Source organism: Cetorhinus maximus, chromosome 6 (genome assembly GCF_964194155.1).
Source record: "Cetorhinus maximus chromosome 6, sCetMax3.hap1.1, whole genome shotgun sequence".
Taxonomy (NCBI): Eukaryota; Metazoa; Chordata; class Chondrichthyes; order Lamniformes; family Cetorhinidae; genus Cetorhinus; species Cetorhinus maximus.
Genome location: NC_135884.1, coordinates 141,573,090 through 141,837,446, shown reverse-complemented (window position 1 = coordinate 141,837,446; position 264,357 = coordinate 141,573,090). Strand labels below are relative to the sequence as shown.

General features: G+C 43.9%; 3 protein-coding genes, 1 long non-coding RNA gene and 1 pseudogene across 4 annotated transcripts; 4 read left to right on the top strand and 1 right to left on the bottom strand.

Moving 5' to 3' along the window:
- Positions 1–22,197: 22,197 nt before the first annotated feature.
- emc8 (ER membrane protein complex subunit 8) lies at positions 22,198–38,013 on the bottom strand. The gene is made up of 5 exons (XM_078544601.1): positions 37,683–38,013; positions 32,929–33,005; positions 30,770–30,839; positions 30,279–30,373; positions 22,198–23,622 (listed from the first exon to the last, which is right to left on the bottom strand). The coding sequence occupies exons 1-5, from the start codon at positions 37,884–37,886 to the stop codon at positions 23,463–23,465; spliced, it is 606 nt and encodes a 201-aa protein (XP_078400727.1). The 5' UTR covers positions 37,887–38,013; the 3' UTR covers positions 22,198–23,462.
- Positions 38,014–55,497: 17,484 nt separating this feature from the next.
- cox4i1 (cytochrome c oxidase subunit 4I1) lies at positions 55,498–65,620 on the top strand. The gene is made up of 5 exons (XM_078544600.1): positions 55,498–55,605; positions 58,357–58,436; positions 60,822–60,986; positions 64,308–64,439; positions 65,363–65,620. The coding sequence occupies exons 2-5, from the start codon at positions 58,358–58,360 to the stop codon at positions 65,497–65,499; spliced, it is 513 nt and encodes a 170-aa protein (XP_078400726.1). The 5' UTR covers positions 55,498–55,605; position 58,357; the 3' UTR covers positions 65,500–65,620.
- An 884-nt stretch (positions 65,621–66,504) lies between these two features.
- On the top strand, positions 66,505–70,653 carry LOC144682202 (uncharacterized). The gene is made up of 2 exons (XR_013576965.1): positions 66,505–66,662; positions 69,731–70,653. It is a non-coding gene; the product is annotated as an uncharacterized LOC144682202 (long non-coding RNA).
- Positions 70,654–79,551: 8,898 nt separating this feature from the next.
- Positions 79,552–211,130, top strand: dusp22a (dual specificity phosphatase 22a). Its single transcript, XM_078544615.1, has 7 exons — positions 79,552–79,925; positions 101,741–101,774; positions 105,701–105,783; positions 126,547–126,596; positions 173,145–173,219; positions 173,351–173,522; positions 210,391–211,130. Exons 1-7 carry the CDS (start codon positions 79,905–79,907, stop codon positions 210,613–210,615), a joined length of 660 nt encoding a protein of 219 aa, XP_078400741.1. The 5' UTR covers positions 79,552–79,904; the 3' UTR covers positions 210,616–211,130.
- A 52,659-nt stretch (positions 211,131–263,789) lies between these two features.
- Positions 263,790–263,936, top strand: LOC144682371 (U11 spliceosomal RNA; annotated as a pseudogene).
- The last annotated feature ends 421 nt before the right edge of the window (positions 263,937–264,357 follow it).

Below are 264,357 nucleotides of genomic sequence, written 5' to 3'. Positions count from 1 at the left end.
AACGGGGCTGTCAAACAAACTCTTTCTAGGGGGAGCAGTGGGGCTAATTGTTTTTCCAGGCTTCAATGCAGCGACTGACAATGGGATAAGACACTGGCGAAGATGTTATTTGGTATTTAAAAGTTAAGGGCATGATCGCTTCTCCTGTTTGCACTTAAGTAAGACAAACAGAAGAAGTCCACGTTTAGAAGATGAGTGGCGGACACAGATGGAGGGAGAGAGACTTGCCCTTCACACCCTGATGTGGCTGACACTCTGGGCGCTTGCAGTTCCGACTCAGCTTTTAAGTTTAGTGGGGAGGGTGCTGAAGGAGAAGTTACCAGTATCCAGTATACTTTACCGTGTTATCAGCCGTACCCTCCACACGCTCTCACACCGTTTTCTCCCCCCACTTCTTCCTGGAAGCCAAATCTTCAAAGAAACATTTCTATCTTCTTTTTATAATTCGCCAAAGTTGCCTCCCCTCGAACCACATTCTTCTAGACAAGTCACCCCCCCCCCCCTAAAAAAAAGATAGTCGCTGTTCGGTCAAACACACACAAAAAAAATTGGAGGTCACAAGATCCTCCCCTGCATGTAAAGTGATGGCGAGCGGTAAATGATTTGCTGAGTATTACTATGCAGCTCCAGGTAATGTTTACCCGGCTTGGAAGGAAGGAGTATCAATTCACATTGGCAAAAGAAAAGTTTGTCCGGGGTGGGGGTGGGGGTTGAAATTAACTTGGATTTCCGCCCACCTGGAATCAGGTGAATTTCCGCAGGTCGGGCTCACGAGAAGTGGTTACACTGACAGTGTCTGGATAAATAATTTACTTACACAAAAGGGCATTTTTCTTTTATTTTAAAGAAAGAGCTATTGGAAGTTAAAATAGATTGCAATCTGGGGTTTTATTAGGTAAGATCTGTGCGGCACTTATAGCTCTTCACCTCTTGAAGGCAATGTAAAATTGTGTAATGGTCATTGTGAACCTATTACGGGAGACATCTCCATGGAGAAAAATTATTTGTATTTATACAGCAAGTTCACGGCTCAATAAAGTCCTTTGCCCTATAAAATGGGGAAAGGCGGCAGCTAATTGGAGCACAGCAAGATCCACACATAACTGACATAAAGGCGGTTTATAGGATATATCCCTATCTTGTTACTGGGTCTGTTGTAGACTAATTGTTCGAGATTGATTGCTATGATTAATCAATCCATGTGAGGGCCTTGTCTGCCCCCAGGTGGGCATACAGGATCCCATGGGACTACATCAAAAAAGATCAGGGAACTTCTCCCCAGCTTCCTGACCAACAGTTATCTCTCAATCAACATCATAAAAACAGACTATCAAGTCATTATCACTTAGCCATTTGTGGGAGTTGGCTGTGTGCAAATTGGCTGCTGCATTTCCTGCATTACAATAGTGACAGCAATTCAAAAGCACTTTGGCTATAGAATGCTTTGAGATTTTTTAAAAAAAACTTGCATTTATATAGGGCTTTTCACAATCAGTTGGTAACACACTCACCTGAGTCACAAGGTTATTTTCAATGGTGGTATGGAATAAAACAAAATTGGAAAATGATTGACAATTTCACTCCGCTGGCGTAGGGAATTGAAGGCACACTAGGGTTCAGGAGGGAGTGTCCTTCTGTGCTGGGGCAGGTTAAAGGGATCTCTGGTGTTTGGTTAGGACTGCTTGATTAGGTCACTGAGATGCTCCTATTTTGCATACAGACAACATCTGCCAACTTGAGTTGAGCAGCGCACAAACATAAACTTTTCATGGAACCATAAGGGCTACATTACATAACTTGAAGACACATCTGGATAGGCAACTGTTTGATTGCAACTCATAGGGGTTGATGAGACCTCGGAATTACTTACCTTTACCTTTCTAATATAAATATCCTTCAAGTATCAAGAGCAAATTCAATCTGGCAAATCAGGTCAAATTCCCCCTTTAATCTATTTCTATGTTGAAATTCTAAACTGGTATGTTATAATTTCATAGGAAAGGCTAAATGCATTAACTGTAATGCAAAATATACTGTTACAACCATAAATGGTACCTATAAAATAGAACTAAAACATGATGAATGTTCCTTTTATGTTGCATTCACTTCAAAGCTGTATTTATGGGTTTTAATTTGTTTTTCTATTAGTTTTCTCACTGATATCCTCCAGGTCACCACTCAGGGTGAGCGTTAGTTCTAATCGATGCTTTTCACGATAGGAACATAGTCTTTTTTTCATCTAGTAATTCCTATCTTGTTCACCTTCTACCATCCTAATAATCAGATGGTAGAAAAACAAAAAAAAAACATTTACATTTATATAGTTCTTTTTATGATCACTGGTTATCTCTGAGCACAGTACAACAACAAAATACTTTTGAAGTGTTGTAATGCGGGGAACGCTGGCAGCCAATTTACACACAGCAAGTTCCTACAAACCGTGAGATAATGATCGGATAATCTGTTTTTGTGAAACAAAAACAGAAACAGAAATACCTGGAAAAACTCAGCAGGTCTGGCAGCATCGGCGGAGAAGAGCACAGTTGACGTTTCGAGTCCTCACGACCCTTCAACAGAACTAAGTAAAATTAGGAAAGAGGTGAAATATAAGCTGGTTTAAGGGGAAGGGTGGGGTGTGGGGGGGGTTGTTGGGACAAGCAGCCAGTGATAGGTGGAGATAACCAAAAGCTGTCACAGACATAAGAACAAAGTGGTGTTGAAGGCGGTGATATTATCTAAAGGAATGTGCTAAATAAGAGTAGCAGGACAGGACAGATAAAGTACAGAGAGCTCTAGTGGGGGTGGGGGAATACTAAAAGGTAGAAATAAACAATGGTGGAAATACATTTAAAAAGAATGGAAATAGGTAGGAAAAGAAAAAATCTATATAAATTATTGGAAATAACAAAAGGGAGGGGGAAGAAACTGGAAGGGGGTGGGGATGGAGGAGAGAGTTCAAGATCTAAAATTGTTGATCTCAATATTCAGTCCGGAAGGCTGTAAAGTGCCTAGTCAGAAGATGAGGTGCTGTTCCTCCAGTTTGCGTTGAGCTTCACTGGAACAATGCAGCAAGCCAAGGACAGACATGTGGGCAAGAGAGCAGGGTGGAGTGTTAAAATGGCAAGCGACAGGGAGGTCTGGGTCATGCTTGCGGACAGACCGAAGGTGTTCCACAAAGCGGTCACCCAGTCTGCGTTTGGTCTCTCCAATGTAGAGGAAACCGCATTGGGAGCAACGAATGCAGTAGACTAAGTTGAGGGAAGTGCAAGTGAAATGCTGCTTCACTTGAAAGGAGTGTTTGGGCCCTTGGACGGTGAGGAGAGAGGAAGTGAAGGGGCAGGTGTTACATCTTCTGCGTTTGCATGGGGAGGTGCCGTGGGAGGGGGTTGAGGAGTAGGAGGTTTTGGAGAGGAGTGGACCAGGGTGTCACGGAGGGAACGATCCCTACGGAATGCTGCCAGGGTGGGTGAAGGGAAGATGTGTTTGGTGGTGGCATCATGCTGAAATTGGCGGAGGATGATCCTTTGAATGTGGAGGCTGGTGGGGTGATAAGTGAGGACAAGGGGGACTATCATGTTTCTGGGAGGGAGGAGAAGGCGTGAGGGCGGATGGGCGGGAGATGGGCCGGACACGGTTGAGGGCCCTGTCAACTACCGTGGGTGGAAAACCTTGGTTAAGGAAGAAGGAGGATATGTCAGAGGAACTGTTTTTGAAAGTAGCATCATCAGAACAGATGCGACGGAGGCGAAGGAACTGAGAGAATGGGATGGAGTCCTTACAGGAAGCGGGGTGTGAGGAGCTGTAGTCAAGGTAGCTGTGGGAGTCGGTAGGCTTGTAATGGATATTGGTGGACAGTCTATCACCAGAAATTGAGACAGAGAGGTCAAGGAAGGGAAGGGAAGTGTCAGAGATGGACCATGTGAAAATGATGGAGGGGTGGAGATTGGAAGCAAAATTAATAAATTTTTCCAGGTCCCGACAAGAGCATGAAGCAGCACCGAAGTAATCATCGATGTATCGGAGAAAGAGTTGTGGGAGGAGGCCGGAGTAGGACTGGAACAAGGAATGTTCCACATACCCCATAAAGAGACAGGCATAGCTGGGGCCCATGTGGGTACCCATAGCCACACTTTTTATTTGGAGGAAGTGAGAGGAGTTAAAGGAGAAATTGTTCAGTGTGAGAACAAGTTCAGCCAGACGGAGGAGAGTAGTGGTGGATGGGGATTGTTCGGGCCTCTATTCGAGGAAGAAGCAGAGAGCCCTCAGACCATCCTGGTGGGGGATGGAGGTGTAGAGGGATTGGATGTCTATGGTGAAGAGGAGGCGGTTGGGGCCAGGGAACTGGAAATTGTTGATGTGACGTAAGGTGTCAGAGGAATCACGGATGTAGGTGGGAAGGGACTGGACAAGGGGAGAGAGAAGAGAGTCAAGATAGCGAGAAATAAGTTCCATGGGGCAGGAACAGGCTGACACGATCGGTCTGCCGGGACAGTCCTATTTGTGGATTTTGGGTAGGAGGTAGAAGCGGGCCGTCTGAGGTTGGGAGACTATCAGGTTGGAAGCTGTGGAAGGAAGATCTCCAGAGGAGATGAGGTCAGTGACAGTGCTGGAAACAATGGCTTGATGTTCAGTGGTGGGGTCATGGTCCAGGGAGAGGTAGGAGGAAGTGTCTGCGAGTTGACGCTCAGCCTCTGCGAGGTAGAGGTCAGTGCGCCAGACAACAACAGCACCACCCTTGTCAGTGGGTTTGATGACAATGTTAGAGTTGGACCTGAGAGAACGGAGTGCAGTAAGTTCAGAGAGAGACAGGTTAGAATGGGTGAGAGGAGCAGAGAAATTGAGACGACTAATGTCACGCCAACAGTTCTCAATGAAAAGATCAAGAGAATGTAAGAATCCAGAGGGAGGGGTCCAGGTGGAGGGAAAATATTGGAGGTGGGTAAAAGGATCCGTTGAATGGGGAGAGGACTCATGCCCAAAGAAGTGAGCATGGAGATGAAGGTGGTGGAAGAAGAGTTCAGCATCGTGCCGATCCCGAAATTCATTGAGATGAGGGTGTAAGGGTATGAAACTAAGTCCTTTGCTGAGCACTGAACGTTCAGCGTCGGAGAGGGGAAGGTCAGGGGGTATAGTGAATATACAGTTGGGGCTGGGATTGGCAGACGGGGTGGGGACGGAGGGACAAGCAGGGGTGGAGGGTCCTGGATGGGTGTTGGTGTCGATGAGTTGTTGGAGCTTGCGTTCCTTAGCACTTGAGAGAAAGAGAAAAAGGTTCTTGTTGAGGCGTCGGATGAGACGAAGAATAAAATGAAACTGGGGGCACGCGCAGCTTTGAAAAAGGGTGCGGCGGTGCTGCTGGAGGGAGAGGTCGAGTGTGTTCATATGGCTGCGCATGGCACTGAGTGTGGATCTCAGAATGCGACGGAAACAGCAATCCGAGGAACGTTGTATGTCCCGGAGATACCTGTAATCCTGGGTGGGTTCGAAACATGAGGGATGGAATTTCAGTTGAAATCCACGTGGGGTAAGTCAGAGACGGAGACAGTCACTGAGAAAGGAAATATGGCTGTGAAAGCGGGTTTTAGTAACCACCTTGTCAAACACCAGGAGAGAAATGGAAAGCAATGAAGGTGAACAAGGCAAAAGAGAGATTCGAAAATCCTGTCGGAGAGTAGCACAAAACTTCTTCAAGGTAGGCATTTCTTGAAGAAGTGGCAGTCAATTAAACACAGAGATAAAAACAAAAAACTGCAGATGCTGGAAATCCAAAACAAAAACAGAAACAGAAATACCTGGAAAAACTCAGCAGGTCTAAGCACCTCCCCATGCAAACGCAGAAGATGTAACACCTGCCCCTTCACTTCCTCTCTCCTCACCGTCCAAGGGCCCAAACACTCCTTTCAAGTGAAGCAGCATTTCACTTGCACTTCCCTCAACTTAGTCTACTGCATTCGTTGCTCCCAGTGCGGTTTCCTCTACATTGGAGAGACCAAACGCAGACTGGGTGACCGCTTTGCAGAACACCTTCGGTCTGTCTGCAAGCATGACCCAGGCCTCCCTGTCGCTTGCCATTTCAACACTTCACCCTGCTCTCTTGCCCACATGTCTGTCCTTGGCTTGCTGCATTGTTCCAGTGAAGCTCAACGCAAACTGGAGGAACAGCACCTCATCTTCTGACTAGGCACTTTACAGCCTTCCGGACTGAATATTGAGATCAACAATTTTAGATCTTGAACTCTCTCCTCCATCCCCACCCCCTTCCAGTTTCTTCCCCCTCCTTTTTGTTTTTTCCAATAATTTATATAGATTTTTTTCCCCACCTATTTCCATTCTTTTTAAATGTATTTCCACCATTGTTTATTTCTACCTTTTAGTATTCCCCCACCCCCACTAGAGCTATCTGTACCTTATCTGTCCTGTCTGCTACTCTTAATTAGCACATTCCTTTAGATAATATCACCGCCTTCAACACCACTTTGTTCTTTTGTCTGTGGCAGCTTTTGGTTATCTCCACCTATCACTGGCTGCTTGTCCCAACAAACCCACCCTCCCCCCACCCACTAAACCAGCTTATATTTCACCTCTTTCCTAATTTTACTTAGTTCTGTTGAAGGGTCATGAGGACTCGAAACGTCAACTATGCTCTTCTCCGCCGATGCTGCCAGACCTGCTGAGTTTTTCCAGGTATTTCTGTTTCTGTTTTTGTTTTGGATTTCCAGCATCTGCAGTTTTTTGTTTTTATATCTGTTTTTGTGATGTTGATTGAGGGATAAGTATTGACCAGAACACAGGCTAACTCCGCTGCTATTCTTTAAAATAGTGTCATTGGATCTTAGCAGGCAGATGGGACCTCGGTTTAACATCTCATCCAAAGAAAGCACCTCTGACAGTGCAGCACTCCCTCAGTACCGCACTGGAGTGTCAGCCTTGATTTTTGTGCTCAAGTCCTGGAGTGGGACTTGAACTTGGAACCTCGTTACTCAGGTGAGTGTGTTACCAACCGATTATGAAAAGCACTATATAAATGCAAGTTTTTTTTTTATATCTCAAAACACTCTATATCCAAAGTGCTTTTGAATTGCTGTCGCTGTTGTAATGCAGGAAATGCAGCAGCCACTTTGCACACAGCAAACCCCCACAAATGGCTAAGTGATAATGACTTGATAATCAAAATCATAAAAACAGAGAGAGATAACTGTTGGTCAGGAAGCTGGGGAGAAGTTCCCTGATCTTTTTTCATGTAGTCCCATGGGATCTTGTATGCCTACCTGGGGGCAGACAAGGCCCTCATATGGATTGATTAATCATAGCAATCAATCAATCTCGAACAATTTGTTTACAACAGACCCAGACACGGAGTTCCCAAAACTCTCTACCACTGCCAGTCAGAAAGATAGACTTACTATTGTTGTGGGGTGTTGGCTACATCTCGGTAGGTTTTAATGACATCTTTGTAGTCTATAGTAGGTTAACTGTAAGTCTTTAACTCCTAGAACTATTTACAAATATACAGTAAAGAGTACAAGGTAGGAGCTGTCTCTATGTTTAGGTCTGCAAGTGGCACTGTCCAACATCACACTGACACCTAGATGTGGGTCATGTGTTCTCTTACATCACTCTGTGGTCGGTACTATACTCAGCTCCACATTACCCCTATATGTGCCAGGCCCTTATACTACATCTCCTCCAAGTCTTTATCCAAAGTGTTTAGTTTATACTAGTTTACTTTATCAGTAAGACATGAAGTAATACATTGTAAACACTACATTATCAGTAGTACTACATTATCACTAGACCATCTCTCTGCCACCCCACCCCCTCCCCTTCAAGTCCTTGAATTCAAAGGTTCAGGCAGTCTGGAGGCTTTATAACCTTTCCATACCTCATTCGGGCCACAATTTGAACAGTGGTAGGCTCTGTCGCTACTGGTTCTTCCTGTAGGTTTGGCGGTTGCTCTGGCATCTGGGTATGTTCCTCGATATCTCTCCATTGCACAGCAGGACAGGTGGTCTAGGGATGGGGAGGAGACTTGCCCTGTTTCTCCTGACTGTGTCCTCTATAGTGCCAACCAGGTAGGAACGAGGTTAGTCCTTGTTCTTTTCAATGACGGTACCTGCTCTTGAGGTCTTTAATCCAGACGTTGTTACATTTCTGTAATTATGGCAAGTGTCTGATGCAGTACTTTCTGTTGTAGGTGGAAGCTTACTTCTGCCTGTAAGACTGCTCTCTTCCTTGGATCCGGGTAATCCTTGGTTACCAACCCCGGTGAGAGTTTTTTTTTGGAAGGATTGGAAGTTGCGTGTGGATTTTGATCCATGTTCAAAATTCTAAAAGTGTAGGTTGCACTTTAAGAGTTTTCTGAATTTCAAGATGGTGTTACCATCCTCTTGGAGACAGAGGGATTTCCCGCGCTTGCTGGTTTTGGCAGGCTTCGCTACAATGGTGTTCGTGCTCAGCTTTTTAAAAAAAGTTTTTAAACAATGACTGCCTGCAGACTTGTCTTGCTCAGTGTTTTACTTTAAAGTTACAAATTTGTCGAATCCTGTCTGTTGCTTTCTCTGAACTGAGTTTAGAAGTCACGATTCTCCTGGATTATTTATTGAATTATTTTTTTTTCAGTTTCAGAGCCAGCAGATGCCACGCTGATTCCGGGATCAATTTTTAGTGACAGGTTTTTTTAAACTGCACTTCTGACTCTGAATTATTTAAAGATCTCTCAGGACTTGCTATTTTAAAAGATTTAGCTTACCCTGCTGATTCTGTACTCTGGGATTTGAAGCTGAACTTCCAATGGCGCTGCAGGGGAGCCTTCTGCTGCAGTAAGAAATTCTAAATTTCTGCCTTAAGCTTCCAGGCCTTTTTGTGGAGCTTTTTCTTGGTTATTTTTCCTCTGTGCCTCTGTTTCTGGAGCTTGTTTTCAGGTCAGGATGCTTTGTTGAATTTTATCTCAGCCTTCCAGCATATTAGCTTTTTTTCTGTATTTTCTGCAAGGTCTTGGGTTTTTCCACAAGCTGCTACCATGTTGTGGGGTGCTGGTTACATCTCAGTAGGTTTCTAATGACATCTTCGTGGTCTGAAGTAGGAAAACTGTTAGCTCTAGTAGTTAATAAATATACAGTAAAGGATGCAAGCTAGAAACTTTCTCCACGCTTTGCTTTGTTGAACACCACATTGACCCTGGTTGCAGGTTTATGTATTCTCTTACATCACTGTGTGGGTGGTATTATACTCAGTTGCACATTAACCCTATATGTGCCAAATCCTTATACTACAACCTATATTTTCTTTCTAAATTTAGTCATGTATAAAATGGTGCAAAATGGAGAATACCTGCTAGTAATTTTGCCTTGTCCCTGTGGAGCATACTTACCTGTTCTCACAAGTGACTGAATCCAGGTTATGGTCTTGGGCAGAAATTTGATTAACATGCGTCGCAAGGCAAACAGAAAATACAGTTCACAACAGAGTCTGTGAAGTTTTACACATTTCAGCCAAGATTCATTCCTAGAGGAGCTGGATCATGCATATGGTTACCAGGACCTGGTGCCACGAGACTTCATGGGGTCTGTCTTTGGTGAAGATGCAGATCTGGATCGTGGAATTTTTCTTTTTTTTAAAAAAAGGTTCCATCTGTTAACATTGGGAGATAGGGCAAATTGACTTTTTTCTTTGGAACGTTGTGGGTTGGTTTTATTTCGAAAGTTGTTGATTGTTTTAAAATATTGTGGATTGTCTCAGTGGCTGTGGTGCAAATTTACCTGCTTCACTTGTGGCCAGGATTTTTAGGACAGCAGGGTTTCCATTCCTGCCATCGGAGACATCAGCAGAGAATCCAACAAGAGCTAATTGGCAGGCGGCAGGAATTCCACCTTAGAGAACTACCGGACCACCTGATTGGCCAGCAGTTCTCTAGTCCCTACAGTGCCAGAAGCTGCAATGGACAGGACTGGGACTGCAAGCAGTCCCCACAGCCTCAGTCCCAGGATTCCAGGACCAGGTAAGTTTTGGGGGTCTCAGGGTGGGGAAGGGAGGCCCAGGGGAGTTGGCAGAGTGGGGTTATCGATGTTGGAGGAGTGGCCTGGCAATGGGTTGGGGGTGGTTGGAGAGAGAAAGAGAAACTGCAGGGGCTGGACCTTATGGCAGTTGGGGGGTGGGGGTCACCTGATGTTAAAAAGAGGCTACTTATGGAATAATGGAGGTGCCCCCCCCCCACCCACCCACCCACCCACCCACCCAAGGCCTGAACTTTAGGGGCTTCCCCACTGCCCCTGAACTCCTCCCGCCAGTCTGAAAATTGAGGCTGAGTGGGAAACAGCTCTTAAGTGGTCAATAATTGGCCTCTAAAGGGCCTTGGGGCAAGGGTGGGTGAGGTGGGCCGGCCTAAGTCTCAACCATCTTGGCATAACATTTCAGCGAGGTCTGGGTGGGCAGGACCCCAGTGGGAAGGCCATCCGAGAAATTTTATGGTCACACCACCCCCGCCCGCAAACCCACCGGCAGGGGAATGTAAAATTCTGCCCAATATATTTAAAGGGCCTCAGAAGGAATCTCAAAATGAATATTGATAAAACCTTATTCAACACTTCTTCAAACTTCTTGTGGCTGCAGACCAGATAACCTGTTTTCTTGGGAGTGAAATTTGTTCTGTTGCACCACCTCAGTTAATCACGAGGTTCTGCTTCATGCTCATAGATTGTCAAGTAGACCACAAGACATAGGAGCAGAAATTAGGCCATTCGGCCCATTGAGTCTGCTCTGCCATTCAATCATGGCTGATAAGTTTCTCAACCCCATTCTCCTGCCTTCTCCCCGTAACCTTTGATCCCCTTACCAATCAAGAACCTATCTATCTCGGTCTTAAATACACTCAATGACCTGGCCTCCACAGCTTTCTGTGGCAATGAATTCCAGATTCACCACTCTCTGGCTAAAGAGGTTTCTCCTCATCTCTGTTCTAAAAGGTCCTCCCTTTACTCTGAGGCTGTGCCCTCAGGTCCTAGTCTCTCGTACTAATGGAAACATCTTCCCGACGTCCACTCTATCCAGGCCTTTCAGTATTCTGTAAGTTTCAATCAGAACCCCCCTCATCCTTCTAATCTCCATCGAGTGTAGACCCAGAGTCCTCAAACGTGCCTTCTATGTTAAGCCTTTCATTCCTGGGATTGTTCTCGTGAACCTCCTCTGGACCCTCTCCAGGGCCAGAACATCCCTTTACTCTGAGGCTGTGCCCTCAGGTCCTAGTCTCTCGTACTAATGGAAACATCTTCCCGACGTCCACTCTATCCAGGCCTTTAAGTATTCTGTAAGTTTCAATCAGAACCCCCCTCATCCTTCTAATCTCCATCGAGTGTAGACCCAGAGTCCTCAAACGTGCCTTCTACGTTAAGCCTTTCATTCCTGGGATTGTTCTCGTGAACCTCCTCTGGACCCTCTCCAGGGCCAGAACATCCTTCCTGAGATACGGGGCCCAAAATTGCTCACAATATTGTAAATGTGGTCTGACCAGAGCCTTATAAAGCCTCAGCAGCACATCCTTGCTTTTATAATTCTCGTCCTCTCGAAATAAATGCCAACATTGCATTTGCCTTCCTAACTACCAACTCAACCTGCAAGTTAACCTTAAGAGAATCCTGGACTAGGACTCCCAAGTCCCTATGCACTCCAGATTTCTGAATTCTCTCCCCATTTAGAAAATAGTCTATGCCTCTATTCTTCCTACCAAAGTGCATGACCTCACACTTCCCCACGTTGTATTCCATCTGCCACTTCTTTGCCCATTCTCCTAATCTGTCCAAATCCTTCTGCAGCCTCCCCGCCTCCTCAATACTACCTATCCCTCCACCTATCTTTGTATCATCTGCAAACTTAGCCAGGATGCCCTCAGTTCCTTCATCTAGATCATTAATGTATAAAGTGAAAAGTTGTGGTTCCAACACCGACCCCTGCGGAACTGCACTAGTCACCGGCCGCCATCCTGAGAAGGACCCCCTTATCCCCACTCTCTGCCTCCTGCCAGACAGCCAATTTTCTATCCATGCTAGTACCTTGCCTCTAACACCATGGGCTCTGATCTTACTGAGCAGCTTCCTGTGCGGCACCTTGTCAAAGGCCTTCTGGAAGTCCAAGTAGATAACATCCATTGGCTAGTACCGAAGCACTGCAATTTCAAATCAAGGTGCAATCACCCCAGCACATTTCTGAAACATATATGTAAAGCTGATGGGCGTTGCTTACGCTGATGGCAGCTGCCCAGGATGTAGAAAGAAATGGAGGACATTACCAAGCAAGGCCAATTCAATATACATTCAAAATAACTGATAGCCCTGGAAATACTCAGAAAGGTCCAGTAGCAACTGTGGAGGGAGAAAGTGCAGGTCTGTAAAACTGGGCACGTTAGAAATGGAGTAGGTTTTAAGCAGGTGAAATGGGGAGGGTGGGTAAAAGGGCAAAAAAGGGAAAGTCTGCGATCGATTGGAAGATTGAACGACAAAGGAGAGTGTTGTGCAGAGCCAAAGGGAGTGGTCTCAGGGGAAGAAAACAGAAGGTATGCCTAGAACAGATACAAATAGCAAAATGATGAACAGCTGCTGTTCAAAAGCAAAAAAGAAAGAAAAACTAAGGGTACAAAACTGCAACCTGCAAGGAAAAGGAAACAATGGAAGCAGCAACGATGGTCTGAAATTGTTAAAATCAGCGCTGAGACCGGATTGCGTTTAACAATTGCAGGCCGTAACCTCCGCCCCCGGTTTGTTTTCTTTACTTTGCAGGTTTCAGTTTTAAACCCTCATTTTTCTCTTTGTTTTTGCTTTTGGATGCCAGCTGTTCATCATTCTGCCATTCGCATCTGCCCTAGGCACATCTTTTGGTTTCTTTTCTTGACCCATCACCACTCCCTTTGGCCCTGCATGACTTTTACTGTTGTCATTTAATCTCTGCTGTCTTCCACCCTATCACAGACCTTCCCTTTTGTTCTCTTTCCCATCCATCTCCCCATTTTTCACCTGCTTAAAACCTATTACATCTCTAACTTTTCCCAGTTCTGATGAAAGGTGACAGACACGAAATATTAACTGTTTCTTTCTCTACAGACACTGTCAGACTTGCCGTGTATTTCTAGAATTTTCTGTCCTTCAGATTTCCAGTATCTGCAGTATTTTGCTCTTGTATGATGCCCTTCTACGAGATCCTGGTTAGGTGTCATCTTGAGTATTGTGTCCGGTTCTGGCTCCTTCACACGGCAGGTGATATAGACCCCCCCTGGAGAAGTTTCATAGGAGGGCTACTAGAATGATCCATAGCCAGTAAGTTCAGTTGCCATCATAACCTGAAAGAACTGGGACTTTTTGTTCCAGAAAAGCATGGAGTCAGGGGGGTAAAGAGATTTTGAGGCTGTGGAATTTACTTCACGTTCAGTGGTTGAGGCAATTTAATCAAGAGAAACTCTTTCGAGTACAATCACAGTTCTTGGTTTTCCGGGAGTGGGACATGAACCCACAACCTTCTGATTCAAAGGCGAGGGTGCTATGAACTGAGCCACAGCTGACACCTCTTTAATCAAGAGTAACTGGATCTAATCAAGGGATCTGGGAACAGGGCAGGTACATGTGATTAGGCTGATTTGCTCACAAGAATAAACACCAACATGGGCTGTTTGGGCCAAGTGGTCTTCCATGTATTTTCTTGGTTAGAAGGGTGTGTCTCACTTACCATTTCACTCTTCATTTTCTGGCCTTGTTTGCTCTCCCACTGTCCTCTTCTGCTTGTACATTGATGATCATTTCGCTGCTTCTATCTGCTGCTGCCACCAGTGCAGAATGAAGTTTACAAACTTGGAACCTTCAGCCCTAACTCTTTAATAAACCTCCGGGCCATTAAGAACTGGTAAAAGCTGCTCTTCGATCGGTCAAAATCTACTACTCAAGGAGCAGACGTAGCTAATCCTCCATGCCCAGAAGCTTAGCCTGAAAGTCAGTGATGTCTTGAGGATCAACTGGATAAATGGCTGTGAAATCCACCAAACCTCCAGGACTAAATAATACCCTTTTCAGCTATTCCTAAACGTAACAAGCTCCAAGCCATTCTTATCAGGGGTCCAGTGTTAACTCAGCGTTGCACAGTCAAGGAGGGAACCAATGGTCAGGTAAAGGAGCTAGTGGGGCAGATTCAGTCTGTATGTTGGAAACCCCAGCATTAAAAAGGAGCTGATGGGAGTTTGGGGGTGAACGAATGATTCATCAGGTACTGGAGAGGTTCCACATGATTAGGAATTGGCAAAAACAGAGCCCATGCTTTTTGTTAAAAAAGGCAATAAATTCAATAACCTTAAAATGTAAATATACTCTGGTGTAGTTTGGAGAAGTAACTGTCATGAAATAGCTTAAGTAACAGTTAATTGTCAGCAAGTTGGGGGCAGGGAAACAGGACCACCTTGACTGCTTTTGAATACATCGTTATTGGATAGTGAATGTCCTTACACTTTAGCTTATTTAAACTAAGGGTCTTTTGGCATAATTCCATTGGAAGGTTAACAAAATCAATGGGAACACTGGAGTAAAATATATATGAGGTTGGATTAGAAATTGGACTAAAAATAGGAAACAGGACTCAGGTGTAAAGTCAGTCGGGTGAAGGGGCTTGCTGAGCAAAGTATCTCAGAGGCAAATACTTGGATCCTCATTAATCTCACTAAGATAAATAATTAAGTCATACAAGAGAGCAAATCTACAATATTACTTTCCAAGCAAATAGAAGAGGACAAATTTAAATGAGTGAAAAGCAAATAAATGTTCACCGATTTACTAGGTAACAAGATTAAGGACGCAGCTGGGTGCCAGATTTGAGTTCAAATACAACCGGGATCAACTTATTGGGCTGAACAACCTTGTCTCATCCTTGACTTTTTCTTACATTCTTAATTATACTAGCATGTCTCATCATGCAAATCTATCACACACTACTATTGAGAAATATGCCTACCTTGAATATAAAGCTTCCCATTGTTAAGGTTATATTATACCATGATGTTTTGTCTGTTGCAGCATATTTACTGAGACATGGCTTTCCTGACAAAATACTTGGTGCTCAAGTGCCAACTAATAATTCCAGGGAGGTCAACTACTTTTCCCCTCCCCATAATCTTCTGACATTCTCTCTTCAGAAAGCAATGATTCATGCTGGGTGATGGCTGTGCTCCACCTAAGCAATGTTCTTCATGTGCAGGCCCAGACAAGGGGTGTAAAATGCACAGATGAAACATCATAGTTGATCTCCCATCTTTTTCTCACCTGACCTCAGCGTACACATTTAACAGCAGTGTCCATCAGGTAACAATTAGGTGTAGAAACATTGACCAATTTGTTTTCCCCTTCCTAACCGGTTACTACTCAGCTCAAATGTAGCATCCTATCATAATGAAACCAGCTAAAAGCACAGACAGGCTACTGAATCTGAGACCTGCTCGATTTACAAAGTTTACCATTGCACCGAGAAGTGATGTTTACAAGAAAGCACTAGCCCACATCTACTGTTCCTGTACTCCTAGCGAGAATCACATACAATTTCAAATACTTACTATTCAAAGGATTGCCAGGATCAACGGTATATAGATAAGCATGCAAGAGGCTTGTATTTATAAAAATACCTTTCACTTCAAGCTCATCCCAAATTGAGCAATGAACTTCTTTTGAATTGTTGTAATGTAGGAAATGTGTCAGCCAAATTGCACACAGCAAGGTCCCACAACCACCAATGATTTAAGTGACCAGATTTTTTAAAAAAATGTTGGCTGAAGGGTAATTATTGGCCAGAACAGTGGGAAGAACTCTTCTGCCCTTTTTCAAAGTAGGTGAATTAAAAAAAAAATCATTTATAGGATGTGGGCATCGCTGGCTAGGCCAGCATTTATTACACATCCCTAATTGCCCTTGTGGTGGTGGTGAGCTGCCTTCTTGAACTGCTGCAGTCCATGTGGTGTAGGTGCACCCACAGTGCTGTTAGGGAGGAAGTTCCAGGACTTTGACCCAGCGACAGTGAAGGAACATCGATATATTTCCAAGTCAGGATGGTGATGGGGGGGCGGGGGGGTGGAAACATCAATATATTTCCAAGTCAGGATGGTGATTGGAGGTGGGGGAGGGGGAAAAAGGAGAACTTGCAGGTGATGGTGTTCCCACCTATCTGTTGCCCTTGTCCTTTTCAATGGCGGTGATTGTGGCTACTGGGAGCAGACAGTTTAATGTCTCATCTTCTCATCTGAAAGACGGCACTTCCAACAGTGTAGTCCTCCCTCATTGTCACTGGAATGTCAGCTTAGAGTCTGTGCAAAGGTCTCTGAAGTGGGACTTGAACCCCTGAATCAGAGGCAGAACTGCTACCCACTGAGCCATAGTTGACATGTAAACCCTAGTTCTCATGAATCAGGGCTGTCTACACAAGGTATCCAGGAAAAAGGAAAATCCTCTTACCTTTCCTGATGCAGACAGCTATTATGTTAGGTTAACAGCTAAACCTCAAATTCCTACTTTGAATCCCTATGTTGTGTCAACCGTGACTCAGTTAGTAGCACTTCTGCTGAGGCAGAAGGTAGCGAACTCAATCCCAATTTGGAGACTTATGCACAAAATGACACTTCAGTGGAGCATGAGGGGGTGCTGCATTGTCAGAACAGCTGTATTTTGGGCAAGATGTTAAATGGAGGCGATGTGACTGAGGTGGATTGAAAAATCCCATGGCATGATTTTGAAGAGAGCAGGGAAGTTACCCCCAGGGGTCTTGCCTGGTGAATATTTATCCATCGATCAACATCAGTAACAAACAGATTATCTAGTCATCATCACATTGCTATTTGAGACACTTTGTTGTGTGCAAATTGGCTGTTGTGTTTCTTGGCATTGCAAATGATCACACTTCAAATGAATAAAAATTAATCGGCTGTAAAAGTGCTTGGAGATGTTGAGGCTGTGAAAGGCACTATATAAATGCAAGTCTTTCTTACTTTCTACACAGTATAAATAGATAGATATCAATGAAAGACTGAACCAGTGAAAGTTAAAACAAAGAAACCAACAACAACCATCATTTATGAATGAGCATCCAATTGCATCTACTCCCCTAGTAAGGATGTACGTGTGGATTGTTTTACCTTGTCACCCAAATACAAACAATATCGCATTTCCTCACCCAAAGATAGCTGGAGTACACACTTCCACAAATACCATCTCTCTCTTAGGCAGAGTGGGGATTCTTTACCAGAAGCCTAAATTACATTGAAATATTTAGTAGAAACAGGCCATTCAGCCCTTCTAGTCTATGCTCCACTCAAGCCTCCTTCCATCCTCCATCTACTATCAGAATGATCCTCTCTATTCACTTTGTCCTCATATGCTTATTCAGCTTCTCCTTAAAACACAACTATACTGTTCCCCTCAACTATGCCCTGTGACAAGTTCCACAATCTCACCACTCTCTGGGTAAAAAGATGTTGCTTTTGGATTTCCTACAATTTCTTAGTGACCATCTTATAGTGATGACCTCTAATTTTGACCTTCCTCACAAGTGGAAACACAATCAAAACCTTCTGTAATTTTTAAGACCTCCGTGAGGTCACTCCTCATCCTTCCAGAGACCCAAGCCTGTTCATTCTTTCCCAATAGGTACAGCTCGGATGCTGTATCATCGTTGCAAATGGTTTTTCCACCCTTTTCAGTACCTCCACGTTCTTTACACAGTACTCCAAAGATACTGATAAGTCACTCTAGGCAGAATCACAGCAGAGATCACTGCACTGGGAACTGAAGTGGGAATTCTGTCCCTTGTTCCCCACCCGCCTCTGCTCACAGTGCCCCCGACCTCGAAAGGTCAATTGTTGCATTCCAAATACAGTTCCACCTAACTCAGGAGCACCACCCAGGAAATCAACCGTAGGGCATTCAACACTGTCATTATCCAGAGGCTATCGGGAGTTTAAAAAATGTACTATTAGAAACAAGTTTCCATCATTTGTAAAAAAAAAACAGAAAACGGTGGAAATACTCAGGCAGCATCCATAGAGGGGAAAAAATATAACATATGTTGAAAAGTCAATCTTAAGCAAGTACAGAGGCAGCACAGGGGAAAGAAAAACAGTAGTACTTGCTTAAAACCTATTATCTCTAACTTTTTCCAATTCTGACAAAAGATGATAGAGCTGGAACGTTAACTCTGTTGCTCCCTCCATACCCTGATGTGAATATCTTCTAGCCTTTTGTTTTCAATGCAGATGTCCAGTTCCGCAGTATTTTACTTCTGTCTTATTACTTTAACAGTTATTCTATTTGATTTAACTCCTGAACTTTGACAATGCAGTTTTGGCTCGATATTCAGTCTAGGCTCAAGTTTACAAAAAGCTAGAACTTCAACTTATTTCAATGCTGAATTATCCAAGTTTTCAAAACTTTGTAGCACATTTAGTAAATAATGTCAAATTTCCATTTCAATTATTTATTGAGGTTTTATCACAATAGTCTTCAAAGTGACAGCATTGGTATTAGTGTATTACAAATATGTCTATACAACTTCAATATAATCTTGAGCGATGCATATTAAAACACCCTCAAATTGTCACATTAGAAGTTCAGTCATTTGAAAAGATGCACGTTAAAATGGTGGTTGGTACCTGGAGCTTTAGGAAAAAAAAAACATTAGTTACAAGTTAGGCAGCAAAATGCTAGTCCAGCCACAGAAAATCAACACATGGAGATATTGCAGCTCCTTAGGCCAATTGAGCAGGAGTTCAATTTCAAGTACAAATGCAAGAGAAAGGATCCATCCCTTGCTGGGTACACAAATGCAAATGGCAGCCAAGACATAGGTTCAAATTCAGACTCCCTAGGTGAAACTGAAGTGATTGTTATGGTCATCATTTCTCACCAGATTTGAACTAAGGGGGTGGGGTATAGAAACATGGGCACTTGCCACATAGAAGCACAGGTGACCCATTCTGTTTGAGCAATGCTACAGCAGCTGGAAAATATTCACTGTCCTGTGCCTTCCTTTGTTTCAAATACTTACCCAACACAATTTTCCTTTAAGGGTACAACTATGCCCTGTGGCAACGTTTCAACTGTGTATGAAAAATATTAACAAAATTTGAAGGAACAATATGACAAGATATATGCGGAATTTAGTTCTGGTGACAGGGGTTCCCCCACTATCCCAACCTGCTGGAGAGCTGATGGGAGCTCTATCATTTATGTCCAGGAGGCCCAATGCTACTCAAGTACAATCAGACACTTAACTGGTCACTGTCAGGCCTCCCATGCGACCAGCATCCCAGAAGGGCAAAAATCCTGCTCCTGAGTGTTGCTGGCCAGAGGCCAGCAGCTCTCTATTGGTGGCAGTACCACCAGGAGCAGTAGCTGCTGCTGGTTATGCTCCAAACCCTTCACCAGTGATCACTGGATCCCTGGAGGCAGATAAGTGGGGTGGGATGGGGGTGGCCAGCAAGGGGGTCGGATGCAAGGACAGAGGAGTGACTTTCAGCATTCCTCACATCCACTGTCCTGGGAGGGGTTGACAGAGCAGAGCCAGATATTCTCATAGGCAAGTAGGATTAAACTTGGTGGTTCCTGTAGAGAAAAACACCAGCACAAACTTGATCGGATGAATGGCTTGTTTGTGCAGCCAATTGGCTGACTTTTTTAAAATAGGGCACTTCTTTGGAAAGATAGCTCTTACTGATTTTTCTTTTAGATAAGAAAAACTGAACAACTGCTGAAAATGTGAAATAAAACAATACCAGAAACATCGGTCAGTCAACATCTAATTAAGGAAAAAGGTAAGTTAGCCACAGTACAAAGTCAAAACATTGATTCCACTGACTTTTCTTTTGTGTCCAACTTGAATATGTATTCTATTGTATTGCCATCCTTGTATTCTAAGGCAGGTATTCTCAAAATCTGGGTTGCAACCACCAGTGAAGTCATGGGACGAGCAACAGGGGTCATGAGCTCCAGGACAGAAGTGGCAGTTGTGGAGTGGAGGCTCCAATTTGACAGTCCTGGCACGGCTAAATGTGGATGATTTTATTTGATTGTGGGCTTGGCCTAATCCCGAGCCCTGATTGCTGACACCAATAGAGCCTGCAAAGTGCTGGCATTCTTAGCTGTTTTATTTTTGTGCCTGTATCTCTGCCGTTTGAACCTCCAGCCCTCTCAATAACTCTTCCCTATCTCTGCAATTTGTACTCTGGGGTTGCACCAAGTGCAAAGCCTTAAAAATGGGGTCAAAGCAGAAAAACGTTTGGGAAGCACTGCTCTAGGGCCACTTTAACCATTTTCTCTGTGATCCACTTTACTGTCCCCGGACTGTTGGTCATTACAAAACTGAAAGTTGGAACTGTCGGTAGAAGGTCTCAAAACTTTCAAAAGTCAGTTCGTTGCTGTGTGCGCGTGCGGGGAGAGGGGGCGTGAAAGAAGAGAAATGGGAGATAAGTTTTAAGTTCATTTTTAGGAAAAAAAGGATGTGAAATTATTCCTTTAAGTTTTTGAAAATGGAATACTTACTTTTTAAAAATATACATTTATAAACAGATTTTCAAATAGTTTGTTAGAATAAAGCCCAAAGCAGTAAAAGCCATCAACATCAGAACTGAATTAGACCGTGTAACCACCACCTTTCTCTTGCCCTCCACCCCCACACAGTTTTGCCGATCATTTAATGAGATCATAGCTGAGCCGTGACCCAAGTTCAAAAATAAAATCCAATGACTGATGGGTGGTGGTGGGGGGGGGGGGGGGTGGAGGAGATATATAATTGCCTTTTCTTCAGCAGAAGCGGTGACCAGTATACCTAGGTCATGCTCTGTAAACATACGCTATATATATATATATATATATATATATATATATATATATAAAAAAAACTTACCACTATGTGAAGACCTAATTCAGCAGAAAGTGACAAAATGGTTGTAGAGCAAATGCAGACCAGTTCTAACCTGAACACATTTCAACAAAGTGCATGACGAGAGGGTGCAATGTGATGATCCAAATTTTTCCACAACACCAAAAAGCAAATTTGACTTCCCAGCAACTTGCCATGATCGACCATTTTCTGAAATGAGTCACTTCATCCTCTGAGGATATCACAAAATCTCCAACTCATTGCTCCCAGGCAGGCTCTGAATTCCAAGGTAGTAACTGTTTCACATATACTCATGAAGAATTTGAAAAGTATTTTTTCCAAATACCACAGAAACAGCAATATTTAAGTTCAGTTTACAAATGCACAATGGAGAGTTATATAATGCCTAGCTTATAGGCAGCAGGCAGACAGCATGCCAGTGCTTGAACGTGCTGCAATGTGATAATTTCACTTAGTATTCTCCATACAGGGTGGGGAAAATGCTGGGTTATCCTTGCACTCTTACAAATTAGTGCTGGAAAATAGTTGGCCACAACGTTAAAGGCAGCTCAACTGTTGGCAGGTTTGCTTAAGGAGAAGCATCGCCAAGGTTGGGAGGCAGTTGTCTCAAAAATTCAAAATGCTAAATTAACATGAAAATTCTTTGCTATTCATTTATGATGACTTAAAACTAGAGTTGAGCCTGCCTTCATTGTATATTTCCTAAGCTGCCGCAAAAAGCAAAAACTTGGTTTCAAGTCTGTAGACACAGAACATTGCAGCACATTTAATTAAAACATCTGCAGATGCAGAGCAGAAAGCTGGAAAAGATAAAAGACATTGGCTTAGTTGTGAAATAAATATATTTGATACAATGCAGTGGTTTGGATTTCGTGCTTTTTGTACTGGACTACAATCTGTGAATGCAGAATATGGAATCAGATACAATCCAGGGTTATAAAAACTCTGGAGTGATCTCCAAAACTAATGGAGCAGTTATAAACAAAACCATTCTTTAGGTTTAAACAATGGGTTATGTGAGGGAGTTAACTTAAGAACAGCAGTGGTATCAGCAAAATTATTTTTTTCTTCCAAAATAATAATTTGCTGTACTGTTTTGCATCTTGCTTGGTATAATATTAATCATTGGAGATGGCAAGTAAAAAGGAATATTTCGAAAGCTGCTCAAGTACTCAAAACGGCCAGAACAAATTCAAGTTACCAAAAATACATTGCCAAATTATTTACATACTAAAACCAGCCATATCCTGAATAAACTCTTGAAACAGAATGTTAAATCAATCTTGCAACATGGGATTCGTTTAACATAAATTTATGAACAAGTCAGCTGCTCATCACACAAGTTACATACAGGTACTGCAATCTTCAGCAGGCTGGTTAGGTAAATACAAAATTCAGATGGTACAACATGAAAGTAATTGCTCATATCGGATGGAACTTCTTACAGCATTTAATTTTGAAACTAAAAGCTTGTATGAATATTTCATTGTGACTGGTTTCACTCATGGAGCTTTAAATGCAAGTCAACATTTTTAAATTTATGGATTACAAGGATGTAAGGATTATTCAGTTATTCAGAGAAGCTCATGGTTATTATGCCAGGGATTTAAAATGTTTTGAATTCCATTTCAAACTTGAATGCTGTTACACCTAGGACATCGATTTCAAATTAAAAAGATGTAACTACTAAATATTTTGTGGATATGAAAGATTTAAGACATGGATTTATATAGTGCCTTTCATAATTTCAGGACTTCCCAAAGTGCTTTACACCCAGTGAAAGAGTTTTGAAGTATAGTTACTGTTGCAATGTAATTTGTACAAACTCCCAATCCCAACATCAATTTTCAGTTAATTTTCTTGCAACACACCATTGTACCTCTGTATAAAATGCCACTAGTATCCACTGGTGTTATTCAATTTTGGAAGGTCTTTGTTTAGGAAGGACCGTTTACATTTCACGCAGACTTGAACTACATGGCCGAAAAAATTATTCCGTTAACTCAGAAAAATAAATCTTCCCCCACATCCCCTCCATTTATTTGTAATTTAGCCCAAGTTTAATCTTCCATAAATTGGAGTTGAATCACATTAGCAACTGGAGTAATAAAATTAACCAAACACGTGCTATAGAATATTCAGCCAAGAGATGCTTAAAGTCTCATTTTATCAAATATTCTAATAGTATTTCATTTAAAACATAACAGACAGGAGTTATTTGAGGGTGCAAATATTTAAAATCACACATAATTCACTTGTCTCCTTTTGAAATACCCAAAGTTTGATTTATGACAAACTATTTAACTAAAAAATGATGTGCGATTTGATCACAAACCTACTGTCCAGTTGTAGAAACCAAGAGACCCACGGCTCAATTATCAGAAGGCTGAAAACATTTCACTTATCTCTTAGCACAGTAAGCTGGTGTGCTTATGTTTCCATTCTTTCATTTTACCACTTATCAGGTTTCACATTCATTAAGGGTTGCTCATTGCAGCCAAAGGAGGTTGCAGGTCCCCGTCTACCAGAGAATGCCCCTAGAACATTCATAGGAAGCTGTCTCAGCAGAAGTGAAGAACAGCTTTGTTGATCTCTGGGTTTGTCCAGTCATTCCTGAGATCATCCATGTGGTTATCAAAATCCACTAAGGAGTCGTACGATTTACTGTCCAGGAGACAGGTTGTAATTCGCTGCACCTCTGACCAGTCTTCACAGAAATCACTGCAAAAGGAAACCACTTATCAAATACATACAGATATGACAAGCTGGGTGTCAAGGGCTCATTCCAAGAGAAATCAACTCTGGGTGCAGGGAAATATCTTATGTATAATCCTCTCATCCCCAAAAGGTGCTCGTCATCCCTATTTCTCATTCAGGTTCTTACAGAAAGTCAGGATTCAGACCAAATGTGCAAGGACTAGCACATGATTTTTTTTTTCTTCATGTATGGAAGTACAAAAATTGAAGGAAAGAAATGTCCCCAAAATAATGAATTTAAACCCCAATTTAAAAATTGCTGGAGTTTTTAACTAAATGTTGGAAATAGAGTTTTCAACATCGGAAAGAGATAGGATTCAGGGCCAACCTGTTGCCAGTTCTGAAGAAGGATCTACAACAAAACGTTACCTTATTCTTTGAGATGTTGACAAATATTTTCAGCATTTTCCATGGGGAAAAAAATCATCTCTCACTTTACCCTCAATATTACATTTAAAGAAATAAATGCCAAACATAAATTATCCTCCCATTCTCTGCCCTAGAAGTTCTTTATTCCAAGTTAGAAACAGCCACTACACAAGAGCGCACAGTGCTGAACAGAGCTTTTTACTTCAAACATTACATCCAATTTACTTAAAATTTAAATCACTGCTGAAGCCATACCCTGGATGCATTTCTGCAAAAGATTTTTGAGTTGAAGAAAAAAGGTTTCCTCACCTGCTTTGCAGTTGCTTTTATCCAACAATTATATATGAAAAACGTTATTTGGTACGTGGCAAATTAAGATGAGGACTTGGCTAGAAGCTTAAACAAAATTATGCTCCACAAAATGCACCCGTCATTGTTACATAGAGACAGTGAGTTAAAATTTAAAATAGCTTCCACAAAAATGAAGAGTAAATTCAGAGAGGCTCAAGATAATACACTAACCTCTCCAGTCCAAAAACCTATTGTTCAGAAACACCAGTTGTCTGGAACTGTTTTGAGTATACTCAAGCAATTCACGGCATCATTTTAACACAGAGTATTGCGAGAGGAAACATGGAAGATACAGTGTTTGGGTAAGTCAAACCATTTTGATTTATCATAAGACGGAATACTGTGGACGCTGAAAACCTGAAATAAAATGCTGGAAATACTCTGCAGTTAGGCAGCCTGCATGGAGAAAGAAACAGAGTTAACATTTCAAGAGGATGATCTTTCATCAGAACTGGGAAGAGTAAGAAACGTACTAGCTTTTAAGTGAGGGGTAGGCGGGACAAGGGCAAAAGGAAGGTCTGTGATCGGGTGAAAGTCAGGAGATATTGAATGACAGATGGAGTTAGTCTTCCAGGGTCAAAAGGAATGGTGATGGGGCAAGAAACAAAAAGATGTGCCAAGAGCAGCTTTGTTGCTGACTGAAAGCATTTTCCAGCATTTTGTTGGTTTTATTTTAAAACAATTTTTAATCACTGTTTTAAGCTTTAGGTAAATATTTATATTTATGGGATTTTCCAGTTCATGTACTTATGATTAGGCATTTGAATGTAATTCTAAAACCCAGAAAACTCCAAAAATCCAGAAATTCCCCCGAGCATCCCGGACTGGAGAGGTTAGTGTACGTGATCAGGTCAGTTCCTGCATCTAGTAATATGTTAAAAGAAAAGCAAAACTTCTTGTTAGTGAAACCAGGTCATAATTTTATACATTAGAAATTGATAAGCAAATCATTGTGTGGCTTTAAGACAGACCATTTCCCTCATCTCTAGAGGAGCCCCTTTTGTAAAGTGCATAACATACTATATTTTAAATGTCCCCATTCTCACAACTGCTGAGAACGTGCTGTTAACTATTCACATATCTACTAGAATTAAACCATCATCTCTCACTCCTAAGGGGTGCAAAGAAAGAGAGCTAGCATTTATACAAGCTCCTTACACAACCTCAGGACATCTCAAAGCATTTCGCAGCCGTGAAGTACACTTTGAACGTTCAGTGGCTGCTGTAATGTAGGAAAATATAAGAATGTGTGTCAGCCAGTTCACACAGCAAGGTCCCACAAACAGCAATGGGATAAATGACCAACTGAACTGTTTTTAGACCATAAATCATATGAGCAGAAATTAGGCCATTCGGCCCATCGAGTCTGCTCCACCATTCAATCATGGCTGATAAGTTTCTCAACCCCATTCTCCCGCCTTCTCCCCGTAACCTTTGATCCCCTTACCAATCAAGAATCTATCTATCTATCTCGGTCTTAAATACACTCAATGACCTGGCCTCCACAGCCTTCTGTGGCAATGAATTCCATAGATTCACCACTCTCTGGCTAAAGAAGTTTCTCCTCATCTCTGTCCTAAAAGGTCTTCCCTTTACTGAGGCTGTGCCCTCGGGTCCTAGTCTCTCCCACTAATGGAAACATCTTCCCCACATTCACGCTATCCAGGCCTTTCAGTATTCTGTAAGTTTCAATCAGATCCCCCCCCTCATCCTTCTAAACTCCATCGAGTATAGACTCAGGGTCCTCAAACGTTCCTCATATGTTAAGCCTTTCATTCCTGGGATCGTTCTCATGAACCTCCTCTGGACCCTCTCCAGGACCAGAACATCCTTCCTGAGATACGGGGCCCAAAATTGCTCACAATATTCTAAATGTGGTCTGACCAGAGCCTTATAAAGCCTCAGCAGCACATCCCTGCTTTTATATTCTCGTCCTCTTGAAATAAATGCCAACATTGCATTTGCCTGCCTAACTACCGACTCAACCTGCAAGTTAACCTTAGGAGAATCCTGGACTAGGACTCCCAAGTCCCTTTGCATTTCAGATTTCTGATTTTTCCCCCCATTTAGAAAATAGTTTATGCCTCTATTCTTCCTACCAAAGTGCATGACCTCACACTTCCTCATGTTGTATTCCATCTGCCACTTCTTTTCCCATTCTCCTAACCTGTCCAAATCCTTCTGCAGCCTCCCCGCCTCCTCAATACTACCTGTCCCTCCACCTATCTTTGTATCATCTGCAAACTTAGCAAGGATGCCCTAAGTTCCTTCATCTAGATCATTAATGTATAAAGTGAAAAGTTGTGGTCCCAACACTGACCCCTGCGGAACTCCACTAGTCACCGGCCGCCATCCTGAGAAGGACCCCCTTATCCCCACTCTCTGCCTCCTGCCAGACAGCCAATCTTCTTATCCATGCTAGTATCTTTCCTTTAACACCATGGGCTCTTATCTTACTGAGCAGCCTCCTGTGCAGCACCTTGTCAAAGGCCTTCTGGAAGTCCAAGTAGATAACATCCATTGGCTCTCCTTTGTCTAACCTACTCGTTACCTCCTCAAAGAATTCTAACAGGTTTGTCAGGCATGACCTCCCCTTGATGAAACCATGCTGACTTTGCCCTGTTTTACCATGCACTTCCAAGTATTTTGAAATCTCATCCTTAATAATGAACTCAAATCTTACCAACGACCGAGGTCAGGCTAATCGGCCTGTAATTTCCCGTCTTTTGCCTCACTCCCTTCTTAAACAGGGGGGTTACATTAGCGATTTTCCAGTACTCTGGAACCCTCCCTGACTCTAGTGATTCCTGAAAGCTCACCACTAACACCTCCACTATCTCTTCAGCTATCTCCTTCAGAACTCTGGGGTGTAATCCATCTGGTCCAGGCAATTTATCCACCTTCAGACCTTTCAGTTTTCCTAGCACCGTCTCCTTGGTAATGGCCACAATACTCACCTCTGCCCCTGACTCTCTTGAACTTTGGGGATGTTACTCGTGTCTTCCACCGTGAAGACTGACGCAAAGTACCTATTCAGTTCTTTCTCCATTTCTTTATTCCCCACTACTACTTCTCCAGTGTCATTTTCCAGCAGCCCAATGTCCACTTTTGCCTCTCTGTTACCCTTTATATATCTAAAAAAACTCTTGCAATCTTCTTTTATATTACGGGCTAGTTTACCTTCATATTTAATCTTCTCCCTCCTTATTTCTTTTTTAGTTGTCCTCTGTGGTCTTTGTAGGCTTCCCAATCCCCTGGTTTCCCACTGCTCTTCGCCGCATTGTATGCTTTCTCTTTAGCTTTTATGCTGTCCCTGACTTCCCTTGTCAGCCATGGTTGCCTCGTCCTCACTTTTGTATGCTTCTTCTTCCTAGGGATGAATTTTTGCTGTCTCTCCCAAATTACTCCCAGAAACTCCAGCCATTGCTGTTCCACTGTCTTTCCTGCTTGGCTCATCTCCCAGTCAATTCTGGCCAGGTCCTCCCTCATGCCTCTGTAGTTGCCTTTATTCAACTGTAATACCGTTACATCTGATTCCAGCTTTTTCCCCTCAAATTGCAGGGTAAATTCTATCATATATTGGTCACTTCCTCCTAAGGGTTCCTTCACCTTAAGCTCCCTTATCAAATCTGCCTCATTACACATCACTAAATCTAGAATTGCCTGTTCCCTAGTGGGCTCCATCACAAGCTGCTCCAAAAAGCCATCTCGTAGACATTCCACAAATTCCTTTTCTTGGGATCCATTACCAACCTGATTTTCCCAGTCTACCTGCATATTGAAATCCCCCATGATCACTGTAACCTTGCCTTTCTTACACGCCTTTTCTATCTCCTGGTGTACCTTGTGCCCCACATCCTGACGACTGTTCGGAGGCCTGTACATAACTCCCATTTTAGTTTTTTTACCTTTGTGGTTCCTCAACTCTACCCACACAGATTCTACATCATCTGACCCTACATAATTTCTTGCCAATGATCTAATTTCATTTCTTACTAACAAAGCAACCCCACCCCCTCTGCCAACCTGCCTATCTTTTCGATAGGACGTATATCCTTGGATATTTAGCTCTCAGTCCTGATCCCCTTGCAGCCATGTCTCCATGATGCCCACCTCATCATACCTGCCAATTTCAATCTGCGCCACAAGCTCATTTACCTTATTTCGTATACCGTGTGCATTCAGATACAACACCTTCAGTCCTGTATTTCCCGTCCTCTTTCTCATTGTCGTCCCTTTATCTGATGTGCTTGAAGTTAGATTCCTAGCCCTTTCCAAATACACTGTCCTATTTTGTGTTCTGGAGACTTTAATAGCCTCTCCTGGGCTCTCCTTTCTTTTCAGTTTTTTCATAATTTTCCATGAAGTTGAATCCACCCCCCCACACACTAACCTGCTGCTTTGTTTCCCATTAGTCTTAGTTCTTGGAGTTTTACCCTTCCCTTCCCCCCCACTTTCTAGTTTAAAGTCCTGTTGACCACTCTATTTACCCCTTTCGCTAGAACATTGGTCCCAGATCGGTTCAGGTGGAGACCGTCCCAATGGTACAGATCCCTCCTGTTCCAATACTGATGCAAGTGCCCCATGAAATGGAACCCCTCTTTCCTACACCACTCCTTTAGCCACGTGTTTAATTCCCTTATTCTCGCGTCTCCATGCCAATTTTCATGTGGCTCGGGTAGTAATCCGGAGATTATAACCCTTGAGGACCTGTTCTTTAATTTAGTTCCTAGTTCTTGATAATCCCCAAACAGGTCCTCTTTCCTAGTCTTACCTATGTTATTTGTCCCGACGTGGACCACAACAACTGGATCCTCCCCCTCCCTCTCCAATATCCTTTCAAGCCGGTCAGAGATGTCCCTCACCCTGGCACCGGGCAGGCAACATACCATGCAGGACTCTCGATCCTGCTTACAAAGGATGCTATCAATTCCCCTAATTATAGACTCCCCTACAACTACCACTTGTCTTTTTGCTCCCCCCTCTTGAATGGCCTCCTGTGCCACGGTGCCGTGGTCAGCTGGCTCATCCTCCCTACAGCCCTGTTCCTCATCCACACAGGGAGCAAGTAACTCGTACCTGTTGGACAAGGTCAAGAGCTGAGGCTCCTCAGTTCCTGAACACAGGATCCCTCTACCTGCCTCACTTGCAGTCACACCCTGCCGACCCTGACCACTGACTGAACTTGAGGTACTTAATCGAACAGGTCTGACCGCCTCCTGAAACAAAGCATCCAGGTAACTCTCCCCCTCCCGGATGTTCCGCAGCGTCTGGAGCTTGGACTCCAGCTCATCAATTCTGAGCTGGAGTTCCTTAAGCTATTAAAGCAAAATATTGTTTTTAATTCAGATCTCCAGCATTTGTAAATGCTGTAAAAATTCAGCAGGTCTGGCAGCATCTGTGGAGAGAAAGAGTTAATGTTAAGTCCAGTACAACTCTTCATCAGAACTGTTCTGAAGGGGAGTCATAGTGGGCTCAGAACGTTAACTGTTTCTCTCTCCATAGGTGCTGCTAGATCTGCCGAGTTTTTCCAACATTTGCTGTTTTTAAGTCATGTTAGTTAATGGCTAAATGCTGGTCAGGACACTGGATAAACTCTCTTCCTTCACCCCCTCCCCCATCCTCCAGAGAACACCTGGGGATCTTACACATCCACTTAAGGGGGCTGTATACCCCTCAGTATAACGTGCTATCCGGTAGTGCAGCGCTCCCTTATTTTGTGTTCAAGTCTCTGGAGTGGGCCCTGAACCCACAACCTTCTGATTCAGAGATGAGTGCTACTACTGAGCCATCGCTGATACCAAACTAAATACATAGAACCTGTTGTGTTACAATGAATTGTGGAAAATAAATTTAAACACTCTAGACTTCTGTTTCACTGGGAAAACATCTGTACTCACGTATTTGGGTCTTTGCATCGCCATTTATTTTCATGGTGTTCATATACTACAATCGATTGCTCTTCACACTCCATAGTAAATTTGTGATTGTCCACCTAAAAAAGGACAAGAAATAGAACTAGAGGCAAAGTATCACAAACAGCACAGCATAATCACATTCGATAAATGGATGCAGCCTCGATTCTCCCTCCTCTAATACCAGCTTTCTTTCTCTCTCCTGAAGGTGCTCAGACTTGCTAAGCTAATCTCAGGTGTCAGCAGCCATCCAATACCCTGGCCCAGTGGCCATTCCTAATCTGACCCATGGAGATCTGCTAGAATGGAAATGAAATAAGTTTAAAAGTGGAATTTCAATCCAAATTTGAGAATTTTCTAATGGACGAGCCTCCCATGGCCAACATGTCAATGGTCCTGAAGTTCAACACACTAAACTACCTTTTCTTCCTCTGCAACTTATGCTTTGAGACACACTAATTTGCACAATACCATACCATGATTAGGGCAGCATCACTGAAGTTTTCTGCAATCCGAGACGCAACCTTTTCAGCAACCTGGTTTGGGCTGTAAAAGGAAAAAAAGAGAAAAACAAACTCAAAACTGGCAATTATTCAAAACTTCTTCAATGTAAATATTGCCAGCAAGGCGTGAGGCATCAATGCCAGGGAAAGAAACAGTGGTCATTCATTGACATCTTGGAGTATTCAAGCCAAATTATTCCAAAATACAGTCACACTGAATTTTGTTTTACACATTGATTTAAAATTGCCAAAGTTGTAGTCATGTCTGTACCTATTAGGAACTCATTTCACCATTAGGACCCCAGAGCAGTCAATCGTTCTGAGCAGAGTCCCTAAGGAGAGAGGATATACAAACTAGGCCACTGTGACACTGACCATCTCTGCACATTGATGCAAACACTTAACTAAAAATCTTCACTAAGTTAGGGATTCAAACCCTTTGCAACCTTTTCCTCAGTTATTTTACTATTTTTTCCTCCCCCTCCCCCCACATTAGAGATTTACTACTGATATCCTCTGTGCAGACAGCCCAAAAACATGAGGGATAGGTATACAAGTCAAATCTATACAGAAATAGATGTAACACTGAACCTTATAACTGAGGACAGGTGAAAGATTCAAATACTTAGTGAATAATGAAGTCATAAAAGAGCACTTGGACTATTGCTGTCAAGTACAGATGGCACAGAGATTGTGATATAATACCAAAGGCATGATTCCACAATCAAAACATCCGGTACAAGCTGCAGCGTGAGGTGGGCGAGAGGGCTGGGGTCTGTTTAAGTATTTCTTGCTTCCTATCAAGGCTCATCTCAGGCACCAGTAATTATTCCATTTTCTTAATGTCTGACATGCAATGATAATCTTGAGTCCTGGGAGATCCAGAGTTCCAGGTGAAAAATAATCCCTAAATAATTCCTGTGCTAAATCAGCAATACATGATGGAAAATAACTTTGAAAGCAGTTTGTTGCAGGATACCTAAAAATTGTGAAAAGAGGGAAAGAGAGATTAAGACAACTGGATGTGCTTATCAGAGCTTCAGAATTAGATTGTTTTTGCATTTACTCCATTTCTTTGCCAGTAAAAAGGTTCATAACACAAAGATAGGTAAGCATATCAGCAGGTCTCAAGCCTTTTGACACCACCACTCAGAAAACCATTGACGGTCAATTTAGTGCTTGTTAAACAATAGTCACAGGAGCCCGCTCCAGCACATGTCCTGGTCCTGCCCCACATCTTTAGGACACAAACAATAAACAGCATAACCTTCCTCTGGACTCAGTTTACCAACACAAGGAACTCCTACCAGTCCGATCTCTCAGTAAGATGATGTAGTCCTCCGGTTTGGCATAGTCACAACATTCCCGACAACAAATATGTGGTGTAAATTAATGCTGGGCATCTGCCAGTCAGAGCATGGAACAAAGACTGTACTTGGAACAGCAGAAACGTCAACAAATCTGGGACAATCTCCCACCCACCTCAAATCCCTACTGTCTTGAGGGCTGCTTGTTAACACATTGCCAACAGGTCCTGGTTACTGTTGCATCCTCTCCATTTCACCTCTTCTTGCAAGACACTAGCACTCTGACCAGGAGTGACTCTAGTTTTATCACTCACCCTAATGTATAGAACCATATAACTACGCAAGATCCTCACTGCAACTACAAGTATTGTAAAAAATGTGTACTGTTGTGCACAGTTATATAGCCCTTTCTCAAGTATGTGACTCAGTTTAAAAAGTGGTTCTATGCAATTTGCAAAACAATAGATGGCAAAGCAACAAACAGTGACTTTAGTAGTGCATTCATGGACCTTTGGGTGCTGAGCCCATGGGAAACAGTTTTTCTAAAAAAAATGGAGCTCATGATTCATCTCTCCCCTCAGGAGTACATAATCCAGGAATAAACAGGAAGCCAAGTCTGTTGTTTTTGTACAACTCATATGTATTAATTGAAGAACCTCACTCACTGGAACTGATTTGCCATCTTCCTTAATTAAGGGAGAAGGTCGGGTGCGGGGAAATTCGGGGAACTCAGGACACGATGTAAAATTCAAGCTTAAAATTGAGATTTTGCAAGTTTTTTAGTATAGCATTGCCCACCCTACAACCATCAAAACATTTACACACCTGGTGTCCTTCATACGCTCGTTTGCCTGGTAGTATCCTGCTATGATGTAGTTATTTTCTTTGCACCAAGAGTCAACCTGAGAGAAAAAAGTGAATAAAAAGACATTTAGAAAACAGCTGGCTGTACAGCACCACCTGCTGCACAGATGTTTACAGCACAGAAGGAGGTCATTCCACCCATCGTGTCCACACCAGTCAAAGATCTGACTACACAAATCCCATTTTCCAGTGCTTGGCCCATAGCCCTGGAGGCTATGGCAATGCAAGTGAATATCTAAACACTTCTTAAATGTTATGAGTTTCTGACTTAACCACCCTTTCCGGCAGTGAGTTCCAGACTCCCATCATCCTCTGGGTGAAAATATATCTCCCCAAATCCCCTCTTAACTTAAATCTACGCCCCCTGGTTATTGACCCCTCTACTAATGGGAAAAGTGCCTTCCTATCCACCCTATCTACGCCAAGGAGAAAGAGAAAACGTAGTTCCTTATTTGGCCCTTTACACTGGCTATATCTTTGAATTTTCCATTTACCAGAGAAAACTATGAAACCTAGAGATTTTTTTGGGAAAAAAAGAGGGAATGAGCTGGTGAGGAAAATTATACATTTGACAACCATACAAGCTGGGAAGCATTGCCTTTTTGCAACAGTTGTGAGTAAAGCCAGGCAAGAGTGGTGCAATGGAGGCAGGCTACAGAGGAAGGATGTAGAAAGAAGATAGGATGATCAACAATATCAGGAAACACAATCAGGATAGCTGAGAAGAGAGATAGAAAGGCAGTGACAGCTGCACAGGATAGTGTTTATTACTTTGATTGTTGCTATAAACAGGGCAGAAACCAGATGGGAGGACACTGAATCTGAAACAGGAGGAGAGGTAGCAGTGCAGTTCAGACAATGATGAATGCATGCTTGGATTTTGGGGAAAAAAAATCAAGGTTGGACAAGGAAATTAAGGATTAAGATATAGATTAGCTGTGATCTAACAAAGAACAGGATCAAGGGGGTGAATGGCCTCTTCCTGCTCCCATGTTCGTACAGGCAGCAGGCTAGAGGATTGGGGTTGAGGGAGGTCAGAAGTATGCAGGCAGTTGAGACAGTGCTGGGGGAGTGTGTAGTTACCTCCCGAAGCAGAGATTTGCAGGAGAACGGAGGCAAGCAAGTAATCAGAGTCTACTCAATAACAGAAACGTTGGCGGTCTCAAGACAATTTGTATAGTAAGATCAAGAAGGCAACCATGCATGCAGGTGCAGGAGTTGAGCACAAAGGTGTTTAAAGGAACCGGAGCAGGAAACCATCAGTGGTGGCACACTGAGGTGGGAGAAAGAGGGAATGGGTGAAGACAGACTGATTTCTAGCAAGAATTAAAATGATTGAGCACAAGCTATTTATTGCACAGGCTGAGAATAGACAGAGAGACGATTCAGATGAATTCAGGTACCCGAGGGTGCAATAGTTGGGGTGATATATTTGAACACGAATGAGCTGAAGTAGCAGGAAAATGTTTACACGTCAATGAGTTTCAACAGGATTTTCAAACATCATAGCTTAGGTATGATCCTGTTCTCACCAGGGTTCAAGAAAAACTAATTTTGAACGTATAGGGGATATATAATCTAGTACGTTTGGAGAGACCACACTTGCAGGGCTGTTTGAACAGCTGCTTTTATCAAATGGGAGGTTGTACAGCTGTAACAAAAACATGTTATTGCCATCAATGTTTGTGAGGGAATGGCATCTTTTTAGGAATAGGACTCAGCCATTCAGTCCATTTTGTCAGCATGGCATCCCTCTCTCCATCAGCCTGCCTCCAGGACAATTAATAGAAAAAAACCTCAAAGGACCTTCTGGGGTCCCAGCAGTTGTATCTGATGGTGTTCCTCATACAAAGAAACTTACTTAACTTTATCTTACAAAGAATTTATATTTCTCCCAACCTTCCTTGGCAAGGTATTCAAAACCCTCAGTAAAGTTTCCTTACAGCTACCCGAATAAAGCTTAGATTCTTCTATAGCTGGTTCAAAGTCCACCCGTTTTAATGTTATCCGCAATCTTCAAGGTGAAGTTACTGGTACCCTCTTCAATATTTTTACAAATTATCTGGAAGAGTGCTGGTCTCAGAGTTGTATTGTACTTAACCTAACACCCTTCCATCCAGAATAATTCCCAGTTCCACTGACCTAAGAGAGGTCTTGTAGTGCACTGGGTAGCATCCCTACCTCTGAGTCAGAAGCTTCAGGTTTGACAGGCACCCCAAGTCTTGATGGTAAAAGGAAGGTGGCTCCATAACGCAGCCAAACTGGTTGATTAACAACCTGCACTGAGGGCAGGTGATAACAGCAGGAGAGATTCCTGGGCAGCCATATGGCAGAAAGTCAGAGCACCTACCATTGCTATTTGTGGCTCCACCCTACAACATGCATGTAAAGTGCAGCTGCCACATCAACTGTCTCCGTGTGAACTGCAACACACTACCACCACACACACTGCCTCCCATCATCCAGCTGATTGAGTGTGTGGCTGTCAATAGCACTTCCATTAATTTTCTGAACTAGATTTCCCATAAAGGTACCTTTTTTGGTGGTCCGATGGGGGCGAAGACAAGACTGGAGACAGACAACATAAAATACGTGGAAGTGAATTTGGTGATGGAGATGACACAGAATCCAAAAATCAGCTCTGAACAAAGCATGACAGTTTATGTATGATAGGCACCAAAATGAAAACTGGATTTTATAGTCAGCGAAAAATGAACAGCACTTGTTCATTCCACCCACCCTCTGACTATGTGGGCTTCTGCACTTCAACTTGCAGGAATTAGAAATTCAAAACAGCACATTGCCCTCTACAGGTCAAGTAATCATGTCTCCTCAACCAAATCAGACTGAAAAAAACCTTGCTGAGACATGCAAAATCTGAACCAGTGAGTTAGAATATTCAATCAATATCAAATCATTGAGAAGAAAAAGCAAGAGGGGAAGAAAGATGGGATTGAGGGATAAATATTAAAACTTAAATATCTTCAATAACTGAAATCTGAAGGAGTGAGACTCCACACTTTCAGTGTCAGAGAGGTTGCTCGTTGGTAACTGAGATATATCATGCTGTTAAAAAAAAATTCACTTATTCCTTCAAAGGACAAATCTTAATTTTCCCCAGCATTTAGTTGGGTACACACTTCAACTTCACATAACTCAATGGTGAAGTACTGGTGCAAAGATTGTGGAGCAGCACAACTCAGGCAACCACCTCTAGATTTTAGCATTTAACTGTGAACGTCAAAGTGTTGTCCAGTTTACTCGTTAAACACTGAGCCTTGAAGGCCACAGCTTTATTCTTAAAAAAAATCTGAGCCAATGGCTTTGATCATCCAGATGTTCATCTGAAGGAAGTTGTGACTCATCTGAGACTTAATGGTTAAAAACTGTTTGCAAGTGCTCATGAAGTCAAGGAGAGATTAGAACTGGGTGTCATCAACAAATTGAAGCAAATGCCATGTCTGCAGGTGATATTACCAAGAGGCAACATGTAAATAAGGAACAGAAAAGTTCAAGGACAAAAGAAGAGCCATTGCTGAAGAAAGAAATGAACCACACAAAAGCAGTTCCAAAAAGCTAGGCAAAGAACCAGTGAAGAGGGTGCTTTGCATAGTTTAACTATTATCCAGAAAGGATAACACACACACATCACCATAGTGCGTGAGAGAGTGACAGATCACTTGGAGTGAGTTGTGGGGCAACTTGCATTTTCACATGAATGTTGCCATGAGTAGTGATGGTAGAGGCTCCAATGTTCTTGCCATCACATGGCTGACCAGGAATCTCTCCCACTCTTGTCACCTGCCATTGTGTTGGAAGGAATTGCAGGTTAACTATCAACCTGTCTGGCCACATTAAGAACAGAGCTAAAAGCAAAATACTGCGGATGCTGGAAATCTGAAACAAAAGCAAAAATAGCTGGAAAAACTCAGCAGGTCTGACAGCATCTGCGGAGAGGAACACAGTTAACGTTTCGAGTCGGGATGACTCGATGTTCTGATGAAGAGTCATCCGGACTCGAAATGTTAACTGCGCTCCTCTCCGCAGATGCTGTCAGACCTGCTGAGTTTTTCCAGGTATTTTTGTTTTTGTTTAAAAAAAGAGCTTCCTTGGCCAAGTCTGGGGTGGGATGGGACTCAAGACCCAGAACTTCTGGCTCAGAGGCTATATTGTATCACTGTGCCACAATATTTCTGATTACTGCTGCAGAGGATGTTAAAGAACTCAAAACACTCACTAAGCAAAAATTTAGAACCAGAACATACAATTATAAAGACCTGCATTTATATAGTGGCAAGATTACATCCTATCATCACATACAACAAATTACTTTGAGAGTTCATCAATAGACAAATTGGAAAGTTTCGCACGCACTCGATTGAAATTCTAGTGGCGACATTGGCATATAGAAGATTTCAGATTGGTTGCAGCTTTATGAAAAATGTGGAAACCCAAAGCATGTCAAAGATGGGTTACCATTTTGCAGGGGGTCCTCTGGTTTACCTACAAAAGGTTCACCTTGCACTTGCCCCATCAAAACTTCTAGGGTTCCCAGATCTCTAGATTCAGATGGCAAACTTTCTTGGTACAAGGGTAAAAAGTTCATCGGTCTGAAACGTTCACTGGGGTTGCTCTCCTCACAGGATGTTACCAGACCTGCTTGGGGGGGGGACTTCCAGCATTTGCTGCTTTAATTTGGTTTCCCTCTGACTTACCAGCGTCAAGGCCACTTCCAGCATAGGTGCGAGAGCCAAGGTGCCGTGGAAGAGGGGGACGCAGTCCACGAAGAGGACCGGCTGGCCGTCCTTCCTCTTGTGTTTCTCTGCCACCAGGATACCATTGACGGCGCAGTGCGGGTACTTGGCGGCGTGGAGCAGCATCTTGCAGTACGCCTGGGTGGTCAGTCTGAACACAGTCATGGCCGCCGCGGCTGGGGGGGGGTCGGGGAGGAAGCCCAAAGGCGGCCGACACGGGATTAGAACAATCCCACAATGTCTTCCCCCCTCCTCCTCCTCCTCACTCCTTCCTTCAGGCCTCGAGAGGCTGCTCCTCCTCAGGGAGCTGAGCCGAGCGGCCCTCCCGCGCTCTCCCTCTTTCCCCCCACCCGCAGTTAGCGCTCACTCATTCCCCGCTCTCCTCCCGGCCCGGTCTCACATTCCGCCCCCCCCTACTCCGACACCGAGATCCTGGCCGTTAATCGAAGCCCCAGAGCCGCCTCAGCCTCTTCCTCAGGCCCATTCACCGGCACCGCCGCAAACTGAAACACGGTCGCAAACTGCCGCAAAGTGAAATTCGACCTAACTCCGGTTCACATTTGTGGGGCGGGCCTAGTGTGATGGACCAATTAGATTAAAGGGTTTATTTTGACGGGCCAATAGGAGTGAAGGGCATGCTTTGATGGACCAATAAGATTGAAAGGCCCGTTTTGATGGACCAATAAGATTGAAGGGCCCCTTTTGATGGACCAATAGGATTAAAGGGTTGATTTTGATGGGCCACTAGGATTGAGGGGCCTGATTTGATAAACCAATAGGATTAGCGGGCCAATTTTGCTGGTCCATTAAGATCGAAGGTTCTATTTGGATAAACCAATAGGATTAGGGGCCTATTTTGTTGGACCAATGAGATTGAAGGGTCTGTTTAGAACATAGGAACATAAGAACTAGGAGCAGCAGTAGGCAATTCAGCCCCTCGAGCCTGCCCTACTATTCAATATGATCATTGCTGATCTCATTTTGACCTCCACTCCAATTTCCCACCCTCTCCCCATAACCTTTCAACCCGTTACTAATTAAAAATCTGTCTATCTCCTCAAATTTATTCAGTATCCTGACATCCAATACACTCTGAGGTAGTGAATTCCACAGATTCACAACCCTTTGAGAAAAGTAATCCCTCCCCATCTGATTTAAATCTACCACCCCTTAGCCTAAAACTATGGCTCTTGTTCTAGAATTCCCCACAAGGGGAAACGTCCGCTCCACGTCTACTTTGTCTATCCCCTTTAGCACCTTATATACCTCAATTAGATCTCCTCTCGTCCTTCTAAGCTCTAGCGAGTATAGGCCTAAACTTCAACAGAAGGTCATTCGGACTCAAAACATTAACTGTGCTCCTCTCCGCGGATGCTGCCAGATATGCTGAGTTTTTCCAGGTATTTTTGTTTTTGTTTTGGATTTCCAGCATCAGCAGTTTTTTGCTTTTATCTTAATGCCAAAATTCCATTTGCCTTCCTTATTACCTGCTGTACCTGCGTACTAACTTTTAGCAATTCATGCACGAGGACACCCAGATCCCTCTGCACTGAAGCATTCTGAAGTTTCTCTCTATTTAAAAAAGTCGCCTTTTTATTCTTCCGACCAAACTGGATAACCTCACACTTATCCACGTTAAACTCCATCTGCCAAATTGTGGCCTATTCACCTAATCTGTCCATATCCATTTGGATATTTCTTCATTGCAACTTACTTTCCCACCTATTTTGGTGTCATCTGAAAATTTAGCTATATTTTGATAAACTGATAAGATTAGAGGGTCTATTTTAATGGACCAATAAGATTGAACGGCCTAATTTGATAATCAATAGGACTAGAGGATCTATTTCGATGGACTAATAAGATTGAAGGACCTATTTTGATAGACCAATAGGATCGACGGTTTTTTTTTGATAAACCAATAGAATTGGAGTGCCCATTCTGATGGATCATAAGATTGAAGGGCCTGCCTTGGTAAACCAGTAGGATTGGAGGGCCTATTTTGATTAGCACCCACTCCCAATAAAATTGAAGGGCCTATTTTGATAAAACAATAGGATTGGAGAGCCTATTTTGATGGGCCAATGAGTTTGAATGCCCTATTTTGATGGCCCAATAATGTTGAATGGCCATTTTGATGAACCAATAGGGTTGGAGAGCCTATTTTGATGGACCAATACGATTGCAGGGCCTAATTTGATGGACCAATAAGATCGAAAGGCCAATTTTGGTGGACCAATAAAGTTGAAGGCTCAATTTTAATGAACTAATAATATTGGCAGGTCTCTTTTGATGAACCAGTAGGATTTGACGGTATAATTTAATGGCCCAATAGGTCTGGTAGGCCTATTTTTTGATGATCAGTAAGAGAAGAGTAAACATTTAAATGGACCAATAAGCGGAGAAGGACTATTTTGATGGACCGAAACACTTGGAAGGTCGATTCTGGTGGACTAATAAGGCGGCAAATACTATTTTGATGGGTGAATATGAGGGGAGGGCCTATTTTGACAGAACAATAAGAGGGAAGGGTCTATTTTAATAAACCACGGAATGACTTAATTTGTATTTTCTCTTTTGTTTAGGAAGGAACAAGAGAAGGAACGTTAATCTCTTTTAGCCACTTGGTGGTACAGAACTTGAGTTTTGCTGAAAAAAGAGACATGCTGTCAAAACCTTTTGTCTGACACTCATCAAGACTGATACAAGAATGTCAAATTTCAAATTTTTTGGTTTATTTAAATAGGCCCATCAATCTTATTGCTTGGCAAGTGAAAAGCATGGTTCAGTCTCCATGGCAATGACTCGACCATTCAGAGTCAGTTAACTTGTTGATCATCATCCACCATGCAGAGCTCATGCTGGCACTGGCTCTGTCACATGTTGTCACTCCCCCTTGGTCAATGCTGGCATTTCCCTTCTTGTCCCACCGCAACCTTTCTTCTCCCCCCTGCTCCCATCAAAAAATGCTGTTCCCTTTTACTTCTAAATATCACTCCCATCTTTGCCTTAGTCTCATCTATTCATTCCTAGCCACTCCCATTGCATTCCATTGTGTCTCTTTTCCCTGCCATATGTTTACCCCCACCTTTCCAACTCAAACCTGAAAACAAATGCATTAGAACAGGACACTGTCTTCTCCCTATGCTGCTCCCAGCCCTAATGGCAAACATTGCAGCTCATACATATTGTTGGTGAGGGATTCCTGTTCTCACAATATTGTTCTCGCCATGACCCATCTGCTCATCAAATGTTCTGCTGCCCATACCCTAATCTGTACTATTTTCTACTCACCGATCATCCCTTACTAATGCTTACTAATGTACAACAACAACTTATATTAATGTCACACCTTTAACATAATAAAAGGTTCCAAGGTGCTTCACAGGAGCATTATAAAGTATGACACCGAACTACATAAAGAGATATTGAGTTGGATGATTAAATGCTTGGTCAAGGAGATAGGTTTTGAGGAATGTCTTAAAGGGGGAAAGTGAGGCAGAGAGCTCAATGGAGGGAATTCCAGAGCTTAGGACCTAGGCAACTAAAGGCACAACCGCTAGTGATTAAAAATTGGGGCCCAAATTAGATGAGTCTAGACATCTCGGAGCGTTGTGGAACTGTTGGAAATTACTGAGAAAGGGAGGGGCAAGGCAATGGATGGATTTGTAAACAAGGATGAAAATGTTAAAATCAAGAGGTTGCTTGACCTACATTGGCTTCACAGTCCCTCAACACCACCAATTTAAAATTGTCATCTTTGTGCTTAACTTCCTTGGTGCCCCTCCCAATCTCTGTAACATTCTCCAGCATTACAACTCCCCCCTCACCACTATGATCTGTTGTGCATTGCTGCCTTCCTTCGTTCCACCATTGGCAATTGTGCCTTCAGCGATCTAGGAATGACATTCCGGAATTCCCTGTGCCTTTCCACTTTCATCTTTTTTAAGACATTTGTTAAAACCCAATCTTTGATCAGATCTTCTGTACATTTTGAGCATTGATTTCTAATTGAGAATCTGCATCTTTTAGAATTATGTCAAGGTGGTGTCCTGACTGTGAAGCAAACCCCACTAATAATAAGTAATTACTGTAAAATAAATCCAGGCGTGGGAACCAATTGATTTAATACTAATCCCATTTAAATGGCTTCAATGTGAAGGCTAACTTTCAGTTTAGCTGATAAACTGTGAAATTGACGCAGTTCCCTGGGACAACATCTGCTTTTTATCACTGCCTAATTACAGACTCATTCTAGCCAGGTTCTCTTTAAGTTTCTGCCAAGGATTTTCTGAAATGTAGCAAACAATCTTTGGAAACTAAATAAAGGATTCCAGTTTCCAGAACTGATGTCCCTCACAAAAACAGATGCTCTGGTGAACTCAGCCAGTTAGTGTAACCCAGAGACATCCTACAGAAGTTTTAGTAATTGGCTTGCTCTCACTAACTTCGGCACGTAGTAAACCACAAATATCCCATCTAAGCCAGCCCAATTAATGCAGTGATATTTACAATATGGCTCTTCTTCACATGTTTGCTGTGGCCGAGTCCCTGCTTCACATTTATTATACAACTTATTTCAATGCTTGACATCTCTGGATATAGAATACCTACTCAGACAAGCTTCAGTGAGGCATCGAAATGCCTTGACTTCAAGGCAACATTTGGCCGAGTGTTGCATCAAGGGACCCTGGCAAAATTGAAGTCATTGGAAATCTGGGGAAATTTCTCCACTGGATGGGTGGTATATGGCACAAAAGAAGATGGTTGTGATTTTTTGGAGGGCATTCATCTCAGCTACAGGACATGTCTGCAGGAGTTCCTCATGAACCCAACCATCTTCAGTTGCTTCATTAATGACCTTCCCTCCAAAATAAGGTCAAAAATAGGGATGTTCTCTGATGATTGCACAGTGTTCAGACCACTCGCAACTCCTCAGATGCTGAAGCAGTCCGTGTCCATATGCAGCAAAATGTGGACACCATTCAGTCCTGGGCTGATAAGTGGTAAATAACATTTGCACCACACAAGTGCCAGATAATGACCATTCCCCAAAGGAGAATTTAACTATCTCCCATTGACATTCATTGCCACTACCATCCCTGAAACCCTCACCATCAGCATCCTGGAGGGTTACCATTGACCAGGAACTGAACTGGACCAGCCATATAAATATGCTGGCTCCAACTGGGAATTCTGCAGCGATTAGCTAGATGAGTGCAGCTCCAACACCAAGAAGCTAGACACCATCCAGGACAAAGCAGCCCACTTCATCAGCAGTCTACTTCATTGGCACCCCATCTGCTATCTTAAACATTCACTCTCTCCACCGCTGATGCAGAGTGGCAGTTGAATTTGTCCTGCTTATTGTGGGCAGGGCATACCTGGCCAATATTCCACATTGTTGGTAGATGCCAGGGTTGTACTTTGGAACCACTTGGTTGGGGCGCAGCTAGTTCGGGAGCACAAGTCTTCAATACTACAGTTGTCAGGACCTGAGCGTTTGCAGTAACCAGTTCCTTCAGGCATTCCTAATAATTAGATGAAGACTGGCATCTGTAATACTGGGCCCTGAGGAGGAGGCCAAGATGGATCATCCACTCAGCACTTCTGGCTGAAGATGGTTGTAAATGCCTTTTCGACAGACTTGCTGGGCTCTCCCAACATTGAGGATGGCGATATTTGTGGAGTCTCCTCCTCCAGTTAGTTGTTTAAGTGTCGATCACCATTCATGACTGGGTATGACAGGGCTACAGTGCTTTGACCTGATCCATTGGCTGTGGGATCACTTAGCTCAGCCTAATGTATGCTGCTTCTGCTGTCTTGCGTGCCAAGATTCCTGTGTTATAGCTTCAGCAGTTTGGCACCTAATTTTTAGATATGCCTGGTGCTGCTCCTGGCATGCTCTCCTGCACTCCTCATTGAAGTGGGATTGATCCACTGGCTTGATGATAATGGTGGAGTGGGGGACATGCCAGGCCATGAAGTTACAGATTGTGGTCGAGTACAATTCTTCTGCTGCTGATGGCCCACAGCGCATCATAGATACCCAATTTCACAACATCAACTGCATTGCCCTCATCCACCCTTTCTGTTACCTTAGAAAATAACTCAGTCAGGTTATTCAAACACAATTTGCCATGAACAAATCAATGCTTGTTCATCTTTATTAATCCATGCTTGTCCAATGGCTGTGGATTTTCTCCTGGACTATTGTTTCAAAAATCTTCTCCACAGCCATCATTTAACAGATGAGCCTGTAATTGTCAGGTTTTGCCTTTTTGAGTAACATTTTCGATCATCCTCTCACACCACCAAGAGGATTGAAAGATTGTGACCAATATCTGTGTAATACTTCCCTCAACATACTAGAATGCATCCCGTCTGACTGACATATCCACTTTAAGCACTGCCAGCATTATGTACTCATAATGGCTGTATATGGGATTGAATATAGAATATGCGCTGATACAGAATACAATTCAGCATGAGCTGCACAATATGTGACCATATTAGTTGTACATTGGATTGAATCCACACACAGCCTCCTTGCAGCACTAAGTCACAGAATGAATGAACTAAGTTAAGTTTCATCAGGGAAAGTTTAACTAACTCATTGCCCATTCTCCCTGTGCGAGAGCAGATGAAGAACACTATCTAAAGGCTGGACTCAGAGATCGGGGAACCCCTGCCAAATCCGACCCTGACGCTAGCTGGTGCTCCAGTCTCTGTCTCAATACAACATAAATTTCCTTGCACCAGAGATGTGCGGAAATTGCAATTTGTGACCACAATAGAGCATTGCAGGAGCTTGAGAGGGGTTTGGCGAAAACCCGTTGTCAGATTGTTCATCACACTGTTCTGTTATAAATGACCTAAAAAAGCTATGTTCACAACACTGTGGGTGGTGGAGTTATGGCATATTTTGTAAGTTTAGAAAACATGTAAGTGAGATGGCGAGATGGAAATCAGAGATAAATGAAAAATCTGTGAGAGTTGGTAGCTCTGGTCCAGTATGCGGAAATATTCCATTGAACTCTCATCACACGGGTAGACATTTTATATTCAGTCCCAAATACAGACTGTGTGGATGTGCTACACAAAGTCCATTACGCTTTATGAGGATATTGCACATTCAGTCCATATACACTGTGTATGGGGATATTTCACACTCAGTCCATACAAACTGTATATGGGATATTTCACACTCAGTCTATATACGTCATGTGATAGTTCACACTCAGTACATGTACGCTGTGTGTGAGGATATTTCATATATTGTATGAGGATATTTCACATTCAGTACATATACACTGTGATATTTCATACACAGTCCATATACACTGTGATATTTCATACACAGTCCATATACACTGTGATATTTTGCACTCAGTCCATATACACTGTGTGATATTTCACACTCAGTCCATATACACTTTGTGATATTTCGCACTCAGTCCATATACGCTGTGTGATATTTAACACGCACTCCATATACATGGTTTGATATTTCACACTCAGTCCATTTACACTATGTGCTATTTCACACTCAGTCTAACTAAACTGTATGATATTTCACACTCAGTCCATATACACTGTGTGATATTTTGCACTCAGTCCATATACACTGTGTGATATTTAACTGGCACTCCATATACATAGTTTGATATTTCACATTCAGTCCATTTACACTATGTGATATTTCGCACTCAGTCCATATACACTGTGATATTTCACACGCAGTCCACATACACTGTGTGATAATTCACACTCAGTCCATATACACTGTGTATGAGGATGGTTGACAGTCAATCCATATACGCTTGTATAAGGATATTTCACTCTCAGTCCATATATCCTGTGTGATATTTCACACTCAGTCCATATACACTGTGATATTTCACATTCAGTCCATATACACTGTGTGATATTTCAGACTCTGTCCATTTCATAAGACCATAAGACCATAAGACATAGGAGCAGAAATTAGGCCATTCGGCCCATCGAGTCTGCTCCGCCATTCAATCATGGCTGATAAGTTTCTCAACCCCATTCTCCCGCCTTCTCACCGTAATCTTTGATCCCCTTACCAATCAAGAACCTATCTATCTCGGTCTTAAATACACTCAATGACCTGGCCTCCACAGCCTTCTGTGGCAATGAATTCCATAGATTCACCACTCTCTGGCTAAAGCTTCTCCTCATCTCTGTTCTAAAAGGTCTTCCCTTTACTCTGAGGCTGTGCCCTCGGGTCCTAGTCTCTCCCACTAATGGAAACATCTTCCCCATGTCCACTCTATCCAGGCCTTTCAGTATTCTGTAAGTTTCAATCAGATCCCCCCTCAGCCTTCTAAACTCCATTGAGCATAGACATAGAGTCCTCAAACGTTCCTCATAAGTTAAGCCTTTCATTCCTGGGATCGTTCTCGTGAACCTCCTCTGGACCCTCTCCAGGGCCAGAACATCCTTCCTAAGATACGGGGCCCAAAATTGCTCATAATATTCTAAATGTGGTCTGACCAGAGCCTTATAAAGCCTCAGCAGCACATCCCTGCATTTATATTCTCGTCCTCTTGAAATAAATGCCAACATTGCATTTGCCTTCCTAACTACCGCGTCAACCTGCAAGTTAACCTTAAGAGAATCCTGGACTAGGACTCCCAAGTCCCTTTGCACTCCAGATTTCTGAATTCTCTCTCCATTTAGAAAATAGTCCATGCCTCTATTCTTCCTACCCAAGTGCATGACCTCACACTTCCCCACGTTGTATTCCATCTGCCACTTCTTTGCCTATTCTCCTAACCTGTCCAAATCCTTCTGTAGCCTCCCTGTCTCCTCAATATTACCTGTCCCTCCACCTATCTTTGTATCATCTGCAAACATAGCCAAAATGCCCTCAGTTCCTTCATCTAGATCATTAATGTATAAAGTGAAAAGTTGTGGTCCCAACGCTGACCCCTGCGGAACTCCACTAGTCACCGGCCGCCATCCTGAGAAGGAGACCTTTATGCCCACTCTGCCTCCTGCCAGACAGCCAATCTTCTATCCATGCTAGTACCCTGCCTCTAACACCATGGGCTCTTATCTTACTGAGCAGCCTCCTGTGCGGCACCTTGTCAAAGGCCTTCTGGAAGTCCAAGTAGATAACATCCATTGGCTCTCCTTTGTCTAACCTACTCGTTACCTCCTCAAAGAATTCTAACAGATTTGTCAGGCATGACCTCCCCTTGATGAAACCATGCTGACTTTGCCCTATTTTACCATGCACTTCCAAGTATTCTGAAATCTTATCCTTAATAATGGACTCTAAAATCTTACCAACGACCGAGGTCAGGCTAATCGGCCTGTAATTTCCCGTCTTTTGCCTCACTCCCTTCTTAAACGGGGGGGTTACATTAGCGATTTTCCAGTACTCTGGGACCCTCCCTGACTCTAGTGATTCCTGAAAGATCACCACTATTGCCTCCACTATCTCTTCAGCCACCTCCTTCAGAACTCTGGGGATTAATCCATCTGGTTCAGGTGATTTATCCATCTTCAGACCTTTCAGTTTTCCTAGCACCTTCTGCTTGGTAATGGCCACCATACTCACCTCTGCCCCCCGACTCTCTTGAACTTTGGGGATGTTACTCGTGTCTTCCACTGTGAAGACTGACGCAGAGTACCTATTCAGTTCCTCCGCCATTTCTTAGTTCCCCACTATTACTTCTCCAGCGTCATTTTCCAGCGGCCCAATGTCCACTTTTGCCTCTCACTTACCCTTTATATATCTAAAAAAAACTCTTGCAATCTTCTTTTATATTACTGGCTAGTTTACCCTCATATTTAATCTTCTCCCTCCTTATTTCTTTTTTAGTTGTCCTCTGTTGGTCTTTGTAGGCTTCCCAATCCCCTGGTTTCCCACTGCTCTTCGCCGCATTGTATGCTTTCTCTTTAGCTTTTATGCTGTCCCTGACTTCTCTCATCAGCCATGGTTGCCTCGTCCTCGTTTAGTATGCTTCTTCTTCCTAGGGATGAATTTTTGCTGCGTCTCCCAAATTACTCCCAGAAACTCCTACCATCGCTGTTCCACTGTCTTTCCTGCTAGGCTCATCTCCCAGTCAATTCTGGCCAGGTCCTCCCTCATGCCTCTGTAGTTGCCTTTATTCAACTGTAATACCGTTACATCTGATTCCAGCTTTATCCTCTCAAATTGCAGGGTAAATTCTATCATATTATGGTCACTTCCTCCTAAGGACTCCTTCACCTTAAGCTCCCTTATCAAATCTGCCTCATTACACATCACTAAATCTAAAACTGCCTGTTACCTAGTGGGCTCCACCACAAGCTGCTCCAAAAAGCCATCTTGTAGACATTCCACAAATTCCTTTTCTTGGGATCCACTACCAACCTGATTTTCCCAGTCTACCTGCATATTGAAATCCCCCATGATCACTGTAACCTTGCCTTTCTTACATGCCTTTTCTATCTCCTGGTGTATCTTGTGCCCCACATCCTGACTACTGTTCTGAGGCCTGTGCATAACTCCCATTTTGGTTTTTTTACCTTTGCGATTCCTCAACTCTACCCACACAGATTCTACATCATTTCTTGCTATCGATTTAATTTCATTTCTTACTAACAAAGCAACCCCAACCCCTCTGCCAACCTGCCTATCTTTTCAATAGGATGTATATCCATGGATATTTAGCTCCCAGCCCTGATCTCCCTGCAGCCATGTCTCCGTGATGCCCACCACATCATACCTGCCAATTTCAATCTGCGCCACAAGCTCATTTACCTTATTTCGTATACTGCGTGCATTCAGATACAACACCTTCAGTCCTGTATTTCCTGTCCCCTTTCTCATTGTCATCCCTTTATCTGATGTGCTTGAAGTTAGATTCCTAGCTCTTTCCAAACACTCTGTCCTATTTTGTGTTCTGGAGAATTTAATAGCCTCTCCTGGGCTCTCCTTTCTTTTCAGTTTTTTCATAATTTTCCATGAAGTTGAATCCACCCCCCCACGCGCTAACCTGCTGCTTTGCTTCCCATTAGTTATACTTCTTGGAGTTTTACCCTTCCCTTCCCCCCAGCTTTCTAGTTTAAAGTCCTGTTGACCACCCTATTTACCCTTTTCGCTAGAACATTGGTCCCAGATCGGTTCAGGTGGAGACTGTCCCAACGGTACAGATCCCTCCTGTTCCAATACTGATGTAAGTGCCCCACGAAATGGAACCCCTCTTTCCCGCACCACTGCTTTAGCCACATGTTTACTTCCCTTATTCTCACATCCCTATGCCAATTTGCACGTAGCTCGGGTAGTAATCCGGAGATTATAACACTTGAGGACCTGTTCTTTAATTTAGTTCCTAGTTCCTGATAATCCCCAAACAGGTCCTCTTTCCTAGTCTTACCTATGTTATTTGTCCCGACGTGGACCACAACAACTGGATCCTCCCCCTCCCTCTCCAATATCCTTTCAAGCTGGTCAGAGATGTCCCTCACCCTGGCACCGGGCAGGCAACATACCATGCGGGACTCTCGATCCTGCTTACAAAGGATGCTATCAATTCCCTAAATTATAGAATCCCCTACAACTACCACTTGTCTTTTTGCTCCCCCCTCTTGAATGGCCTCCTGTGCCAGGGTGCCGTGGTCAGCTGGCTCATCCTCCCTACAGCCCCGTTCCTCATCCACACAGGGAGCAAGTACCTCGTACCTGTTGGACAAGGTCAAGAGCTGAGGCTCCTCTGTTCCTGAACACAGGATCCCTCTATCTGCCTCACTTGCAGTCACAACCTGCTGACCCTGACCACTGACCGAATTTGAGGTACTTTACCTACTGGGTGTGACCGCCTCCTGAAACAAAGCATCCAGGTAACTCTCCCCCTCCTGGATGTGCTGCAGCGTAAGGAGCTCGGACTCCAGCTCATCAATTCTGAGCCAGAGTCCCTCCAGCAACCAATACTTGCTGCAGATGTGGTCACTGCAGCTCGCAATGGGATCTGCCAGCTTCTACATCATACAGCTACAGCACATCACCTGCCCAGCCATCGCGACTTAATTAATTAATTAATTAACTTTGCAGTGTTTTTTTTCAAATTTGATGCAGATTTCCTACCAACCAATCAAGTCACAGCCTTCCTGTGATGTCACTTTTTCAGTTTTGGCTTCAGTTACTCTGTGCCCCGAGGTCACTGCTCTGGTGCTCCTCCCTCCGAGTCTGCTCCCTGGAGACAAGGCCGCGAATCCCCAAGGTAAGCTAGATTTATACTCACCGCTCCGGTGCTCCTCCCTCCGAGTCTGCTCCCAGGATTTACTCACCAATCAGCTGCTTTTTCTTTAAAATCCACTTTCAGAAGAGTGTCCCTCGCAGGTCTGGTGCACTCCTGAAGGCACTGCCTCTCCCTCTCTCTCTCATTTTTTTAAGTTTGAGGAGGAGGATACACTACAGCAATGTAATGTTTGGGGCTATTCCGTTGTTTGACAGTGGGTCCACCTCGATTCCCTCCTGAGTCGCAGTGTCTTGGGCGACTTCTCCCAGAATGTTTCAGTCACTTCTCACCAGCGCCATCTGTTGGATGCTCATCCTCCTGTTGAGTGCAAGAGTCCCTCTCTTCGATTCCCTCTTGAGTCGCGGTGTCTGCGGCGACTTATCCCAGAAGACTTCAGTCACTTCTCACCAGCGCCCTCTGTTAGATCAAGAGATTTGTCAGAAGTGGGATATTTCACATTCAGTCCATATACACTGTGATAGTTCACACTCAGTCCATATACATTGTGATATTTCACACTCAGCTCATATACACTGTGACATTTCACAATTAGTCCATACACACTGTGATATTTCATGCTAAGTCCACATACAATGTGCGGTAATTCACACTCAGTCCATATACACTGTGTATGAGGATGGTTGACACTCAATCCATATACGCTTGGGTAAGGATGTTTTACACTCAGTCCATGTATCCTGTGTGATATTTCACACTCAGTCCATATACACGGTGTGATATTTCACACTCAGTCCGTATACACTGTGATATTTCACACTCAGCCCATATACACTGTGCAATATTTCACTCAGTCCATATACACTGTGCGATATTTCACACTCAGTCCATATACACTGTGTGATATTTCACATTCATTCCAAATACATTGTGTGATATTTCACACTCAGCACATACATATTGTGTATGAGGGTATTTCACACTCAGTCCATATTCACTGCGTGGTATTTCACATGCACTCCATATCCATACTTTGAAATTTCAAACTCAGTCCATATACACTGTGTGTTTTCACATTAAATTGTGTAAATTGTGCTATTTCACACTAAGTCCATATACACTGTGTGATTTTTCACACTCAGTCCATATATGCTGTGTGATATTTCACACTCAGTCCATATATGCTGTGTGATATTTCACACTCAGTCCATGTACACTGTAATATTTCACACTCAGTCCATAAACACTGTGTGATATATCACATTCAGTCCATATACACTGTGTGATATTTCACCCTAAGTCCATGTACACTGTGATATTTCACACTCAGTTCGTATACACTGTGTGATATTTCACATTCAGTCCATAAACACTGTGTGATATTTCACACTCAGCCCATATACACTGTGATATTTCAAACTCAGTCCATATACACTGTGATATTTCACACTCAGTCCATATGCACTGTTTGATATTTCACTCAGTCCATATACACTGTGTGATATATCACATTCAGTCCATATACACTGTGTGATATTTCACCCTAAGTCCATGTACACTGTGATATTTCACACTCAGTCCATATACACTGTGATATTTCACACTAAGCCCATATACACTGTGTGATATTTCACAGTAAGCCCATATACACTGTGTGATATTTCACACTAAGCCCATATACACTGTGTGATATTAAACAATCAGTCCATATACACTGTGATATATCACACTCAGTCCACATACATTGTGATATTTCACAGTCAGTTCATATGCACTGTAATATTTCACATTTAGTCCATATACACTGTGACATTTCACACTTAGTCCATGTACACTGTGTGATATTTCACAGTCTGTTCATGTACACTGTGATATTTCACATGCAGTCCATATACACTGTGTGATATTTCACACTCAGTCCATATACACTGTGTGATATTTCACATTCATTCCAAATACATTGTGTGATATTTCACACTAGGCACATACATACTGTGTATGAGGGTATTTCACACTCAGTCCATATTCACTGCGTGGTATTTCACATGCACTCCATATCCATACTTTGATACTTCAAACTCAGTCCATATACACTGTGTGATTTCACATTAAATTGTGTAAATTGTGCTATTTCACACTAAGTCCATATACACTGTGTGATTTTTCACACTCAGTCCATATATGCTGTGTGACATTTCACACTCAATCCATGTGCACTGTGTGATATTTCACACAGTCCATATACACTGTGTGATATTTCACCCTCAGTCCATGTACACTGTGATATTTCACACTCAGTCCAATATACATTGTGATATTTCACACTTAGTCCATATACACTGTGATATTTCACACTAAGTCCATGTACACTGTGTGATATTTCACATTCAGTAAATATACAGTGTCTGATATTTCACCCTCATTTCATATAAATTGCGATATTTCACATTCAGTCCATATACACTGTGATATTTTACATTCATTCCATATACACTGTGTGATATTTCACTCAGTCCATAAACACTGTGATATTTCACACTCAGTCCAAAAACATTGTGATATTTCACACTCAGCCCATATACACTGTGATATTTCACACTTAGTCCATAACATTGTGATATTTCACATTAAGTCCCAGTACACTGTGTGATATTTCACATTCAGTCCATAAACACTGTGTGATATTTCATCCTCGGTCCATATAAATTGTGATATTTCACATTCAGTCCATACACACTGTGTGATATTTCACAGTCAGTCCATGTACACTGTGATATTTCACACCCAGTCCATATACAATGTGTGATATTTCACTCAGTCCATATACACCGTGTGATATCTCACACTACGTCCATGTACACTGTGTGATATTTCATCCTCAGTCCATACACATTGTGATATTTCACACTCAGTCCAAGTACACTGTGTGATATTTCACACTCAGTCCATGTACACTGTGATATTTCACACTCAGTACATCTACATTGTGGTATTTCACACTCAGTCCATATACACTGTGATATTTCACACTCAGTCCACATACTCTGTGTGATATTTCGCACTCAGTCCATATGCACGTTGTGATATTTCATACTCAGACCATGTACAATGTGATATTACTCAGTCAGTGCATATACCCTGTCATATTTCACTCTCCGTCCATATAAACTGTGTGATATTTCACATTCAGCCCATATATATAATGTGTGATATTTCACACTCAGTCCATGTAGACGGTGTATGAGGACGTTTGACACTCAATCCATATACGCTTGTGTAAGTATGTTTCACACTCAGTCCATATATCCTGTGTGATATTTCACACTCAGTTTGTATACACTGTGATATTTCACACAGTTCATATACACTGTGTGATATTTCACTCAGTCCATATACACTGTGATATTTCACCCTAAGTCCATGTACACTGTGTGATATTTCGCACTCAGTCCATATACACTGTGGGATATTTCACTCAGTTCATATGCACTGTGATATTTTACCCTAAGTCTGTGTACACTGTGTGATATTTCACACTCAGTCCATATACACTGTGGGATATTTCACCATCAGTCCATGTACACTGTGACATTTCACACTCAGTCCATAAACATTGTCTGATATTTCACACTCAGTCCATATGCACGTTGTGATATTTCATACTCAGACCATGTACAATGTGATATTACCCAGTCAGTGCATATACCCTGTCATATTTCACACTCAGTCCATATACACTGTGATATTTCACACTCAGTCCATATACATTGTGATATTTCACACTCAGTTCATATACACTGTGATATTTCACATTTAGTCCATATACACTGTGACATTTCACACTTAGTCCATAAACACTGTGATATTTCACACTAAGTCCATATACACTGTGTGATATTTCACACTCTGTCCATGTATACTGTAATATTATACATTCAGTCCAAGTACATTGTGTGATATTTCACATTCTGTCCATGTACACTGTGTGATATTGCACAATCAGTCTAAATACACTGTGATATTTCACACTGAGTCCATATACACCATGTGGTATTTCGCACTCAGTCCATATACTGTGTGATATTTCACACTCAGTCCATATACCCTGTGATGTTTCACACTCAGCCCATACAAAATGTGTATGAGGGTATTTCACATTCAGTCCATATACACGCCATGATATTTCACAAAAACTCCATATACATAGTTTGATATTTTACACTAATTCCATATACACTGTGTGACACTTCACACTCAGTACATATACACAGCGTGATAATTCACACGCAGTCCATATACAATGTGTTTGAGGATGGTTGACACTCAATCCATATATGCTTGTAGAAGGATGCTTCATACTCAGTCCATATACGCTTTGTGATATTTCACACTCAGTCCTTATACGCTGCGATATTTCCCATTCAGTCCATATGCACTGTGTTTCACTTCGCTCAGCCCATATACACTGTGTGATATTTCCGACTCAGTCCATTTAAACTGTGTTTTATTTCACATTCAGTCCATATACACTGTGTGATATTTCACATTCAGCTCATATACACTGTGTGACATTTCACGCTCAGTCCATATACATTGCGATATTTCACACTCAGTCCATATACACTCTGATATTTCACACTCAGTCCACATACACTGTGATATTTCACACTCAGTCCATGTACACTGTGATATTTCACATTAAGGCCATGCACAATGTGTGATATTTCACACTCAGCCCATGTACACTGTGATATTTCACACTCAGTCCATATACACTGTGATATTTCACACTCAGTCCATATTAATTGTGATATTTCACATTCTGTCCATGTACACTGTGATATTTCACACCCTGTCCCTATACACTGTGTGATATTTCACACTCAGTCCATATACACTGTCTGATATTTCACACTCACTCCATATACACTGTGATATTTCACCCTCTGTCCATATACACTGTGATATTTCACCCTCTGTCCATATACAGTGATATTTCACCCTCTGTCCATATACACTGTGATATTTCACCCTCTGTCCATATACAGTGATATTTCACCCTCTGTCCATATACACTGTGATATTTCACCCTCTGTCCATATACAGTGATATTTCACCCTCTGTCCATATACAGTGATATTTCACCCTCTGTCCATATACACTGTGATATTTCACCCTCTGTCCATATACACTGTGTGATATTTCACACTCAGTCCATATGTGCTGTGTCATATTTCACACTCAGTCCATATATGCTGTGTGATATTTCACACTCAGTAAATGTACACTGTGATATTTCACACTCAGTTCATATACACTGTGTGATATTTCAGACTTAATCCATATACACTGTGATATTTTACACTAAGGCCATGCACAATGTGTGATATTTCACACTCAGCCCATATACACTGTGATATTTCACACTCAGTCCATATACACTGTGATATTTCACATTCAGCCCATATACACTGTGTGATATTTCACACTCAGCCCATATACACTCTGTATATCAATGGGCTGGATTTGCTCCCTCTACTGCTCGAGGCTGGGTAGTATGTCCCGGCTGGCTTTGCGCTGCAGGGTGGATGTGACGCTACTTCCGGTAACACTGCCTCAGTTCCGCTTTCTCTGCCCGCTGTCTGAGCTCCATTTGGCGTCTTCAGCGAGTGAGTCTCTGTCCTTGGCCCGAGGTGGGGGAGGGGGTTGGGTGGAGCCGCTGGGCCGGGCCGGTCCGGGTGGGTGGGTTGGTTGCTGTCGTGTCCCCCGGTGCTGGTCCGTCCTTCGCCAGGCGGCTGTCCCCTCTCCGGGCAGCTGGAGCCGGCCCTGAGCGGGGCCCGGCGGCTTGTCCTGACCTTGGCGAGGTGTCTGCGGCCTAGCCGGGGCCGGGGAGCCCGGGAAGCTTGGAGGGTGTGGAGGGTGGACGGGTCCCCCGTCTGCCAGGCCTCCCTCCCCCCCTCCTCCCCCAGCGAGCGAGACAAGGCTCGGGGACCTGCCCCATTTTCACAAGGCCTGTCAAACCCGGAAATAACATTGCAGCTTTAGAAATGTGGAGCTAATTGACCTACAAAGGACATCCTTAACCGCCCTGTGATAAGATTTCCATGCAGAAACACCTCCCCACAGAGAGAGAGAGAGAGAGAGACCAGCTGCCTTAACCCTTGGGGACCATTCTTCAATGGTAGCCTTGGCCTCCGTTGTTTTTAATGCATTGCATTTTATGTGCAAAGCAGGAGTAAGTGATGGGATTCTCTACCATCAACTGCCTGTCACTGATGTGTAACCCTAACGTTGCATTATTAAAGGTTGAACTTGATGTCAACCAGATGAAGATATCAGGTCCCCTTGTTGGCAGCTGAACTGTGAAAAATATGAATTCGCAGAATTCTCAAGTGCTAAGCCATCTTAGCTGTTGTTGGTTGGTCAGTCAGATGATTAGATTTGGGTGAAATGGCGGAGAGCTTAAAAAACTTGTTTTCAAATTGGTGCAGCGGGCAGTCTTTAAACGGAAGTGTGCCTGCACACTGGGGTTGTTGCCTGGAGTCCAACTGCCTGCAATGCAATGATGTGTGATTGTCATTCGATCGTCTGTCTTTTCCTCAAGCTTTTAAATGGTTGAATCAGGGTGACTGATTCAAGCTAGTTCGTTTGAAAGAAGAGAATGAGCCAAGTTCCTATTCCTGTCTCTAACTTGGGTTTTTATGACGAGATGGGTTACAAGTTCCTATGCTTAATTTTCTGAAGCACTGCCCATCTGAAATTATTTACGCTGCACATTAATGTATGCCTTATTTAAAAAGAAACGGTTGTTCCTTAGTAACCCGAGGTGAATCTGATGTCGGCAGCATTTCCATAAGGAGAATATTTGAAAGTGATAATATTTGGAAGCTATTTTTTGCTTACCTAGTTTGACTTTTTAGGATGACTATAGGCTAAGGAATAAGTTGGAGTTTCGCAGGGCAATAACTTGGTGTTCTGATATCAAGGTTTGAAGAATTTATGAAGGTATTTGAATCTTAAGGTATATTCCAGCAGTACGTGATTAGTATTCATGACATTTTTACTTTTTTTCATCTTTTGATGGTGTATCATGGAAGTTAAACCAGTGATAACCAGTTCCATTTTACTTTAATAGTTGGGAGTATCCATTGTATTCAGTCTGAATTTCCCCATGGATTCTGGTGACTTGAGCTGTGATACTATCTATACCAGTCCTTAGTAAGGGTCATAGAGACAGCAGTGGGCCATTCAACCACTTGGACAAATGAAGTCTGGTTCCAGCCAGGCAGTACTGTCTGATTGGATCCTTACTGCAGCCATTGGCAATTATGAGGATTATAAATTTAAATATTAAACTCAACCCCAAATACTTCCTCTTCCCTGTTGTGCAAATGTTGCATAACTGTTGTTGGAGTGCATTCTGCAACTAAATTTTGCATAGTTGCCTTACACCGCAATAGAATATTCTTTCTACAGGATTATTTATCATGGGTTCTGTTAGTTTATAGGTGATAAATTGTGGTCTAGCCAACGTGTGAACCTCCAAGTGTCAATTTGAATTAGTTACATATAAATCAGGGAAGTTGAAACCACAGGATGGAATCTTTGTGCTAGTTTATTACAGTGGATCTTTTGAGGAAATAGTCATTCTGGGTGTGAACACTTAACTGGATTGAGTAGGAATGCCACAAGATAATTTCAATTCCCCCTGTTCATGTCTTTCTAAAATTATCATGCAAGGTCATACTGGGTATTGTTCAGTCAGCTTTACACCAAAAGTGTGTCCCATCAAAGATACCTTGCAAGAATTGTGTTTGATAATCTGAATACTTATGCAGGTTATATTTTTGTGTATTTGCACACACCTTTACTTTTCTGTGTGACTAGGATTAATAGTCTGCAGTAGTGCCATTGGGGGCCCTCTCACTGAACTAAGGAAGGAAGGACAGTCAAGGAAATGTTTGTTCTGTCGTCAGGCCATGAGAGGTGCCACTGCCTATTTTACTTCCAACACTCTTAATAATGCTTTAGCTCAGTTTGCAAATGACCAATACATATTAACCATGAACTTCGAGCCCTCTGCCATACAACTCTTCCTATAAGGAAAATTAAGATGTTAAATTGGGCCTGTATTTTTTGATTGAAACAGCTTATATTTCCAAAGGTGACTGGATTCATCTGATCAATCCACCTTTGGTTTTACTAATGGCTGTTCATTTCTGAAGGTTGCTCTTTCACATTTTGAAGGTGATTGGGTTAGAACTTTGGCCTTGCTCATGAATCATCAAAGCTTTGATATTTGTAACCCCTACTACCTGCTGTGCTGGATACTTACAGACTTTTACTTTATAAATACTTTCTAGCCATGCTACTGACAGTAGAGAATGCCCTGACAAATGTGCTTTGTAAAACCTTTACAGGATGTTGGCCTCAAGGGCTCTGAGCCTCATCACCAAGCGTGCACTTTCTACTTCTGTTTGCATGCGAGTCCATGGACAAGGTGAGTTGCAAAATAAGTATCTGTGGTCAGAGGTTCTAAATTCTAGTGCTAAGTTAGAATGCTGATCTAATATTTACTGATTGCATGTTCTGAATGATATTTGCATTGCTGGTTCTTTGTCTTACTTCACGACTAATGCAGTATTAGATGTTTGTGATAACTCAGTTTCCGATGCTTATTTGGTTTTACCAATGATCATGGTGTAAGCACCTTACAATGGATGACATTCAGGGGTGATGCTAGTTTTTGTAATTTTTTCATTGGAAATCTGTGAAAATTTAAATTAAAAAACTATTCAGGATGTATTGTCATATCTCCTCTTTCACTGATGGAGCAGTGCCAGAAGTTTTGCATCAAAATCAGTCTAGATATTTCAATGCCAAGCCTTTTTTTAGGCTGATGTCTAAATTAAAACAATAGCTTTTTGTTCATGGTTCAGTGATAAATATGCTTACCTAATTTTATTCAGTCAAAACTTGTGTACTGTATATTAGTGCTCTGCTAGTGAATGATTGCTGTGCTGAAAGATGGGAATAAACTAAAGTTTGAAGTGTGGTTTGATTTGAAAAAGCTAACATCAACATTCCTAATCCGTATAGCAGCAGCACTGATTGGAGCCACTTTACCCTCTAATTGTTTTGAAGTGGGTGGGTGATTTATTTAAATGTGTAGCTCCTTTAAATTTTTTGTACAACTTAAAGGGATCAACATATAAGATCCTGAGGGGTCTTGACAAGGTGAATGTGGAGAGGATGTTTCCTCTTGTGGGAGAATTTAGAACTAGGGGTTACCCATATAAAACAAAGATGAGGTGAAATTTTTTCTTAGGGTCTTTGGAACTCTCTTCCTGAAAAGGTGGTGGAACCAGAGTCTTTGAATTTTTTAAAGCAGAGGTGGATAGATTCTTGGTAAGCAAGGGGGTGATAAGCTACCGGGGGTGGGTGGAATGCAGATTTCAGGTTACTATCAGATCAGCCATGAACTTATTAAATGGCAGAGCAGGCTCGAGGGACTGAAAGGCCTACACCTCCTTGTTTGTAACTTGTGCACAGCCTGTGTGGGGACTTTGGGTTACTATGCAGGCATGCAACTTGGAGCTGATACTGAGAATATAACCTACAGTAGTGTTAACATTTCTCAACTCTACTACACGCACAGGTCGCATCCTGATCCTAAATGTATGTAATGAGTGTCTCATGTGAATCACTCTGTGGTACTTTTGTCTAAAAGAGGTTGTTCCACAAACAATGTAAAATAATGCTAAGTACATAAGTCAAGGGCAAGAAAGGCTGTTGAGCTCAGCCCTCTAGCGCTGTTACTCTCTGCAATTGTAGTTCCGTTTGCATTTAACATTTTGCATCTAATAATTTTGCCTCTGCTACTACACTGGCCAAATATTCAAAGCTGACTTTCCAAGTACCAATTTAAAATGTGTTTTTCACAAATTTAATTTGGCATCAAATTTGACTTGACTGACTCAATTTGAGGTAATGTTCTAGGTTTCTTGTTTGCAGCATTTAATCTTTCACACTACTTCTTGAGGTCCACCTTTCATTTCAGACAGTAGTCCTTGAGTATCTCTAATCATTAAACCTTGTTAATTGTGACCAGTTTTGTTCTGTTATGGACCTTTTGCAGTGCCTGTATGCAACAGTGCTTTTGTTGGTGAAATGCACAGAATTGAATCAGTTGTCAGTATCACCTCAAGACTTGTACTCTACTGTTCTGTCAATATGCTCCAGCACTTCATTTCAATTGTTCTTCCAGCCTGTGCAGACACAAAGTGATTGGTCTCCCATATTTAAGTCTCCTCTTAAGTCTGCCTGCCAATTTAGCCCCATTCATTGTAATATTATGTACATTGGAATGTGGAAAGCGTAAGATTTTATATTTGAATAAATTTAAATTTAATTTGCCATAGATGACTAAATACTTCTGGAAATTGTATCCTCTGTCCTATTTTTAGCGTCTTGAGGAAACTCAAGCTTACATTAGAGATCAATATCTGGATCATAAATGTAGACCAGAAGCTCTGGGATTTATGATCTTGTCAAAAATACTGATAGCAGGAAAATAGCTAAGATCATTAACTCTTGGAGTGTGTTCTATGTAGAGAACAGTAAGGCCCAAGCTACACTAACCACATTATATATTAGTTTAACACGTAGCCATGTAGCATTTGCTTATCATTTGTTACTTGTAGTATGAATACTGAACTGTATGATCAGTAACTGGTTTCAGCATACTTTAACCAAGACTGGGAGATTAATCCAAACATTAAGAGGAGGGAAACCACAAGATGATCCAAAATATGTTGAATGCTGCATTTCCTTTGTAGGTATGCTTGTGTTTAATCTTGTATACTGATGACTCTTGGCTCTGCAGGTGTTGCAAAGGTTGACGATTTTTCACTTTCCGCTTACTACGATCGCAAAGATGAGCCGCTTACAGCCCTTGACTTTGTGGATCAACTGTCTGGCGAGCAGAAGTCCCTGAAGGAGAAGGAGAAAAGTTCTTGGGTTTCTCTATCCAGCGATGAGAAGCTACAGTGTAAGTAACTGAAGTGATGTTGTGCAAACTGCATGCTGACATTGGAGCTGTCTCATTTGGTGGTTGGTTGGAGGGGAGGGGGTCGGGGTGCAATGCTGAGGGTTTGAGGCTAGTTTACCTCCATTCAACTACAGTTTGACTGCATGAATCACCAGGTACTTTCAATAAGTACACTACATTATTATACTAAAGGAAGAGATCTATTTACCCAAGTTGTTCATGATGTCTGTAAATAAGAGGTGTGAAAATTCAGGTTGGCACATCTTAGGATTCGGTCATTAGGTAACTTCAAAAGCATTTGAGTTTGCCAGTGTTTTCACTGTGCCTGAAACTCTTTCGAGTTATCAACAGTCACAGATTGCAACTCTTTCGAGTACAATCACAGTTCTTGGTTTCCGGGAGTGGGACATGAACCCACGACCTTCTGATTCAAAGGCAAGGGTGCTATGAACTGAGCCACAGCTGACACCTCCTTCACTGTGCCTGAAGGTGCTGAGAAACAGACATGGGTGTAAACCATTCCCTGGTGTTAAACTCCTGACAGCCAGTTGTTGAAGTAGGAGACAAATTCAATCTCAGTTTGTGAATAAATTTAAAATTGAAATAAGACATTACAAATGCCTAACTCGACCACACCAATGTCAATAAGTGTCTCTTTGATTACATGTAATCACCTAATGCCTATCACCTGTATATACTTAACCTTAATTTGTACAATTAGCACTTGGTACCTCAACTAAGTGGCCTTTTGTGTGAGCATAGATGATTGGCGGTTAAATTGACAGTGGAAGCTGTTGCAACTGAGTTCATTCTGTCAGCGCCTGGCGTCATTGCATAATTTTTGGGTAGATTCATTGGGTAATTAACCAAGAATTCTCGTCAAATAAAATCAGAATCTTAGAGTTTAGGAGGCCAATCAGCCCGCTGTTGCTGCGCTAGCTGTTTTCAAGAGCCATAAGCATTCCCTTTAAAGTGTTTCCTTTTCTGATGATATAGGTTTTACCCAGCCTCCTACTGCCCGACTGAAATCTGCTTGTGTCAGTGCAGGCTGGGAATTAACTTGGTGGCCGTCTGATCTGTGTACCTTAAAATTGTACAAGGTTAATTCCTTTACAGGCTAGGTTATTGGGTTATGTATCTTATATCTGGATAACTACAGTTATACAGATGGTTTTCGTTATTGAGCGGAGAAGATTAGAATTATGTGCATTTAAATTTATATCTCGCTAAAGAATTTCTGATAAGCTGGTCAATGTTTTGCAGTTGATCCTCCTCTCCTTTCGTTCCCTGAAAGATAATCAGATGAGATCCACTTCATTCAAATTTGCAGTTTTTAACTGTCCATCGAAATGTGCAGCATGAATGTATCCTATGGGGTTAAAAGCACATCTCCAAATCAATGTAACATACTCACCAGCCCATTTTGGAACATGCAGGCTTGAGAATAATTATGTAAGAAATAGGAGTTTGCATAGACCACCAAGCCCGACGAGCTTGCTCAACTAGCCAGTAAGATTGTGGCTGATCTATGTCAACTGCACCTTGCCGCACAATTACCCCTATTTCTTTCTTCCCTCAGTTTTCAAACATCTGTAGATCTCAGTCGTTGAATATACTGAACAACTGACCGTCCACAGCTCTCTGGGGTAGAAATTTCCAAAAATTCAAACCCTTTGAAGGAATTTCTCTTCGCCTCAGTCTAAAGTGGCTGACCCTCTTATTCTGAGACTGTTCTGGGCTCCCAACCAGGGTAATAATCAACTATAAAGCCTCTTAAAAATTTGGTTTCAGAGATCACCTCTCATTCTTGTTGATATCTTGATAAGTATCCTGAGCTTTGCGTGATGCTTCCTTCTGTTCTAAACCCCCCCCCACCCCCCCAACCGCCTCCTCTCCCACCGGCCCGCCCCTCCCCCGCCTCCTCTCCCACCGGCCCGCGCCTCCTCCGCCTCCTCTCCCACCGCCCCACCCAGCCTCCTCTCCCACCGGCCCGTGCCCCCCTCTCCCACCTCCTCTCCCACCGCCCCCTCTCTCACCGGCCCACCGCCCCACCCCGCCTCCTCTCCCACCGGCCCACCTGCCCCCCCCCCCCCGCCTCCTCTCCCACCACGAAGTGTTTAAACCTAATTTGCTATTTAATTTTTCTGGAGTCTTAATTTTTTAATTTCATATTCTGGTTATTGAAAATTACTTGGGTTACATTCTATCCTTTTACTAAAACAACTGTGTGGCAGCTGGTATCCTTAAAATCCACTGCAATTATTTTTTTGCCTCTCTCTCAGGTTCGTTCTCTCTTTTGGTTCTAAGAATTCTTTTATTGGGAGATGGTTGTGGATTTCTCCACGTGCCTGTGATGATACCTATTGATTTCAGAAAATGAAGAGCATTTGCTGTGAGACAAAGTGCAGTTCTTTCCCCGTCTTACCCCGAAAGTGCAGCACCTTGCTATTGCATGCCATTTTTTTTCTCTAGTAGCCTGGCAAACAAACCGAATAACTCCTAACAGGCACGTCAGTATGAATGAAATGCAGCCTTCGGGACATGCTGATTGTGTAGCAAGCAAGTAACTGCACTTTGCTTTTTGGTTCTAAACCTAGCTTTAATCAGAGAATGATACCACGTAAAAGGAGGCCATTTGACCCGCTGTGCCTGCTGGCTCTCTGATTCGTCCTATTTCCCTGCCCTTTCTCCATAGCCATGCGAACTTTTCTCCCTCGCACACTTATCCCATTCTTTTTTGAAAGTTATTAAGGGTGATGGTGTAGTGATACTGCCGTTGAGCTAGTAACCCAGGGTAATGCTCTGGGGACCCAGGTTCGAATCCCGCCATGGCAGATGGTGGAATTAAAAGTCTAATGATGATATGAAACCGTTGTTGATTGTTGTAAAAACCCATCTGGTTCACTAATGCCCTTTAGGGAAGGAAATCTGCCGTTCTTACCTGGTCTGGTCTACATATGACTCCCGCCTCTTAAATGCCCTCTGAACTAGGGCAGCTAGGTAATAAATGCTGGCCTGGCCAGCGACGCCCATATCCCATGAATGGAAAATAAATATGCTTCCACCTCCAATCAGGCAGTGCCTTCCAGGTCATAACTCACATTAAAAAAAACCCACCCTTTTCACTCCTCTTTCTTTGGCCAATTACTGTGTCCTCTTGTCTGAACCTTCTGTCATTGGACTGAATGTTATCAAACTTTTCCTGATTTGGGCACCTCTATTAAATCTCCCTAACGACTCCTGTTTTGAAGTTAGTTTTTTTTTTGAGTAGGTATGCTAAAAAAAAAATCTTATTCAGATGGTTTTCATTCATTTCCTCAGTGTATCGCATTCGCTTTAACCAAAGTTTTGCAGAGATGAACAAGTCATCAAATGAATGGAAAACGGTTATTGGTGGAGTCCTTTTCATGTTGGGTTTTACTGGACTGATTGTCTTCTGGCAGAGGGTATTTGGTAAGTGGAAGGAGGTTGGTTGTACCAGAAAAGAGCAGTTATATAAATCTTGGGTTGGGTCACATTGCACGTATCATTTATGCAGCAAAACCTCTTGTACTGTCTGTGCTTGAACTGGATGAGTACCCGGTATTGGGGGAACAGTCTCTTCTGGCAGAGGATGTTAAGTAGAGCAAAGTTGGCTGTACAAGATAAAAGCAGCTATGTAAATTTTGATGACTAAAATGTTGGGTCAAATTGCACATATATATATGCAGCATGACCACCTCCTCTATTATCTGTGCTTGAACTGAATGTGTACCCAGGTTTGGGGAAGAGTAGCTTAAGAATGTATGTAGTTTTTATTTCATGTACTAATTAAATATTCAGGAATATTTTCAAGTTACAGCTCATAATTAAGGGGAATCGTATCAGGCAACAGGGAATAGAGGGTTATGCTGATAGTTAGATGAGGCCTAAGTGGAGCATAAATATTGGCATGGACTGATGGGGCTGAATGGTCTATTTGTGCTGTGTATTCTATGTAATTCTGCATCATTTTAATGACAAAGACTTCCTTTTATTTCCAAATATATTAACTTGAGTAAATGTCATTAAGTTCAGAATCTGGAAATAACTTGACAAAATTTTCTGTATAAAACTCTATAGTCCTTTCCAGCAATGTAGCAAGACACATAGCTTTTATGAAGTAAACGTTCCTATAATAAAAAAATTAAGATGCTGCCATCAAAAAAAGGTCAAAGCACTAGATTAAGCTGACAAGAATTCTAAGCAGAGGAAATATGCATTTATATGTTGAATAATTTTCTCAATTATACTCCTATTACTTCTCATTAAAAGGGTGAAAAGCTTGTTCAAGAATTAGATTCCAGCTGGAGAAATTAATTGTTGTAGGTGATCTGATATGTGTTTCTTACCCATAGTATATGGTGATGTTCCTCACACTTTCTCTGATGAATGGAAGGCAAAGCAGATCAAGAGAATGTTGGACATGCAGATGAACCCAGTTGAAGGCATTGCTTCAAAGTGGGATTATGAAAATAACAAGTGGAAGAAATGAATATACACTGGAATCCTTAACAGTTACTCAATTAACATTTCAAATATGAGCCCATGTGTGTTCAGGAGATTAACCTAACCAAGAGTTAATCTGTAAATTTGATAATAAACTTGACTCGTTTACGTGAGATTGTCTGCTGGTTGTATTTTTTTTAAAAAGCAGCAAATTTTAACTTGAGATGGGGAGGATACAAACAATACCCTAGTACTTTATTACATTAGAAAGTCTAGTTCAACTTTTGGACTGAGTGGTTGAAATGTTTTGACCTATTTTTCTACTTGGCTTTTCTCTGCCATTTAAGGCTCTCTTTCCTGAACTGACCACTGATGTATATCCTATAATTTTCTACTTACACTACATATTGGTGGAGAGGGAATTCCTTTCAGAAAGCATGAGAAATTGGCCTGGGTCAGTTCAGCCACTTATAGTACCTGCACATATATAAATAGTTAGTGTACTAGATGTACTTGTGACTTGTAGAATTTTTATTTCTCACCAATCTTCTACCCTCAAGACATTGAGACCTTGCATGGTACAGATCCATCAGTGTTGGCAGGCTATTCACAGCTGAGCCAAATATCCAGTTGCATGCTCTGAATTGCCCACTAAAGCTGTACCAAGGTGGCCCACCACTACCGCCTTCTCAAGATCATTTGGGGGTGGGAAGTAAATGCCAATGACAACCACATCCCAATAATGAATTTAAAACAATATTTAAAAATCAAGTTGATCTAAGGTTTAATCTGTTTACTGTCACCTAAACAGCATTATAAAAGTCAAATTACCCCACGTCCAAATGAGAGAGTCTTAAGCAACTTACTGTAATCCCATTAATACAATGAGTTTCTGCACATGAAAGTCTTGTGTTCAATGCTGAATGTATTTTATCCATTTAGTGTCATGATCCCAGTTGGATTACCCCTGGACAAGTCTGATCCCAGAGTGGAACCCAGCTTGATAGATCCTAACTTTTATTTGTTTGTTTAGATACGTGGAGAGTAACTACTGAACAAAGTCACAAGAGTCAGCTAATGAACTTTTAACAAAAGAATAAAACATTTGTTCAACAAGAAAAGATGAACTATATCTCAAAACTCCTTCACCCACACAGATTTAGAAGGATGACACAATTACAAATGCTATCTTATACTTTAATGTTCACAGTAAATACACAGGCCATGTACCAATAGGTGCCCTGTGGTCAGACACACCACACTCTGAAATCAAGTGACAGATGCCATAGACCTCTCCTCAAATTACCCCCTTCAGACGCTTATCACACCATGAGCCAACCGGTCTCACTGAACTCAGTCTTTCACATAAGGTTTCCAACCTCCACTCTCCAAGACCTCGCCTTGGAGTCTTCACCCAAACCAACGCTTTCTCACAGACACCTTCCATAAGGGTTCACCTCCAGGGTTTTGAACTCTCCTTCTGATGTTCCTCTTTCCTGGGTCACCATGTGCATTCAAGCTGTCTTCCACAAACTCTATCTCACCGACTCAGTCGTCAACAGTACCGCTGCTTCGCTTGCCCATAGCAAAGAGTTACAGGCCTTCAGTTGTCTCTTTCGACCTTCTTGCCTCTTGCAAGCTATCCTCTCTTTAAATCTGCTTTCTGCAGCTTTTGTGTCTCTCAATCTGAAACTTGGAGCCTTTCTCTCTGCCCCTCACTTCACTTAACAGGACCTTTTCCAGGTTCCTGTCTGTCCTTTGATGATAAGGTCTTGGGACTTTCTGCTGTTCCACTTCCCTGGATTCTGGGATCTTTAGCTTGGAACTGGCTACCTGCTCCTTCTAGGTGGCTTCTGTTTGGCAGCTGTCTTCCAAACCAGCTGAACTCCCAACAGCTTCCAAATTAAACTACTGTTTCTTGCTTTTGAGTTTGTGTGTGGTAGAGACCTGTTTCTCTGGACCATTGTAGCTAGGCAACAGCCCAATTCTTCCACCCTTGTTTGTTTACCTTCTCTTTAGAAGTCGTAAAACTAGCTAGAAATGCAGGCACCTTTTTAAGTGAAACTGAAACTCAATTTGATCTTTCCCTAAAACACAGGTACAGAAATACAAATCAAACTTAAACTTTAAAGTTAAAACTCAACACCTAAAAATACTAATATAACAAACTATGTCTATTTCCTAATATTAGTCCCTTTTATATTGCACTTCACTCTAATATAGTTCTTATTTTTGTGAAAATAAGGAATTCTTCAGGGTAGTGTCCTAGGCCCAACCATCTTCAGCTGCTTCATTGATGACCTTCCTTCATCATAAGGTCAGAAGTGAGCACTATTTGCGATGACTCAGATACTGAAGTAGTCCATGTCCAAATGCAGCAAGACCTGGACAATACCCAGGCTTGGGCTGACAAGTGGCAAATAACATTCGTGCCACACAAGTGCTAGGCAATGGCCATCTCCAACAAGAGAGAATCTAGCCGTCACCCTTTGACATTCAATGGCATTACTGAATCCCCCATTATCAACATCCTGGGGGTTACCATCGACCAGAAACTGACTGATCTAGCCATATAAATACTGTGGCTACAAGAGCAGGTCAGAGACTAGGAATCTTGCAATGAGTAACTCACCTGTCTCCCCAAAGCCTGTCCACCATCTACAAGGTACAAGTCAGGAGTGTGATGGAATACACACTTGCTTGGATGAGTGCAGCTCCCACAACACTCAAGAAGCTTGACACTGTCCAGGGCAAAGCAGCCTGCTTGATTGGCACCACATCCACAAACATTCACTCCTTCCACCACCGACGCACAGTAGCAACAGTGTGTACCATCTGCAAGATGCACTGCAGGAACTCACCAAGGCTTCTTCGAAGCACCTTCCAAACCCATGACCACTACCATCTAGAAGGACAACACCGACACCTGGAAGATCCCCTCCAAGTCACTCACCACCCTGACTTGGAAATATATCGCCGTTCCTTCACTGTTGCTGGGTCAAAATCCTGGGGCTCCCTTCCTAACTGCAGTGTGGGTGTACCTACACCACATGGACTGCAGTTCACCACCACTTTCTCAAGGGCAATTGGGGATGGGCAATAAATGCTGGCTCAGCCAGCGAAACCCACATCCCGTGAATGAATTTAAAAAAAAAATAACATTGTTGCTTCCAAAAGCTGATGGAAACATCTCAAGCATTTTTGACTGGAAGAAAAGGATATCTGATGCTGGGACCAAATTAACAGGAGCATAACTACAGAGACTTCAGAAAATTGCAACAGTGTAAATTTAATAAGGTTCCACATTAGGAAATGATGGGCTGAACTTTAGCCAGTTAACTTTTTAAATTTCTCAGCATCTACTGAACCTTAATTACGGCTGCTTACAGTGGTTTGTGGTTTCCAAAGGTTTAACGTGTTAAGTAGGATGTTAGCCTTACTGAGAGTATGCACTCAGCTGCAAATTGTCTTGTAACAGTACTGTTGTTAATTTTTAGCTAATCTGCTTATTGATCCTGAATGGACAGTATTGTTTCTCAGCCTTTCTTCTGTCCTGCATGCCCCATCCTTGAACCCTTGAACAAACCCCATCTCTTATGAGGGGTATTGGAAATGTTAGGGCTGTTCTCCTCGGAGTAGAGAAAGTTAGGAGGTGATCTGATGGAGGTTTTTAAGATGATAGGAGGTTTTGGTAGAGTAAATAGAGGAAAGGATATTCCCTCTGGGGATTGTGTCAATAAGTAGAAATGATCTATTCAAAACCATTGGGAAAGGATCCAGAGAAGAGATGAGGTTTCTTTCATTGAGTTGTTGATATCTGAAACATTGGCCGGAATCTTCCAGCTCTCCTGCAACAGGGCCGGTGAGCCATTGAAATCCCCGTTCACATCTGCGGGACTGGAAGATCCTCCCGGCACGAGGGGCTGAAAAATTCTGGCCATTGTACTTGAAAAGGTGCTGGAAGCTGATTCCATAAACAATTTTAAAAGGGAGTTGGACAAGTACTTGAGGATGAGATTTACAAAGTAATGAACAAAAAGTGAGGATGTGGGATTAAGCATAACTGCCCATTCAAATAGTGTGCACATGCATGATGGGCTGAATGGCCACTACCTGCACTGTAAGGTTCTATGATACTTCAATCCCTCTATTGCTGAAACCCTTACTCGTGGCCTAGTTCCAGCCTCAATTATTTCAGTGTACTTCTTGCTGACTTTTAGCTGTACAAAATATAGTTGCTGCATTTAATCTCACCCTTACTTCACGCCGTATTGCAGAACAAGTTCAAGGGGCTGATTGACCGCCTGTTCCTATGTTTTCACTGAAATGCACTAGCTTCCTGTTTGGCAACACTGACGTACAGTGGCAGCAGTGTGTACCGTCAACGAGACGCACTGCAGGAGTTCCCCAAGGCTCCTTAGACAGCACCTTCCAAACCCACGATCGCCAACATCTCGAAGGACAAGGGCATGCAGACACATGGGAACACCACCACCTGGAAGTTCACCTCCAAGCCACTTGACACCCTGACTTGGAACTATATTGCCGTTCCCTCACTGTTGCTGGGTCAAAACCCTGGAACTCTCTCCCTAACAGCACTGTGGGTCAACCTACACCATATGGGCTCCAGCGGTTCAAGAAGGCAGCTCACCACCACCTTCTCCAGGGAAATTAGGGATGGGCAATAAATGCTGGCCTAGCTAGCGATGCCCATGTCCCATGAATGAATAAAAAAGACACAAACAACTTAAAATCCTTGTCTTTGGCATTTTGATAACGTATTGGAATTTGACAAAGTAATAACAATACTGCCCATTGTCATAAACTCCTCCAGCTTTATCTTCCCCTTTTGGTCTTCTGTGGTTCCCCCTCCCCTTTTACTCTGGAACCTTAAATTACCTCATTGCTATTCTGGAATTCTCTCCCCAAATGGTTGTGTCTTGCTGCTTTTGTTAAAAACATTCTCAAGACATCTTTTTGACGTAACCTCTTCCTGGCTCAGCATAGTTCCTCTATTTCACCAACAGAGTACATTGGACATTGAAAGTGCTATATAAATTTTAAGTTGTTACTTTTCAACACAAGTGTACAAATCAGGAGAGAAAAATGCAGTATGTGTATTTACTATTTGTGATGCAATTAAAATCTTTTGGCACTGTAAAGCTCCTTAATTACTAATAAAATACACTTCATATTCCAACTATTGCTCTAATTTAGTTGTTTTGGTAAATTCAATTACTGGCAATGACATTTTAAAACAGTAATGATAATACACTTGTAAACATTCCTACCAATGAGCCTTTTTTATATACCTCAGCAGGGCATGACAGCTGAATATTACACCAAAGGTGATTCATTTGTGTGTCAACATGAGGTATTGATTAACACTTGCAATTTTTCTCACATCGGCATTGAGGGCTTCACTCGTGGATCTTGAAGAAAAATCATACTGAGCTATTTCTGCAGGGCTATGGGCTAAGAACAGGAGAGTGCGATTAATTGGATAGCTAATTTAAAGAGTTGGCAGAGGCATTTCATAGCATTGCATAGAAGTATTTACGGAATAGAAACAAGCTATTCAGCTTAATGCCAACATTTAAGTTCCACACAAACCTCCCCAAGCCCTCCTTTCTGATGCCATCAATGTATCCTTTTCTCCTACTTGTCATAGCAAGTTCCACTCTTTAAACATTTGCCTGAATTTCTAATTGGATTTATTAGTGATTATCTTAAAAATTAGGGGCTGTAAATTATGTTTCCCTTTTAAATGGAAGCATTTGTTCCATGTCTAGCCTTTCAAAACCTTACAGACCTCTCTCTGTTTTCTTTGTTTTCTAGCAAAAAGAGCCCCAGCCTGTTCAGTGTTTCTTAATAGATGTGACCCCCTCAGCTCTGGTTTCATCCCGCTAAATCTTTGATGCATCTTCTCTAGTGCCTCTATATCTATTTTGTAAAGTGGAGACTAGAATTGTTCATAGTACCCCAACCTTAATCTACCAAGTTTCTATGCAAGTTTAACTAAAGCTCTCTGTGTTTTGTTTCTATCCCTCCAAAATATGAGCCACCATGCTGTGTTTCCTTTTTTAATGGCCTTTTAAATGCCATTGTTACCTGTACTGGTTTGTGTATCTGTACCCCCAGATCCCTCTGCTTCTCTATGCCATTGAGACACCTATTTTCCGAGGCATTTGTGGCCTTGTTAATCTTATCAAAATGTACCACCTCACACTTGTCTATACTGAAGTTTATTTGCTAATTGCACACTCATCCTGCATGTATATTAATGTCTTCCTGTAATTTGTTACTGTCCTCTTGTATTATCTATACCCCCAATTTGGTATCATTCACAAATTTTGAAATTGCACTTCCAACTCCTGAGCCCAAATCATTCATGTAAATAGTGAACAGCACTGAGCCTTGTGGAATGCCACTTCCCAACTTGTGCTAGTCTGAGCAACTGCCTTTAACCCCCACCCTGTTTTTCATCTTGTAGTCAGTTTGTTAAACATCCTGCTACTCATCCAATGACTCTATGTTTGGACCTAAGTCATGAGTCTACTCTGTGGTACTTTATTGAAAGTCTTTTGAAAATCTAAATTTATTACGTCTGCTGCATTACTCCTCTCTATTCTGTGACTTAAAATAATTCAATAAGGTCGGTCAAGCATGACTTCTTTTGAAATCTGTGCTTATTATTATATCCTCAGCTTCTTGATGGTTTTCTATGATATGTTTGAGTAAAGACTCAATTATCTCTTTTACCACTGATGTTAAGCTAATTGATCTATAATTTACTGGACTTGTTCCACCAATCCTCAGGCACTATTCCTTTTTCTAATGAGTTTATATATATTTTTTAATAGTGCCTGTTCAATCTCTGCTCAATTTTAATGTATGTGGATGCAATTCATTCAGATCAGGAGTTCTGTCCTCTCTAAGTTTAATTAGTTTATCAATTATCTAGCTCCTTTCTATCTTAAGTGCCTTTCTATCCTTTTTGATCTCTTCTTCTAAAGTTATGACCATCATGTTATTTTTTCTGGTAAATATCAATGCAAAGTAATTAATATTTCTGCCATTTCACTATCATTAGTCTATTGTTGTGTATCCATTAGTGGCATTTTGCCTATCCTAATTTTCTTTGTTGTATGTGCGTCTTTACAATGTTTTATTATTTATTTTTGTATTCCTTGATAATTTTATGCTGTAATTTCTTTGCCTCCCTAATCTTTTTTCTTCTTTCCCAACCTCTTTGTGTTCTCTTTTGTTGTTCTCCCTCTTTGTTACTTATGCGCTTAGTGTATGCCTTTTTCTTTAATTTCAATTTTGCCCTTATATCTTTATGCATTCATGGTATGTCATCACTGGCAAGTTTGTACTTGCTTTTTAGTGGGATATGTTTCTCATGGACTTTATTGATCATCATTTTAAATGTTTCTTACTGCTGGTTTGTTTCTTTGTTGTTAATATTTTCCATTTTATTTTCCATGGTTCCATCCTCATCCCTGAGAATCATTTTCCCCCCAACTTATTACTTTGGTCTTTGTCTTACTTATGTTCTTCTTAATGTTTTAAACCTTAATCTGTTGTGATCACTATTGCCCGGACATTCCCCTATGCATCTTATATGGTCTGGTTCATTTCCTTTTCCTAGACCCAGCAGTGGTCCCTCTCTTGTCGAGCTTTTTACATACTGGGTAAGAAAGGAGCCCTGCATACATTGTAAAACTTTTATTCCCTGTACCCTTTTTGCCAACTGTTGTCAGTTTATTTTAGCTAATTAAAATGGGCCAAATCGCCACCTTTTATGCTCTATGGCTCCAGGCAGATCCTATAGTTGATAATTGTTGGCAGATAGCTTTCAGTCCTCTCAGGAAACAGTGCACAATATATAGACTAATAAAATATTACACAAAATCTTCTTTCATGCCTAAAAGGGTCTTTGAACCATGTGACCCTTTCTCAGCTCTGGATCCTCCACATGTTCGTGTGGGTAGGGAATGGGAATGTAATGTGATTAGTATGATATGCTTCTCTTCCAGTAATTCTTATCCTGTGGGTATGTCAGAAAAAGGCTCTAACTCTGAGATGTTAGCTGGAGATTGGTAAGTGCAGCTGGAGAGGTACCAGTTTTAATGTCTGGCTATGAGTTGCAGTCTACTATTCAGGAGACAGCTTTACATTTTTAATGCAATACATTTTTGATGCATTCTCAAAACATCAAAAATGGCTTGAGTAAATTAATAAAGGTCCAATGGATCCCTGAAGACTTTTTAAACCGAACTTGATACCAGATTGTATATGTATATGACAGTATGAGGCATCCTTCCCAAGGGATTCCCAGAGAAAAATTGGGAACTGATTCTACATTTCCCTTCATCTTTATATGCATCTGAAAATCCTCTATATTGATGCAAAAAGGCAGTATAACTGTACCCTTACATCATGTATTAATGTCCAATAAAAAGAACATTTTAAATGCTCACACATATTCTTTATTCTTTTACATCCACATGAACCAACTTTATGCCCTTACACATTATGTTGTAAAACAGCAAAGACATAAAGATAAAAGCAAAATACTGTGGATGCTGGGAATCTGAAATAAAAACAGAAAATGCTGGAAAAATTCAACAGGTCTGACAGCCTTTGTGGAGAGAGAAACAGAGTTAATGTTTTGAGTCCGTATGACCCTTCTTCAAATAAATAAAGGTCTTGGACATTCCTGACTATCTTACTGATGGAAATGGCTGAAATAATGCTCCAAGTATCTGGTTGATATATATATTCACCACATATCATATGAGGGAGTGTCCTGCAGTAGTAGATCATGGAGAGAATGAAACCACAGTAGGCTGTTTTTCCTCATAACTTGTGGATAAATTTAACTTCATAATTATAACATCCTGTATATATATAATGAGTCATGTGTTGAGTTCATAAACCACCCTCAGGATTTGTGATGTAATTTGAACCCATGTGGTATCAAACAACTGAATGTAAGCCTCAGCTGTAAATGACTTTCTAACATATTCTCTCCTCTGGTTAGTACATTCAAAAAGTTACAGTTTGATCATTCACAGTGTTGCACACAAAGACAAAATATATTCTTCAAGTCAAGTGTGGTTAGGAGTTAGAAGATAATTGGAACAAGGCATACAGTCATAAAGTTTTGAAAGATATTTATATAACATTTACACAGTCCTCATTTTAACATCATTTACTTTGCTTTTTTTACATTATAATTTATTTTTATGCTACTAGTTGACCTCCTGTGACATTGCATATAGGAATGGAGAAGTGTAGTCTTCAGGTAAAATGGGATGAGAGAGCATGGGGTAATTGGACTAAGGCATACAGATGTGTCATGACTGCGTGAAGGGCCTCAAAGTGGTCCATGAACTAAGAGCTTGTGTGTGCATGTGTCCTCCTTTTTATTTGTAAGTGGTTCAATTTAAAAAGTAACCCAACAGTCAAGCTTTATTCTTGAACAAGATAAAGGTTAGTTTATTATAAAACTACTGCTGCAAGTTACTAAAGTAAAAGTGAAAAAGTTATTTACTAAAATACAGATACAAAGATTAAAAGCAGATAAAGAAAAAAGAATACTTATAAAGATTAAATTCAGTTCAGTCCTTTCAGATATTGTTGCAGGCTCATAGCATAGGAACATAGGAGCAGGATTAGGCCATTTAGCCCCTCGAGCCTGCTTTGCCACTTAACTAGTCGCTGATCTTCTACCTCAATGCCATCTTCATGCACTATCCCCATATCCTTTGGTATCATTGTCATCTAGAAATCTACTGATCTCTACTTTGAACATACTCAATGACTGAGCCTCCACAGACCTCTGGGGTAAAGAATTCCAAAGAATCACCACCCTCTGACTGAAGAAATTCCTTCTCATCTCTGACCTACCTCTTACTCTGAGACTGTGTCCCCTGGCCTAGACCCACCCAACCTGCATCAACCCTGTCGAGCCATGTAAGAATTTTGTACACTTCAGTGAGATCATCTCTCTTTCTTCTAGACCATAGAGAATACAGGCCTAGTCTCCCCAATCTTTTCTCATAGGACAATCCCGCCATCCAAGGGATTAGTCAGGTGACCCTTTGTTACACTCCCTCTAAGGCCTGTATATCCTTCCTTGGGAAGGAGACCAAAGCTGCACACAGTACTCCAGGCGTGGTTTCACCAAGACTCTATACAACTGCAGCAAGACTTCCTTACTCCTATACTCAAATCCCCTTGCAATAAAGGCTAACATACCACTTGCCTTCCTAATTGCTTGTTGCACCTGCATGTTAGCTTTCAGTGATTTATGAACAAGAACACCCGAGTCCCTTTGGACATCAATGCTTCCCAATCTCTCCCCATTTAAGAAACACTCGACATTTTTGTTTTTCCTACCAAAGTGGATAACTCCACATGTTTCCACATTATATTCCATCTGCCATATTCTTGCCCAGTCACTTAGCCTCTCTAAATCCTGTTGAAGCCTTTTTGCATCCACCTCATAACGCACATTCCCACCAAGTTTTCTATCATCAGAAAACTTGGAAATATTACATTTGGTCCCCACATCCAAATAATTGATATAGATTGTGAACAGCTGGGGCCCAAGCACTGATCATTGGGTACCCCACCAGTCACACCTGCCAACCTGAGGATGACTTGTTTATTCTTACTCCCTGTTTTCTGTCTGTTAACCAGTCTTCAATCTATGCCAGTGTATTACCCCCAATCCCATGTGCTGTAATTTTGCTTACTATCCTCTTGTGTAGGAACTTATCGAAAGCCTTCTGAAAATCCAAATACACCACATCCACTGGTTCTCTCTTATCTATCCTGCTATCATCACAGAATCACACAGTGCAGAAGAGGCCCTTCGGCCTATTGAGTCTGCACCGACATGTGAAAAACACCTGACCTACCTACCTAATCCCATTTACCAGCACTTGGCCCATAGCCTTGAATGTGATGACGTGCCAAGTGCTCATCCAGGTACTTTTTAAAGGGTATGAGGCAACCCGCCTCCTCAGAAAACTCCAACAGCTTTGTCAAACATGATTTCTCTTTCATAAATTCATGTTGTCTGTGCCCAATCCTGCCATTATTTCCTAAGTGCCCAGTTTTCACGTCCTTTATAATAGATTCTAGCATTTTCCCCACTACTGATGTAAGGCTAATGGGTCTGTAGTTCCTGTTTTCTCTCTCCCTCCTTTCTTAAACAGTGGGGTTACATTTGCCATCTTCCAATCCGCAGGCACCATTCCAGAATCTGTAGAATTTTGAAAGATGATCACCAGTGCATTTACTATCTCTACAGCCACCTCTTTCAACAATCTGTGATGTAGATCATCAGGTCCAGGGGATTTATTAACTTTCAGTCCCATTAATTTCTCCAATTTTAATCAATTTCTTGGCTCCCCTTTGTTGAATTTTAAAATGCTCATGATCCCCAGGTTTTCTACTTTTTTGGCAGCTTTATAAGCCTCTTCTTTTGATCTAATATAATCTTTATCTTCTCTTGTTAGCCATGGTTGGTTCACTTTTTCTGATGGCTCTTTGTGCCTTAAAGGAATGTAAATTTATGCAAACCATGTATTAATCCTTTAAATGTTTTGGATTGAACTACATCACTTTCAAACTTCATGTAAAATTCTAATATATTATGGTCACTCTTCCCTAAAGGCTCAGGACAAGATTATTAATTGGCTTTTTCTCATTGCACAATACTAGACCTAAAATAACCCATTCTCTATGTGGTTCCTCAACACACTGTTCTAGAAATCCATCGCATAAACATTCCAGGAATTCGTCCTCTTCAGCATTAGTGCTAATTAGGTTTACCTACTCTATATGTAAATTGAAGTCCCCCATGTTTACTGCATTACCCTTGTTACATGCACCTTTAATGCCCTACATTACCACCACTATTTGGTGGCCTATAAACAACTCCTACCAAAGTTTGCTGCCGCTTGCTGTTTCTTAGCTCCACCCAAACTGATTGTACGCCTTGATCTTCTCATCTAAGATGCCTTCTCACTAATGCGTTGATCCTATGATTTCTGTAATGGCAATTAAGTCATATCCGTTTATTTCCATTTGTGCCGTCAATTCACCTACCTTGTTGTGAATGTTGCGCGCATTCAGGTAGAGTGCCTTTAATTCTGTCATATTATTTTCGCAATCTCTAGCCTTAACTGCTAGTGCACTCTTATGTTTGTATGCTTTGTCCCTTCCTGACACATTTTGATAACCATTTTCCTTATTGCTATCCTGCTCTCTTACCGTCTCCTCTCTCTTTAGTTTATCATATCTTCCCTCACCTCCACTATTTAGTTTAAAGCACTCTCTACTGCCCTAGTTACATGACCCACCAGAACACTGGTCCCAGCATGGTTGAGGTGAAGACCATCACCACAGTATAGCTTCCACTTTCCCCAATACCGATGCCAGGGTCCCGGGAGTTGAAACCCATTTCTCCCACACCAATCCTTGTGCCACATATTCATCTCTCTAGTCTTATTTACCCTATGCCAATTTGCATCCAGAGATTTTTACCTTTGAGGTTCTGCTTTTTAATTTAGTGCCTGGCTCCTTGTACTCTCTATGCAGAACCTCTTTCCTAGTCCTACCTATGTCATTGGTACCTATGTGGACCATGACCACTGCATCCTCCCCCTCCCACTGCAAGACCCTCTCCAGCCCAGAGCAAATGTCCCAAACTCTGCAACCAGGCAGGCAACACAGCCTTCTGGACTCTCGCTCTTGGCTTCAGAGAACTGTGTCTAGCCCCCTCATTATGCTGACCTCTAGTACCGCAACATTCTTGTTAGCTCAACCCACTTGAATGGCTTCCTGAATCATGATGTCATGGTCAGTTTTCTCATCCACCTTGCTGCCCCCACTCTCATCCATACAGGTCTCAAGCACCTCAAACCTGTTGGACAATTCTAAAGGCTGAGGTTCCTCCACTTCTATCTTCTTGATCCCCTTACCTGCCTCACTTGCATTCACACCCTCTTGACCCTGACCACTGACCAAAACAGAAGACCCTATCCCAAGGGGTGTGACCGCCTCTGGAACAAATGTCCAGGTAACATTCCCCTCCCTGATGTGTCACGCTGTCTGCAGTTCAGCCTCTAGCTCAATGGCTCAGAGTCAAAGCTCCTCAAGCTGCAGACACTTACTGCAGATGTGTTTGCCCTCGATCACACTGGCATCCAGGAATTCCCACATCCTTCAGCTGCAGTACATCAGGGAGTGGGATTAGATAGAATACTCTTTCAGCAAGTCAGTGCAGACTCGATGGGCCGAATGGCCTCCTTCTGCACTGTAAAGATTGTGAAGGTGCTATATAAGCAGACTCAAAAACGGCACAGAAGGGGACCATTTGGCCCATCAAGTCCATGCCAGCTCTCTGTAGAGCAATCCAGTCAATCCCTTTCCCCCACTCTATCCCCCTAGCCCTGTAAATTTGTTTGCCTCAAGTGTCCATCTAATTTCCTGCTGAAATCATTGATCCTCTCCACATCCACCACCCTCGTAGGCAGCGAGTTCCAGGTGGTTAACACTCTCTGCATTAAAAAAAAAGCTCCTCATATCTCCCCAACACCCCCAAAGTTAACCTACCACCCCAGAATCTGTGGCAAACAGATACGGGATGTGGGTGTCGCCGGCTAGGCCAGCATTTATTGCCCATTCCTAACTGCCCTTGAGCATGTGTGACAAGGATCAGGAATTGTATTCATCACAACCACACCACCAATCAGGTTGCGCCTGTCAAGTGTTTGCAAACCACGTGGACACAGTTTGCCAAACACATTTCCCACCAGCCAAAGCAAAATGCTGCAGTTGCTGGAAATCGGAAATTAATATAAAAAAAAAGGAGAAAATGCTGGAAATACTCGGCAAGTCAGGCAGCATCTCTGGAGAGAGAGAACTCAAAAGTTTTAGGGCGATGACCTTTCGCCAGAACTAGCAAAAGTTGGAGATGTAACAGATTTTAACAAGGCACAGAGGCAGGGGAAGGGGGTGGCAAAAAGAGAAAGGGAGGGGGGAAGGGAAGAGCTAGGAAGGGGGAGGGTGGTGGGATGAAAAGCAGGAGTGATTGAATGGCACGAAGGGGTGTGAAGAACATGTCCCTTTAATTAAAGTTGGAGACACCTAGTGGTGATGTCACTGGGGTTTAATGTGTTTTCCAGGGAGTGCGGAAGCGAGACAGGATTTCATGTGCAGCTAGAAGCGGGGTGACATTGCACGTTGCAAAACGAGTTTCCCCTGGGCTCTGGCCGCCAGCGCCTTTTAGGAACGAAAACAGTTTCTCCCACTCTCGCGGACCCAGGCTCCCGGATTCCTCTGCCTCTAAATCGGTGGGACAAGTCGTTGCCCTTAATCTTCTTTCCCTCTGACAGGTCGTCTGCGATCTGACCCTGCCTGACAGCCATGGGCACTGGTATGAGTAAGGTATGTGGGTTCAAGCCTGTGTTGACAGAGGGAGCTCTCTGCGGATTGCTGCGTTGGGGTTGGGGTGGAAGGGAGGGAAGTTTAATCGATTGGCGAACCCTTGGCGAAATTGCAGCGTTGGCTTTTGCATGGCGGCAGCGAGTGGCACTTGCCAGCAATGCAACGATAGCAGAGCTGACACTCTGAAACAGCAGGGCATTTGGTCCGAAAGGAACCGGCTGTCTCGTTACGTGCCTCTGGTGTCATCCCCCGCCCCCCCCAGGCAACAAGACGCTGAAGGGAGCCCTCGCAAGAGTTCAGCAGAACCCTCAAAGCTGTGTTTGACAGCAGTTTCTGATCACCAGCCTCTCGGCTCCCATCTGCGTTTTGTTTTTGGTGGGGGAGGGAGGGGGTTAGATAGACGGTGCTGCAAACTTACCTTTAAACTCAGGAGTTTTTGTTTACCTTTGAAATCGAGACCCTCTCCCCCCCCACCCCCCCCACCCCCATCCCCACCAAGATGTCCCAGCAGTCGAAAAGGAAAGTAAGAGATGTTGTCAAACTGAGATTTGCTCTGTCTGCAATGGGTTGTTGTGTCAACCACCAAAAACAAAACGCTATACGTCCGAGAGCATTGATTTATTTAGGAGACGCACGTTAAGGTCCAGTGCTGGACGGACTGACAAGCCCAGACTTTGGCTGAACTCTTTATATCGATTTTGTGCATGAGTTTAAACTGCATCTTTCGTCAGCGCCAACCAAGGTCGTCACTTAAAACATGAGCCCTCCTTTTCCACAACAGGGACATTCAGACAGTTAGCAATCAGTTAGTAGCCTGGTTTTGCTCTACAGCACGCATTCTCTGGGTTTAAATCCCACCCACCCCCCAGCCCTTTTATTTACCCCTTTACAGATTTCTGCTGCACCTTTCTGACATCTTTTGCCTTAAAAATGATCCTAAAAATATGCAGGGCTGCCAGTCTTAAAAGGGGCAGCCACTTCATCAGATTTGTTAATGAGTTGCCCGTAAATGTTTTACGTGGTTGATGCTTAAAGCCTCTCAGGCGAAGTATGATCGCAGCGTGGAATGGTGGGGTCATGCAGGTTAGGTTAATCTGACGAAGCTGCGCTGAAGTGATTTGGGACAAAGAGTTTGTTTCTGGGCGGAATGGCCTCTTAATCAAAGGATTGTTCCCCTTGGAACAGAGCGGACTGAGGGGAGATTTGATGGAGATGGACAAAATTGTGAGGTGCCTGGATAGAGGGGATAGGAAGAGCCTATTTACTTCAGCAGAGAGGTCAGTGACTAGGCAGCATAGTTTAAAGTGAGTGGTCCAGAGACTTGGGGGGGGGGGAAGATGAGGAAAAAAAAAATTCACCCAGAGGGTTGTGGGGGTCTGAAACTCGCTGCCTGAAGCGGTAGGAGGGGCAGAAACCCTCAACTCATTCAAAAGGTGTCTGGATAGGCACCTTTCAGGGCTGCGGACCAAATGCTGGTAAGTGGGATTAAGCTGGGTTTTTCAGACAGGATGGGCCAATTGGCCTCTTTCTGTGCCATAAACTTTCTTTGATTCTAATCATGTACAAACAATGTGAACACCAATGTAGTTATATTGTTGTTCAAGTGTGCTGCTAAAATTTCTTTTGTAAATATATTTGAAAGTTAATGCACCAACACTGCAATGTGGTCATCAATAGGCAGCTTGGCAGTTGTTCAGTAGTGTTCAGGACAGGCTATTCTGGGAGCTGGGTCTGTTTAAAGATGTTTCCATGCGCCCGGGCAATAAGATACTTTAAGTGAATGCAATAATAGCACCCTTTGCTTTTGAAAGACTTGAACAGGCCGTCATTATAATATCAAATGTTACTACACAAAATAAAAGCTCATGGTGTTTGGGGGGTGGGGTGGGGGGGGCGGGGGTAACATATTAGAATGGATAGAGAGTTGGTTAGCTAACAGGAAATAAATGGGTCATTTTCAGGTTGGCAAAATATGACAAGTGGTATGCCACAGGGATCAGTGCTGGGGACTCAGCTATTTACAATTTATATCAATGACTTTAATGAAGGGACTGAATGTATGGTTGTGGTGAAAGGAGATGGTGGGTCAATGGTAATGTCACTGGACTAGTAAGTCTGGATGCCCAGGCTAATACTCACCATGGCAGTTGTTGGAATTTCAATTAATTAAATTGATATTAATTTCAATTCAATTAATAAAATTTGCAATTGAAAGCTAGTCTCAGTAATTGTCACCATGAAGTTATCATTGATTTTTGTAAAAGCTCATCTGGTTCATTAATGCCCATTAGAGAAGGAAATATGCAATGCTTTACCCAACCCGACTGCATGTGATTCCAAATTCACAGGAATGTGGTTAACTCTTAACTGCCCTCTGAAGTGGCCTAGCAAGTTACTGAGTTCGAGAGCATTTAGGAATGGGCAACAAATGTTGGCCTTGCCAGTGATGCCCACATCCCGTGAAAATTAAAAAAAAAAATGCAGATGACACAAAGGCAGGTAGGAAAGTAAGTTATGAGGAGGATGTAAGTAATCTGCAAAGGGATGTGGATAAGTTAGGTGACTAGGCAAAAAATTGGCAGGCGGAGTATAGTGTGGGAAAATGTGTACTTCCCCACTTTGGCAGGAAGGATAGAAAAGTAGCAAATTATTTAAATGGAGAGAGATTGCGGAACTCTGAGATACAGAGGGATCTGGGTGTCCTGGTACAGGAATCGCAAAAAGTTGATATGCAGGCACAGCAAGTCATTAGGAAGGCAAATAGGATGTTGTCATTTATTGCAAGAGGGATGGAATATAAAAGCAGAGATGTTTTGCTCCAGTTGCACAGGGCATTGGTGAGACCACATCTGGAGTACTGTGTACAGATTTGGTCTCATTATTTAGGAAAGGATATAAATGTGTTGATAGCAGTTCAGAGAAGGTTCATTCAACTGATTCCTGAGATGGTGGTGGTGGGGGCGGATATCTTATGAGGAAAGGTTGGACAAGCTGGGCCTGTATTCCTTGGAGTTTAGAAGAATAAGAGGTGATCTTATTGAAACATATAAGATCCTCAGGGGACTTGACAGGGTGGATGCTGAAAGGATGTTTCCCCTTGTGGGAGAGACAAGAACTAAGGGACACAGTTTAAAAATAGGGGGTTTTCCATTTAAGACAGAGATGAGAAGAAATTTCCCCTCAGAGGGTTGTGAGCCTGGGGAACTCTCCTCCCCAGAGAGCTGAAGAGACAGGATCATTGAATATTTTTAAGGCAGAGGTAGATAGATTCTTGACTAAAAAGGGAGTCAAAGGTTATTGGGAGTAGGCATGAACGTGGAGCTAAGGCCACAATCAGGTCAGCGGAGCAGGCATGGGGCTGATTGACCTACTGCTGCTCCTAATTTGTATGTTTGCATGTTCTTCCAAAACCCTTTCCATCATCTACAAGTCACAAATCAGGAGTGTGAAGAAATACTTTCCACTTGCTTGGATGAACGAGGCTCCAATAACACTCAAGATGTTCAACACCATCAAAGACAAAGTAGCCTGCTTGATTGGCATTAAACATTTTGTTCTCTTCACCACCGGCAGTAGAGTATTCCATCTACAAGATACACTGAGTCAAGGCTTCCTTGACAGCACCTCCTAAATTTGTGCCCTTTAATATCTAGATGGACAAGGGCAGCAGGAGTATATGAACACCATCATCTGCAAGCTTCCCTCTAAGTCACACACCATTCTGATTTGGAAATATATCATTATTCTTTCACTGTTGCTGGGTCAAAATGCAGTGATTTCCCTACCTAACAGCACCTTGGGAGTACCTTCGCCACACTAACTGCAGCAATTCAAGCAAGTAGCTCACCATCATTTTCTTAAGGAAATTAGAAATGGGCAATAAATGCTGGCATTGCCAGCTTTGCCAATGTTCCATAAATGAATAAAAAAATCATTTAACTTTCATTATTTCTGAATAAAGAATGGATTGGGTGGGGGTTGAGGGGATGGGGGGTAACTTTGCAAACCCATGCTGTCAGAAGGGGTCCTCACCTGTTAGTAGTCCAAATTGAGAAATTGGACCAAGGTTTCCTGACCATTTGGAGATATTGTGGATAGTGTGTCCCAGCTTTTGTGATGGCCAGCCTACAAGACTTCCTGGCTCATGGATATGGCAAAAGTTACCCTTGCTGTTCAGTCAGTGTGCTGCAGCAATATTTTCGCATGAAAAGGATTGTGAGTCCTATACCTGATTCCAAAAACAGCAGTAACCTCACCCTTCAATTATGAGACTGTGTCAAGAAAATTCTGATTGCCTGAGAACCCCATTGTATAATAATTCAATATGAGGATTATGACATACTTCAGGATGATGGGCAGAAAAGGGGCAGATACAGTTCAATGCAGAAAATGTGAAGTAATACATTTTGGAAGTAAAAATAAGCAGAAGAAATAAAGCTAATGGTAAAAGCTTAAGTGGAATAGAGGAGCAGAATGTGCAGATTCATATACCATTAAAATTGGCAAGGCAATTGGACAACATTGTAGAAAGACAAATAAAATCCTTGATTTTGTGCCTAGACTAGTAGCACAAAGGCAGTGATGTTATGTTGAATTTGTACAAGTCCATAATAAGATTGCAGTTGAAGAACTCTGCAGTTTTGGCCGCTCTCCACTGTAAGGATATAAAGCCAATTAAAAATGTACTTCACTTAGGGGTTACTGGGGAGTACTGACAAGACATCGGTTTAATGTCTCATATGAAAGCTGCCACTTCTGATAGCACAGTGCTCCCTCAGTACTAAACTGGAGTGTTGGTCTAGATTATGCACTCAAGTCTCTGGCGTGGACTTGCACTCAATTTCTAAGTTGAGGCAAAAGTTCCATGTTACAACAGTGACTACATTTCAAAAGCACTTCTTTTGCTGTAAAGCACTTTGGGACAGTCTGAGGTTGCGAAAGGTGCTTTCTAAACACAACTTCTTTCTTGCCTTACCAGCTGAGCCAAGGCAGATATAGATCTTGTCATTTGTAGCAGGGACCAGACAATCCTTGTTTAACAGGCCAAACCAACACGCAGCAAGTAAGAAACTTTTGTTAACTTGTAAACTGGGTAGGCAGCTCACTTTTCAAATCAGTTCCATTAAAATAGAGACCTGGTACCCTAGTTTAAACCTTGTAGGTTTCACCTGATACTAACTATGCTACTTGCTCTCAGTGTGGTTGGTTGCACTCCTTGCACATAGGAATATGCAACAATGGAATAAAACTCAGAGGATTTATAATGATCAAAATCCATCAGGGTTTTTTTTATAATGTTGCTATGAATAAAAACTAATTGCAAACAGATTCTCCTTTCTTGGCAACTGCTTGCCTGAGATAGTTTGGCAAGCTTAATGCATTTCTTTTAAAAGGTCAATTTGTGTCCAGACTGCCATGCATGTTCTAGAAGGTGCATATCTGGCTCCTGCAGAGCAGAAGTGATACTTTTCCCCTCGATGCCTCAAAGGTGCACTGCTCACTGGAATGCATTGCTGTTGGTAGCAGCATCTCTGTGGTACTTCGCAGGCATGACCATTCATCATGCATTAACCTAAACCACAGGTGCTTTTAGACTCTGCTCAGGGACACAGCTGTGTGCAATTCCATCACCAGTTGGCACCACAGAGTCACTTAGTAACATGGACTGCTGTAGGGCAATCAGGATTGGCAACCCTACAGCTCGTGCCCCTGACCAGGAGAGCAGAGACTAATTGTAGTTACTGCTCCGACTGCGATCAGCAAACTCAGCAAAAAATGGTATTAACACCAGCTTGCATTTATATAGCGCCTTTAACCTAGTAAAATGTTCCCAAGTACTTCACAGGAGCGTAATCAGACGGAATTTGACAACACATAAAGAGACATTACGTCAGATGACCAAGAGCTTGATCAAAGAGGTCAAGGGTTAAGGTGTGACTTAATATAGGAGAGAGAGAGCTAGAGGGGTAGAGAGGTTTAGGGTGGGAATTTCAGAGTTGGCGGTCTAGACGACTGAAGGCACAGCCATCAGTGCAATTAAAATTGGGGATGCCCAAGAGGCCAGAGTTAGAAAAGCGCAGAGAGGGTTAGAGGAGGTTACAAAGATGGTGGGGGAGGGGCTGTTGATGAGGTTATGGAGGGATTTGAAAGCAGGGATGAGAGTTTTAAAATCAAGGCATTACTGGAACAAGATTCACAAGGATGATGGGTGAACAGGACTTGGTATGAATTAGGGTACAGGCAGCAAAGATTTGGATCAGCTCAAGTTTATGGAGGGTGGTAGTTGGGAGAATGACCAGGAGAGTATTGGGATAGGCTGATATTTGATATTCTTGTGCAGTGTTGGAAAATATGGATTGCATTCAGCATCATTACAAACCTCTCCCAGTCTGTGCTTAAGCTATCATGCTGGGAGCTAATGATGTATTGCAAGTTGCTGCAGAATATAGCATGCTGTGTGAGTAAATATATGGTCTAAATTCAGCTCAAGCTGCTGATTTCCTGAAGGAGTGGTAGTTTGACATCTGCTAGGTTGTTGGCATGGGCCTGTGATGTGGAACATGACGTGTTGTGCACCTTATTGATTATGAAGCTGTCAGGTCGGGGCCACAGATGTTATAGAGTACAACAACAATGTGCATTTATATAGCATTTTTAACATAGTTAAACATCCCATGTTTCAAAGAGTTATTAAACAACATTGGATACTGAGCAATAAAAGGAGATATTAGAACAGATGACCAAAAGCTTGGGAAGTAGAGTTTGGAGAGTGGAAGGTGGTGTGGACAGTTAGACCATCCCTCCCTCATTTCCACTCTGTGGGCGGTTGTCTCATTTTTAAATTCCTTTGTTATTCAGTTCCAGTCATAAAATTAGAGGGTCATACCTGAAGTTTACAAAACTACCCCATGTAATACCTGTGGACTTAAATAAAAGTCCTGAGTCCAGAAATCCAAGGGCTGTGTCCTTCTGTGCTAGATACAAGACTTCTACCTTCTGTACCATGGCATTGTAGTTGCAGCTTATAAAAGTGCACAGTGAGCTACACCTTGTAGTCTTCAGATGAAGCAAGGTTAGAAGGCAAGGGGATAAGTGGACTAGGTTGTGCACATGGAATTTAATCCCTATTTAAAGCCCTTATTTTGAAACAATATTTTGGTTTTATATTATCATTTATGGTTAAGTAGGAAAACTTGTGACAGTTTGGGATGCAGAGAAGGGGTATTTAGAACACACGGGTTGGCGGACACAAACTAAGGTGCTACAGTGCTACCACTGTAATTACAGTAATGGCAGTTACAGTTTTCGTTATAAATGTGGACATGGGAGAGAGTTGACATAAAAGGGAGGGAAAACATTGCAACAGAGTGATAAAGTCATTATGGCACAGAAGGAGGCTGTTTGGCCCATCGAGTCCACGCTAGCCTTGCAACAGGATGTAAGGATTTGTAAAAGGAAGTGGGTGCAGATGTAAGATGTTTAATATATTATAGGTGGTAGCAATGTAAGTGTGGAAATAAAGCAGGGAAATTTGACATTTAGTAAGAAACTATTTACTTCACATTTAGAATTGGCATGGATTGGAGTCAGTCTTTAATGAAATGGTCTGAAAATCTCCTTTACTATTAAGCTGGCGGAGTGAGAATGATTAAGCACCAATGCACTCATATAATGAGCTACCAGTCCTCATCTTTCATCTAGGGATGCTCGTTCACTATTTGACACATATGCATGCTCACTACTCACTCTTTGACACACTCAGTTGCATACTCACTGTCATGCACGCACACATACACGCGAATGCTCACTTACTGTTTCACCTTAGAACTGCATTTCCTGATTGACTTGAGCCGGCAGATTCAGTCACACCCTTATCCATTGTCTTGCCTAGACCAAAAGAACATTCTTTTCAGATTTCAAGGCTCTATTCATAGCTCCTCCTCAGAGCTAATACTCCATGGGGATTGACGAGAAGCCCTAATGTCAGCCTAGGATTAGGCTGTAAACATCAACTCCAGTTTTCAATATAAACACATTGGGCTATGTTACTCTACTCCAGGATGGGCAAATTAGCTGAATGCAGGTCTTGCCAGACAATCCTATAGAAGAGGAGATTTTTGAGACCTAAAATAAAGCCAGGATTACTGTTATGAGTGAATATTTAACACTGATAGTGTTCACTCATAGGGCTGAATTTAATGATGACTCCGGGAATGGGAAATGTGGCAGGCGGGGTGAGTTAATTATGTGGGGGCTGGAATCTTGAATATAAGATAAGCCCTTCATCCCAGAAATGAGTCAAGTGAACCTCCTTTGAATGGCTTCTAATGCAATTGTAACTTTTTTCAAATAAGGAGACTGAAACTGTACACTGTATTCCAGATGTGGTCCCACCAAGGTCCTGTACAGTTGTAGTAAAACTTCACTACTTTTATATTCCATTCTCCTTACAATAAATGCCAACGTTCCATTTACCTTCCTAATCACTTGCTGCGCCTGCATTCTAACATTTTGTGATTCATGTACCAGGACACCCTGATCCCTCTGTACCACTGAGTTCTGCAATTTCCCTCCATTTAAATACTATACTGCTTTCCTAATCTTCTTGCCAAAGTCGACAAGTTCACATTTTCCCACATTGTACTCCATCTGCCAAATTTTTGCCAACTCACTTAACCTGTCTATATCCCTTTGTAGACTCTCTACCTTCTCTTGACAACCTACTTTCCTACTTACCTTGCTGTCATCGGCAAATTTAGCTATCATACATTTGGTTGCGTCATCCAAATCATTGATGTATATTGTAAATAGTTGAGGCTCCAGCACTGATCCCTGTGGCACTCCATTAGTAATAGCAAGACCATGGAAGGATTTGAAGACAAGAATGGGAATTTCAAGATTGAGGTGTTGCTTAACCAGGAGCCAATGTAGGTCAGTGAGCACAAAGGTAACAGGGGAATGGTGCAAGCAAGATCACAGGCAGCAGAGTTTAAGGTGAGTAGCATTTAGGAGGCCAGCAAGGAGTGCATTAAAATAGCCAATTCTAGAGGTAACAGAGGTATGGATGAGGGTTTCAGAAGGTAAGGCAGATTAGAGTCGAGCATTATTACAAAGCTGGAAATAGGCAGTGTTAGTGATAGCATTGTTATGTCATCCGTAGCTCATTTCAGGGTCAAATATGACACCAAGGTTATGAATAGTCTGGTTCAGCCTCAGACATTTGCTAGGGAGATAGATGGAATCGGTAACCAGGGAACAGAGTTGTATCAAAACACTGCTGCAAAAATCTACAAGATCTAATAGCAATGTGGGAGTACAATGATATGTTTTGTTTTGGGTTTTGCAAGCGTGGGCTGGTTGAGTGCGGTCTGTACTCTGCCTATTATGAACAACCAAAGGAACATGCTGTTTGATTCGATCAGCCAATTGCTGGGATATATGGCCTACATACCTGAAATCACACCAGCATTGAAATTCACACATGGCATTTACTATTAGATGTTATTCCATGATTGGCCGGCACTTGCTGAACAATCCTGAGTGTACTAATAGCTCCTCTAACAACCAATTTAAGATAATGAGGCGAGTTCATAATGTAGCTCATTTAAGCTTGCTAGAAGTGACATACATTCATACGCAGGAATCCATTCTCTACAAATAGAAGGAATATGTTCAAGCCTTGCACCTTTTTTGCACTGCCTGGGAGCTTGGTGAGCCTATAGTTCCCTGCTGCTTTCTCCATGGCCAATCAGAGTCGACTTCCCAATCAATCAGCACCCTTTTCTCCTTGGTATGATTGTTATGATTGAATGAAGTTTGGCATTCTTGCATTTGTCTTGATGAGTGCAAGACAAAAAGTTTAAACAACATGTCTCTGTTTTCATGTTCTGCACTACCAATGGACTGATCATTAATTAATTTTAAAATTGCACCAAATTTCCCACAACTCATTTTGACCAACATAAATATAATAGAAATATCAAATTTTAATAGCTTTATTCAGATAATATAGCTTGTTAAGGACTCATTTATTGTACCATACATTTTATAATTTCAGCTGTTGTGACCACAGCCGATGTTAATTGCTGCGCAAACCAAATCCCAGAGGGAAACTTGGCTTACAGGCCATAACCATTTCTTTTGTATTCTGCAAACGAGAAGAAGATGTACCGATCTCGGTCGTAAGAGGTCCAGTAACACTTTTGGAATTTTAAAAATTAAAAGTACAAGTTTTATTAACAAAAATCAAAGAAAACCTAAGCACACAAGATTAAAGTTACACAATTAAAGTTAGTCTTACAAAACATTCCCCCCAAAACTCTCTACTTAGTCAAACCCACAAGTAAACACCTTCCAGGCAACACTACCTCATGTCTACTATGAAATCCAGTAAGATTATGCAAGGCAAACTGCTGTAGTTTCAACAAAGGTGCGCCACATGACCTTTATCCTCTTCCACTATGGAACTCCTGCAAGATGCAAACATGTTTCTTATTACCTCTGACTCCCCTTTGATATTCAAACAAACTCTCAACTTATCTCAAAATGCAAATGTTAGATCTAACCTATATACTTTTACCTCAAGCTTAACACATCTATCCCTTTTCATGTTACAAATCCCCCAGACAACCTGACTCCTACCAATCTCTTGCCCAGCTTAATTTAATCTCTCACTCTCTCACACACACATAGACACCCAGCCTTCTTTACTGAATAACACAATATTCCCCAAAATATTTTTAAAAACCCATCCGTTCTCACATGTGATAGTAAATTTTTGTGTAAAGGGACATACTTGGCGGGAATGGAAATTCCTGCTGAAAATCAATGGACGTTTTGCTGGGTCATCAAATTTTCTGTGCCACCTGCGGCGGTTCCTGCCATGAGCAAGACTGGAAAATCTTAGCCAAAGTCATTACTCCTTCCTGCACATACCCTGAAACAGCAGGTTTGAAAACCACTGAGTGAACTGAGCTCATACCTGGGAGTTTGGTGAGTGAGGGAGTTCAGTGAGGAGAGGAAGGAGGTGTTCCTTTCCTTTTGCTTTTTCTAACTTCTTCACCCTGTAGGAATTGGGTCTTACTCGGCTGCAGGGAAAGGAGCTAGCTGTTTGTTGGGTATATGGTTAAGTGGTGAAGGTACAATCCAGTCCTAAGGTTTAAAATAGTATACGAACTGATGATAAGGTTAATAATATATATAAAAAAGGGAAAATACATAATTAAATAATATAATTAAGCAATTAGTTAAAAAACATTAAGGATGGCAGGACAGGTGATCTGTCAAGGCTGCAGTATGTGGGGGCTCCACTGTGATCCAGGGCAATTACGTCTGCAGGAAGTGCTTTTGGCTCGAGGAGCTTTGGGTCCGAGTCATTGAGCTGGAAGCTTGACACTGAGAAACATAAGGGAGGGGGAAAGTTACCTGGATTAGGGAGGCGATGGCACAGTGGTATTGTCGCTGGACTAGTAATCCAGAGACCCAGGGACTGAGTCTGCTTCGGGGGCCCGGGTTTGAATTCCGCCGTGGCAGATGGTGGAATTTGAATTCAATAAAAACCTGGAATTAAAAGCCTGATGATGACCATGAAACCATTGTCAATTGTTGTAAAACCCATCTGGTTCACTAATACCCCTTAGGGAAGGAAACCTGTCGTCCTTACCTGGTCTGGCCCACAGCAATGTGGTTGACTCTTAAATGCCCTCTGAAATGGCCTAGCAAGCCACTCAGTTGTAACAATTGCTACAAAGTCACAAAAAGGAATGGAACCGGACGGACCACCTGGCATCAACCTAGGCACCGGAAACGACAACAGCAATTGCAGCTCTGCAAAGTCCTCCTTACTAACATCTGGGGGCTAGTGCCAAAATTGGGAGAGGTGTCTCACAGACTAGTCAAACAACAGCCTGACATAGTCATCCTCACGGAATCACACCTTACAGATAATATCCCAGACTCCAGCATCACCAACTCCGGGTATGTCCTGTCCCACTGGCACAGTGTTATAGAGTTGGGAGGGAGTTGCCCTCGGAGTCCTCAACATCGACTCTGGACCCCGTGAAGTCTCATGGCATCAGGTTAAACGTGGGCAAGGAAACCTCCTGCTGATTACCATGTACCGTCCTCCATGTTGAACATTACTTGGGAGGAAGCGTTGAGGGTGGAAAGGGTGTACTCTGGGTGAGGGGCTTTAATGTCTATCACCAAGAGTAGCTCGGTAGCACCACTACTGACCGAGCTGGCCGAATCCTAAATGACATAGCTGTTAGACTGGGTCTGCGGCAGGTGGGTGAGGGAACCAATAAGAGGGAAAAACATACTTGACCTCACCCTCACCAATCTGCCTGCCACAGATGCATCTGTCCATGACAGCATTGGTAGGAGTGACCACCGCACAGTCATTGTGGAGACTTAGTCTTGCCTTCGCATTGAGGATACTCTCCATCATGTTGTGTGGCACTACCACCGTGCTAAATGGGATAGATTTCAAACAGATCTAGCAGCTCAGGACTGGGCATCCACTGTGGGCCATCAGCAGCAGCAGAACTGTATTCAACCACAATCTGTAACCTCATGGCCCAGCATATTATGGCCCCGCACTCTACTATTACCATAAAGCTAGGGGATCAACTCTGGTTCAATGAGGAGTGCAGAAGGGCATGCCAAGAGCAGCACCAGGCATACCTAAAAATGAAGTGTCAACCTGGTGAAGGCATAACACAGGACTACTTGCGTGCCAAACAGCATAAGCAGCAAGTGATAGACAGAGGTAAGCGATCCCACAACCAATGGATCAGATCTAAGCTCTGCAGTCCTGCCACATCCAATTGTGAAACAACTCACTGGAGGAGGACATTCCACAAATATCCCCATCCTCAATGATGGAGGAGCCCAACACATCAGTGCCAAAGATAAGCCTGAAGCATTTGAAACAATCTTCAGCCAGAAGTGCCGAGTGGATGATCCATCTCGGCCTCCTCCGGGGGTCCCCTGCATCACAGATGCCGGTCTTCAGCCAATTCAATTCATTCCACATGATATCAAGAAATGGCTGAAGGCACTGGATACTGCAAAGGTTTTGGGCCCTGACAATATTCTGACAATAGTACTGAAGACCTGTGCTCCAGAAATTGCCGCGCCCCTAGCCAAGCTGTTCCGGTACAGCGACAACACTGGCATCTACCCGGCTATGTAGAAAATTGCCCAGGTACGTCCTGTACACAAAAAGCAGGACAAATCCAACCCGGCCAATTCCCACCCCATCAGCCTACTCTCCATCATCAGTAAAGTAATGGAAGGGTCATCAACAGTGTTATAAAGCGGCACTTGCTTAGCAATAACCTGCTCACTGATGCCCAGTTTGGGTTCCGCCAGGGCCACTCAGCTCCTAACCTCATTACAGCCTTGGTCAAGCATGGATGAAAGAGCTGAACTCCCGAGGTGAGGTGAGAGTGACTGCCTTTGACATCAAGGCAGCATTTGTCCGAGTGTGGCATCAAGGAGTCCTAGCAAAACTGGAGTCAGTATGAATCAGGGGAAAATTCTCCACTGGTTGGAGTCATAGAACCATAGAAAGGTTACAGCACAGAAGGAGGCCATTCGGCCCATCTTGTCCATGCCAGCCCGAGGACACCCAGGTGCCCTTTCTAATCCCACCTTCTTACACCCAGCCCATAGCCCTGCAGCTTACAGCACTTAAGGTGCAGATCCAGGTACTTTTTAAAAGAGTTTAGAGTTTCTGCCTCTACCACCAACTTGGGCAGCGAATTCCAGACACCCACTACCCTCTGCGTAAAAAAGTTCTTCCTCATGTCCCCCCTACACATTCTGCCACTTATCTTGAATCTATGTCCCCTGGTTCTAGAATTCTCCACCAAAGGAAACAATTTTATCCTGTCCACTCTATCTATTCCCCTCATAATTTTGTACACCTCAATCAAGTGACCTCTCAGCCTTCTTTGTTTTGAGGAAAATAACCCCAACCTATCCAATCTCCCCTCGTAGCTACACTTTTCTAACCCTGGCAACATTCTTGTAAACCTCCTCTGCACTCTCTCCATTGCTACTACGTCCTTCCTGTAATGTGGTGACCAGAACTGCACACAACACTCCAGTTGTGGCCTCACCAGTGTTTTATACAATTCCTACATTATCCTTACTTTTATATTCTATACCTCTACTAATGAAGGAGAGCATTCCATATGCCTTCTTTACAACCTTATCTACTTGAACTGCTGCCTTCAGGGACCTGTGTACTTGTACGCCAAGATCTCTCACTTCATCTACACCTCTTAGTATATTCCCATTTATTGTGTAATTCCTGTAACTGTTTGACCTCCCTAAATGTATGAGCTCACACTTCTCTATGTTAAAATCCATCTGCCACTTTACCGCCCACTCCACCAACCCATCTGTATTGTTTTGGAGATTATGGCTATCCTCTACACTATCCACTACTCGGCCAATCTTTATGTCATCTGCAAATTTCCCAATCGTGCCCCCCACGTTCACGTCCAAATCATTAATATATAACACAAACAGCAAGTGTCATACCTAACATAAAGGAAGATTGTTGTGGTTGTTGGAGGTCAGTCATCTCAGCTCCAAGACATCACTGCAGGAGTTCCTCAGGATAGTGTCCTCGGCCCAACCATCTTCAGCTGCTTCATCAATGACCTTCCTTCCATCATAAGGTCAGAAGTGAGGATTTTTACTGATGATCGTACAATGTCCAGCACTATTTGCGACTCCTCAGATACTGAAGCAGTCCATGTCCAAATGCAGCAAGACCTGGACAATATCCTGGCTTGGGCTGACAAGTGGCAAGTAACATTTACGCTACACAAGCGTCAGGCAATGACCATCTCCAACAAGAGAGAATTCAACCATCTCCCCTTGACGTTCAGTGGCATTACCATCACTGAATCCCCCACTATCAACATCCTGGGGGTTACCATTGACCAGAAACTGAACTGGACCAGGCATATAAATACTATGGCTACAAGAGCAGGTCAGAGGCTAGGAATCGTGCGATGAGTAACTCACCTCCTGACTCCCCAAAGCCTGTCCACCATCTACAAGGCACAAGTCAGGCGTGTGATGGAATACTCCCCACTTGCCTGGATGAGTGCAGCTCCCACAACACTGAAGAAGCTGGACATCATCCAGGACAAAACAGTCCGCTTGATTGGCACCACATCCACAAACAAATTAGGATATGTTCTTCTGATTTAGTCAGTGGTCAGGGACAGGAGGGTGTGACTGCAAGTGAGCCAGATAAGGGGGCCCAAAGGGCAGGTGTGCAGGTCCACCAGCCTTTGCAATAGTTCAATAGGTTTGATGTTCTCTCAGTTTGTTTGGCTGAGAGTGGGGGCTGCAGGCTGGATGAGCAAACTGACCATGTCATAGGAAGACATTCAAGTGAGGGGAGCAGAAAGGAATGTGCTGGTAGTAGGGGACAGCACTGTGATGGGGATTGACACTGTCCTCTGTAGCAAAGGACGAGAGTCCAGGCAGCTGTGTTGTCTGCCCACTGCCAGGGTTCGGGACCTCTGCTCAGGGCTGGAGAGGAACTTGCAGTGGAAAGGGGAGGATCCAGTTGTTGTTCTCCACGTAGGTACCAACTACATCGGTAGAACTAGGAAAGAGGTTCTGCATAGAGAGTGTGAGAAGCTAGGGTGTAAATTACAAAGCAGAACCTCAAAAGTAATAATCTCTGATTTATTACCTACGCCACATGCAAATTGGCACAGGGTACATAAAATTAGAGAGATGAATGTGTGACTCAAAGACTGGTGTGGGAGAAGTGGGGAACAAGCACAAGTACTGAGGAAAGTGAGGGCTGTGCTGTTGGGACAACCTACATCTGAACTGTGCTGGTGCTGGTGTTCTAGTGAGCTGCATAACTAGGGAAACAGAGAGGGTTTTAAACTAAATAGTGGGGGCAAGGGATTAAATTTGGGAAGATGTGGTAAATCAAAGGGTAGAGATAAGGCAAAAGAGAAAGGTATTAATGTGGGAATTGATAAACAGACAGTGATAGGAAAGGGCAAAGAGTACAGGAATACAAATCTAAGAGTAAATCAGCAGAATAAAGTTAGAGGTTACAAAAATAATAAAAGGATGAAACAAAAGGCTCTGTACCTGAATGCACGTAGCATTTAAGTCAAAACAGATGAACTGATAATGCAAAAAGAAATAAATAAGTACAATCTGATAGCCATTACAGAGACATGGCTGCAGGATGATATGGATTGGGATCTGAGAATTGAAGGGTGGATGACATTTAGGAAGGACAGGAAGCTAGGAAAAGGTGGAAGGATGGCTCTGTTAATTAATGATGGCATTTTCGTAGTAGAGAGGGATGACCTAAGTTCAGGAAACCAAGATGGAGAAGCGGTTCGGGTAGAGATGAGAAATAATAAATGCAAGAAGTCATTTGTGGTGTACAGGCCCCCTAACAGTAACCATATGGTAGTACGAGGTATAAAGAAAGAAATAATGGGAGCTTGTCAGAATGGTATGGTGATAATCATGGGGTATTTTAATTTACATATAGACCGGAAAATTCAGATGGGCAAAAGTAGCCCAGATGAGGAATTTATAGAATGTTTTCAGGATAGTTTCTTAGATCAGTATGTTTTGGCGCCAACCAAAGAGCAGGCTACAGTAGACCTTATATTGTGCAACAAAATAGAATTAATTAATGACCTCATAGTGAAGGTGCCCCTAGGTAGCATCGATCATACTATGATTGAATTTTTCACTCAGTTTGAGGGAGAGAAGAGTGGGTCCAAGACTAGTATGTTAAACTTAAATAAGGGCAATTATGAGGGCACAAAAGCAGAGCTGGCTAAAGTGAACTGGCAAATTATGTTAAGGGATAGGTCAATAGAGATGCAGTGGCAGACATTTAACCGGATATTGCAGAATACACAGAATAGATACATTCCATCGAGAAAGAAAAATTCCAAGGGGAGGACTCACCATCCGTGGTTACCTATAAAAGTTAAAAGATAGTGTCAAACTTAAAGAAAAAGCACCTAATTGTGCAAAGATGGGTGGCAGGTCAGATGATGTGATAGGTGATGTAGGCGGGTTGCAAATTTGAGGTTACTATCAGATTAGCCATGATCTTAATACATGGCTGAGCAGGCTGAATGGCCTAATCCTGCTCCTTGTTCTTATGTCCATATGTTCGTATGTTGTAAGATTGGGCAGAACATAAAAAACGCCAAAGAATGACCAAAAGATTGATAAGGAAGGAAACATTAAAGTACGAGAGAAAGCTAGCTAGAAATATAAAGACAGAGTAAGGATTTCTATAGATATTTAACAAAGAAGAGGGTTTCTATAGATATTTAAAAAAGAAAAGAGTTAACAAAGTGAGCTATAATGGAAAATAAGGGGATGGCAGATGAATTGAACAGATATTTTGCATCAGTCTTCATTAAAGAGGATACAAATAATATCTCAGAAATAGCTGTGAATCAGGAAATGGAAGGGAGGGAGGAGCTCAGAAAAATTACAATCATCAGGGAAGTGGCATTGAGAAAATTGTTGGAGCTGTGGGCTGACAAACCCCCTGATCTTGATGGACTTCATCCTATGGTCGTAGAAGAAATAGCTAATGAGATAGTTGATGCGTTGGTTTTAATTTTCCAAAATTCCCTAGATTCGGGGAAGGTTCTGTTATAATGGAAACTAGCAAATGCAACTCCCTTATTCAAAAGGACAGGGAGACAGAAAGCAGGAAACTACAAGCCAGTTAGCTTAACATCTGTCATAGGGAAAATGTTAGAAGCTATTATTACAGATGTTAAAGCAGGGCACTTGGAAAAATTCAGGTTAATCAGGCAGAGTCAACATGGTTTTGTGAAAGGGAAATCATGTTTAACTAATTTGTCGGAGTTCTTTGAAGAAGTAACATATGCTGTGGATAAAGGGGAACCAGTGGATGTACTATACTTAGATTTCCAGAAAGCATTTGATAAGGTGCCACATCAAAGCTTATCATGAAAAATAAAAGCTGATGGTGTAGGGGGTAAGATATCGGCATGGCTAGAAGATTGGCTAGCTAACAGGAAACAGAAGGCAGGCATAAATGGGTCTTTCTTTGGTTGGCAAGATGGAATGAGTGGTGTGCCACAGGGATCAGTGCTGGGGCCACAACTTTAAAAAAAATTATATAAATGATTTGAATGAAGGGACGGACAGAAGGTATGGATGCTAAATTTGCTGATGACATAAAGATGGGAAGCATAATAAGCTGTAAAGAGGACACAAGGAGGCTGCAAAGGGATACACTTAGGTTTAGTGAGTGGTCAAATACCTGGCAAATGGAATATAATGTGGGAAAAAGATTGTCCATTTTGGCAGGAAAAATAAGAAGCATATTATCTAAATGGTGAGAGATTGAGAGCTCTGAGCCGCAGAGGGATCTAGGTGTCCTAGTGTATGAATCACAAAAGGCTCAAGTAATTAGGAAAGCTAATAGAATGTTATCACTTATTGCGAGGGGAATTGAATACAAAAGTAGGGAGATTTTAGGTTTCAGTTTTACAGGGTATTGGTGAGACCACATCTGGAGTACTTGTGTGCAGTATTGGTCTCCTTATTTAAGGAAGGATGTAAATATGTTGGAAGAAGTTCAGAGAAGGTTTACTAAACTAATACCTGGAATGGGTGGGTTCTCTTATGAGGAAAAGTTGAATAAGCTAGGCTTGTATCTACTGGAGTTTAGAAGAGTAAGAGGCAACTTGATTGAAACATATAAAATCCTGAGGGGCCTTGACAGGGTCGATGTGGAGGGGATGTTTCCTTTTGTGAGAGAATCTAGTACTAGAGCCCATTGTTTAAAAATAAGGGGTCACCCATTTAGGACAGAGATGAAGAGAAATTTTTTCTCTGAGAGGGTCATGAGTCTTTGGAACTCTTTTCCTCAAAAGGCAGTGGAAGCAGAGTCTTTGAATATTTTTGAGGCAGAGCTAGATAGATTCTTGATAAGCAAGGAGGTGAAAGGTTATTGAGGGTGGACAGGAATGTGGAGTTGTGGTTGAAATTAGATCAGTCATGATCTTATTGAATGGTGGAGCAGGCTTGAAGGGCCGAATGGCCTACCCCTGATCCTAATTCACATGTTTGTATGTTTGTAAATGATAAAGAAGGGGCAGGTTGTAAAATAATATGGGTCACAATGTATTTTAATATAATTGAAAGCTATAAACCCCTGTGCTAATGTGGGTAGATGTGCTCCAGGGGGTCCTTTGTCTGTAGAGCACTTCCTTGTGCAAGTTCAGTTTTCAAATAAATGGATCCTGGGGCTGGATTTTCAAACGCCTGTTGGGAGAGGTCAGATGCAGGCGTACTTTGAAAATAGCGCGCTGTGATGCTGCTCTCCTGCATGCTCCAATCTGCAAGGCAATGACAAGCCCAGTAATGGCTGCTGTCTGCCTTTCAGCATTGCAGCCCAGGGTCAGCTCTCCCCTCCAGGCCCAATCAGGGGTGTTGTATATTCGCAGACATGGTGTGGAAATGATCCAGGTATCAGGTTCCCAACATCGGATTGAAAACCCATGTCCTCGATCGTCTCCTATGAGGAAAGATTGAGGAGACAGGGCCTGTATTCTCTAGAGTAATGAGTGGAGATCTCATTGAAGCAAACAAAACTCTTACAGAGCTCGACAGGGTAGATGCAGGAAGCATGTTTCCCCCGGGCTGGGGCTCTAGAACACAGTCTTAGAATAAGGTGTAGGCTATTTAGGGCTGAGATGATAAGGAACTTCTTCGCTCAGGGTGTTAAATCTTTGGAATTCTGTACCTCTGAAGGTTGTGGAGGCATTGAGTATGCTCAAGACAGAGATCAATAGGTTTCTAGATATTAAGGACATTAAAGGATATTGGCTTAGTGTGGGAAAATGCGTTGATGTAGAAGATCAAGCATGATCTAGTTAAAATGGTGCAGCAAGCCTGAGGGGCTGAATGGCCCACCATTGCTCCTATTTCCTATGTTCCTATGCTGGAGTCCTTCAGAAGGGGATATTCTGAGACTTGCTTTCATACGACACCTACAGGAGTCAGTACTTTACACATAAGCACAGATGCCAGGACCAACCCTCCTTCCCTTCCCCTATTTACGCTCTAGCAGTGTGCAATTACCTTATACACGCTATCTGAGAGAACTGGAGATTCTGTCCTGAAAGGTGCAAAAGGCATTTAATGCTGAAAGGGTTAGTTTAGCCAACTGTGCCTGGTTCTTGTACATGTCAAGCTATTCACAAAACACCTTACTTCTGTGAAATTTTACAAATGACACAAACACAGTAACTATTGAGTAAAGATCTGAGGTATGTGGGCTGCATGTGAAAAATCTTAAAATCCAGATGTAGGGTCAGTGCTGAGAGCTCCCGTGGCTGTGAGTTTTCAGCGACGTGCAGCCATTGGTCAGGACATCGCAGGGCAAGGCCTTAAGCAAACCAACTGGGAATCAATACTTTAAAAGTTTGTTTCTAAGGGTTGTATCCTCCCAAGTTGCCTCCTCCTAATATCTCCACTGTTTTAATGTCAAGACTCATTTGATCACCTGTGTGAAACACCTTAGCCCCCTCTTTGTTGTGGTACATCTTTCAGAGGTGTGGTTATGTTTCTAATGCACAGCAGTGTAAGGGATGTGTTGTAACATGCCATGTGACTTCTGCACGTTAGCAGTCTGAAGAAGGTACCTGTACAGTGAAGACCTGTGTGTGCATGCAGAACCACCCTTGAATAAAGAATTCACATTACAGGGTTACTGACCCCATCTTGAGTAGTCAATGCCTTGTGCATGGTAGTAGCTATCACCGAGGTTAAGAGAACACAACACTCTTCCTTGTCAACACCTCCTCCTGTAAGTACTAGGTTTTTAAATTTAATTTTGATGTCCTAACCTTACCCTAACCTTTTGCTTTTCTCACCTACACTTTGACAATATTTGTTGGTTATGTCTTGCATTACAGGCCTTGACCATTCGATCTTAAAAGAAATGTAAATGATGAATTGAGTAAGGTTGTCAGAGTCTTTTCACTTGCCTGGATGGGTGCAACACCAACAAAACTCCAGGGGTTCAGTGTTGTCCAGGTTAAAGCAGCCCGCCTGATCGACAGTCCATCCACCTCATTAAAAACCCACTACTCCACCATCGGTGCACTGTGGCTGCGGAGCGTCCTATCCACAGGATGCACTACAACAGCTTGCCAGGGCTGTTCTAATGGCACCTTCCAAACCTGTGACCACCACTGCCCAGGAGGGCAAGGGCAACAGGTAAATGGGAACAACACCATCACCAAGTTCCCCTCTCAGACACACGCCATCAGCCCTACAGCTGTCAGCAGCCCTCTGGTCCCTTAAATAAGTGATCAGCCTTTGCGTGTGAGCCCAGGTGGTGAGTGTTGTCAGTCTGCTCGTCCGCGGAGGAAATTGCTGCTCAATTGCTGGTCCTGTCTTCATCTGATGCCCGTGTAAGTGCTCCTTTCATAGGAGCCACTGGCTGGCAAAAGGGCACAGATATCTTTTACCTAGGAGCACTGTCTCATTTGAGATTCACTAACAAAGTGCAGACTGGAAATCAAAGCTAGTCACACGTTCTGATGAGTAAGGCTGAGTGGCACACGTATAGTACATCAAACTTATTGTTCATAGACTCGCACTTGCTGTACGTGCAGAAGACGAGCTTGCTGATAAATTCATTTTCAGGTGTCATTGAGCCCACAGTTAGTTGTGGGTTGAGGATTTAGAAAATGTATTCTTGATTTAATAAAGAAATCCTTTTCTCTTCCTAGGTTTTAGATGGCCTCTATCTTGGAAATATTAGAGGTGAGTGTATAAGCCTGTTATCAAGATTGCTATGGATTGAAATTGCATTAATGTCTCGTGACATTCTTCTGCCCACCATTTGAACAAAGCCATCACCTGCTTTAAAATACAATAGCCGGTGCCTATATTAGTAGACAGTGGAATTTCATGTCATAGAACTGTAGATGCTTACAGCACAGAGTGAGGCCATTCAGCCCATCATGCCTGAGCCTGCTGAAAACTAATCCAAAACTAATAGCTCTCTTCCAATAGCCTTGTATCTTCCTCTGCTTTGAGTAGTTGCCCATTCTTTCCTTAAATGATGCAATAGTCTCTGTGGCAAAGCATCACATTTTGCATCAGCCTGCTGTGTAAAGACTTTTCTTTCAACCGCTTCCCTAACTCTCGGTGACAGTGCTAGACTGATAACTCCCCCTTCACCTGTCACTTACTCATCAACCAGGAGAAATAAGAACAAGCTGGTTATTAATGCCAGTTTCAACCTCCAAAGTTTAATTCCCATTCATAATTAGTATCGAGTATTGGAGGGGATGCTTGCTAAATTTGTTGGTGTGAGTACAAACAGCGCCAGCTGGAAATGTTACTGCTTGAATAAAATTATCACTATTAAATCCCATAAAGGATTAAGGAGAAATTTCTTTACTGAGAGACTGGTTGAGATTGTGGAACTTTCCACTGAATGGAGTAGATCAGGTGACTAGACTAGGATCATTTAAAGGGAAGCTAGGTAAGTACATGAGGGAGAAAGCAATAGAAGGATATGCTGATAGAATGAGATGAAGTAGGGCTGGAGAAGGCTCTGGTGGGCATGACATGAGAAAGAAATATAATGTAATGCATTTCATAGCAGAAAGATGTCATTGTGGCTACCTTACACGAAGTGGAGTATCTGTGACAATATTGTCAATTAACATTGAATCCTGCAATTCCTGTCAGTTCTCTTTGAGTGGAGCCTTGAGTTGAACCATAAAGATGGAACTGACTGTGATGGACCAAAGGCAATTTTGTTTATAATGATAAGCTTTGAAATGCTGCATATTTTAGCTGCCGCCATAGTCAGGTATGATGCACAGACTGACAGACGTGCTAAGGTACGAGGCTGCTGGGCTCTGTAGGATTTAGAGTGAGTCGCACACCTCACATGGTAGAATAATGGGTGAACTGGTAAAGGGGAACCTCAAAGAAAAGTCAATGGTTCAAAAAATAGAGGTGACGTGAAGACATTTTTTTTTAAGCAGCAAGTTCTTATTATCTGGAATGCACTACCTGAAAGGATGGTGAAATCAGATTCAGTGATAACTTTCAAAAGGCAATTGGATAAACACTTAAAGGGGAAAGTTTTGCAGGACTACGAGGATGGAATGGGGAATGAGGCTGATGGGATAGCTCTTACAAAGAGCTGGTGCAGGCACAATGGACTGAATGGCCTCTCTCGGTGCTGCCTCTTTTCTACGATTCATAAAAGAATGTATTAAAATAGTGGGAAGGAAAACCTTCAGAAAGCAAGATCTTCTCTTCTGTCCCTTAAAGCAGGGTGTCTGGTAGAACATTCTGCTCTAGCTCCATATGACAGATGGCCATCAGTATTCATTAATTTATTCATCCATGGGATATGTGCAAGACTAGCATTTATGGCCCATCACTATTTCCATTGAAGGGTTTGCTGTGCCATGTCACAGGGCAGTTAAGGGTCAACCACATTGCTGTGGGTCTGGAGTCACATGTAGGCCAGACCGGGTAAGGACAGCAGATTTCCTTCCCTAAAGGACATCAGTGAACCAAAAAGGCTTTCACAACAATCTGGTAGCTCATGGTCGCCATTATTGATACTAGTTTTTTAATTTTCATTCATTCATTCATGTATGCTCTGCCTGAAGGAAGCTCCTTGGTTCATTGCTTGCTGATGCTTCAGTTTTTAATTTAAGATTTGTTTGATTAATTAACTGAATTTAATTCCCCAGCTGCCATGGTGGGATTTGAACTCTTGTCTCCAAGATCATTAGTCCAGGAACATAATCACTAGGCTACTGTACCCCAAATTAACCTGGCACTCGGGCTCACTGCAAACAATTTTATATTTGGTGGCCACATCCAGTTCTGAATCAACCCTTGTCACCTCCCACATTTCATTGATGTGTAATGGTTACTGGATTTATTTCCTCCCGTGGGAGATCTCAGAAAAAATTCCAAATACAAATAGTAATTGTTTTGAGGAGAAAACTCAGCGTATGCAGATGGCAGAGGCACCATCCTTAGCTATATTTCACTTTGAAAGTTCACCACTTGCTCTGTGAAGTTTTCAGTACTTCCTGTGTGTATATTTAGTGTTATTGTGTAACTGTCAGCATTAAACAACAGGATGTTAATCAGAGCTCGACCCTTTTCACTTGTTCCTGACCTTTCTTTGCTGCTTTTCTGTTTGCTGTCCCTCCGTTAAGTGCGTTCATAGGAACAGGAGTAGGCCATTCAGCCCCTCAAGCCTGCGCTGTCATTCAGTTAGGTCGTGGCTAATTTTGACCTCAGTTCCATTTACCTGCTTTGGTTCCAAATCCCTTAAAACCCTGACCTAACAAAAATCTATCAAACTCAGTTTTGAAATTTCCAATTGACCCTCAGCTTTCACGGCTTTTGGAGGAGAGAGTTCCAGATTTCCATTACCTCTTATGTCAAGAAGTGCTTCCAGACATCACCCCTTAATGGCCTAACTCTGATTTTAACATTACACCCAATTTTCCTGCACTCCTCCACCATAGGAAATAGTTTATGTGTGTGTGTGTCTCTCTCTCTTTCTCTCTCTATCCTGTTAAATCCTTTAATCGTTTTAACTATTTCTATTAGATCATCTTCTAATCGTCTACACTCAAGGGAATAGGTTTGGGGATATTTTTTTCTTTTCAATGTTCTGAATGAAGAAAAAGTTATCAAAGTTGCTTGGGTTTTGCCACTGGCCTCAGAACCTCCAGGCCAGACAAGGTGAGAAAAATAAGAACAGCCAGGGTTCCTGCTCCTGATTGCTATCTGACAGCAGTTGAAAAGCGCACGCCCGTGGATTGTCAGGTGAGGAAAGAGTGGGCTCTGGCGAGATGGCTCCCATGGTTAAATAGGTCCATCATTAAATATTGGGCACCTGGGAGAGGGTGGTTGATGCCCATAGAACTGAACCCCAGTCAGTAGCTTCAGGAGAGGAGTGAGGAGAAATGGAGGAAAAGGAAATCACTCCTTTTACATCTGCTATGAAAGAGGCAGAAGCAGAGAATTGAAGATGAAGTGCGCAGAGGTTGAAGTTCAGGGTCACTGTGTGGATAAATGCGAGCACTGTTCTCCTGGGCTCTGGGAATTTCTTGCTGTTTCCATTGTGAAATGGAGCTCTGTAATCAGTTAGCTCAAGAACAAGCAATGCTATTGGCCTTCTGTGTAAACGCTCAAGAGAATGGGAATTCCTCCTTGCTGTGATTTATTTTTGGAATATTTTGCTAATATCCAAAGAGTAACAGGAAGTCTTGTCTGCGGCCCCATTGTCCTCTGACACCGATTAGGTGGGACACTTCATCAGAATCATTCTGACAAAGGGTCCCACCCACATCTTATATCTTTGTTTTGAAGGTCATCAGTCCACTGTGTATTTCCAGCACTTTCTGTTCTATTTTTGAGATTTCCAATGTTTGTGTTCCTTTTTTGTTATTTGATCTTATCTTGCCTCATTACCTTCACTGTGAACTGTGAACTGAGTCAACACTTAACATTATTGATGTGGCCATGTGGTCTATTGTGAAATAACCCAGAAATGTTCACTAATTGTGATGCCACCCACATCCCACAGTTATAGAGAATTAGAATTGCGTGATTGTAATTCAGCCTTATCCTTTGTGTTTATTTGGGTGTTTAGCCACTATGAATATGGTTTTTGTATTTACTCTCCTCTGCAGACTCCCAGGACAAAGACAACCTGGCAAAGAATGGCATCTCCCATGTGTTGTCCATTTGCCACAATGCCAAGCCTGTGCTTGAGGTAAGTGTCACAACTCAGCCCAGCAAGAGCTGCAACAGTTATATTTGTCTAATGGTATTTCCTGCCATTAATGGGAAGGTGTTACCATTAGTTGGAGCTTGGACCATCTGGTTTGTGGTCACGTGTCAGCTGAGGCTCAGTACATTCTCACTTCAGGACAGGTTCAAGCCCCACTTGAGCACAAAGGTCCACTCCACTCCTCTCCTGAAGCTACTGACTGGGGTTCAGTTCTAAGGGCATCAGCCACCCTCTGAATGTTGAAAGCGCTGTCTTATTGGATGAGATATTGGGCAGATTTTTCTTTTATTCATTGAATATGGGCATCACTGGCTAGGCCAGCATTTATTGCCCTTGCTCAGAGGGCATTTACATTGCTGTGGGTCTGGAGTCATATGTAGGCCAGGTGAGGATGTCAGATTTCCTTCCCTAAAAGGAGCATTAGTGAACCAGATGGGTTTTTACAACAATTGGTCATCATTAGACTTTTAATTCCATATTTTTTTTTCATTGAATTCAAATTTCACTATCTGCCATGATGGGATTTGAACCTGGGCCCCCAGAGCATCATCCTGGATCTCTGGAATATGAGTCCAGTGACATTCCCACGACACCACTGCTTTCCCGAATGGGATGCAAAAGATCCCAAGGCACTATTTTGAAGAAGAGCGTGGGAGTTATTCTTGGTGTCCTGGCCAATATTTATCTCTTAATTAATATTACTAAAAGCATTATCTGGTTATTATCTCGTCGCTGTTTGTGGGTGCTTGCCACAAACTTGCTGCTGTGCTTCCTACTTTTTAGCATTTCAAAAGCACTTAATTGGCTTCAAGGTGCCTTGGAACATCATGAAGTTGTGAAAGGCTCTATATAAATGCAACTTCTTTCTTTTGAATAGCTTCCACCCTGCCTCAAATCTCAGCTTAACATTATGTTGGCCACTACGCCAAGGGCTGAGTTATACGCTGTGCCATGGTCCCCCTCCCCCTGCCCCCACTAAAAATTCGAGGGGGAAAACCCACTGCCTGGCCATTAGTAGGCTGGAGATGCGATTTCCACCCCTCAGGGACAAGAAGTAGTGCTGCCTCCAGCGGGAAAGATGGCCACTGCTGGCACTCCACCCGGGTGCTGAGGAGGCGAGCTGCGATGGATCGGAAATTTGCAAGCGGGTGTCAGGGAGCCTGGTCATGAGGGGCATTGGGGCCAGAGCTTGAGAGGCCATGGGAGGGAAGGGAACCTGGTGAGGGGTTACACCTTGTGGTGGGGGGACCCTCCAATGAGCCAGGGGGTCAGTTAAGGAAGGTGCCCCCTGCCTATCACCAGCCAAGCAGGGAAACCTGCTGCGGTGGCTGCTTGGCATGGGTCTCTCTCGCCAGCAGAAATTCCCAGTAGCGGCATTAATTGCCCACTTAGGGGCCTGAAATGGGCCATGTGTGGGTGATCCGCCTGATGCCTCCCATGCTGCTTGTAAAACCGCAGTGGGGGCGGGGGCCACTGGATGGGTAGCGGGCATGCCGATGGCACGATGTCCTGATATGCAGGTCCATTGGCCTCCTTTCCTGCCCACGGGCGGCCGATATAACTCAGCCCCAAGTTGCTATTGCGCCAGGTATCCTCATTTACTTTGTGCTGGCATTCACTTCTGTGGGCACTGGCAGCCTTGCCACTTACACATCCTTCGTATGTGAACCTAATCCAATTCAGTGCCCCAGTAGCAATTTGCTAATTCATCCCACATGAATTCATCACACAGCTAATTCATCTCAGCCGAGCCTCTATGTCTGCCGCATTCACCGGACAAACTCACAGAGCCACTAGGCAATTATGAAGTGTTAGCTGACAGGTTTGAAAAGGAGGCGCTCAGTGAGGGTAGATGAGCAATATGTTTGGGGCGGGGCGGGGACAGGGTGAGGAAGGAAGTAAGATCGAGTGAACGTCAGAGCTCAGATCAGCAGCCAGTGAGAATATAAAGAGCTTGCAGGGTATGGTGGCTGTTGCCAAGAATCAATGACTCTTCCTAACTCTTAAAAAAGATGTAGACCAACTCTTGACGTGAAACTTTCCAGAAACTGATGGCAATATTTTACAAAATACAACCTGAATTAAGATTTGTAAACGAATGTCTCTTTTTATTAGCAAACTATTTTCTTCTTTTGTGCTTCTTTGGAGTAAAATCTCACCATAACACATCGCCCTTTCCAGTTGAGTTGTGCCAGCCCCGCGCTAATTGCTGCCACTGGGAGGCATGTGGGTATCTGAGACCAGTTCCTGGTTACTCGCCATGCTGTTGTTTCCTTCTTCCCTCTTCATAGTGAGGGAATGCTCTCTCCTTTGTGTCTTCCCAAGTTGGCAAGACTAACGTTGGGGGAAAGTTGCTGTGCAATAGAAGCAGCCAAAAATCCATAGCCATTCACTCAGGGCACTCCTGAGAAATGTTTCTTTTAATGCATCTGCCATATTAGTCAGAATGTCTATTATTGCCCGCACTGTAAGGGGGCACCTCAAAAACTTTATGGAATCATGGTATGACCCAGCACAGAAGGAGACCATTTGGCCCATTGTACCTGTGCTGGCCCTTTGAAAGAGCTATCCAGTTTGTCCCACTCCCCCGTTCTTTCCCCAGAACCCTTCCATTTTTTAATTTCCTAGCTGACAAAGATATGCGTTAAGGTATTTAGCTGGGCTGCTGATTTGGCCCTGGGGTTCCAAATTACTGAAGGAAGCTGAACCCCATACGACTGACATTTCTTTACAGTATATGACTCAAGCCGCTTTGTAAGCACAGCGTCCCATCCTGGCACAAAATGGCGTGTGATGTATAGCACGTTGAGTGAAGACCCCATGGGTTTTAGGTTTTTAAAGCCCTGTCCATGGTTTTCCAACGTGCAGCTGTTTTGAATCAAGTGGACAATACAAAGGATGCAAATTAATTTTGCGGTGATGTTTGATTGGAGCAAAGCCTCTCACTTCCTGATACTGGTCAAAAAACGAACCCAGAAGCAAATTGGTTTGAATCAAGCTGGTGTAAACAGCTCAATTAGGAGCCCGTCTACACAATTTTCCCATCCTGTCTTGACATACCAGAGGGCACATCAGCTGGGTGGTCTGACAGTTTCCAGTGAACCCACATCATGCTTCAGTGCAGATGCTAGGGCGACTAAATTGAGCTTAGATTAATAGATTTGGATTGGATTAGATTGTGCAATGTAACAGATAAGAAAGAAGTAATAGGTTTCTTTGGAGGTAAGCAGGCACAGGCTGTCATAAACAAAGTTTGGCCTTGGTACTTTTGAAGTGATTTATGAAATGATAGTGTTTCTCTCTTGCTCTCTTTCTCTCTCTCTTGCTCTGTCTCTTGATCCACTGCTTCTCTCCTTCCTCTCTCCCCCCCCCCTTTATTCTCTCCTGAGTTCTTGTTCTTGCTCCCTTGTCGCTCTCTCTCCCCACTCTCTCTGTTCCATCTCTCACTCCCTCTTTCCTTCTGGCTCCCCTGCCTCTTTCCCCTACCTCTCTCTCTCTCCAGCACTCTCTTTCTCTTCGTTTTTCTCTCGCTGACCTGCCTCTTTCCCCTCCCCCCCACCTCTCTCTCCACTTCTCTCCTATTCTGTTTCTTCCTCTCCGTCCCCCTCCTCCTCTTCTTAGCCTTTTTAAGCACCCTTCTTAATTTCACACCCAAATTGCCAGGCAATGGTATGGTATTGTGTACCTAGAAAAAAATAGTTAGGAGGGAAGGGGAAATCACCATTGGTACCGGTTTGGTAAAAAAAAGGGTATATGTGTGTTTTGAATCTGCCACATGTTAAAGTGTCAAAATTATAAAGATTGACAAGCAGCCATTTTACATTGGAGATGAAAATTTGTAAGCGCCTGGTTTTGAGAGGATACCAAGCTCAGTGACGCTCAGAAGCGGTTTTCACAATGACTAACGATTGAATCGGACAGTGCAAAGCACCTGGGTTAATGAGCAGTGACAGTTGTTAGACTTGGACCTCTGCCATTCCAAATGTACAAATTAATACAGCTCCCTTGTATTCAATAACTTCTCAAAGAAGTTATTGTAAAAGCAACAAAGTCAATCAATTTCTTGCAATGGCTAATTTTTAAAAATTTGTGAGTATTGGCAAATCTCACTTTTTATAATTGAAACAGGTCCTTTAAAGTAAACGGTTATGAATGGAAAGCGGGTTTGATTTTTTTTAATAAGCAATGGAAAGTTTGCGATACCTCAAGAAACTAAAATAAAGGCACATGTGTGAATGCAAAATAAAAAGAGATTGATTCTATATGTGCTGTAAAGCAGGTGATTTATGCTTTAGACCCAGAGTCGGTAATGGTGAGGCGCTAGGGTAGTATGTGTGTCTATTCATAAAAGTAATTGGATTTAAGTTGCCACGTAGATGTTCTTAAAAATGGCTAGATAAGCTTTGAGTCTTAGGTTCAGGCCTTGTGCAGTCTGCTCTAGTTCTATAATGTTCACTGAGAGTTAAATGGGCTCCATTTATAACACAACATTGGGAAAATCCCGTTGACCATACCGCCAGCATTGGCTGAGGGTTTTGTATGTGACGTAACATTGATAGCTAGCATGAAACAGGTTTCGCTAACTTATCACACCCCAATGAAGGGGCGATGGTGGTGTCGTGGTAGTGTCACTAGACCAGTAATCTAGTAGGCCCAGGCTAATGCTCTGGGGACATGGCTTCAAATCCCACCATGGCAGCTGGTGCAATTTTAAAAATCGGGGCCATAAATCTAGTCTCAGTAATAGTGGCCCTGAAACTATCATTGATTGTCATAAAAACCCATCTGGCTCACTTTTGGGAAAGAAATCTGCCATCCTTACCTGGTCTGGCCGACATGTGACTCCAGACCCACAGCAGAAATGGCTGAGCAAACCGCTCAGTTCCAGGGCAATTAGGGGTGGGCAACAAATGCTGGCCTTTCCAGCAACACTCACATCCCATGGAAAAATAAAGGGAAAATAAAGTTCCTAGACTAGAATTTCAATGTATTTTTAGTGCATAATCGGAGCAAGCAACTTTCCTTCTGCTCGCAAAATTGGGGGGCAAGAGGAAGACGTTTTCTGCCCCAGGTTTGATTCCCTTCCGTCAATCCATCTCATCCCTACCTCTTTACTTCTGTCATGCTGTTTTGGCCCTTTTCAGTGAACTGCCCAGCGAGTGCCTGGTTACTCCAACAGTATAGATTATAATGAAAGCAATGACACTGCGGCTCTGACTTTCCTGCTTTTACCCCTCTGTGTAAGTTGGACGGAGAATCACAAAGGGGAAACTCTGATCAGGATCAGCTGGGACAGGAGGAGTTTCTGAGCCTGAAGAGTGTGGTGGGTTCCAGCGGCCGTGTCTGGAGCAGGGCGTTAATTTACGCGGTGATTTTTTTTTTTCTCTCTACTACCGATTTTAATTTTTTGCGATGCAGACCTGCACTTGCCTCTCACTTTTTGAAAGCTGCAGAGCTCAGAACTTGCCTGAAAAGACGGATGTCGTAACAACAGAAAGGAACACTTGCGTTTATTTTGCGCCTTTCACAATCCGAGGATGTCCCAAAGTGCTTTGCAGCCAAAGAAGGACTTTTGAAATGGAGTCACTGTTGTAATGCAGCCAATTTGCGCACAGCAAGATCCCACAAACAGCAATGAGATAATGACTAGATGATAAGAACATAGGAACAGGGGTAGGCCATTCGGCCCGTCAAGCTTGCTCCACCATTCAGTTAGATTGTGGCTGATCACCTGCTTCAATGCCACTTTCTCGCACCATCTCCATATCCCTTGATGTCATCAGTCTCCAGAAATCTATCTATCTATGATGCTCTTTTTTAATTGATGTTGGTTTTCTGAACTTGGCTGGTGATTCTTTGTTTGAGGAGTGACTCCAGATATTGCACCAAAGGGTCACTCTTGTGATTTGGGGAGGACAAGCAGTCTGCTCCTAACCTGGGTGTCAGAGCCGCTATGTTGGCTGCCTGGGAAGGCTTGTGTTGCAAAAGCTCCAGCGTGTACTGTGGTCGGTCAGTTGTGATCTTATTTTCGCCTTGAATCGGCATTCATCCATCTGAATTAATGGATTTCAATAGTTTTCCTAAAGATACAATTGTTGAGGCAGTTGGGACATTCCTGATTATAAATTGGGTACAGCGACCTCCAAACCATTTTGCCAGATGGTACCCCTTGGAGTGAGCTTCATGCTGTGTCATCAATCTGGTTGAATTCAGGTAGAATGTCCACAAATGCTAGTGGACCCCATGGAGTGTTGAAAATCCTAGTGGACCCTCTATGCTCAGAGTGAGTCTCAGGCTGCTCAGTTTATATCGGGAGCATTATAACATGTACCAAATGATGTCCTCTGCTGCTGAGGTGTGACTGTGCGTGCAAGCGATGTCTGCTGCTAAATCCAGAAGGCCTAATTGCCGTGTCTGCCTGGTTATCAGTTGGAAGTTAATTCCTCTCAGCTGGATTCTGAGGTCAGTGACAGCCTGTGCTCTGCTTGCGCAGGCAAACTGCCCTTTGGCGGGACAAGGAGCAGCGCAGTGGCCGAGGGATGCACCACTGCAGGCGGCATCATGGATGTTAACACTGCGCTTCAGCAAATGCTCAAACTGCCGACATCCGCCGTGGCCTCCGGGTGCTGGACAAACAGCATTCTCGCCTGTGTGTCCTGGCAGGCAATTGCGACGAGGCACAGTGTGTTAACTTGGTCGAGGCATTCTGTGCTGAGCATCAGATCAACCTGATTAAGGTTGACGACATCAAGGAACTTGGCGAATGGTGCAAAATAGACCGAGAAGGGAAATGTCGCAAGGTTGTGGGCTGCAGTTGTGTTGTTTTCAAGGGTTCTGGCAAGGGATGTCATTGACAACTATTTAAGAGGAAACTGATATGTTTCATAAATAAAAACCCAATCTAAAAAGCAAAAATAAATAATAATGGCCAGGAGCCTACTTTCACCTTGTTACCATTCATGACCTGAATGAAGGGGTGTAGCAACTATTGCTGTACCCACTGGTGTAGGATCTGGCTGACCTTAAATAAACAAAGTGAGACAGGAAGTTGCACATTTCGATGTTTTTCCTGTTTTTCTCCCCTTATCTTTCTCGATGTACATGCCCTTGACAGAGTTGGGCAGACCAGTCAGGGAGAGAAAGGTTTTAATTTATATAATGCCTTTCATAACCTGGGCATAACCGTTCCAAAGCGCTGCAAAGATGAAAGAGGACTTTTGAAGCATGGTCACTGCTGTAACGAAAAGACAGCAGCCAATTTGTGCACAACGCGATCCCACAAATAGTCATGAAGTAAATGCACTGTGCCATGGGGGTATCAGAAGTCATTTGTGCCAAGCTGGCATCTGAACACAGGTCCCAGCATGGCCCCATATTCAGGGGCTGGACCTTACGGGTCATTGGCAAGTAGGAAAGCAGGCAGGCGTGCCCGTAAATTTGGGTGCTGTGCCATTGGCCTGCCACTGGCATGTATGCACCTGTCCCCAACGCGATGTTATGAATAGCAGGGGAGGTATCAGATGGATCATCCGATTCTGAGCCAACTGAGGCCCGTTAGTGGGTGATTAAGGGACTTGTCCCACCAGCGCCCCGATATAATGGGTGGCGGGAGAGGCCTGCACCCAACGTGCAGCCCGGAAGGTTTAACCACGCAGGTTGCTGTGGCCAGTTAAAGGGGGGGGTGGTAGGAGTGCCTCTTGCCAGACACCCGCTGCCAATCGGAGACCCCTCGCCATGTCCACCATCCCCCTCTGCCGCCCACACCTCCTCACTGGGGCCTGTCAGCCTAGCCCCAGGGGAGATCATGGACTTAGCTGAATGTCTGGGTTCATCAATGAATGCCACCTCCTTGGCCTACCTGCAGTACTGGCAGTGGCCACGGCTCCTGCTGGCGCTGCCAGTGTGCAGAGCTGCCAGCCTCCGATTGGCTAGCAGCTCAAGAGGCACTGTGATGTCTTCCTGGAGATGGACACAAATCCAACATCATACTAATTAAAGGGCCATTGCCCAAAAAATTAAAGTAGGGCGAGCTGGTGAAGCAGATGTGGCTTACCCCAGACATTTATGCTGGGGTGTGCGGAGCCTGCCTACAGCATATATAACCATTATGTCACAGTATACCACTGTGCCATGGTGGTACATGAATACACTGTGCCATGGTGGTACATGAATACACTGTGTCATGGTGGTACATGAATACACTGTGTCATGGTGGTACATGAATACACTGTGCCATGGTGGTACATGAATACATTTAGCCATGGTGGTACATGAACACACTGTGTCATGGTGGTACATGAAGACACTGTGTCATGGTGGTACATGAATACACTGTGTCATGGTGGTACATGAATACACAGTGTCATGGTGGTACATGAACACACTGTGTCATGGTGGTACATGAATACACAGTGTCATGGTGGTACATGAATACATTTAGCCATGGTGGTACATGAATACATTTAGCCATGGTGGTACATGAATACACCGTGCCCTTGTGGTACATGAGCACACGGTTTCATGGTGGTACATGAATACACAGTATCATGGTGGTACATGAATACACTGTGCCCTTGTGGTACATGAATACACTGTGTCATGGTGGTACATGAATACACTGTGTCATGGCGGTACATGAACACGCTGTGCCATGGTGGTGCATGAACACACTGTGCCATGGTGGTACATGAATACACTGTGCCATGGTGGTACATGAACACACTGCATCATGGTGGTATATGAATACACAGTGTCATCGTGGAACATGAATACACTGTGCCATGGCGGCACATGAACACACTGTGCCATGGTGGTACATGAATACACTGTGTCATGGTGGTACTTGAACGCCCTGTGTCATGGTGGTACATGAATACACTGTGTCATGGTGGTACATGAATACACAATGTCATTGTCGTAAATGTATACACTGTGCCAAGGTGGTAAATGAATACCCAGTGTCATGGTGGTACATGAATACACTGTGCCAAGGTGGTAAATGAATACCCAGTGTCATGGTGGTACATGAATACACTGTGCCATGGTGCTACCTGAATACCCAGTGTCATGGTGGTACATGAATACACTGTGCCATGGTGCTACCTGAATACCCAGTGTCATGGTGGTACATGAATACACAATGTCATGCTGGTACATTAATACACTGTGCCCTTGTGGTACTTGAACACTCTGTGCCATGGTGGTACATGAGTACACAGTGTCATGGTGGTACATGAATACACAGCGTCACGGTGGTACATGAATACACAGTGTCACGGTGGTACATGAATACACTGTGCCATGATGGTACCTGTATACACTGTGCCATGGTGGTACATGAATATACTGTGCCATGGTGGTACCTGAATACACTGTGTTATGGTGGTACATTAATCTGTAGTCTTGCAAATAAACCTGGATTAAGGAAAAGACTGGCTCCAGATTAATCCTTTCCTCAATGTATGAACAGTGAATTTAATATTTGAGAGTTGTGTAAAAAGTACCTGGTGGGGGAGACATTTTTCGGCCGTCCAGACACAGTGTCCAGTCCATTGGAGTTGATTTTGCGGGAGTTTTGCCTGAATGCTTGTGGAGTTGGCTTCAACAACACACTAGCATTTGTTTGACAGTTGTTCCATTGAATCCAGAGATGTAATGGAGACATTGCTGATGGAATTTCCCTAGCATTCTTATGTGTCGCTGATACATAGTCTCGGTCTCAATGCAGTACAGGAGTGATGACAACAACTGCTCTATTCTCCAGGGCTTTTGTTGACTTGAGGGGTGTGGCTGCCAGGGTATAATGAACATTTTCATAATGAGTCCATCTGGCAACTATCAGCAGAAGCAGGTTGAGCAGACGGCTAGACATCTGTTTTTACAGATCGTGTCCATATGAATGCTTGGCTGCGCTCAAAGAATAACGAACGGATCCAGCCTATAGTGGTCTATTTACTCAATTGCAAAGGGGAGTGCTAGCTTTGTTTGATTGACGTCTTTATTAACTTTGTAATAGCCTGAATACAGTGTGCCACGGTGGTACATGAACACACTGTGCCATAGTGGCATATGAACACACTGTACCATGGCGGTACATGAACACACTGTGCCAAGGTGGTACATGAATACACTGTGCAATGGTGGTACATGAATACACTGTGCCACGGTGGTACATGAACACAGTGTGCCATGGTGGTACATGAATACACTGTGCCATAGTGGCATATGAACACACTGTACCATGGCGGTACATGAACACACTGTGCCAAGGTGGTACATGAATACACTGTGCAATGGTGGTACATGAATACACTGTGCCATAGTGGCATATGAACACACTGTACCATGGCAGTACATGAACACGCTGTGCCATGGTGGTACATGAAGACACTGTGCCATGGTGGTACATGAACACACTGTGCCATAGTGGTACATGAACACTCTGTGCCATGGTGGTACATGAACACACTGTGTCATGGTGGTACATGAATACACTGTGCCATGATGGTATATGAATACACTGTGCCATGGTGGTCCATGAACACTCTGTGTCATGGTGGTACATGAATACACTGTGCCATGATGGTATATGAATACACTGTGCCATGATGGTATATGAATACACTGTGCCATGATGGTACATGAACACACTGTGCCATGATGGTATATGAATACACTGTGCCATGGTGGTCCATGAACACTCTGTGTCATGGTGGTACATGAATACACTGTGCCATGATGGTATATGAATACACAGTGCCATGGTGGTCCATGAACACTCTGTGTCATGGTGGTACATGAATACACTGTGCCATGATGGTATATGAATACACTGTGCCATGATGGTACATGAACACACTGTGCCATGGTGGTATATGAACACACTGTGCCATGGTGGTATATGAGTACTCTGTGCCATAGTGGTACATGAACACTCTGTGCCATGGTGGTATATGAACACACTGTGCCATGGTAGTACATGGACATGCTTTACTCTGGTGGTATATGAACTCAATGATCCATGACACCAGTGGCTTCTATAGCATCTTTCACCAAGGTTTCTCCGTGATGTTTTAGATAAACAGTAAAGCACTGTACAGTTTTCAACTTTTCACTTCAAGAATACCGGGGTGCAAGGAAATATTCTTCTGGCTATGAATGAAATGATCATTTGATAAAAACTTTTCCTAAGGAAGGAATCTTACGTTGCTTCCAGGAAACAAAACCAGGTTTAATGTGAGCACTGCCAATATATTACAGCAGGAATCCACCAGGGGGCAGTAGTACAAAGCTTATGCATCACTCAGCAGAGTTCGAGTCAGTCAGCATTTGGCAAATCTACCTTCCCCACTTCAGATGCATCCTGCACAGTGACAGTCCCCTCCCCGAGCACATGCCACCCCTCAGCCGATTAAGGCTGTGTATGATTCAGAAGAGTGATGTTCCTTCGGTGAACTCCAACATTTTTTAACTGTGTAATATTGTTTCGTTTGGAGTATCGCTTCACAATTTAGCAAATTAAAAGGGCAAATGTTTTCATTATGTAGCACTGAAACCCTGAGCAACAGATTGGAGAGGAAAAGCTGGGTGGCTGGTTTAAGCGTCAGTGGGTATTGAGCAGTGCTAGTCAGCAGTGCGGGACACATTGAGGATCACAAAATCAGTAGCACACATCAGGGACTGCAGTCTTCCGATACATTGATCTGCCAGCTGTAGTGACCATTTGGGTTACCGGTCAAAGGGATCTCTGTAATACTGCTCCTCTGAAGCACCTTTCTATGTCAACGGTGCTATGTAAACTGTGAAAGTTGCTGTTGTAACAGGCCTCCGCTGCATCAGCTTGCAAAGCAGCACCTCAGTTAAATATGTTGCAAAGTTACAAGGCACTTACAGCACATTAAGAGGCCATTCAGCCCAAAAGGTCCATGCTGGTGTTTATGCTCCACCTTAACCTTTTCCCACCCTTCTTCATCTAACCCCACAACCCATCAATAAATAAAATGATATGCGTTGGATTTTGTTTTTGACAACAGGAAGGAAATGTTTAAAGTAATTTTAATTCCGGGTTTAAACTCACTCTAATGTCTCACTCCAGTTGATTCCAGTTCTCCAATCTTGGGATTTACAGATCCTACGGTAACTATTGTTAAATTCATAAATTTGAGAGGAAATTTTTTTACTTGCTTTCCAGCAATTGCTTGACAGAAATCTTGGTTAATATCATCCCAAATACACTTTGGACAGAGCTAGATGATATGATGAAGGTGGAGGGAGGGGGAGCAGAGAAAAGATAGGTTTCGATTCATGCATGAACTAGATGGGCCAAATCGCAGCTCTACTTATACTTGTCTCTGTTGGGCCATAACTTGCTGTCAAAACGAACGGCAAGATTAATGGTGCTCAAATATCCAAAAGTTTGTGTCTGAGTTTTTGCTCCACCATTAGCTTTGCAAATACAACATCTCACGGTCTGCCTGATCATTGAAATACACTAAACTGCGTGACATTGCTATATTTGCACTGTAGATAAAAACTAAACTCATTACAGGAAGTCAAGCCTTGTCCATTTCAGTTTATGTATCCTTTTAACACTGTGATCTGTGTCAATTACTGCCAAGCAACCTCCCTGATTCTGAAAATGAACTAGTACGAGTGTGGAGTCTTACTCCTTAAGATATTAACTGCAGTTGCAAATTTTAAGAATGTAAAATATGATTTTTTTAATTTTCCGTTTCTTTTCTCGATCTCTCTCAACCCATTCTTTTTTTTCACTCTCTACTTTTCTTTCCTCAGTCCTTGTAACGTTAATTTCACAATCCTTCATTCTGAGCACAGATGCTAGCTGTGTTCACTCAGATTCCAGATGTACTCTTTCCCTCACTGTGGTGTCATCAGCTCACACTATCAGCAACATGCCCTACAAAACGTCTTAGATGCCCTGCCACAACAAAATGTGGCCTAATCTGATTATCATTGCAGCGTAATAATAAGCTGTAGTACTACCTCTGTCACTGTGGTATCATGTTACATATGTTAAGTCATCTTCACTTTGCAGTCGCTTTTGCTCAGGTTTTGCAGAGAAGATATAGACCTCTGAAAGCTGAAACTGTAATTTAATTTGTTACAGCTTCTGATATCTAGGTTAATATGAGGTTAAGGCAGTTAAGAGTGCAGACAGCAATTGCTTACCCGAAAGCCTTTCAGTTATTGTTATAAAGGTTCGGTAAAGGATAATTGCAGGGAGGGAAAACTGAAAGGGAATTTACTCCTGTGGCTCCTCTTCCTATCCCGTACACAGTTCCCTGATGATAAACCAAACAGGAAGAGTTGTGCGGTAGGATTGTTCGAGTTGGTACAGAGTGAGGGAGGGTAGAATAAGCAGGTGATCACTAACCAGTGACTTGCGGCTAGAAGTGGGCACATTTGGAAGTTGGGAAACCTGCTGGCGTTCCCTGTCCAGCCTGGCACATAAATAATTGGTATTTGGATGAGGGCACCCAATGGGTAAAGCAACAACAACAACTTGCCTTTAAGGTAGAAGAGGGACAACAACAGCTTACATTTATATAGCACCTTTTAACATAGTAAAACGTACCAAGGCACTTCAAAGTAGCATTCTCAGACTAAGTTTAGCGCTGAACCACATAAAGAGATATTAGAACCAAAAGTTTGGTCAAAGAGTCAGGCCTGAAGGAGCATTCTTAAATGTGAAGAGAGAGGTAGAGAGGTGAAGGGGCTTTAGGGAGGGAATTCAAGAACTTAGGGCCCAGGTAGCTGGAGTCTTGATCATCAGCGGTTAAACAATGAAAATTAGGGATGCACAAGAGGCCAGGGTTGGAGGAGCACAGTAGAGACCTTGCAGGGTTGTAGGGCTAAGGAGCCAATGTAGGTCAGCAAGCACAAGGTGAGGTTGAACAGGACACGGTGTGAGTCCGGATACAGGCAGCAGAGTTTAGAACAGTTTGAGTTCAAAAACAGACCGAGTACTTCATGGAAATGTGATCAGACCAAGGTGGATAGCGAGCCAAAGAGAGAGATTTTCTGAAGGTGGTGACTAAAATCTCAGTCAAAGAGGTGGGTTTTGATGAGGGTCTTAAAGGAGGAGAACAGATGAAAGGAGGAGCAGTAAAAACAAAAGAAAGAAGTTGCATTTATATAGTGCCTTTCATGACCTCAGGAGGCCCAAAAGCACCTTTCAGCCAATACGCTTTTGAAGTGTAGTCACTGTTGTAAAGTAGGGGCAGCTGTCGTTCCCTTGTGCTGATGAAGTCACATGCAGGATAAAGGGAAATTCATGATCATGACTGCAGCTGACAAGTGACAATGATACTAAATGAAATGGAACATAAGGTGAGATAAGGTAAGATGGGAGGAGGCTGTTGTGAAGCGCAAACATGTAAAAAATGTATTGGACCAAATGGCCTGTTTCTGTGCTGTAAAATTGTATGTAATCCCTGTCTTTGTATCTTCCAATTTCGTGCCACATGGTAGGAGATCCACTCTTAAAAGCTATTTAATTGCCTTTGGTGCTGATATAATTGATGCGATGTGATAATTTCACTTCCTTGCACAGTTCATCTACAAAACTATTTCAGCTAAGGTGACAGAATGGCATTCTTCCTGCCACATACTAAGTTGTTTAGTAGTACTGCCATGCGAGGTGTTGCCATAGCAACTGCTAAGCAAAGTTTGTTGAGTGATTTAGATGAACATCCTGTTCTTCATGCTGAGCACGTCACCAAAAATGACCTCCAACATGCCTCCTGGGTGACAGAAGATCCGTTGTTCCAGGAACCCCAAGCAATTGGAACTGTAACAATAAGATATATGAGTATCAAAGTCTCTTAACCTATTAGGAATCTAATAAAAGTATTAAATAACGACATGAAATAATAACATTGATATTTCCTAGATATAACTACCGTTAAAGCAGTGGCGGGCTATATTACTTACAAGAGAGTGGAGAGTTAGTTAAAAGCAAAAAAAACTGCGGATGCTGGAAATCCAAAACAAAAACAAAAATACCTGGAAAAACTCAGCAGGTCTGGCAGCATCTGCGGAGGGGAGCACAGTTAACGTTTCGAGTCCGAATGACCCTTCAACAGAACTAAGTAAAAATAGAAGAGAGGTGAAATATAAGCTGGTTTAAGGGTGGGGTGGGACAAGTAGAGCTGGATAGAGGGCCAGTGATAGGTGGAGATGACCAAAAGATGTCACAGACAAAAGGACAAAGAGGTGTTGAAGATATTATCTAAGGAATGTGCTAATTAAGGGTAGAAAGCAGGACAGGCAAGGTACAGATAGCCCTAGTGGGGGTGGGGTGGGGTGAAGGAATCAAAAAAGGCTAAAAGGTAGAGATAAAATAATGGATGGAAATACATTTAAAAATAATGGAAGTAGGTGGGAAAAGAAAAATCTATATAAATTATTGGAAAAAAAGGGGGGGAATCGGAAAGGGGGTGGAGGAGAGAGTTCATGATCATGTTCTCTCCTCCATCCCCACCCCCACCTACTTCCATTATTTTAAAATGTATTTCGTCCATTGTTTTATCTCTACCTTTTAGCCTTTTTTGATTCCTTCACCCCACCCCACCAGAACCAGGGCTATCTGTACCTTGCTTGTCCTGTTTTCTACCCTTAATTAGCACATTCCTTAGATAATATCACCACCTTCAACACCTCTTTGTCCTTTTGTCTATGACATCTTTTGGTTATCTCCACCTATCACTGGCCCTCTATCCAGCTCTACTTGTCCCACCCCCCTCCCCCCCCTTAAACCAGCTTATATTTCATCTCTCTTCTATTTTTACTTAGTTCTGTTGAAGGGTCATTCGGACTCGAAACGTTAACTGTGCTCCTCTCCGCAGTGGAGAGTTCGTGCTCTGGTATAAGGCAGTAACACACTTGATGTCAATTACTTTGAGATTGAAGGTCAAGCATCATCATTACTACAACATGGGAGGTGTCTCCGCCTTGTCCAGTCCAGTGAATTTACTGTAATATATAATGTACTGATTGCCTAATGCACTATATTCACTATAATGGCTGAAATATTGTGGGAATGGGCCATCTTGCGGTATGTACCATTGGTTAGACATTCCTCCTCAACCTTCATCCGGAAGATCTTTCACCCAGTAAGTCGCTGTCAGCGTGAGCTGATAGAATGTGAGTGTGGTGAGGGCAGGGATGCATCTGTGACCTCAGCGGACGCCAAGACCAACAGCCTAACTCCTTAACCAAAAAGGATTTACAGATTGAGAAAGAAGCAGAAGGAGGAAGTAGGGTGAATTATTGTCAAATCAGATAAAGAAAGAGAGATAAAGAGAGGAAAGGAAAGACAAAATACTGCTTACGCTGGGAATCTGAAATATAAAGGTAAAATGCTGGAAATGCTCAGCGGGACGGATTACTATTATATTTATTATGTTCCAGCACAGCTGGAACAGGACAGAGGAAAAATAAGCAGAAAGGAAAAGTAAGAAAAATACATTTATTTTAAAAATCTCTTAGAAGAATTTAGTAAATGCAGGAATGTTTAATTTGAGTTTAATGTGCCAATCCAGCCAGTTCTTAAAATTCAGGGGGAGGATGAGGGTGAGCTGCTGGGTGCACAAAATAAATGGGAGAGTGGTGTAAATTGGCCAGCGCATTATGCTGATTTAGTTTCAGTGTACCACACACTAAGGCCTGAATCTTGCGCTCGTCGGGTGCGTGTGATTGGCAGGCCCATGAGTGGACGGGAAAAGGTCCCCCAACCGTGATCAGCCCCCGACTGCAATTTCACGCTAGCTGATCAATTGCCGGCCAGGCAGTGTGAAATGCACCCTGAGAAAGGCCCAGCACTGCCGTTGGGGATGGGAAGAGGGCGGGTGCCGACGTCACCGCCGGTACTGGTGAGCGCTCCCACTGAGCTCCCACTGAAGACAGACAGATGCCCCAGGGAGCTGCAGACCTCCAAATAATAAACAAAAGCACAAAAAAGCTGCAAAAAACATCCATGCAGCACAACCGAGCGCCTGAAAGCATACCCCCTAAAAATTCTGTCCCCAGATATTTATATCCTGACGGAGATTTCATCCCGCCTTTGGATGAGGTTTCATCAAAAATGTGAAGGCCGCCTGGCCGATTTGCCCCTCCGCCAACCGTGAGGTTGAACGGGCCACGAAAAATCACTCACAATCGGGCCGTTAATGAGCTTAATTGCCCGCTTAATTGTTGGCGGGCGCTCTTCCGACTGCCGCACGTGCCCGCTGAGTGAAATATCGCACGAGTGTCGGGACACTCGCCCGACGTCATCTCGCGCAATTTTATGCCCGTTCGGGTGGGGCGCGCGCCCATCCGCGGGACATAAAATCCTGGCCTTAGATTCCACATTGAGAATTTAATGTTTAAGTATAGCACAGTCTGAGGTCCCGCACTGAGGGCAAAACTGCACAAAGATTCTGCTTTCAACTTGCTGAGAAATTACACTCTGAATTATCTATGCTGGGAGATACAGCACGGCAAAATTATATGCTGAGTTATACTGCATTGAGAAAGTACACGCTGAATTATATGGCACTGAGAAATTACACACTAAGAGACACCTCACTGAGAAATTGCATAATGAGCTATACCGTACTGAGAACTTAAATACTGAGTGATACTGTGCTGGCTATTAAAACACCTATTAAGAGAAAGGGGTAGTAAAGGGAAATGTTGACCCATTAAGATGGATTTAGCCAAGACTGTAATGGACAAGAAGTGAATTCACTTCTCTCTCATGCAGTATAAGTTTTTCTTCCCTTTAGAATTGGTATTCTTGTGAATCTGTCCTGATGAGTCTAAGATGAAAAGTTTTGACAGCATGTCTCTTTTACCAGCAATACTCCAAAAGTGAATTGCAGACTTGTTAAGTGAGCACTTCGTATCCACTTTCACAGTGGAGGAAGGGACAAAATAGTAGCAGTGCAAGGGGACTAACTTAGTGAAGTTTAAAAAATGGAGAAAATAATGGGATGTGATGGCTTTCATATTCAAAGATATTGGTGAAGAAATCGCAGATCATATTTCGCAATTATAGACAAGATTTTCCAAAGCTCTCCTGGTGCAAGGATTTTGCCTTTGGGTTGGAACATTTCAAATGTCACCTCATTATTTAAGAAGGGAGGGAGACAGCAGGAAGGTAACAGAGACCTTAATTGCGGGGAAGCTACTGCAAGTATTTATCAGCAGCAGGGTGACTGATGGACTTGGACAAGTATTGATCAAAGGGAGACAGCATGGATTTGTGAAGGGGAAGTCATGACTGAGTTAACTACTAATTTTTTTTTAAAGTCAGTAGTACGGTCAATGAGGAAGTGACTATGCATGTTGTCTATATGGACTTTCAGATAGCCCATTATAAGATGTTATTTGCAAAAGTGAGAATCTATGGAGTTGGAGGTAACTTTATCATATGTGTCAATAACTGGTTTGAGGTAGGAGACAGAGAGGAGGGATAAAGTCCTGGATTTTCTTGCCTCCGTCCATGTCGGAACAGGTGGAAGGACTTGAAAAACAGTGGATGAGACCCAATTCTGGGATTCCCATCCACATTCCCATCATCGGCAATCTTGGGATAAAGGAATAGAGAGTTGTATATCTCTATTACTGTATGGCACTAAGGGGCCGTGGAAAGTTGGAGGATGGAACATAGACTAAGCGAATGGGCAAAACTAATGCAGATGGAACTCAATGTGAGGACGTTTGAAATCCTCACTTTGGATTTGGAAAAGGCAAATTGGGATTTTTCCTTAATTGTTCAAAGACTTGGAGCTGTGGAGGAGAAAAGGGATTTAGGTGTCCCTGTACACAAATCCATAAAAGCTAGTGTACAGATGCAAAATGCAATCAAAAAAGGCAAATGGAATATTGGCCTTTATGTGAAATGGATTGAAAGTCAAAGGTGAGAACGCAATACTTCAGTTGTATAGATGGTTGGTCAGATGCCATCTGGAGCACTGTGCTCAGTTGTGGGCGCTACAATTCTGGCCTTTTATGTAACTCAAATACACACCACCATAGCTGGCTATACCTTCAGCTGCCTTGGCCCAAAGTTCTGGAATTTGCTCCCTAAATCTTTCTGCCTCTTTCCCCCCTTTTCCTCTTTTGAGACTCACTTTAAAACCCATCTCTTTGACAAAACGCTTGTTATATTGTCCTCATTATGTGGCTTTTTTGAAATCAAACTTTGTTTGATAATGCTTCTGTGAAGTACGTTGGTATGTTTTACAAAGTTACTGTATAAATACAAGTTCCTGTTGTAATATCCGCCCCTGTGTAAAGGGTTTTGGAGTCTGAAATATTTTTAAAAATGCTGGAAGATCGGGAAGAATCTGTGGAGAGAGGAACAGAGGGCAGGATTTTTCAGTCGGCCTGCGGGGGGGGTGGGGGGGGTGGGGTGGCGGGTGGGCTCAATACATCGACGTATAAAATGATGCGCGATGACGTCGGGCATGCGTCCTGACATCATTGCGCTGTCTCGCGATGTTTCATTCGGCGGGCACGCGCCGGGGTCGGGCACGCGCCGGGGTCGGCCGCGCGCCCACCGATATGTAAACGGCCTATTAAGGCCATTAAGGAATTGATTAAGGTGCTCATTAACGTTGCCCGTCAGGTTGGCGGGCAGGCAAAAAGGCCAAGCGGCCTTTGGGCTTTTTAGGAAACCTCATCCGCGAGGTTTCCTAAAGCTTTTATTAATTATATTAAATAAGTTTCATAAATCTAAAAACATGTCCCATCTCATGTGACACAGTCACATCAGGGGACATATTTAAATAAATTTTTAAACCTTTTATTCATTATTTACAATAGTGATTCAATCTCCCTGAGGCAGCTCTGTGCCTCAGGGAGACTGAAGCGCTCTTTTGCACGCATGCACGTATGGCTCTTCTTCAGAGCTAGAGATAAGTAGAAATATGAAGGATTATATACTGTATAAGAAGGGGTGGAGCAGGTGGAGCAAGATAGAAGTTCAGGGATAGATGGGAGCTAAGGAGACATTGACAAATCTTGTGTCCGTGACATCTTATCTCCCACCTATGTCATACAGATCTTACATAATAATAAGCAGTGATGACAAGCTGGTAAAGAATGAGGTATTTAATAAAAGGGAGCTACTGGACACAGATTTAAAATTCAACACTCCAGAGAGAGACTTAGGCACGGAAACCCAGGCTGATCCTCCAGTGCGGGAGTGAGGGAGGGCAGCATTGTCAGTGGTGCCAATCTTTCAGGTGAGAACTTAAACTGAGGCCCCCTCTGCTCCCTCAGGTAGGCATAATTGAACCCCTGGCACTATTTTTGAAGAAAAGCAGGGGAGTTTGCTGCACTGTCCTGGCCGGTGTTTATCCCACAGTCAATGTCACCGATAAAAGGCAGTTGATCTGGTCATCAACGCGTTGTTGTTTGTGGGAGCTTGCTGTGCGTAACTTGATTGATATATTCCTTACGTGGCTGCACTTCAAAGGTTTAACCCAACCTGCCCATCGCAAAAATCAGGGGTTCAGATGCAAAGCTGATTTTAAACACCTCCTGTCCTCACTATTGAAATCATTGGAGAGTAATATAAGACAGGACATAAAACCCACCACCATTCAACCTCGTCTGGGTTTCCTCTTCCCACTGGCAGGTTAGGATAAAATTACACTGCCCCACACCATGTATGAAAAGCGCAGGAGGCAGAGAAGTTACCTTGCTGACACTATGCTTTTTTTCCCTTGGCAGGACATGACATACCTTTGTATCGCTGCAGCTGATTCTTCAAGCCAGAATCTGTAAGTATTGATCACCACAAATTCTTAAAGCTGGACTGAAAGCAAACCTTCGAGAGGGATTTACTGAGGAACACTTTTCATTCTTTTTTCTGAGAAAGCACTGGCACAATTGTATATCTTGCTGTGCTTTTTGTTCCTCTCCTCCGGCAGCTTTAGTTTCTGGTTTCACACACTGGAGAGGAGGAATCTGAATTTGGTTTTAAGAGGCCAATAATTGTGGCATTAAATGCTGCAAGGATAAATCGCATTTCTGCAGTGCATGGCTGCACCAAGGTTTCATATAATTTAGAAACCTACCTGGTATTCAGCACCTTTTGATTCTTTTAAAAAAATTATTGGGGAGAAAAGTATTAAGACGAGGCCTGCGTTGCAGGGTGCAGACAAGTTCGCAAAGAGTCACAGAGAAGATGAGGTAAATCAAGGGATAATGGCGAAGAGAAGCCAGAAATCAGTTTCTAAAGCCTGTTGGTGGTAGGAAGAAGGGAAAACTAAGGGAGCTAAGGAGTTCTACATTTTGACATAATGGCACAGAATGAGTTTGAGTAGGGCACAGTTCAGCAAGTCTTGATTTAGACCATAAGACATAGGAGCAGAAATTAGGCCAATCGGCCCATTGAGTTTGCTCCGCCATTCAATCATGGCTGATAAGTTTCTCCCATTCTCCCGCTTTCTCCCTGTAACCTTTGATCCCCTTACCAATCAAGAACCTCAAGATTTCAACATTGAGGATACAGGAAGAAGAAAGGGTGTGTATGATGCTGTATTTGGAACTTTTGAGGAACAAGGGAGAGAAAAAGGTCCATAAAAATAACCAGAAAGCAATAAGAGGGAGACAAGGACCTGATAGAGGGAGTTGGACAGAGGCTAGAGGTGATCAGATGATAACTCTTTATGACCAGAAGCCTGTCCAAAACTTTAAATTTGAGTATGATGGCTTCAAACACCTCTCACCTTTCTGGGAAGAAGCCAAGAACAGCTTGTCTTGATCAATGGTTAAGAAAAAGCAGGAATATGAAATACGGCAGAAAATAAATGGAGCAATCTGATTTTAGATCTTAAGCCTGTATACATAGGGTTCTTACCATTTGCTAAGTTCAAAATTGATTAAGCAGCAAAGTTTGGAATTTACGAAATTTCTAGACACACCAGCAATCAGACTGCCCAACCCAGAACCAGAGAGTGAAACTCTGTTTTACTCCTAGTGCTAACTGTGTCTGAGATCCAGGGAAGGTGCACCCATCTCTAATTTCTTCAGTTCCGATGATTTTAATAAGAAGGTATTCACTTCCTGAAAATGGTTGTTCATCCCAGGGCCAGTCTTCATATTTTGCCAAGATAGAAAAATATTGTCCGGTCAATAAAGAGCAAAATGGTAGTGGAACAACCTCTGCCCGGTTAGTCGATCACTTCCAGTGTTCACAGGAGAGAGGGTGTTATGTTTGAATGCCAGCATTTGAATACCAGGGAAAATTTGAATACTTGCTTGACATAATGAAAGTCCTGTGTAGTCAAAACTGCTGTTGGTCTGACCTGGTCTGATGGAGGCAACCAGCATGGTGGCTGCATCCTCATTGTGATATGTCTGCGTTTCCTTTCTTCCGCTCAGTGGAAACTATGAAGCAATCCCTTCGATGAAGAGAAGTAGTTCAGATTGAAAATACTTCCCCTTCATCACACCTCCACCATCGAGAGTGTTCAGACTCTATCAAAAAATGCATTATGATGTCCCTGTTTATTGGCCATGTGTGCTTTGATGTTTATAACAGTAAGATGGTTAAGATTTAACTGTGCTTAATATAGCTTTCCAACGGTCATTTCACTATAGTACAAGTTAAAGGCAGAAACCCGATTCTGGCTGTTACTGAAGTAATGAATGCTGGGCTACACTGCTTTGAATTGAGGTCAGGCTAGTTAATATTCAGTCTTGTCCTCATTTAGCTTGTACCAGCATTTCCTTGGCCTATTCTTACTGTCAGAGGTGCTGTCTTTCAGATGAGATATTCAACTCAGGCCCCATAAAAGATCCCAAGGCACTATTTCAATGAGGAGTTCTCCCCAGTGTCCTGACCGATGTTTACCCCTCATTCAACATCTGGCCATTATGACATTGCTGCTTTTGGGACCTTATTGTGAATTGGCTCCCTCGTTTCTTACAACAATGACTACCCTTCAAAAGCGCTTCATGTGAAGTGCCTTGGAACATCCTGAGGCTGTCAACGTCTATATGAGTGCAAGATCTTTTCTTAATTCAGTCACAGTTTCTGCTCTTTTGGAGTTTTAGATTTTTTCTGATCCTTTGCTACCTTTTAAGCAATGCTTTGTCTCAGATACTGTGCGCCAGTTTACTTGTGAGCAGTCAGCATTTTCTGGGGTTGGGTGGGTGGCCCAGGGGTTGTCCACTATTCACACTCAATTTTAAACTGTAACTGAGTCTCCAGTGTCTGAAACTCTATGTAATCAGGAATTTGTGCTCGCAATTAATGCTTTTTGTACTTTGTTTAACTGTAATAATAACGATTGCTGCCCCAGAGAGACTTCTCTACTGGTGAGAGCGATTGAGTGACACCCTGTTATGTGTAAGGAAATCTTCTCTGGGGATGTTATGCTGAGTCTGTTTTAACTCTCTGCAAGCTAGTTTTACTGCAAACCTACTAGAAGAACAGGTTTTCAAACATCCCTGTTGAACATCAGTCATAAAAAAACAAAGTGAGTGTTGGCTCTGCCTCTCGAATTGGATTATAGAGAACTAGTGTCTCTGTTTACAAGAAATGGTTTTCTGGTCAATGCACCACTTTATTCCTTTTTGCAATCAGAATGCATCCAGGAGAAATACCACAGGAAGGAAGGCACAAGGTCTCTTTTTTACAGAAGTGACTCTTCTGCAGCCGTGTGCGCTTTTTAAATTTTGATTTCACAATTGCCGTAAGCGTGAAAATCCGTCTGGGATCGAGCAGGCACCGAGAACATTTCAAACAGGGTGACTGTGAGCTTTGTGATCCTGCTTCCAGAGCACAACAGTAAAACCCGACCGTTTTGCATGTCAAAAACTGTGCGCGCGCTTCTTTTTAGCACAGCTAGATTTCCGCTGGCAGAGCAAGGAGCTTGGTTTGGCTAAAAGACACGTTGCAAAATGGTGATAGCTGATAGCATTGGTGCGGATGTCTCCGTCCACGTTTTCGGCTTCTGCTAATGTTCCTGAACTGCTGACACTGCAGCTGCGAGATCTTTGAAAGAAGAGTAAGCAAGCAGCTATGCTGATTGAGACAGTGGCCGATTTCATGCTAAAAGGATGGCGATCTGTCAACGGGTGCGCTGGTTGCCATTGTGGAGATGTCAGAGGTCACGAAAACAGGCAGCATGGATAAATTCTAAAAAGAAAGACCTGTCTTTGTATTACAGCAACACCGTACATTATATAGTGTCTTTAACATATTAAAACGTGCCAAAGCACTCCACAAGAGTATTATTGGACAATTGAACACTGAGCCACATAAGGACAAAAATCTTGGCCAAACAGCCAGATTTTAAGGAGCGTCTTGATTGGGGGGGGGGGGGACAGAAATAGAGAGGCAGGGAGGTTTGCGAGGGAATTTCAGAGCTTCGGGCCCAACTGAAAATGCAGTCACCAATGGTGGAACGCAGGGATGCGCAAGAGGTAGAATTGGAGGAGCGTAGTAATTTCGGAGGGTGGTAGGGCTGGAAGAGGTTACGTAGATAGGATGGGAGGGGCCAGTGAGGGATTTGAAAGCAAGAGTGAGAATTTTAAAATTCAGCTGTTGCTGGACGGAACCAATGTTGGTCAATGAGCACAAGGGTGATGATGAGCAGGATTGCCATGAATTAGGGTTAAGATGGAAGTTGAGAGGCCAGGCAGGAGAGCACTGGAATAGTGGTATGTAGAGGTAGTAAAGGCATGGATGAGTGCTTCAGCAGCAGGTGAGCTGAGACAGGGTCGGAGATGGGTGATATTATGGAGGTGGAAGTAAACTGAATTTTGCGAAAGGCCGTGACGCTAAAAGGGGATTCCAAGTGTAATATACGTTTATGGGTAAAAAGTCCACGGCCATCTAGTAGGTACTGCTAGTGTGCAAGGCACAGTGTGGAACTTCACTACATAGGACAAACAGTCACTTGGTAGTGCAGAACTGGGATATTGCTGAAATGAGAGACATGTTGCTGAAGCTTTTCATCTTGCACTCATCAGGACAAATGCAAGAATGCCAGATTTCAAACGATCACAACAATTTTTACTACAGGAGAAAAGGGTGCTGATTGGTTGACGAGTTGACTCTGATTGACTGAGGCATTGCCATGGAGAAAGCAACAGGGAACTGTAGGCTCCCCAAACTCCCGGGTAATTCAAAAACGGTGCAATTCTTGAACATATTCCTTTTGTTTGCAGAGAACAGGTCCCTGCATTGCATCGGACAAATTTCTCAAAGTACTACACATACAATACATTAATTGTAACTAGTAGTGTTAACCCCCAGTGTAACTAGTAAGCCTGGTGAGCTGGAGGCACTAATTGCAACATGTTTACATTAACAGTGATATGGTGCAAAAATAGCCGGGAAAGGATTCTTAATTTTTTTAATTCACCCATGAGATGTGGGTGTCACTGGCTAGGCCAACATTTATTGCCCTTAAGAAGGGTTGCCTTCCTGGTTACTGTTGTGGGGTGCTGGATACTGTTTGGTAGGTCTTAATGAAGTCCTCATAGTCTTAAGTAGGTCAGCTGTATATATTCACTAACTACAACAATGTATATGTATACAGTAAAGTGTTCAAGCTAGGAGCCATCTCCATGCTTGCTTGTGCACATGGCTCTGTCCAACACTAGGCAGACTTCTAGGGTCACGTGTTCTGTTACATCACTGTATGGGCGATACTGTGCTCATCCCACATTAACCCTATGTCCAGGATTTTCCATTCGTCAGGCAGGCTCAGCGGGAGCAGGTGGGGGTGGTCGGGAATCCAGCCGCCGCCTGCCATCGGTTCCGCGCTGCCTTTTACGCGGGCAGGCCAATTAAGGCCCGCCTAGCGTCATACACACGCGGCAGCTCTGATCGCTACCTTTGCGGTCAGGGAGAAGAGGGAGAGTCGGGTCCAGCGTTCTTTCGCGTGGAAGCGCTTTTTAAAAAAATGAATAAAAACAATAAAAATTTAATGAAATATGTCCCCTCATGTGACTGTCACATGAGATGGGACGTTGTTATTTTTCAGAAAAAGTTTTCATATAATCATTATTAGCTTTAGGAAACCTCACCCCGCTCGTGGATGAGGTTTCCTAAAAAAACGTAAAGGCGGCTTAGCCTTTTCGCCTGCCCGCCAACCATGAAGTTGGATGGGCAGTGTAAAATTCATGTTAAATTACCTCTTTAATGGCCTTAATAGGTCTATCAATTATTGGCGGGCGCGCAGCCGACTCTGGCGCGTGCCCATCCACCGAAGTATCGCGGGACAGTGCGATGATGTCGGGACGTCGTCATCGCGCGTCATTTTATATTCCGGCATGTCGGGCCTGCCCCCGCACGCCGAATGAAAATTCTGCCCTATATGTGCCAGGCCCTTATGCTGCACCTCCCCCCAAGTCTTTATCCAATGTATTTCAAGTTATCCTAGTTTACCCCATGTACTTACATTATTATTACAACCCCACCTCCCCCTTTTAAGTCTTTGAGTTTATAGGTTCAGGCAGCCTGGAGGCCTTATAATCATTCCATTCGCATTACTGTCAGAGGTGTGGTACGCTCTGTCGTTGCAGGTGAACTCTGTTGACTTGGAGGTTGTTTTGCCCATCTAAGTATCTTCTTATCCTCTGTTCCCATCCCTTAGTATAGAACCGCTCTTTGTCGATTCGGCAGTTGTGGTGATAGGTAGTTATTGATTGATCCTGCTTTTTCTGGGACGGGCGAATGCTGTTCTTGTCCCCATAGCGCTTTTCCTCACCTTTCATCACGCTGCTCACTGCGACATTTATGGAAGTTCACATTTCAACAATGAAACCTTCATTCCCAATTGTTTCGCAACTTTAGCCAAATTTTTGAATACTTCCTTTTCCAGTTGCTTTTTGAGCTTATGAAGCTTTTCATCCAGCTCAGCAACAACTCTGGCAAGTTGAGCTGTTTATATTTCAGAGTTATCTGCGGAACTCTTGTGTAAGTTTAACAACTTTGCCTGGGCATTCAGTTCTTTTTGGAATCTTTCTTCCATGGTCACTGACTGCCCCTTAGATTCTTCCAATTCATTTGTTTGATCTCCAATCTGTTCTGTAGAATTCAACTTTTCTGCTTTTTATTTTTATTCATTCATGGGATGTGGGCTTCGCTGGCTGGACCAGCATTTATTGCCTGTCCCTCACTGCCCTTGAGAAGATGGTGGTGAGTTGCCTCCTTGAACACACCCACAGTGCTGTTAGGTAGAGAATTCCAGGATTTTGACCCAGCGACAGTGAAGGAACGGTGATATATGTCTAAGTCAGGATGGTCAGTGTCTTGGAGGGGAACTTCCAAGTGGTGGTGTTCCCATCTATCTGTTACCCTTGTTCTTCTAGGTGGTAGTGGTCGTGGGTTTGGAAGGTGCTGTCGAAGGAGCCTTGGTGAATTCCTGAAATGCATCTTGGAGATGGTACACACTGCTGCGTTGGTGGTGGAGGGAGAGAATGTTTATGGATGTGGTGCCAATTGAGCGGGCTGCTTTGTCCTGGACAGTGTCAAGCTTCTTGATTGTTGTGGGAGCTGCGCTCATCCAGGCAAGTGGGGAGTATTCCATCACACTCCTGACTTGTGTCTTGTAGATGGTGGACAGGCTTTGGGGAGTCAGGAGGTGAGTTACTCGTCGCACAATTCCTAGCCTCTGACCTGCTCTTTTAGCCACAGTATTTATATGGCTAGTCCAGTTCAGTTTCTGGTCAGTGGTAAGCCCCCAGGATGTTGATAATGGGGAATTCAGTGATGGTAATGCCATTGAAAGTCAAGGGGCGATGGTTGGATTCTCTCTTGTTGGAGATGGTCATTGTCTGACACTTGTGTGGCACGCATGTTACTTGCCACTTGTCAGCCCAAGCCTGGATGTTGTCCAGGTCTTGCTGCATTTGGACATGGGCTGCTTTAGTATTTGAGGAGTTGCGAATGGTGCTGAACATTGTGAAATCATCAGTGAACATCCCCACTTCTGACCTTATGATGGAAGGAAGGTCATTAATAAAGCATCTGAAGATGGTTGGGCTGAGGACATTACCCTGAGGAACTCCGGCTGTGATGTCCTGGAGCTGAGATGACTGACCTCCACAACAATCTTCCTTTGTGCTAGGTGTGACTCTGACCCAGAGAAGAGTTTTCCTCCTGATTCCCATTGACTCCAGTTTTGCTAGGGCTCCTTGAAGCCACACTCGGTCAAATGCTGCCTTGATGTCAAGGGCAGTCACTCTCACCTCACCTTGGGAGTTCAGGTCTTTTGTTCCTGTTTGAACCAAGATTGTAATGAGGTCAGGAGCTGAATGGTCCTGACGGAACCCAAAATGTGCGTCAGTGAGCAGATTATTGTTAAGCAAGTGCCACTTGATAGCACTGTTGATGACCCCTTGCATTGCTTTACTGATGATCGAGAGTAGACTGATTGGCTGGGTTGGATTTGTCCTGCTTTTTGTGTGCAGGGCATACCTGTGCAATTTTCCACATTGCCGAATAGATGCCAGTGTTGTAGCTGTACTGGAACAGCTTGGCTAGGGGTGTGGCAAGTTCTGGAGCACAAGTCTTCAGTACTGGATTGTTCTTCCATACTGCACATTCCATCCTTCATGTTGTTCAGATTGGACTGACGTTCAAGAATTTCATTAGTTTTGGTTGTTCGTTCTGCTTTCAAGCAACTGTTCTGATTCATCAGCAATTCTTTTTCCTGTTCCTGACATTTTGCATGACGCTTACTAGAGACTTCTAATGCTTGAAGTTCATTAAGTTTTAACTGAATATCAATTTTTGTTGAACTTGTTTCTACAAGTTTATCATTCAAGTGTTTCAAGTTCTTTTTCAAGTGTTCTGCTTCATGTGAGCGATATTCTAGTGTTCTTATTAGTTCTTGTTTTTCCTTATCAAATGCACCTTTTGAACATGAAAGTTGATTCTCTACACTGATCAGTTTTTCCTTGGCAGAGTATAATTCCTCTGTGCCATCGTTCAAGCTCAGATTCTGTAATTATGCTTCTGCTAATTGTTTTTGAGACTCCTCATGCTCTTCTGTGAGAACTTCTACTTTATCTTGTCATTCTAGGTTCTTGATTTTTACCTCTTGATATATCTCCTTGGAAATGTAATGTTTTTCCAAGTTTTCTATCAAATGTCCAACCATTTTCTTCAGCTCTGTAGCCTCTTTCTTGTACCTCTTGTGACACCTCAAAATTTTGTTTGTTCAGATCTTGAACAGTTTGGTTCATTAACAGCTTTAGTGTCACATATATTTTCAAGGGTATATACTCAGCTTGAATCTTGAGTTTCAAATCTTTCAATTCATTCATTCAATTCATTTCCAACATTTTCCAAGCTTATTTCATTTTTCTTTTGAAGTGTTTGTTTATTTTGGGTTTCATCAGATAGTTTTCCTTCATTCGCAGCCAGCTGTTCACTCTGCACTGTCACCTGCTGTTGTAGTTCAGGTAATGTATCGGGATTGCTGAAAAGATATCTTCTTGAGACTTATGGTTCTCTGATGCCTTTGTGTGTTTTACTCGAGTATTGTCGTTTTCTCTTTCAGTGCTTCACTGGGGACTTTCTGTGCCTCTTTTTAAGCTTCACAACTTGAAGATTAAAATATTCACCAAAGGCTTTTAATATTTCATCAAAGCTGGTTGAGGATTCATCAATGCACTGTATCATGATTACTTCATCAGCAAGCGCACTAAACCAATATAAAAAGGTATTAATCTGGACTTTTTCTGACTTCCTACTTAGACCTGATGTACTCTGGTAGTTTAAAAATTCTCATAGGCAGGATGCCCAATTTTCCATTAGGTATGGCCCTTGATGAGTCCAAACTGATCTGGTAAATTGGATTTTTGATCCATGGTTAAAATATTTTAAAGTTTAGGTTCAGCTTTAAGAAATTGCTGAAATCCAAGATGGCTCCGCCATTCGTTTGAAGACAAAGGGTTTACTCGCGTTTGCCAGTTTTGATGGGCTCCTATTGCAATGTCAATCGCGCTTAGCATTGAAACAATTTTAAACACTGTCTGCTTGACTGGCTGCAGACTTCTCTGTTTCAGCACCATGCTTTAGGGTCACGATAGCGTCGAAACCTGCCCTTTAAATCTGATTCTTTAGTTGCCATTCTTCTGAACTAATTCCTTTTTTTGTTTTCGAAGTGAGCTCGGATGCCTCGTGTTCAGGCGCCAATTCTGGAACCTGGTTTTTCCAACAGAGTTTTTAAGTGGCAATTTATGACCATAACTATTTCAATGTTTCTCAGGGCTTTCTGCACCCTGGAATTTAAAAGCTTCAGCTCACCCCTGCTAGATCTACTGACCCTGCATTCTGGGAATTGAAGCTGGACTCCCAAGAGGTCCTATGGAGTTTTCTGCTGCAGTGAGGAATGATAACTTTCTGTCTTTAGCTCCCAACCCCTTCGTTAGAGCTTTTCCCTGGAGATTTTCCTCTGCACGTCTGCTTCTCGAGCTTTTCTTCAGGTTTTTCGAATTCTTCTTTAGTCTTGCAGGGTTTTAGTTTTTCTCTGCATTTTTGGGAGGTTTTGGGTTTTTCCATTCATTGCCACCCTGTTGTAGAGTGTTGGATACTGTTCGGTAGGTCTTAATGAATTCTTCGTAGTCTTAAGTAGGTTAACTGTATGTATTAATTAACTACAAGAATGAGGTACATATATATATAGAGTAAAGGGTTCAAGCTAGGATTTGTTTCCATGCTGGTTTGTGCACATGGCTCTGTCCAACACTAAACACTAAACTGACTCCCTAGGTGCGGGTCATGTGCTGTCTTACATCACTGTGTGGGCGGTACAGTACTCAGCCTCACATTAACCTTAAATGTGCCAGACCCTTATATTACAATTACCAAAGATTCAAGAATGAGAAAGCAGGAAAGAGAGGAGGTGTTGACATTATTGATTAAGGATGATGCTACAGTTCTAAATAGAAAGCATGGTTATTGATGGTTCTAGGACTGAAATGATTTGAGTTAAGGAATGGGATGGAGCTGTTATATCGTTTGGAGTCTTTTTATGAAGCTCCGAACACTGAGAAAGTGATTGTTGGCAAATTTTAAAAAAGTGTAACAAAGATAGAGTATTAGGAAACTTTGGGTCGAAACTTCCGAGGAGTGTCAGTCACCGTCGGGCTGCCACTCCGCCCCTATTTTTAAACCTTGCACCAGAGCTCCGCATTTTTGGTCTGGACTTCCAAACCATGCCTCTTAAGAAGTGCGGAGTATACCTGTTCTGGGAGCCCTCCTTCGGAGGCAGGATCACTGGGGAAGCCAAGCCACACCCCCTTTTTACAGCACGAGCTGCCATTTTCTAGTAATTCTTCATTCGCCAACACGGTGAAAGGCTGTGGGGCATTTAAGTAGCTTTTCACTGTGTAGTGAATGAGTGTGAGCGAAGTAAGTGGGAGGGGTGGGTAGGGGGCCTACTGCAGGGGTGGGTGGCAGGGTGAGTAGGCTGGCAGGGTGTGTAGGGTGGGCCAGGTGCTAGCTGGATAGGGTGGCAGGTGATAGGGTTGTAGGTGACAGGGTGGTGGTAGGGTAGTTAGTGGATAGGGTGGCAGAATGGCATTGTGGGTAGGGTGGTGAGGTCGGGTCAGGCCAGGTCAGGTCAGGGGGTGTTGGAGTGTTGTGGATGCGGGGGAGTGGGTGGGACAGGCAGAGGGTCAGGAGTGGAGAGGGTTTAGAGGTCTGGGGGTGAATTGGAGGATTGGGGAGTAGTTGGAGGGTCGAGGGAGAATTGGAGGAGGGTCGGGGGCAGGTGGAGGGTCTGGGAGTCAGAGGTCCAGGGGAGAGTTGGGGATAGGGATGGGGTCAGAAGGTCCGGGGTGATTTAGGGGAGTCTGGGGCGTAGCCGGCGCGTTGGTTGGTGGCGGGGGGTGGGGAGTGGCAGATGGTCAGGGCGTGTCTGGGGGTTGGGGGTTGATCAGGTCGTGTTGGGGGGTGTTCAGCTGGTCAGGGAATGTTAGGGGTTCGGTGGGTAGTCAGGCCGGGTCAGGGGGTGTTGCGTGGTTGGGGGTTAGTTGGGGATGTGGAGTTTGGAGGGTCGGGGGTGGGATGGTCCGGATGGGCGAGGGGATTTGGGGGTTTAATGTGAGTGATTATGTGTAGTTTTTCCTGTCTTACATTTCTTGGTTAACTATCCAGATAAGTAAATCAGAGCCCTCTGAAGTCTCTGACTCTAACTCAAAGTTGGAGGCTTTTATGGAGGCTTCCAGACACAGGGGCATTGCCCATCATAGGTCCAAACTTCCCAGGCAATTCCTGAGTAGTCAGTGTGTCGGGACTTGCGAGGTGTCCCGTACAGCATCTTGGGGTGTACGTCCGGTTAGGACCATCTGGATATCGGAAGTTCTGGGACAACATTAATTATCGTAATGCAGACTGGGGAAAACACAGTGCCATGGGTAGAGAAGGAGAAGAATTCATGGCATGGGTACAGGGGAACTTTCTCCGTCAAATATCTCCAGCCCAACAAGGAAGGAAGCAGTGTTGGATCTGGTTCTGGGAAATGAAGTGTGTCAAATGGAATGTGTTACGGTATGAGATCATGTAGCTAACAGTGATGACAACATATTTTGGTTTAAAGGAATTATGGAAAGAGACCAGAAACTATCAAAGCTAAAAATGCTTAATTTCAGTACAGGTAGATTAGAAAAGGTGTTTCCAGGGTAATGGACCAATGAAGGGCATTTAAAGAAGAGGTAGTTCAGGTACAATCCAAGCATATTCCTTTGAAGGAAATAGTAGACCATCCAAAGCTAATGTGCCCGGGGTGACAAAAGGATGTGATGAGGGTTTTTGTTGAGGGTAAACTGTCAGTGTTCACCGTCATTTCATCTCTGAAGCCGACCACAATTTCAGGATTTAGCGCATGGACAGACTTACACCAAAAATCCTGAAGCAGCGGCTTGTCCCTCACTACTTAGCCATCGCTGCACCCCACCCCCACCACCAGCCATGGCTTGAGGCAGCAATCATTTAAATCAGTTGATGTGGCGAGAACTTCCCCATTTCCACTCTCACATCACTGTTAGGAAAGCCTGACAAAGTTAGGTCTTGTTTAATCAGGTGTAACCTGGTTTTCAATGGTGATCTGCGTAATAACTATTGTCGGTGTTTCAGCTTGACTTTAGTATTCTTCATTTCCCGGTTGGCTGTCTATGAGAATTCTTTGATATGAGTGTCCATTTGGACAGTGACATCACCGTAGCTGCACACTGGGAATCCCCATTAAACAATACCCCAACTAATTGAACATTGATAGAGTTAAAGTGATCATCACAAAGATTGCTAGATTTCTGAGTGAGGCTTTCTTTGCAACTGACCGCAAAATCCGAGCCATTGAATGTAAGCGGTTTGCTAGGGAAAAGAATGGGACTGTTAAGGATGCAAAGGAAAATCTTCATGCAGAGACAGAGGACATGGCAAAAGTAATAAATAAGTACTTTGCATCTGTCTTCACAAAGGATGTAGATGATGTAAGGTCACACTGAAAGAAGAGAGGGAAATTACGGACAGGACATTACTAGATAGAGAATATGTAATAAAAAGATCATCATTACTGAAAGTGGGTAAGCCAGCTGGCCCAGATAGAATGCATCCTGGGTTGTGAAAGAAGCAGAGGTAGAAATAGCAGAGGCATTGGTCACAATCTTTCGACCCTCATTGGATACAGAAACAGTGTTGGAGGATTGGAAGGTGAGCTAATGTAATTCAACAAAGGGGAGAGGGATAAACGAGGAGACTACAGACGGTCAGTGGTAGGGAAGCTGTTGGACACTATTATCAGGGACAAAAGAAACTTTCATTTGGAAAGACATGGGGCCGGATTTTACAGCCCTCCATCAGTGTATTAAAGCTGGGGGGAGGGAGTACTCATAAAAGAAAGTGGGTGGCTTGCCCACCTCCCTCCTGCACACCCTCGACCAGTCGTCCATATTTCGGTGGGTGGGGAAGGTGCCTGGCAGCCCGTCCACACTTAGGCCTATTGAGGCCCTTAAGTAGCCAATTAATGGCCACGTAAAGATCCTCATTCTGCCTCCGCTGCTATTTTACATGTGGCAGTGGAAGGCGGAGGTAAGGTGGATAGCCTGGCATCTTTCACTGTGCGGGGCTGCAGTTGGGCAAGGTGCGGGGATACCTCCTTTAGGAGGCCCCCTTTGCCCATCGGAGGCACCCCGCCAAGGTCACACCCCTCTTTCAGACCTTCCCCCGGCATCTCAAACCTGACCCCCCTCTCACTGGGGTCTGCCATCCAGGTCCATCCAAAATCCCAGATTTACCTTTAAGTCCAGGCTCCATCACTTCTTCGTCTCGGAGACTGCCTGTAGTACCAGCAGTGGCCACTGCCCGATCCTGGCGCTGCTGGGACCACAGAGCTGCCAGCCGATCTGATTGGCCGGCAGCTCTCTGGGAAAGGGCTTCCTCCCTGATAGGGCCGGAATTCCAACTCTGCAACAACTAAGGCTGCTCCCAGTGTAATATTGCTGCGAGGCCGCCGGATGTCGGGTGGGTGGGCTGCCTACTGACTTTCTAGTTGGAGGGGCGGGGAATATAGTGCCCCTTAAAATCAGCCCATTGATTAATCAAGGAGAGCCAGGCAAATTGCCTTTGACTAACCTGAATGAATACTTTGGTGAGGTAATAGGAAAGGTTGATTATGGTAGTTTTTTAAAATTCATTCACGGGATATGGGTGTTGCTGGCTAGGCCAGCATTTATTGCCCATGCCTAATTGCCCTTGAGAAGGTGGTGGTGAGCTGCCATCTGGAACTGCTGCAGTCCATGTGGTGTAGATACACCCACCAAGCTGTTAGGGTGGGAGTTCCAGGATTTTGACCCAGCGACAGGAAAGGAATGGTGTGTGGAGGGGAACTTCCAGGTGTTGATATTCCCATGTGCCTGCTGCCCTTGTCTTTTTAGATGGTAGTGGTCATGCATTTGGAAGGTGCTGTCTAAGGAGGTTTGGTGAGTTCCTCAGTCCATCTTGTAGATGGTACACACTGCTGCCACTGTTTGTCGGTGACGGAGGGAGTGAATGTTTGTTGATGGGGTGTCAATCAAGCAAAGTGCTTTGTCCTGGATAGTGTCAAGCTTCTTGAGTGTTGTTAGAGCTGCACTCATCCAGGCAAGTGGGGCATATTCCATCACACTCCTGACTTATGCCTTGTAGATGATGGACAGGCTTTGGGGAATCTGTAGTGTGGTAGATGTTGTTTATGTGGCCTTTTGTAAGGTATTCGACAAAGTGCCACATAGGAGACTTATTAAGAATATGAAAGCCCATGGGGCTATGAGGAAACTGGAAGCGTGGATACAAAAGTGAGCAAATGCTGGTGGGGATGGACGGGTGTTTTTCAGACTAGGGGTGGTTTTCAGTGGTGTTCCTAATTTTTATAAACAACCTTCACTTGGCTGCAGGAAGCACCATTGTAAAGACCCCAGATGGTATGAAAATTGGCAAAGCTGTAGATAGTGATAAGAATTGTTATAGGTTTCAGGACGATAGGCAGAATGGTGAAATGGGCTGAAGGATGGCAAATGGAGTTCAATGCAGAAAGGTGTGAAATGACAACATATATGGCACTCTTTTGAAATGTATCAATGAGCAGAGAGACCTTGGTGGCCCTACACACAGCTCCTTAAATGTTGACAGGGCAAATTGATAAATAAGGTAAATAGGTTACTGGATCTGTAAGTCTTGGAATAGAAAAAAAGTAAAGAATGCATGCCAGAAATGTAAAGATCATTGGTTAGACCATAGCTAGAGTATTGTGGACAATTCTGGACCTCACATTTCAGGAAAGAATGAAAGGCATTAGGAAGGGTACAGAGAAGGTTTCCCAGGATGTCACCAGGAATGAGGACTTAGTGGTTGGGAAAGTTAGGACTGTGCTCTTTCGAACAGAAAAGATAAAGAGGTGTCCTTATAGAGGTTTTCAAGATGATGAGAACCTTTGATAAATTGGGAAAAAATATTTCCTCTGGTGAGTGGGTCAATAACTAGAGGTCATAGATTTAAAACCATTTGAAAAAGATCTAGCAGGGAGATGAGAAGTATTTATTATACTCATAGAGTTGTCGAGATTTGGAATGCTCTGCCCGAGAAGGTGATGGCAGCTAATTCTATGAATAATTCTGAAAAGGCGTTGGGCAGGCACACGATGATGAACTTACAGGGTTGTGGACTGCTCACTCAAAGAGCCAGCTCAGGCACAATGGACCGAGTGGCCTCCTTCAATGCTGCATGTTACTGTGATTCTATAATTAGAAGGGCAGTTCCTGTTCTTGTCCAGCGAAATAAGGCAGCCATTTCATCCAGGGTTAATCTGTTCATGACAAGCAAGAAATGCTGGTCAGGGAACTGTTAGATACTCCCAGCTCGCTTTCCAAACAGTGCCTTAGGATCTTTAACATCCACCGGCACAAGCAGGTGGCTCTAAGTCTCATGCATTACCCAGAGAATGAATAAGTACCGCAATGGAGAGTTTGTCTGATTCCTGCACGTATGCGGCTTGAAGCCAAGTCTGAGTCAGAAGCCAGTGTAGTGGTAACTGAGTCAAGATGAAATTACGAACTTGCATCAAATGTGATTGAGCTATACACGAATGGTTTCCTGGGAGGTAAAGTGAGGTGAAGAGCTGTCTTTTCCACTCTTGTACCCCGGATTTATCCCCAACTAATTAGGTGGAAGCGACCTGTTCCTGTGCCGGCTCTGTAGGTCCTTATACAGGTTTTGGGGCAGTTTCAATCCGTATTCCCAGGATCACTGAGCAAACTACTTGTGGTTTGGGACAAACTGCAGTCTTGTTCCGAGATGCTGCCATGGTGCAGGAGATGGAATTGGGAATGCCACGCTGTCACAGAAGCAGTGGAGCACTACATAGCCCAGAGGCCTCATGCTTTAAGCTCCCAGGGCAGGAGGCAACACAAATTGAGGAAACTGAACGATACAAATCTATAATTTTAGAACAAGAGCAAAATATTGTGAACGCTGGAAATGTGAAATCTGAACAGGATTTATTTGGAATATTCAGCATATCAGACAACCTCTGTGGAGAGGGAAACAGTGTTAATTGGGGGGGATTTTCTGTCCCCGCCAGCAGGAAAGTCAACTGACTTTTGGCCGCTATCCAAATCTTTCAGTCCCCTCTGCAATGATGCCCACCGCTGGCAGGATCGGAAAATCCCGGCCAATGCCTCAGATCAAAATGACCTTTCATCAAACTGGAAGGAGTCAGAGAGTGCTAACATCACTAATCTCTTAACACCTTTCAGTTCTGATGAGGAACCATTGCCCTGAAATGCCAAACTCGTGTTTCTATCTCAAACGATGCTGCCTCACCTGCTGAGCGTTTCCAGCATTTTCCCTTTTTATCGACAATGTTATAAACTTATTAAATAACAAAAATGCGCTTTATGAAACCACGGGCAGGATTTTGAGCTCAGTGTGCAGGCGCGTGCTCGACATGCATGAGCATGAAATAGCGCGCAATGATGTCGGGCGAGCGTCCCGATGTCATCGCGCACTCGCGTGATAATTTGGTCTGCAGGCACGCGTGAGAGTTGGCAGCGTGTCCACTGACATTTAAGAGGGCTATTAAGCCCATTCGTCAATTAATTAAATTGAATTTTTCGCTGCCTGTCCAACCTTATGGCTGGTGGGTGGGCGAATAGGCCAGGCGGCCTTTACATTTTTTTGCGAAAACTCATCCACGGGCGGGATGAGGTTTCCGTCAGCCACTAATAAAACAATAAAAAAAATTTAAAACTCATTTTTCCACACGTTCCTGTTCATGTGACAGAGTCACATGTGGGGACGTGTTTTCCTTATTTTTCAAATCTTTATTTTTCATGTTAAAAATCCTCAGCTCCCTGAGGCAGCTCTGTGCCTTTAGGGAGCTTTCACTGTGCGCACCCCTGCACATGCGCACACTTCAGTGCTCGTGCTCCTCCCGCCCCCCACCCCAGCAGCGCTGAGGTTATCAGCGCATGTTTCACGCTGGCTGGCCATTGACTGGCCAGCCAGTGTGAAATCGCACTAGTGGTCCAATCGCGGGCAGTGGACAGTTTTGAGGCCACTCCTGGGCCTGCCCACCTTGTCTGCCTGACGAGGGGAAAATCCTGCTCCATGTTATAAATGCGAATAAAATCAAGAGAGTTGACTTTTCCAAATCTGAGAGTGCTGGGTTGGGCAGTTGGGGGAGTGGGGGTGGGGGTGGGTGGGGTTGGGGGGGGAGGTTGATGGGGGATCGGAGGGTAAAGGAATGTTTTTGGGGGAGTCTGGCGGGACCTGTACTTGGTCTGTGACCGTACTGATACCTGACCTGGGAATGCTTGGTTAGCCAAAGTGAAAAGGTATTCCCTACGCAAAATAGGCTCAGTTTCCTCAATTAGTTCAAAGGTTCACCAAAATCTTTCAAAAAGAAATATGTAGTGGAACAGAATTTACTGTGAACAAACAGTACATGGTGTTCATTAGACTTGTCCTTGGTTGTTGAAGTTCCATGAGACTCTGTATTGGAAGTTGTTGTAAGTGGGAAATGGAAACAAAACATCTGGGACCTGTGTGAACAGGGCAAGCAACTGAGTGTCTCCTCAACCAATCAAATTGAAGGATTGTGAAATGAACGGTGCAGATTTTGAACCAGGAAGTGCCAGTAAGAATAGTGAATTCAATGTCAAACTAGGTAAAGGAAGCAAAATAAAGTGAGGGAACAAAAGGTAGAATTAAGAGAGAGAAAATAATTGACAGAAATGGAAACAAAAAAAACACAAAATTTAATTTACAGTTTAAAAAAAAAATCTCCAACAATAATTAAAAGCTGAAGGAATGAGACACCTCACTTGTAATAGTTAACTTATACTGCCAGAAAGATTGTTTGGCAGCAATTGGAAATTAGCACACCGTTAAAAAGGATATTTAGACTGAAATGGACAAGCCCTAAATTTCTGTGGTGAGTATAATTCCTAATTGCTACAAAAGTACAGGAACTTTATCTTCAATACGCTTGAAAGAGGAGCCAGATTTCCAGTAACAATGGAGCAGTGTATCTTGTTCAGAAACTGCTGGATTTTCGCTTTTCTCTTAACTGCATATCTGTTCTTGCCTGAAGTTGCCTTTGTGATTTGCACATAAATGATACTGAACACCGTTTGCCTCACAGTTATTTTGACAGGAAGTTCTGGCCCATCAGTTTCACAACTTGCCTGGTGTAAGTTGTTTTGTGTCTATTTTTGCTGAGGCACAGTCAGCCATGACCTAATTGAATGGGAAAGCAGGACCAAGGGGCTGAATAGCCTACTCTTGCTCGTATGATATGTTCCTGTTTCAGTTGTGTCTTTCAGTTGTTTCAGTTATTCAAAAGCCTTTAATTTTAATCCCTATGTGCATTTAATTTTATTTCTGATATATAAAAATAGTTAACCTTATTGCACAATACAGTTAATTGTAACTATATATATATGACTCAGGAGAAAACTACAAGGTGATTAAGGTCAGTCACTCCTTTTCAATGGTTCACTACAATCGTTATTTTTAAAATGTGTTACATATTCATAGCTTCTGGAACAGAATAGTTTCCAATTCATTCTTGTGGCATTGAGATTGATCGAGTGAAGAGAGAGGAGGGTATGAATGAAGGAGATGGGAGATACTGGGTGCAAGTTTGTAGCTGGAGAGTGGGGAGCAGGTTTACTGACTTAAATAACACATTGGATGAGACTGCACCTGCACAGAAAATACTTCACAACAATTGACAGGGCACATTGTACAACAGATTTTTGATCGACAAGGGAGCTAAGGGTTATTGGGGTTTAGGCAGAAAAGTGGGGCTAAGGCCACAATCAGATCAGCCATCATCTTATTGAATGGCGAAGAGGCTCTATGGCTTGAATGGCCTAATCCTGCTCCTATTTTTTATGAGCTTATGTATGGCAGAAAATAGCCTTGCATGTTGACTGAGGGTTAAATGTTGACCAGGACTTTGGGGACAATTCCCCTGCTCTTTTCCAAATACCATCATGGGATCTTGCAACCCACTTGAGAAGGTAGATATGGGGCCACAGCTTAATGTCCTACTCATAAGAATGCACCTCTGACCGTGTAGCAATCCCTCAATACTTCACTGGAGCATCAGCCTAGATTTTATGGCCAAGTCTCTGGTGTGGGACTTTTAGACTCAGAGATGAGAGTGCTACCAACTGAGCCACAACAACACACAGTGGTTAATGGGATAGAGGAAGTAAACCTGAAGCAATACTTCCATATGCACCATTCCCATCAGGGCAAGTATGCCCAAAGCCAGGCTTGTAAAGCACAAATTTAGGACTGATGTCAAAAATGTTTTTTTAACTTTGTAATACAACAAGTGACCAGGTTGAATCAAGGACAGCAAATTGAGGGAACAGCTTTGATGGGAGACAACAGAGTTAATATTCTCGAAGGATGAGATCAAATGAGCAAAACAACTTTATCCATTCAGATCCATCTTGTGAACTATTTAATGGGGCTGATTCTGCAAGAGCAGCCAAACTAGGGTCATGGAACAGGCCTGCCTGAGCTGGCAGCAGTATGGAATAACCTAGCAGAATTTTGTATGGAAAATATATGCAGAGTGGTTGATGCTATTCATGTAATTCTAGTTACAATGAAGAGTGCAGGAGAGCATCCCAGGGGCAGTAGCAGGCATACCCTAAAAATGAGGTGTCAACCTGGTGAAGCTTGCAAGCTTGCCACTTGCGTGCCAAACAGTGGATGCAGCACACAAAAGGCAGAGCTAAGCGATCCCACAGCCAACGGATCAGGTCAAAGCTCTGCAGCCCCGCCACATCCAGTCGTGAATGGTGGTGCACAATTAAACAACTAATTGAAGGAGGGTGCTCCACAAATATCCCCAACGTCAATGCCAGGGGAGCTTAGCACATCAGTGCAAAAGACAAAGCTGAAGCATTTGCATCCATCTTCAGCTGGAAGTTCCGAGTGGATGATCCACCTTAGCCTCCTCTTGAGGTCCCCACCACCACAGCCAATTCAATTCACTCTACTTGATATCAAGAAACGGTTGAAAGCACTGGATAGATAAAAGATTATCAGCCCTGACAATATGCTGAGAATAGTACTGTAGAATGTGATCCAAAACCAGCCACGCCTTTTGGCAAGTTGTTCCAGTACAGATGCAATACTGGCATCTACCCAGCAATGCGGAAAATTGCCCAGGTATGTCTTGTCCACAAAAAGCAGGACAAATCCAACTTGGCCAATTACCGCCCCATCAGTCTACTCTCGATGATTGGTAAAGTGATAAAAGGTGTCTTTGACAGTGTTATCCAGTGGCATTTAATCAGCAATAAGTTGCTCAGTTTGGGTTCCGCCAGGGCAACTCAGCTCCTGACCTCATTACAGCCTTGGTCCAAACATGGGGCAAAAGATCTGAATGCATAGGTGAGGTGAGAGTAACTGCCCTTGACATTAAGGCAGCATTTGACCGAGTGTGGCATCAAGGAGTCCTAGCAAAACTGGGGTCAATGGGAATCGGGGGAAAACTCTCCACTGGTCGGATTCATACCTAGCACAAAGGAAGATGATTGTGGTTGTTGGAGGTCAATCATCTCAGCAGGAGTTCCTTAAGGTAGCGCCCTCGGCCCAATCACCTTCAGCTGCTTCATCAATGATCTTCCTTCCATCATAAGGTCAGAAGTGGGGATGTTTGCTGATGATTGCATAATTTTCAGCACCATTTGCGACTCCTCAGATACTGAAGCAGCCCATGTCCATATGCAGCAAGACCTAGACAACATTTGGGCTTGGGCTGATAAGTGTCAAGTAACATTCGTGCCACACAAGTGCCAGGCAATGACCATTTTCAACAAGAGAGAACCCAACTATCACCCATTGACATTCAATGGCATTACCATTGCTGACTTCCCCACTATCAACATCCTAGGGTTCACCATTGACCAGAAACTGAACTTGATCAGCCATACAAATAATGTAGTGACAAGAGAAAGTCAGAGGTTGGGAATTCTGCTGAGAATGACTCACCTCCTGACTCCCCAAAGCCTGTCCGTCATTTACAAGGCACAAGTCAGGAGTGTGATGGAATGCTCTTCACTTGCCTGGGTGAGTGCAGCTCCAACAACAACTCAAAAAGCTCAACATCATCCAGGACAAAACAGTGGCTCCCCATCCACCACCTTAAACGTTCACTGCCTCCACCACCAATACACAGTGGCAGCAGTGTGTATGATGATCTCACCAAGCTGCCTTCGCCAGCGCCTTTCAAATCCATGACCTCTAGATGGACAAGGGCAGTAGATGCACGGAAACACCACCACCTAAAAGTTCCATTCCAAGTCACACACCTACCTGACTTGGAACTATATTGCCGGTCCTTCACTGTCACTGGATCAAAATCCTGGAACTCTCTCCCTAACAGCACTGTGGGTGGACTTATACCTCATGGACTGCAGTGGTTCAAGAAGGCAGCTCGCCACCACCTTCTCAAGGGCAATTAGGGACGAGCAACAAACGCTGGCCTAGCCAGTAATGCCTACACCCTGTGAAAGAATACAGGTGAAACAACAGCTTTTAAAGGGCTGCAGCTTGCCATTGAAGGGGAGCAGAATGGTTGAAGAAGATGGAATGAGTTAGTAAGTGTTTGTGGCAAGGTTTGGTGTTTTTGGAGGATTCATTGGGGATTCTGCTGCAAGAAGAGGGTCAAAGATGAATGGATCTCCATTGGTGTAGAAGCTCCCTCCCTGCTCCCTTTGTTATTGTATGGTAGAGTATGACCACAGATAGCATAATGAGTTCATGCTGTATCCCAGGAAATTCAGCATTACCAAGAAAAGCACCAAGACAAGGCATGTAAATCTCAGGTTTGGCAGCATCGTAGTTATGCTCCTAGACTAGTAATCCAGAGGCCTGGATGAATAATTGGCAGATATGAGTTCAGGTATGACCATGATGGTTTGGAAATCTAAATGCAATTAATTAAATTAATTTGGAAGAAATTAATGGTGGCCATAAATCTACCAGATTGTCATAAACCCCATCTGCTTCACTAATGTCCTTTAGGGAAGGAAATCTGTCCTTACACTGTCTAGAATATTGGTGACTCCAGACCTACAGCAATGTGGCTGATTCATCACCCTGTGAAATGGCTGAGCAAGACACTCAGTTGTCAAGCACCACCACCACCACCTTTGCAAGGGCAATTAGGATGGGCAATGTTGGGAAGATATAATAATTTCCATAATGTTATTGGAATTTATTGTAAAATAGAGTAATAGTGGGATGTATCTATGTGTATGTGTGTGTGTTTGTGAGATTTAATTGATTTAGAGGCAGCTAGTCTGAGTGCTTTGATGTAAGAAGAGAAGTTAAGTTTGAAATGTTATTTAGATAAACATGGGAATGTTTTAGAATGTGAAGTATAAAGGGAATATTTGCATTTTTAAACAAACTAAAGTGGCTTGAATTCAAAGGAGCAGGTGTAATGGATACCTAGCCAGCAGAAGTAGTAAGAAATAGATTGTTTATTTAATTTTCCTAAAGATTATTGGTGGGATTGGTACTATGATAGATTTTCTATTAGTAAAGAGGTAAAGTTCAAAAGACATAGTGAAACAATGGGAATTTGCATTCAAAGAGGAAAATATGTATAAAAGAGAGAAGGCTGTGTGTAAGGAGGAAGTTTAAGATCCAACAAGTGTGAAAAGCCTACAGCCTGTGTACCAAATTGCTGCCTACAGGGACTGAACTTAAGAGAACTCACTTTGAATCCGACTGTTCAGGGTATTGCTTACTTTGCCTGGGTCTTTTAAAATCTATGTGTCTGAGTGTTGCCTTAACGAAAGTGTAACTGGGAGTTAAATTAATTAGGGGATTTAGAGGTTATTATAGTAGCAATTTGTAGACATACATATGTGCTTACAATCTTTTCTTTTATTAATAAATGTTTAATTTAGTTTTATAGAAACTTCTTAAGACGCGGTGGTCTTATTATTGATATTCAAAGCCCGCATCTCGAAACATACAAATTGAAAATTAGTTGTGACAGCTGTTTCAAGTTCTCCTCTGGGATTTGAACAGCTCAGCATTTACCATCTGCTGTGTCATAACAGTCAATAACTGCCCCCGCATCGGTGACACCCACAGACTATGAGTAAATAGGAAAAACACATGCATAATCAACTTTGTCTACATTATTACTAATGGGCCATATAACGCTTTGCAAAAATGTAACTGTTAAGCCATTGTTTATTGTTGTAGAACAATAACATATTCCATACCATCTCCAGTTTTTACAAGTGTTACTTCTGGTTAGCACGTTGTCAAAACCCAGCAATAATCTCATTATTCTGTATGAGATCTTGCTGTGAACAAAATGACTCTGAGTTTGGCTAAAACACTACAGCAGTCCATTGGATGTGAAGGGTTCTGAGGCACTTTGGGATCTGGCAAGTCATTGTGTGAAATGCAAGTCTGCCGGGAGGAATCAATTCATGTCTGTCTTGATTGAGGTTTTCTCTTGGGTTCCCATAAGGCTGTGGTTACAGACAAACGGCCTAATTGAAGAATGGCAGTGGAACACAGGAATAGCAGTGGACCATTGGGCCCCTCATTCCTGTTGAGCCATTCAACGAGATCATTGCTGATATGTATTCTAACTCCATCCACCTACCTTGGCTCCATGCATGTGTCCTTGGAGATGACCATGGAACAGACCATTTTGGACTCTTGATCTAGGGGAGCTATGTGGATTTGATGGGACATTTGGGGTGGCATAATGGGATAAAAGGACAAATGTGAAGTGCGGTTATAGAAGCTGATATACTGTTTACACAATTTACTGTGTTTCTTTTAAAGCTACGTTTCATTTTAGCGGAGCGGAAATAGTGACTGAGACCAGGCAGATTAAAATCTTTTCAATATTGATAACTTTGATGGTATCAAAAGCACTTTGGGCAATTTAGTCAACCGATTGATGAATGCATAAAAGCATGGTAACCACAATGTGATAGGACACACACTGCTTCTCGTGATTCTTGGCTTTACCACAAGAAAGGAGGCAAGATGCTTCCTCACGAATAGGTCATGTAACTTAGATGGTGGTTCTGGTCTTATGCACTTTTTTGTGGCTGGATTCAGAGACATTCTCAGTGCAATTTAAGGGGTGTATAACGTTGAGGCAGCAAAATGCACAGTGCTATTTGGAAGTCATGTTATTCAATAATTTTCTGGTCCATCTTCCTTTATGCTCTTATAGGCATTTGCTCTATTCGCAGAAAGGCAACTGTGTTCTCCCAAATCAGTAGCATAGAATCATGGAATGATGACTGGTGCAGCGCAGAAGGAGGTTGTTTGGTCCATTAGATTTGGGGTAGAGGTAGCCGCTTGTTCCCTTTAGCCCCAAAAATGATTCCTCACCAAGTATTGATCCAATTCCCTTTTGAAAATGACTATTGAATCTGCTTCCGTTGACAATAAAGTAGGCAACTAAGCCCATTAAGGAGATAATTTCCAGTGATTTTACATGGCCTGTCCAATCTTACGGTTGGCGGACGGGCCAAACAGCCAGGCGGCCTTCGCATTTTCACTACAAGCTACATCCAGGGCGGAATGAGATGTCCGAGGTTAAACAAAATAAAACAAGATGTTTGAGGGATGAACCGCTATGTAGTCTGCTGCCAGGCATTTGCATTTACAGTACTGTCACAGTTTGCATCAGTTAATTGAGCTCAATTCATTTTCAAATTACTGCAGCTCCCTGAGGCAGCTCCACAGCAGCCACCAGCCTTCAGGGAGCGCGAGCCCTTCTCTCTCTCCCTTCTCTCGGCGCCCGCCCTCTTGCCGCACCCCTCCCGGCAGCGCTGAGCCTTTCTCAGTGCGTATTTCACGCTGGCCCTGGGCCAGCCGGTGTGAAATTGCGTTCGAGGGCCGACCGCGGGCAGAACCGCATTTCGTGCCTGCTTCCGGGCCCGCTGATCACGCACGCCCGACGCACTCAAGATTCAGGCCATGGTTTCTCTCATTTACTCGTTCAAAACCCCTCCCAATTTTGAACACCTCTACCAAATCCCCTCTTGACAGCCTTCCTAAAGTATGGTGTCCAGAATGGAACAAAGTACTCCAGCTGAGGGCTATGCAGTGTTTTATAAAGGTTTAGCAGTACTTTTTTTGCTTTTGTACTCTATTTGTAAAGCCATGGATCCCATATTTTTTTTTTAACAGCCTTCTCAACCCTTCTTACCATCTTCGTGGATTTGTGCACATACAGCCCCAGGCTGTTGCACCCGCTATAAAATTGTATCATTTAGTACCTTGAGAACCGTACACCTTTATTTAGACTGAAACAACCTGTAACTGCCAGCAGCTGCAAGAAAATCTCTCTGCAAGTTACAGGAAACCATGCAAGATCTGCCGACATGAACTCTGGCCATTGTTCCCTTACTTAATGGGCGTCAGGTGTAGCATCACAGCTTTAAGTTCAATAATGGAAAATGCTGGAATTAGTCCAAGTGAGAGTGTTGGAACTTGCTTTTTCCATGACCAGTACTTTCTCCTTCAAATGTATATCAAATATACTGGTGTCTTCTTGTCTTATGGATTGTGATTTCTTTTTCCCTGGATCGTCTTTTTTGTATCTCCTAGTTTAAATTAGCTCTTAAAAACTCAGGTGAAAGTTACACCTTTATTGGAGAGTAGCCTGCCTGCTCAGTGGTAGTAAACCTAGATGGCAGCCATAGCAACCATTTGAAGCTTGCAACATAGCTTAATGTGCTACAAAGTTAATTGCAAAGCAGCAGTGTTGATGTCCTTGCCAATCAAATGACTAACGCTCGTATTGTATTACACATAAATTGGTAGCTGTTAGACTGTTAACTTTACTCTTCATTGTTGGATTGTTGTATAATAATCTTTCAACTTGTAGAACCAATTTACAATGACTATTTGCTTTGAACAAGATGTCAACGACACATGTAACTGGAAAGCAGCAACAAGCCTTTGCTTCATGGGCTGAGAGGGTTGGTGACATTTTACAGATTGTCTCTATTTCTGAATCTGTTCTGGACCCCTCATGATTTCGAACACCTTGACCAAACCTACTGTCAAACTATTCTCTAAGGAGAACGACCCCAGTTTCTTCAGTTGATCCGTGTAACTGAAATTCCTCATCCCCGGAATCATTTTCCTAATTCTTTTCTGTACTCTCTCTAAATTCTGCACCCATTCTTCCTAAAGTGTGGTGCCCGGGAATGGACACAGTACTCCAGTTGGGGCTAACAGTGTTCTATAAAGTTTTACCATAACCTCCATGCTCTTTTTTCTATATGCCTCTATTTATAAAACTAAGGATCCCATATGCATTTTTAGCAGCTTTCTCAACCCGTCCTATCACCTTCAACAGCTTTTGCACATCAATTCCTAGGTTTCTCTGTTATTTCAGCTCCTCGGAATTGTGCCCTTTAGTTTATATCACCTCTCATCATTCTTCCTACTAAAATATATAATTCCACACGTCTCTGCATTAGATTTAATCCATCGTGAGTCTGCCCATTCTGCCAGTTTCTCTATTCCTCTTGAGGCATATCACTATTTTCCTCCTGCATAGACTTTTACAGAACAGAAACAGGCCATTTGGCCCAACTGATCTATTGCTGGTGTTAATGGTCTGCACAAACCTCATCTCACACATTATCTAGATTCCCTACAAGATTGTCCTGTCTTGGAATTTCCTTGTACACCACCTGTTGAGCCCATGTTTAAGAAACACCAGTTCTTACATTAGAACTCTAGCTCCACTTAATAGAAACTTTTAACAAATGGCTAAATTAAGTGAAAGATTGGAGAAATGACAAGATTAACATTCCAACAAAGGTTTCTGTCCGAATTCATGAATATCAAAAATGCTGGAAGTGTAAGGCAAATCCATCAAAGCCCACTAGAGATAAATAGGCCAAAGCTCCAAATTCATTCTATTCTAACCATTCAAATCTCTAGACTAATCATAAAGTCCTTCCTTATGGTTGAGGATGGCCATTTAGTCTATCTATTCAAGAAGACATAATGTCCTCCCCATTGCAACATGTAATGGGTTCTTTAGTGATTCCTTTAGTATTCAATTTGAAAATCACTCTCCTAGAGAGAAAGAACTCCCTGAGGGGATTGACCTTGTGCCTCTCCTCTGAACCTCCTCCATGGCTCTCCAGTGTTATGGTGACCAGAACTGGATGCGGCATTTGAGGTATGCTCTGCCTTCAACTCTGTACGGTTTCAGTATGACTTACTTTGACTTGTACTGTACTTTCCTGAATGTACTTTAAAAGCACTTTATTTGTTTTGCTGATTGCAACTCTATTGTGATCGGACATCTTTAGCTATTTTCACATTGCTTGTGAGCTACGTCCCCCATGTTTCTTTTCCTGTGTACTGATGTTATTAGTTTTTATCAGCCTTTGATATGTCCACTTAGAATCTATTAATCAGAATATCTGTATTTCCTCAACTGCCTCCTTTGATTCAATTGTTAATCCTGGTGCAAAATCAGCTGCTGGTTTCATGAGCTTCTGAGTCCAAGTTGGGAATGCATATGGACAAGAGTAGAGAATAAAAATGGAAAATTATTCCATTCTCCTGGCACCAACATTGTTCTTTTCCATCCATCCATAATTAGCCACAGTGGACAATGTGCCGTAACCATCTCTCTCTGTCCACTGCAATTCTGCGCGCCACTGTTATTCCTCCCTCAGTCCAGTTTCTGATGTTGTTTATCTATCCAGTCCTTCTCTGACTTGGCCTGTTCTTTCTTGATGTTTCACCTTCTATTGTTGTCAGCACCAGACTCTCACCGCGCCTTTTCTAATGGTCAGACTTTCTCCATTTCTGCTTCTTCACTTTAACCAAAAGCCCATATTCGTTTCTATACTCATTACCAGTATTCATCCTTCCTATCACAATGACTCTAACAATAACTGGGGAACAGTTCCATGGGTACCAAAAGCCCACTGGTACCTTACCCACAGGATCACTTGACATTTACAAATCTAAGCAGTAAGACTTGGCTAGTTATATATCAATGGATCTTACCTGCTATTCACACACATGCTAATTTTTTTTACAGGGGTTTGGAAAGTAACCGGTAGCAGGAGCCCTGACTGAATTATTTCCACCTCTTCCTAGCCTAAGCCGCTGACACAAATTCTAATGTGCCAACTGCCAAACAAGTTGAAATCAATCTATTCAGCACAGACTGGGGATCGAACCTGGGACTATCTGGCCTGTATATTTTAGTACTGTACCACATAGAACACACTAAGCAATTGAGAAGCCAATTCCCTCATTAATAAGCACCTAATTCAATTCTTTCTTCCATCTTTGCCCTCTAGTGGTTTAACTTCCTATATTCTCAACTGATTCCTAGCCAGCGTTGCCACGATTTTCCGGTTATGATCGGAACACCGAGAAAGCAGATGTCTGCACTTTCTTACCTGGCAGAAAGGTGATTTTCTTTGGGAACATTTACATGCTCACATAACCAAGATCTGATCTTTGAGTTTAGATCAGTTTTTTGATGCTTGCTCTAACTTGTCTTGTATACACAAATACTTGCATATCATGTTTCTCAAGGTTCAAGTCTCATAGCACATGAAAGAAAACAAGTTTAATATGCACTTTGGCCTTAGGGGAGGGGGGGAATATCTCACGGGAAAATTTCATGCGAGTTCCAATAACAAGCAAAAGTAATGGTGACGTTGGAATGCTACCTCCGCTTTATAGAAATTTTTAACAAATGCCTAAATTAAATGGAAAGATTGGGGAAATGACAAGATTAACATTCAAACGAAGATTTGTGCCTGAATTCAGGAATATCGAAAATGCAGGAAATGCATGGCAAATCAATGTCCCAATCCTCTTTTTCCACGCGCAATTCTTGGGGAGTAAGTTATTGTTGAAGAACTCCTGCACAAAGTGAAGAGAATGTAGCACCGGAACTAAGGAAGCCCCGAGCTCAAAAAATGTCAGGTGGGCTGCTTCCAGCCACTCCCTTCGTAGCCCACATGGCGTGCCCGCAATGATGGGCACTAGCATGGGCCTGCCATTGCCAGAAGGATGCAGAGTGGGTGAATTGTGACATCAAACAGCCTCTAACTTTGACTTGACACATGATCTGCAATTCTGGATCACACAGATCGAGTTAATCACTCTTAATCACTCCAAGCTGGACTTGCGTTCAGCTGCAGGAGGGACCCTTTGCAGGTGGGTTTACCATCCAGCTTCCAGGTGAGGGGCTTTTGACTTTCTTTTATTGGTGCAGAGTTAGTGGAAGCACTGTGTTCTGTGTTTGCATAGGATGTACTGAACAGAAACAGGCCATTCAACCCACTTGGCCCATGCCAGTGTCTACACTCCAGTCTAGCCTACTCTCAGCTTTCCTCATCTAAATCTATCATTGTAACCCTCTATTCCCTTCTCTCCATATGTTTGTCTAACTTCCCCTTAAATGCTTCGACACTATCTGCTTCGACCACTCCCAATGACAGTGAGTTTCACAATCTCACCACTCTTTGGGCAGAGAAGTTTCTTCTAAATTCCCTATTGGATTTCTTGGTGACTATCTTATGTTGATGGCTTCTAATTATGCTCTTCCCTACAAAAGGAAACATTCTCTCTGTATCCACTCTACCAAAAGCCTTCATAATTTTAATGACCTCTATTAGGTCACCCCTCAGCCTTCTTTTTTCAAGAGGAAAGACATCCGGCCTGTTTTTCCTTTCCTGATATGTATACCCACACATTTCTGGGATCATCCTTGTAAATCTTCTCTGCACATTCTCCAGTGCCTCTATATTGTTTTTATAATATGGCGACCAAAACCGCATGTAGTACTTTTAAGCGTGGTCTAACCAAAGTTTGATACAGGTTTAGCATAACTTCCCTGCTTTTCAATTCTATCCTTCTAGAAATAAAGCCCAGTGCTCGGTTTCCTTTTTTTATTACCTGCCGCCTTGCTAACCTTTGGTGCAATTTTTAGTGATTGATATATTTGTACTCTGAAATCCCTTTGTTCCTCTACCCGAACTGGTCTTGCAACTTCCAAGTAATAAGAGTCCTCCCTATCCTTCCAATCAAGGTGTTATTGGAGGGAATAAAAACAGAAATGTTGAAAGACTCAGCAGGTCTGGCGGCATCTTTGGAGAGAGAAACAAAGTTAATGTTTCGATTCTGTATGACTCTTCTTCAGAGGGCTCAGTTGATGTACGTGAGCCCGTATCCTCCTGGTTCTTTGCTGCTCCCTGTGGTTTTGTGCCACCCTCCCCTGTAAGAAAGGGGAAAATTGTGAGCACTTCACAATGTGTCTGGGTGATGTGCCCACTATAATTGAATAGCTGAAGGTTTGTGAATGCTGTGAGGGGTGGGTGTGAGGCTGGCAGCATTGGTAGGAGTCAGAAGGTGAGGCGGAGCATCTTTTAGGCATTGGTCCTGATTGCTGCTGGGCGAGTGATGAGGGTGCATAGTGTAATGAGCAGCGTGAAAGGTTGGTGGAGTAGTGGGTAGAAGATTTAACATGAAGAAACATTAACTGACCTTGACCAGCCGTGTAAGGTCATTGAATTTTTTCCAGCACTGCAGCCAGATCTTTGGGGCTAGACTCCAGGAATTAATCTCCCTGGTCAACTGCTCCCTTTCCTTCTCAGTGTGTGCCTTGACATCCTCCTGGCCCCCTGCGGGAATATGGCTTCTTTGTTCCTTTCCATCTCTTTCACTATTACCTCCAGCGCCACATCAGCAAACCTGGCATCCTCCTCCCTTTACTGTTGATCCATTTGTTGTGCTTTTCCTCCTAGCCAAGTGTTCCAACAATAGTCTGCTGTATCTCCTGTTGCGTGAGTGTGGTTCCGTTTAAGAGGGGTAGGCTATCTTTTTAAGGCCCAGGTTAGCTCTTGCCATGGAGGCTGTGGGGCCCCTTGTGGAGCGTGCAGCCAGTCAGCAGCACATCATGAGGTGGCTGAGATGAGGATGGGATGAGGGAACAGCATGTAGATTGCATGCTGCCTGGCACCCAAAAATGGGCCTTATCCAATCCTTTCCCTTGTTGTTAAATTACATGTGCTCCCCTGTGTAATTCTAGCTCGTTGCCTTCCATTTAGTCAGCTTTACTTCTTTTCTCCTGCTTCAATTTAAAAATTCACCTCATTTGATTTTCTTCCCTTCTGCTTTGCAAGACCTTGGTTGACAAGGCGGACAGCTGGCTTGGTCACAATTGCCCCTCTCAAGTCTTGAGACAAGCTTAGAAGAGATGTCACAGGAGCCATCCAGAATTTTTTGGAATTGTAACTGGAAAGCTTTAGGCCCCTATCATTTATGCTCTTTTACAATGAACTGTAATGAGCAATGGCTCATCTGTATACATTTACTTCAGTACTGTCTATTTGAACTGTTGCTCATTGCCTGTCAGGAAGCACCTGGTACTTGAGCCACACCTCTCTCTGGCTGCACAGTCCAGATCAACAACTGTTGAACAGTTGACAACCATCTGTTGGCCTACCATGCGGCACTATTAACATATTGGAGAGCCAGTGTCCTATAAACACTTTTGCCTTTCCCTTATACTTTCTTTCTTTTGCAGTTGGACTGAGAACAGCCCAATGAATGTTTATTGATTCCTATTTTCTAGGTTAAAGTTAAATAAAAACTCGATTCCTCTTTTCTGTGGGAGTGGGCAGTTAGTGTTTAAACCATATGTTGCGCAACAGAATATAAATAGCCGGTGCTGAAGTAGATGCATATGGATGAGCCATGGCTCATTACAGTTCATTATAAAGGAGCATAAATGATGGAGGCAAAAAGCTTCCCAGTTACAATTCCAAAAACACACAAGTTTGCAGAAGCCCACTTACCTTGAACTTAAAGAATGAACAAAGGAGCGTTTTGTAACCATGGGCGGAATCGTCCCAGATTTGCGCAAAGTGCGGTAGTAGGCGGGAAAAAAAAGTCGTTTCACCCGCCAGCCGCAATGCTGGGTTTTCGTGCTGTATCGTCCCATTTGCCCCTCGTTAATTGTGCATGCTGGTGGGTGGCCTCCGATTTGCCGGCCACACCGCTACTGCGCCACTTCCTCACGCAGGGCGCCATATTTAAACTGCAGCCGCGCGCACACTTCTCAATGCCTGCAGCCCAGGACTGCTCCGGTGAAGACATAGCCCCAAAAGCCAAGAAGAGTGCAGCCTCCCGATTCAGTGACGCATCCCTGGGATGCCTTCTGGACGCTGTGGAGGCTCACCGCGATATCCTCTACCCCAGCTCCGGCCGCAGGAGGCCCATCAGTCTCACCACTCCGGCTTGGAAGGCGGTGGCAGAGGTGGTCAGTGCCAACGCTGCACACAGGAGGTTGGTCACCCAGTGCAGAAAGTGGATGAATGAACTCATCCATGCCACCAGGGTAAGGCAACCATCTCATCACTCTAAAATCAAACGCTTACAAGGCCATCACACATTCACTGGCATCTCACTCACTGCCAGCTCAAGGGACATCACCACTTACTCTCTCACATACACCCTCACATCTCCAACTGGTCTCATCTGCTCTGGAGAATGTTTCCTCAGCCCTCACCAGCTTGAGGCCACTTGCACAGATCAACTTGTGTTCCCACACACACCCTGGGATACCCCACTTTCCCAGTGCAGCCCTCACCCTGCAGCCTCTTCCCTTGCCTGAGGCCACTTCTCCCCCTTCCCCGAACAAGCCCTGGCCCTACAGCTGTTGAAAAGCCAACCCCACCTTACGGCTGATCTGGTAGGTAGACACCTGCCCGTGAGCCCCCCTAACAGTGATGTGGTGCTGTCTGTGAAGCCTGGCGCTGATGACTGTGAGTGCTGCCCAAAGCAAGGTTGGTAAATAAACCTCAAAGTCCCGAGAGAAGTGCAGCCCGCTGGGTGCACGTCACTTATGTACAGTTGTGAAACCCACCAACATACCCGGACGATCCAACGTGGGGTGGGGGGGAGGGGGGTGGGGGGTGATTCTGGTGAGCAAGGCTTATAATGAGATGCCCTAGTATTGAAGTTAGGTTCCCGACATGCGGCGTTGGGAAACACGGCCCCGCCATTGATGGGTGGAGCGGACGATCGCAAACTAGTTTCACGACGGCGTGAAACCGGTTTTTGGCCATCTCGCCATTTTTCAGGTGGGGTGCTTGTGATTTTCTTTCGCTGCTGCCGAGTTAGTGGAATTAGTGTCTGAGCACACTCTGTCGTTGGGGGAGTTGACAGACGTTCTTTTAGGCAGAGGGGAGATGTGTGGGTCCTTTGGATGTAGGCGGACGGAATTTGAAGGTCTCTGAGCAGGAAATTCCCTCTGAGAGACGGGGGGGCTATGGTTGCAGTTCCTGTTTGGCTGCAGCATCGCAGGGAGATGGAATAGAGGCAGCTGGGAAGAGATGTTCACAGAGGAACGGGGAGGAGGGGGGGTCACAGCAGGAGGCCTTACCCACCTAGAGACCTCAGCCGCAGTGTCTGCGGTTTCACCAAGAGGGCAGTTACGGAACTGTGCCCCCTGCTTTAATTGGGCACACAGCCTCAGTGCAGGTTGAGGGGATGATGCTCCCATTGGCTGTGAAGGTCGCCATAGCTCCCAATGTCCACACCAATGGCTGTGAAGGTTGACATGGCCCCCAATGTCCACACCAGTGGATCTTTCCAGGCTGCAGCCAACAACATCACTAACATTTCCCAGTTCAACATGCACCGTTGCATCAGAGAGATCACTGAGGCCTGCTACACCAGGAAAGAAACTTCATTATCTTGTCTCTAGACAGAGAGAAGCAGGGGGAGTGTGCACATGGTGTTGCCAATGGTGCAGGGAGTTACTTATTGCAGGCACTTGGCTCAGCAGGTGCCACATCTCAATGGGGGGATGTGCTGGAAGTGCAAAGGGCTCCACTCCCTGTACATGCAGGTGGTGTGTGACTATGCACAGACCTTCACGCTGGTAAATTCCCATTATCCTCGCAGCTGCCACAATGCTTCCATCTTGTTTTACTCAGCCAATCCAGCCATCTTTGAACCACCACTGTCAAATCAGAGGGTGGTTGTTTGGCAACAAGGGCTCCCCTTGAGTAGTGACTCATTACTCCACCCTGCCACCTGACCATATGTGGAGGGCGCTACTGCAATGAGAAACAACGTGCAGCTAGGAATATTTTGGAGCAGACCATTAACACCCTGTAGCAATGGTTCTGCTGCTTGGATCGCTTGGGGAGAACCCTCTAGTATGCGCTGGAGGATGTCAATTCATGGTGGTCTGCTTCATCCCCACACCTGACAATCATGAGGGTGCAGTGCTGCCTTCCAGGCTTTTGGCAACCACCTCAGGAGGAGGAAGAGGAGCAAGAGGAGGAGGAAAAGGAAGAGATGAGGCATCTGGGACTTCATTGCTCCAGACAGGCTGTCCATGAGAGTCTTATCAGACTCCAACTCCCCTGAAAAAATCCCCAGTTTACAGTTGCTCCACATTTCTCCACTTTTCTATCCCTCTGTTATGGACCTTAAAAGTGTCCTTCTAGCCAAAGTCCTTAAATAAAAGACATAACAAATGAAAGTTTCCATACCAATTTTATTCAAGAATACTTGCAGCAATACACACAAAATTGAACTGTTCACCTTTGTGGATTCCCTGAGTGTGTGTCTTGTGGGGGCCTTTGCCTGGCTGTGTACTCCTATGCATTGCTGCCCCTGTGGCTGCAGCATGGTGGGTGGAAGGCACCTGACTTTCTCTGAGGGAGACTGCTGAGGACCTTGCAGGATGCCCTCGAGCAGCTCTGGGCCTTGGGGGCTCGGCTTCGGACCGTACCACTTTGGTATGGGTGGAAACAGTCTGGACTGGCTGACCAGCAACAGCAGGGACACTGGTGGAGTGGCAGTGTTAGGAGCATGAAGGCTGTCATCCTGAGGGAAGGCATAACAGCACCAGTGCCTTTCCCCATGGGGCAGCACCTCAATGCGATCATTTGCTGTAGCACAGATTGTTGGACTGCAGTGAGAGCCTACAAGCCCCTTTAAGCACTGGTATCCACAGCCATGATGGCAACAGTCTGAGCCTTCATGGCACCAAGCTGAGTCTCCTTGGCAATGAGCATGGATCTCATGACCTCAGTCTGATCTTCCACTGCAGCACTTAAGACGTTCGGTGGCTTCTGCCTCTGCGGCAATGGAAAGAGATTGGGCATCATACACTCCATCACGGTTGGCTCTGCCAGTGCCATTATGTTGGAAAGGATGGAGTCCAGGCTCTATGCCAAGCATTTTTGAGTGAATGTCTGTCAGTTTTTTTCTGTACATCACTCCGCTATAGTCCTCATCTGAGTCCCATGCTGCAGAATTCATGTCTGATCTTCCGTGTGCGGTGAGCTGGCACATGGGTTATCCTTTCCACCTGGACTTGCTGCAGCTCACTCGTGTCTGCTGGGTCACCATGTGCCAATCCTACCCCCATACCACGCTCTAGGGTATGTGCAATGCCAGTGTCTGGGCCGGTGGTTCTAAATGGCAAATTGAGCGATGGTGTTTCTTCCTCTAAGCAATACTCTTCTTCACACCCTGCATCATCAGGGATAACTGCACAAGGAGAGGTTTGGGGTGGGGGAAGGGGGAGGACGTGGAAAGCAAGTGGTGCACATTTATACCATCTGCAGCTTGTGCTTGATACCAGTTTTCGAAATGAGGTTGAAGTGGGATTTCAGAAGGTGCAAAAGGCAGAAACAACTCGTCGGTTTGGATGACCTCAATGGTGCTGATTGTTGTGGTCTCAGTGAAGGTCACGCCAATAATGAGGAACACCGTCTCCTACAAGAGGGTGAGGAAATGGAGGTATGCCTGTCCCTTGCAGTTCTCTGCTGCTCTTCTCCTGTTACCTACCACTTTGTTTCCCAGAGGAAAGATTATTAGTGTGTGTATTGCAATCTGTTTAAGTAATGTGCCTGTCATAGCTGAAAGGCTAGAAGCATATGGAAGCTGTGAGGTGTGAGTGAGGTTTCCAGCAATGGTAAGCCTGTGAGGGTGAAGTGGATCATATAAATGTTAGACATGAGTTCTGGTTGCTAGATGGATCACAGTGGTGGAGGTGTGTGGCTTTGAGCGATGTGTGAGATTAGTGGTGTGGTAAGTAACAGATGGCATTTGAAGAAGCTTTCACTGACCTTGACTACTCGCACAAGATCATTGAACTTTTTCCCAAAATGTAGCCAGGCGCTCAGGGGCCAGAGTCCTAGCATTGACCTTGGTGGCTATCTGCTTCCGCTCTCTTACAAGTGCTTGTCTTATGCGCCTCCCAGCCGCCTGTAGAAAGATGAAGTCCCTTCTCCTTTCCACCTCCTGCACTAAACCATCCCATGCTGAATCTGAGAACCTGGGAGCCCTCCCTCACTCTCTCTTTGGTCTGTTCTGGTCATTTCCTGTTGAGAGAGTCTTTCCCATACAGCGAGAGTGCATCTCCACTTTAACATAGGCAGACTAGCTTTTAGAAGTGTGGGCTAGCTTTAATTTGTGCTAGCCTCATATGAACCAATCAATCTGCCTGGTGTTCTACCACTCAGTAGCACGATTAGCACTGGGCTGCATGCACAATTATGTAGATGAACAGGAAGCACAAAGCTTGCATACTGCCTGCATCTCTTCTGTTGAGCATGGGGTGATCGCAATTGCGATCTCTGCACCCACCAATGGTTCTTTTCCAATTGTTAGCTCATGGTCTCGCCCCAGACAAAAGCCATGAGTACTGAAGTAGGAGGATAAGGCAGGTGAATGCATGGCTGGAAAGATGGTGCAGGAGGGAGGGCTTTAGATTCCTCGCAAAGTGGGACTGGCTCTGGGGAATGGCACCTGTACAAGCCAGACAGGTTGCACCTGAACAGAGCTGGGACTGACTTCCTTGCGGGGCGTTTTTCTAGTGCTGTTAGGAGGGCTTTAAACTAACTCGGCGGGGGTGTGGGAACCGGAGAGCATATTAGAGAGGAATACGAGGGTGCACAAAATACTGGGAGAGACAGATAGCACTAGTACAGAGACTAATAAGTTAACCTGCAGCTTGTGCTTGATACCAGTTTTTGAAATGAGATTGAAGTGGCCATAAGACCATAAGACGTAGGAGCAGAAGTAGGCTATTTGGTCCATTGCTTCGCCATTCAATGAGATCATGACTGATCTGATAATCCTCAACTCCACTTTCCTGCCTTTTCCCCATAACCCTTGATTTCCTTACTGATTCTGCCCTCACACCTTCCTCTCCCTCCCAGAACCATGATAGGGTCCCCCTTGTTCTCACTTTTCACCCCACCAGCCTCCGTATTCAAAGGATCATCCTCCGCCATTTCTGCCAACTCCAGCATGATGCCACCACCAAACACATCCTCCCTTCGCCACCCCCCCCCGGACCATTCCCTCTGGAACACCCTGGTCCACTCCTCCATCACCCCCAACACCTCAACCCCCTCGCACGGCACCTTCCCATACAACCGCAGAAGGCGTAACACCTGCCCCTTTACTTCCCCCTTCCTCACGATCCAAGGGCCCAAACACTCCTTTCAAGTGAAGCAGCATTTCACTTGCACTTCCCTCAATTAAGTCTACTGCATTCGTTGCTCCCAATGCGGTTTCCTCTACATTGGAGAGACCAAACGCAGACTGGGCGACCGTTTTGTGGAACACCTTCGGTCTGTCCGCAAGCATGACCCAGACCTCCCTGTCGCTTGCCATTTCAACACACCACCCTGCTCTCATGCCCACACGTCTGTCCTTAGCCTGCTGCAATGTTCCAGTGAAGCTCAACGCAAACTGGAGGAACAGCACCTCATCTTCCGATTAGGCACTTCACAGCCTTCTGGGCTTAACATTGGAGTTCAACAACTTCAGACCATAAACTCTCTCCTCCATCCCCACCCCTTTTTGATCCCCCTTTTTCAAATATGTATTTTAAAATTTTTATATATATATTTTTTCCACCTATTTCTATTATTATTATTTAAAAACTTTATTTTCATTAATTGTTTTATCCCCACCTTTTAGCCTATTTTGATCTTTTCTCCCACACCATCCCCTCCCCCCACCCCACCCCCACTAGGGCCATCTGTCACTTGCTCATCCTGCTCTCTACTCTTAATGTCACCATTAGCACCTCCTTTCGCCAGTATCACCACCATCAACACATCTTCGACCTTTTGTCTATGACATCTTTTGCAATCTCTCCTTTGCCTCCACCTATCGCTGGCCTTCTATCCAGCTTCACCTGTCCCACCCCCCTTAAACAGTATATATTTCACCACATTTTTACTTCTCTTTAGATCTGAAGAAGAGTCATATGGACTCGAAACATTAACTCTTTCTCTCCACTGTCAGACCTGCTGAGTTTTTCCAGCAATTTTTGTTTTTGTTTCTAATTAAAAACCTATCTAAGTCTTGATTATACTTAACGACCCAGCCTCTACAGCCCTCTGAGGTAAAGAATTCCACAGATTCACTACCCTCTGAGAGAAGAAATTCCTCCTCATCTGTTTTAAATGGGTGACCCCTTACTCTGAGATTATGCCCTCTGGTCCTAGACTCTCCCAAAAGGGGAAACAACCTCTCAACTACCCTGTCAAATCCCCTAAGAATCTTGCATAAGGCAGAAACAACTCGTCATCTTGGATGACTTCAATGGTGCCGATTGTTGTGGTCTCAGTGAAGGTCACGCCAATAATGAGGAACACCGTCTCCTACAAGACGGTGAGGAAATGGAGGTATCCCTGTCCCCTGCAGTTCTTTGCTGCTCTCTCCTATTGCTTACCACTTTATCTCGCAGAGGAAAGATTATTAGTGTGTGTTGCAATTTGTTCGAGAGCTGGAGTCAGAGTAAGCGCGAAAGTCATGAAGTCTAAATCAGGATAACTGTGCATGTATGTTATTGCACGGAGTGTAGTAAATAAAATTGGGGAGTTACAGGTGCAGATTGCCATGTGGAAATATGATGTTGTGGCGATAACAGAGATGTAGCTCACAGAAGGGCAGGACTGGGCACTAAATGTTCCTGGTTACAAGGTGTTCAGAAAAGATAGGAAAGGAAGAAAAGGGGAAGGGGTGGCAGTATTGGTTAAGGAGAGCATTGCAATGCTGCAGAAAGAGAATATCGCAGAGAGTTCAAGGACAGAATCAATTTGGCTAGAGCTAAGGATCAAAAAGGGTGAAATTACATTACTCGGTGTAGTTTATAGACCACCAACTAGTGGGAAGGATGTTGAGAAACAAAGCTGCAAGTAAATTACAGTCAGATGCAAACATTATAGAGTAGTTATAGTGGGGGACTTTAATTACCCAAATGTAGACTGGGACAGTGGTAGTGTAAAGGGTGGAGAGGGGCAAGAGTTCCTAGATTGTGTTAAGGAGAATTTTCTACAGCAGTATATGTCCAGTCCAACAAGAAAGGTTGCCCTGTTGGACCTGGTTCTTGGAAATGAGGTGGGCCAAGTAGATCAAGTGTCAGTGGGGGAACATTTAGGAGACAGTGTTCATTGTATCGTAAGGTTTAGGATGACAGTAGAAAAGGACAATGTGCAATCCAGAGTAAGCATCGTTGACTGGACGAGAGCCATCTTCAATGGGGCAACAACGGAGCTGAGTCGGATAGACTGGAACCAGAGGCTGGAGGGAAAAATTGTGGCTGAACAATGGGCTACCTTCAAAAAAGAAATGGCTCAGGCACAGTCAATGTGTATTCCCTCAAAAGGGGAAGGTAGGGCAAACAAACCCAGAGCCCCCTGGATGAAAAAGGAGATAGAAATTACGATAAAGAAGAAAAAGTGTGCTTATGACAGACGTCAGGTAGAAAATACAACTGAGAACCAAATGGAATACAGGAGGTTCAGAGGAGAGGTGAAAAAGCAAATAAGAGAAGCAAAGAGGGATCATGAGATAAGACTGGCAGCCAACACAAAAGGGAATCTCAGTCTTCTATCGGCATATAAATAGTAAGAGGGTGGTAAAAGGAGGAGTATGGCCGATTAAGGACCAAAAAGGGGATTTACACATGGAGGCAGGGGCTTGGCTGAGGTGCTAAAGGAATACTTTATATCTGTCTTTACCAAGGAAGCAGATACTACCAAGGCCACGGTGACAGAGGAGGAAACTCTATCACTGGAAGGGTTCAAAATTGATAAGGAGGAAGTGCTGAATAGACTGTTGGTACTTAAAGTTGACAAGGCACTGGGACCGGATGAGATGCAGCCAAGGATTTTGAATGAAGCACGAGTGGAAATTGCGGGGGCACTGGCCATAACCTTTAAGTCTTCCCTACACTCAGGGGAGTTGCCAGAGGAGTGGAGAATTGCAAACATCACTCCCTTGTTCAAAAAAGGTTGTAAGGATAAGCCCAGCAATTACAGACCAGTCAGTTTAACTTCAGTGGTGGGGAAGCTTCTAGAGACAAGTATTCGGGATAAAATTAGTAGTCACATGGAAAGATATGGGTTGATTAGGAAGAGCCAGCATGGATTTCTAAAGGGGAAATGATGTTTAACTAACTTGCTGGAGTTTTCTGAAGAGGTAACAGAGAGGGTAGATGAGGGTAATCCTGTTGATGTGATGTACATGGACTTTCAAAAGGCATTCGATACAGTGCCAATCAACAGACTTGTGAGATAAGTTATAGCTCATAGAATAAAAGGGACAGTAGCAACTTGGATAGAAAATTGCCTGAGTAATAGGAAACAGAGAGTAACGGTGAATGGATAAGTTTCGGGCTGGAGGAAGGTTTGTAGTGGAGTTCCCCAGGGGTCGGTATTGGGACTCTTTGTTTTCCTGATATACATTAATAATCTAGATCTTGATGTGCAGGGGACAATTTCAAAGTTTGCGGATGATATGAAACTTGGAAGCATTGTAAACAGTGAGCAGGACAGTATAGAACTTCAAAAAGACAAAGACAAGTTGGTGGAGTGGGCAGATAGGTGGCAGATAAAGTTCAATGCGGAGAAGTGTGAGGTGATGCATTTTGGTAGGAAGAACATGGAGAGACAATATAAACTAAGGGGTACAGTTCTCAAGGGTGTGCAGGAGCAGAGGGATCTGGGTATATATGCTGCATAGGTCATTGAAGGTGGTGGGACAGGTGGAGAGAGCAGTTAATAAAGCACACAGCATCCTGGTCGCTATTAATAGGGGCATAGAGTACAAGAGCAGGGAGGTTATGCTGAGCTTATATAAGATACTAGTTAGACCTTTGCTGGAGTATTGTGCACAGTTCTGCGCGCCACACTATAGGAAGGATGCGATCGCATTGGAGTGAGTGCAGGAGACCTTTACAAGAATGGTGCCAGGAATGAGAAACTTGACTTATGGAGATAGATTGGAGAGGTTGGGACTGTTCTCCTTGGAGAGGAGAAGGCTAAGAGGAGATTTGATAGAGGTCTTAAAAATCATGGAGGGCACTGGATAGAGCAGATAAGGAGAAACTGTTCCCGCTTGTAAAAGGATCGAGAACGAGAGGGCATAGATTTAAGGTGATTTGCAAAAGAAGCAAATGCGATGTGAGAAAAAACTTTTTCACACAGTAAATGGTTCGAGTCTGGAACGCACTGCCTGGAAGTGTGGTGGAGGCAGGTTCAATCGTGGCATTCAAGAGGGCATTAGGTGATTATTTGAATAGAAACAACGTGCAAGGGTACGGGGAAAAAGCAGGAGAATGTCACTAAGTCATGATGTTCATTTGGAGAGCTGGTGCAGACACAATGGGCCAAATGACCTCCTTCTACACTGTAACAATTATGTGATTCTGTGGGTGTTTCAGCTAGTGTGATTGCACCTGAAATGTACTCGCCCATCATTCTTCCTGTCAGCTTGATGCATCTTTCTGTTCTGAAATTTGTTTTTTTTAATCTATGTTTCAAACCAAAATGGAAAGGAAGCTGACAATGTCAAGGTGGAAAACCTGTAATTTAAATGTGTTACCTTTTGAAGGCAGGAAGATGGAGGGCGGATTTGAGTGTGTTAGCTTTTGCTCGAGTGTTTGAAGTGATTCTGTTGTATTGAATGCTTATAGTTCTGGTTTTGTATATATTAATAGACAAGCAGGTAGATAGATAGATACTTACATAATATAATGTTGTTGAATGCCTATAAGTGAAAGCAGCAGACTTAAATACAACTTATTCCTATACTTCGTGTCATATAGAATGAAATACAACTATAAAGGTTGGTTGTCATCCAACAGTTTTTAAAAAAATCAATGCTTCCAGCTTACAGTCAGATAACACAACTGGCTTAAATATCATTAAAAATACCTGGAAAAACTCAGCAGGTCTGACAGCATCTGCGGAGAGGAACACAGTTAATGTTTCGAGTCCGTATGACTCTTCAACAGAACTAAGGAAAAATAGAAAAGAGGTGAAATATAAGCTGGTTTAAGGGGAGGGTGGGACAAATAGAGCTGGATAGAGGGCCAGTGATAGGTGGAAATTGCCAAAAGATGTCATAGACAAAGGGACAAAGAGGTGTTGAAGTTGGTGATATTAGCTAAGGAATGTGCTAATAGGTGACAATAAGTGTAGAAAGCAGGACGAGCAAGGTACAGATAGCCCTAGTGGGGGTGGGGTGGGGGGAAGGGATCGAAATAGGCTAAAAGGTAGAGATGAAACAATGGATGGAAATACATTAAAAAATAATGGAAATAGGTGGGAAAAGAAAAATCTATATAAATTATTGGAAAAAAAGGGGATTGGAAAGGGGATGGGGATGGAGGAGAGAGTTCATGATCTAAAATTGTTGAACTCAATATTCAGTCCGGAAGGCTGTAAAGTGCCTAGTCGGAAGATGAGGTGCTGTTCCTCCAGTTTGCGTCGAGCTTCACTGAAACATTGCAGCAGGCCAAGGACGGACATGTGGGCACGAGAGCAGGGTGGGGTGTTGAAATGGCAAGCGACAGGGAGGTCTGGGTCATGCTTGCAGACAGACCGAAGGTGTTCCACAAAGTGGTCACCCAGTCTGCGTTTGGTCTCTCCAATGTAGAGGAAACCACATTGGGAGCAGTGAATACAGTAGACTAAATTGAGGGAAGTGCAAGTGAAATGCTGCTTCACTTGAAAGGAGTGTTTGGGCCATTGGACGGTGAGGAGAGGGGAAGTAAAGGGGCAGGTGTTGCACCTTCTGCGGTTGCATGGGAGGGTGCTGTGGGAGGGGGTTGAGGTGTAAGGGGTGATGGAGGAGTGGACCAAGGTGTCCCAGAGGGAACGATCCCTGCGGAATGCCGCCAGGGGGAGTGAAGGGAGGATGTGTTTGGTGGTGGCATCATGCTGGAGTTGGCGGAAATGGCGGAGGATGATCCTTTGAATGCGGAGGCTAGTGGGGTGATAAGTGAGGACAAGGGGGACCCTATCATGGTTCTGGGAAGGAGAGGAAGGTGTGAGGGCGGATGCGTGGGAGATGGGCTGGACACAGTTGAGGGCCCTGTCAACCACTGTGGGTGGAAAACCTCGGTTAAGGAAGAAGGAAGACATGTCAGAGGAACTGTTTTTGAAAATGGCATCATCAGAACAGATGCGACGGAGGCGAAGGAACTGAGAGAATGGGATGGAGTCCTTTCAGGAAGCGGGGTGTGAGGAGCTGTAGTCGAGGTAGCTGTGGGAGTCGGTAGGCTTGTAATGAATATTGGTGGACAGTCTATCACTAGAAATTGAGACAGAGAGGTCAAGGAAGGGAAGGGAGGTGTCAGAGATCCTCCATCCCCACCCCCTTTCCGATCCCCCTTTTTTCTAATAATTTATATAGATTTTTCTTTTCCCATCTATTTCCATTATTTTTAAATGTATTTCCATCCGTTGTTTTATCTCTACCTTTTAGCTTATTTCGATCCCTTCCCCCCACCCCACCCCCACTAGGGCTATCTGTACCTTGCTCGTCCTGCTTTCTACCCTTATTGTCACCTATTAGCACATTCCTTAGCTAATATCACCAACTTCAACACCTCTTTGTCCTTTTGTCTATGGCATCTTTTGGCTATCTCCACCTATCACTGGTCCTCTATCCAGCTCTACTTGTCCCACCCCCCCTTAAACCAGCTTATATTTCACCTCTCTTCTATTTTTCCTTAGTTCTGTTGAAGAGTCATACGGACTCGAAACGTTAACTGTGTTCCTCTCCACAGATGCTGTCAGATCTGCTGAGTTTTTCCAGGTATTTTTATTTTTGTTTTGGATTTCCAGCATCCGCAGTTTTTTGCTTTTATTTTGGCTTAAATATCAGCCTTGTAAGAGCTAAATTTAGGTTGTTTTTGAATTATGAGGCATTTTTGGAACCCAGTTACCGTAAAGCTGTCCTATAAATCATGGTTTTGCTTTCTGATGTTGTAAGAGTGTTTGTAGCTATTGGCAACGACTGGTTCCAACTGGAGACACAGCCGACTGGTGACGTCTGGCTCAGCTGCAACCAATGGGGAGCTCAGCCAACTGGCGACAAGTGCTGCCAATTGGCCGCAATTCCCAAAAGGCAATTGGTTAAGTTCAGCTGGTTTTTCCGTACTGGTTTGAATTATGCTTATTCCTGTCTCAGCCATACGCTAGATTTTCTCCACCCTTCGCTACATCGGCAGTTCTTTGGTGCCTTCCCCCCACTGCCCCCCTTCTCCACCCCAGCGAAGAGGCGCAATTTATTTTCCAAGCTTGAGTACTTCCCGCTGGAACAGCTTTTTACCTTTTATGTTTCTTTGAAAGTGTGAACTCCTTGCTTCTCAATGATCTTGTCTCTGTGAATATTGAGACTACAGGTTCATTGCAGCTCCTGGACTGGCTATCTAGCCTGGGTTGGTACCTAAAAGAGAAACCCTTGAGGTGGCTTTTAGAAAAAAAATGACATATGCCTTTGAATGAAAAAGAGACTGTTAATTCTTAAAGTCAGAAATAGAGGAGCTTGTCACATCTTTTAATAAGCATCAGGAAATGGTGAAGCAATTTCCTTAGCTACAGAATAAGAAGTGTGGCCCTGTTCTTCGTTTTTAATTCAAAGAGGAGTGATTTATACACAAAAGGAAATTTTTATATTTGGGGCTTTTTGGTGAGTGATAAACGATTTAGAAGAGTGATACTGTTTAGTGGTAATGCCAGAGGACTAGTAATCCATAGGCCTAGGCTAATGCTCTGGGGACATGGGCTTAAATCTTGCCACAGCTGGCAGTAAATCTGGAATTGAAAGCCAGTCTCAGTAACCGTGACCATGAAACTATCACTGATCGTCATAAAAACCCAACTGGTTCACCAATGTCCTTTAGGGAAGGACATCTGCCATCCTTACCCAGTCTAGCCTACGTGTGACTCCAGACCCAGAGCAACGTGGTTGGCTTTTAACTGCCCTCTGAAATGGCAGAGCAAGCCATTCAGTTCAAGGGCCAATTAGGGATGGGCAACAAATGCTGGCCTTGCCAGTGATGCCCATATCTCATGAAAGAACAAAGAAAAAAAAAAGCTCTTTAAAGAGCCAGTGAGCTGGTGTTCTATTTTTCTTTTAGAAATAGAAATGGCAGTCCTCAACACATCTTCGGTATGAACCTCACATTACTTAAACATAAAAGAGCTAATTGGCAAAAGAGCCAGAAGGGAGATTAGGAGAATTTTTTAATTGCGTTATTATGATCTAGAATGCACTGCCTGAAAGGGTAGTGGAAGCAGTTTCAGTAGCAACTTTTAAAAGGGAGCTAGATAAATACTTGCAGAGCTTTGGGGAAAGACCAGGAGATTGGGACTAATTGGATAGCTCTTCCAAAGAGCTGGTATTGGCACCATGGGACAACTGGCCTGCCCCTGTGCTGTAAGTCTCTGGGCTGAAACTTCCCCATCCCTGTGGAGATGGGTTTGGAGCCAGGACGATCCAGGAAAATAGGTGGAAAATGGGCTGGGCCTGTTGCAATTTCCTGGGCAAAAAGTTGGCAACTTGCTCCACAGAGGTGGGCAGTCAATTAAAACCCTATTTAGGGGCCATTTTCCAAAGGTGGCAGCACTTCCCCAATGGCAAAGTAGCCCCCAGCTGAGTGTGGTGCCTGTCAGCTCCTAGTTAGCAGCCTCCAAATGGCAGGCTAGGGTCTATCAGAGCCAAAGGCTCCCCTATGAAGGAGTTACCAGTGTGTTTCGCATCACTGGCAAAGACCAATTTGACTGCCAAAGATAAGATAACCTCATGGTGATAATCTGCAGAGGCAGAGAGTTCCTTGAGAAAACGGACAAGATATTTTCACAGGACAGCCGACCTTGCATTGTTGTGTCTGAGCTGTGTTAAAAAATAATGTAAATGGGCTGTTCAGTGAAAATCATTGATTTATGTCTCCTAGGATGCAGCACTTTAAGGAGTGTATCAAGTTTATCCATGAATGTCGAATGCAAGGAGGAGGGTGCATTGTCCACTGGTAGGTGTAGCGTCAGCTTCTTAACGTTGTAAAATTTGGATATTAATCCATGTATGTTGTTGCTTTCTTCATAGAACAATGCATTATTAAATGTCTTCTCCTTTGTCATTCCTCTGCCTTTCATGGCACAGTTTAGCTGGAGTTTCACGCAGCACAACAGTGGTGGTGGCTTACCTCATGACTGTAACCGACTATGGCTGGGAAGAGTGCTTGTCTGCGGTGAAGGCTGCTCGATCATTCGTCAGCCCAAACTATGGCTTCCAGCAACAGCTCCAAGAGTTTGAGGCGACTCTTGTAAAAGAGGTAACTGAAGCCCAGGAGCAATGTTCTGGCGTCTCTGAGCTTTAGACTGAAATGATCAATGTTAAAGAAGTCAAATGCGATATATCGATCTAAGAATTTGTGTGCAACAGAACTCACCGTAGAGTATGAGCTGCCATAGGCTGTTTTGTGACGTCTAATGGGTGTTGCTGTGATTGTTGTTGGAATAGGCCTATAAGAAATGCTTAATTCATTATAAAGAAGATACACAGGAGTTGCTATTGCAATCCCGCCATGTCTCTGGACAAGAAAAGAAAAGAAAGGATCCATTTGGTTCATGGTGTAAGTTGCACAATACAACAATACAAGTTTCTGACTCGTCATAGCAATCAATTTCTGTTAGTTAGTCTCCATTATATCCAGACATGATGCAAGGTAAACTCTTATTGGAGGAATGTCTTTGTTAGATGTTAAGTACATTGGTGGGAATTCCCTTACAGGAAAGATGTAAAAGCAATAGAAAAGGTGCGCTGTAGGTTTACTAGAATGCTAAGAAGTATGACAAATTCCATGTTATTGTCACTGAAGAATAGATAGATAGAGGCAGAACTCTGTGTACAAATATAAATTAATGGAATAAGGTGGAGAAATTCAGCTGCACTATGCAGACTTACATTGATTTCCTGGGGGCAGGCCACTTTCTGTGCAGTGCTTCTGATTGATGTCAATGCTGTCTACCCTGGTGAATTGATGTAAATCTGCATAGACCTCTGGAAGTGGGGCTACATAAACAAATATCTCCCCATTGTGTTCTGGATAAATGTAAAGCCAAGGCTGCAGAACACAAGAACTAGAATCAGGAGTGGACCACATGGTCTGTCGAGCTTGCTCCACTATTCTATACGATCGTGGCTGATCTTGGGCTTTGACTCCACTTCCCAGCCCAATCCCCATATCCTTTGGTTTCCTGAGAGACCAAAAATTTGCCTATCCCAGCTTTAAATATATTCAAAAATGGAGCATCCACAACTCTCTGGGATGCAAAATTCAAAAGATTCACAACCCTCCAAGTGAAATAATTTCTCCTCATCTCAGTCTTAAATAATCCTGAGATTGTTTTAGAAAACCCCCACGTTTTAGATTCCCCAACCAGCAGAAACAATCTCTCAGTGTCTACCCTGTCAAGACCCTTGTATGTTTTGATGAGATCGCCTCTCATTCTTCTAAACTCCAGAGGATATAGACCCAATATACTCAGCCTGTCCAGATTTACAAAGTTTAGTTTCCTGGAGATGGCTTTTGCGTTCGAGTTCCATTGAGTATTAATGCTTTAATTAAACCAGGAAGCCAATGCTTAGATTTTGTAAACAAAAGCTTCCTGTGGATTATTCAACCTAGGGAAGGGATTGCCAGAGCAAGTATTAACATTAATGTGCATTTTTCTTATGTGTGCATGAGCTTCAATCTGCATTCCAGGCAGTTTAAAGGCTAATGAAACATTCAGGCTTCTAGTTGAAACACTAGAGAGGGGGAGAAAAATGGAACCAGGAAATTGTGGAAAGAAATGATGTTCCTGAGTGGAATGAAAATAAAACTGAGCACTGGGCATGTTTCAATGTTGGTAAATGGACTCGAGCTTAACTATACTGTCAGGAATAGAATGGAGTTTTAAGAAGGTCAAGTTATTTGCCACTGTAATTATTATCAAATGTAATTTCTGTAGCTAAATTTAAATCCAGACCATTCATAATCTGAGACTCATCTTTTGTAGAGAAATAAAGTGTAGCAAGCATTAGTGATCCAGGATTGCGTGAATTTCAAAGGTTGAGAGGGCTCGGTAGGGGTAGAAAAGTACAGGGACCCAGCATCTGAATAAGGAACGTGAGTCCAGGTATAGGAAGCCTGGTACAATTTTTGCAGGAGGAAATTCTCATTAAACTACTCTATGAATTACATCACACTGATAACAGTGTGCTATGGCAAATGCAGTAAAATCTTTCGTGTCTGGCATGTGCAGGGAACCGATGGTGCCAGTTAGTCAAAAATGCTGATTAATGGAGAGCGCCATTTACTGATGGAATACAGCGCAGTACTTGTAACATGAACTAATGTGCACGTAGTCAGGAAGTAAGGAACAGTATTCTTTTTACCTCTGATCTTCAATAGTACATGAAAACATAAATTAAAGTGATGATTCGTGTTATGGGAACACCAGAAATTCTGGTTAGTAGGTAATTCTGTCCGGTAGAGTGCCGGATAACAAAACAGTTTACTGCCCTTGTTTATCACACCAAAGATGCTTGGTTACAATTATGAAGATAGTTTTGAGAAATTTAGGCTCTTTATTAGAGCTGAGAAGGTTAAGAATTGAAGAGGTCTTCAAGATTATGAAAGGTGCAAGAGAGTGGTTAGAATGTGGGATTCTCTGTTGTAAACTGTTGAAGCAAAACCCCTTTAAAAGGGAAATCTTTGAAAAGGGACGTAGAAGGTTGCTTGAAAAGGAGAAATGTTAAAAGGTACGGGGGGAGGGTTGGATGAGAGTAGGTGATTCTTAGAGTGGCTGAAAAACATTACTGCAGACTTGCTGGACCAAATTACCTTTCTCTGTATTCTAATATTCTGATTTTGCGATGGTTGCTATGAGGTTATGGGGGAGAATGAATGTTGGGGATCACCTGTGAAAGATAAGTGTCCAGGTTTGAACAAAGAAGATGTGAGTACTTTGACTTGATTATCATTGGATTTCAGGAAGCAATTACTGAGGACTGTCCCATAGATGATTAAGTAGGTGGGGCAGAGGTGACCTTAGGATAGTCTAGTATGTGATCTGTATAGGAGCTAGCTTGATGGCTTCATTGGCTGAATGACCTTTCTCCTTATGTGACTGAACAAAGTTCTCAACCTGATTTCTCTATAAGTGAGATCAGTGGATCAATACCTCAACTGATCTGTGCTATTAACCAGCCCATTCCCAACCGTACCCACCCCCGGCCCCTACTCTGAAGATGGCAAAACTGTGTTTTTTATGTTGGGGGAATGGAAATTCAAATCCTTTACACACAGCAAGTTATTAATGCCAAAATAAGCAGCAGCAGAATTGAAACTAAAGCAAGGGTTAGCAGGTGCTCTCAACTGACAACAATAGCAAACATTTCAGGCTGAATTTGGTAGGCACACAGTTCAATTGCAACATTGTGAAGAATGACAGAAAAATAAGGGAAAGCTTCTTAAGATGGATAAGGCAGTAATATATAGAGTTACGTTAGACAGCGTATGTGTGTATTGAGTGAAATGGAAAATGTGTTCTTAAAAAGAGAATATCTTTAGTGTGTCTATGTAGAGCAATAACACTTCCAACACCACAGGCAGTACGTCCAAGACTTCATTCATATGCTTCCTTTCTCAAATTACTGATGATCTCCAGATGAGTTAGTTTCAGTCTGGGAGAACTGAAGTGTGTTTAAGGTCTGACAACAATGATAGAGATCTTAATGATTCTCCAAAGTATTTTTTATATCATTGTGGAAGGTTGGTGAATTTCAGCCAAAGATATAGCAATTCCCTGAACCAAGCTTCAAGAAGTATTTCCACGGGCTCTCAGTGACAGAAGGCTACATGGATAAACAAATTTTGAGAATGAGAGCATATGAACAAAAACATTTAGAAATATTTGAAGCCTTACTTTTAGCTATTGAGATATATTGTGATGTACGTGACCATAGCTGATGGCAAACTGAACAAAATTGGATAACTGAGCTGAATTTGGACCAGATTGTGACTGATCTTGATCACATTTAGGTTCTTAAAAATACAACATAGATCTACTTTGCTTATGATAGGTTTTAGGAGCAACATTGAACAAAGACAGCTAGTCACAGTTGAACAATGACAAGCTGGTCCAATAGCTTATGCAAGATGCTGTCATCATATGGAGTATTAACATAAGACAGTTCTTGATACCAAGAATATCCTCCCACCAGGACCAAAAGATCGTTCCTAGTACAGGCTCCACAACCTTATGAGATCTCTGTGCTCTTCCAATTCAAGTCTCTTGCACATCCCAGGTTTCCATCGGTCCACCATTGCTAACTGTGCCTTCAGCTGCCAAGGCCCTAAGCGCTAGACTTCACCCTAACCCTCACTGCCTCTCTAGCTCACTCTCATTCTTTAAATTGTTCCTTCAAAACCTACCTAAAACTTTATTTATATTGTTCTTTAAAACCTGCCTAAAACTTTTGGTTGCCTGTCCTAAAATCTCTTCATGTGGCTCGGTGTCAAATTCTGTTTGACAACACTCATGGGAAGTTTTTTGGGACATTTTACTATGTCAAAGATGCTATATAAATGCAAGTTGCTGTTGTTTACCCTTCCCTAAAGGAGGTTAATGAACCAGTTGGTTTAAGAATAACAGATCTGAATTCCAGGCTATGTTCAAAGCCTATGAGAGGTTGGTAACAGCAGTTTTCTATGGGGAAGATCAGTTGTTGGTTTGCTCACTTTTTACATGGAACCCCTGCCAGCACAATGCCACTGGTAGCTTCAGATTTATTGGTGAGGTCAGCACAGGTGGTTAAATATGTCTACAAGTGGAAGCCCTACAAGTAAAGCTGTTTTTTAGAGGGGTTACAAAGAGTTATTGGCTCCAGCCTCTCTCATACCTTCACAACAGACAGAACTGTCAGTCAAACCACTACCTCATGAAAGATCCCAAGACATTACTGATATAAGGGAATGAATATTAGTGGAGAAGGAATGTTGGCATGGAAGAGCGTGTTGGTTGAGGGTCCCTTTAGCAACCTGAAACATCAAACAGCAATGAGACCTTATTCCTGTGTGCACTATGGTTAGCAAGAAAGCATCCAATAAATAATAAAACAAAGAGAGAAATGCTGTATTTTCATCACATTGACATTAAACCCGGCAATTTCGCCCTCCAAATTTGCTTAGCAAGCTGAAATAAGAGTACCTTTCCCTAGAGAATCGTTGACTGAAATCCATTTAAAAAAATCTTAGGGTGCTTTCCTCTTTTCAATTTAATGAAAGCATGTAATTTAGGTACTTATGATCTGAATCAGGGTGGATACTTTGGGTCAGCCACACACAGTTCTCAATCTGATTTGCCACCACCCCCCACCCCAACCCACACCACACTGAGCTCTTGATATGAATCATGTAAATGGGCAATTAGCAAATGGAGGCCAAGCACATCCCTAAGGATTCCGCAGGATCATTAGTACTATTAAGTTAGCAGAGCAAGGTTATTTGCTGTCTGGAAAGTGGGAAAACTTTTCCTTCTAATGGCATTCCTATAACTTCTTACAGAATCGTAGATTGATACAGCACAGAAGAAAGCCATTTGGCCCATCATGTCTGTGCTGGTGCCAGCCCCACTCCCCTGCCCTTTCGCCATAGCTCTGTATATTTTCTCCTTTCCAGTATTTATCCAATTTGGTTTTCTTCGGCTCTGAAGAAGAATCATACGGACTTGAAACGTTAACTCTGTTTCTCTCTCCACAGGTACTGCCAGACCTGCCTGGCTTTTCCATTCATTTTCTGATTTCATTTTGGTTTTGAACATTAATATTGAATCTGCTCCCACCGCCCTTTCATAACAACCTGCTGCGCATTTTTTTTAATGCAGCCTTCTGCCAATCAATAAATGGAGAGGGAAGGACATTGAATCCCACGGGAATTTAAAAAAAAAATCAGAAAACACAGGAAGCACATAGCTGGTCAGTGAGCATCTGTAGAGAAAAAAATCAATACTTTGGGCTTGGCACCTCTTTGGAGCTGGGAAATGAAAAATGAATAGCTTTTTAATGGTATCAGTAAAGAAGGGTGAGAAGGTGCTGGAAAGCCAACAAAATGAGGCAGTGTCAATGAAATGATTGCTGGATGATGTAACAGATCATTTTAGATTTTGACCAAACTGAATCTCAACTTGGTCAAACTCCTGTACTGGATATTGAAAGGAACCTGAGAGATACATGGAGCATCTTCTATGGTCTACAATTAAAAAGGGCGGGGACTGCAGTAGACCCCAGGCTGCATTAGTAGCCTGAACTATAGCAGTAGCTCTATAGTTGTAGAGCTGTCAAGAGAAAAGCTGCGAGAAGGGGTTCTGTCAATGGTGTATAAAATGCGAGGAATCTTCTGTGATAACATCAAACAGTGGGATGCTGATGAAGTGTCCAGTTGTGGTCATTAAATGAAAGCCTTAAGAAAGAATAGTGGTGTGAAATTTGTGTTGTAGTGGTGCTTGGAATGCATTATGGAAGATGAGCCACTGCTTGGCAGCACGGGTAGCACCACATTGTTGAGAAGGGTGCTCATGCGGGCACCTACTCGGTGTACCTGAAGCAACTGAACTAGTCTTATCATTATGTCAGAGAGACCGAGTGGGTGACATGATGACAATTCTCCAAATTTGGAACACAGGTCCTTTGGGAAAATTCGCCTATCACTCAACAAAGATCAAACAGTCAGCTGCAATAGGGGCCCAGCACTCGTATTATTTAAAGCACCAGGCACCCAACTTACAGGTGAGGTAATTATGAATAACTTACACTATTGCAAAGTCACTACTTTGCAGTAAATTTGGAAGCATTGTGGTTAGTTCCTGGGTTTGGCTAGGTGATTTGCTACACCCTGACAAGGAAGACAGAGTTAAAGGAAAAATACTGCAGATGCTGGAAATCTGAAACAGAAACGGAAAAACTCAGCAGGCCTGACAGTGTCTGTGGAATGAAAGACAGAGTTAACATTTCGAGTCCGTATGACTCTTCTTCAGAAAGACTCTGTCTTTCTCTCCAAGGAATTGGTGACCCACAAGGCTGAAACAGGTCTTGAAGCTCCAGTTGCAGTGCCTCAAAGTCTGCCGCATAACAGAGAGATGGAGCAGAGGCTGCGGAGTGGGCAAGCTTTGCACGATGCCCTCAGCCAACTCAGAACAGGACACCTCCAGGCTCTTTGACAATGGCAGGCGGCAGTCTGGCAGGTCAGCCAATGCAAGCCCACCAGCATTCTCCTGCATGCTGTTACATCGAGGTCCTCAGCTGAGTCCCTAGTAGCAGACCTTAGCTGTGAACTTGTCCTCCTGGCACACAAACTATCCGTTGCCCCACTACTGCCTACTTGTGCAAGATGATTCACCATGTGCTGATCTCAACTTTCTACTAGCTTCCAAGTGTACAGTGTCAGTACTTGAGCTGCTGGCTGTGTGTGTCGGATCATGCGATGGGCCTCTTCATTAGTACTATGTTGTTGCTATCTGTCCACCTTCTAAGTGTGCTGTGGCTGGGCAGGTGTGTGGAATCAGAAATTCAGTAGGGGAAGTTTTGGATGAGGGGAGCGGTGTGTGGTGGAAAGCAAGAGGTGCATGGTCACATCATCTACAGCTTGCTCATCATGGTAGATAGCAGGGAGAGAGAGAGCTTGGAGTTGAGAAGGGGCATAAGGCAGGAACATACTGTCATCCCCAGTGGCTCTGGATACCATGGTCACAGCTGGCCACATGATGCGGAGGGCCATCTCCTGTGTAAGCCTCAGGGGATGGAGGCATCCTCCTCCCCACTGGCTCTGTTCTACATCCACATGAGGTCATTAGACTTCTTGTGGCACTACCATCAGATCCTCAGTCCCAGACATCAGGAATTGACCTCCCTGGCTACCTGTTCCCAATCCCTTCTAAGGGTTGTCCTTGAGGACCACCCTTCACCCGCACCCACCACCCTGTAGAACCATGGCATCTCTCCTCTTGTTTACCTCCACCACTATGAACTCCAACACTGTAGTCGTGACCCTGGAATCCTCTCTTGGTCCTGGTGTTTCTGTTATGACACAGCAGTTGGTAAGGGCTGAGTTGTTTAAATCCTATAGGGAAACTTGAAACAACTGTCAAAACCTATATTTTCAATTGGTATGTTTGAGATGCAGCTCAGGAATAAGACCACCGAGCCTCATGAAGTTTTTTATATAAAACTAAATTAAACATTTATTAATTTATAACAAATTAAACACATACATATGAGTACAAATTACTACCATAATAACTTTTAAACAAATCCCCAAATTAATCACTCCCAGGAAAATCTCCACCAAGGCAACAGTTACTCATAGACTTTAAACAGGCATAGGCAAAGCACATTTGACCATATGAATTCAAAATAAGTTTCCTTGCAATTTGGCTCCTTTGCAGACAAAGTTCTAGGCTTACAGGCTGGTTAGATCATAAATGCGTCTGACTGACACACACAAACTCCTTTCTGTTTATACCTAGCTTTTCCTTTGAATGTAAATTTTTCATTGTATCATTAGGCTTTTAACATTGCATCTTCTAACCATTTTTATCCCACTAATTTTATTAGTAATACAAACAAATTGTTTGGCGTCTCCCAGCTAGGTGCAAGATTTCACTCCCACTCTTGAATGTTTTATTCAACAAATGCAAATTTACCTTCTATCCTCCTTATGTTTATCTAATTAACATCTCAACACTACTATACATCAAAGCACCCAGACTAGCTGTCTTTAATCCAATTAAGGCACACAGAGACACACACATAGATAAAAACAAAAAACTGCGGATGCTGGAAATCCAAAACAAATCCTGTTTTTGTTTTGACACACACATAGACACAGACCTCACTAGAACTCTATTTTAAAAATAATTTCCAGTAATGTTACAGACATTAATATCTCTTCATGACATCCCATTCCCTATCGAAAAATGAACTGTCATAATTTTAAAAGATGGTCATTTCTAATAACCCATCTTACACTATCTCCTGAACTTATTACATTATTACATTACCAGATGGATCATTAACATAATATATATACACACAAGTCCTTGGTATCAATAGAAATCACTTCAATCCAGTGTCCAGGTTTTTTTTAAATGTCTAATTTTCCCTTTAAGCTTCAAACTGTTGATAACGCACCTGCAAACAGATTTTCTCTATCAGCAACATGTATAATCCGTAGATTAAACATTTGTAATAATAGGCTTCATCTGAAAAGTCTTACACTTTTGTCTCAAAATTTGTCCAAAAACTTCAAACGATGTGGTCTGTATAAACAATTGTTTCTGATGAATTGTTCGGAACATAAATTTCAACATGCTGCAATGCTAACACCAAACCCAAGGTCTCTTTTTCAATTGTTGAATAGCTTCTCTGTTGTACATTCAGCTTCCATGAAAAATATCCTATTGGTTTTTCAATTCCAGTGTCATCCTCTTGCAACAGCACGGGCCCAATGCCTATATCGCTCGCAACAACGGCCAACTTAAATTGCTTGGCATAATTGAGTATTGCGGAACTGGTGTTGTAGTTAATATAGTTTTCAAACTGTCAAATGACTTCTGACACTCCAGTGTCTATTGAAACCTCTTGCTCTTTTTTAATAGTTCAGGCAGTGGAGCAACCACACTGCTAAAAGTTGGTACAAAGTTCTGGTAAAACCTACTCATGCCCAGAAATCTCAAAACTTCTCATTTTGTTGTAAGCATTGCAAAATCCACAATAGCCTTGACTTTCGCATCTCTTGGGGCCACCTTACCATATCCAATGATATGGCCTAGATATGTTACTTGCGCTTTTGCAAATTCACTTTTAGCCAAGTTCATCACCAAATTAGCTTCTTGTAATGAGAAAATAATTCTTTCAGATGCTGTAAATGCTCTTCTCACATCTGACTGAAAACTATCAGATCATCAATATAAATAGCACAATTGCTTAGACCTGCAATTACTTTGATTGTTAGTCAGTCTTTGAACTGTCGCAGGTGCATTCTTCATACCAAATGGCATGACTTTAAACTGATATAGTCCATTTGGTGTTACAAAAGCTGATATCTCCTTTGCTGTTTCCACCAATGGTACCTGCCAATATCCTTTTAGCAAGTCAACCTTTGTAATAAATTTTGATTGTCCCACTTTCTCAACGCAACCTTCCAACTGTGGTATAGGATAGGAATCGCTTTTGTCACCACATTCACCATTTGATAGTCCATACACAGCCTCTGTGTTCCATCCGGTTTTGGTGACAGCACAATAGGCGAACTCCATTTACCGCAACTAGACACAATGATATCATTTTGAAGCATGAAGTCAATTTCTTTTTGTACTTGTGATAACTTTGCCAGATTTAATCTATAAGGATGTTGCATTATTGAAGATGAAACTTGTACAGACACATCATGTATAGCTAAATTGGTCCCCCATTACTTATTCCCACAAATAAGTTTGTGTGACTGCAATAGCTTTTCCAAATCACTTTGACACTTGTTTGGAAGGTAACTCAATATTTCACTTAAATTTTCAAGCACCCCCTCATTATCCAGTTTGCTTAGAGGAAAATCAATTTCAGAATCCTGCACTTCTACCTCTTTCTCACCATCCACTATCACTAATACCTCTTTTTGTTTGTCTTCCCTGTCAAAGTACTTTTTAAGCATATTTACATGACACACCCTCTGCTTCTTTCTTCTATCTGAAGTATTTGTTAAATGATTTACTTCACGCAATTTCTTTTAAACCCTGTGAGGTCCACTAAACCTTGCATTTAATAAATCACCTAGTACTGATAATAGGACTAGAACTTTCTCTCCAGAAACAAAACTGCGAGCTGTTGCTTTCTTGTCTGCCTTCATTTTCATTACTTGCTGTGACCTAGCCAACTCACATGCTCTGTTCAATCTTTCCCGAAATTTGATACGTAATCCAGGAGAATAGATTCTGAGTTTTGACCCACCAATTTCTCATGAATCAATTTCAGTGGTCCCCTTACCTCATGACCATAAACTAGTTCAAAAGGGCTAAAACCAGTCGATGCATTAGGAGCATCTCTAATAGCAACAAATAAGAATGGAATTCCACTACCCCAATCCTGTGCATAATCCTGACAGTATGCTCTTATCAAAGTTTGATGCCATCTTTCCAAATCCCTCTATGACTCTGGATGATAAGCAGTTGACTTAAACTGTTTTATCCCTAAACTGTTCATTACTTCCTTAAACAGCTGTGACATGAAATTTGACCCCTGATCTGATTGTATTTCCTTAGGTAAACTATACCTCGTTAAAAAATTTAGTTAACTCCTCCACAGTCTTCTTGGTTGTAATATTTCTTAAAGGTACCACTTTAGGAAACCTAGTAGACACATCCATCATTGTCAGTAAGTACTGATTTTCACTTTTAGTCTTAGGGAGAGGTCATACACAATCAATCATGACCCTAGTTAAAGGTTCTTCAAATGCTGGTATTAGGATTAAAGGTACCGGTTTAATCACTGCTTGTGGTTTCCCTATTACTTGACATATGTGACATGTTCCACAAAATTTGACTACATCCCCATGCAATCCTGGCCAGAAAAAACCTCTGTATCTTTTCCTGTATTTTCCTAATTCCTAAATGTCCCCCCATTGGAATTTCATGAGAAGTCTTTAGCATCTTATTTCTATACCCAACTAGGATAACTGATGCACCTCCCTTCAGCTTTCATTTGCTGAAACATGATCCGGCCTCCATTTTCTCATTAAAATATCACCCTTGAGGTAATAACATACTGAATATATTTTGCCTCTGTTTCTGAGTAAGCTGCCTGATATAACTGTTTTAATTGCAAATCATTTTTCTGTAACTCCACTAACCTCCTTGAGTTAAACACTTCATCTGAATTGCCCTGTAATCTTTCTCCCTGAACAATGTTACCAAATACAGTGCCAGATAATTGGATTTTGACACTTCTTCTTGCCTTTGAACTGCCTTCCCTTCTTGCTTTTCTTGTTTCAATCAATGAGCCTGTGATCTCATTACCACACAATCTGGAAACAATCCAGGATGCACACTCTGTAACACCTCTGTGGGAACCACTCAACTACCCTAGGCATCACCCAAATCTGTGACCCAGCTATATCATTACCCAAAATAAATTGAGTCCCTGCAATGGGCAATTTTTCTACTTCTCCAACAATAACTTCACCTGTCTTCCATTGGCTCTTTAAATTTATCTTCCACAAGGGGATAGATTGAGCATCTCCATGAACCCCACCTGCTCCTGCAATACTCCCTCTGAACAACAAATGTCACTAACCCACAACATTAAGGATTGATTAGCCCCTGTGTCTCTTAAAACTGTAACATCTTTACCTACTCCACCCTGTACACATGGAAAGACTTTCCCTTCACACACAAAGTCTTTAAACATTTCTGCAACTTGCCCCTCAGAATTCTCTTGGGTAAATTGTGAACACGTTCCCACTTCTTTACCTATCACTGATTCTTCCTGTTTTACCTGTGCACACACCACTGGTTTTTCCTGTGCCTGAACCTTAGAACCCACAGTGCGTTTATTTCCAGAACTTTTCTGCACCCCAATTATTCCAACTGATTTTCCCAGTAATTTCCAACACACTGACTTCATGTGCCCCACTTTATTACAAGAAGACACCTCAATTTTCGAATGTTACTCCGACCCTTAGCACCTTCCATTGTATTCCGATAAAAAAAACTTCTTGGGAATTTATGGCTATTCCTCTTCCCTGACTACCCGCCTTCCTTTCACCTTCCCATTTTCTATCCTTCTCTGATTTAAAAGGGTGACGGATAAAAGGTTTAGCTTTATGCGCTAACTCATAATCATTAGCAATCTCTGCTGCTTGTCTTACCATTTGAACCCTCTGTTCCTCCACATGTGTTCTCACTACCGAAGGAATTGAATCTTTAAATTCTACCAAAAGAATTACCTCTCTAAGAGCTGCTTATGTTGTCTCTATTTTTAATGCCCGTATCCATCGGTCAAAATTACTTTGTTTGACTCTCTCAAGCTCAACATAAGTTTGCCAAGGTTGTTTTCTCATATTCCTAAATTTCTACCTGTATGCCTCAGGAACCAACTCATATGCACTCAAAATAGCCTTTTTTAACACATCATAACTCACTGATACCTCTTCAGATAGTGAAGCATATACCAACCTGGATTGCAACAACAATATCCAGTATTCCTGTGGCCATTTCATTTGTTTAGCTATCTCCTCAAATTAAATAAAGAATGCTTCAACAGCTTTTCCCTCAAACTTTGGAAGAGCTTGTACAAACCTAAACATTTCCCCACTGGGTTTTAGGTTAAAGGATTTTTCATCATCAGAACTCTCCTCAGAATCTGAGATCTCATTTTTAACTTCCAGCCTTTCAAGCAGGTATTCTCATTCTCTTGCTTTCTCTCTTTCCCTTACGTCTCTTTCTTTATCCTTCTCTCTTGCCTGAAATTCCAGTTCCAGCTTCCTTGCTTTATCCTGCCTTTCTGCTTGCTCCCTTTGAAATGCCCTTTCCTTTGCTTCTAATTTAAGGTTTTCAGTTCCTTTGCTTGTTCAAGTTCAAGCATCTTCACTTGTAACTGAAGTCTCACTACCTCCAGCTGTGACTCACTAGTGTCAGGCATCACTTCAGCTGTAGGTGCTGTGCTATAGCTTTAATTATAACTGCTTTCTTCACTCCTACAGGTAACCCTAATTTTAACGTATCTGCCAACTCTGTTAACTTATTCTTGGATACTTTTTGTACCCAATCAGAGTTACAAGTTCTACTCCCAGACAAGTCTTAGCAATTGCCAAAGCCATCTTGCAGTCTCATCGCTTATTAAAAAACCTCACCAACTCCTGGATTCAAAAGTGCTTCTCGTACTCATAACCTTAAGATTCACCAATTCCAAATGAATCAAGGAATTATAAGTATTATCTTGCCAAAAGCCCCCAGTCGTTATGACACAGCAGTTGGTAAAAAGGCTGAGTTGTTTAAACCCCAGAGGGAAACTTGAAACAACTGTCAAAACCTATATTTTCAGTTGGTATGTTTGAGATGCAGCTCCGAATTCAGGAATAAGACCACCGACCCTCAGGAGGTATTTTTTTGATATAAAAATAAATTGAACATTTATTAATTTACAAAAAATTAAACACATACATTTCTACAAATTACTGCCATACTAACTTTTAAACAAATCCCCAAATTAATCACTCCCAGGTAAATCTTTATCAAGGCAACAGTAACCCATAGACTTTAAACAAACACCAGGCAAAGCACATTTGACCTTACGAATTCAAAATAAGGTTCCCTGCAATTTGGTTCCTTTGCAGACACAGTTCTAGGCTTACAGACTGATTAGATCTTAAGTGCCTCTGCCTTACACACACAAACTCCTTTCTGTTTATACCTAGCTTGTCATTTGAATGTAAATTTTCCATTGCGTCACTAGAGTTTAACATTACATCTCCTAACAATAACATTTTCATTCCACTAATTTTATTAATAATACAAACACATTGTTTGGCGTCGCCCAGCTAGGTGCAAGATTTTACTCCCGCTCTTGAATGCTTTATTCAACAACTGCAAATTTACACTTTACCTTCTATCCTCCTTACGTTTATCTAATTAACACCTCAAAACTACTATACATTTAAGCACCCAGACTAGCTGACTTTAATCCAGTTAAGACACACACATAGACACCACTAGAACTCTATTTTAAAAATAATTTCTAGTAATGTTATAGACATTAATATCTCTACATGACAGTTCCATTTTCTTTTTCAGCAACAGCATTTGGCAGATGCCTTATGTCATTTAATGCAGCTTCCTATTAAGAGGGGCAGACTACCTTTAAGAACAGAAGGCTGGCTGCACCATGTGCTATTAACACCCAATGCTCAACTTGCTGCTGGTTGTTGAGGCAGCCAGCAATGTGGCAGATGCTCAGCCCTGCACTATAATCAGATAAAGGAGATGACAGCTCAAAATTTTCATGCTGCTTACCTCCACCTCAAGGGGCGGGGGCAGGTTGAGAATCGAGACTCCTGTGCCCAACAAAAATGGTGTGGACGAATTTTTAGCCCTGTAACTTCCATGTCTTGACTGAAACTGAGATTAAGGATAGCTACAAGGAAGTATTGTGGGACCACAGTCCCGAAAAAAGAGGAAGTACATACATTGTTCGCAAGGGGATCTGAAGTGTAACACCAGGGTGCTCTGTAAAAGTTTGGTTCAAAAATAACAGAAACTTTGAGAAACCTTTTTGGAAGATATGAACTGTAAAACAGAAGACAACAAACCAAATTCTATTATAGAGTACATGGCACAGAGCCATATTAATTGCTTGTTAGGTGTATTACAAAGTCATTTGTATAAAAAATAACCTAATTTCCTTTGCTTGGTAATATTGTATAGAAACAAAGGAATTGCTCAGCATAAGATGACCACAGTCAACCTTGTTCACCTTTTCCCATCCTGACAGTTGCACGGTACAATGATAATGGACTTGCTGACTAACTAACAATGCACCTCTATCAATTAGTTTGCAACAGATCCAAAAAGGACACATGAGAAACCACAACAGTGAGAGAAGTTTGGGGAACACTACGCCAAAAGTGACCTTTTCCCTTGTAAGCACGTTACATTGACTGCATGTCATGTCTCAAATTATTCAAATACTGTGTCCCAAAATGTTTCTTTCTGAAAAGAATATATCTGAGTGAGTCAGTATTAACAGCTTCCATCGTCTCCCGAGGGAGTCTGTTCCATCGATGGACAGCTCTTTCACTGAAAAATTGGCCTCGGTATGAACTCCCCCATGGTGAGCGGAAGAAGGAGGTTAAAAGGTAAAAATTGCTCAACCTGCTTCCAACAAATTCAAATGCACAGCAGATATTGAGGCATCTGTGTGTCACACTATGGAGAGGCGGGCTGCCTAAGAAGATGCTTAAATTGGGCTCCAACTGTTCAAATGGATGTCAAATCTGAAATCAACTCATGCTGTACTGTTTACCTGGGGGTTGAGAATCTCAGTGGTGAAATGGAAAGGGGAACTTCTGGATCCCTAAGCTGAGCAGCCCTCTCCACGCTCCCTTTTGGACATGAGGAGCAGTAATGCTGCCCTCACACCCCTTAATGAGACCTATGACCTCCAGCAGTCCCGATCTTCAAACCCACCCATCCACCCCCGCTGCTGCCAGCTCTCCTGCTCCTGCCTCGCCAACTAACAACTCCTAATCGCTGACTGCAGCTTCCTCTCCCGACTCCAGATTCCGGTCCCCCCCCACCGCTTACTGATCGCCAGGGATCGTCCCCGAGGATCTGCAGCTGCCACCTCCTGCCACTATTGCTCTCCTGCCTGCCAGCCAGACTGTTTATTCGGCCGCCTGCTGGGCAGGAGGTGGAGCTACTGGATGTGATCAAGGCAAAGTAGTTAAGAGCAGTAGGACTTCCCAACCATGCCCAAGGTTCTTTGACCCACAGCTACTCTGCGTTCCCATATGTAGGGCCTCCTGCAGATTAGTTTTGAATTTACCCTTCCTTCAAGCGCAGGCTGTGCTCTCTGGTTCTGCTGTTCTGGACAAGATGAATCATTTGTCAAGGCCCATGTTATAGAGGCCCTGTACAATCCTAAAAATGGCAATTATATTACCTCGCAACCTTTCCTTTTCCAGTGTGAACAGGGTCAATTTGCATAATTGTTCCTCATAATTCAATTTCTCCATCCATTCAATCATCCTAGTTCTCTTCTGTATCCTTTCAATAACTGCAATATCTATTTTATACACCAGCATCTACACAGTACTCTTAGGTGTGATATATGAAGTGGCAGGGTTGCCTCAATATTTTGGCTCAATATTGACCTTTTAATGCATCCTAACATCTGATTTGTTTCACTTATAGCCGACAAGCATTGTTGTGATGGCTTCAATTTTTTGCCAGTTAGGACCCTCCAGGTCTTTTTCGTTATTCCTGTGTATTATTTTCATCATGGAGCTACCTGCTGTGCTGTGTAAAGTCTTGTGGGAAGAGAGAAGGGGATTTGGATATTCACATATCCAGTGGCACGTAGAAAAGTAACTAGATTAAATATTAAATAATTACATTTTGAGAAGACTGGAAGCATTGTTTTCAGTCCCTGCTGTAAGCTCTGTTCTCTAGCTACCAACTCCACCCCTCTCCTTGGTAACCATCTGAGACTCCACCAGGCTGTCTCAACTTAGTGTCATATTTGACCTTGAGATGAGCCTCCAACCACATATCCGCACCATCACTAAGACCACCTGTTTCCAACTCCGTAACATCACCCAACTTCATCCACGCCTCAGCTCATCTGCTGTTGAAACCCTCATTCATGCTTTGTTACCTCTAGACTTGACTATTGCAATTCACACCTGACTGGTCTCCCACATTCTACCCTCCCTAAACCTGAGGGGATCCAAAACTCTGTTCTTGAGCTCTTGCTCGGACCTAGTCCCATTCACCTATCACCCCTGCGCTCTCTCACCTACATTGACAATTGGTCAAGCAATGCCTTAATTTTAAAACTCTTCTTTTTTTCAAACCGCTCTATGGCCTTATCCCTCTTTAGCCCTGAAATATCATTCAGCCCCACAAACCTCTAATTCTGGTCTCTTGAGCATCCCCAATTTTAATTGCTCCGCTCTTGGTAGCTGTGCCTTCAGTTGCCTAGGCCCTTATGCTCTGAAATTCCCTCCCCACACCCCTCTGCCCCTTTCACTTTCCTGCTTTAAAACACTTCCTAAAACCTCTTTGACCAAGCTTTTGGCCATCTGCCCTAGTATAGCCTTATGTGGCTCAGTGTCAGATTTTGCTTTATAACGTCCCTGTGAAGCAGCTTAGGACTTTTATTATGCTAAAGGCACTATAAATACAAGGTGTAGTTATATTAGTAGATTCAGTGTTTATTGATTATCTACTGATATTGTCAGTAGGCATCGAATGCACAATATGCCAGAATCACACATTTTGATTTGCTGTGTGGATTATCCCTCCTACCCACTCCCTCCCCCCCGCCTTAACCCTTTCCCCATTGTTTAAAGTTTAAAAGGAGAAAGTTTAAGTCGTTCCCTGCTGTCCTATTTACTCTAACTGGAACATGCATACCTCTCCAGCTCAAGGGAAGGCCGTCCTGTCTATAGAACTTCCCATGGCACCAAAAATGGCCCCTGGTGAGCCAGGAATCTGACACCCTCCCACCCTGCTACTTCTACACCATTCATTTTCTCTGAGCCAGCAAGGAAGTGAGTTTCCGCCCCAGTATAGTGCTTTGAGGATATAACCGAGGCTGACTGCAGGATTGGTGCTTTGCCAGAGATACAATCTATCAGTTGAGACACTGGGCTCAATTTCAACCCAACTTGGCAGTCATTAAGCCTATGGCACAGGGTGGAGTCAATGAAGAGTAAATTTGGACGGGGTGTTAAACCAGGATGGCACCCATTTTTACCAGTTTCCACCTGGCGGGTCAGGTTAAAATCGACTCCTTTAAGCCATCACACCTTTCTGACACAAAAGGTGAGAGTGCCACCAACGGCGGATCACGATGGAGTGGGATGATTCATTGACCTCTAATCGACCTTCTTTCCACGTCAAGAAACATCTCACCTGCAATTTTCCTGAAATCTTCAAGTGAGATTGGGTGATGACTGAAAGCCGAATTTTGTTTTTGTATGTTTGTTAAGAAATGCAAACATAACTGTCTCTCCGGGATGTTTTTTTTTCTGGGTGGAGGCTGAGGACCATGAGTCCCAGCTTGCCCTGGGGCAGGCAGTGAAAGCTCAGCCCAGTGTTCCGCGTTCTTCAGGGGTCATTGCAAAGATCAATGTGGCACCTGAGTAGTGGGTAGTGGTGGCAGGGACACCTGACTATGGGACCTGTGGTGGCGGATCAAGTTAAGCCCAATGGCTGGGTGCGCTGGGAAGCAAATGAAGAGGCTCCAGGCAGCAGAAGTGTTGCAGTTAGCTGGCTCTGTGTAGCTGCGGCTCAGGAGAACTCCAAGGAGCCGTTTGATAGCTCCATGCAGTTAGGGCTCAGGAGAAGTCTTGGGGAGCTGAGAAGACAGCAGAAGGTCCATGCTGCTGAGAGGATTGGGGCTCAGAGCAAGCCCTGGGGACCATTGACGGTTCAGTGCAACTGGAGTGATTGGAGCTCAGTCAAATCCAGAGGCAGTGCCCACAGTGAAGCTAATGGCCTGTTAAAGAGCTGAAATTGTGCCAGTAATTAAATGCTGGAGTGCAACTTTGTGAATCCTGTGGAGTGTAGTTTCAGGAAAAGGGATTGGACCATCGGGAGGTGAGCAGTTGCTGAGGCAGTCCGAGTCAGAGCAGCTTTTGAGGGAAACCACAGGCTAGATCTTCGAAAGTGAGAGAGACAGTTTTAATGAGATTATGTAACTCACAGTGGACACTGATGTCTGGGTCGGTTGTGGAGAAATCCATGGGACCTATCTTGGTCGCATCTGCCACTTAATGTGCAGTGTGGTGTGTTTGACCATAGTGTGCCTATTAATTCATATTTGCCTCATGTTACTTTGAATGTTAGAGTATAAAACAGGTATTGTAAACTGTTTTACTTTTCTGACTTTGGACAGTAAAGTTTATTTTGTTTGGCTTAAACTGTGGAACCTTGTGGCTTTATTCTCTTAGTGAGTACCTGGGATTTTGAAACAAAAAGTTACTCGTTCCTAACCAGATCCTAACAAGATGTAAATCCCTTGATTCTAATGATACAGTTTGACAACAAGTCAATCAGTATATATCTGCCTTAAGTTCTTTTTGACTTCACTCCAGTGAATCATCGGACTGCTGGGTTGAGAAATAGTTACGCCATTCATTGAATTTAAATGTATTATACTAATGAGCTCAACTAATTCAGAGGTTGCAGCATCCGTCAATGTATACAGAGATCTCTGTTTGTTTCACATGGACTAGTAGTACTAGTGTATGTAGCCTTTTCCATGCTACTTCCCGGGAACAGAGAGACCTGGTTGTAACATGGAATGAGCTGCTTGCTGCCTTTATTTCCTGGGGAAAAGAATTTGGAACTGTTTCACAGCATGCAGGTAGATTAATTCCTGGAAGGTAGCCTGGGATGTACAGGGTATAAGTACTTGAAATTGCACCTGTCAAAACTGAGCTAACAAAGCATTTTTAAAAATCAATCCTAGTAACAAAATGAAATTATTTTTATCCAGTTTGATTTAATAGCTATTCCCTTAAGTCCAGCCACGTAACATACACAGTTTTTTAAACCACAGTTCAGATTCTTTAACAAAGTTAATTTTGATACAATGCTGCAAGCTCCATTGGCTATGCACCAGATAAAAATAATTCAAATTTAAACAGTGCTGTATTAATATTTGCACAGGACTGACAGATCTTTACTAAATCTTAGTGGTAGACTCTTTGAAGGGTTGGTAACTCCTTTATCCAGAATATAAAAAGGCGCAAGTTTGTTTTCAAATCAAAGGGCAGAAGTTTCCGTGCCTGCTGGCGTCGGGTGCCATGGCGGGTGTGAGCGGACAATATGGCAGGAAGGTGAAAAATTGGTTCACGCCATGTTTGTAACCGTCTACTCCGCCTGTCAGTGGCGGGCCCTGTTTCCCACCGCCGGACGTCAGGAACTTCATTGTAATAAATCTGCATATCATTATAAGCCCAGCTTGCTGGAATCATCCCGCCAGGCTGGATCATCCAGGCACGCCGACGTGTTTCACAACTGCATTTATAATGCGTGCAGCTGGCGGGCTGCTCTTCAAGGGGAACTCGGAGGTGAGTGCACAGTAACTTTGCACAGCGCTTGCATGGGTCGCCTGCTGGACTTCAAGGCTGAGGCGCTGCGCGTTCAGGTAATGGCGCAGGCGAGTCGCTTTTTCCCGGCTGTGGTGCCGGCACAAGGGCTGCCCTCCGGTTGATGGTAGTGCACATGCTCGTATGGGGGTGGCTGGGGCAGGGAAGCAGCCATGCATTAGGGAAACCTTGTATAAAGTGACCATTCCTCTGCAGCTGAGACAGTTCAGGCGCATCCACATTGACATGCTTGGAGTCAAACCTCTAGCTTATCTGCCCACTCAAGCAACGCAGAGGCCTGAAAGTGCCCTCAAATGCTCCAGAGCTCTTCACCCCTCGGGCACAGACGGCAAACTAATGAGCATTTTCGTGGACTGCACATTGTACAATCTCCTTGCGAAAGCTGGCCATGGAGGAGTCACTGGTGGAGGTGCTCACAGCCCCTTGCAGTGTCAGCATTCAGGTTTGGACCAGCCTTCCCCATGGTTCACGCCAATAGTGCAGCCTTGCAGTGTGGGTTAGGAGAATGCCTGTGCCTGAGCTGAGAGCACAGCATGCAGTCCAATGGGCAAAGCTGCCGCCAATCAGTCAGTTGGGGTGGGGTGGAGTTGGGTGGGGTTTTGGGCAGCCATGCAGCTCACTAAACTCTGGCCATTCTGGTGGTTGCAAGCACTCTTTGGGATACGTTAAGGGCATTCAGACTCAACAAAGAGATTCTTAGAATACCCAAGCTAATCCACATGTCTCTCTCTTTCATCCTGCAGGAGGAGTACATCAGGAGCATGGAGCCTAGTGACCTAGCTAGACCCAGGGTCTATAGACACCACCTTTCATTCCTGCAGAACCAGTGGCACCGAAGACTGTGCATGTCTGGGGAGCTGGTCGGTCACATCTGCCACCTGCTGCAGGATTTGGCACCACGGGGACAAGGAGGGCACTCACTGCCCGTGGCCGTGAAAGTGACCACAGTGCTCAATTTTTACACCAGTGGCTCCTTTCAGGGCTCCACAGGTGATTTCTGTGGCATATCTCAAGCCTCCACCCAGAAATACATCCATGAGGTCACGGATGCCAGCTTTGCGAGGGCACACAACTTTGTGCATTTCGCCCGGGACCAGGACAGCCAGGATGCAAGAACACAGGAATTTGGCCAGATCTCAGGTTTCCCACAAGTGTAGGGGGCCATTGAAACTCACGTGGTACTCAGATCTCCATGGTAACAAGCGGTCTACCATGTCAACTGCAAGGGCTTCCACTGATTGAATGTTCAGCTGATTTGTGACCACCACAAATGCATCCTGCAGGTCTGTGCAGGATTCCTAGGGAGTGTCCACAAAACCTACATCTTAGCAGGTCTCAGATCCCTGACGTCTTCCAGGGTCCACAGAGGTTGCAGGGTTCTCCTTGGGTACTAGGGCTATCCACAGAGGATGTGGTTGATGATACCTGTGCAGCGGCCTCAGACTGCAGCAGAGAGAATGTACATTGAGGCTTTTGCTGCAGCTCACAGCTTGGTGGAGTAGACCATCGGGATGCTGATATTGAGGTTCCAGTGCCTGGACCGGCCTGGTGGAGCCCTGCAATATAGTCCGCAGAGGATGTCACGCATCATCGTCATCTGCTGCACCCATTACAACCTGGCACTGCAACGGGGAGAGGAGCTGGCTGAGGAGGAGATGGAGGAGCATTTCTCCACCGATGAGGAGGACATCGATGATGATGAGGGTGAGGAGGTCCTCGATGAGGCCATCGCACTAGCCAGACAAGGGAGGTGTGCTCAGGAGGCCCTCATAGCTGCTAGATTTGTGGAGGATGATGACGACATGCAGTGAGGTCACACCATAGATCCTCACATTGCACTTGTGAATATTTGACTCCAGTCTGGCTGATAGCAGCACAAATACACTCTGTGATGTGTCCTGTCATGGAGACGCAGTGGAGGCCCTAATAGTCACTAGATTCCAGGAGGATGATGACGACATGCAGTGAGGACACTCCATAGATCTTCACATAGCCTCTGAGAAGGTCTGGCTCCTGTCTGACTGAGGGCAGCTTGTTTGCGCTCTGTGATCAGGGTTATATCATGGAGACGCAGCCTTGAAACTTTAAATGAACCTGATCCTTTGTCAGCCTTCAGCACCTCACCCATTCAGGAGCACAGCATCACCAGTCACAGATGCTGAAGAGACGGAGGATCAGCCCCATCTCAAAGGTGCTGAGAGCACACAGAGAGAATGACGGAACTCTGTGATGCCTGCCCACGACATTCTGGCAGCAATGACAAGCATCATTGCGGTGCAGGCATGACTTATGTGTCCAGTAAGTGTGAAGCCGGACCATCATTTTGGTCTAAAAGTTACACACTGCACAGGGAAGAGGCCCTGGACTAAGACACCTGCCTTTATCTTGTGCAGGAACCAAGGTTTCGCATCTGAGTGACACGAACACTGCTCATCAGGACAAGGAACCATAGGCAAGGAGACATTCTTGGGAGTTTATTTACAGTAGTGAACATTATGTACAAGTGATTAACATCTGTGCCCAGGCTGTGTAACTACATCTTCTTAACCTTCCAAACCCGGCTACTACATCTTGGTGCTCCCCTGACATCCGCAGCGGATGTAGCCTGCTGACTGCTACGCCCTGTCGGTGATGAACTTGGCAGGCGTCCTCTGGAGTGCAGAGACCTGGAAGGCTTTTGGGGTCCTGCTGTGTGGCAGTGGCACCCTCCTCAGCCTGTGAGGCTGGAGCTGCTGGGGTCACAGGAAGAGGGGATTCAGATGGGTCGGACACTCCCGGTGTCACCTGGGTGGATGTCCCGGGGTGGCACCTGTTGATCCTTCTGCCGATGTGTGCCCAAAGGTCCCAGCCTTGACTCCTCGAGGGGAAAGGGAAGCTGGAGTGAAGTCAAGCTGCCCCGCACCCCTCTCACGTTGACACTGTTAGAGGCCAACTATGGTGTCTGTGATGGAGTTCAGCCTGCGCAGCAGCGCAGGACTGATGTCCTGGACCAACAACACCATGGTGGCTGCCATCCTACTAGTGTTGACCTCGGTGCGTTGGCATGCCGGCGCTATCACCTCAGACTGAAGGCGGATGGACTCCTCCATCATGCCTTGCAATCTGAGGAGTGCAGCAGACATCCCTTCCTGATGTTCTGAACTTGCCTTTGCAGCTCCAGCAACCGAGGTATGACCGAGTCCAGAGGCTCCTCATCTGACTGGGACTCAGCAGATTTTTGGTCTCCAGCAGTCCTCCGAGTGCCAAATACCTGGGAAGTCCCTGCCACCGCAGGCTGTGGATCAGACAGGGCGATGTGCTCACCAGATTGTGACCCCAAGGCTACTCTAGAACAAGGTCCCACCATGGTGTGTGTCTCTGAGCTGGTGGAGGGTGTGGGTGAGCGCTGTGACGGGACTTCAATTGGGGTTTCAGTGGATTCCTCTTCTGAGGTGCCTTCGGGGTTTGATTGGAGGCCCTGGGTCGTGAACGCCCTCGGCTGTTTCCCAGATGTGCCTGCGGAAGGAAGGGGAGATAATTAGTGCATGGCAGTGACCTGTGAAACAGGACACATCACTCACAGCATGGTTACCTGATGGATGTTGCACTGCTGGATCCTCACCTGGTAGAGCAGCGCCGACCTCACCGTCAGCACAGGAACGGTCCCGGTCATCGCCGGCCAGCTGGATGACTCTATTTTCAAAGTCCCTGAGGGCCTTGAGTTTAGACATTCCACCAGTCTGCGACCTCTCCCTCTTGTGTGCCAGCTTGTCCTGCGTGAAGACAGATGGAGAGAGTGTAAACAGGACGCCTGCCAGGCCAGATGCTAAGTATGCCTGGCATGTGTGGGTGGTGAGTGGTGCCATGGATGAGGACAATAAAGGTGTGTGAGAGAGTAAATGGTAATGTCCCTTGAACTGGCAGTGAGTGAGATCCCTGAGGATGTTTGGTGGGTTTGTGAGTGTGTGAGTTGAGAGTGATGAGAAGAGGGACTTACACTGGCAGACCAATGGAGATCATTCATCCTCTTTCAGCACTGGGTGGCTGTCCCCTTTTGCAGGGGGACTGGCCACTGCTGCCACCGCCTCCCAAGCTGGATTGGCGATGTTACTGCCCCTCCTGCGTCCAGAGCAGGGGTAGAGGACACCCCGGCGGGCCTCCACGGCATCCAAAAAGACAAACTAGGGGCATGTCACTGAATCGGGGGCTGCACTCTTCTTGACTTTCAGGGCCATGTCTTTGTGCAGCAGTCGTGGGCTGGAAGCACAGTCGTGAGGGGTGTGCGCACGGCGGCACTTTAAATATGCCGTGAGGAAGTGGCGAGGTGATGGCGTGGTGGGTGAATGCGAGCCGGACTGCCAATGGAAACGGCATGTTTCCCGGGAATGCAAGGTTAATGAGGCGGGATTGGGATGATACGGTGTGAAAAGTTGCCATTGCGGCCGGCGGGTAAAACGTTCTTTTTCCCGCCCGCTACCGCATTTAGTGCAAGTCAGGGACTATTCCTCCCAAAGTCTCCTTACTCGAGGAGTCAGACTGATATTCTTGAAAGAGAAACCGCTGAATTTCTAAGAAATACAAGGCAGAGCACCTCTGCCACTTAAACGAGTTAACTTAGTGTTTAGAATGGCAAGAACTGATGCTCTTGAAGGTGTAGGGTGTTCAATCTCACCATAAAAATGATCTGGGAGCTGCAATAATCCTGATCAAGAAGTTTGGAGTGGACCCAAAAGTGTAAAAGCTCCTGACAGGTATTTCCTGCCGAATGATGGAGAGTTCATCATAAAAACAAACGTCATAAATCTGAGTCTTGGTGGAATCATTCAGACTTTTTTTTCCCACACAGAGAAGCTCCTGTTATATTTAAAAGTGGGGCCGGATTTTCAACTTTCTGCCATGTTAGAAAACTGGCCAAAGGAAATGGAAACCATAGGGCAATCCATAGCATCAGTTGTATACGTGTGTGACCAATCGGAAACATGCCCTGTAATGTGGCAGATCATGTTTACGCGTGAGGGAGTGAGGCTGTAATGAGGTAGTATTTGCTATTATTTCCTTAATTTAAAATTCAGACATGATGAATTCAGAGCTCTATCCATTTTTATAGGTAATTTTATCGGAAAGGTGTGGATGATTTAATTTTCTGATGTTAGGGTGGGTTGTGGCTATCTGGGCTGCTTTTCAGTATCTTGTAAAGCTGTGGTTACACCGAGCGGGATTTTACAGCCTCTCTCTGTTTGGAGGCGGCAAGGGCATTTAATGAGGTGGGGGGTGGGGTTAGCGTGCCTGAACCCTGCCGCCATCCTCCCCCTGCCAGAATTAAGTCAGGGTGGGAAGGCCTGTGGTCAGACTTGTTGTCCCGCTGCCAATTGAAGCCCCTTAGGCGGACAATTAATGACCACTTAAGGGCCTCATCCCAGTGGTCAGGCAGGCCTGCTGACATGCGGCGTGCATGACAGGTAAAACTGTGTGTGGCCAGCTTGTGACCTCCAGCAGGGTAGGTGGGGCTCCCACCTCCCCCCCCCACCCCAATCAAAGGGCTGATCAAGGGACACGACATCGAAAAGTGGGGAGCGGGGGGGGTATAAATCCAGCCCCGGGTATCTGACCCGAATGTGCCCCCTGCCGGGCTTGTTAGGCTAAAATTGGGGCTAAATGATTCAATAAACAGACATGCCGGAATTGCCACTGCGATGCATTTTGAACCTTTCTGGAAGAAAGGTCAGGACCAGTGTATCATCTAATCCCACAGCTCCTGGTGAGCCAGGAGCTATGTCGCCTGCTGAGTCAGTGGAAGCTGAGCTAATGCATTCACGTGCCAATCCACAATGCTCATCTGCCTGTCTCTGTTCAGGAAGCTTAAAATGCTGCAGTTAATTGAGCTTCCCTCCACCTGCCGATGGATTGTCTGCTTCCATTATTGTAGGTACTGCCCCCACGTGTGGGGACACACCTCTTAAAGCTTCGTCTGAGGAGTAAAAAATCGGCTTTGCCCGTGTGTGGATTGCAGGGTATGGCTCACGCCAAGAGAGTTCTGCTTTTCCCAGTTGAACCTTAGCTCAGTTAAACCTGGGTCCAGGGTGACAGACAATCTGCGCCTTGAGGCAGAAGTTAAGAATGTAAGAGCATAAGAAATAGGAGCAGGAGTAGACCACCTGGCCCTTCGAGCCTGCCACACCCTTCAGTACGATGGTGGCTGATCTTGGGCTTCAACTCCATTTCCCCGCCCGCTCCCTGAGAGACCAAATATCCATCTATCCCAGCCTTAAATGTCTTCAGTGATGGAGCAGCTCCAACCTGCTACGGTAGAGAATTCCAAAGATTCACAACTTGACACAGGAATAGGGGAAGCCGCTACCACCTTTGGTTGATCTGTGAAATGCAAATGGAATAACATCTAGCTGGCCCTGAGGACCAAGCTGATGGTTTATGAGGCTTGTGTTGTCAGCACTTTGCTGCATGGCTGTCAAACATGGACGACTTGCAGCTATCGAGAAAAGAAGCACAACAATTTCCATCTTTGCTGCCTGCGGTGCATTATGGGTATATCCCAGCAGGACAAGTTCAGGAATGCGGCAGTGCTCTTGAAGGCTGAGCTCCCATGTTTGTCAGCACTCATCAGAGGCGGCCTCATTGTCCTGAGCATGTATGCAGGATGCAAGGACTATCTGTGTGGTGAGGAAGCCAGGGCTAGGCGACCAGTGGGATGCCCAAAGCTTCTGCTTCAAGGTTACTTACAAGTGTGATATGTAAGCCCTTGACATCGATTATTGCACCCTGGAGTCACTCGTTGACGACAGAAGAAAATGGTGACACCTCCTGTGGGCACCACCATGATGACCAGCGGCTTGACGACAAACGCCAACACTGAAAACAACAACCCGCAATGATACTTGGCAGCTTAACATGCGGCACTTGTGGTAGAACCTGCCTCTCAAGGATTGGCTTCTTCAGCTGTCAGGAACGTACCTCACCTGAAAAGGATCTATTTGCTGCGTGCCCATCATCCTTCCTCAGTGGGAGGATGTCAGGTGAGGAAATCCAACAGAAAGGTTTGCATTTATGTGGCACCGTTCACAATCTCAGGATGTCCCAAAGCGCTTTACAGTCAACAAAGTCCTTTTGAAATACGATCACTGTTGTAATGTAGGAAATTTGCAGCGAAGTTTGCAGGCAGCAAGGGCACACAAGAAAAATGTGATAATGACCAATCTGTTTTCAGTGATGTTGGCTCAGGGATAAATATTGGCCAGGACACCGGTGAGAATGCCCTACTCCCCTGGCATCCTGGCCAATATTTATCTCTCAATCAACATCACAAAAATAAATTCTCTGGGCATTATCACATTGTTGTTTGTGGGAACATACCGTGTGCAAATTGGTTGCCGTGCTTCCTACAAGAGTGACCATATTTCAAAAGCACTTAATTGGCTGTAAAGCACTTTGGGATGTCCTGTGGTTGTGAAAGACGCTAGATAAATGCAAGTCTTTGTTTTTCTATATTTGAAAATGAATCCACTGACCTTGACCATTCATGTAGGATAATTGAATTCCTTGTGGCACTGATTCCTGGGCAGAATTTTCCCAGGGGCTTTGAGACCTTGACCTTAGGACCAAAATGGGACCCTAAGCCTGCACTCGCCGGCAGTGAGACCAGAGTTACAATCTCCAGGAGGCAGCCGCCTTATTGACCACCTCTGGGCTCGCCATCCTATTAAGGATGGCAGGTATGCTCCTGATGCCGCATGCCCAGTCAGAAAGCCAGAGCTCCAGAGCCTCGGCTGGGAAATGGGAGCTGCTGAGGCAGCTTGGCGACCATGAGGGTGCCTCAACATGGGAGCACTCTCATTGACCTGCACATCAAGATTGAAATAACTGGGATAGAGACCGGTCAGTGAATCGAGCTGGGGGAGGAACCCCTCGCTGGATCAGTCTCAGCCACGTTTGTGAGTTTTGTGAATGCAGCCTCGCCGCCCCCCCCCACTCTTTGTGCCATGAACTCTCCTGCTGTGCGGAGCCCAGATCCATTGAGATGTTGGCCTCTGCATGCTGGAGAGTCCGTCACTGGTAAAATGATGGAGGGGCCGCAAAATCACCCCTCATGGGGTCTCAGCAATGTTAATTGGCTGGCCACCTCTATGTAGTGGGCAACCAATCTGGTTCCCAGTCCGCCATTGGGAAAATTCCCGTGCGATGGGAATGATTGAGGAGCTACTCCAATCTGGCTTCGCCCTATTTTCCCAGCTTGCCTGTGCCCACCCTCAAGGCCGCTGCCAGGGGGTTGGGAAAATTCAGCCTCCTGGCATTGACTTCCATGGCTATCTGCCCCCACTTCTGAGCATGTACTTGGAGGGCTTCCGGGCCTCCTGCGGACGGGGACATCACTTCTCCTTTCTGCCTCCTGCTCTCAGACTGCCAGTGCACCCATGAATCCTGGAGCCGGCTGTTTCCCATGTTGTGTCATTGCTCAGTGTTTCACAGGCCAGGTTCACTTCCTGACTGCTCCAGCCACAATGCACCTCCTCTTTAAGAGGTATAGGCTAGCTTCAAGCAGTACAGGCTACGATATTGGCCCCTTGCTGATGCGTTCAGACCCTGCACTCAACTGAGGAGCGAGTGGTCAGCGCGATGAATGCTGCAGTGGGACCCACAATGATGGAGCCTCTGGTGACAACTCTGATTTGGTGGGAGCTCTGTTGCCAAAATGGACCTGGGGACCAGCATCCCCTCAGCCCAACAATCCATAGAGAGCACTAACAAAGAGCGGAGAGAATGGGCAGGGGCTTCCTGTATTGTTCTTCACTCTGTGCTCATGCTGCCTGTGGTCGGACAGCAGCTGAATATTCAAGGAGTGGAACTCCTTCCATGTATAATACGTGGCTGATTCGGGATGGGGGAGAAGGCAAGGTAATGTACGTGCAGTCAATGAAATCTCGAACCTGGGGAAATCCAGCAGTGTGGGCTAATCGGAGATACCTCCTCTCCTGATTAGCAGCCTGCATTGGGAAGGTCATGTTACTCTTTCCTTGCAAAGCAGGCAGCCATCACTTGCTTGAAGGCATTAGGGACAGCAAACTGACTGATGCTGCTGATGTCACCCATTACATTCTGGAATGAGCCTGTGGAATACAAATCACAAGCCATCGTAACCTTCAGAGTCACAGGGAATCCTCTGCGTGTGCTGCCAATTGGCTTTAATTCTGTTTACCAGGTGACAGTGACCGCTGTCCTGCCGAAGCATAAGTTCCTGACACACAGCTTCTCTGACATGTTGAGGTATGACATTCTGTTCCATAAGGCCCATGTACTGTAATACTTCTTTGGCCCTTGCCTCCTTCATCATCCTCTTTGTTGTTCTTTCCTGATGTGCCTGCTTGTTGCTACTGCTTCTGTGGCATCACTACCACAGATTTCATGGCAATCCCAGTCTTTTCTGGTACTCCTGCATCCAATGCAGTAAAAGTGGTACAGCTGCAGTCAAAAGTCAACCATAGCATTAATTTGGACTAATAAATCTGGAACTGAAAACTAGCCTCGGTAATGGTGACCATGATGTTATCATTTATTGTTGTTAAAAACCCATCTGGTTCACTGATGTCCTTGAGGGAAGGAAATCTGCTGTCAGGCTTACGTGTGACTTGAGACCCACAACAATGTGGTTGACTCTTAACTGGCCTCTGAAATGGCCCAGCAAGTCATTCAGTTGTAGCAAACCACTACAGAAAAGTTGAATCAGACAAACTACAGTGATTCAAGAAGGTGGTTTACCAACACCTTCTAAAGGGGCAATTAGGGATAGGCAGCCTTGTCAGTGACACTGACATCCCATGAAAGAATAAAATGTATGCTGCCAGCATCACACTCACCTTTAATTGTCTGTGCATACTTTCCTGCTGATTATCCATAACACATCACCCAAACACAGTGCAATAATCTCATGTACATGTAATTCACAGCTCCTTAATGTGACATGTGTCTTCTGATGAATGTTCTTTTGATTTGGAGAGAAGGTAAATATCTGTCGGCCTGGATTTATCCTCTGCCATTCACAGTCAATAGACAGGAAATCGAGTGTAATTTTCGAAGTGAATCATCTTAAGGCTGGATGATGAAGCCATAGGTCCATCTCGTTCACCTCTCTGCTGTCCTGATAGTTCCATCTGATCATGAGTTTCTCTTTAAGATACTCGTCCAATTTTATTTTTGAAAAGAACAAAGATGCTTTCTCCTGCAAGAGTTCCAAACCCAAAATCCCCACCATCAATCATTCCCGACATTGATTCGATGATTTTATTCCCAAGTGATGCAACAAGACCTTCCCAAGGGATTTGCATTCTTTATGAGGGTGATTTTAAACAAGAGAATGAAAGCTTTTCCAAATGTTTTTTGAATGTGCACAATGCACCTTTAATATCGATATGCCTTTACAGTTTGCTATTCGGGCGACTTATCAGGTGAACCAGTAAAAGGTGGGGATGTGTTGTTATGGGAGGGCAGGCTGCCTTCATGATTATTACAATGTGTTAAACCAGTTATCAGCCACAGAGTGATTTTGAGCCAAACTTTAGCAGGGGGAAGTTCTATTGGAAATACCCTAGTACAGTTTGGTAAGAAAACACCCACTGAAGTCATTTTGTGCTATTCATTGTTATGTGCTGCAACATGAATGCAGCCTTGTTAAACCAAGACTCGTTCAGAACGGCAAAACTTTCCTTTCAAAGCACAGTTGATATTGATCCTTATTTGAATGTAATTCCTGCAAAACTAAATAGATCGAGGCATCAGCAGGTGATACAACGGCTTTTTATTGTACATTCATGCTGCATACTTCAATGGGCCAACTGTGAATCCTTTGTCATAATCATCAATATGCCGGAGCCAATTTTCTCATTTCTTTTTACAGCCTTGAGAACTTCAGTTAGGTCACTGCATGGATTTCTCTTTTCCAAAGAAAGTGAGACCAATTTCTTTAACCTTTCCTCATAAGTGAAAATTCCTGACACCTGGAATTATATTCATTGTTTGCTTTTATACCCCATAGAACAATAATACCTCTTCAGACAATGTGCTGACTAGCGCCTTGTGCAGTCACAAATATAATCTCTTTCGCTGTGTGCATGGCCCCTTGACAAATTTAACCCCTTGCACTCTTTTTAACTGCAGCTGGGCAGCAGCTGATGGTCCCAAGTGACAATCCAACCATACTCAGCAACGACCTGAGGAACCTTGGGGAAAAGTGGACAACGGGCAGGAAATACACAAGAAATGTCGGGGGAGGGGGGACGGTGAAAGATATGCCTTGCCTGCCTCTGAAGCCAGGGATTTGAAGTAACAAGGTGAAGCCTTGAGAGGAAATTTCAGATGGCAGGGGCGGTTGTGATTGAATGACTGATGATGCCTGGCTGTGGAGCGAAGGAAGCAGGGAGCATGTCGTAATTTGGAGCTCAAGGATGGGTGAATGGGACAGGGTGTATGGCTGCAGAAGATTGCTGTGATAGGGTTAAGCGAAGCCATGCAGGGATTTGGAAATAAGGCTGAGGATCTTCCATTAGGGCACACAGGGCCTGTGGGTCTCGGTGAGGATAGTAGTGAAAGATCTGTAGGAGTTAGGGCTGCCGGCCAGACAGGCCATGGAATCATAAGAGTTTTAAATACAAAATCTTTACCATGTCCGTAAATAATGTTATTCTCTCAGCTTAGTGATCATTTTCTGTGTGATTTCCCTCTTTTATTCTCCTCCATGTCCATCTCACCAAACTATTACTTCTCGATCTATTTCATTTTCACCTTTGGTTCTTTTCAGCCTTGAGCTGCCCTATTCCACGTACCTTGGCCCTTCATTCTGGTTTTCCAGTTTAATCAAAGTAACCTCTGATTTGCTGAGAAAGAGCCTGGGGCCAGAAAAACCGGCCGCTTCAGCACAACGTCTGCAATAACTCTGGCAGTAGTGCACTCGAAGAGCCGCAGGTTAAGCCAGGAACCAGATACAAGGTGACGTTGATCTTACCTTGTGGATTCTGGGGACACGCTTCTGAAAGAAATGACTCCACCCACTAAATAGCTTTTCCTTTGATCTCGGTCTGGCTAGGGTTTCTTGGAGCCAACTCAGTCGACTGCAGCCTCGGTGTTGAGAGTACTTACTCAGCCTGCTCTCAGCTCTTGCATCCATCTCTGAATCAAGACTGTGATTTTATCACCTATCGTAATATCTCTCTCTGTGCCTTGGGCTGGAATTTTACGGCTTGCAGGCGGGCGCGCTCGACCCAAACGGGCGTAAGATGACGCGACATGACATCAGGCAAAGGTCCGACGTCAACGCTCACTCGCGTGGTATTTCACTCGGCAGGCGCGTGCAAAAGTCGGAAGAGCGCCCGCCGACAATTAAGCGGGCAATTAAACCCATTAGCAGCCCAATTGAAAGTGATTTTTTTTGTGGCCTGTCCAACCTTACGGTCGGTGGACGGGCCAGTCGGCCAGGCTGGCTTCACATTGTCGATGAAACCTCACCCAAGGGTGGGATGAAACCTCCGTTAGGATATAAAATAAAAAGAAATATCTGGGGACTTTTCTTTTCATGAAGTATGGCTTTTAGGTGCTTGATTGCTCTGCATGGACGTTTTTTGCAGCATTTTTGTGCTTTCTTTTATTAGTTGGAGGTCTGCAGCTCCCTGAGGCATCTGTCTGCCTTCAGGGAGCACAGTGGAAGCGCTCACCAGCACCCGCGGTGACATCGGCGCCTGCCCTCTCCCCACCCCTACCGGCAATGCTGAGCCTTTCTCCGGGCACATTTCATGCTGGCAATTGGCCAGCCAGCGTAATTAAGTGTATTTAAGACTGAGATAGATAGGTTCTTGATTAGTAAGGGGATCAAAGGTTACGGGGAGAAGGCGGGAGAATGGGGTTGAAAAACTTATCAGCCATGATTGAATGGCGGAGCAGACTCAATGGGCCGAATGGCCTAATTTCTGCTCCTATGTCTTATGGTCTTATACGTACACAGCGCGATCTCGGCCAGGAACGGGTTTTACGTCTGCTTCTCCCCACGCTGACTTCAGGCGCACCCCGAGGGTAAAATTCAGGCCTTGGTGTTAAGAATACTTTTATTGGTAACGCTCTTGTTAAGCTCCTTGGGACTTATTGCTATGTTAAAAGCACAATATAAATCTTATTTATAATTATAAAAATACAAGTTATGACAGTAGCATAAGTTTGGAATAAGAAAAGCCCATTTACCTGATTAAGCCCATCCTTCTACAGATGATACATTAACACTCTCTGGTGAGTCTAACAGGCCAGTCAAGCCACATTTTTTAAGCCCATACACAGAACCTCTCCAGATCAACTTTATTTCTGTCTTGCCTTAGCATCAAGTTCTGCACCTCTGTAATGAAAGTGGGCCTGTTTCTTGTGTTACATTAATATTTAGCTAAGCTGGTCTGTTTATGCGATTTCATCTGTGTCTGACAAGCTAAATGTTTTGAGACATAGGTTTTCATTTCATTCCAAGAAAAAAGTCAACTCCTTTTCAGTAAGACCTTTGACTCTGGTGCATAGTTAGGGAGGGAGTTCCAGGATTTTGACCCAGCGACAGTGAAGGAACGGCAATATGGTTCCAAGTCAGGATGGTGTGTGGCTTGGTATGGTGTGTGAATTTTCAGGTAGTGGTGTTCCCATTTGGGTTGGGAAGGGACTGTCTTAAGGAGGCTTGTGGAATGGAATTTATCATAATCCTGAATTATGCTGCTTTAAAAATAAACTTGACTTGTTCAGGCACCACAAACCACTGGGTCTCATTGTGAAAAGGCAATTGCAAAATGTGATCTGCAAAATCCCTGGAATCATCACGAGCCAATAATTGCTGAATATACACTTGACGGTTCTATGTTACAGGAAGGACATAATAGCTCTGGAGAGTGTGCAGAGGAGGTTTACAAGAATGTTGCCAGGGTTAGAAAAGTGTAGCTACAAGGAGAGATTGGATAGGTTGGGGTTATTTTCCTTAGAACAAAGAAGGCTGAGAGGGGGCTTGATTGAGGTGTACAAAATTATGAGGGGAATAGATAGAGCGGACAGGATAAAATTGTTTCCTTTGATGGAGAATTCTATAACCAGGGGACATAGATTCAAGATAAGTGGCAGAAGGTGTAGGGGGACATGAGGAAGAACTTTTTTACGCAGAGGGTAGTGGGTGTCTGGAATTAGCTGCCCAAGTTGGTGGTAGAAGCAGAAACTTTAACTCTTAAAAAGTACCTGGATCTGTACCTAAAGTGTTGTAAGCTGCAGGGCTATGGGCTGGGTGCAGGAAGGTGGGATTAGAAAGGGTGTCCTCAGGCTGGCATGGACAAGATGGGCCGAATGGCCTCCTTCTGTGCTGTAACTTTTCTATGGTTCTATGGTTAGAGAAAAAAAATCCATGATGGCCTAGTAGGCAAACACATTGCCCAATGCGTCATGCAGATCAGGAAGGCTAATGGATTGTTTCCCAGCCTATGCTGATGGCTGATCTCAGCCAGTATGGCAATGGTGGTAGTCCCCTGGCCTTAATTGGTGCCTTGGGAAAGGGAGAGAAAAAATCAGCCTGGGTGCCCCAAAAGCTATCCTGCATCTTTGCATAGAGCGTGTAGATATGGACTAAAGACAGGATTGTGCTCAGCTGCTGGTTCAATAGCCACTTGACCAATAAATGGCCAGCCTCATATATTTGGATGAGGTGCAGGTGGGTTGGCAGTGCTTATGGGACAATTGGCCAGCAAGAATCACTACAGCAATCAGTAAAGCAGATTTTCCTGACTCTTGGCTCAGGGATGGAGACTATTTTTGCATTGTCCTGGGATTTCTAGGATTTTCTGTGGGGTGGGACAAGACCTGGTCTTGTGCCGAGAGTGGGTGAAGGTCGATTGAAACAGTGCTCATGATGCAGGATATTCTTGTGTGATGAGTGCTATCATTCTGAGGGGTGGCCTGGTGTATAGTTATTGACTTGGGATGGGAAATCATGGCACTACCCGGGCTCACTGGAAGGGCCTATGCAGGTCCCAAGGCAGACCAACGACAGACAATTTTAAATTTAAATCTCTAGCCTTGCTTCACTATCTCTAGATATCTACAAGTAATAGGGACCTTCTGGCTACTGACCTCCATCAGTAGCCAAAAGCTCCCAATCCCGGAGATCTGACACATTGCTATGCTTCAATATACTGCCACTTATGAGGGCAATGTGTCCTGACAGAAACAAAAAATGGACTTGCATTTATATAGTGCTTTTCATAACCATAGAACATCCCAGAGCACTTCACAACCAATGCAATATTGTTCAAATGTAGTCATTGTTGTAATGTAGGAAACACAGCAGCCAATCTATGCAAAGCAAGCTCGCTCACATAGCAATGTGATGATAATAAGCATAGAATCTTACCATTTTACTGATGTTGTTTGAAGCATTGGAGTTAGCCAGTGTCAGCTGCAGCTCAGTTGCCAGCACACCTGTCTTGGAGTCACAAGGTTTTGGGTTCAAGTCGCACTCCAGGGTTTGAGTGCAAAAATCAAAGCTGACACTTCAATGCAGTACTGAGGGAATTCTGCACTGTTGGAGGTGCCATCTCTTCATGGAGACTTTAAACCAAGGCCCCATCTGTCTGCTTAGCTGGCTGTAAAAGATTCCATGGTATTATTTCAAAGAAGGGCAGTGGAGTTCTCCACTGTATCCTGGCCAAGATTTTTCCTTAATCAACATCACTAAAACAGATTATTTGGTTATTATCACATTGCTGTTTGTGGGATCTTGCTATGCACAAATTGGTTGCCATGTTTCCTATGTTGCAACAGTGACTACACTTCAAAACTACTTTATCGGCTGTAAAGCACTATGAGATGTTCCAATGGTTGGGAAAAGCACTATATAAATGCAAAGCTTTCCTTCTATTTAGGACATTGGGGAGAACTCCCCTGCTCTATTTCATTTTAATGCCATCTTTTATGTCCACCTCAGAGGGCAGACGTGGCTCTGGTTCAACATCTCATCCAAAAGGCAGCACCTCTAACAGTGCAGCACTCCGTCAGTGCTGCACTGGAATGCCAGTTCAGATTTTGTGTTCACCAACTTTTTGACTCAGTAGAGACTGTTACCAACTGAGCCACAGCTGAGGGCTAGCCCCAGTCTATAGTTATTGGCTTGGGATGGGAAATCCTGGCACTCCTGCGCTTTGGAGAACTTTGGTGGCTTGTCAGAAACCTGCCCGAGTACCTTCAGGGGAGAAAAACAGAATTTTGACATGTGCCTGGTTTCTTTCAGTATCGGAGATGGCTTCAGACGGAATATGGCCAAAATCGATTTGATGACAAGCAGGAGATTGAAAAGCTGCTGTCTCAGTACGAGGAGCAACAAAAGCAACAGCAGCTGAGACATGGGGAGCGTCACTGGACAAACCACACAACAACAGTCTACCCTCTTCCTTACAATGCCTATGGCAGCAGCAGCAGCAGCAGCAGCAGCAGCCGCAGCTGGGTGAACAGATAAGGGGTGTGACAGGGCACGACTGCTGGATGTTTCAACATCATTTTATTCATTGTAAATCAGCAAGAATATATACAGCCATATGTACCTAGAGTGCAATACGAAGCAGGAGAAAGGCAGATAATTTATATACCATTGTTTCTCCTTTTTCTATTTATCATTTCAAAAATGTTCCCATTAGCTACAGTATGCAGGTTGTGCCTTTCCTTAAACTAAGTGCCTAACTAAGACTGCAAGTTTTAAATTGCGCTGCATTGGAATTGGTCTTGCTCCCAGCCTTTATTCAGAACAGATGCTTGCTGCAGTAACTTTGGGCACTGCCATTTAGGACTACAAATTATTCAACAATTAACAGTGTTGCTACTTTTACCTACAGGCATTGACAGTATTGTTAAATGGACATGAAACCATGTAAATTGTTTTCAATGTAGCACGTGCCAGTGATTGTTTATTGTGTTTACTTTTACTCATTAAACTAATTGAATTTTAAAACGAGTAAAATAAAATTGAAAATTGAATCTGTTGTACTTTTTTAATAATAAGCTGTGGGTCTATGCACTCTGACCTCTTGTCCATCCACCACTTCCTTTGCCCCACCATTGGCCTTCAGCTGCCTCGGCCCTTAACCCTGGAATTCCCTCCTGACTTCCCTCCCTAATTCTGGAATTTCCTACAACTCTGCGTCTCTGTCCCCGTTGAGGCCCTCCTTAAAACCTACCTCTTTGACTTAGCGTCTGATGACCTGTCTTAATGTCCACTTCTTGGATGCCGTGCCAGTTTTCACCTGCTTATGCTCATGTGAAACGCCTCGAGGTGGTTTCGTTATACTGAAGTTGCTATGTAAATGCAACTCGCTGTCATTGATCTGCTGCTTCCAGTGGGGAGGGGCTGTCACCGGGCACTGCATTTCAGGGAATCGTAGCTGCGCAGCCCATTTTGTTTTCGAAACACTCGCCTTCACGTGACCAGTTTCAGCTGGGGAAAATTAAGTTGCACCATCAGTCCTTACACACAGTCACAGTGTACTGGGTTGTGGGGAGAATTGCTATGCACAAAGGTATCATCAGCGTATTCAAAAAGATGTTTACAGGATCACATGACAACCATGCGCAGTTCCTCCCTCATTGATGAGGAAACTTTATTACTGGGAGATGGTGGCGGAATGGCAATGTTACTAGACTAGCCACCCAGCGGCTCAGGCTAATGCTCTGGGGGCATGGGTTCAAATCCCACCATGGTAGCTGGTGAAATTGCATTCAGTTAATTCATAAAATCTGTCTTAGTAATAGTGGCCATGAAACTATCATTGATTGTTGCTAAAAACCTATCTGGTTCACCAATGTCCTTTGGGGAAGGAAATCTGCCATCTTTCCCTGGTCTGATGATAAGACAATCAGACCCACAGTAATGTGGGTGACTCTTGACTGCCCTCTGAAATGGCCTAGCAAGCCATTCAGTTAAGGGACAATTAGGGATGGCCAACAAATGCTGGCCTTTGCCAGTGGCAACCACATGCTATGGAAAATTCTGACTGAATGGCACAGGATCAGAAGAGCCAAATTCAGCCTGGGAGATTGTGGCTGTGATTTTTGGTGTAGCAAGCTATAATCCTCAACAAGATGAGTGCCCCATTGTCCTCGTGGCACCTTTCTCCAACTTGGATATGTATCACATGTATTGACATGATTATGCCCACAATGATCCAATTTTCAAAAAGGGAAGGGAGTGCTAAAACTACTGAGATTCAGCTCTTCAACTTTTTCAAATTTTTGGAAGATATGAAGGGAGATTGCCTTAAAGCAACATGGGTGGAATTGTCTGGTCCCATTGGCGTCAGGCATCATGGCGAGCGGTGTGGGGGAACAAGAGGGCGAGAAGGCCAAAAATCAGTTTCACGCCATCGTCAACCTAGTTTGCAATCATCTGCTCCGCCCGTCAATGGCAGGGCCGTGTTTCCCGCTGCCGCATGTCGGGAACCTAATTTCAATACTTTAGCATCTCATTATAAGTTCTGCTCGCCAGATTCATTCCCCCACAACATCAGGTTTATTGCCCACATCGGTGTGACTTCAAAACGGCGAGCTTCACGACTGCCTTTAAAATGTGTGCACGCGGCGACCTGAACATCCGAGGGGAACTTGGGAGGTGAGTGCACACAACCTTGCGCAGCGCTTGCCAGCATTGCCCGTAGGACATCAAGGAAGCTGACGCGCATTTGAGGAGGATGTTGAAGGGGATGATAATGATGAAGTCCTCGAAGGCGATGATGACGGTGATGAGGCCATCGCGCTGGCCAGACATGGTAGGCGCACTTGGAAGTCCTCATGGCCACAAGATTTGTGGAAGATGATGATGAGATGCAGTGAGGACAGCCCCGATATCCTCACCTTGCATCTGTGAACGTTTGACTCCTGTGTGGCTGATTTTTTTTTTGACATGGGATGTGGGCATCGCTGGCTAGGCCAGCATTTATTGCCCATCTCTTGTCTGCTTCCCAGATGTGCCTGCGAAAGCAAGGAGAGATAATTAGTGCATGGCAGAGGATTGCAGAATAGGGGAACTCACTCACAGCCTGGTTGTCTGATGGATGTTGCACTGCTGGGTCCTCACTTGGTTGAGCTCCGCCAACCTCACCATCAGCACAGGAATGGTCCAGATCGTTGCCTGGCCAGCTGAATGACTCTACTTTTAAAGTCTGTGAGGACCGTGATGTTGTGCATTCCTCCACCGGTCTGTGACCTTTCCCTTTTGTGTGCCAGCTTGTCTTGCATGAAAACAGATGGAGAGAGTGTAAACAGGACACCTGCCAAGCCAGATGAGAAGGATGCCTGCCATGTGTGGGTGGTGAGTGGTGCCATGCATGGGATAAGGACATGATTCGCAGGGCAGATGAAGATGTGTATGAGAGAGCAAATGGTGATGTCCCTTGAACTGGCAGAGTGAGATCCCTGTGGATGTGTGATGGGCTTGTGAGTGTGTGAGTTGAGAGTGATGAGAAGAGTGACTTACCCTGGCAGCATGGAGGAGATCATTCATCCTCTTTTGGCACTGGGTGGCTGTCCTCTTTTGCAGGGCATTGGCACTGACCACCGCTGCCACCGACTCCCATGCTGGCTTGCTGGTCTTCACCCAGAGCGGGGTTAGAGGACTTCGTGGCGGGCTTCCACCACGCCCAGTTGGTGCCCGAAGGAGGCGTCACTAAATTATGGGGCAGCATGTTTCCTCCCTTTGGCAGCCACGATTTTGCAGCAGCTTTCGATCCCTTAGAGAGAGCTAGCTCTGTGCAGGGGCGCCCTTTAAATATGACGCATGGATCATTGGCCTTTGATCTGAAGCTTCCCAGCCAGTGATCTGGATTGATTCCCGTGCACGCATTATTAATGAGGCAGGTTGCGCCGGGAATGCCACGAAACGGCGCAAAAATCTGCCAATGCGGCCGGCAGGTAAAACGACTTTTTGCACGCCCACTACTGCACTTTATTTGCAAATCTGGGACGATTCTTCCCTCTACCAATATAACCTTTCGAAAGCAGCCCCTCTGTTTTTACCAAACATCATTAAAAAATTGTATGACGAGTGCTCCACTCCTCCTGTTGAGTTTGCTTCGGTAATGTTGTACAGTGGTGCTGGGTCAGTCTCAGAAATGCCTCCCTTTTAAAGAGGTCAGCCACGGCCATTAAGGACTGTGTTTTCCACACTCTCACAAACAATTAATTTTTCACCAGCTTAGCTCAACTTCTCAGCTCATGTTTATTGTTTTGGGGATATTGTGGTCAGTATGTAGGAAGTTCATTGTAGATTGTGCGCATGATACAGCTAGAGAAGTGGTATTGTGTGTATTGGAAAGTAAAAGTATCTAGTCTGATCTTCCTCCTCCCTGCGTTCACTACACCATCTCCTACCACAATTCACTGATACTCAGCATGGTGGAACGTTCCTCTCCTTTTTGCCTACCCTCTAGTCCTGAAACCTCCCGTTTAGCAGTACGGGCCACGACTTGGTGAATTACCATGATGTGCCGCCTTCGTCCATCTTGGTCGCATCCTGTTGTGCTCTGTGTCTTCGTCCCTCATCTAAAGTTCACATTAAAAAGGGAAGGTTAAGACGCTAAGGTGAGAAAGCAGCCAGTCTGTCCATTGGTTGCCTTTGGCAGCAGAAGAGGAGCTTCTGCAGAAAGATAAATTCAAAATAAAAAAAAAAATGCTTCCAACCTAAAAAATAAGAGTTCATAGGGCGGACTTTAATGCCCCGTCATGGTAGGGGCGGAGCCACGATATGCGGCGAACCGTTCAAAAGTCCATTGAATTCAGCAGTGTTAACATGGCAATCGTCTTGTTAAAACCAATTGCTAGTTAAACAGGCGATGGGCATTAATTATCCCAATTGAATAGAATAAAAAGGTCCAGCTGGAACATTTTATGTGGAAGCTCCCAGGAAGTTAGTAGCACTGAGGAGTTGTCTTGGAAATAAACAAACTTTAACCCAGAGACCAGCCTGGATTAATTCTTCCACCACAAACTCTTATTGTGAGTAACAAGTGGGACTATAAAATTCAGCCGGCATAAAATTCTGCCCATCAAGAGTTAGGAATGTTTCTTAATTTCACTCCTGAAAGGTCTTGCTCTAATTTTTGGATCATGGCTGACTAACCTTAGACTCCCTAAACAGCTTGATCCATCCTATCACTTTCCCTTAATTTATTGAAACTTTGACCAAATCAGTCCCTAGCTTTCTAAATTCCAGGGAATACATCCCCAGTTTGTATAACCTCTCCTTCTAATTTAACCTTTGGATTCCAGGTATCATTCTGTCAATCTATGCTGCATGTCCACCAGTGCCAGTATATCCTTATGAAGGTGTAGTGCCCAGAACGGCTCCAGGTTTGGTCTAACCAGGGCTTTGTATAGCTGTGGAATAACTTCTAGTTCTTTAGATATAAAGGCCAGGGTTTCATTAGCCTTTTTGATTATTTTCTGTACCTGTTCATGATATTTTTGATTACACTATAAAGGTCTGGAATATATAGGGTTAATGTGGAACTGAGTACAGTACTACCCATACAGCGATGTAAGAGAGCACATGACCTGCACCCAGGGTCAGTCGAGGGTTGGACAGAGCTGTGTGTACCAGCAAGCATGGAGACAACTCCAGGCTTGTACCCTTTACTGTATATTTGTAAACAGTTCCAAGGCCAGAAACTTGCATTCTGAGGTCGGGCACGTGCCCCGAACACACGTGAAATTGCGCGAAATGATGTCACTTGTGCGCCCCGGTGACATTGCGCTCACCCGCAACACTACCGTCGGTGGGCTTGTGCTGGAGTTGGAAGCGTGCCTGCTGACAATTAAGTGGGCAATTAAGCCCATTGAGGAGCTAATTGTCAGCGATTTTACGCGACCCGTCCACTTTTATGGTTGGAGGACGGGCCAAATGGCCAGGCGGCCTTCATGTTTTCACTACAAACTACATCCAGGGTGGGATGAAATGTCCGGGGTTAAATAAAACAAAAGAAGATGTTTGAGGGATGATCTGCTATGTAGTCTGCTGCCAGGCGCTTGCATTTACTGTACTGTCACAGTTTGCAGCAGTTTATTGAGTTCAATTCATTTTCAAATTACTGCAGCTCCCTGAGGCAGCTCCACAGCAGCCACCAGCCTTCAGGGAGCGCGAACCCACACTCTCCCTTCTCTCGGCGACCGGCCTCTTGCCGCACCCCTCCCGGCAGCGCTGAGCTTTTCTCAGTGTGCGTTTCATGCTGGATGGCCATTAATTGGCCAGCCAGCGTGAAATCGCGTCTGGGGGCCGATAGCGGGCAGAAGCGCTTTCGCGTTCGCCTTCTGGGCCCGCCGATTGCATGTGCAAGATTCAGGCCAAAGAGTCAATAAAGCCTCACAGTTAACCTCTGCTTGACTACTAAGACTTCTTCAGACCTATCAAACTGTATCCAACACACTACAACATGGCGGCAGCTTGTGGAAAAACCCAAAGACCTCGCAGAAAGTGCGGAGAAAAGGTAAAATGCTGGTAGACTGAGAAAAATACTCAGCAAAGCTGTCTGACCTGAAAAGGATCTTCAGAAACAGGGGCACAGAGGATAAAATCACCAGGAAACTGCTCCAAAGGTTTGGAAGTAGGAGTCAGAAATTTAACATTTCTTACTGCAGCAAAAGACTCCATTGAATCTCTTTTGGAAGCCCAGAGTTTGGAATCAGCAGACCAAGCAGAGGTGAGCTAAATCTTTTAAAACTCCAGGTGACAGTATGTCCAGAGAAATCTTTAAATAATGCAGAGTCAGAAGTGCAGATTGACAAAACCCATCGCTAAAACCTGAGCCCCGAGTTGGCGCTCAAACACGTGGCATCCGTGCTCGCGCTAAATGAAAAAAAAAATTCATTAAATAATCGAGAAGAATTGTGATAACCAGCAAAAGCCAGGATTCAACAAATTTGCTACTTTAAAGTAAATGCAGAGCAAGAGAGAATCTGCAGGCAGTCGATCCAGGCAGCCAATGTTTAAATTTATTTTTAAGATGAATGCAACCGCCATTGTAGTGCAGCCGGCCAAAACTGCAAGCGCGGTAAATCTTTTTGTCTCCAAGTGAACAACAACGACATCTTGAAATCCTGAAAGCTCTTAAAGCAGAACCTATATTTTTAACAAATTAACCACGGAACAGAATTCCACGCTTTCAAATCAATTCGGACTAATCCAAGGCCCGGATCAACCACATAACTGGGGACTTTGGAGGAAAGATTTCCTAAGATACCGCATCGCTTCGGGTTCAGACAAAAATCAAGCAGAGCAGGTTAACACGCTGCTTTACTCGGTTGGCCTGATTGTGGATGACGTTATTGCAAGACAGGGAATCAATGAATCATCTGCTAAATTTGAAGGAGTACTAAAGTAATTCAATGTTTAGTTCAATCTAAGGAGCAATAAAACACTCAAAAGAGCTAAATTTGACAAGCGAGTCCAGCAGCCGGGAGAACCCATTGATTAGCTCATCAATGACCTATGCTGGATGGCAGGAGGTTGCAAATATGGAGACTTTAAATCTGAACACACCAGAGACAGAATAGCGGCAGGAGTTGCAGGCAACACACTCTCTGACCTCATGCAACCAAAGTAAGGTCTAACCTGGAAAAGGGAATCCAGAAACTTAGGCTGTCAGAACAATTTTAAGAGGAGAAAATAAACAGTGGTGGGGAGGCCAACCCACAGATCAGCTAATTATGCAACAAAGACAAAGGGTTGTCCAGGACAGAGAAAACAATACCCAAACTAGCCAACAGAGCGACCATTCCTCCCTGGGACTTGGAGTCTAACAGTCTACCACCATCAACACAGCAGCTCTGGTCATTGTTTACCTTCTTCCCAGTAAGACAAACTGGGCCCCCTTTAACCTTTAATAACTAAGCCACCCAGCCTAGGTGTCAGTAGAATTTAGAGCAGGTCACATGACCAACTTTATTCCTCCATTTTACCCTAAATTAAAGACATAGGCCCAAAACATAACACTCCTATAAACTTTGCATTTGGAACAAATAGCTAACAGATTGAGCCATTTTTCTGTTGGAAAATAAGTTGTGGTTCAGAGTTGGAATGGCTGGAAGTAAACTCAACTCATCATGTATTCACATTGCTGAATCCAAATCAAATTTTTCCTTCGAGAAGTTGCAGCTCTAGCAGTTGTCAAAATAATCAGGTTTCTACCCATGGAACCCCAGATGTTCTAAAGCTCTTGGCAGGACCGTTAATCTCCTGGGCTCGCTGTAGCTGTGGCATGACCGCCTCTTGGACTATGCGTTCCACAAAATTTTCAGTCTCCCGTATGCCGTGCAGTGACTCCAGCTGCTCCCCAAGCTCAGAAACCCTGAGCTCGAGTTTGAACAACTGGAGGCACTTCCTGCAGGTAGGGTTATCAAGGATAAGCAAAGAGTCCTTATGTTTCCTGTATTATCTGTATCCCTGGATTCATTGTCGTAGAGAGTTGTAGTTGCCCTGTTTGGTTGCAAATTTCAGCACACCAGTTATTGCCTTCTGACTTTGCTGTGCATCATTAAGATAACCTTTTGGTAGCTTATTTACAAGTTAATCGATTGACAGAATAGGCAACTATAGTTTCTGCCCATTTCACTGTTAAGCCAGTGGCTATGAAACACTTATGTTTCACCACAGGTAGACTCACCCATATGTTCAGGCCCTTTTCAAGGGGAAGAACGTGACCTTCAATTTGACTCCCTTTTCTCCTCCAGAATCACAGAGCCAGATCTTCAATGAGTTACTTTGAAGGTAGAGGCTCCTGTTCACTCCTTCAGCCCTGATTAAAGATTCGGGAAACAAAATCAACAGATCTGGCGTTGTTGAGATGTTGATGTAGCGAGTCTATTGCTCTGAAAATGGTGAACATGGATCGATATCTATATTCCAGACGGAATTATTTTCCAATCCCAGTTTGACCATGAGGCCATATGGAAAATGTCGATGAGCGATTCAATTCAGCTGGCCTTTGTACACTTCCTAGCAGTTGGCCAAAGAGTGTATTAGAGAGAATTCCGAGTGGAGAACCTAACCTGTGTTAAACTTGGGGAATGGTTTGTAGAATACAGTGGTTTAAAAGGGATGGAAAAATAACAGGCAGGTGCCCATGAATTTAAAAAATAAGCTTGTAAATAACCTAGTGTGGAATATTGATCAAAACCAAATCTCCATCTTACTTCAATTAATAAAAGCCACTTATCCCAACATATCTTTAGGATAATATATTTGATGGTATTATTTCAGAGTATCTTGGCTCCTTAGTACACAAAAGCTGGGTCATGAAACTCGGTATCCTGCTATCAGCAGCATCAAACAGTAAGTAAGACAGAGATGTATGCTGAATGATGATCAATGATGTGCCAACTGTAGTCATAGGTCATGGGTTAACCTGCTTGCAGATGGCCGCTGTTGTACCTCACACATTGACGATGAGATGAATATAGCAGGCAAATGAGTGAATACAAAGCACCTGGAGGTCAATGTCATGACTCTGGTGGCTGAAACAAAACTGCAGCTATTTTATTTCACTGGAATGCTGATCGGGTTTGCAAGCTGTAATAATTTTGTACTCACGCTGACTTTTTGATAAACGAGTAGCAGAGGAACTTATTCCACATTGCGCTAACGTTGCTCACTGCAGCAGGTCGCGAGGAATTGCTTGCCCAAATCCATCATGAAAATCCATGAGTACTTTATGCTGACAATAGAGTTATAGAGTCATTTATAGCAAGGAAAGGGGAGGCAATGGTGTAGTGGTAGTTGCTGGACTAGTAATCCATGAGGATCCAGGGTAATGCTCTGGAACCTGGGTTCAAATCCTACCATGATAGATGGTGGAATTTGAATTCAATAAAAATCTGGAATTAAAAGTGTAAAGATGACCATGAAATTGTTGTAAAGATCCATCTGGTTCACTAATGTCCTTTCCTTCATTTAGGGAAGGAAATCTGCTGCCTTACCTGGTCTACATGTGACTCCAAGCCCAATGTGGTTGACTCTTAAAATGCCCTCTGAAATGGCCTAGCAAACCACTATAAAATCACAAAAATGGAATGAAACCAGATGGACCACCCGGCATCGATCTAACTCCCTTTCTAACAGCACTGTTGGTGGAACAAAAACCCTGCAAAATCCTGAAACTCCCTCCCTAACAGCACAGTGGGTGTACCTACGCCACATGGACTGCAGCAGTTCAAGAAGGCAGCTCACCACCATCTACTCAAGGGCAACTGTGGATGGGCACAACCCATAAACACTTCTAAATATTTTAACAGAAGTAATTCAGAATACCAAGCCCTGCAAACAACTCAAAGGAAAGATGGAGAAATATTCAGTGAACCACTCCTGACAGTTGAGTATGGGATTTGGCTAAACTTGTTAACATTCGAATCCATTTTTGAGCTACGGAGTTCATTTTTTATTCTGCCGTGGGATCTAAACATGAAATCATTTATATGCCATAAAATATAGCTCCTCTCTGATGATAAAGCACCTGACTGTAATGTTAATGAGGTTCCAGTTGAAGGACTTTGGCTGTATTGGGTTTTTGATATTGTCAGGAATAGCTTTATTTCTTAATATTTTATCTTGGGGATGCCATTTGGCGGCTTTCCATTTTAGCACAATCAGCATCAAGGGCCAAAGCCTTTCCCTGCAAGAGGACTGAAGGCTGAAAGGACCTTGGGCCTTTCCCTGCAAGAGGATTGAAGGCTGAAAGGACCTTGGGCCTTCCCTGCAAGAGGACTGAAGGCTGAAAGGACCTTGGGTAGGATTGTGACTCGTAATCTTTACCAGTGACCAAAAACCAACAGAATGTCACAGATTGTCAAAAGTAAGATATAACCTGAGACTTGGCAAGTTTACAACATAACTAATGCATGCCATATCTATCACCACATCTGGTGAATGAATGGAAAAAAAGGAGGCTATTTGGCCTGTCGAGTTTAAGCTGGGTCTCCATGGAGTAATCCAGTTAATCCCATTCCCCCATTTAGATTTATAGTAATATAAAACGTAGAATTTATAAACCTCATAAACAAATTTGAAACCGTAAGAAGTTTCACACCAAGATTAAACATGTAACCCAATGAACAAACAAAAAAATCTTGCATTTATTTAGCACCTTTTATGATTTAGAATATCCCAAAGTGCTTCACGTACTTTTAAAGTGTAATCGCTACTGTAATGTAGAATCTAATTACCATAAACTTAATCACTGGCATACCCCAATCTCGATAGATCTCTGCTCTGCTTTCTGTGTACCTTATCATTCTAACTCAACAGATTTACTGGAATGAACTCAATGTTAAGTCAATATGGAGCCTTTTGCAATGCAATCACCTCCATCAAACACATTTCAGGATCCAATATGTTTCTGTTCAGGGCTCAAACACATAAATATTTTAACAGAAGTAATTCAGAATATCAAGCCCTGTAAACAACTCAAAGGAATGGTGGAGAAATATTCAATGAACCACTCCTGACAGTTGACTTTGGGATTTGGCTAAACTTATCATTCGAATCCATTTTTGAGCTACGGAGTTCATTTTTTATTCTGCTGCGGGATCCGAACATGAAATCATTTATATGCCATAAAATATAGCTCCTCTCTGATGATAAAGCACCTGACTAATGTTAATGAGGTTCCAGTTGAAGGACTTTGGCTGTATTGGATTTTTGATATTGTCAGGAATAGCTTTATTTCTTAATATTTTATCTTGAGGATGCCATTTGGCAGCTTTCCATTTTAGCACAATCAGCATCAAGGGCCAAAGCCTTTCCCCACAAGAGGACTGAAGGCTGAAAGGACCTTGGTGAGATTGTGACTCGTAATCTTTACCAGTGACCAAAAATCAACAGAATGTCACAGATTGTCAAAAGTAAGATATAACCTGAGACTTGGCAAGTTTACAACATAACTAATGCATGCGATATCTATCACATCTGGTGAATGAATGAAAAAAAGGAGGCCGTTCGGCCTATCGAGTTTAAGCTGGCTCGCCACGGAGCAATCCAGTTAATCCCATTCCCCCATTTAGAGTTATAGTCATATAAAACGTAGAATTTATAAACCTCATAAACAAATTTGAAACCGTAAGAAGTTTCACACCAAGATTAAACATGTAACCCAATGAACAAACAAAAAACCTTGCATTTATTTAGCACCTTTTATGATTTAGAATATCCCAAAGTGCTTCACAGTGAATTACATACTTTTAAAGTGTAATCGCTATTGTAATGTAGAATCTAATTACCATAAACTTGATCACTGGCATATCCCAATCTCGATAGATCTCTGCATTGCTTTCTGTGTACCTTATCATTCTAACTCAACAGATTTACTGGAATGAACTCAATGTTAAGTCAAGATGGAGCCTTTTGCAATGCAATCACCTCCATCAAACACATTTCAGGATCCAATATGTTTCTGCTCAGGGCGCAAACACATAAATATTTTAACAGAAGTAATTCAGAATATCAAGCCCTGTAAACAACTCAAAGGAATGGTGGAGAAATATTCAATGAACCACTCCTGACAGTTGAGTATGGGATTTGACTAAACTTATCATTCGAATCCATTTTTGAGCTACGGAGTTCATTTTTTATTCTGCCGCGGGTTCTGAAAATTAAATCATTTATATGCCATAAAATATAGCTCCTCTCTGATGATAAAGCACCTGACTGTAATGTTAATGAGGTTCCAGTTGAAGGACTTTGGCTGTATTGGGTTTTTGATATTGTCAGGAATAGCTTTATTTCTTAATATTTTATCTTGGGGATGCCATTTGGCAGCTTTCCATTTTAGCACAATCAGCATCAAGGGCCAAAGCCTTTCCCTGCAAGAGGACTGAAGGCTGAAAGGACCTTGGGTGGGATTGTGACTCATAATCTTTACCAGTGACCAAATGACTGAATGTCACAGATTGTCAAAAGTAAGATATAATCTGAGACTTGGCAAGTTTACAACATAACTCTAATGCATGCCATATCTATCACCACGAACGATTCTCTCACCAGTGGAATTATTTTCCTAAACAAAAATAAAAATACCTGGAAAAACTCAGCAGGTCTGACAGCATCTGCGGAGAGGAACACAGTTAACGTTTCGAGTCTGTATGACTCTTCAACAGAACTAAGGGAAAATAGAAAAGAGGTGAAATATAAGCTGGTTTAAGGGGTGGTGGGGGGGAGGGGGGCAAGTAGAGCTGAATAGAGGGCCAGTGATAGGTGGAGATAACCAAAATTATTTTCCTGATGGTTTATCTGCTATCTTGATATATCAAGATATTTTAATTCTTTTACCCGGCATTTTAATTCCAGAAGGGCCGTACTACATAAAAATAATATCTCTTTTAGGAGGTTGGTTAGTTATTTTTTCTTTAGTCGTGTAGTACAGCTTCCTACTTCTAAATACATTAGGTCTGTGGCCCCTATAAATGAGGCTGAAGCATTTTAAACCTAACTTAAGAAGTGAGGACGATGGCAAAAAGAAGCAGAGAAATGGTGGAAGGAAAAGTATGTACTGAATCCAACTGTGCACCCATTTTTGAACTTCCATACAAAATTGTAAATCCCTATGACTGCAGATGGAAAGGGTTAATGAATACGTGGTTTGAATCTGTCATTCAGAAACTTCAAAAAAGGATGCTAAGAGGTGGTGAATCCACGATCAAACTGTTAACTGGTCAGGGTTTAAGGATCTGGAGAGTGATTGTGGTTAGTTTTCATTTGTTTCTTTAATAGTTTTAAATAAATAATAGGAAATAGGAGCAGTCTCATTATGAACATTTTGTTACAGTATACGCTTTTGGTGTATGTTGTTATTGACACTTTTTGAATACATAGTGAAATCTCATCAAACATGGCAAATTCTTAAAGATTACCTAAAGCTCCTTAAACGAATGGCACAAGATAATACAGCCAAGCCATAGCTTTTACTTTTGCCCGCATCATCTTGGAAGCAAACTAGCTGGTCCATCCACACATTTTCAATATAATTATGGAAAGATAAGGTAATCAGTAATAGGGATATGAGACCAGAAGTTGCTGGCCCATTTCAATCACTTTAACTGAACATCATCAAGTGACACATCAAAGGTTATTACAGAGAATAAAAGCTCATGGTATAGGGGGTAACATATTGACATGGATAGAAGATTGGCTGGCTAACAGGAAGGCAGAGAGTTAGCAAAAATGGGTCTTTTTCAGGTTGGCAAGATGTAACGAGTGGTGTGCCACAGGGATCAGTGCTGGGACCTCAACTGTTTACTATTTATATAAATGACTTGGGTGAAAGGATTGATGGGATGGTTGCCAAATTTGCTGATGACACAAAGATAGGTAGGCAAGTCATTTGTCAAGAGGACACAAGGAGGCTACAAAAAGATGTAGATAGGTTAAGTGAGTAGGCAAAGACCTGGCAAATGGAGTATAATGTGGTAAAATGTGAAATTGTCCATTTTGGCAGAAAGAATAAATGAGAGGCATATTATCTAAATGGTGAGAGATTGCAGAGCTCTAAGATGCAGAGGGATGCAGGTGTCTTAGTGCATGAATCGCAACAGGCTAGTATGCAGGTACAGCAAGTAGTTAGGAAAGCTAATAGAATGCTATAATCTATTGCGAGGGGAATTGAGTACAGAATTAAGGAGGTTGAGTTTCAGTTATACATAGCACTCGCGAGAACACCTCTGGAGTACTGTGTACAGCATTGGTCACCTTATTCTGTTGGAAGTAGTTCAGAGAAGATTTACCAGACTAATACCTGGAATGGGTGGGTTGGCTTATGAGGAAAGGTTGGACAGGCTAGGCTTGTATCCACTGGAGTCTAGAAGAGTAAGAGGCGACTTGATTGAAAAATATAAGATCCTGAGGGGACTTGACAGGGTGAATATGGAGAGGATGTTTCCTCTTGTGAAAGAATCTAGAACTAGGGCTCACTGTTTAAAAATAAACATTTAAAATGGAGATGAGGTGAAATTTTTTATTCAGTGTCGTGAGTCTTGGAAACTCTCTTCCTGAAAAGGCAGTGGAAGCAGAGTCTCTGCATATTTTTAGGGCAGAGGTGGATAGATTCTTGGTAAGCAAGGGGGTGATAGGTTATTGGGGGTGGGTGGGATGCAGATTTCAGGTTACTATCAGATCAGCCATGATCTTATTAAATGGCGGAGCAGGCTGGAGGGGCCGAATGGCCTACTCCTGCTCCTTGTTTGTATGTTCATATGTTTGTATCATGCTAGGCTTATGAGAGGAGAAGTCACAACTGGTGAAGTTCATGCAGGAATGCTTAAAGCAGACATATTACATTTCAGTCTGTGCTGTGTTATGCAAACATTAAGCTGTGTGAAATAAACAGGTTAATGCTTGTCTAAAATCAGGAAGGCTATATAAGTGTTGTACAAGCATTCCTGGGTGAATGCTGCCAGTCAGAATTTCTACCCAATAACTCAATTGTTTTCTATACCAAACAGCCAGCAGTAGCCATTGGCTTCAAAAGAACAGTTAGTTGCTCAGGTTCTGTTCTTTCGTCAAGGGCTTTCAGACTTGTCGAGCCTCAGAAGCCATGTTTGCTGCAGAGTAAACTTTTAACAATGTATTTTATATTTTAATTTTTTGATGATACTTAAAGTTTGTAGATGACATTGATTTCAGTATTGGGCATACATCCTGTCTCTGTAATTCAACCAATCAGCATTTACTGTCATCATTTTTTCCTACATACCGGTCGTTGAAATTCTTATCTGAGTGTTTGGAAGATGTTTAAGATAGCTGTGGCTTCTTGGGAGGCTTGTGACTCCTGGCGTCTCCTGACAACATACCTAACCTGCCTCTTTGATAAGTCTGGTCGTATATAGCCAACAACTGGTGAAAATTAATTAGTGCGTATCACCCTGCTTAGTAACTGAAAATGCAAAATAAATACAGCAGCAACAAGTGAAGAGGGAACTCAGAAAAGCGCATACCTCCACCGCTATAAATTAACTCAATGTTATTACAATTACGCAACACTTCCTTGAGGCTTTTCCCTGCCTGCTGGATGCTCTGTAACTGCAAAGCTGAGAAAAAGAAATCTTTTTATTCAGAGCTTCCATCTCCCTGAGGAGTCTTCAGGCCAATCCACATCCAACAAACTACTCTGAAAACTCTGCTCACATCTTGACGGCTGCAATAAATTGCACCACTTGCAACCAAGATTCATTCCAAGTTACATCGTTTGATGTCAAATGATATCCTGACTGGAGTGCAATTGAACGCAGAATCGATGCCAAAATTTTCTGGTAGAAAATTTCTTTTCTGAGAGAGTCCACCACATTCTAAAAAGAAAGTCAATTTTCCCAATCTCCTAACGTTAGGGGATGGGTCCTACGAAAATTCCAAGAACGAAATCCGAATCTGCATCTTTGCCAACAACTAATCGTTCTTTCTTGGGCCATACCCTAAACATGTCTGAGGTTTTGTTTAAATACATTCATTTGTTTTTGAGATATATTGTTTATGGATAAACAGACTACCAGGGGTGAAATCATCACCTCTGCCCACCTTCAGCGATGGAACTAATTATAGCTTTTTAACTATAGCTTCCTCTGAAGCGGGTATTCATGTTATGATACAGGATAATTGTGCCAGAATCTTATCTGTTATAATTTACCTTTGAAAGATATTGATTCTTTTTTAACCTTCCCTTCTCTGAAAATACAAGATATCTTTCAATCCTTATGGGATGTGGGTATTGTTATCAAGGTCGGCATTTATAGCGCATCCCTGATTATTTCTGCCACTGAGGGTGGGCGGAGATGATGTTTTCACCCGTTTGTTAGTTGTTTGGTCTGTAAACTATATATATATCAAAAACAAATATATGCTTTTACTGAAACCTGGTACACAGATAGGGTGTGGCCCAAGGAAGAACTGACTAGTTTTGACAAAGCTGTGGACCCAGATCTGGATCTTGGAAATATTTAAAGGATCCCTTAACATTGAGAGACAGGGCAAATTGACTTTTGTTTTAGAAGGTTGTGGGTGGTTTGCTTTAGAATATTGTTGATTGTTTTAGAATGTTGTGGATTGTTGCAGCTGCTGTGGTGGAATTTGTCACAACTGTCAAAATGTGAGCTGAGTTTTCAGAGCAGGTTGTTGGGTGTGGATTGGCCTGAAGCCTCCTCGGTGAGATGGAAGCTCTTAATAAAAAAAATTCTTGTTTCAGCTTTGAAATTATAGAACATCAAACAGTTGGAGAAGAGCCTCATGCAAAAGCTGCATAATTGTAATAATGTTGTGTAATACAGTGTGACGGAGGTACACATCTACTGAGTGCCCTCTTCACTTGTTTGAATCAGAGGGTGGAATTGTCCCAGATTTGCACTAAGTGGCAGGGAAAAATTAAGTTTTTCCCGCCGGCTGCAATGGTGGCTTCTCACGCCGAATCATCCCAATCCCGCCACGTTAATTATGCATTTGTGGGAAATATGCCATTTCGATGGTGGGCGGGCTCTCATTCGCCCGCCACGCCATCACCTCGCTGCTTCATCACGCCGGCTACCATATTTAAAGTGCAGCCTTGCACACACCTCTTAGTGCTTCCAGCCCACAACTGCTGCACAGAAAACATGGCCCTGAAAGACAAGAAGGCTGCAGCCCCCCCGGTTTAATGACGCTTCCCTTGATTGCCTTTTGGACGCAGTGGAGGCCCACTGTAATGACCCTTTACCCCTGCTCTGGCCGCAGGTTGGGCAGCAACATCACCAATCCAGCATGGGAGGCGATGGCAGTAGTGGTTAGTGCCAACGCCCTGCTAAAGGGGACAGCGACCAAGTGTCGAAAGAGGATGAATGGGCTGAATGATCTCCTCCATTTCGCCCGGGGAAGTCACTTTTCTCATCACTCTCAACTCACACACTCACAAACCCATCACACATCCACAGGGCCCTCACTCACTGCCAATACAAGGGGCATCACCATTCACTCTCTTGCACTCACCTTCATTGTCCTCATCCCATCCACGGGACCACTCACCACCCACACAGGCCAGGTATACTAATCGTCTGGCTTGGCAGGCATCTTGCTTACACTTTTTCCATCTCCATCCATGGCAGGACAAGCTGGCACACAACAAGAGGGAGAGGTTACAGACTGGTGGAGGAATGCCTGAAATCAAGGTCAACATGGACTTTGAGAAAAGAGTCATCCAGCTGGCCGGAGATGATCTGGACCGGTGCTGTGCTGATGGTGAGGTCGGCGCTGCTCTACCACCAAGTGAGGACCCAGCAGTGCAACATCCATCAGACAACCATACTGTGAGTGATGTGTCATGTTTCACAGGCCACTGCCATGCACTAATTATCTCCCCTTGCTTTTGCAGGCACATCTGGGAAACAGCCAACAGAGTCCACGACCCAGGGCCTCCAATCAAGCTGCGAAGAAACCCCTGAAGTGGAATCTGAAGGCACTGTCCCTGAAGTCCCGTCACAGCGCTCACCCACACCCTCCACCAGCTCAGAGAGACACACCTCGGTGGGACCTAGCTTTAGAGTAGCCTTAGGATCACAATCCGGTGAGCACATCACACTATGTCATCCACAGCATGTGGCAGTAGTGACTTCCCAGGTGTCTGGCACTTGAAGGGCTGCTGGAGGCCAGAAATCTGTTGAGTCTGAGTCAGATGACGAGCCTCTGGACTCGGTCATGTCACAGTTGCTGGAGCTGCAAAGGCAAGCTCGGGGATGTCAGGAAGGGATGTCCGCTGCACTCCTCAGCTTGCAAGGCACGATGGAGGAGTCTGTCCGCTTTCAGGCTGAGGTGATAGTGCCAGCATGCCAACGCACCAAGGTCAACACTGGTAGGATGGCGGCCACCAAGGTGACCTTGTTCCAGGAAATTGCGCTTGCACCGCTGCGCGGGCTGAACCCCATCACTGATACCACATTTTGCCTCCAACAGTGTGTACGCGAAAAGGGTGCCGGGCAGCTTGATCTCACTCCAGCTTCCCCTTCTCCTCAAGGAGTCAGCCAGGGGTCTTTGGGTGTCCACAGGGAGGAGGATCAGCAGGTGCACACCCTGGGGCCATCCACCCCAGGAGTGTCCGGCCCATCTGAATCCCGGCTCCCTATGACCCCAGCAGCTCCAGCTCCACAGGTCAACTAAGGGCAACACAGTGTAACTAAGCCACACAGCAAGACCCCAAAAGCAGTCCAGGGCCCTCCAGTGGATGCCCACCAAGGCCAACGCAGACAGGGTGTAGCAGTCTGCAGGCTGCCTCCACCTCCACTGTGGATGTCCAGGGAGCACCAAGACACAGCGGCCGGGTTAGGAAGGTTAAGAAGATGTAGTTTCACAGCCTGGGCATGGGTGTTAATCACTTGTACATAATGTTCACTATTGTAAATAAACTCCACAGAATATCTCCTTGCCTATGGCTCCTTGTTACAATGAACAGTGTTCGTGTCACTCAGATGTGAAACCTTGGTTCCTGCACAAGATAAAGGCAGGTGTCTTAGTCCAGGGCCTCTTCCCTGTGCAATGTGTAACCTTCAGACCAAAGTGATGGTCCAGCTTCTCACTCACTGGACATATTACTGATGCCTGCATCTCAGTGGTGCTTGTCATTGCTGCCAGAATGTCATGGGCAGGCATCACAGAGTTCCGTCATTCTCTCTGTGTGCTCTCAGCACCTTTTGAGATGGGGCTGGTCTCCTGTCTCTTCAGCATCTGTGACCGGTGATACTGTGCTCCCGAAGGGGTGAGGCGCTGAAGGCTGACAAAGGATCAAGTGCATTTGAAGTTTCACGGCTGCGTCTCCATGATGTGACCCTGATCATAGAACGCAAGTGAGCTGCTCTCAGTCAGACAGGAGTCAGACATTCTCAGAGGCTACGTAATGATCTATGGAGTGTTCTCACTGCATGTCGTCATCAACCTCCTGCAATCGAGTGACTATTAGGGCTTCCATTGCGTCTCCATGGCAGGAGCATTCTCACAGAGGGTATGTGTGCTGCCATAAGCCAGACTGGAGTCAAACGTTTATACATGTAATGAGAGGGTCTATGGTGTCTCCTCTCTGCATGTCGCCATCATCAGCCTCCACAAATCTAGCAGTTATGAGGGCCTCTCATGCACCTGCCTCGTTTGGTCAATGCAAGGGCCTCATCGCCATCATTGTCGCCCCGAGGACCTCCTCACCCTCATCTCCGTTGGTGTCCTCCTCATCGGAGGAGAAGTGCAGCTCCTCCATCTCCTCCTCAGCCAGCTTCTCACCCCGCAGTGCCAGGTTGTAAAGGACGCAGCAGGCGACAATGATGCCTGACGCCCTCTGTGAACTCTATTGCAGGGCTCCACCAGGCCGGTCCAGGCATCAGAGCCTCATTTTCAGCATCCCGGTGGTCTGCTTCACCAAGTTGCGAGCTGCAGCACGAGCTTCGTTATACCGTCGCTCTGCTGCAGTCTGAGGCCGCTGCATGGGTGTCACCAGCCACATACTCTGCGTGTAGCCCTTGTCCCCAAGAGGCCATCCTTGTAGCCTCAGTGCACCCTGGAAGATGCAAGGGATCTGTGAATGACTGAGAATGAAGGAGTCGTGCACACTCTCTGGAAACCATGCGCACACCTGCAGGATGTGTTTCTGGTGGTTGCACACAGCTGTACATTTAGTGAATGGAAGCCCTTGTGGTTGCTATAGTTGACCACTTGTTGTGACGGAGACCTGAGTGCCACATGAGTGCAGTCGATGGGACCCTGCACCTGTGGGGAACCCAAGATCTGGGTGAATCCAATCGCTCTTGCATCCTGGCTGTCCTGGTCCCGGGCAAAATGCATAAGGTTGTGTGCCCTCATGAAGATGGCATCCTGGCCTCATAAATACATTTGTGGGTGGAGGCTTGTGATATCCCACAGAGGCTAACTGTGGAGCCCTGGAAGGAGTCACTGTTGTAAGAATTGTGTGCCCCAGTCACTTTCACGGCTACTGGCAATGGATGCCCTCCATGCCCCCGTGGTGCCAAATCCTGCAGCAGCTGGCAGATGTGACCAACAAATTCCTTAGACTTCCAGTGTTCGGTGACACTGGTTCTCGGTCATCTGCAGGGATGAAAGGCAGCGCCTGTAGACCCTGGGTCACACTAGGCGCCGGAGCCGTAGCTCTTCAGCGGCGTGTGTGGGAGCCCCAGATGCCCCTTCTCCCTGAGGGTGCTGCTCCTCCCTTTGTGCAGCCAGGTCCCTCCATCACGCTCTTCTCCATCGTCTTCACTCTCTGTAACCAAGAGGCATACAGTTAGTTCACCAGGCTCCATGCTCCTGATGTACCCCTTCTGTAGGATGAAAGAGAGAGATGCGTGGGTTAGCATGGGTGTACTAAGAACAGCTCTTGTTTAAGTCAGAAGGCCCCTTAACGCATCCCAGACAGTGTGGCCACCACTTGGTTGGCCAGAGTTTAGTGCGCTGCATGGCTGCCCGAAACCCCACCCAGCTCTGCCCCACTCCACTTGACTGATTGGTGGCAGCTTTGCCCACTGGACTGTATGCTGTTCTCTCAGCTCAGGCACAGGCATTCTCCTAACCCGCGCTGTAAGGCTGCACAGTTAGCTTGAACCATGGAGGAGACTGGCCCAAACCGGGATGATGACATTGCAAGGGGCTATGAGTGCCTCCACCAGTGACTGCCCCATGGCCAGCTTTAGCAAGGACAATGTGCTCAGTCATCCAACTGTTCTGCAGTCCACTAAAACACTTATTATTTGCAGCCTGTGCCCGAGGGGTGAAAAGCTCTGGAGCACTTGGTGGCACTTTCATGCCTCTGCGTTGCTTGAGTGGGCAGATAAGCTAGAGGTCCGGCACCATGCACGTCAATGTGGCTGTGTCTGAACTGTCTTAGCTGCAGAGGAATAATCACTTTATACAAGGTTTCCCTAATGCGTGGCCGCTTCCCTTCCCCCTCCCCTGCCCTGCATGTGCTTGTACGCTAACTTCAACCGTAGGGCTGCCTTGCACCCCTCCCACCGCCCCCCAAGTCACCTTAACCGCAGGGCAGCCCTTGCCCCTCCTACCCACGTTGCCTCAACTTTGAAGTCCAACAGGTGACCCTCGCGAGTGCTGTGCAACGTTACTGTGCACTCACCTCCAAATTCCTCTCAAAGTGCAGCCCGCCAAATGCACGCCTTATATATGCTGTTGTGAAACACGATGGCATGGGGGTGGACGACCCAGCGAGGGGGGATGATTCCGGCCGGCTGGCCTTATAATATGCAGATGTATTACAATGAGGTTCCCGAAGTCCGATGGTGGGAAAAATGGCCCTCCATTGGCAGTCTGAGCGGATGATCGCAAACTGGTTTCACAACGTTGTGAAACTGATTTTTGGCCTTATGGTCTGCTCACACCACCGAACACGCCGACATTGGCAGGCATGGAAAATTCCACCCCTAAAGCTAGAGTGATTACAGCACAGAAGGAAGCCATCAGGCCCTCTGTGCTCATGTCTTCTCTCTGCAGAGCAACTCAACCGGTCCCATTCTCCTCCCTTTTCCCTGTAGAAAGCGTTTTCTCTTCACATTAATTGTCCAATCTCCTTTTGAAAGCCACGATTCAGTCTTCCCCCATCACCCTCTCAGGCAGTGCATTCAAGTCCCTAAACAGGTGGCGTGTGAAAAAGATTTTCCTCATGTCATCTTTGGTTCTTTTACCATTCATCTGCTCCCAGGAATCAGCCTTGTGAACCTTCTCTGAACTGCTTCTGATGGATGTATATCCCTCCTTAAGTAAGGAGACCAAAACGGTACACATTACTTTATGTGTAGTCTCACCAATGCATTGTACAGCTGTAGCAAGACATTATACTTCATCCCCCTTGCACTAGAGGAATTGCAGGATTTTGACACAGCAACAATGAAGGAAGACCGATATATTTTCAAGTCAGGATGGTGTGTGATTTGGAGGGAAATTTGCAGGTGATGGTGCTGTCCTTGTTATTCTAGCTGGTAGAGGACACAGGTTTGGAAAGTGCTGTCAAACAAGCCTTGGCGAGTTGCTGCAGTGCATCTTGTATATGGTACACACTGCTGCCACTGTGCTGGTGGTGAATGAAGTGAATGCTTAAAGTGTAGTTGGGGTGCTCTGTTCTGAATGGTGCTGAGCTCGTTGTTGGACTGCACTCACCCAGTCAAGTGGAGAATATGTCATCACACTACTGACTTATGCTTTGTAAATGGTGAAAAATGCTTTGGCATCAGGAGGTGCTTACCCCAGGAAAAAAAATCCCAGCCTCTGACCTGCTTTTGTAGCCACAGTATTTATGCGGTTAACCCAGTTAAGTTTCTGATCAGTGATGCCCCAGGGTGTTGGTGGTGGGGGTGTCAGCGATGATAATGCCATTGAATGTCAAGGAAAGATGGTTAGGTATTTCCTTGTCGGCATGGTCACTGACTGTCACTCCTGTGTTGCAAATGTTATTTGCCACTCATCAACTCAAGCCTGGGTGTGTTTTTTTATTCATCCATGGGATGTGGGCATTGCTGGCTAGGCCAGCATTTATTGCCCATTTCTAATTTCCCTCGTTCAAAGGGCAGTTAAGAGTCAACTGCATTGCTGTGGGCCTGGAGTCACATGTAGGCTATGATATAATCGCAGTGGTGTTAATCATTGCGCAAACCAAATCCCAGAGGGAAACTTAGCTTGTGGGCCACAGCCTTTTCCTTTTGTATTCTGAAACCGAGGAGAAGATGTAACGATCTCTGCAGTAAGAGTCCAATAACACTTTTGGGATTTTATAAATTAAAAGTAAAAGTTTTATTAACAAAAAATAAAAAAACTTAAGTACTCAAGATTACAGTTACACAATTAAGGTTAGTCTTACAAAACATTCCCCAAAAAACTCTCAACTTGGGCAAACACACAAGTAAACACCTGCCAGGCAACACTTGCTTATAGATGTTTAAATATGAAATCCAGTAATATTACATAAGTCAAACTGCTGTAGCTTGAATAAAGGTGTACCACATAACCTTTGACCTCTTCCACTCTGCGGTGGGATTCACTTCAAAGTAAAGTTGCTGGATGCAGCCCAAGACTTTTCTGGCTTGACTGGATGGATGATTCAAACTGTGCATCCTCCTCCAGCCCAGCGCTCCAACTATCTCAACAGCTCCAGCTATCTCAAGCCATCTCTAGCTCAACAGCTATCCAGCTCAATAGCTATCTCCAGCTTAACAGCTATGCTCAGTAATTCTAATATAACCATTTGAAACTCAAACCCTTCCAAATATAAGATCTTTCATGTTTTCATCTTGCCTTTGCTTTTAGGTCAACAATATATCATATCCTCACTACCTGTTTACCTATGAACTCCTGCAAAATGCAAACATGTTCCTTTTGACCTCTGACTCCCCTTTGATATTCAAACAAACAAAAATGCAGATGTTAGATCTAACCTACTTACTTGCACCTCAACTTAGTGCCTCTATCCTTTTCATGTTTCCAAACCCCCAGGCAACCTGACTCCTATCAAACTCTTGCCCAGCTTAATTAAAATCACACACACAGACACCCTTCCTTTGTTACTGAATAAGAACATAAGAACTATGAGCAGGAGTAGGCAATTCAGCCCCTCGAGCCTGCCCCGCCATTCATTACCATCATGGCTGATCTCATTTTGGCCTCAACTCCAATTTCCCGCCCTCTCCCCATAACCTTTCAACCCGTTACTAATTAAAAATCTATCTATCTCCTCCTTAAATATATTCAGTGTCCCGGCATCCACTGCACTCTGAGGTAGTGAATTCTACAGATACATGACCCTTTGAGAAATTCCTCCTCATCTCTGATTTAAATCTACCACCCCTTAGCCTAAAACTATGGCCTCTCATTCAAGGAGGCCCCACAAGGGGAAACATCTGCTCCATGTCTACTTTGTCTATCCCCTTTAGCATCTTATGTACCTCAATTAGATCTCCTCTCATCCTTCTAAACTCTAGCGAGTATCGGTCTAAACTGCCCAATCTCTCCTCATAAGACAAGCCCCGCATCTCTGGAATCAATCTAGTGAACCTCCTCTGAACCACCTCCAATGCAACTACATCCTTCCTCAAGTAAGGGGATCAAAACCGTGCACAGTACTCCAGGTGTGGTCTCACCAATGCCTTGTACAGTTGCAACAACACTTCCCTATTTCTATACTCTATTCCTTTAGCAATAAACGCCAAAATTCCACTTGCCTTCCTTATTACCTGCTGTACCTGCATACTAGCTTTCAGCAATTCATGCACAAGGACACCCAGATCCCTCTGCACAGACGCATTTTGAAGTTTCTCTCTGTTTAAATAAAAAGTCACCTTTTTATTCTTCAAACCAAAATGGATAACCTCACACTTATCCACGTTAAACTCCATCTGCCAAATTTTGGCCCATTCACCTAACCTGTCCATATCCATTTGTAAATTTCTTATTTCTTCATTGCAACTTACTTTCCCAACTATTTTGGTGTCAAGTGCAAATACAGCTATAGTACCTTCTATCCCTGAATCCAAGTCATTACTATAGATTGTAAATAGTTGGGGCCCAAGGACCAAACCCTGTGGCACCCTACTAGTTACAGCTTGCCATCCAGAAAAAGGCCCATTTATCCCGACTCTCTGCTTTCTGTTGGTTAGCCAATCCTCTATCCAAGCTAATATATTATCCCTAACTCCATGTGATCTGATCTTGTGTATTAATCTTTTGTGTGGCACCTTATCAAAGGCCTTCTGGAAGTCCAGATGTACCACATCTACAAGATCTCCATTATCCACTTTGCTCGTCACATCTTCAAAGAACTCTAGCAAATTAGTCAAACACGATTTACTCTTCATAAAACCATGTTGACTCTGATGGATTGCATTTTGACTTTCCAAATGCCCGATTACTACTTCCTTAATAATGGATTCCAACAATTTCCCAATGACAGATGTTAAATTAACTGGTCTATAATTTCCTACTTTCTGCCTCCCCCCCCCGACTTTTTGAATAAGGGTGTTATATTAGCATTTTTCCAAACCACTGGAACCTTTCAAGAATCCAGGGAATTTTGAAATATTATAGCTAATGCATCCACTATCTCTGCTGCCACTTCCTTTAAGACCCTGGGATATAGGCCATTAGATCCTGGGGACTTGTCACTACCTGTTATTATTGGGGTGGTACTAGTGTCCCCCACCATGAAAACTGAGGCTAAATATTTAAGTGTCTCTGCCATTTCTGCATTCCCCACTATTAACTCCCTAGTTTCATCCTCCAAGGGACCAACATTCACTTGAGCTACTCTCTTTCCTTTTATATAATTGTAGAAGCTTTTGCTATCAGTTTTTACATTTTGCGCTAGTTTTCTTTCATAATTTACCTTTGCTCTTTTTATTATTTTTTTAGTAACCCTTTGTTGATCTTTAAAAGTTTCCCAATCTTCCAGCCTGCCACTGCAATTTGGTATGCCTTAGTTTTTGCCTTTATGTTATCTTTAACTTCCTTGCTTAGCCATGGATGCTTTTTCCCCTTCTTACCATCTTTCTTCCTCTTTGGAATATATTTTACTTGGGAAGAATTGAATATCTCCTTAAATATCTGCCGCTACTCATCAACTGTCCTACCTTGTAGTCTTCCTGCCCTGTCCACTAGGGCCAAATCTGCCCTCATGCCTATGTAGTTACTTTTGTTCAACTCCAGAACACTAGTGTGGGACTCAAGTTTCTCGCTGTCAAACTGAACTTGAAATTCTAGCAAGCTATGATCACCCTTCTCTAGAGGATCCTTTACTATGAGACCATTAATTAATCCCATCTCATTACACAAAACCAAATCCAGAATAGCCTGCTCCCTGGTTGGTTCCACAACATATTGCTCCAAGAAACAATCTCTAATACACTCTATGAACTCTCCCTCGAGGCTACCCTTGCCAGTTTGATTAGTCCAGTCTATATGCATATTAAAATCACCCATGATTATTGCCATGCCTTTCTTACATGCTCCCATGTTTCCTGGTTTATACTGTGCCCTACTGCTGAACTACTGTTTGGGGACCTATAGATTACTCCCACCAGGGACTTATTTCCCTTGCTATTTCTTATTTCTACCAGACTGACTCTATGTCTTGCTCTCCAGTGCCTATATCATTCCTCACTATAGCATTGATCTCTTCCTTTACTAACAAAGCTACACCGCCTCCTTTTCCTTCCTGCCTATCCTTCCGAAACACTGAGTACCCTGGGATAATCAACTCCCAAACCTGTTCCCCCTGTAACCATGGCTCAGTAATCGCCATCAAATCATACCTATTTACCTCTATTTGCGCTGTTAACTCATTAGTTTTATTCCAAATGCTAGACACATTCAGATACAAAGCCTTTAAGTTTGCCCTATTGTCAATTTTCCCTACTCTTGTATGATTCTTTGGTGCAATATGGTATTCACACGCCCTGTCCCTTCCTTTCACTTTTTGGTAACAATCAGCCTCGTTACTAACCTGCACTCTTAACCTCTCCTTAAACTTCGATTTTTTATATTTCAATGCAACTGAACCCTCCCCCCCCAACTATTTAGTTTAAAGCTCTATCTACAACCCTAGTTATGTGATTCGCCAGGACACTGGACCCAGCATGATTCAAGTGGAGCCCGTCTGAATGGAATAGCTCCCTCTTTCCCCAGTACTGGTGCCAATGTCCCATGAATTCGAACCCATTTCTCTCACACCAACCTTTGAGCCACACGTTTACCTCTATAATCTTATTGACCCTGTGCCAATTAGTTCGTGGCTCAGGTTGTAATCCAGAGATTATTACCTTTTTGGTTCCGCTTTTTAATTTAGCCCCTAGCTGCTCGTATTTCCTCAGCAGAACCCCTTTCCTCGTTCTACCTATATCGTTGGTACCTACATGGACCAAGACAACTGGATCTTTCCCCTCCCACTCCAAGTTCCTCTGCAGCCTAGATGAGATATCCTTAACCCTGGCACCAGGTGGGCAACACAGCCTTCAGGACTCTCGATCCTGGCTACAGAGAACAGTATCTATTCCCCTAACTATACAATCCCCGATTACAACTACATTTCTCTTTTCTTCCCGCACTTGAAAGGCTCCCTGTACCACGGTGCTCTGGTCAGTTTGCTCATCCTCCCTACAGTCCCTGCTCTTGTCCACACAGGGAGCAAGAATCTTGAACCTGTTGGATAAGGGCAAGGGCTGAGGCTCCTGCAGTGCTACTTCCTGGATCCCTCTACCTGCCTCACTCATAGTCACACCCTCCTGTCCCTGACCACTGGCCGAATTTAAGGTTGTTAATCTAAGGAGTGTGACTGTCTCCTGAAACACAGCGTTCAGGTAACTCTCCCGCTCCCTGATGGGTCGCAGTGTTCGAAGCTCAGACTCCAACTCATCAACTCTGAGCTGGAGTTTCTCGAACATTTGCTATAGATGTGGTCACTAGGAACCACAATGGGGTCCACCAGCTCCCACATCATGCAGGTACAACACATCGCCTGGCTCTGCATCTCTATTTTATTTAATTAGTTTTGCAATTTGTTTTTAAATTTCCTACTGGTCTTTAGTTTATCAATCTGTAAAATATTTCTGTTATTTACCTTTAATCTGAAAGCAAGTTAGAATAGAGATTCAAAATACACTTTTTAAAATCAACTGGGACCCGCTCTCTCTGCTGAGTTGAAGCTGAAGTGTTAGGCCTCCAATCCTGGGCCCCAGTAGTCACCTTTTAATCTGAAATCAACTTAGAATTGGTAGTTCAGACTAGTAGTTACTTACCAACTAATGAACTTACGGTTTTCCTGTGATGTCACTCTTTTTTTTCACTTGGCGACGGTGACTGCAGAGGACACTCTTCCCAGACTGCTTCACGGTGACGGTGACTGCAGAGGACACTCCTCCCAGACTGCTTCACATCGATGGTGACTGCAGAGAACACTCTTCCTAGACTCAATAACACAATATTCCCCCAAAATATTAAAAACAAACATCCATTCTCACAGCCAGACCAGGTAAGGACAGCAGATTTCCTTCCCTAAAGGACATTAGTGAACCAGATGGGTTTTTATGACAATCAGCAATTATGTTGTGGTCATCACTAGATTTTTAATTGCAGATTTTTATTGAATTTAAATTTCACCATCTGCCATGGTGGGATTTGAACCCATATCCCCAGAGCATTACCCTGGGTCTCTGGAATACTAGGCCCATGACAATACCACTATGCTTTGCTGAAAAGCACCTTGGGGAGCCCTTAGGCTGTGAAAGGTGCTATGTAAATGTAAGTATTTATTTTTCCCTTTTCAACCTTTTCTGCTCCAGTGGAAAAAGACCAAACATCCCAATAACTCTCTCTTCCAAATGATAATTTCCCATATCTAACATTATGGTGGTGTATTGAAATAATTGAAATAATAAATAATTATTAGACAGAGTAGATAGGGAGAAACTGTTCCCACTCACGAAAGGATCAAGAACGAGAGGGCACAGATTTAAAATAATGGGCAAATGAAGCAAAGGGGAGATGAGGAGAAACTGTTTCATGCAGTAAGTGGCTAAGGTCTAGGATGCACTGCCTGAGAGTATGGTGGAGGCAGGGTCAATCAAGGCATTCGAAAGGGAATTAGACTGTTATCTGAAAAGGAAGAATGTGCAGTTCTACAGGGAGAAAGCGGGGAAGTGGCAGTAGGTGAATTGCTCATTTGGAGAGCAGGTACAAATCCGATGGGCAGAATAGCCTCTTCCTGCGCTGTAACAATTCTGTGATTCTGTGCTGTTTCTAAGAGGTTCCAATAGGTGGCAGTGAACCTGAAATGAAAGATAATTCAGTTTGAAAGGTAAATTAATTTCCCACAGTGGCAATGCAATTGAAAGTGCCAGGAATGATTTGGTGAAGCAGGCCAGTGTTGAAGTGTACTTCAGAGCAGAGTTGTGGCTAATTTCCAGCAGAATTCTATTTCGACCACTGTGATGATGTAGTGTATGTAAATATATAACACGGCATATATCTCCAAGTGCGTTGTGTAATCAGTTCCACATCTCATTGCGAGTTTAACACATCATCTGGCATGGAAAGAAACCACAAAAAACTCAGAAAGGAAAATTGCAATTGTCAGAAAGCTGGTGATTGCTTCATGAAGATCTTCGAAAGATTTGGAGATTTTTCAAGAAGGCAGCTTGCACAATAAAAGAACTAATAAATGTCAGTTATCAACCACATTCCTTTCCAAGATCTCAAATGTACCTGGCACACTGCTCCTCTCTTTTCAGGCAGAATTAGATAGAATATTATCAATTGTGAGAATCTGAGTGATAATGGTGCCTGTACAGCATGGAACCGTGCCAATCAGACTGTTGGATGGGAATTCCATTCTGTGGAACTGGTTCCCCCAGCAGTGACATTTTTTTAATTAATTCATGGGGTGTGCGTGTCGTTGGCTAGGCCAGCATTTATTGCCCATCCCTAATTGCCCTTGAGAAGGTGGTGGTGAGCTGCCTTCTCGAACCGCTGCAGTCCATGTGGTGTAGGTACACCCACAGTGCTGTTAGGGAGGGAGTTCCAGGATTTTGACCCAGCGACAGTGAAGGAACCGCAATAAATTTCCAGGTCAGGATTGTGTGTGGCTTGGAAGGAGACTTCCAGGTGGTGGTGTTCCCATCTATCTGCTGCCCTTGTCCTTCTAGATGGTAGTGGTTGTGGGTTTAGAAGATGCTGCCGAAGCAACCTTGGTGAGTTCCTGCAGTGCATCTTGTAGATGGTACACACTACTGCTACTGTGCATTTGTGGTGGAGGGAGTGAATGTTTGTGGATGGTGTGCCAATCAAGTGGGCTGTTTTGTCCTGGATGGTGTCAACCTTCTTGAGTGTTGTTGGAGCTGCACTTGTCCAGGTAAGTGGGGAGTATTCCATCACACTCCTGACTTGTGCCATGTAGATGGTGGACAGGCTTTGGAGAATCAGGAGGTGAGTTACTCACTGCAGGATTCCTAGTCTCTGACCTGCTTTTGTAGCCACCGTATTTGTATGGCTAGTCCAGTTCAGTTTCTGGTCAATGGTAGCCCCCAGGATGTTGACAGTGAGGAAATTCTGTGATGGTAATGCCATTCAATGGTCATTGCCTGGCACTTGTTTGGCGTGAATGTTACTTGCCACTTATCAGCCCAAGCCTGGATATTGTCCAGGTTTTGCTGCATTTGGACATGGACTGCTTCAGTATATGAGGAGTCATGAATGGTGCTGAACATTGTGCAATCATCTGCAAATATCCCCACTTTTGACCTTAAGATGGAAGAAAGGTCATTGATGATGAAGCAACTGAAGATGGCTGGACCTAGGACATTATCCTATGGAACTCCTGCAGTGTTGTCCTGGGGCTGAGATGATTGACCTCCAAGAACCACAACAACCTTCTTTGTGCTAGGTATGACTCCAACCAGCAGAGAGCTTTCCCCTTGATTCCCATTTACTTCAGTTTTGCTAGGGCTCCTTGATGCCACACTTGGTCAAATGCTGCCTTGATGTCAAGGGCAGTCACTCTCACCTCACCTCTGGAGTTCAGTTCTTTTGTCCATGTTTGAACCAAGGCTGTGATGAGGTCAGGAGCTGAACCTGAAATGACCCCGCTGGAACCCTAACTGAGCGTCAGCAAGAAGTTATTTTGAAGCAAGTGCTGCTAGATAGCACTGTTGATGACCCCTTCCGTCACTTTACTGATGATCAAGAGTAGACTGATGAGGCGGTAGTTGCCAGGTCGGATTTGTCCTGCTTTTTGTTTACAGGGCATACCTGGCCACTTTTCTATATTGTTGGGTAAATACCAATTGTAGCTGAACTGGAACAGATTGGCTAATGGCGCATCAAGTTCTGGAGCAGAAGCCTTCAGTACTATTACTGGAATGTTGTCAGGGCCCATAGCTCTTGCAGTATCCAGTGCCTTCAGCCATTTCTTATATCACGTGGAGTGAATTGAATTGGCTGAAGACTGGTATCTGTCATGCTGGGACCTCCGGAGGAGGCCGTGATGGATTATGCACTTGGCACCTCTGGCTGAAGATTGTTGTGAATGCTTCAGCCTTATCTTTTGTACTGATGTGCTGGACTTCCCCATTATTGTGGATGGTGGTATATGTGGAGCCACCTCCTCCAGTGAGTTGTTTAATTGTCCACCACCATTCATGACTGGATGTGCCAGAACTGCAGAGCTTAGATCTGATCCTTTGGCTGTGGAATCACTTAGTTCTGTCTATCGCTTGCTGCTTATGCTGTTTGGCATGCAAGTAGTCCTGTATTGTAGCTTCACCAAGTTGACACCCTATTTTTAGGTATACCTGGTTCTGCTCCTGGCATGTCCTCCTGCACTCTTCATTGAATCAGGGTTGATTCCCTGGCTTGGTGGCAACTGTAGAGTGGGGGAATATGCCGGCCCATGAGGTTAGATAGTGGTTGAGTACAATTCTGCTGCCGCTGATGGCCCACACAGCCTCATGGTTTCCCAATCTTGTATTGCTAGATCTGTTTGAAATCTATCCCATTTAGCACGGTGGTAGCGCCATACAACACGAAGGGTATCCTCAATGTGAAGGCAGGACTTCGTCTCCACAATGATTGTGTGGTGGTCACTCCTACTGATACTGTCATGGACAGATGCATCTGCAGCATGCAGGTTGGTGAGGATGAGGTCAAGTTTGTTTTTCTCTCTTGCTGGTTCGCTCACCAGCTGCCGCAGACCCAGTCTAGCAGCTATATCATTTAGGACTCGGCCAGCTCGGTCAGTAGTGGTGCTACTGAGCCACTCTTGGTGATGGACATTGAAGTCCCCCAACCAGAGTACTTTCTGAGCCCTTGTCGCCCTCAGTGCATTCTCCAAGTGGTGTTCATCATGGAGGAGCACTGATTCATCAGCTGAGGGAGGGCGGTACATGGTAATCAGCAGAAGGTTTCCTTGCCCATGTTTGACCTGGTGCAATGAGGCTTAATGGGGTCTGGAGTTGATGCTGAGGACTCCCAGGGCAACTCCTTCCTGGCTGTATACAACTGTGTCCCCACCTCTACTTGGTCTGTCCTGCTGGTAGGGCAGGACATACCCAGGGATGGTGATGGTGGTGTCTTGGACATTATTTGTAAGTTATGATTCCGCAACCATGACTATATCAGACTGTTGCTTGACTAGCCTGTGAGACAACTCTCCTGATTTTAGCACTAACCCCTAGACGTTAGTAAGGAGGGCTTTGCAGTGTTGACAGGGCTGAGTTTGCCGTTGTTGTTTCCGGTGCCTAGGTCGATGCAAGGTGGTCTGTCCAGTTTCATTCCTTATTGATGTGTTTTTAGCGGTTTGTTACAATTGAGTGGTTTGCTAGGCCATTTCAGAGAGTGTTTAAAGAGTCAATCACATTGCTGTGGGTCTGAAGTCACATGTAGGCCAGGCCACGTAAGGGTGGCAGATTTCCTTCTCTAATGGGAATCAGATGGGTTTTTACAACTGACATGATTCCAGATATTTTATTGAACTCAAGTTTGAACCTAGGTCCCCAGAGCATTACTCTGAGTCTCTGTACCACTAGTCTAATGACAATACCACTACGCCATCGCGGGCACCAGAAGTTCAAAGCTTCCTGAACCTGCTGGCTCACCACCTGTGATGTGTCCCTTGTGAAATTGCACTTCCTGATTTACTGCCGCCTTAAGACTTTTATAGCTTTATTGGGACCTCTTCATCCTTCCTTGTTTCCGCGGTTTATGCTTTAAATTGCTGATTGGATGCATTGTGGTAGCGGACACTCATGTACAATCTCTGATTCAGTGACACTGTGGCTGATGCGAGAGAGCTGTGAGCAAACAGTTTCAAGTTTGTCACTGTTGGTGGGTTCAGTACAGAAGCCCTGAATGGGTAGGATAGGGTCCAAGGGCTGATGGCAAACTCCCTGGCCCCATCTGCATATGGCTCCATCAGTCTTGTGCCTGAACCTGGCAGGAAGCACTCGCTGGCCAAAGGTCGGGAGAGGGTTTCCAGGCGGTAGGGGGTCATAGACATGTCGGGTTGCCAACTCTGGTTGGACAGTTTCCTGGATGCTTCAACAGCTGACCTTTTCACTTCAAGATGCCTTTGCTGCCATTGGTCACTCCGCAACACCTTCCTGCACCAATTGGAAAGCAATTGTTACTCTATTGGATTGTTCCCGAATTTTTTTTATTACCAACAAAGCATTCAAAGAAAATGAAAAACAATGAAAAGCCCCAGTGATTATTCTCCCTGAGTTGCTTGCAGCAGTGCCAAGGGAATGAATAATTTAATGTGATATATATTGAAGAGATGGGATGAGAAGTCTGGGGTACAGAAGGCCTAAGGCTTCCTTGTGGGGTCCAAATGAGCACTCCTGATGCCCCTGGCCCATAAATAAACTAAATAAAAAATAAAAGATGACCAAATTGTTTGCACCTCATCTGACCCCAGCTCCTTTGGTCATTAAGTCGGGCTGGCGGCAAAGTCACAATGGCTTCCGCACGCAGGCCTCAGGTTAAAATTGCAATCGGTCCCCAAAAGATGTCATTTGAGTTTGATCTGCATATTTTAAGAAGGACCCCACTGCTTGCAGTGGGTGTCCCTCTTGCCTGCTCAGAAGTATGGGTTAAAATGATAACTCCACGGGTAGCACAGTAAGATCACATGGGGTGAGTCACTGTTGGCATTTTAACTGACTGCCCTGCTAAGTTTCCACCAGGCAGACAGGGGTAAAACTGACCCTAAAATATCTGCTCTCAGACTGTCTCTGACCAGCAGTTTTAAAACATTAGGCACAGGAACAAGGAATGACTGCAGTTGGTGTACTCAGGGCACCTGCGTTAGTTAGGTATTATTTAAAGTGACACTTTATTGCCTGCACATGCACATTGGAACATCCAGTGTATGTAGCTGGCTTTATTAGGCACTTAAATCTGCACTCCAGGTTAAGGTGTGCTAGACTTAATGTTGGTCGTTAGAGACAAATAGCAATAAATTGTCATGAGGTCGGAGATGATGGCAGGAAGATATCTAGAGGAAGAGAAGTCAGTGCCAGGTCAGGAAATGATGGTTTGATGTTCGTTGGGGAGATGAAAGACCATGGCAGTAAATTAATGAAAAGGCATTAAAAGACCAAATCAACATGAACATAGCTAGGATGATGAACAACACAGCAAATGGTTGAGATCCAAAATTAAAACTGGAAGCACTACTCCCAAAAAGGGACAACGGGTGGCCAGGAACCAATTGCAGGGCACCTTATCAGAGTTCAGCGCCTCTTCAACCCCTCTCCGAATGCCAACAAACCTCCTCCACAACTTGAGTAGCCCCCATTGAGAGGAAAATGGCTGGATACAGCTGTAGTCTGAGGTTACTAAAGTCACTGTTCAGACCAAAGTGTTGAAGAGTGCACAGGAAAAAGATCAAATTCTGTTCTTGGAGCTTGTGCTGCAGCTTGGAATCACGTAGGTGGTCAAAGCTCAGAGTAGGATGGGGTTTAAAGAGGGCAGGTCAGTGTGGGGAAGGCCACAGGCAGGTCAATGTTACATTTGCAGACAGAGTGGAGGTGTTTGACTAAGTGATCACTGTTTGCTTTCTAGAATAGAGAAGAGATCACAGTGTGAGCAGTATAGTAAATTGCAGAAAGTACTCAAATTCTGCTTCACGCGCAAAGGATGCTTGAGATCCTACTGAGGACGGTATTGTTTCTTATTTTCTTTAATAATCACTAGTAATGTTGCGAACAAAACCATTTAAATAAATTATTATCATTGCACTGATCAAGGTGTAAGTTGTCAGTGTTAAGATATATGAGGCACTTTTCTACTCCTGCTAGCATTTATTATTAACAGGACAGATTTTGCATGGGTTAGATGCACCCCATATTCTACCTCAGTGCAATGCCTTAGCACCAACCTCACCCCCTACCCCCTATGAATTTTTCCACTTCGCCCACTGACCACCCTTGTGACTTCCTTGAGTCAGAATAACAATTTGTGCCAAGTTATTATAGACTCATAGGATTGCCCTAAATCATTGAACTTTGAACCCTTATGGCTGACGGGGACTGCAGGTGGTTTACACCCCAACATTTTGCACTGGATTCAAATCCTGTTCTCAAAAGTGAAAGTCTGCTCATCCACTGCTTACCCAGTCCACATAAAACTAATATTACATCTTATCTTTTCCACTATTTTTGACCTACTACTTAAAGTGACTTACAACTAGGGATACCTGGAGGGGTATGGGCGGATCTATAATATAAATACCTGTGTAATACTTACTGGAATCAGGATGTGATCACTATTACTGGCACATATTGTTTATGATTACCTGACACGATAAGCTTTCTGTTATAAAAGGCAGTTGGCAATTAGTTACAGAACTGTAAAGCATTAACATCTAATCTTAACGCATCTATTAAGCTTGTACAAACATGATAGTTAATCAACACCAAACACCCACTGGACTTGGAAAACACTGTTTGCTTGTCAAAGCTAATCCAATAATTCTAGACTTTTTATTTGATCTGCAGCTGGAACATAAAACTTTCTGGTATAGCCTTCAAGGTTTTAGTGGTAATTATAGAAAAGAAACTCGCTCATTTATTTTCTTCACCAGACTAAAAAAAAAATAAATCTGGTGGAGTCTTCATGGTCCTGCAGGGGCAGGCTTAAAGGTGGGCCTGGGAAGAGATCCTGATGTGAGGGTGTTGAGTCAGTGGCCCAACATGTTCCCGCCTCTGGGTGATCTTGCCAGAGGTGGGCTGTGACTGTCAATGGCTACCTGCCTGACAGTGGTGGTTGACCGATTTGAATAATTAACTGCCTATTTGTGGGCAGATTGGCATGACAGTAAATGGAAACCATCTCAACCCCCTAAACATTACCCCCCCCCCCCCCACCCTCTCCTCACCCTCCCAGCGCTGCCGCCCCCCGCACCCCCCCACCCCAACCCGATGAGGCCAAAGCCCAGCAGGTGCCCGAAGGTGGCTTGCTGCTGGCAGACCAGTGTCGGGGGAGCCGGGGGGTGGCAGAAAGACCTTCTATACTCACCCCCCTCAACCCTCCACCAGAGCAGCAAGGGATCAGCAGGCCAGAGCAGCAGCTGCAGACCATCCTGTGGAGGGGTTTCCACAAGGCCCGCCTGGCAGCTGTGGCCACAGTTTATTTTTCAAAGGACTGAAGCCTCTTCTCAAGGCGCCTCAAGATGTTGACGAGCTTGCAGTCCCCTGCCATTGAGGCGGTCGCCCTTCCAAGGCTGCAGGCTCTCTGATTGGGTCTGCGGCCTCAGGACCCCGCCCACGATCACTAATTGGACGGCGCACCTGGATGTGTCCTCTTAATTGGCTGCCTCTGGGGAGACCTCAGAGGCGGGCGTGCTGCCGACAAGCACTGGGTCACAACCAGGAAATGGTCCAGGCCCTGCGATTATTCTTAAAGGGGGCAAGATTCCACCCATTGTGTTTCTGCCTTCCTGTAACTCTGGCGTGAATTTTTCATGCAAATCTCTGTCTTAGTGAAAATGGCTTTGGAGGCATGAATCTGGAAGTCTTGACCTTGAAAGCAACCCTGAAATTTTCATGGGTGGTGGGGTGGATGATGGGGGTGGGTTCTAAATTGCACATCCATGGCCCACAGAAGGAATTGCACATGTTAAAGTGCAGCGCCCTCAATCATATCTGATTTTTGTTAGTGGGATTTCCAAAACATGACTTGTGTGCATTAGATCTGGTAGGAGAGGTCTAAACTTACTGGAATTCTTTGGAGTGGTAGGTTACCCTTTTGGAGAGATAAGGTACCCTTTTGGATGTGGTCCCAGGACACCTTTGGGAGAGGTCAGGTGTCCTTGGGAGAGGTAAGGTGCCCTTTGGGATTGTTAAAAGTAGCCATGAATGTGTATAAAAAGTACATAAACTCATTGGAACTGTCAAGCTCATTGGAGCTGTCAAGGGAACTGACTAGAGAACTGTAATAATTATAGTTTTGATAAATGTGGAACTATAGCTTTAAGAATAATCCTGTGTTGTAAGATCATATAATGTGTGTAAACCAATGAGTTAGCAGTGCGGGGAACCTCTAGAGGGAGAGTTCTTCTTTAGTAATAGAGTTTGATGCACACATGTAGCTGTTGCTGCTCTCGTGTAAATAAAGTTCAATGTTTCCACCAGGAAAAGTTGTCTGGAAAATCAACTCTATAACAAACTGGCGATGAGGATAAATCAGATCTGGTGCTGCCCCTCACCCAGTGATTGTGAGTATCTGAGATAGAAAGAAAAGAAGATATACTTATCTGAGATGCCACAGTTTGGCAGAATCGATCCCTTTGAGCCAGCCACAGATGATTGGTCTCAACATATAGAATGTCATGCATTCTATTTTCAAGCCAACAAAATCATTGGGGGAGGAAAAGAGGAGAGCGATTCTCTTGAGTATTTGTGGGAGCAAGACCTACAGTTTAATTTGGAGCCTAATGGCCCCCAATGCCCCTGATTCAAAGACCTTCAGTGAATTAGTAGACCTCGTTAAGGGACATTTCCAACTTAGTCACAATGCAGAGGTTCAGGTTCAATTCACGGAATAGAACCCTGGGGGAGACCATTGCTACCTATGTGGCAAACTTAAAAACAACTAACGGAATATTTTGATTTCAGTGAAACCCTGAGTGACGTGCTCAAGGATCATTTGGTCTGTGGTGTGCAAGAGGATGCTATTCAGCGAATATTGCTGGCTGAAACGGATCTTGATTTTCATAAAGCGTTAGAAATAGCGCTTGCGATGGAAAGCGCTGTAAGGGATGCGCAAGTGATTCAAGGTGCGCAAGATGGCGCCGTTCTCCTAGTTGGGCGGGTATGGTCAGCTGAAAGTGGCGTGAAAAGCCGGGACTCCTCTGTGAAGCGGGGAACAGCCCCCGCTAACCGAAAATTTAGAGGAAACAGCTTAGCAGCAAATACGAAAACTAATTTTTATCAACATGGAAACAATCATACTCCTAACAATTGACAATTTAAAAAGACGGAGTGTTATTTTTGTCACAAAAGTGGGCACATATTGAAACATTGCAAAGTGAGATTAAAACAGGCTTCCAGGCAACAAATGAAGTCCAATGTATAGGGTGGAAAAGCCAGAAATAACCAATTCTGACATTTTTTCCTTATTCAACTTGAAAGCTGGGAAGGCAGAGCCAATTACTCTCACATTGCAAGTGAATGGTAAACCCTTAAAAATGGAACAGTCACTGGTGCTTCTGCCACTCTAGTAGGAGCACACACTTTCAGATATTTAAATAAAGGTGCTCAACAATTAAATTTGGAACAAGCCTCTGCCAAGTTGAAAACATACACAGGCAAAGAATTCCATTTAAAATGTACCACCAGTGTACATGTTTATTATAGACAGTAACCAGCACAACTACCAGTGATGGTGGCAGAAGGTGAAGGACCAAGCCTTCTAGGTCGTGATTGATTGAAAGAGATTAACTTAAACTGGCCCAAAATCTTCCAGTTGTGAGCAGGAGGACTGCCATAGCTGCTAAAAAAAATGACACCGTCCTCAAGGATGAACTGGGAAAGCTTGATTTGAGTCACGCATATCAGCAACTGGAACTGGACGATGCCTCCCGAGAATTTGTGACCATAAACACCCACAAAGGGTTATGTCACTATACGCTCCCGTCCTTTGGTGTTTCTTCAGCCTGTGCCATTTTTCAGAGGACAATGGAAAGCTTGCTACAAGGACTACCTCAAGTTGTGGTCTACCTGAACGATGTACTAACAACTAGATTCACAGAAGAGGAACACTTGGCTAATCTAGAGGAAGTCCTGAAACAATTTTTAGAAGAAGGAGCACTCCCAAAGAGGGAAATATGCACTTTTCTGGCAAATGAAGTCATTTATTTGGGCCATCGGGTAGATGGCCAAGGGTTACACCCTATTGAAGAGCAGGTTAAAGCAATCAGAGAGGCACCTGCGCCTAAGAACTTAAATCATTTTTAGGGATAGTAAATTATTATGGCCGATTTCTACCAAATTTATCAATGGTTCTAGCCCCTCTACATTAGCTGCTAAAGAAAAACCAGCGAAGGGTTTGGGAGTCACCCCAAGAAGCCTTCATGAAAGTAAAACAGCTCTTGCACTCTTCAAATTTGTTAGTGCATCCTGACCCGACAAAAGAATTGGTGCTAACCTGCTATGCGTCCCCCTATGGAATGGGAGCGCTACTATCACACAGGATGGATCATGGTACAGAGAGGCTGATAGGCTATGTATCCAGGACATTTACCATAGCTGAAAAAGAATGTTCTCAGGTCAAAAAGGAAGGTCTATCGATTATTTTTGGTGTAAAAAGATTACACCAATTCATGCATGGGCAACACTTCCTGATAGTATCAGACCACAAACCACTTTTGGGTCCATTTAGTGAGGAAAATGCACCCCTCCCATAGCTTCTACACAAATTCAAAGATGGGCCCTAATTTTAGCGGCATATGAATACACCTTTGTGCATAGACCAGGGTTTCATATAACCAACGTCAATGCCCTAAATCGCCTTCCTTTGCAAGAGAACAACGACCATGTCCCAATTCCCCAAGAGCTTATATTAGTGATGAATTTCCTGGATTCCTCACCGGTCTGTGCCAGGCAGATAAGAAACTGGACGAATTGTGATCCAGTCCTGTCTCAAGTGAGAGGCTAAGTGTTACATGGGTGGTCCCAGGAACTAGTCTCTGATGAATTCAAGCCATTTTTCAACCGAAGACACGAAATGAGCAGTAAAGATGGTATTCTATTATGGACTGCATGAGTAGTAGTTCCTTCACAAGGAAAGGAACCCCTCTTAGTAGAGTAACACAGTGCCCATTCCCCAGGAATCTCAAGAATGAAGGCGATAGTGCGAAGTTATCTTTGGTGGCTGAGAATGGATGGCAATATTAAGAAGGTGGTAAAACACTGTTTGCAATGCAAACAGCTACAAAAGTTGCTGGTGGCAGCCCAAATACACCATAAGAGTGGCCTGGCAGACCCTGGATGAGATTGCACATAGATTATGTTGGTCCTTTTCTTGGAACCATGTTTCTATTGATTAGACGCTCATTCCAAATGGTTAGACGTTTATGAGGTTAAGTGGCCAATGTCAGGCACTACTATAGAAAAACTTCACCAAAGCTTTTCTATCCATGGATTGCCAGAAGAAGTAATCATCTCAGATAATGGTACTGTGTTTACTAGCGCTGAATTTCAAAGGTTTGTCAGCCTAACCACGTGAAGACTGCACCACACCATCGGTCGTCTAACGGACTGGCAGAAAGAGCAGTACAAACTTTTAAGGCGGGAATGAAAAAGTTAACAGGTGAATTGTTGGAAACTAAACTTGCTCATTTCCTATTTCACTACAGAACAAACCCCTACACTATGACACCTGCAGAATTACTGATGAGGCGCCATCCTCGAACAAGACTAAGCCTGATACTTCCCAATTTGGAAGGGAAAGTGGAGAAAAGTCAAGGGAACCAAAAAGTGACTCATGATTTGCACAGTTGTGAGTAACAATTTACTGTTGGAGAAGCGGTACATGTAAGGAATTTTGGTGGAGGACCGGAGCAGTTATCTGGTAAAGTAAGCTCTGTGAATGGACCGTTGTCATACCACGTGGAAGTGGAGGGTCTGATCAACCGTAAGCATGTGGATCATTTAAGAAGAAGGGAGATACCCCAACAAAATGATAGCCATTGCTGAACCTGTAGTTCCTGTTGAAGTTGCTCAACCAAGGGCAGACATGCCCGATATCTCTGTTGGAGCGGATGACACTGAACCTCCTGTGCCTAATGGGGTACCTGATGTTAATGCGGTTCCAGAGAATGTGGTTCCTGCAAAAGAATCGGAAGTCGTGGAGCTACGACGTTCGACACGGATCAGGAAACTACCTGAAAGACTGAACTTGTAATTTCACGATCTGTGTAAATATTGTAATGTCATGAACTAAGTATCCTTGTAAATACAAAATGTACAGAAAAGTTAAAGGGGCAGGAATGTAGTAATTATAGTTCTGATAAACGTAGGACTGTAGCTTTAAGAATAATCCTGTGTTGTAAGGTCACATGATCTGTGTAAACCAATGAGTTAGCAGTGTGGAGAACCTCTAGAAGTAGAGTTCTTCTTTAGTTATAGAGTTTGATGCACACATGTAGCTGCTGCTGTCTTGTAAATAAAGTTCAATGTTTCTACCAAGAAGAATTGCCTGGAAAATCAACTCTATAACAAGAACTGTCAAGAAAACTGTCGAGAACTGTCAAAGGGAGCTGTCAAGGTATTTAAATCTCTTTCCCTTTAAATGTTTAAAAACCTGTCTACAATGTTAAAAAAAGTCAGTGCTTGCTATTTCACTGTTACCCTTATAGAATTAGTGCTGCATGACTGATTTCACAACCTATCATTACCACAGTGTGGTGTCTGTCAGTTCACAGTTTGATTGACTACACCAGGTGCTTATGAAGTCTTTAAAGTGGACTATGAACACAAATACTTGTTTTTATAAAGGATTAAAGGAAGTTAAATCAAGTGAATGGGTTTTTTTATCAATGAAAGTGACTTTTTTTTGGAAATAGTGAATTCATCAATAGACACAACTTTATTTAAACTCAGCATGGGTCCTGAGGCCTGTCCATAGTGGATTGTTGGTGAGTTGGTATGGAGGGTGTAAGGGCAAAGGGTGATGTGTGGGGGGTATGGGTTGGCATGAGTTGGTGCTAAGTTGGTATAGAGGCCATAAAGGGCTATGGGAATGCGTGGGGACATAGGTTGGCATGAAGGGTATGGGGGCCATGGAGGGTGGGTGGGGGTCAAGAGGTGACATGGGTTCACATGGATGGTATGAGGGGCTATGGGGGTGGGTGGGGGACATGAAGTGGCATGGATTGGCAGAGGGTATAGGGGCCATGATGGGTGGGTGGAGGACGAGGTGGCATGGATAGGCATGGGGAGTGTGAGGGGTGAGGGCTGGGGGGGTTGTTTTTTTTGTTTTATTCCTTTTTTTCATAGCTTCAACAAAGTGCCAGAACACCAAGCCTGCTTTTCGCCCAGCCCGCCTCTGCCCCTGGCAACCTCCGAGCTCTTTCTGTGGGCAGAGGCCACAAATTCCATTTTCACCCGCACCCTTGGAATGAAAATCCGAACCTCTGGGGCAATTTCTCCCGGGTGGGGTTTGCCGAGCTGGGAATTGTCCTGACTCTGTACCCCCGCAACCCGGGAGCGAAAATTCAGGCCCTCGTTTCTGCTTATGTGTTGCTTAAATTCTGTTTGCATCCTTTATTTGACTTCCTACTTTTTTCTCTCACCTTTCAGTCCCCCTTTTTTTACTTTTTTCTTTCCATTCTGGCCTTCTGGAATGCTTCCCTTCTTTTATCTTTGCCGCACCTTCTCATATCAATGTACCTGATGCTTTCATACATGCTCCTTCCATTGGTTAAGATTAAGGCATCATATATGATTACTGGAAATGGGTTGTACTGCTCATTAAACAAAGGCGGAACTGCAAGCAAATGGGCATTATGCCAAGAAGCACCAGGGCCGACTGCATTCCTGAGAATCTTTGGAGGGTTAAGCCAGGAGCAAGCAAGGAATCCAAGGAGGGGTGTATGGAGTGGGGTATATGACTTGAGAATGATGAGAAGGGGTTAGGCCTGGGTGTTGCTGAAGGAGGTGGTCAGGGAAGATTTTAGGGGAAGAGTCTGGGAACAACTCCAGGGGAAGTACTAGGCCTGAGTTTCTAATAGAGTGGGGTGTGAGGCCTGGGAGCAGGGGACTATTTCATGGGAACAGGGATAAGAGGAATCAATGACGGTCTAGGTAGTCAGGTACCAGTTAGGAGGATCGGGATCAGAATGATCTGAGAAGTAGCACTGGCGTTTAGAAGCACGCCAAGAAGCCTGGGGAGAAGGGGAGGGAGCAGGGGCAGTACAGCTTGAGGGTGGCCAGTGGGTTAAGAGAGCTGTGCACTTGTACTCAGAAAAGTATGAATGTCTGGGTTATTTGATTGAAACATTAAATGGATGAAGGGACTGAACTGTGTACATGTGCATAGGTTATTTGAACTAGATGAGTGACAACGAGGGAACCTGCATATGAATTACCTAGGCATAAGATTAAATTAGGTGTTAGGTGTTTCTTTGTTATTACCGAGGATTATAGGCTTTTGGAAAAAGTTGTTGGCTTGTGCAGTGAGTGCGGATTTTCCACAAATCTCGAAAAGGGATCTGGACTGTTCCTAGTAGAGTCTGATGTTGCTGTGTGCACGAGATAAGGTTATTGGGTGATGTACCTCATAGTGACTGTTATCCCCTGGAACCTGTTCTGGGCCTCTTTTGGTGTCAGAGAGGAATGTCCCAGAATTTGGCAAGTCTAGAGAAAAAAAAAAGCTTTTTATCACGGCCACGTTATAGACTAAGCTCTTGGAAATCACCTCAGTTGCTTGCATTGACACCACAGCCTTTGACAATCCAATATCTTTACTTCTACTATTTAACCCAACTGCATTCCATGGAGAACTATTCCCTGCTCCCAGCAGAACTGAAGAGCTTCTGTAGAGTATTTGATTGTCCACATTGGCAGAGACTTTGTTGGGGTATATTGAAAATTCTTATGAAAGTGCTGACTGCTTGGAAGAGTGCAGGCATTGCTGCTGACGTCGGATGGGATTGGACGTGGCTGTGACATTCTGCCATGGTGGAACAGCTTGCTAGCACTCACTGCCCATGTTCACGTATAAATACCTGTTTGGATGAGGCACCTGAAAGCTGCCAGTGGCTTTGGAAATGTACCCTACTAAGAGTTCTTGCACTCAGAAGAGGGGTGCTAACGAAATCAAAAGCAGAGGAGATTACTTCTCTGGATATTTCAAATTCCGGGAGATTCCTCTCTCACTACCATAGCGGATCAAAAATGGTTTTCATGAGATAAGCAGCGACTTGTGAAGTGTATCACGTCCTACTTTGGTGCTCACTCATTCTAAGTTAACTGAAGTATCTAAAATTACCTTTTTGATTGCTTCGGCTGAGACACCAGTCACTGCACGTGTTTTCACATGACAGTCAAGATCAAGGGAATCATTCTGCCAGGCTTGACTGGAAATGGTAGCACTGGCGCTCTCAGACTCTGAGAAAAATAATCCCCTCTCAAAAAAACCCCCAGTAAACTTAAACTTTGCTCTTCAGTCACGTTGTAACCTGTAACTAACAGGCAGCATTTTATAGCTTGTTCTCTTTCTCAGTTATCTAATCAGTCATCAAACATTTTTTAGATGCATCAAAGTTAATGGACAAGTTGATACCAGTTGATTTCATGATGCCATGTTATTGGAAACCATTGAGATAAATCTTACTTCAGATAAAAGCTATCATCTAATTAACCCTATAACTATGTTGAACAGTGCAGTGGGTTTTAGTTACAGGGTAACTGAATGTCCATTGTTGGTGAATTCCTTATCTGAGCCATGCTATTAGATTGTCACATGAGGTGAGTGATCTCCCATTGGTAGGAAGGAAATCAGAATCTGAAATACTTGCATGTGGTTACAGAGCAGTGGCTTCACTTCTTTGAACCTGCAGTATAGCTTGGTTGAAAATTGTATGGAGATCTAAATACGGAAAAAAATAAATGTAACTTACAAAAACTTGTGACTCTATGAACGTGAAAAGCAGTTTTTTGCACAATATATACACATTGAAAAAAATCTATGGTTCCTTAAGTTATTTCTATTTTTACCTGTTTGTTTCTATTATTTCTTTGCTATTGGGATATCCCTGACTGTTCAAAAACATACTCGTTCAGAACAGAAAGATAGGGATAAATAAAGATGATAATGTGGTACATAGAGCAGAATTGAAATTATTACAGAAAAATGAATAATCCAGGAAATAGATTTTCTCGAACAAATCTATATGCAAGTGAAAAGGGTACTTAGTATAGGGTATACCTCCATCATGCTGTATTAACTCAGGCATTATTACAATTATGCAGTTCTTCTTAGAGGCTTTCCCCTGCCTGCTTGAAGCTCTATAAGTACAAAGATGCAAAAAGAAATATTTTTATTAAGAGCTTCCATTTCACTGAGGAGGCTTCAGGCCAATCAACACCCAACAACCTGCTTTGAAAACTCTGCTCACATTTTGACAGCTGTGACAAATTGCAACACAGCAGCTGCAACAATACACAACATTCTGAAACAACAATATTCTAAATAAAACATTCCATAACTTTCTACAAAAAGAACAACTATCCTCATCTGCCAATGTTAATGGATCCTTTAAAGATTTCCAAGATCCATTTTCAAAAACCTTATCCACAGGCGGGATAAGAGGGGTGAGTGGATTTGCTAATGCGAGTTGTTTGTACTTTAGCTTATAATTTGCTGCTGCTTGCTCGTGTGAACAGGACATCTTCATTTCGCTTCACAGCTGCTTTGACAGAAATAAAAGGCTTCAGTTCAGGACTCTGGAAGAGTCATACCACTTGGGTCCTTCCAGGTATCAGACAGCCTTCCCTTATCCTGGGAATGGGGCTTGTGGTCTCTGCTGGAGGCACCTCCTCTGAGGAGGAAGGGACATGTCCCTATTCAGCCTTCAGGGGAGTGACCTGTGGGAGGACAGGCGCAGGCACAAGGGGTGCAGGGCCAACAGGAAGTCCAAGGTGGAAGATGCCACTATCTTGCTGATTTACAGGTGGTGATGCAGCTACCTCAATATGTCTGAGGTGCAATGCCAAAGGAGACTCTGCCTCTCAAGGGAGACAGTGACCTACATCTATCAGATGATCGGCCCTGAGATCAGCTCTAACTGCGTGGGTGAACACCCCATGCCAGTGGCGCTGAAGGTCACAGTGGCCCTCAACTTCTATACCTGCGGCTCTTTCCAGGGGTTGGAGGGTGATCTTTGTGGAATCTCCCAATCAGCTGTCCACACTTGTGTCAAGCTGGTGACAGACGCTCTGTTCAGGCGTGCATTGACTTTCATTCACTACTGCATGGATGAGGCCAGCCAGGCAGAGCGAGCCAGAGGCTTTGCAGCGATTGCTGGGTTCCCCCGCGTTCAGGGTGCAATCGACTGCACACATGTGGCCATCAATGCGCCAGTGGGTGAGCCGGGTGCCTTCGTCAATAGGAAAGGTTTCCACTCCATGAACGTGTAGATAGTGTGTGACCATAAGATGCAGATTCTGCAAGTCTGTGCAAGGTACCCAGGCAGCTCCCATGACACTTACATTCTGAGACATTCCAGGTGCCGGGGCTCTTCAGTGCTCCAGTCCAGCTGGATGGATGGCTGCTGGGTGACAAAGGCTATCCCCTCAGAAGGTGGCTCATGACGCCTCTCCAGCATCCAAGAACAGAGGCCGAGTGGCAGTACAATAGGAGCCATGCCTCCACAAGGGCAGTGGTAGAGAGAGCCATCGGTATTCTCAAGATGCGCTTCCAATGCCTGGACTGTTCAGGGGACGCACTGCAATACCCCCCCCACCTCCGCCCCCCAAGATCGTGAGTCACTGATAGTGGTTGCATGCTGTGCTCTCCACAATCTGGCACTGGAAAGGGGGGATGCAGTGGAGGAAGAAGATGTTAACGCAGCTGCTCTGACAACGGACGATGAGTTCAGTCGTGAGTCTGAGGGCGAGCACAGTCAGGAGAACACTGAGGGGATAGACGCTGACCTGGGCAACCTCCAGGGAGACAGGGACTCCCAGGACGCTTGATCTAATGCTCCTTCAGCTAGCCCACCAAATAAGAACCCTCACCACATGCCAGGGCTGCAGGTTCCATACTCAATACTTGGTTTGGTGAACATTTGCTTTGTGAACAACATGCACTATGTGCCATTTCAATAATGTTCAATGACAAACAAATCACTCATGGCATCATGGGATACCCCGCTCACTCTGCTGTCCTGTTGGTCTTGATGACCTTGGTGGGCGTCCTTTGGCCCTTGGAGCCTGTGCTGGCCCCGCCTGGGAGGGAGTGGCCAGTGCCATGGCTGGCATTTCCCAGTCGCCGCAGCCTCATCGGATGCCACAGTCACTGGCAGAGGGGTGGAGGAGCTGCAGCCATCATCTGGAGCGCCTTGAGAGGAACCCTCAGAGACAACAAGCAACTCGTGCACCAACGTGAGGTTGCTTTGGACCTCCCTGCTCACCATCGATGGATGGGCACCTAGCTGGGATACTGGGTGCCAATCCATCCCCCACGCCGACAGTGACCACCCGAGGTCTTTGCCGCTGTGAGGGCTTGTAGGTCCGAGCGCATCACTAGGAAGCCCTAATTCAGCTCCTGGAGGAGCCTCTCCATGAGAGTCGCCACTCTCGCCATAGTGGAGGCAGTTCACTCAGCCATGAGGATCATTGCATTGCTCATGCTTCACAAGGACTCCTCCATCACGGAGACTATGGCACGCATTCCCTCGTGTATCTCCACCAGATTCTCCCACACACCCTGCTGGACTTCCAGCATCTGCTGCCTAAGGGATGACTCCAGAGGCCCATCATCAGCCACTGACTGAGCATCTTCCTGGTCTCCAGCAGTCCTCCCACTGCCGGTGCCCTGGGCACTCTCAGCCTCCACCTGCACCTCATGTGACTGTGAAGTGCCCTCGCTGATGTGCACCCAGATATTAGCTATGGATGTAATGCCCACCGATGTGCTGGTATGTGCGCTGGTGCCTGCTTGGCTGAGAGGGTGTGACGCTGGTGCATTGTGATGGTTGGAGTCCTCTGGGGTCAGTGGTGGGCCTTCAGGCTCCTCACCCCGATGGGCTGCTGGTGAACCTGAATGGAAGAACACGGACATGTCATTAGTTGAAGTTGTTACACTGTTTCTGTGCATGCCTGGCACCCGGATCAGGGTGCCCTCGTCTTTCCATTATCAATGGGGATTCCATGTTTGAGGCTCACATCAATATAGAGACAACAGTGGAATGGCTGCAATTACAGACATTCTGACCTCAATGCACTGCACTCTTACATCCCTGTGGCACCCCAACCTCATCACGGCCGGTTGAGCTAGGCGCATGGCGCCTCTCCAATTCTAGGGCTTCCTGCTTATCTCGAGTTAGGATGAGTAGGTAGGGTGGTCCTCTGCCAGTCTGCAACCTCTTGGCATTGTTATGGGATGTCTTCTCCTAAAAGGACAGAGGAGCATTGATTAGTCCACCCTGTACCTGCATTGCCATTGCAGCCTGGCCAACCCCACCTGAGGAAAACCTCGCAGGGCTCAGCTGATTGTGACCCTGGAGCCACAAGACACTCATTCCAAGCAGCCAGGGCTCACGCCCTTGCCCAGATGCTGCCTCATTGACATTTGCCACTCACACTCTTAGAACTCTGAGGTCCTGGGGGTGGGGGGTGGGGGGGGCAGCTCCTAACTGCTGTGCTAAGTGACCCATGCCAACACGATACTCACCCTTCCTGATCGCAGGAGATCATTGAACCGCTTACAGCACTGCATCCATGTGCACCTCACCACATCCTGGGAGCTGACCCTGGATGCCACCTCCTCCCAGGCATTTTTAGTGAGGTGATGGGGGGGGTCTCCTCCTCCCATCCCTGGGGACAAGGATCTCTGTTCGTTCTGTCACCTCCTCCAGGAGGGCAGCGAGACGCTCATCCGAAAAACACGGGGCCGGCCTGCCCTGCGGACCTGCCCTCCGGCCTGCCCTGTTCACCAGTGACGAGTTCCATGATGATGTGCGTCTGCTTCACTGGCAGCCTTCGAATGGCTGCCACGGCCGCTTCTGAATCGGCCGCCCGGTTGGCATTGGACCCGGTGGACAGTGAGCTCCCGCCCCCACTGCCCCTTCTCCCTGTTGCCACTGTCGTGTCTTACACTGGGCGGGCCTTAATTGGCCCACTCGAGTAAAATGGCGGTGAGGAGCCGATCGCGGGCATGAGTCGGCTTCTCGACCGCTCCTGCCCGCTCCTGCTGAACCCACATGCCAACTGTAAAATTCTGGCCCAAGTTTCATTGAAATCCGTCCATTAGTTTTACGGACAAACAGACTAACGGGTGAAAACATTACCTCCACCCACCTTCAGTGGCAGAGGTAAATAATATATTAAAACTATTGCTGCAGAACCATCATTGCTGGAAGGATATAATTACAGCATGCCAAGCAATTTCTATTATAAAAGTGGATGTAGGAATTTATAAAATTTAAGGAAAGAGTGTGTGGCTTTAAAATGGAGACCGAGTTACCTTTGGCCCAATTATTCCTGTGTCTTCCAACCCTGTTTTCTCTGAAGACTGTGCATGGCAGTGACTCCCTATGTCCAAAGCCAAAGAAGACCAAATATTACTGTTTAAATATTGGCCTGTCCACAAGAACAGACAGACCTAACAAATATTTACAATATCAATTCATGAGATATAGAATTTAAAGTCAACAACATTATAACCACCAAAAACAATCTACTTTGCATTGATTCCTTTGATTTGGGTGAGTGTTTATGGAGTGTCAAGGGTCAAATGAGGGTCAGACTCTTTCCCAGAGACCAATTCAATCATTGGCTCCATGATATTTGAGCTGAATTGGAGCCTGTATTTAATTGGTTGGCACAGTCATGATGGGCTAGAAGGGCCTTCAATTGTGTCATATTGTTCTATATTCCTTGATTTATATCCATGGTACACATTAGGTGTCTTACTTTGCCGCCTTGAAGATGGGGTGAGGGCAGGCAACCTCTTCTGAGGGTGCCACTGACAATGGTCTTAACTCGCAATTATCTGATCCCTGGGAGAGAACCAGGGTGACTCACCCAACAAATTTCACTTCCTCTGTTCGAGACTCTTCTATCCCACCGCAACAGATCAGAAACTCGTCGTGTGAGGAAATTCAGCCGCAAACCTACTCCTTACTAAGCCTTGCATGCTAGCATTATGATATTTCCTATTGACTAACAACTTTCTGTTGATGCTTTTTCCAATGATGCCTTATTGCTTTTCAATGCACCGACATGCTTTTCCATCCTGACACCCCCATAGTCATTTTTGTTTCATTGAATTTAATGGATGTAAGTCAGATGGGTCTTGTAAATGGTTCATAATCTGCCCTGCTTCATTACTGCCCAGGCAGTGAAGATTAAAATATACCGCATTGCCCTAAAGTCAGGTAGAATTCTATAGCAATCTTAAAGGATTTGGATCAGACCCACAAAGTTCTTATGTTACCAACTTTATAGAATCTAACTAAATCCTCTATAAGAAATCAATGGCAAGAATACAAAACAACAATATATGACAGTACAATAGTTTTCCATTAGAAGGCACCTATGGGACACCAAAATAATAACCCACCAATTAATTCAGCCACATTTTTACTATATATATTTCAAAATACAGCAGAATTATGGGCCTGGGTGAGTAGTGCACAAGATGGATAAGTTTAATTAGACCAAAAGGGCTTTTTGCTGCCTTTGACAATTGTCCAAAATAGAGAGTAGAACAAGATGTGGGTTTAAATCATAAAATGTTCTCTGGATTCATATATTTCAGTAATTACTATACCATGTCTCTCCAGCTGATTTTCAATCAGAATTTTTCAATAACAATGCGTTAATTTATTATTGTACTATAGACATAGCTAATTAATATTGTGTTGTAAGAGGTGATGGTGCTTTCCAAAAAGTATTACTTGAAGTCCAAACAATTTTGGTGTTTTGCAAAAACTGCATTTTTGTGTATTAGTATAACATTTGACAGCCATGTTAGAGTTTGTGAATGAAACAGGAGTAACCATCAGACAAAAGCAATAGCAAACTCTGTTTCACTGACAGCTTCTGTATGGTCAGAAAGGGTTGCAGTAAATTCCCATCCTACATTACTTGCAGATGTTTTAAATTCCAGAAAGCAGTGGATGATTTACTGAATGCAATTCCCGCATCTCATCATTGTCACATCTGCCTCCAAGAAGCTTGGTTTTGGCTTTCATGCTAAGCCTTGACTCTTTACACAGCCCATGTCAATTCCAGACTTGCGTGCAGCTCTCATACCCAGCGTGTCTCTTCCAGCCTCTCTCTCACATTCCTTGACAGGACACAAGATAAACTTAGCATTGGACACTCATTCTCTCACTTCCAGCCTTTAACCCTTCTTGTGTTGCAATCTATCTTGTCTTTCTCTATTTTAGCCACACTAAAATGGTTGCTGCCTTTTAAGCTCACCAGTTCTGCCAGAGCTCTAAATATACCGCCAGCATGTTCTTCCTCTTTCCTACATCCTCACTGTGTTGAAATAAAGACTCACCACACTGGCCCCTGTTCTAACTCATTCTTTCCCAGAACCATGAAACTCCCTTTCTCTCTCAATCTTTCCTTCATCTTACAACGATTGTCATCTAAAATTCAACGTTCATTTTGTCTAACCATTACTGATTACTTGCATAGAATCATAGAAATTGCTATGCAGAAGGAGGCCATTCAACCCATCATCCCTGCTCCAAAACCAGCTCTGCTCATTCTGATTCCAATCTCCAGTATTTAGCTCATCTTCTCTTCTAATATTTTCAATGGATCATGTCTCTCCAGCTGATTTTCAATCTGAATTTTTCAATAACAATGCATTAATTTATTATTGTACTATAGACATAGCTAATTAGTATTGTGTTGTAAGAGGTGATGGTGCTTTCCAAAAAGTATTACTTGAAGTCCAAACAATTTGGTGCTTTTACTGTCTGATATTATAGGCCAAATCCCCGCATATTTTCCTGTAGTATTCATTTGACTGACAATCTCAGCAGTACGTTTCAGATGGAAAGGGAGGAACAATGTAATTACCAGCACATAAATACACTTTTCAGCATGAAGAATTTAAGCTCTGATCTACAAGACTAATTCAGGGAAGCAACCACTATTGACAAGGTTCCAGGGATGAGGAACTTCAATTATGAGGATAGATTGGAGAAGTTGGGTCCGTTTCCCTTGGAGAAAAGAAGGCTGAGAGAAGACTTGATAGCGATACTCAAAATCATGAGCGATCTGGAAAGAGTAGATAAGGAGAAATTGTTCCTACTTGTGAAAGGATCAAGCACAAAAGGGCGCAAACTTAAAATAACTGGCAAAACAAGCAAAAGCGTCACGAGGGAAAACCTTTTCTTGCAGTGAGTGGTTGGGGGTCTGGAATGCACTGCCTGAGAGTGTGGCGGAGGCAGGTTCAATCGAGGCATTAAAAAAGGAGTTTAGATTGTTATCTGAAAAGGAAGAGTGAGCAGGGTTATGAGGAGAAGGTGGGAGAATGGCACTAGGTAAATTGCTCATTTGAAGAGCTGGTGCAGACATGATGGGCTGAATGGTCTCCTTCTGCACCATAACAATTGTGTGATTCTGTGATTATGTGACATAGATTTGGCACAAAAATCCAAGTATAAGGACATTAGAAGACATAAAGATATGGACCAAATAGGATCAGCTGTTCTTTTCCAATTAATTTCATAAAATTCTTTAAAAGCTGTGTCCTGACATTTGCTCACAGGGCATGAAACCATGATTGTTTGCCAAGCATACAGCACTTTCTACAATTGCTGAATTTTCTTTGCATTTGAAATTTCTTCGCTCCTTTTTTTTCTCTAAATGAGACATCCTTAATAGAGTTCGTTGAAATGATCAAGCTGTGTGATTGGGTCAATGGGGATGGTTTTTTGCCATTTTGGAGGAATCTAATAGCACATGGACGAGGTGCTTGCACTTTATCCGTGCTGAATCGATATCAAGAGATTTCGGAAGCACAGTTTTTGTTTCTTGGAGCTGCTGGTGATCGTTTGTCTCGGTGCTCCGCAAAAAAAAAAACTCGAGGTCCTAGATATTAGATGGTCACTAATAAATCCAATAAGGAATTCAGAAGAAATTTTATTGCCCAGACAGTGGTGAGAACGTGAAACTTGCTACTACATGGAGTAGTCAAGGCGCATAGCATAGATGCATTTGATAAAGTGCCACATCAAAGGTTATTGCAGAAAATATAAGCTCATGGTGTTGGGGGTAACATATTGGCATGGATAGAAGATTGGCTAGCTAACAGGAAGCAGAGAGTTGGCAAAAGTGGGTCTTTTTCTGGTTGGCAGAATGTGACGAGCGGTGTGCCACAGGGATCAGTGCTGGGGCCTCAGCTTTTTATAATTTATATAAATTACTTGGATGAAGGGACCAAAGGAATGGTTGCTAAATTTGCTGATGACACAAAGATAGGTAGGAAAGT

What these genes read in the sequence shown, in the direction of transcription:
- emc8 (XM_078544601.1), bottom strand. Translation starts at nt 37,886, where the DNA reads ATGACTGTGTTCAGACTGACCACCCAGGCGTACTGCAAGATGCTGCTC. An exon ending in TGGAAGTGGCCTTGACGCTG is followed by an intron (nt 33,006 to 37,682) that starts GTAAGTCAGAGG and finishes TTTTTCTCTCAG; the next exon opens with GTTGACTCTTGGTGCAAAGA. An exon ending in CGATGCAAAGACCCAAATAC is followed by an intron (nt 23,623 to 30,278) that starts GTGAGTACAGAT and finishes TTCCTTTTGCAG; the next exon opens with TGATTTCTGTGAAGACTGGT.
- cox4i1 (XM_078544600.1), top strand. Translation starts at nt 58,358, where the DNA reads ATGTTGGCCTCAAGGGCTCTGAGCCTCATCACCAAGCGTGCACTTTCT. An exon ending in CATGCGAGTCCATGGACAAG is followed by an intron (nt 58,437 to 60,821) that starts GTGAGTTGCAAA and finishes TTGGCTCTGCAG; the next exon opens with GTGTTGCAAAGGTTGACGAT. An exon ending in CAGCGATGAGAAGCTACAGT is followed by an intron (nt 60,987 to 64,307) that starts GTAAGTAACTGA and finishes TCATTTCCTCAG; the next exon opens with TGTATCGCATTCGCTTTAAC.
- dusp22a (XM_078544615.1), top strand. Translation starts at nt 79,905, where the DNA reads ATGGGCACTGGTATGAGTAAG. An exon ending in CTATCTTGGAAATATTAGAG is followed by an intron (nt 101,775 to 105,700) that starts GTGAGTGTATAA and finishes TCTCCTCTGCAG; the next exon opens with ACTCCCAGGACAAAGACAAC. An exon ending in AGGCGACTCTTGTAAAAGAG is followed by an intron (nt 173,523 to 210,390) that starts GTAACTGAAGCC and finishes GGTTTCTTTCAG; the next exon opens with TATCGGAGATGGCTTCAGAC.